We start from the raw sequence: 242,746 nt of genomic DNA, 5'->3' as shown, positions 1-242,746 counted from the left end.
GACCTACAAGATCTGTGTATATAAAAAGATCTTCTACACTTTCCACAGTATGCATCCGATGAAGTGAGCTGTAGCTCACGAAAGCTCATGCTCAAATAAATTGGTTAGTCTCTAAGGTGCCACAAGTCCTCCTTTTCTTTTTGCAAAAATCATGAGTTATACACTCAAAAGTTATGAAATTGAAATACATACATGTGGGTTTCTCTTACTTTGCCATTCTGTTTCTGAGCCTTTAGGGCAGGGGTGGGCAAACTACGGCCGCGAGCTCCCACTGCGGAGTAGGGTCTGGGGCTTGTCCTACTCTGGCGCTCCAGCTGGGGTGCAGGCTGTGACACGCAACTCCCAGAAGCCACAGAATGACCCCCTCCAGCTCTTACACGCTCCAATGGGAGCTGCACGGGTGTTGCCTGCAGAAGGGGTAGTCTGCACAGCTATCTGGCCAAGCCTCCGCATAGGAGCCGGAGTAGGGACATGTTGCTGCTTCTGGGAGCCACTCGAGTTAAGCACCGCTCAGAGCCTGCATCCCGGAGCCTCTCCCCATGCCCCAAGCCCCTGCCCCAGCTCTGATCCGTCTTCCAAACTCCTCAATCCCAACTCAGAGCACCCTTCTGCACCCCAAACCTCTCATCCCCAGCCCCACCCCAGAGCCCACAACCCCAGCCAGAGCCTGCACCCCTTCCTGCACCCCTAGCCCCAGCCCAGAGCATCCTGCACCCTGAATTCCTCATTTCTGGCCACACACCCTCCCATACCCCAACCCCAATTTTGTGAACATTCATGGCTCACCCTACAATTTCTATTCCCAGCTGTGGCCCTCAGGCCAAAAAGTTTGCCCACCCGTGCTTTAGGGTACACTAGCTTCATATTTTTGCTGTCTTCTTTCCCAAAGAATCCATATATCAGAAACAGGTCTACATTTCTATAACATTCAATACCATTTTGGACTTGCACTCACATGCAATTCCCCCCTCCTTTTATAATTGAAAACTTATTAAAAATTCTTATGGCTATAAGTAATTCCCCATCCTGCATACACCAAAGTACACACTTTACTCCATTTGTTGCGTACATAAAAGTTGATCTTTCTGCTGAAGTGTGTATCCTTCTAATTACATATTTTAATTTTGTTGCCTTTGTGTGCTATATATTTGTTATGATACATTTCAGTGATGTTTTTCATTCTGACAAGTGTATTGTTCCGTCTTGCCAAAATCAAGGATTTTCTAAGATAAATTATCCTGTTACTCCTTTGCATTGGTTGCCTTTTGGAGAAACTAAAGTGCCTTTTCTCCACTATAAGAAAAGGAGTACGTGTGGCACCTTAGAGACTAACAAATTTATTTGAGCATAAGCTTTCGTGAGCTATAGCTCACTTCATCGGATGCATTCAGTGGAAAATACAGTTTTTACAGGGAGATAGCTAATGCATTAGTTATCCCCTGGTAAGAATACACATTTCTCCACCCTGAGGGGACAGACTATAATGCTGACTCAGATGTTAAATTAACCATTATGCATAGCTTGACAACTCTGATACTGATTGTGTGGCTAACACTACTCCTTTGCCATCAGAGGCATTTGCATGTGAATGTCTGCAGCCCCACCCTCCATTTGGGCAAGTGTCATGGAAAAACAGTTTAAAGCATTTTAACTAAAGGAATTAACAGAGGCTTCCTGCCAACCCTTCTATTTCCCCTTATTAAGGGTATTTCTAGATAGTGTGATACTTAAGGTACAAAGTTAATGCACATACCTCACAGCACCTTAAACCCCTGTGTGGGGCTGCTTTCATTCAAAAGTAAATTGGTGTTAGTTTTGACAACAGTAGTCAGGGCCCCATGGAAGATTTCAGAGTAGCAGCCGTGTTGGTCTGTATTCGCAAAAAGAAAAGGAGTACTTGTGGCACCTTAGAGACTAACCAATTTATTTGAGCATAAGCTTTCGTGAGCTACAGCTCACTTCATCGGATGTATACTGTGGAAAGTATAGAAGATCTTTTTATACACACAAAGCATGAAAAAATGGGTGTTTACCACTACAAAAGGTTTTCTCTCCCCCCACCCCACTCTCCTGCTGGTAATAACTTATCTAAAGTGATCACTCTCCTTACAATGTGTATGATAATCAAGTTGGGCCATTTCCAGCACAAATTCAGGGTTTAACAAGAACGTCTGGGGGGGTGGGGTAGGAAAAAACAAGGGGATTTGTGCTGGAAATGGCCCACCTTGATTATCATACATAATAAATGTTCAAAAATATTTTGATCCTGTCACTAAGTGTGCACCAATAACATCTGCTGCTCCTATTAATCTGCCAAACCCCAGTTTACACTGAAAAAAACCAGGACCCCCCTGCAACTAAAAAAAAGGGAAAGAAAATAGAAAAATCATGTGCCAGACCCCAGAGAACACTTATCCCTTCCTACACACAAGAGCAGTCTGACCTGGACTTGCAAGCGTTTATGGGGAGCAGCAGCCTTGTTACGTACAGAAACCAGAAAAAGCTACCAGCGTCCAAACTTCATGTAAAACCCAAATAGGTTTTTGGATTAAACAAAGAGTTCTGAAAGGGCAAAATACTGAACACTTTACTCCACTGTTCTCTCTGGCACCTGGACCTATAACCTTGGTGTTATTTGACTCATTTACCTTTTTCTCACTTCTGTATCAGGCTGTTGCCAAATCCTGCCATTTCTTCCTGGCCCATCCACACAAGTTCAAACTGTGCACTTGCTAACCAACTGTGACATTCATGTGACCCATTTACAGCATGTACAGCTGAGTTGTGTCATAAGAGAACAAAGAGGGGTCAAGGACCGTGCCCACCTATGTGTCTGTACAGCATCTAGCACAATATGGGTACTACTGCACCTCCACAGCTACCACAGTGTTTTGCTGTTTGTGTTGGTGCATTCTGGGAAGATTTAGGCAGTTACCTGTAACACCTCAGCAGTGGGCAGATTGATTGGAGGACATGCATATAGAGAAGTACCACCTGTACCTGGGTAATGCACATGGGGATGTCCTACCACACAGACAGCTAGAAGGGAGGAGGAGCAGCCAAACTGGTTACAGAGGCAGGATAGCTAGGGGTGTTCCTGTCTAACCTGCAGAACAGCAGGTGTTACTAAGGGCATGTCTACACGTACAGCGCTGCAGCAGCGCAATTGTACCAATTTTAGCTGTGCCACTGCAATGTGTCTGGTGAAGACGCTCTGCTGACGAGAGAGCGCTCTCCCGTCAGCATAATAAAACCACTTCTGTGAATGGTAGAACCTATATCGGCAGGAGAAGCTCTCCCACTGATGTAGCGCTGTGCACACAAATGCTTATGTTGGTTAACTTGTCACTTGGGGGGGTGGTTTTCATACCCCTGAGCAACACAACCTATGCCAACTTAAGCTGTAGTGTAGACATAGCCTAAGTGGTTCCAGAAAACCCACCTAGTCGTCTGGAATGAGTGAATCATAGAATCATAGAATATCAGGGTTGGAAGGGACCTCAGGAGGTCATCTAGTCCAACCCCCTGCTCAAAGCAGGACTAATCCCCCATAGTTGCCCCAGATCCCTAAATGGCCCCCTCAAAGATTGAACTCACAACCCTGGGTTTAGCAGGCCAATGCTCAAACCACTGAGCTATCTCTCCAAGCACTTGACCGCCAGGTTTAGAGAGTATTAATCATGTATGTGAGCACAAACCATAGACAGAGCAAACAATCCCACTAATTGTGAAAAGGATGCAAACTGGTCAACTGCAATTCTCCCCTCCCCCTTTCTTGCTCTCCTCCATCTATCCAAAATCCTTCCAAAAATATGCCCATTTGACTCCCTTCACTGGTTTCACGTCATCCTTTGCACTGAGTTCAGGTTTCTCATCCTCACTTGCAAGGCCCTGCACTATTCTGCTCCTGCCTCTCAGTTCCTTAACTGCACTCAAGCCACTCACAGGGCATGGGATTAGAACCCAGGAGATCTGGGTTCAGTTTCCAGCTCTGGCACAGAATCCCTGTTTGACATCACTTTGTCTCTTTTGGGTCTCAGTTCCCAAGCTGTAAAGAGAAGACTAACACTTTTTAGGCTTCATCTATACTGGAAAGTGAAAGACAAAACTTTTGTCATTCAGAGGTGTTTTTTTTTAAACACATACACACACACACACCCCCACAAAAGACAAAAGTTTTGTTGACGACAAGCACTGGTGTGAACAGCACTTTGTTGGCAGGAGAGCGCTCCTGCGAACAAAACTGCTGCCGCTTGTGGGGGATGGAAGGTTTGTTTGTTTTTTTAAATCGGCAGGAGACCTCTCTCCTGTCAACAAACAGCAGCTACACTGCATGCCTTTTAGTGGCACAGCTGTGTTGCTAAAAGCTGCGTAATGTAGACATAGCCTCAGAGGCATCGGAATTTCCTGGCTGGAACAGGCTGGCAGTCCATCTAGCACAACATCCTGTCTCCAACAGTAGCCACAATCAGATGCTTCTGTAACAGGCGACATGGAACTTCCATTCTCCTACCCTTTGTCTTGCTATTTGGATTGTAATTTAATTGGGGCAGGGACTGGCCCATGTATCCTTAGCACAATGGGGTCCACGAGATGCAAATGTATTTCAAACAACTAATTTCTCCTTTTGCACTCTTCTCCTGTTCTTGACTTCTACACTATCCTCTGCAACTGAAACAACTTCCCTATCCTGTAAGTGCTCTCCTTAAAATACATCTCTAAAGCCCTTCCACAGCCAATTGAATTCTACTAAAAAAAAAGAAGACTGCTTTGAAAATGCCCTACATTCCTGGCCCTTTAGGATACTAGGTCTGATCTTGTTTATTTGTCCAGTCCAGACTGTAAACTCCTTGGAGCAGAGACAGTATTTCCATCTGTTTTGAATAGCACTGAACTCCCTGTCAGCACTCAGTAACTGTCTATCTTGAACCTTGCATCAAAACAAGACAAAAAAACCTCTGAAAAGAGTCAAGTGTTCTCCATCTGCATCAGATCACCAGGCAGATGGGAGGCAGCTGCTTAGCCACAGAGATAACTACATTGTAGTCTGCAAGAAACTCAAGCCCAGAAAGTAATCAACCAACAGAGTTTATTGTTTAAAAAAGGTGGGGAGCAGCAATTTGGCCCATCAGAAGCCATAACAAAGAGGTACTAATTCTACTGCCAGGAAAGACAAGACACATCATCTCAGCAGAAGAGAACCAGAAAACTTCAATATTGTTGGCAGGGATTTGATACCAGCCCATTATAATCCAATTGCATTTTCCCTCCCAAGTCAAAAACAACATTCTTTGCACCTTAGAACAAAAAAACCCACCCATCAGCTATCACAGCAAGCAAAGTGTGGAGATAGTCACAGTCTAGGGAAAGTGTGCTTACAGAGGGTACGTGACACAAATGAGAGAGATTTAGGATCATTTTGTCTGGAATAGAGGATTACAGCAGAGCTGAGTGAGTGATTCTAAATTATGATCAATTCCTTCCTTATTATATTTTCCTGTAGTACGAGAACAAGAGATAATTCAATTCACTGATCACCACCACTTTGTCTAAAAGTGTAAAGAAATATTACACAAATATCAAGTTAGCCTGTGGAATTCACTGCCATTGGGAACCAAATCAAACACTATGGCCAGAAAGGTTGGCGGGCTTGATAATTTTATTAATACCATTTGTAGTTATATATGTGAACATAATGGAAATCAGAAGGATGTGTCTAATCTGTTTTTGAATACCACTAAAATCCTTAGGTAGTTGTTCACCTGACTGAGATCTGCATTGATTTTTCCCTCTCCAGAAATTTAGGAGAGCCCCAGACTCTTCCTCCCAATCATCCTCCATTAGCTCCATGTGGTTTCTCCATTCAGCTGCGTCATTATGAATAGTTACTAAAGCATGTGTCTCTAAAACAGGCTTGAACATATTCTGTTGATATCACAGCAATAAGTAGCTGAAGGTGTCCCTCAGTTAGTTTCAAAGCTAGTCTCTGCTTTGACAGAGGAATGGGGGATGGTCCATGTAGGAAAACCAGAAAGTTTGGCCTTCCTGAGCCAACACAGCCATAAAAATTCTCTTCAGATGTTTGCACAGGAGGAAAACATTTGTCTTAATCAGCTGTTACATTTTTTCCTGCCTCTTCACTCAGGACTTGTTAACATGGGTTTTTCACAATGGAGTAGCTGAACTGATGCAAACCCCTCATATGGATGTGTTGCACTGATGTACTGGCAGATGTACTGCACTGATGTAAAAATTATTTGTACTAGCAGAGCTTACCCCAGTTTCAGTAAACAGCTCTGATGCAAGTCACTTTTTACACTAGTGCAGTACATCTGCCCTAGGGGTTTGCATCAGCCCCAGGCCCAAACCCCAGTGGAGACAAGCCCTGAGGTCATATTAAGAGTGAGGTACTGGGAAGCATTTCCAGCTAGCAGAAGTGGCCATTCAGCAGGCAGATCAAAAGACCTTGAGAGCATGTACTATGGCCCAGGCTGCTGAAAAAAGGTTAAACAAAGTAAGGCCTCAGCACTAGGGGCAAACCAACAGCAATGATACTTTAAGGCTTACAAACATTGCAGGGGGTTGACTTACCAAACACAGACAGAACTAGGACTAAGATGACCTTTAAAGGTACAGAGAGGAGCCGGGGTGGGGGGAGAATTGTAAATATGACCTTTCAGAATTTCTACTTATTTTCCAGAAATTTAACCTTCGTTTAGAATTTCTTGGCTCTCCGGGGTGTGTATTTTTTTAATAACAATATCCTAGAAGGAGTGTTGTAGCAGACATACAATAACTGATAAGTCTTCAAATTCTTAGTCTAGGGATTCTGGCCTTTTCTTTGAGCTCCATATATCCACTGGATTCTTACTCATGCTTGCCATACATGCAGTCTCTCCCTCTGTGAAAGGCTCATAAGAGGGCACAGGAAGAGGGCATCCAGGCTATCCTCAGTGGTTGATAAGTAGAAGAGATGGGAAGACATGTCTGTGCAGCATCCAAGAACACATTTGTTCTAGATGTAGAACAATTTTCCTCTGCTTAAGTGAAATTTTTTTTGATGAGAACAATAACTAGCCTATAGACTTCAGTACTTCACAGACTGCACTAGGGATTTACAACACAGGCATCTATTAAGGAAGCAAGTCTGGTGTTCTCTAGCTGAAAACAGGTGGATAACAGCACATATAAGGTACTCTTTATATCTTGGCTATTTTGGCCAGCTGGTGAAGATACTTCTATTAGCCAGTACTGCTCCTACAAATAAGTGACTTAGTCTTAGGACAAAAAGAAAAGGAGTACTTGTGGCACCTTAGAGACTAACCAATTTATTTGAGCATAAGCTTTCGTGAGCTACAGCTCACTTCATCGGATGCATACCATGGAAACTGCAGAAGACATTATATACACAGAGACCATGAAACAATACCTCCTCCCACCCCACTCTCCTGCTGGTAATAGCTTATCCAAAGTGATCATCAAGTTGGGCCATTTCCAGCACAAATCCAGGTTTTCTCACCCTCCGCCGCCCCCCCACAAACTCACTCTCCTGCTGGTAATAGCTTATCCAAAGTGACCACTCTCCTCACAATGTGTATGAAAATCAAGGTGGGCCATTTCCAGCACAAATACAGGTTTTCTCACCCCCCCCCCTTTTTTTTTTTTTTTTCAAAAAAACACACACACAAAAACTCACTCTCCTGCTGGTAATAGCTTATCCAAAGCGACCACTCTCCCTACAATGTGCATGATAATCAAGGTGGGCCATTTCCAGCACAAATACAGGTTTTCTCACCCCACCCCCCACAAACTCACTCTCCTGCTGGCAATAGCTCGTCCAAACTGTAAGGAGAGTGGTCAATGTGCATGATAATCAAAGTGGGCCATTTCCAGCATAAATCCAAGTTTAACCAGAACGGAGGGGGGGAGAAACAAGGGGAAATAGGCTACCTTGCATAATGACTTAAAGCCACTCCCAGTCTCTATTTAAGACTAAATTAATAGTATCCAATTTGCAAATGAATTCCAATGCTGGAATGCTGGAAATGGCCCACCTTGATTTTCATTCACATTGTGAGGAGAGTGGTCACTTTGGATAAGCTATTACCAGCAGGAGAGTGAGTTTGTGTGGGTGGTTTTTGGAGGGGGGTGGGAGGGTGAGAAAACCTGGATTTGTGCTGGAAATGGCCCACCTTGATTATCATACACATTTTAAAGAGAGTGGTCACTTTGGATGGGCTATTACCAACAGGAGAGTGAGTTTGTGTGTGTGGGGGGGGGGGGCGGGGGGACGGGACGGAGGGTGAGAAAACCTGGATTTGTGCTGGAAATGGCCCAACTTGATGATCACTTTAGATAAGCTATTACCAGCAGGAGAGTGGGGTGGGAGGAGGTATTGTTTCATGGTCTCTGTGTGTATATAATGTCTTCTGCAGTTTCCACGGTATGCATCCGATGAAGTGAGCTGTAGCTCACGAAAGCTTATGCTCAAATAAATTGGTTAGTCTCTAAGGTGCCACAAGTACTCCTTTTCTTTTTGCGAATACAGACTACACGGCTGTTACTCTGAAACCAGTCTTAGGACAATGGTTCTCCCAACTACTTCACTTCATAACACAACTTTCAGTGGAGCACTTCTCTTCCCAAAGCCCTCCTTTCTCACTGATTGGTTTGCTAAAGCTTTCATTTTGTGGACCAAGAAAAATGGAGTTTACAGCCAGTTTGTGAACCACTGGAGAACCAAGGCAAGACCCAGTGGCCCAGTAGAAACCCTGTCAATTAACTACATGCTCGCTCACTGTCCAGAGCATATTGGTGGCTTAATGGTACAGTTTTCCTCCTTAAAACACCCTACATTTTTTCCATTTAAATCTGCACTCTTAAATTGAGTTAGCATGTATCAGCTGCTTGTTGTTGGGCCCCTACCCCTAAGCACTGCCTACTTGTCTGTTCTTTGACTGAAAGCTCCTCAAAGCAGAGACCATCACTGAGAGTTTAGGAAGTGCCTATTGCCCAGCAAATAGCGGGTGCTACTATAAATGAATCATGAACACATTTAACAATTCAAAATGTATTTTGGACTTTTTTAAAAAGAGGAATACATTGAACTAAACTTCCCTTCTACAAGTGTAACAGTAACCATCTGGCAATACAGCACCTACTGGTATCTCATATTATGGTGAGCATTGCAATCTCTCTCTGAATAAGTGTACCCTCAGAGAGAAACGTGTTAATGAAGACTGGTGCTTTTCTCCATAGGTAATACCTTAAAACATTCCATTAACTAAGGCTAACCATATTTGTTAAGAGTATATGAAGCTTATACCATGGGAGTGTGGAAAAGAATGTGTAGGATTATAAAACAAGTCATTTATACTTTTGACTTTATACAATCCAACTATTTCAGTAAGCCCACTCAAATGAATACAACATTCAAAAGTACCTGGCATATCTGGTCACATTGACCATATTGTAGGTGTAGAGTGACCAGGTGGGTGAGGTAATCTCTCTTACTGAACCAACTTGTATTGGTGAGAGAGAAACTTTCAAGCTTACATGGAGCTCAAACTCAAAAGCTTGTCTCACTCACCATCAGAAATTGGTCCAATAAAAGATATTACCTCCCCCTTGTCTCTCTAATGTCCTGGGAATGACACAGCTACAACAACATGCATACATATTGCTGGTTTGTCATTCAGCATGAAAGAGGCTGAGGTATAAATCTCTGAAAAAAATTGAAAATCTTGATACACTAGTGGTAGCTACCACAAGAGAGAACACAGATTACTTTGACAGTCCTTATAATGCACTACAATTCTCATCATATAATCGAGCTAATCACAGGGCATATTACTTAGTTCTATGGGTCATTACCAAGGCTATGATTTAGTCATGGGTATTTTTAGTAAAAGTCATGGACAGGTCATGGGCAATTAAAAATTCATGGGCTGTGACCTGTCTATGACTTCTTATAAATACCCCTGACTAAATCTTGGGGTGCCGCTGCTGAGGGAGAGCCGGGGCCAGCGGCACCAGCTGTCAGAGGCTGCCGCAGGCTCCCCAGGGACCACTGCTCAGGTGGTCCCTGGTGCCAGCCGCACTGGCTGCTGCTTGGGCAGTCCTGAGGCAGCTGGACCCAGGGGACACCTGAGTAGCTGGCCCTGGAGCAGGCTACTTGGGCGGCCCTGGGGTCAGCCACACTGGCTGCTGCAGAAGTCATGGAGGTCTCAGAAAGCCACAGAATCCGTGACCTCCGTGACAAACATGGAGCCCTAATCATTACTACTGAACAAAATAAAATGTGTGGCTATGAATGGTTACCACATATGAAAATACTTTACAGTTCTACAGCACTTTCTATCAGCTCTCAAAGGGCTTTGTTATGGAATTAAATATCACAACATAGAATCGTAGGACTGGAAGTGACCTGGATAGGTCATCTAGTCCAGTCCCCAGCACACATGGCAGGACTAAGTATTATTCTAGACCATTCCTAATAGGTGTTTGCCTAACCTGCTCTTAAAAATCTCCAATGATGGAGATTCCACAACCTCTCTAGGCAATTTATTCCAGTGCTTAACCACCCTGACAGTTAAGAAGCGTTTCCTAATGTCCAACCTAAACCTCCCTTGCTGAAATTTAAGCCCATTGCTTCTTGTCCTATCCTCACAGGTTAAGAACAGTATTTTTTCTCCCTCCTCCTTGTAACAATCTTTTACGTACTTGAAAAGATATGTCCCCTCTCAGTCTTCTCTTTTCCAGATTAAACAAATGCAATTTTTTGTATCTTCTCCCATAGGTCATGTTTTCTAGACCTTTAATCATTTTTGTTGCTCTTCTCTGGACTTTCTCCAGTTTGTCCACATCCTTCCTAAATGTGGCACCAAGAACTGGACACAATACTCCAGTTAAGGCCTAATCAGCGCAGAGTAGAGCAACAGAATTACTTCTCATGTCTTGCTTCAACACTCCGGCTAATACATCCCAGAAGGATGTTTGTTTTTTTTTGCAACAGTGTTACACTATTCACTCATATTTAGCTTGTGGTCCACTATGACCCCCAGATCCCTTTCCACAGTACTCCTTCCTAGGCAGTCATTTCCCATTTCCTTTGCGAGGTAAGGAAGTATTCTCAATTCTACAGATAAGACCTGAGACAGATGTGTGTAGAATGTTACAAAGTCCGTCCATGGTGGAATTGTGAATAAAATCCAGGTTGCTCTTGGCTTCCTGTTCTATACTTTAGCCACACAAGCATCTTCCCTCCAAAATCAACCTTGAGGGATTTCCCCCAACCCCACACATAACAATTCTCAATTACTCCCTTGAAGTATTTCACAGAAAACCTTCCAAAATCAAAAGCTGAAAATCCATGGAAAGTAACTTTTCAGTTATCTAACATAGTGTTTCTCACCGACCAGTCTGTGGACTGGCACTGGTCCCTGAGATCTCCCTGACACAGTTTAGAAAGGCAGTAAGATGGTCCTGGTAACAAGAAGGTTGAGAAACACTGATCGAACGCATAAGGAATTCAGCACATCTGAGTCATTTGTTCAGTGACAAAATTTGCAAGACAGTTTCAACACAAAACAATAGGAAATTTAAACTAGGACAGGTAAGTTAACAACACTGTGGAAAATATGACGCACCCAATGAGACAGGGAGAATCAGTGTTAAAAGATATCTACTGTAGGGAATAGTTTATAATGTAACTGGCGGCAACAAAAAAGGCTGCCACAGTTTTGGGGTGCAGAGATATTTCACAAATCAGGAATGTAGTGTCTTCTCTACACAGCTTTGGTGCAGCTGCATCAGGAACATGATTCCCTTTCAATTATCCAGAGGTCTTGGAGGGCCCTCTAAAAACTTCATATGATCAGTTTAAGATAAACAAATTTCAGTTTTAACATTTGGATTTGGGACAAATGTCAGAAACTGAAATTTGGATAACTGGGGATTTGACTATATCACAACCAGTCCTGGGCAAACCACTAGTAGAAAGACAAACTGGAGGGAGTACAGAGAAAAGCAGCAACAATTTTAAGATGGCTGGAAGGACTGATGAATGAGTAAAAAATTAAAAGTTAAATATATTGAACGTGGTCAAGAGACAAAGGGAGGGAGAGATAAAAACCTAAAGAGTGTAAACACAGAATGGAAAGGAGCTATTAAGGATAGTGGAAGGTGTATAATTATGATATATACTACATATTGGTTATGACAGGATGACATTACAAAAGGAAATTTTAGGTAGAATAGCAGGGAAAGCTTCCTGACTCAGGGATATATTAGACTGTGGAATGATATTCCAGGGCTGGTTACAAAAGACCCCATCAATAGATACCTAAAAGATGTACCTACCATAGATAACAATACAGCAACTACAGGGAGAGGGACTGGATGACCTGCATCATTCCCGCCCCCGCCTGCCATTTGAATGATAGAATTAAAGATGAAGGGCATTTTAACATTTTCTGCCATGGCTCATCCTTGGATGGGTGAATTTTAAGTAAATCAGAACACCACATTAGTTTTGTATATAGTCCATGCTTTTACAATTAAAAAAACCCCACACTTATCTTTGGAAGGGAAGAGTAAAGTCCAGTTTCTCATGCGTTTGAAATAACTAAAATTCTGCAAGAAATACGTTTGCTTTTGCTTGCAAATTTTCTAGTCTATTACTCTTCTCTCCACTTTTAGATTTCATGAACAGAAATCTCACTTGCAATAGCAAAAAACAGTTGTCATTTCAAAGCCAAACTGGGAAATTATACCAGCTAAGTATGAGAAAAAAAACAGATAATTTTTTAAAATCTAGAATCCCAGAACAGGGTTGCAACATGGAATTTAACTTAGGTGAAGTGTATGATTATTTGAACAGTGACTACCATTAAAATCCAGAATTTGCCAGGTGATCATGATGTGGTATATCATTACAATAGGAACCAACTATTGATCTGTTGGCAAATGTTGACATTTTATTGGAGGCTGCTGTACTACTTAAGAGAATTATGAACACTTGAGGAATTAGGCCATAAAACTGAAATATTGCAAACTTTTCTCCTTTTTTTCCTTTTATTTATCTACCGCATCTTAAAAATAAACTAACAGAAGGGCTTAAGTCAAAGGGAAACAAGTGTATGATTTTAATAAACATTTTTCTTATTAAAAACCTTGATATTGCTTAAATATACCATACAGAGAAAAGCTATTTTATAAAGCAACATACACATTTCAAGTCAATGATGGCAACATAAATTATTCTGGTTTATCCCTCTGCTTATGTCATCAGAGCGCCTTGGTTGTGTATATATGGTGAACTACTGTATAAGACTAGTTACCTGTGTAGTTTCTGCCTAGCTATACAGTACAGGTTTTAAAAAAATGTTTATGCTATATACAGAAATATATATACATATAACATATATTTATATGTTATACATACACATACATTTTTATACATATACACACAATACATATATACACAATACTTTACACTTACATACGGCCTTCGATCAGAGGATCTTGGATGAGTTTTACACCATTAAGCCTCACAAAGCTTTTGAGAGGGAGGCAGCTTCTTTATTTTATGGACTGTGAATCTGAGGCCTGATCTACAGTTTTTGTACCAATATGAACTATTTCAGTTAGGGCTGTGATTTTTTTTTTTTACTGAAGTATTTATACTGGTACAACCCCTAGCGTGGAGAGTTATACTGGTATAAAGGTGCCTTATACCTGTATAGTGTATTCCCTTCCCATGCAGGAATAGCTATACTGGTATAAAGCACCTTTATACCAGTATATAACTGCACCCACATCAGGGAGGTTGTACTGCTTTAACTATACACCACTCTAGTAAAAGCAGTGCAGCATGTGTTTAAGTCTTTGAGCTGAGGGCTTGTCTAAAACTTGCTGAAAGTCACAGTGGCAGATACAGGAACGGAATCCAAAATACCAGGCTCCCAGTCCCCATTACCTAACCACTTGAAACCTTCCCCGCGCCTATGAGGGCTGTTCTTGGGAATGCTATTATTATTTCATTAATACATGTGGAAATATTTCTCCTGGTTTACTTGGTGCACCTGCAGTTTAACTAAGCAAGTCTAGAAGAGTTAGTCTTATAAAACAATCTTCAAAGTGGCACACATGGTGATCAGTTATGGTCCCAAGCCCTCCTCCATGCATGCAAGATTTAGAGGTGCTACAGAAGCAGGATGCTGCATTTTTAGGTAGGGTGGAAAAAGGAAGGAGCTTAGGTCACTTTTGGTCATCCACCTCCGCTTGGCACTCAAAGTGGTATTAACCAATTTTGGTGGAAAACCAGTTTAGCACCCTTCAGCAAGGAAAGGTCATTGCAGTATGGAGTCTCAGAGTGCAGGGAAAAGTAGGAGAACAATAAAGTCTCATCAAAACCCATCATCATCAGTCTACTCTATTAAGTCTTAGCAAGCATCACAATTTGATAGCAAGGGCAGCCAAAGGTGCTCCTTCCTTTACTAATGGCCTTCCAACATTTATAATGGAAATCATTAAAGCATTAAGAATTTAATGACAAAAGTACTAGGCTACTATATGTTCAAAGACTACCCTTGTAAAACCAATAATCGCTTTATTAAAAAAGAGTGGAAATACAGTAGGTCCCCCTACAACGAATCTGTAGATTTATTCCATCATAATCCATTTTGATTATTAGGGAGAAACTTTCCCTTAAATTCTGCATTTTTGTGAAGAGAAGAGATTGCCTGGCTTGCTCCATTCAGGATTCTCTGCTAACTGTAAAATGTGAGCTGAACTGCTTCCATTATTTATTTATTTATTGTTTATTATATAGTGCAGATGCAGATCAATTTTTCAGTTAAGAAATTGAGATTTTTAATGGACAACTGTGTCTGGTGTAGGCTGTTAAACTAAAATATTCAGAGTTACATAAATAAAAACTATTGTGTCTTCAATATGACTTGGTATTTTGTCTATAATTTCTTTATTAAAAAACTGTAACAAGATACTTAAAAAAGGCTAGATACAAAAGTAGTTAAGCTGCTCACGAACATTAAAATTTTCCAAAATGTATCTTCAATAATCATGATCTTATAAACATTTTACAGTTACCAGAAAGTGCCCAGGCTGAGTTTACACAGTTGAGATACCGCAGTTCAAGTGTCTGGTTATAACTGGAAGTGGAACAATCTCCTGACTGTCTGCTTACTGAAACAGGGATACAAAAATGTTGATTGTGAAATATGAAATAATGTGCATTGGCCTCATCATATGTACAAAAAACCTCACTAAAGGTACAGATTACATGCAAAATATTAGTGATGGGATCTAATGTGCCAGAGTTCAATGCAATCAGAACAGAAATTGCAATGAAAGTGGTTTCATAAGTAAAAGTGAATGATTCCAACTCTTGGATCTGAACTGTGAAGAACTTTTTACAAGTTCAATATACATGATACACAACTGCAGCCAACCACAAATTAAACACCATAAAAAAAGTTAAAATAAAACACAGAACATACTTAATTTTTTATTTTGAAATTCCCTACTCCCTCTATACAAGAACCTTTGCTGAAACACTTTTCACAAAGGCAGCAGTGAATTTTCTGAACATTTTACATATTTTCCCTCAGCAAAAAGATAAATCACAGTGTAAATTATATTGTTCTGCTGTCATCTTTGGCTGGGGTTAGGCCAAGAAGTTATTGACTAGCGAACTGTTACAGTCAAACATTGCTAGTTCTCCTTAGGCCTGTAGGTTACAAACTTAGTACAGGAATGTTTGCATTTAATCAATAAAGTACCACCAGGGGTATGACAGCATTAACTTTCATAAACTTTTATAGACAAATGGAAAAATCTACAAAACTTAGCTAGTAATATTACACAGCAATACACACTTTTTATACTCTACACAAAACCAAAATTCTTGGTCTTAATGGCGAGTAACAATTTCTGTTTCAGAATCTGTTTAGAGGAATAGAGTGGGACATAAAGGCGAGAAATGCAAGTGTTTGCTGTAGGAAGATGTTGGTCATCTGGTGGTCTTATTGTGATGGATGGCATGGGCTGGAATCCCTCCTCACTGGCAGGCAATGATGGGCTTGATGTCCAAAAGTAAACCTAAAAGAATAGAAAAAGTAGGCTGTAACTTTTGCTGGTCTAGAAATATTTAAACTGTCTCCATGATATAAACATTGGTATCACATACTGATCATTATTTTGACTTGAGTAAAATGGGAAAGTCAGAGGGCAGTCATGGTGCTTGAACATAAAACATTCCTTGTAGTGTAGAGACTCAGTGGTTACACTGTGTACTATTATGATAATGTTAAACTCCCAGTCATTTCCTCTCTTCTTTCAACTACAAATATATAATACCACATTTATCAAAGCAACTTATCAAAAGAAGCAACACTCTCCAAATGATATTAACCACATCTTGGTGCAGGAAGTTGGGATTTCCTGTCCTTTTGGGAAGAGGATAATGTCTAGTGTATCAGAAACTTTTATATATAATCGAATTAGCCACTTTATATCAATCAAATTACTATAAAATACAGCACTGATACCAAATGCATTAATAGCTAGCAATTGCAGTATCAAGAGTTTACTTGAAAAGTATTAGAAGTATGAAATATCCTCTTGCAGAGCAAAGTGAATACTGCATTGCACCCTGAGTTCTTTGCCTAAACCAATCCTCTCTAGATTTTCCTCTTTTTACACCAGTCCTTGTTTTCTTTTTTGCAGTTCATTCAAAAATGAGAAGGTTCACATCTCTGAGGTGATCAAAAGAGAACATTTTAAAAAAGTGGGTGAATACACTGCACAACAAGCAAACTTTTCCAATCCTCCATAAACGCAATTCAAACCTGATGCTCTGACCACCTGTTAGTGTGAAACCTCTAAAACATGGACTGCATATATGCTTCAGAGTTCTGAGATATGGACAAAGAAGGATACACCAACATTAATTTTCTTGTGAACAAAGCTAGGTTTCATATTCAGTCTCCAGAGCTGAAAGCCTACTGCACTAACTCCCTAGTACTTACTTTGCCACTCTACCAGTGTAGAAAACCTTTCCGTTAAAACAAACAAACAAAAAATACTAAAAAGCAATGCTGATTGTTGAAAAACAGTCTTAAGCAACCTTTTACAGGGGAAGGACAACTTACTAGATCTTGTCTTTCTGTCATACTCATCTTCTCAACTATGGACCAAAACCAACGCTTGAACTGCAAAAGCTTCTCAGCATTTTCTCCTGTTTGAAACAGAATAATTAAATTAAATGTATATGACAATGAAAATTTAGAGCACATGTTTTATATACACCAGCAAGTAAAATACTTAGGGTCTCTACCCCTTCCCACAAAACCGGCACACCAGGAAAAAGGACAATTCTATGTCAAACACACATTCAAAAGTGTTTACATTAAAGGACTAGACTGAAGAACACTGGTGTAAACAACTAATAAAATTAAGACACCATGTGATTTACTAACTAGTTGTATCTAAGTTCGTAACAGGTCAATGAAATATTGCTTTAAAAATATTACACTACATCAATCATAACTCTAAATATATGGTCAGGCCAGGATTTGGCAGGAAAAAATAGCACAACCCATAATTTGCTCTCCTTGCATTCTGATGGATTATTTATATAGTGATACCCTGGAAAGAGTTGTGTATTGTTCTCTTCCATTTTGAGTGAAGATGCTTAAAAGTGGCAAATAATAGGGTCCAGCACACTGAAAATCCTTTTAAAATATTATATTTAGAGCCATTCATTAAGGTCAATGAACAGAGCTGGTTTTAAGCTTAGAAAAAGTTGAAAAAAAATTATCTTTGCTATCCATCTCTATATAAAGGACAGACAGGTGAATACTGCTAAATTTCTAGCTGTACAGCTCATTTCCTAAACAGACTACATATTTCATACCTGACTCATCATTGAAAGAGGTAAAGCTGATCAGCATTTGGACGTTTACTTCACCACAGCCATTTACCAAAAGCCTGAAATCTTCTGCTGTCAAGTCTTCTAATGAATTCTTTGGAAGCACATCCAGCAGACCTTTCCTCATTGCCTGAAAGAAAGAGTCGCACGATTCACTTTACACTGATCACCTTTGCTATTGTTTAAGTGAATCTCTGAGAAGTTACATACAAGGAAGTTCACAGCTCACAAATATCAGTTGATTTTCCTCTTGGCCGTTCACCTCTTCCATGTTCAATCTCAAATGGTAAAAATGTTTTTTTGAATGGAAGCTATATGGGCCCATGGTCTAGAACTTGCAGTATTCAGGCCTAGACCAGCAACAAACATTGCTAGACTAAGGGAACCAGTGAATTATTTTTAAGGTTGGCACCTTGCAAACCACTGGTAGTACAAACAAGTGCCCTCTCTCTCACTGGAATTTGAACTTTTCAATATAGCCGTTTTTTCTATGTCCTACTCAGTTACAATATATCCACAATTCTTTTTATTACCTTGCTGCCCTCTACCTGAAATTCCCACTTCCATGAATTATGAGACTACTTTAAAAATCTGCCACTTTGAGAACCACTAAACTTAAAAACGAATGCTGTAGCTTTATCTCATTAGAAAGCCACTAAAATGAGAAGGGGTATGGACAGCTTCCACGTGAGAAGAGATTAAAAAGATGGGGACTGTTAATCTTAGTAAAGAGACAACTAAGGGGGGAATATGATAGAGGTCTATAATATCATGAATGGTGTGGACAAAGTCAATAGGGAAGTGTTATTTACCCTCTTCACGTAACACATGAATCAGAGGTCACTTCATGAAATTAATAGGCAGCCAATTTTGAAACAAACATATGGAAGTACTTCTTCACATAATGCAGTCAACCCATAGCACTCGTTGCCAGGAGATTTTGAAGGTCAAAAGTATAACTGGGTTCAAAAAGAATTAAATAATTTTACAGAGAACAGGTCCATCAACGACTGTTAGCCAATATAGTCAGGGGCACAACCCCATGCTCTGGGTGTCCCTAAACCTCTGACTGCTAGAAGCCAGGACTGGACAACAGGGGATGGATCACTCAATCCCTCTGAAGCATCTGGCACCAGACACCGTTGGATAAGAGGACACTGGGCTAGATGAACCCTTGGTCTGACTTATTATGGTCATTATTATGTTCTTGAAATGAATATTCAGGAGATACTAACTGATAAATCATGTCAGAACTGCAATTGGGGGCACGGGAAGGTGGGGAGGCAAATGACAATAAGGACAATATAATTTCAAAAGTCTAATATCCCATGGCCTACAATGGTTGGAAACAGTTTAGCAGTCCAGTAAATTGCCCTAAACACTGGTCTCTAAATCAGTGATCATAAAGCAAATATTTTTATATCTAATCTTTTATTTCAAAACAAGCTTCTAAAAACAAGACCAAGTTTTACTTTTAATATAATTTGAGACAGATTCTGGTCATTTTTCTTGTTAAAAAAATATCAACAATGGTAAGAACAAAAATTCTGCTGTCACTAGCCACACTGATCCTGCACAGAGCAGGTATAAGGAGGCCAGAAGCTCCAGTGACTTTATGCTGTCAGAGTTTGGCTTGTTATATCTCTGAGCTAAGAGGTTAAATAAATCTAGGCTGACAAAAATAGAGAAAAATGGAAGATTTTACAGAATCCATATGTCTTTGAAGATAAGCATTTCCCCAGTATACATGTTATGTAAATTCAAGATATTAATTTTTTAATCTATATGTAAATGCTGAAGTTTAACTAGTCATTGAGCTAACTTTAATTCTTCCTTTGAATTTATATCCTTCTTTCTATTCAAATGAGCTTTTAGGGTAATCGAGATCTCCACATGATTAAGTTAGCAACTGTGTAACAAGAAACAAAGATTAATACCCTTCAGAAGTTGGACAACTTGGAATGGAACGCGGCATATGCAGAAATAGACAGAATCATTCCAAAACACTACAAAGCACTTACATGTAGAGGTTGTTCTGCTACTACCAACATTCTGTGTTCTGCATATTTCCGGACATATTCATAAACATTCTGAGGGGTGACTGGTATATTTACACCATTGGAGATAAGTTCAACCTATGATGAAGCAGCAAAAGGGGAGAGGATTTAAAAACATACTTTAAAAGCAGAAAAAAGAAACAGTTAAAACAAGAGTATCATTTCTATTACTGTATGCAGTAAATATATTGTGGTGTTATACAGCTTTTTCACTCTTAAAACAAGTTTTCAATGGGTTATTGGTTCGGACTATTACCATTACCATGAACAGAAGTTTTACATTTAAAACCAGTCCTCGTGATGAGACCAATAATAGTGGTACTGCTGATTTCTCATTTAGATTATACTAAACAGCCCATAAATAGTAGGGGTGGGATATTCAAAAATACTTAAGTGATTTAGGAACACAAATCCCACAGACTTTCAATGGGTCTTGGGCTCCTGAACACTTAATCAGTTTAGAAAAATCTCACCTTAAATCTACAGTCTGGGGTTTGACAGGCTATGAACAAGTAACATTAAACTGTAAAGTCAAGTTCAGCTTGCACCTACCTGCCCTCCACCCTCCTCCTTGCACAGGTCTATTGCAAATGCTAAATCCATTGCTGCAAAAACAGCATCAGCATCCGTGCTCTGGGAGGCTAGGATAAGTTGCCGCAAGCTCTCATACATAACCGGATCAAAAAAAGCAAAGTCATGCCAGTTCACCTAAAATAAGGTAGATGTTTGATATGTAGCATTGTTTTTATAAATATATTCAACATAATTAGATCTAGAACTGATACACTATGTACACTAGCATAAGGCACCTAAATAGCCATGTAATGAGGCATTTACTCAAACTCTTGGAAAGAATGGCAATCAATCAATCAATCAATAAATAAATGTAATTTCCATTCTCATCCTGATTTTCTGAGGTGCAGGAACATAACACCAGATTGAAGTGCATTGGCAAAGCACAGAGAAGGTTGTAAAGCATTTGCCCACACTAAGAATGACTATAGATCTAGGCAACTGAACTCTTGGAATGTATCCTTTCCATAAATCAGCTTGGGTCAGAACAGACCTTGGTGGATTTTTCAAGAGGATTTGAAAATGGGGTCACATGTGTCATCACTCCTTTCCTCATCTCCACACTCCCTAAAACTCTGGAAAGAAAATTCACCTGCACGTTCACAGAAAGAAAGCTTCTTCCCAGCAGCTGTAAACTCCTATAGGTGGACGTTTTTTGTGCCCAGTAGTTGCCCTCCTACCCTCAACAAGCAGATCTTTTGAGCAGATCCTTTCCTTTTTTGCCCCATTTTGGGGGCCTTTGCTCCATCGATTATCTGTCTTTCCATCTAAGACAGTACTTTGTGGTGCCCCTAAACTCAACTACAGGGAATTTTGGTGCTTCTCATTTTTCCCATGTTGCCCACTCCTCTGCTGTCGTCATGAGGGAACCCTAGGAGTCTTTTACTCAGATGGTAGAGCAAGGAGATTGTCCTTCTGTTTTGGAAACGGATTGGAGTGTTCTTGTGCATCCATACCCGCTTGCTCCTTTGTCACCATTCCCCTGCCCCATTTGTTAAAATCATATCCATTTTAGCCATCAGAGCCAGTCATTGTCTTTATTTATTTTTTTTTTTAAAAAACAAACACCAAAATGAAGGCCAGGGATAATGGAAAACTTTGTTTAGTTTGTTGCATCAGGTACCATATTGAGAGGTATATTGCCAAAAGATAATAAAAATGTGATCTTGACCTAAAACAGTTAAAACATAGGCAATTGCTGGACTGCATTTAAATTTTATGTCTACACCTGAAGCAGAATTTGAAATCTGATTAAAGAATTTTCTCAATTGTTAAACAAAATGCCTTTTTGAAAATATTAACATAGAAAGAGCAAGAGAGAACTAATGCTACAGCACTGGTTCTTCAACTTCACGAGCAAAAAAAAAAGGGAGATCAACCCTGTCCCATTTTAAATATGTAATTAATAGAGACAGATAGATATAGATGTATATAGAAAGAGAGCGAGCGCGCACATTATGTCATTGGAAACCTGCCTCAGTCAATTTCTTGGCATCCACTTGGCAAACTCAGTTTAATTGTAAGACAACAAAAAAATCAAAACTGCTTTAATTAAATCTAGTATTGCCAAACAAGCACAGTGTTAACATCAAAACATATACTTTGTTAAAAAAAAAAAAAAAAAAAAAATTAAAAACTAAATCTTATGTACTTAAAGGCAATTCAGATGTCTGATCAACTTACTTTTCTGCCCAGAAGAACTTTGATAACGTGTCTGTTTAACGTGATGGGACACAGTTCATTCTGCAGTAAGCACAACCCTAGAATTCTGAGAACAAAAAGAATACTATTAGAAAATCACAAAAGGAAATTGTTTAAAAAAGTGGGATTCAAAAGAGTTTCCTGAATATTTCAACAAGAAAAAAAAAAATTAACTCTGGAATTCAGGTTGAAGCTAGCTTCCAATTATAAAACCTCATATTTAAGAATTCCCAATGCCAACATCCCCCAAAATAAATCACTGTTTCCGAAATGGTGCATACAGTACCTCATCCCATGGGGAAAGTTTTTCTAGGAAGCTTGGTTAAAAATAATCCGCTATTTTTCCTGAAAGAACAATCATGGGTAAAGAAGGATCACTTCCTCAAAAATACCTGCTGCAACAGAATTCCACTCCTGGAGACTAAAAATCTCCACAGATATTTCTATGAAAGAAAATATCCAAAAATAACCAATAATATAAAAAGTAAGTGGAAAGAAAACAAACCTATTTTATGTGAGTCTCAGCAAAAATAGGGATAAAATAAGAGGGTTCCCAAAAATTAAAAACAAAACAAAACAAAAAAACCCCACACAGACAGGACAACTTAGGCAAAAACTGTTTCTGCAAAAAGGCTGTTAAAATGAATTTTGATAGCTGCCTTCTGGCTGATCAATTACACTTCATAATGGTGTGAAAAGAACTCTACATACCTGCCCTATAAATCTGTTTGGAAAATTATGAGTCTGGCTGTGTAAGTAAATATCAAATGATTGAATGAGCTTTGAAGCTATGGGTTCAGTTGTTACAATAAAAAATGCAGTCAGACAACACACAGACATGGTTCTTCTGGAATTAGGAGAATCTGCTGTACTGGAGTGAAAACAATCAAGAAGTGAGTGGATTTTTAAGGGTGTAATTCTTCTCCAGCCATAAGCCTATGGACTTCCACAAATTCGCTCTAAAAAGCGCCTCAGCAGAGCAATCCCGCATGTTTTTCCTCATGATCACTTCAAAGTCAGGTGCACTGAGTCCATTAGTGCCAATGGGGTGCAAAAACATTCACTGACTTATTCAAGAGAGCAAACACTAGTCACAAGCCTTGTTCTGAAGCACATGATCCCACAAAGGAACAATGACAGATGTCAGAAGCAACCTTCTGTCACACACATTTTCAGTGGAGATGAAGCAATGTGGTAGGAAGACAACACCAGGCCCCACAATATATTCAGAACTGAAAAGTTACCTTTACTGTATGAAATAGTGTAATTAGAGGACTTCATCCTATCCTACAATAGGTTCTTATTCTGCCCTCATCGACACAGCATTGAGAACCTTCAAGCAGTGTTAGGCAATACAACTAAATTCTGTCATATGTCATTTAGTCTCCTTCTCTCATCACTCCCCAGGGAGAGAAGTTGTGCAGTGTAGTGTTTTGTTTAACATACACACTACTATGCATTTATTTCAGACAAGACAAGGTGAAAGAAGAGCACCTTGAATTTGGAGTGGAACGTGGTGAGGTTTGTGACAGCCCTTAATTTGTGACATAGTTAATTCCACAGTCAGACTAGTCACTGAGAAAGCTTAGTCTCCTGCACAGACAAGCTTTATCCCTGTGGTAGAAAGTTCCACTGTGCCACAGAAGTAGAGTTCTTGACCATGGTCCTCATCCTGGAGCTTTAAGCAGTCTCTTTAAACATTTTGGGCCCATGCCACTAAGCTCCTTGAAGGTAAGGACTGAGATCTTGAACTTTACTCAATAGTCTCTGGAAAGCCAACATATAGAGCAGAGGCCAGGTCAGATGGGCTCAAAGTAGCCAGTGTTGCTGAGGAATGCAGCGTAGGGTTCTGTACTAGTTGGAGGTTCTCCAAGGACTGGTGTCTTCATACCCAAGTATACTGCACTGCTATTATACAGACATAAGGCGATGAAGGCATAGATAAGAACACTTGAACAAGCATTGAGAAGTCTAGAAAAGTGAAATATCTTTGGAGCGAGTTCTACTTGATACACACCTTGTTTTCTTGGGAAGAGAAGCCTTTTTTTTCCCCTTCCCTCTCAAGTCAGTGCCCAACAACATGAGCAGGGTCCTGGAGTCCATCTATACCAGAGCTAGCAGGTTGTTTGTGGAAACACAGCTTGAGCACCTATTTTGTAAGAGCTTTACCAATGTGGGAAATATTGATAGTCATGATGTCCAGCAAGGATGCTCAACTGTTTATTTGAGGACTGTTTGCCTATGAAAACTGTGTGTGTGTGAGAGAGAGAGAGCGCGCGAGCGAGCAGGGGTGTGAAGAGAGAGAGAAGGAGAACCAGGAATGATTTCAGGGAAACTCACTTTTGAACTTCAGAACCCATGTTGACATCTGGACAGAGATATCAAAGCCAAGACAGTTATGGTCTGTTCTGCTGGCTGTGCATGTGCAACTCAGACATAATGTGGATGATACTGGGGCACTTTAAGGTCCTGCTTCTCTGACATACTTACAAAATAAAAAGGAGGCAGGGAAAGCAAAAGCACAAAGATACAAATTTTAGCTTAAGAAATCAGCAAAATAGTTGCCTTTTACAGAAAGTTTATGTCCTCAGAGACCAGGGAGTCATGGGACCTGAAATGCCAATGGTGCAATAAATCTGATGCTACTAACATTTTATTTTCTCTCTCTCTCTCACACGCACGTACACGTGTACGTATGTTGAGGGGTATTACTGCAAAAATTGAAGATTTCTCTCAAGATTTAACAGACTGAGTTGTTCAGGTTCCCCCACATGATTTCAAACCCAAGATGAGAACTCTATTACAGCTTTTATCTTTGGAGAAATATAAGCTACCAAAATATCTGAAATGCCAAGAGAACACAAGACTAGCAAACTAGCTTAATATTGTACCTGCCAATGTTTCTGAAACAGTTCAACCTTGCCTCTGTGTTTTTGCCAGGCCTTGGCGTATAAAAACCTCGTTTCCCAGGTTGGTAGAATAGTGGTGCATTATCATCACCATCATCTGTATCATCTAATTCCATGTCCACCACACTGCGACTGGAGCCATGTCGCTTTCTATTTTCCTAGTACAAAAGATTAAGAAGCAATTTAGAATTTCAGTTAAAAAAAATCAAATGTCTATCCTATTTTTGCTATCCACTGAATACTGAAACCTGCTCACTGTTGGACCAAAAGATTTTTGAGTCTCGCCATTTCAAAAGTCTGGTAATATTTGGCAATGGTGGATATTTAAATAATTGAGCAGTTACTTCGTTATTCTGAAAAACAACAAATTAAAGAAGCAGATCCTTTCAGCGAAGTAAAAAAACACTCTTCACTTTATTAGGGCTTTCGACTAATCACAGTTAACTCACGTGATTAACTCAGAAAAATTAATGGCGATTAATTGCATTGTTAAACAATAGAATACCAATTGAAATGTATTAAATATTTTTCAGTGTTTTTCTACATTTTCAAATATATTGATTTCTATTACAACACAGAATACAAAGTGTCTAGGGTTCACTTTATATTTTTATTACAAATATTTGCACTTTTAAAATGATAAATAAAAGAAATAGTATTTTTCAATTCACCTCATACAAGTACTGTGGTGCAATCTCTTTATTGTGAAAATGTAACTTACAAGTGTAGACATTTTTTGTTACATAACTGCACTCAAAAACAAAACAATGTAAAACTTTAGAGCCTACAAGTCCACTCAGTCCTACTACTTATTCAGCCAATCGCTAAGACAAACAAGTTTGTTTACATTTACGGGAGATACTGCTGCCCACTTCTTATTTACAATGTCACCTGAAAGAGAGAACAGGTGTTCACGTGGCACTTCTGTAACCGGCATTGCAAGATATTTACCTGCCAGATATGCTAAACATTCAAATGCTCCTTCATGCTTCGGCCACCATTCCAGAGGACGTGCTTCCATGCCGATGATGTGCATTAAAAAATAATGCGTTAATTAAATTTGTGACTGAACTCCTTGGGGGAGAACTGTGTGTCTCCTGTTCTGTTTTACCTGCATTCTGCCATAGACTTCATGTTATAGCAGTCTCAGATGATGACTCAGCACACGTTCGTTTTAAAAACACTTCCACAGCAGATTGGTACCACCTTTGAGTTTTGTCAAATGTGAGATTTCTAAAAATAGCTACAGCATTCGACTTAAGGTTTAAGAATCTGAAGTGCCATCCAAAATCTGAAAGGGACAAGGTGGGGAGCATGCTTTCAGAAGTTTTAAAAGAGCAGCACTCCAATGCAGAAACTACAGAACCCGAACCACAAAAAAGAAAGTCAGCCTTCTGCTGGTGGCATCTGACTCAGATGATGAAAATGAACATGTGTCGGTCTGCTCTGCTGTGGATCGTTATTGAGCATAACTAGTCATCAGCACGGACGCATGTCCTCTGGAATGGTGGTTGAAGCATGAAGGGACACATGAATCTTTAGTGGATCTGGCATGTAAATATCTTGTGACACTGGCTACAACAGTGCTATGCAAACACCTGTTCTCACTTTCAGGTGACATTGTAAACAAGTGGGCAGCATTATCTCCTGCAAACTGTAACCAAACTTGTTTGTCTGAGTGACTGGCTGAAGTTGAGTGGACTTGTAGGTTTTACATTGTTTTATTTTTGAATGCAATTATATTTTGTACATAATTTTACATTTGTAAGTTCAACTTTCATGATAAAGACTGCACTACAGTACTTGTATTAGGTGAATTGAAAAATACTGTTTTTCGTTTTTTACAGTGCAAATATTTGTAATCAAAATAAATATAAAGTGAGCACTATACACTTTATATTCTGTGTTGTAGTTGAAATCAATACATTTGAAAATGTAGAAATCATCCAAAAATATTTAAATAAATGGTATTCTATTATTATTTAATCACGCGAGTAATCTTTGTAATTGTGCGAGTAATTGCGATTAATTTTTTTAATCGCTTGATAGCCCTACATTTTATGTGACAAGAGGAGACAACTGAGGCAAAATCGCAGGTCACTTACAGGCTGTTACATTTATTTAAAAAAAAACAAACATCTTTTTATGGCAAGCCAATATAAATAGATCCTAAATTTCCTTCATTTCACAAGTGAACCCAATGCAAAACAGATCTCTTACCTGTACCTTATCTGAGGAGTCTAGCAACCCAAGATCCAGGATACTGTCAGCTCCATTTTCCCTGGGGAGAGGGGAGGAGAAGAGGCGAGGCAAGCCAAGATTTAATTTACCATTATCAATTAAATAGTCACATTCTGAGCTGAAACTAGAAAAGTTTATTTTTTAATGAAAAGTCAAAATAATAAAACTAGATATGATTCTGAAAACAGAATTTAGTAAAGAAAAATTTGAAAGGAACTAGACGGCGAATTCTTTATTGTGCATGTATACAGATGAGTTTCCTCAACCAATCTCTACAGCTGGACAGGAGGAATACTAAGTCATTATAACCAGGTTCTGAAAACAAACTGTGCAAAGTGAAGTTTCTCGACACTTTGGTTTTAAAGCAAAACACAAACAAGAATACCATATTATTTATATAACAATGGGACCTAGATACCTAACCAAGATAATGGTCTCTTTGTGCTAGGCACTGTACATATACAATGTAAGAAGCAGCCCTTGCCTCAAAGAGTTTACAATCTAAACAGACAAGGTAGAAGTTGTGGGGAAGAGGAAGTACTTTCTTATTTTCCAAATGGGAAACTGAGGGTACTAGTATCAGGTGACTTGCCCAAGGCAAACAGGACATCTGTGACAGAACAGGGAACTGAACCCAGATCTGCTGGATCCTAGATCACTGTCTTAACCACAAGACCAGCCTTCCTTTTTTATCTGAATCTTTATTTAATCCTTTACCTTCCATGTGCAATAATGAGTTCCATAGCCTCATCAACTCTTGCTCTAAGGGAATCTTCGCTTGCTAGTAACAGAAGCAGCTGAGCAGGAGACAACTCCAGTAGCATACCTGTGATTTTGCTTGCAAATGCCTGGAAATAAGAATTCAAGATCTTACTGTCCCATCATTCCTTCAGTGCACTCAGTTTCAAATATGGTTTTCTGAAAACCTTCATATCTTAATACACCCAAGATTTAAAACAAATTTGTGAGTCAAATGACAAGTTGTAGAAATACAAACTAGAGAAAGTCACAAGAGAGATTAAAAAAATACCCTTATAGAATTCAACTATTTTAATAAGTCATGAATTTCACAAGCAAAGGATAAAGAAAAGAAATCTTAAGTGAAAGATACCCATAGCAACAATAGACTTAAGTGTACTGCGCAGATTGGTCTTACTGGTTGCATTGCTTGTACACGAGGGTAAAGCCTTTCTCCAAGGGCCTGTCGATGTGCTGGAAGAGGATCAGGATCATCACTAGGATTCCCTTCTGAGGCTGGTCTAAAGGGCCTTGTGTCAATGGAAAGTTGTCTTCTAAAGTCCCTTTAAAAATGACAGTTTACATCCCTCTTGGTTTATATTTTGTGAAACTTGATAAGACTATGTTAGTTGCAAAGGAAATGTACAAATCTCTTGGATAATACTATTTATGTACAGATAAAATAGTATGGACCAGTTTGTGCAATTGTAATATTCCATGTAGTTAGTTGGATATAAAGGTTTGGGAAGGGAACAGAGTTGAATTCTGTCAATCTTTTGGAGAAACAAGGTGGACAACCCACCAAGTAACAATGGTGGTGTTTGTAATGCATTTCTTGTCTTGGCTACTGCAATGACAGGAGTGATTTGTGAGATGGGGTTGAACAACGGTCTAGTGATGCTGAAATGGGCGTATTCATTAGATCACGTATTTATATTAAAAATGAATATGGAAAGTTATTCAATACAAGTACTCTATCTTGAAAGAGAAGCATAGTATCCTCTCAGTTTGAAGAAAGGAGAGTCCAAATTTTAGAACAGACATTCATCTATTTCAGTGGTTCTCAAACCTATTTGATTAGGCCTCCCCAAATACATAAAACCACCACCACAGCTGGCCTCCAGCTGTCCCCTTTATCTCTGCCTTCTGGGTGTGCACAGCACTTCTGAATGAGACCCAGCTGCCCAGGGCTGAAAGCCAGAGCTTTTTTTTTTTTTTTTAAAAACACACACACACACACACACACAAGAAAACCCACACAGCTTACACCTCCCTTGACACATTCCCACACCTCCCTTGGGAGGCCCACCCCACAGTTTGAGAATCGCTGATCTATTTCATAAAATACTTGTGACCAGGACATAAGTTACAGATAAATCATGTACCTATCCCTGTCTCTTCGAGAACCAGCTCGTAAGCCACTACTCCTCCTCATTTCCCTTTCACGCTCCCTCTCCCGATCTCTCTCCCCTCTATTTCGCAATCTCTGCATCAGACCTGAAAAAAAGAAAAAAATGTTTTAAACTTCTCATCCTCATACAATGCAATGTACTTCAAGCTCTTTATTGCATAGCTTGTGCAGGAAAAGAGCACAATTTTAGTGGACTAGATGGCTTAGCAGATCGCAATGGGATTCAAAACTGAAATCTAGTTAAAAGTTTATTTTTCAGCTTTTGAAGTCTTATGGCAGGTATATGCTTTCAAAATACTAAGGATGTGTTTTCTATGTCACAGACTCGGTGATTAAGTTATTTCAAATGGTTGCTGCCTGTTAAAGGGTTAATCACTATTATATGTGCTCCAAAGCCTGGTCTATACTACAGTATTAGGTCAGCGTAAGATGCCTTACATTGACCTAATTATGTTAGGTACACACTACAGCCTTGCTCCCACCCGTGTAAGTGCCCTGCTACACTGACGTAACAACTCCACCTCCACGAGAGGCGTAGGGCTTATGTTGGTGTAGTTAAGGCAACGCAGTGTCCCTGTAGACTCTGTGTTACTTACATCTATTGGCTGTCATTCTTGTAAATTTACAAGAAAGCTGGCTCCACAGCTGAGCTGCTGCCTGTTCTCCGCTCCAAGGTGGGCTGCGCCCAGGCACCCTGTTCCCAGCGGGGAGCTGAGGGGAACAGGGCAGCTGGGCTTCCTGCAGGAAGCTGGACATGGAGCTGAGAGCCCTGGCTCTCAGTCCCCCACTCTGCCACTCTTAAGCAAGGGGAAGCACTCAGAAGATCATCAGTGTGGACACGAACCACTCGCAATAATTACTACAGTGGCTGTAAATTGACTTAACATAGGTTGATTTAAGTTTATAGTGTAGATATGCCCTGAGAGACTTTAAAAATATTGGGGTTAGGCAGAAACAGCAGTTATGGAGATAGAAGAGGTGATATTTCATTCAGACTTTGTATACAAATCCAGAGCAGCTGGATGTTTCTGCTAAAGCGATCAATGAATTTTTGACATGGACTTTAAGATGCTATTTGGAATCAGCTAACACATAACTAAGATAAACAGAAAAAGTTCATACAGTCAGATCAAATGTAGAACTCTACACAAATTCCAACTAAAATGATCTGAGCAGAGGTTCTAAGAGGAACTGTGGGGAAACAGAGCCATTCTTACCATAGAATCATAGGACTGGAAGGGACCTCAAGAGGTCATCTAGTTTAGTCCCCTGCACTCATGGCAGGATTAAGTATTCTTCTTCTATTATCCTGGCCCCCAAATAGTGTGTAGGTGAGGAACAGCTGTAGAGTGACTCCAATGCCACTACTATTAAGTCCACAGACTTCAGCAGTAGAGGATTAGAGTTTGAATCTCACAGTGTGTTCTCCATTCTTCTGCACTGCTCCAGCCACACCAAACTGTCCAAGTACCGTTGCCATGTGACCGGCTCCCACCACAGCAAACCCACAGCTGCTCCATTACATTTAGGATCTTTTACCTCAGCTAGGACAGTAAGCATGCAGCTCATAGAGTTATTTTAGTCTTCCTGAAGTGCACCGGCACACGTTCAGAATCTCTAGGAAATTGCAAGAACTAGATATTCCCCTCCCTGCCATGAAAAATTTAGTTTCTGCAGAAACTGAACTTAAATTTCTACAAGAGAAGTGCTGGTATAGCATACCACTTCACTCATATCTCAGGGACAAAGTGGGACTGGATGGGATGGTCATGGGCTATAGAGCCTTTCACATTTCAGTAGTCTGTTCATGACCATATTGGCAATGTCCAAATATAGTAGATACTCATGGCTAATTTATATTCTAAGTGAAGTAAGTTGATGGCTTTGATCTGATTCTAAGTGGACAAGTATCTAGCTCTCAAAAAATACTAAATCGGTATCCCTTTTTGGCAATTTTGACCAAGAGGCAAAGAATTGAATGGATGTATCCTTTCAGCCTGGAGGAAGTTCCTTCAGGTCAAGGCTGATTCACATTTTCAGGGAATCAAGGGGAGAAGTTATTTAGCCATCTTTCTGGTTTTCCTAATGTATATTGAACTTTTAGCTCCCTGATGGCATAACAGAGTTAATATTCCAAAGTGAAAAGCATCTCCAAAGTTATGATTAATGGTAGCCACGGAATACCTTCTCTATGGTACTTACTTGTATGGGTACCCTTGTTGGCATTCTGGATACAGTCTAAGTTTGGCAGTTTCTCATTTGATAGAAAAGCCTGTGCGATGGCAGTATAAAAACTTCGTGCCACACCACTGCCTTCTCCTGGCTCATCCTTAAACGTAACTTTTACTCTGTGAACAGCCATTGGAGTTGTAGCACATCTGCGACCAAAATGATTGTTGAGCTGCCTCATCGTCTGCTGAATTAGAAGATCTCTATCTCGATCAACCTAGCAAATACATAGGCTAAATTAAGCATTTACCCTTCTGTAATGATTGCCGTAGCAAAAGATCAAATATTAATTTCAGCTTTAAATGCTATTTCAAGAGGATTTTTAGTATTTCAGAATAAAAGTTCCCATGAAATACTATGATTGGAAGGAGCTACCAGAAGGAGGAATCCATAACACTACACAGTAACTACAACGCACCACTATTCAGTGCACCGGAGTCCCCTCCTTGAAAAGTGTTCCAAAATGTTTGCCTACAGAATTTGAAACATAACTTCCTATATCAAATTACTAAAACACAGATAGCTGCAGTGTGTGTTAAACCTTTAACAACAGAATATAAAATTATATTATGATGTTTTCATTGCATTCAACTTTTAATTAAGTTATAAATCAGGAAAATAAAACTAATTTTTTACCTCCAATGTTAAATCCCTGGATTGCTGGTTTCTAAGTTTTTCCATTTCTCTGCGGAATTTTGATTCTTTTACTTCAAAGCCACCTAATTCAGTCAAGATCTTTAAAAAACCAAAATAATAAATTAGCTGTAGAATTTAATTACACAAAATGCGGTCTATTTTCCACACAGAAAATACATACCGATCCAGGCTCTGCTCCAACATCTTCCATGAACACTCTGCCAAACAGTTCTAAAGAAAGGCGCCAGCGTCCTAGCAACATATCATGAGAAATAACCATTCCCATGAAACTACACTGGGGCCTGGTAGAACAGGGACAAAAAACAAACTTGTAATACTTAAAAAATGCAAACACTAAGTTAAACCTCTGATAGTACTCAGTTGTATATTTTTACTTTTGTTTAAATCACTGCATTCGGAATAATTTCCTGATTTTCTAGCACCTAGAAATAGGAGCTTCAGGGCGGCTCATGTTCTGGTTTGAACTGAAAGTTCAAATGTAGAGGCTGAGATACCAAACGTGAAATCATTTGTTGTTAAGTTCTGGACAAAATTTAAACTTTAAGTGGCATTGTAAATTATTGAGGACAGTCACCACCTATAAAAAAAGTTTTAAGTGATAATAAAACTGAAAGCTACAATAAGGGATATGATTTTGTTGGAAGAGCTCCTGAAAAATACAGCTCAGAAATCAGCTCACATGCAACTTATGGCATATCTCTGAGTTAAGTAATACATAGGAGATGGAGTAGATAGCACAAAGCTGGTGAGAAACATTTCAAAGCTTGCCCAATTAAATAAATCTGTGCCAACCAAGTTGGTAATTTCCATTTATTTATTTTTTAAAATAATGGAGGAGTAAGCAGCTTCCAAACTTCTCCAAAGAGACACCACTCTTCCTGAAATTCTGCATGCTGCATCTCATCTCAGGATATGCTTTTTCAGGAAGTTGTGTAAAAGTCAGAGTTTTAAAGTTACGCTTTTACAAAAGTTTAGCTTTGTTTACTTCTTCAACGTTATTCTAATGCTTTTTCCCATTCATCATCTCTTCAGATGGGGTGCCTTGAAACTCCAGATTTGTTTTGCTCATCTAACTGAGAATTGCCTTTTTTTTTTTTTTTTTTGAGGGCATGTATGTGAGATGAGTCGGGAGTGTTAGAAACTGAATTTAAGTGCAAAAAGAGCATTGTTTTTTGTTGTTTTTTTTTTTTTAAAAAACACTTACAGATATATAAAAATGACCACCTGACTCCAGCTGCTGAGATGAGCCAGAAACAAGAGTGTGGCAGTGGAGAGGGGGCATATGGAGGGGTGACATGGAAACACAATTTCAGATTTAGGAATGGAGGTTTTGGGAGAGAGTCGACAGAAGGGGTCATATGTAGAGGAGAGAAAGTGGTGCGTCATGGGAAAATGAAAGGGATAGCAGAACCACAGAGAAGAACAACACATAAGATGACATAGAAGTGGGTGCAGGAAAATAGGAATGTTACAAGATGCATGTTCAGGGAATCTGTCTTACTTGTCAACCCAACCTAACCATATGGCACCCAAAACAACTATACAAACAATTCATTAAGAAAAACGTAACTATTTCCTAATCGAAGCTAAGGTGTGCATCAGTGGAGTCTTATCACTTAGAAAATGTATTCTGTCTTCCAAGTAATTCTTCTACTTCAAAAACCCCTCAAAAATAGGAAAGTCTTGAGGTGAATCACACTCCTCATGCCATATAGTTCTTTACGTTCCATCTTACCATGCAAGTAACTTCTCCCTACCCAGTCTCAGGATTGCCTCCTTTGCATATATACATACATAAAGTTAAAATTACTAGGGAATTGGAAAATTCCTTTTCTTTACGAAGGAATCTGTTTCCAAGGTACTTTAAAATACGGGATATTACTACTATTACTCATTATAAACAGTAAACATACCAATTAGCCATGTCTATATATATATTTAAAAAACATATATTGACTATATTTCATAATTCCAAGGAAAATGTTTACCTGTGCATTGATAAAAATATTACTCAAACATAAAATGTATGGAGCTCTGATCTATGCTAATGAATCCTGTGAATTTCATGGTTATGAAATATTCAGCTCTAAGTTTCATATTATATCTTATATATGTGTATACACACACAGATATATTATTTCAGAACCCAGCAAAAGGGCACAATTTAGGTTCAATACGGTGTTGTAACTTGCATGGTGTGATAGGAAGAAAAAGAGTATGAGCAAAGCTGCTGGATCCCTTAGATGTTCATTTCCAAAGGTATTTATTTAATTTAAATTTAAATAAATTTAAAATTTTATTTTATTTTGTTAAAAAACCCCAAACAAAAACACCACCACGTAAGTTGAGGAATTATTCTACAGAAAGTATAACATTTTTAGGTGTTAAGCAGACTCCACTGCTACACATTTCAACATTAACCATTTCCTAACAATGTGGTTTTTGTGGATTTTTTTTTTCCAAGGATGCTTTTAGTGCTTATAAAAGGTGCTGAATCATTACTTTAGAGACCAAAGTCCCATCTAGAAGAGGTAGCAAAACAAACAGTGAGAGCACCAGCTTGTCCACTCTTCCTACGTACCCCAATCTTCTCTTCTGGAGGGGACTAATAATGAAGGCAGTTCAATCTCTAAACCCATCAAATGATCTTTGGTACCCAGCTGAGATTCCCAGTACAGATGGTAATAGTGCCAATTCCTGCATGGAACTTGGCTACCTAGAAAGTCAATCAATCCTCCTCTGGATACAAACTATGTAAGAAGTAAAAGGCTTCCACTCCAGTTCACTCATCTTCCTATCCACCTCTGCTCAACTGTCGGCACTACTTTGCATCCATCCAACTTTGAAACTGTTTCAGAAGTGTCCTGAATATTTCTCAGTCTCTTAAGTACTTCCAAAAGTTTCTTACTAAAGGTTTGAAACGCCGCAAGATTTTAATGCTAATTTAGCATTATTTTATAGAACAATTTGATTTTACTCCTTGAGTACCTGAATGATGTAAGAGGTGGCCCTTCACTCTCTGTCAGTCCTATCTCTGCCAGCAAGCTGCTTTTCAACTGTGCTGCAAGATCATGAGCTGAAGGCCCTGGTTTTGAAGTCTCAGATTCTTCTGTTGGCACATTTTGTTCCTCTCCTTCCTTCTTTTGCCGATTTTGCATGCTCATAACATTTTTTAAATTGGCTGCATAAGACATTTTGGTTGGAAGAACCTAAACAAGGAGATGTCATTTAATTATATTTTAAAGCAGACCATGAACCTTTTCAAATTAGACATCCTGAATAAAAAAAACTGAACACTGTCCTTCATGAGTAGATGAATATGCTTCTACCACAATTCCAGTGTGTAAAATTTTAGAAGAACTTTTGTACATAATTTTCTTGTTGATTTTATTTATTTATACAGGACAGAACTGCACTTAATGTATGATAGACTTAGCTTGCCCCCAGACCACACATTGCAGAATTTCAAGCACAAAAGCACTTCAAGATGGCAGCAGTTCAGGCTCTGGGTGATCTAAATAGGACATTCTAGAGGTGGGAATTTTTTATTCCCTTTTTCTCTCAAATAGTCTTGATTTATTAGCATTTCAAGTAAATCCCCCAAAATTACTGTAGCCTTGAAAAAATAATTAGAGCATACATTTGATTATTAAAGTATCTGTTTAAAATAATTAAAGGTATTAAAGGTATCTGTTTAAAATTTGTTTTTTCAAACAAATAAAAATATATTTTGAACATACTTTTGTAAGTTTTAAAATTTTAAGAGGCTATTTTAGACCCACCACTATTTTAAAAGCTATCTTCATTCTTTCCCTATGGTAAAGCATTCACAATAATGGTCTTATTTGTTTTAAAAGGGATTACACAGTATTAGCTTTCATAAGCCACACTTTGAAATAAAACAAAATTCCTATAACTGTACCTCAAGGCAGTTTCTATCCACTGTCACTTCCATTAAGCACTTCCCACTGTTGGCAGAGGATGAATATAAACCCTGACTTGGACGGCCAAATAAATCTTCTTTTCTAGCATTTGGCTGAAAATTAACAGAAGCATGCTGAGTAAATAACATACTTTAGTTAGAAATGAAAAACAAACAACAAATAAGTATCCTCAAGCATACTGTCTCTGGTGTCACCTGTAGAAGATGTGGCTGGTCTGCCAGGGGAATGGCTTCCGCCAGAGGAACTTCAAATGGATTGGGTGGAATACAACCAAGGAACGTCATGGAGTCTGACCGTCGGAAGAATGGATGGTTTTGGCCAGTTTCTGCTGGGAGGGAGTCATCATCCTTGTCATTAAGCGTAGCACCTAAATATCAGAAAAGTTTTTACTCTTAAAAAACCTTAGGAAAGGTTACACAAAATTTACCTTAAGAGTACATGAAGGATGAGAAATGAAGGATTTAAAAGCCAAGAAATGCCAAAGTTGAAATTAAATATACTAGAGGATCACACATTTCGTAGCTTATGTAAGCTGAACTGGCAGTAATTTTACAGGATACTGCCAGTAAACCTAAATTTTATTAAGTCCTCTGAGCTGCTCCTCTTCGTTGTTCCCCTTGACAGTGCCATTTGGTGCTGCAGGCAGAAGAGTCTGAGCAGTAGCACTGTTACATCAGAGGTAACACAACCAGCCCCTCCTTTCATTCCCTCCAGTTACCCTAAACCTAACTTTGCAGGGTTGCTTTGGTCACCTCTCCCTTTGACTGTGCTCATTTGGTGCTGCCAGTGTTGAGATGAATTAGAACAGTTTTGACTGGGCAAAGATAAATGATCTTACCTGAGCCAGGAATAGTGTGGAGGAGCTACAGTGCAAATCCTGAGCCTCACTCCTACTGAGCTAATATAGCTCCGCATCTGAAGCAGCCCCTGATCTTCCAGTCCTGAACCCCTGGGTATCCCCAATTCTGTCAAAGCACTTCAGTCCTGACCTGCAGTTTCATTTGCTAACTAGTTTCAACCAATGGGACTGAAGTATGCAAATGAGCTAGCACGAATCAGTAAGAGACACACACACATATTACTTTAAAATAAATTCTGACAAACAATTCCTCCTTTATACTCTTGCCAAAACTCAAAATAAAGACTGCATATTTCCCCTGGAGGAGCTGATAAGTATCAACAGTGCATTCTTCCGCATTCCCCAAAATGTTCTTTGGTGCATATGTCAACTCCTGCAGTGGAAACAGAACCCAAAACTAGTTGAGGGCCATATTCCGATTTTGGTGAAGAAGTTCTACTGATGTCAGTAGAGTTCAATTTACAGAAGTAGATTATACCCCCAAATTGTGATTTTTATAAAAAACAAAAGCCAAGAAAAACATCTTGAACTTTCACTTGAGTACATCCATCAAAGACTCTTAAATTCCATCACTTGAAAGTCTCACACACAGGTTGGGATCACCATAAAGAAGCTTAGCATATCAGACTTGCTGATCTTTTTACAAATTGAATACAACAGGCAGAGAAAAGTGAAGCAACTTCCTCTATGGTCACAAGTCAGTTGCAGGGCTGGAAATACATCCCAGATCTCCTATCTCCCCAGTCTGGAGTCATGTCAGTTGAACCACGCAATATCTAACTTGTATTTAAATGGCACCACACAGTATCTGAGCACTGGTATTTTAAATTGGGTGCAGAACAACAAGCTTCCACATTCTCTCCCCACACTCATTCACTTGGGAAAATAATCAAAACAATCACTCAGTTTATGGATTCTGTGCTCTTGAACAATGATACTTTCCCAGTTGTGCTAGCAACAGTTTGTACCAACTTGGAATGAGTCCTGATCAAGTTCAAACCTTTGTTGCCATTGTAAAAACATTACTGCAATCATCTCTCTCTACTGTAAGGGGAGCATCAACTAGGAAGAGAGAAAGAGACACACACACACACCTAGAAGACAGACGTAGGGAGAAGATGGAGGACAAAGGATAAAAGAAAGGGAAAAGAAATTTTGTAAAGTGATACCTGTAAGTGGATCATTACTAAAAACAAAGAGCTTTACTCCAAATTTGTGTTCCTTCACGCCATTTACATAGTATATTGGAGTAGCAAAATTCCCACCCAGAAAAAAAGTGTAGTTAAAGCTTTATTAAGTAGAGCCCTGCGCAGATACAAAATTTGTACCTGCATGCAATCCACAAAAATGGTCTGCGGATAGTCACATACGCAGATATCCGTGAACATAAAGTGGATAGTCACAGATTTGCAGGGCTCCACTATTTAGCCAAAGGGGGAAAAGTATAGAGGATGTCCCATCTTGGTATATGGCAGAAATTCTCTCATACTAACTTTGATTTGTGTCATCATCATTTTCATGTTCTGAATCTTCGTTGTCAAGACCCAGTTCCAAGAGCTCCCGAGTCCTGTAAGAGAATAATCAGTTACTCCTCTTCAAGAAATCATTTTGAAAATATAACACTAATATCATGCAATAAAAGTGACAGAATAATTAAAGGGTGGTTAGCCTACCATACGTTTAGTTCTCTGAAGAAGGTGCCCTCCTAACATCAGCCTAACTGGCCTCCACTGTGTTACACTGGGAGTTGACTCACAAAGTTTGAAAGTATTTCTTGACTACTTTTCAACACCCCCTGTCCCACCCTCCACTGATGCACTCCTTCTGATTAATACCTGAACTGAGCTGTAGTTTCAAAAATTCAGCTTGGGGGGAGCTGGGAGAAAGAGGAGAGATTCAATGGTTTCAAATAAAGAGAAAAGGAATTATCACTTGAGTTAGGTTACAGAAGGGTTGTACAGTGGATAACACTGTCAGAATTATGACAGGTCAGATACCTTTTGGAGAAAGGTAAGCTCTATAAATCCTTTCTCTGGGACATTGTAGTATTAAAAAATTGCATCTATAGGACACAGTTAAAAATGTACTCAAAATGTACTCTTTTAGCATGCAATTTTAAAAGTATGTCAATCAGTGGCAAATAGTTAACTTATTCTTGTTAATCGACAGTCATCTTACCAATAACTTTCCGAATAAATTTCAGTATGAAGTATGCCAAAGAAGTGGAGCTAAAATGGGGGAAGTGTGAAATGTTCTAGTGTCTACCCTCTTTTTTAAATTTGATGGAGAACTGAGAGTTCATTAGATTGTACCGGATGAGAGAGTTGGAAGAAGTGCAATAATGAAAACTAAGAGCAGAATGGTACACTACAAGGACAGAGATTTTTGTTGTATCTCCATATATCTGGCAACCATAAGCAAGCGTCAGCGCCACAAAACTCAAAAGGGCAAGGGAATTGATGGGTGAAGGTTGTCATTTATACTCCCTCTAGGATGATGAATTGCGCCTTTAAATGGGAGATTTCTTTAAAAAAAAACCCCACTATTCGATTTCAAAGCCAACTCTTTATTCCACACTGGAAGCCACATGACCCAAGTAGGGAGAGGTCAATAGAGAACACACACCTTTGGAAAGTATTTAACTATTATCAAACGCCAACATGTCTGTCTAATTACTATTCTTTTGTCAAGCAAAGAGACTGAACAGCCACTAAAGAAAGCCAGACAGGCACCTGGAAGGCAGAGATCTCTAATTTAATTACAGCATTTCCTACTACCAACATTTCCTACTAGCCATATGCTTATATTGGCTGGTTTTTGCTCCAGTTCCTACAAACCTTTTTGTATCAATACCTTGTACTATCTTGTTCTTCTCTGATGTGCCTTATGTCTGAGGAGCTTTAGGTGCCTAAACCAAATGGAATTAACTGCTATGCAAATTGTGTCAGTGTCACATGGATCTATTACATGCCACAAACCATTCTTAAAGTTCAGGTAGATTATTCAGTATCTCTTAACACAATTAAAGCTAGCAGAATATTAAAGCAGCTTGGAAAAGTGCTATTTGACCAGCGTATTATTTTTGAAAGTAAAATATTTTTTCATCACCACCATCATGAGAAAAATGTGGAGTAGACTGCATGTGTGGGCTGGTAAGTTTTCAAGCCAACTTTATAAGGGTGCTTTAAGGATGCTTCAAGGTTTTGAATATTTGCTTCAGTGACACGATGCAGTGGTGAGCACGATGATTGCCAAACATTGCTACCTACCACAGAAGAACAAATCTTTTGAATTTTCAGGCTCACGGCACATTAGATTTCTGCCATTCTAGTAAGGATTTGTTTTTGCTAGAGTTGGCTTAAATACCTTTTCCGTTCCAGCTGAGGAGTGTCCAATGTTGTCTGTTGGTTCATTGCTTTAATCCAATAAATAAGGGCCTGAAAAACATATGCTACGTGCTTCAGTGAGCAGACATCCAGAACAGGAAGAACATCTGAGTGCTCATCATTGTGAGAACGCATCAGAGAGAGAGCATAGTTTAGAAAGTCTCCACGTGCCGACATCATTCCTTGACGGGCACTGAGCAAAGTAGCACGCCTGTTAGGGAAAAAATTGATAAATAAATGGTGCTTAGATAGTACAGTGGTAAGGTGCCTTAGAAATTCATATATTAGTTATGTAAAGTATATGAATGTATATCCTCTAATACCTGTAATTCAAAGATACTGCAATTCTACCAGTTTTGGGAAATGAAGTACAATAATTAAAACATAAAACCTTAAGTTTAATATGTATAAATAGCCAAATGATTACATTTGTGACTCATATTTAAGAAAGAGTATGAATTTTAGGGTTATGACAAAAATCAGTCTAGTTATCAGCAAGGAAAGCATCTCATTTACCAAAATATATATTCATATTGAAGATAGTAATAGTAATTAAGGAAGCCTCCTGTTACATTATAAAAATAGTTACACATTTATGCTTGAGGTCCAGGTTCCCAAAATGTCAGAGTAAAGAGTGAGTAAAGAGGTTAAACTATAAAATGAATAAATGCATATAATTGAAACATGAAATGAAATTTCACACCTTCTACCCTCAAGTGTTCTTAAACTAGCCTCCTCACGTGCCGTCATCCTCTCCCTTCTCGTTGAGTTCTGAGAAGCATGCAGGGGATGGTTTGGATGTCCAGGGTCACCAGCAGATGCTAGTGCAGAACCATAACGCAGTTGAGCTTCAGTGGAGTCCATGATGCTAACCATCCAATTCCAAGTGGGAATAAGCTTTTCCTCTACATAGTTCTGAACAAAGATGAGACATAATGAGTTAGCAGCATCACAAGCAAAAACAGAAAGAAAGGCAATTAAAAGTCTGAGGTATTGACAAGACATCTCTAAATCACTCGGATTTAATATAAATACTTAAATCTCTCTATCATCTCTCCTCACGAGGCCTCCCATTCCTGAAAGCCAACAGAAAGATCCACTCTGCTGTTAGCTGCTTCCCATAAACATCACTACTCTAAAGAAGCCTGGAGCTCCCACCATGCAACACCTCCTTATTCACCACCTCAGAATCTCTCAAGGTAATCTTTGCCAAACATTCTGACCTCAATCTTGGAGAGCCTCATCTTGTGTCATTTGATGCTGATCACACACAACCCACCTCCCAGATGCATATTTTCAGTGTTCCATCCAAACTCTGATATTTCTGTTGCTTCGTAAGAATTATCTTCCCCCTCCAGTCTCCCTCTCTTCCATTGACTCCACAACCTTTATCTTCAACTCCACTTTACCACTGTGCACTTGAGTCCTTGACTCTATCCTACAACTCTGTGCTGTCATTTTCTAACCCCTCAATCTGTTCCCTTGACCCCACCTCACCTAATGTCTCATTCTCTTACTCACTGCCCCCCTCTTCTTCAAGCTCTCTCCCTCCCTGCAGACTTCAAACATGTTATTGTATCTGTTATGCTAATAGGATCCTCCCCTTGACCCCATTTGTGTATCCAAACAACAGCTCAACTCAAAAACTCCTCAAGTCTGGTCTATATACTCACTGCCTGATTACGTCATTTCTACATCACTTGAATGGCCCACCACCATTTCAAACTCAATATTCAAAACTGTAACCTTCCCAAAATATCTCAGTTCACTGTAAACAACTTCACCATTCTACTGAGTTTCATCATATTAGTGTAATATTCAATTCCTCTCTGGCCTCCACCCCCCACAAGCTGTTATCAGGTCCTCTCTTTTCTTCCGATCCATTTATAATGACACCAATCACCAAAGTACCTAAGCATTGTTTCTCCTCCACAACTAAGACAGTCAGCTTTCTCCTCTCGTGTCCCACTACAGAAACTTCTTTCCACATCCTGAGCATCTTTTGCCTCAATTTCTGAAGCACGCTCATCTCGGTAGTCTCCAAATCCCACCACACTGCACTGTGCCCTAAAGAAAATAGCATAGCTAAAAATCATCTTACTCTCCAGCTGCTTATACAGTGTCACTCCTCTCTGTGACTTCCTCTCTTTGTATGAAGTTCAAGTTCCTCATCTTCATCTCCAAATTACCGCTCCCTATTCCCACTGCCTATGTTCCTCAAGCCTTCCTCCTGAAAGCCCCATGTTTATTTTCCAAACATTCAAGTCTTCTTCCATGGTGCCTCTTAGACTTTGACCTCCCTTTCTCCCCACGTGCCAGCTGTCATCCTTTTACCCTTTCAAATTCTTCCTTATAGCTCACTTCTTCTGTGAGTACCACCAAAAATTGATGTGCAGCACTCCAGGGCCTAAATTAAACCTGCAACATCAGGGAGACCTGAGGAGTAGAACACTGAATGGATCTCTCAGAGTGAAGACCTAAGTGGATGGCTGAGGGATGTTAAGGGGTTGGTCCTGAAGAGATGTTCCCTGAACAGGGGCAGGACTCACAAGCAGGGAGGCCTGGGGAATGGAACACTGTGGGGAGTTCTCTTACAGATCACCTGACCTGGGGACCGAGGCAAGAGTCAGGAGACTTGCCTGGAGACTAGGGCCCCAGCACAGAGGCTAAAGGAACTGGGAACACAATGCTGCTATTGACTCTTGAGTTGGTGACCTGGAGTGTTCTCTCTGAAGAGGGGAGTGGAAAAAAACTCTTGTTTCTACATACGTTTATCGTGGGTTTGTTCCTGCATAGGTTGACTGAGTTTGTTGAGAATGATTTTACTGCAAGGTGTTTTGTTTGGGGTCAGGGAAGGGGAACTACTGTGCTGGTGTACACAAATTATGCCCAGAGATGAGTTTTGCAAGCCATAATACATTATTTCAAAGCATTCAAACATGGACAGAAGGAGCTACAAAAATGCCAAGAAGCAATAATGCAAAGTTTGTGTGCACAATTTCAACTCTAAGATCTGAAAATTTTACACTAAATGGTTTTACAGAGAGATTAGATTACTCTGTGTGAAATATGGATAATTCAACGCGTTAAAAACATTTAAAGTTCTACAGCAATTAACTGGAATGCAAATACAAGTATTTTATTTTTAAAAAATGTTAGCACTGAAACCAGCATTAATGTCGAGAATGTTCTAGTTACACCATACCTGCAAGTTTACTGCATCCTGATAAGTCAGTTTCACTGCAGCGGGGATCTGGGAGTATACCAGATGATTGTATTTGGGAATCAAACCCATCAAATCAGATATCTGTCGGATCACAATACTGTATGCCCTCGCTAAGCTGCTTGCAGATGTTAAATAGCTGCTTGCATTGCTAGCTTCTAAAGCTGCTGCTGCTGCTGCAGCACTTGTGCTGATGGTGCCACTTCGACGTAAGTTTGATGGATCAATATAAATCAAACCTGCTGAACTTGCTGAAGATAAGAGAAAGTATGACACCATTAATGATTTTATATACCCTTTACTAATTCTTGTGTTTGACAACAGAAAAAGTTATTAAAATAAACTAAACTTGTAAGTGATTAAACATGAATAATGTACCTGTACTGGCCCTGCAGCTCTAACTAATAAAACTTAATACTAATATCTTCTTGGAGCAGGAGTAAATACTGTATTTTACTAATTTCTTAACTAAAGCTTAAAGAGGCAAAGCACTTTAAGACTGTACATGTTCCTCTTAAGCTACACCAAAAAGATATGTGGTTAAGAAAACATACTTAACACTTAATCCTATGGGCTAGTCTACACTAATGCTGGAAGCTGACCTATGTTACGCTATTTCAATTATGTAAGTTACGTAACTGAAGTCCACATAACTTAGGGTCAACTTACAGCAATGTCTATACCATGCTATGTTGACTGGAGAAGCTCTCCCGCCAACTTACATTCTGCCTCTCGGGGAGGTGGAGTACAGACGTCAATGGGAGAGCGCTCTGCCACCGACTTAGCTTGTCTTCACCAAACCTGTTAAATCGACACCAGTGCATAGATCACAGCACTGTCGATTTAGCAGGAAGCATAGACAAGTCTTACTAAACGGCAAAACCAAAACCATTTATAAATGATGTACGTGCATTCCCTTTGCTGAGACTTGCCTGCTGGGGCAGATGTACTTGATGGAGCCGTGCTAGTTGTTCTCTGATTCTGGGTGTTGCGTACAGCCCACTGCATTGAACGGGGAGCTTGGGCAGCACCATTGGCATGAGAGCTATTTGTGGTTCGCTCTAGAGGCTCATCAAGCATGAACGTCTCCTGCTCTATGTCATCACTCTGGCTACTGCTGCTGTCTGAATCACTGGAGTCATTTGACTGAGAATCATCCTCAGAAAAAAATGCTGGAACACTGCTAGCACCTATGTAGGAAAACAGTGTTTACTGTAATTTATTTATAAGCAGTGATGCACAGTCAGACTATTGTACATATATAATAAGTGTTTGAAAACTTCTTCCTGAAAAAGAACTACACTTGTAACATTCAAGTACCATGCTTACAGAATATCCAGAAATGCATTCTAAGAAATTGTCCTTAAAATACTATTGCTAACTTTCCATGACAGTTTTATGGAAAGGCAATCAAATTAGTTTTACTTATGTTCTGAAAGACAGTTAAATGATTAAGGAACATTTTATTTAAAACCACAGTCCTTTTCACTAACAGGTAATAGAGCAGAAAGTCAATGTAGGAGTTTGACCTTCAGATGACTTCAACCTCGGATTTAGAAGGATCCAGCTCCCAAACAAGAAGGCAGAACAGTTGCTCTCAAAAATACTTAAAAGTAGTGTTCAAGTTACATAGGGAAAAGAAACATTAAAACATTTAAAGCTGACTTTTACAACACTCCCAGGTATTTTCACACTGATGCCAATAGCTGCACAGCAACAGAATATAGGCAGAAAGCCATACTACAAGAGCCCATTTCTCTTAAGAAGGCTGCACACTGCTGTCTCACTGTAGACAAACATAAGACATTAAGTGAGAAAAACAGAGGCGAAGGAAGCTTCAGAGACAAGATTATAGGAGGAAAAGTCTAATTTAAGTGCTAAGGGACTCCCCTACAAATTGGGGGTAGAACTAACTATTTCCCCACATTTCCCCTGCCCTTTACTGCCTTTGGCACTAGGCAGCATGTGACCCTTCAAAGATTTTGTACCAGAAGCCGACAAGTAAAGTCTCTCCCAACCTGTATTTAATCAGTTAGATACTTTCCTTTATCACATATGCCTAAATCCTGGCTTCCAAGTTTAAATGAAGACCAATGCAAATGGTGTACCTGCTTCTGATCCCGCAGTAGCTGCAGTGACAACACTTCTACGCCCACTAGCATTATCCTGGTTGCTGTGGTTACTCTCACTGTCACTTTCTGTTTCAGCTGCTGCTAGTAGATCCAGCTCCATGTCACTGCCTGCAAAAATGAAAAAATACAATATTAACATCTAATGCTTACAGGAAAATAATTTAATATAAAAGGAATTTGTGTAGTCCTGCATATTTACAACACCTCATGCTTATAACAGAGCACTAACCATCTTAAAGCCATCTCACTTCTACACTTTTATTTCTTCTAAGTTTTGAGAATTAAGAACTCATTAAGAACTCAAGCCACAAGATTCTACATTTAAAGTGGCACTTCCAGCCTTATTAATTCTGCCTGTGCATATGTACTACATAGTCTTTAACTACAGGATCATGTTCTGTTTCAAGAAATAAAATGTACATATAAACGGAGTATCTTGGAAGCAGCTGAAGCCTTGAGTTTGATAGTTTCTAGTCACATTTCAGTTTTGGACAAACCCAAATCCGGATAATCAGGATTACCTGCAAATAAAATGGTTCAAAAGGAAAATCCAGGGCAATCCTTTAGAAACATAGAAAATGCCATATTTCATCATACGTTTGATCCATCTAGGCTGGCATACTGTCTCTGACAATGGCTGATACCAGACAATTCAGACAAAAGTACAACAGTTCCCATAATAGACAATTAGGAAGAAATCTTTCCTAACCTAACACAGTTTGTGCTGGTCTTAAGGCCTCAAACATAAAAGATTTACATCCGTCTGATATAAACATACGTTAGCAGTTCAAATTATTTTCTTCAACCTGTATTACTTAGCATTTGGCAATACTGTATTTTGTTTGACATCATGCTATCCATTTGCCTCTCTTTATGATGTCTCCCCAGTCATCCTATCTTCTCTAGTCTTGAAGAATCTAAATAACTGTCATCTAAAATGTTTGCCTTCTCTCTATTCACTCCACTTATTACATCATTAATATTTGTACTGAATAAAAACCAGTCCTTTTATGAATCCTTGGAAAACCCCACCTGATCTTTTCTCATATTTAATACTGACTATTTTGACTCATTTTTTAATCTATGCCCGTTTCTAGCCCGTAACTCTTGTGAGGGACTTTGTTTAAATGCTTTTTGAAATTTCAAATAAATTATATACATCAGTTTTTTTTTTTCTACTATTTTGCCGATAGGCTAAAAAGAATTGGTTTTGCTGTTTAATAAGGCTTGTCTATGCTTCCTGCTAAATTGGCAGTGCTGCGATCTATACAATGGTGTCGATTTAGCAGGTTTGGTGAAGACAAGCTAAGTCGATGGCAGAGTGCTCTCCCATTGACATCTGTACTCCACCTCCCTGAGAGGCGGAATGTAAGTTGGTGGGAGAGCATCTCTAGTCAACATAGCATGGTATAGACACTGCTGTAAGTTGACCTTAAGTTCCTTCAGAACTCTTGGATCATCATCATCAGGGCCTAGAGCAATTTGTTAGTCTTTAGCTGTCAATTTGTTCCATCACTTTGAAACCTCAATCAGTTAGTGTCCCATTTATTAGCTGAAAAGTGAAACTATGAAGTCTGTATTGCCTCAAAATTCTCTGTGGTGAAGACCATTGCTAAGAAGCCGTTAGCTTCTTTGCAATACCTTAGCCTCCTTAATTGCTCCCTTTATTCCTTGGTAGTTCAGCAAACTCATCTATTCTTTCACAGGCTTCCTGGCTCTGATGTATTCAAATTTCAATTTATTACTTTCTTTATGCTGTATTATTGTTAACTGTACTATTGTTAACTAGTTTGTCCAGAATCTTGTCTTTTAAAGGGGTGGGAGAGGGAGGAAGAGGAAGGAGAGATGCTCCTTTTGCATTATGAATGAAAAGTGTATACCATCTTCATCATGCTCATCATGTTGTCCTTCTGCTTCAGCATTTTCTTCTCCATGTTCTTCTTGTTCATCATGGTGGTCTTCTTCTCCAGCTACTCCCTCAACCACTTCAACCTGGAAAATGCTTTTTATTTTTATGCTGTAACATGTATATTTATCTTCATTCTATTCAAGTACAAGCTGTCTGCTTTTTCCTGAATTTTGTTCTGTGAATCATACTGCAAAGTGACAATTCTGTTTCCTGCAGCAATACTAGTATAAAATGGGCATACAATTCTGGTAGAGGTGAGGAGGAAGGCATTTATTTGCACTGGTTTGTGTGGCAGCTCATTTGACAGTTCACAAATGGAATATTATGGAACAGACAAGACATCCAAAAATAAAAGTTGCCTTGGACATCAGAATCTAATATTGAAAGGGAAATGTTGGCCACAAACACCAGGATTAACTAATCCTTTCTGAGTTTGTAGTATTTGTTTTGTTTTGTTTTTTAATCATCCACCTAGAAAACTACAAAGGATCTTATCTAAAGGACATCTCCTCTTGGTGGACCTATGCTCTGAAATCTACATATGTTAACAGATTGTTACAACAAAATATCACCTAACACACTTGAAACATGCAGCATGTAAAGGACTGAGTGTTACTTTAACAGTGTTCTGAATCATGTTCTAGTTTTGCAAAATTCAAACGTTTAAGAACATGTCTACACCACCATTCAGTCCAACCCCATTTCCGTAGCAAGACTGAACCATGTTCTAATCACGTCAGGCACTACTGTCTTGTAACGCAGACTTTCACCACACTTTTTTCCAGTGTACAGAAGACCTTACTTGCAGCATTCCTGGAGGCCACTGCAGTCTCTATACCATGTATATGCTCAAGTACTGAATTCATGACTTTCTAGCTCAGAGGTGAGTGCCATTGATTGATTATGCACTGATATTTAAACATCAAAATGCACATTATGTACCAAATTGCGAAAAATTAAGAAAATAACCTCTTCCACATCTGCTGATACAATATCATCTTGCTCTTCATCTCTGCCACGAACTGGCTGTGACTGGCTGATCCGTCTCTGCTGAGGATTCCTTATAATGTAGGAGGACTGAGACTGACTGGAACTACAACAAAATAGACTCATAAGTAAACTATGGCAACAGAAAAAATTACACTGTAAATATTTTTAACAAAGTAGTAGTCATTCACTTCCCTCCTCACAACAGAGCTAATCTAAAAATCTCGTGGAAGTGTGAGGATGGAAGAACAAAAGGACTTCCTCAGATTTAAATTACTATCAAATTAGGAGGACCAGCCTTTTCCTTTCCTTTCTTCCAGATAAAGAAAACACTTCCAAATTAGACTAAAATGAACAGTTAGATTATCACTTACTCAGCACATGTTCACCTTTCTGCAAACATACCCAAACAGCAGGAATTAATCAGTGTGTTCATGTACGTGGGACAGGATGACAGCACTAGTCAGTGAAAAAAGGAAAGTACCATGGGCACTAGCAAAGTGCTGTTCTTACCCAGCCATTAGTACTTCTCCAGTACTGCTGGACACCAGCATTTTTTCTGCTTATCTTCTGTCTAAAATTACTTGATCTAGAGTGTCTCCCCCTGTGATTGAGCTTCAATATCATTACCCCTTACTGCACTTGGGCTGGAATCAGACTGTCTTCATCTCTCTGTGTTCACAATACAGTCAGAGATTTGCTCTCATGCTCATTGGGGGTCTCCAGTAGCAGTTGCATTTCTCTGGACTCAGCCAAAACAATACCAGATTACCTCAGAACAACTGACTAGGTTTTTTCCTGCCTCCCATGCATTGTAAAAAGCATCCTGTATTCACACCCTTACAGGTCCAGATGCAAAGTACACAGGCGAGTTATTCTTTTATGATGTTCTGGTGGATGCTGCCACACAATTTTTTGTGATTTATATACTCATGGCCAAGTATTCTGGAAACATTTTACTTGTAATATGGAGCCTCTACATTCTGCTACTAAATACATCAAATGATTCTTTAAAGAACATTCCAAAACCATATTGTAGCAAGCACATAACGAGATGAATAGAATAAGTAGTTAACTTTACCTGCTAGATTGATCAGATGATGGTCTTGGTGGTAGAGGCTCCACAGAGAATAGTTCTTCACTGCCTTGCATGGCATCTATACTAGTGCTAGCAAGAGTAAAGGGTGCAGTAGGACGCGCAATACCCATCCTGACTGGAATAATTAGGGATTCCGCTACATTACACAACTCCTCCACAGCATAGGGTAGCAGTGCTTGGAATACTCGTTTACATTTTCCAATTGGTTGTGGAATAAAGTTGCTAGAAAAAAAAATGGTGGAAAGAAGAATCAAATAGGTAGGTCATCTTTTGAAAAAAAGTGTTTATAAGCTATATATGGGTAAAAATTATTAACCAATGACAGAATATGAGACAATATGTGTAATGCATTCTCAAAACTAAAGCAAAACACTCAGTCACACTGCAAGTGAAGCAAGTGAAGATACAGAAATTGCAATAATTTATGATGATGCTGGTCAAAAGAGGGTTAGAATTAGAGCTACTGGGGGAACCGTCTTCCCATCCTGCAAAGTTTTCAGAGAGATTTCCTAACTTTTCCTGTTCTGCACCAGTACAAAACAAACACAAAAAACAAAAACAAAAAAACAACAGATTCTCACCCCTCCCCCAGAACAGCCAACCTAGGGATTAGGGCATTAACATGGGATGAGAAATGTCCAGGTTCAAATCCCTGCTCTGCCAGTCTCCTACATTCCAAGTCAGCGTCCTAACCATCGCCAATAGTTATTCTGAGGTGTGGGGTCTCTGTTTTTTCTGTTGGAATAGTTCCACTTTGAAGACATTTCCATTAGAGCAGGTACTTGAAACTAAGTCTCATCCCAGATGAGCAGCCAACCACTGAATATTCTGGGGTGGGTGAGCCTACCTGCCTCCCTCCCTCCCCCTCTCCCTCCCTCCCCCAACAAAAAGTTTGCTTTAGCTTTTATCAGCATTTATTGAAAAATTCTCAACTAATTCTAGTTTGACTACTTCTTGTTAATACCTCAAAAATGAGGGAGCACAAATAAGTGTACTGTTGACAGAACAAAGTTGGTCAAGGCAGTACATTTTGTATAAAAAACAGAACCCTTTCAACATTAAAATTTAAGGTTCCTTTTATATCTTAACTAGAGTAAGGTCAGCACACAATTTATAAAAGCTCAGGTCCAATGCAGCACTGTGTAGAGCCATGTGTGATGTAAACTTCACAGTTCCACCAACACCACTCATCTTTGACCTGTGACACCTGACACTAAGTCTGGAGACACTACTACAAACTGCCAGTTGTGCTGAACTGTGTGACTATATTATGCATGCTGTTGTAGCTGTGTTGGTCCCAGGATATTAGAGAGACAAAGTGGGTGAGGTAATATCTAGCTTTTGAGCTACACAGAGCTCTTGTTCAGGTCTCTGTAGCGTGAAAGCTTGAAAGTGAAGTTGGTCCAATAAAAGATATTACCTCACCCACCTTATCTCTCTAATTACGCTATGGGAAAATAGAGACTAAAATAAAATAGAGACTAAAATAGAGAGTCAAACCATTCCTTTTTATATGAAACTTAAATATCATATGAATCCAGATCTCCAGAGGTAAAAGGCTAGTTTCAGAAGCCCCATGGATCAACTATCCCCACAGGACCATTTTAGTGTTTTCCTTATTAATGACTAAACACCAGTTCATACACATTTATTTATGTAATGAGTAAAACACAATCCTTACTTTTTCTTTTTGGATGAAGCCATTTCCACACTAAGAATAACAAAAACTCTTGCCACAGAACGCAGAAATCTCATTGTAACGGCAATAGCTTCTTCTCTACGCCCTGGAGTGTATTTATTTTGTAGCTCCTTTACAAGGGTACCCAGCAAAGTATCTAAAAGCTATGGAAACAACATTATAATGCATTATTTATGTGGTAAGAAATCACACTAGAAATGCTTAATGCGTTTTGTTTCAAGTGTCTAAATTAAAGATTCACAGAAAACTGGTATCTAAAAATGTGCTCGTTCCCTTAATGTAAAAAAGGCATATCAGTAGATCACATAAGAGCAGAATTGGATGGAAAACCCCATACCCTTTGAAACTGAATTAAAAACCAACTCTTAAACGTATCAATATCTAATGGATATTGCAGGATGTACAAAATTAATTTAAAACATGGCTAAGAGTGCTTACCAAAATGTCTGCTGTGCACTTGACAATAAGGCAATGTGTAAAACAGTCCAACCGAATTGTACCACTTTGCTGATTAAGGTAAACTTGTTCTTCAGGCAAAAGATGACCTATTCTACTGCTTGCACTAAGACTTGGAAAAAACAAAGCAAAATGAAAAAAAATTTATATAAGTTGACAGATCTCAAAAACAAGAGTTTAAAAAAAATTGAAATAATATTTGCAAATACACACGGGTCTTTATTCTCCTGGGAGCCAAACATGATCATAGATTTCAACGCATTCCAGTCTTGTAAAACACGTTCCAAAGCAAGCTGAGCAAATCGTGGAGGTTCTAAATCGTGATCAGGCATATCAGAATCTAAAGAGAAAACGAGGCAAGAGTGGTATGTGAGAAAGGGAGTGAAATGCAGAGACCTACATATTTTTCTTTTCATTGAAAAAAGGCTCACCTTCAGGATTTGCAGTTTTACGATTACGATCTTCCCTAATTCTAGGTGGTCTGTACTGGCAGTGTTCCACAGTTTGCCTGGCAACTGTCTGTACTAAAAATAATAGAAGATGTTCCCCCCTGTAATGCAGAATACATTAGTAAGAAAAATATTTAAAAACAAACCTGTCACATATTTTATTCCTTCTACTCCCTCACCCCAAGTCACTACAAATACAAACTTGCCTGCTATTTGGCATTGTGACCAGATTTGTAGTGGTAAGCAGTCTGTAAAGTAGGTCAAGACGAGCAGACTTCTGACCTGCAATTAGTGTTTTACACTTGCATTTTTCCCAGCAATCACAGTAGGCTGTTGGGGATGTTCGCTTGAGCCTGAAACAAATAAAAATCTTTACCATCACTGTTCAGAAATTCATTTTTAAAATATTTACTGAAGACAGCTTTTGGGTTTTTGTTTTTTTAAATAAATTTCATTTTCTACTATAAACTTTTTGAAACAGTAAACACGCTCATTTTAGAGAAAAAAATTACAATGCCTAAATAACTCAACTTTAGTTTATTGGTGTTCTGTTCTACTACTGATTTAGCATGACAGTTTCACTACACAGCTTTTCACATTTCAGATTACTTTTTTTTTAAAAAAATAAAAGGGATCTCCACAGCATCAAAAAGTTAAACTGAAAATCCTTTTTTCTACTGAAGAAAAATCAAAGATTCTTAAAAATGACAAGCACATCTTTGTGGGTATGAGCTGATAACTTGTTAATTTATATATGTTTGATATTAATGAAGCTGGGCTTAAGCGGTTTAATGAACTTACCTGGACTGTAGCTTCAAATTTGTAGCAATCAAATATTTTGGATATATATTTGGTTTCTAGCCCATTTATCCCTTGCTCAGGGCTACTTGTTAGGGGGAACATACTTTAAATTTGTTTTGATACTTCATAGCTTTGGTTCACATTTTATTCCTATATAAGCAAACTTCGGAGGTTGTGGTTGAATATGTTAACCATTTACTCTGTATGCCACTGCCTCCAGTCAAATAGCAGAAAGACTAAAAACATTTATGGATATAAAAAAAATGTATGGATATAGACTGGTTCATATTACGTTAATTTTTAATAGTTAATTAATATGCAAGTATTTTGTAGCATAAACTAATGAATTTGAAACAACTACTAATCAGAAGAGAAAGCAGTTAGTGAATGGAACCAATTAAGACATCAGTTTGTCTAACTCAGTGTGTACTTACTTGCAATCATGACCTTTGTGACAAACCCTTGCACATTCTGTGCAACAACAAAGAGATTCCAGTAAGCCACATGTTCGGCATTCAAAAATATCCTAGAATGAAAAAAATCTCCATTTTATAAACTTGAAGTTATATGCATAATTTCCCCCTCACGATGGATATCTAGTATCAATATTCACTTCAATATCAAAAATGTAGTGCTGGAAGAGACCTCAAAAGTTCATCCGGTCCACCTCCATCTTCTACAATAATACAGGATTAAGTATATTACAGTGTACTTACATACAGTAAAAGCTATTTTATCCAGCATGTTAGGGGGATGGGAGATGCCAGTAAGTGAAAAATGCTGGTTAAGGAAGAGAGTTTGGGTGCGGGAGGGGGCACAGGGCAGTGGGTTGGAGCACTGGGGGGGTGGGGGTGGGGGTGTGAGTGAGAGTGTGAGAGAGAGAGACGGGACGGAGGCTCACCTTGGGCGGCTCCCCACAAGCGGCGATCTGTCCTGGCTGCTCCTAGGCAAAGGCTGGCAGGCTGCTCCACGTGCCACCCACGCAGCTCCCACTGCCACAGTTCCCAGCGAATGGGAGCTGTGGAGCTAGTGCTCGGGGCAGGGGCAGCATGCAGCGCCGCCTGCCGCGCCTCCACCTAGGAGCAGCCAGGACAGGTCGCTACTTGTGGGGAGCCACCTGAGGTGAGTGCCCCCCAGATCCAGGGCCCAGCACTCGCTCCCGCGCCCCAACCTGCTGCCCCAAGTCCCCTCCTTCACCCAAATGCCCTCCCAGAGCCCACGCTCCACACCCCCTCTGCCAGACTATAAACCTCCTGCCAGATTATAAACCGGACTGTCAATGAAGATCAGAAATGCCAGTTTATAGAGCTTTCTGGTTGGTGAAGTACCAGATAAAACAGCTTTTACTGTACATTGCTTTCTTTTGGTATTCTTTCAGTAAAAGTGAAGCTATTAAAACTGAATGTCAAACTAAGGCAAGACTGAGCAACAGGACAGTTCTGGGGGAATAAAAGCAAGCTGAAAGGAAGACAACCTCAATTTTTAGAGCTGCATTAAGGCTTAAAGGGTGGCTGTAGTGGCCCTAGGGTAAAAATGGACTTTAAAAGTTGTTGAGTAGGTGCATTTTTGTTGGTTAATCAAAGACTGCAATGCCTCTAAAACCTTGCTTTTTAAAATATTCCTTTAACACACAATAGAACTACTGTGAAACATTTCTGCTAGTTAATCCTTCAGACTACAGAATACTCTGCTCACTTACAAATCTATGTCCAAGCTGTTCAGGGAAACAGCCCTAGAACTCTACTAGCAACAAGGTTTTGACCAAAAACAGCTACCGATTTATGTTTTCCATTTTGAGAAGTGGAACTAGATAAAGACGACTATAGCACAACTCCAAACTGTTAAAATGAATTAATAGATGAAGTTCATCTATACAAGAATAGGGCCACTGGTGTTCAGTAACACTAACTCTAAAGTACAGACAAGGCATAGTTTTAAACACTTTTTAATAAGTTAAATGGGAATGTGTTTCCTTACCTGATTAATGTGCTCTGCTCCAGTCCACGTAAAGCTGCATGTATCATTACAACACAAAACATATAAAGGAGAATCATCTGGGTTTGTGCCAGATGGGCAAACCATTCCCATGAACACATCTTCCTCTTTTTCACTAGAAGTTGCCTCAGCTAGAAAAATTCAAGCATAAGTCTTTTAAAACAAAGTTTTTCATAGTAAAATCCATTTTAAAAGAGTTAGAAATATGAACGACAAAATGCTCCCAATAATATTTAGAAGACTTCTTCTCCAACACACTATAGGTCTTCCCTACAAAGAACACCTGCAGATAACTATGATAGGAAGTTAAGCAGGTGCTTAAGTCTTCGCAGGAAGGGGACCTAAATGTGTACAGTTGCATCAGATATTATATTCCAAACCAGAAAGAATAAACTTAAGTAGTGGATCAAGTGATCCCTTTATATTACAGGAGTACTGTGAAGTTTAATCATTCAGCACTTTGAGAATACTATCTTAATTCATTAGTGTTTGTAAAGCAACAAGATCCTTGAATGAAAGGCCTTGTTAGAGCAAAGTAGTAGTATTAACAAAACTCCATAGCTATTATTAATACACATATTAGTACATGTTCTCAAATAGCAAATTATCCATGACACAGGCACCATATTTTGGGAGGGGTAAATTTTGAACACCAGCATTTACCCGAACGTATGAAATTTTACATAAAAGAATGCATGTTAGTTATGCATTCACTTACTGTCTTTCTATGTATGCCAAAACGAAAATTAAAAAAAGGAAACCGCTCGGTATGCATAAAACATATTTGAAACTCATTTACCTTTGGCAATTTTCTGTGCAGTTTCCAGAATGGTAATTGCAGCAGGGTACGCTCTGCCACTAACAGCAGACATAAATGGTGTCATACCTCTTGCATCTCTAGTAAACAAATTTGTAACGTTATTACCAAGTAAGTCGAAAAATGCTGAACTTGTAGTTACAATAGAAAGCTATGAAAGAGGCCAACTTAAACCTATATAAACAGGAATTAGCCTGGATAAATGAGGCTGCTGAATATTAGTACATATAAAGTAATAACCAAAAAGAATGAATTTTTTTGTGTAACAGAACAAAACTGGAAAGATTATAAAATAAAGTTAGTATAGCGCAGACACTAAGGAAAAGCAGGGAGTTGGTAATTTAATAATTTACCATATATTTAAAACTTTGTCACGTTGATTAAAGGGAGAAACGCAATTAATTAAGAGTGTCTTTTTTTTACTGTAATAATCTAAATAGTCTTTCATGAGAAAAGAATTCAAATGTTGCTTTAGTCCTCTTTGGTATCTTATAGCAAACTTTTATTGCACAATGGGCAATATGTCTGTCAAAGTTCCAGAGTTTCCTGACATTTAAGTAGTGTCCCTTTGTTTCTTAATTAGTATGAATTCTCCCTACTATGAATAGTTTATCAATTTTATCAATCTTGTCAATTGTGAAAATAGTTAATTTCAAAGCCTCGTCTTATCCAAAGATATTAAGTTGGATTCCATTTCATCTTTCTTCACAAAGAATCTCTAGATCTTGTGTCAATTTCTTATGATACACCCTTCTCCAATACAGCAGTATCACAGTGTTAAGTGCCTAGATTAAATATCCTCAAAGGGATTACTTGAGAAGTAAAGTACTCTGTAATCCATGTATCTGTGTGCACACACTCTTGCAGACATTCTGCAGTAATACTAGTTTAATATACCGTTTCATATTTAAAATTTGCCTACATATTGAAGACATTTTAACCAAGATGTTCATGAGTAAGTTTCAGCTCATGTACCATCTTCAGGGGACATTTGTTTTAAACAATTGCAGCACTTTTCATTTGAAAACCCTTACTTGGCTGATAGTAGTTCTCGAAGATAAGGTTGTAAAACGACACTATCACATAACAATTTCAGTATAAAATGAGCATTTGCCTTCCGATCCTTTGATTCTACTACAGACGGTTCGGTAGAAGGACCTGTAATTAGAAAAAATACTTCTGTGGAAACAATCCCTAAAGTGGGTCCCTCTTACAGGGGGTCATTTAATAAAAATAATTTCATCAAAAAGACATAGTTGTATTAAGGTTATCAATCATCACCTTGACTATGACAGTCTTGGCAGTTTCAGCAACACATGCATTTCACTGTATATAAAGGATGTAAGATTTGCGAATGTGAAATGTTATGAGCTGAAACAGATAGCACAATTTCATATTACTATTGACAGTTTTCACATGCACAAAATTTACAGGTAAATAAAAGTTTATGTGATGTTCTATTGAGCTGTGTTTTACATAAAAATAAGTTTAAGAATAGTGGTAAAATGCTGCTTCAAGCCAAAACTATCTGTATTTACAAAGAAGGAGCAGTTGGGATACACAAAACCTATCAAAAGGTAGCTTTTGTGATTCCCCCTTCCCCCCTTCTAAAGCATATCCAGATAAAGAGCAGGTTCTCACCTGGTATGGTGGAGGTGCTAGGTCCTGGGCCAGTGCCAGTCGCTGCTGTGGTAAGAGATCCCACAGCGGGGGCCAGGATAAAATCAATGTCACCATCTTTCAGTAAACAGAATAGCAGGATGTACATCAATATATAAAAAACATCCCTAACAACAAGCTTTTTCTGCAGTATCTAGCTACACTATACATCTGTTCTTTATATTTAACTGACAATTTGCTTTTAGCAAAAAGTCATGTCATTAGGCTGACATCAATGTAGCCAACATTATAGCAAAGTCTGGTTGTTAAAAAAGTTTGGCAACAGCATTTTAAACAAATTTTGTTTATTGTACCAGTTTGAATAAGTGCTTTTAAATTCTAAATCACTGCTTCCATACAAAAAGTACATCTGACTAGTCCATTACTAACATTACTTACTCTTCAGGACATTTTTTAAAATCTATACATTTCAGTCTCATACACTAAATTTTAGATTCACCTTTAAAGTCATTAGTTTCTTATTGTTTTTTTTAAAACCATGTTTAGTTTTACACTCAATTGATACGTTAGCAATCTTACCAGGATCCATTGCAGGAGGATCAGGAACCCAGCTGGGAGGAGCTATTGGTGGAGAAACTGGGTCCTGGTGATCACTAGATGAAGCTCCAGCTTCATGTCTACCCAATCCAGCTGCTCGCAAGGATCTTCTCATCATCTCCCTTAATCTCAAACTGAATACAAACCAAACAGAACAAATTCACTTCCACATTAAGTATATTACCTAATTATAAATCAAAGAAAAACTTTTGTAGTTAAAGGCAAACCAAACTTGTGGGGGGAAACACTTAATGAAATTAGAGGTCCTGAAGACAGCAAATAAATAGGGACACCTTGTGAGTTTATCAATGACTTAGAGCAACATAGGTACCATACCCTCTCACCCCCACCAATCCCTCAACAGCAATGATTAGTTGGGGGAGAAAGGGGAATAAGAGTTGCAAGAATCCAAGAAGCTTGCAGAATGGATCACTATAAAAGATATTAGGAGTATCAATTACAATATTACTCATTTATTTTGCCATCACAGAAATTACACTCTAATATATACAGACCACACACACTGAAATCATAAGCCTATCCTAGAAGTTTTAAGATGTAAATATAAGTAGCAATTTTCAAACACTTCTATAACACTTTTATTCCTGGACTCTCAAAGCACATTATAAACAGCAATTAATTAAAGCCTCAAAATCTCCAGGTTGTAGATAAGTACTAATACACAGTTGAAGAAGCTGAAGGCCAGAGTAGTTGAGACACGCCCACAAGTCTATGCTAGAGCTAGAAACAGAACCAAGCCTGTCTGGCCCTCACTCCTGCACTTTAATCACTACATCCCCATTTTCTTCTCCTTAATCTGACAACAGCACCTCATGCTTGACCACAGCTAAAAGGCAAAAAAAACCAAAACCCCCTTCCCCCGCCTTCGAGGATAGGCTTATGATTGCAGTTTGTGTGGTCTGCGTACATTAGAGTGCAATATCTGTGATGGCAAAGTAGATGAGAATATTGAAATTGCTATTCCTAATATCACCTTTTATAGTTTCATTAATATACAAGGGGTACTCAACATACAAAACAAGCTTGTTAAAACCAGTTTATACCTTCTGCTGCTTGATGATCCTGCCCGATTTCCTGGACCATTGCTTGATACTACTGAGATCGCATTTGCAATAGCCTCAACCGCAGAAAGCCTTTCAGCAAATGTATTCCTTTCAGAGCGCTCTGCTTCTGAAACATTAAGAAAAACATTTGGTGCCAAATTTTAAATAAAGTATCATTATAAAGAAAGGAGTTAAAACAAGGAACTTTATTACATCATAAAGACTTTCCTGCAAACTCTTTAATTTTTGTTTGTTTTAAATTCAAATTAGTCTTCCAGTTGCAAATTCCCTGGCTCTAGGAGGAAAGTATGTTGATGGGAAATGATTGCACAGAATATGCTTTATGATCTGCAAAAACATGGATCCTATGTTTTTCATTTTGCAAGTAGTATCCAGATATTACTGCTGTGTGCCTTATACATGTGTGTAATAATTATTGGAATAAGACTCTGGATTCAATGAACAAGGTGTAGAACTATTAGTATCTCTATATACAACAACCCAAAGAGTCTTAAATCTCTTCTAATGGCTGTACAAACACACAAAGGTCCTGAGTGCCAAAGGGAACCAGCATTTGAAAAGTCACTGCAAAAGAAACAATTGCACAGAGCTCCCCTCTGAAATTTCTCTGAGGTGTCAACCCAATAAAGTTCATCCAGATACTGACGACAAAACTATATCGTGCAGGCAATCATGACAAAAATCTATGATACAGCAAATAGGATCAGCAAGACATTTTCATTGGTTTGTGTATTAGAAAAAAAGTTTTACAAAAAAGTTGTAAAATTTGCATCTGATGAAGTGAGCAGTAGCTCACGAAAGCTTATGCTCAAATAAATATGTTAGTCTAAGGTGCTACAGGTACTCCTTTTCTTTTTGCGGATACAGACACTAACACAGCTGCTACACTGAAAAAAGAATTGTACAATTTAGTATAAACAGTTTCTCTCAAAGAGAACCGTTTTGTCTGGGTTACAACATTCCTGTGAAACAGAAAGCCACCTAAACACTACAGCACTGCGCTAACTAAAAATCCAGAAATTACTAAGGGCATGTCTTCCAGCGCTGGTGCTGCAACTAAACAGCCACGTAATGGAGAGAGTTCTACCTGCGCTATAAGAAAAAAAACACCTCCACAATACCTGCTCCCAGCGCTGGTGCACTGTCCACACTGGCACTTTACAGCCAGTGCTTGGGGGGGTGGGGGAGGGGAGAGGGGTGTTCTTTCACACCCGAGCAAGAAAGTTGCAGCGCTGTAAAGTGCCAATGGAGACAAGCCCTAAGTCATTTACTTTTAGTGCTTCTGTCTGGATAATGAAAAATTATAATCGACTATATTCTTCTATAGTCCTTTACTTACTTCCCTATGAAATATTCTAGTTCAGAATCTCAGAAAATAGGCATCAATAAAAGTCATAAGAAATACTGTTCAGCAACATACAAGCTAAAAACAAAACATTTCAAGTTAAGTAGTTAATGCAGTTTACAAGGTCATTTTCTGAGTTTATTTTATTCAGGCAGATAATGTGAAACTGTAAAAAACCACCACACTGGATTTATATTCCAAGTTAAAAAATTTCACAAGCATTTTCGTACCAGCATTTAACTAGAATTGCGTAAGGTTTCTACTTTAATATGGTCAAAGTTCCAAGGTTACAGTATTGGTACTGTCTATATAATAAAAGCATACATAGCATAATAAGTGGTACCGGTATTAGCATGTATATTTAACATTGCCTGACATTTTCTATTATAAGACCCTATTTCAGTTGCTTATAACTTTGCCAAATTCAAATCATTTGGACTGAAACTTCATGCTTACTGTTTTAGGCTTATGTCTTTTTCAAAAAGTTTAAGCCAAATTGGTTCAGCTGTTTCTCAGAAAGATGAACAGTTTAGTCCATGTTAAAAATTTTATAACTGTTTCATTGAGAAGCTCAAGCACACCCTCTTCAGAACCTGGAATTAAACCCATTATTCCTGAGTCAACATTCCTTTCTGCCATCCCTGTCTAGTGGCAGGTCAACAGAAGATAACCTTCTACCACTACTGCTACTGTTAGCTCAAGTAGGGAGGTCTGTGCATGGGAACTAAAGAGCCCAACCCTACTTATGAGGAGGGGAGTAGTCAATATTACTCCACATGATGGAATTTTTATCATTTTGGATTTTAAGTTTTAAAGAAACCTGGTAAATTACATTATATAATATATAAATTATAAAAAAAACTGTCAAAAGAATGTTACGGTTGCACAGTCAAGTATTCGAAATTAGGAAGAGAGAATATTAAGGTTGCTAGCCAATGCAACCTTATTTCAGCCCTCTTGTGGATATGCATTTTAACAGTCTTTAATTACATGATCACATAGTATTTTTTCCCACAGGACCACTGCCTCAATCAGTGCACATGATGGATGGTGCTCTGGGAATAAGTGTTGCGTAGTGAATGAGGCGGTTGTCTGTAGGACCCCTGCCTCATTTCTGTCACAGAAATTGGAAGGTGTGTAATGAATGAGACAGGGAATTGCAGGAAGAAAAAGGATGGTCTTGCAGTTAAGGCAGCTGTATGCCACTCTAGAGAGTTGGATTCTGTTTCTGCCTCCCTCAGTACCATATAGAAACTCTGTGGCAAAGTCACTAACCAAAATTTTCACTGGTGACCACTATGTGCTATTTGGGTAACCAATCAGAGACACGTGGGGTTTGACTTGTGAGTGATCCACACTTCTACAACTGAGATTAATGAGATTTGTGCTCTGAATGTAGAGAGTGTTTTAAATGGCTAAATACTTTGAAAAAAAAATCAGGCCCACAGCTTCTCAAACTGGGCTCCCAAAATTAGTTGGCACTTCTGGATTTAATCTCTCTGCTTCAGCTCCTCATGCGTGAAATAGTGATACCACCACCCAGTCACCACAGTGGCCTTATGAAGATAAGTTCATTAATGTCTGTAAAGAACCAAGATACTACTATGAGAGCACCACAGTAAAGCCCATGAGGAAGTTAAATCTTTATTCAGTGCAGGGTTTGGATGGTGTACAATAAATAAGGAATGGGGCCACACATTGAATGATGAGGATAAAAGAAATATTGAATAGCTACCCATTTGGTGAGCACTGTCCATCTTGTGCACTGAATGAAGTAGCCCTGTGGAAACAATAGTATGTGATCATGTAATTAAAGACTATCATAACGCATATGCAGAAGGGGGCTGAATTAAAATGGCAAAAGTAGCCTTAATTCTGGCATTTCCTATCTTTTGAGCATTTGACTTTGCAAACTTAATGTTCTTTTCATGTGGTTTTTTTTTTTATGCAATAGTATTTTAAAAGCTATAAAAAAGGTCAGTCCCTTACATCAACAGAAAGCCCTTTGTTCATATTTTCCAATACAGATTTCTCAATGGAAGAAATACCAAAGACACCACTAAACATTAGACTAGTTATTTGATAATCCTGGAAAGAAAATTTAAACAACTGTGTGCGTACGTGTGTGCGTGACCCCAAGCTAACAGTGATATAAAGGGACAATCTAAAATTTTCAGATCTGGGTACTCTAAGTTTGTCCTAAAACCATAGTTAGGTACCTACATAAAGTAGTGCTGAGCTCCCATAAATCCCAATGAAGTAAGTGGGAGCTGCATATGCACCACACCTTTGAAAAGTTGGGCCATTTATTTTAGGTGCCACATTTTAGGCACTTGTTTTGAAAATTTTGGCTCTCCTCCAAATATTCTTGAAACTGTATTAAAAAAAGGTAGTTTCAAAAAGACACTCATGATACATTGCTCACCCTCTTCCTCTTTAGTTTCTTTGTTACTGGTTGGGAAGCATACAGATACGCAAGCATGTAGAATATTACGATTTCCATCACATCTGTGGCTGAGGAACGTCTGCAGCATTTGTAGATTCTGATCCAAGACAACAGCTTGTTCAAGATTCATCAGGTATTGTCTGCAGGCCTCATAGTCACATCGGAGAATATGCTGCATTAAAGTCTGTTTCTGTGCTCAGAAAAAGGAAGAAAGACTTTAATAAAATGGAACAAAAAATGTAGACAAACAATTCTAGATACTTCTGGCTTTGCATTGAAAAATGAACATGCAAAACTTAAGTCTAAGATGTTCACTAGTAACACAGGAAACGTTGAATACAAATATACCAGAAGAACTTTTTTTTTAAATGTTATCTCAACATCATTTCATATCGAGTCTGACTGTCATTTCTACTATAACCAAATAATAAAAGGAAATTAAAGAAAAAGGACATGCTCAAATACCAAGCATCTGTCAAAACTACAAAAGCTTGGCTCTTGGCATCATACTTGGTTACATCAATTCAAAAGATAAAGGATTTCTATGATTCATGACTATGTAACAGAGCAAAATGGTAGGATTCAAGGAATACAGCAAGTGGTCTGTATAAACTGGCTTTTAGAGGGTTTTCTCTTAATGATTGGTAGAACCGGGATGGAAAGGTTGAAATTGTCTGGGTGACCACTTTTCCTCCTACAGATGTCAAGTACCCCAATGCGAGACTCAATATAGGTCTAGTACAGGGGTCAGCAACCTTTCAGAAGTGGTGTGCTGAGTCTTTGTTTATTTACTTTAATTTAACATTTTGCGTGCCAGTAATGCAGTTTAATGTTTTTAGAAGGTCTCTCGCTATAAGTCTATATATTATATAACTAAACTATTGTTGTATACAAAGTAAACGAGGTTTTCAAAATGTTTAAGAAGCTTCCTTTAAAATTAAATTAAAATGCTGATCTTACGCCGCCGGCCAGCTCAGGCCACTGCCAGCCTGGGGTTCCGTTCACCTAGGCTGGCAGCAGGCTGAGTGGGGCCTGCGGCCAGGACCCCGGCTGGCAAGGTGCAGGCAGCCAGAACACCAGACTGGCAGCAGGCTGAGTGGGGCCAGTGGCCAGGACCCCAGACCAGCAGTGGGCTGAGCGGCTCAGCCCGCTGCCGGTTTAGAGTTCCGTCCGCCAGCTCCGGCCAGCCAGGGTCCCGACTGCTGGCCCCACTCGGCCCACTGCTGGTCTGGGATCTCGGCCCTGCCCACAGAGTGGGTACCTACCTTCTCCCTGGTTCTAGCCCATTCTCCTCCTCTCTCTCTGCACTGAGCTGAGGGTGAAGGAGCAGGCTGGGGGTTGGGGTGTAGGGTCTGGCCAGGAGCTAGAATGAGGGAGGGGACTCTGGGTTGGGGCAAGAGGTTTGGGTGTGGAGTGTTTATCTGGGAAGCTCCCATTTGGTGCGAGGGGAGCAGGTGGGAATGTGTGTGTGGGGGGTGGGGTGGTGCAGAAGCTCCCGTTTGGTGCTCAGGGTGGGGGTGGGAATGTGGGTGGTACCATAGAGTCAGGGCATGGGGTGTGGAGGGGGTTGGGAGCGTGTGAGGAGGGTGCAGGAGGTCAGGGCAGAGGGCTGGGAGCATGTGTGGAGGGTGCTGGAGTCAGGGCTGGGGTTGTGGGGGGTGCAGGGGTCAGGGCAGAAGGCTGACCCCTGCGTGCGTGGGGGGAAGCAGGGGTCAGGGCAGGGGGCTGGGGGTGTGGGCTAGGGTCCTGGGGTTGCTCCCAGCTCCCTGCCCAGAGAGGCTCATGGCAGGGGGCTGGAGGGGATATGCCCTGATTCCACCTCCCTTCCCCAAGGTCCCATCCCCACCTCTTCTCCGCTTCCTCCCCGGAGTGGCAAGCACGCTCCCTCTCGCAAGGGCCATCAGCTGATCAGTGGCAGGGAGGGAGAGGAGGAGGGGCAGGAATCCCGCAGGCTGGGGGAAGAGGCGGGGGAGAGGGGAGCTTGCTTGCCCTGCAGCAGCTGGTAGGACCAAGCTTTTTCACCCTGCCCCCGTGGGGGAGCGGAGAAGAGCAGGCTGGGGCAGGCAGGATTTTTAAATGGCATGCTGCTGCCTGCCAGGGTCCTGGCCTGGGTTTGGCAACGGGCTGAGCGGGGCCGGCGGCCAGGACCCCGGCAGGCAGCAGTGTGCCATTAAAAATCGGCTTGTGTGCCGTCTCTGGCACGTGTACCACAGGTTGCCGACCCCTGGTCTAGAATGATGTGCAGCAGTACAGCACACATGATAAATCCATTCTTTAGGGAATCTGCTAATATACCACAGCAACCATTTAAGAGGAAGTAGTGGAGGTTCTTCCAGCATGTTTGGCATTTTGCATAAACTAGTGTACAATATATTGTATAATTATTTATACGGTGCTGTAGGCGTATATGGCACTTTACAGAGGATTCAAGCAAGAGGTCCTTCCCCAGAGATTTTATACGTCACAACAGTGGAGATTCACAAGAAATCACTCCTATAATTTCTCCTTTAACATTTCCTGCACTAGTTCAAATTACAGGCAAATTGTAGTGCCTTTACAGTAAGATGGCAAACTTCTGATCACTTGAGAAAACACATACATTCATAATAGAATAATACAATATTATGCAAGACACACTAGTCAATATTTTAAACTTTAGAAGCATAATCCCTAATAATTCTAACAATTATAAAAGAATAATTTAAAAATCTCATACTGGAGTTGTGTCAAAGACCTTTTGGTTTACTAAATAGTTGCGTTTGGTTTTCATGTTTATAAAAGATTACTTAATTTAAAACGACATCTAAGAGTAGAAATGCAATGGTAATTTAAAGAGTTAAATATCAAGATGCTTTAATTTACCGTTTTTAAAAAGCAGTTATTAAGATTACCACGTAGTAATGAAGTAAGCAAAACACAGAACATTACCTCAACAGCCATGATGATGATAGCAGCTTTCTTTTTGATGGTTGAATTAGCAGGAAGATTTGTTAAGGAATGAACACCCATTCCAAGACTACTAATAGGTGGAAGATCAAGCCAGTCGGGATCCCTTATTCCACCCATGCAATCTTTTGCCATTGGATAGATAGTTCCATTTCCATCTCTAAGAATAATAGGAGATTCCTACATAAAAATAAATTAACACCAGATCACCATTTTGCAAAATCATGTAATATGTATTTCTACATTTAAATCCCTCCTAAAGACTCACTTCTGTTATGCTGCCTACAGGAAATCTAGTTGATTTGAAATTCATAACCTCTTAGATTGAGCTCCTTGGGACAAGAACCACCCCTTCTTGAATGACTGGGAAGGGCCTAGCACAAGTAAGTGTTAACTTACTTTAAAAATGAAACCTCAATTAAAATGAAATATGTATCAATCCTAACAATACCTGGATCTTTGACACCATAATTTATTGAAAAATACTTACAAACCTGAATGGAAAAAATGAATTCTATACATTTTCAGTGCCTTTGACAATAAATTTTCTTACATATCTTTACTAAAGATGTGGATCATACAAAAGCTTGCAGAAATCACTGAATATTATTTTTTCTGTTTCTTCTTCTAAACACCTATGTATGCCTGCAGATCCATTATTCACTTATGTCACCTAAGCAAGTCATGGATTGCCTACACTACATAGAAAAAATATCAATATTGCTGTGTGATATATTTTCTCTATAGCCTTTATATAATAATCTGCATCAAGAAATAAGCAATATGCAGTTAAAGATGGCCCCCTTACATATTCATTACAATACTGAGTTAAGTCTGTTATTCAACCTTAAATTTGGGATTACCTGACTTGTGTATTTAGCCAGGCAAATTCTACACTGATTTAACATACTTTTGACCCGTAATTTCTATTATTTTAAAAGGGGGAGGGGAATGACAAACTTAAAAGAAGCAGATTAACATCACAGGATTTAGAAACTCTGATTTGCAAAATATTGCAAACAAAGCATGCAAGTCCACAGCCAGCCCTATTTGTCTTTACACCAACATTGGAACCTGATCAACCTTGATGCCATAGGAACCCAAAGAGGAGGCTCCATTTAATAAGATCGTGGGTCTGAGAAACATTCAAGAAGTTTCAGTCTTCTGGAAGTGCTTCCAGGAGACTTAGTAGTTCAGAATGCTCCTAAGAGAGGATGTGCTGCACAGCCATGTGTCAGTGATCACATGTTCATTAAGCTCCTTATAGACACATTCACTTCACATCCTATTAGACAGATGCTTAACAAGCTTAACACACTGAGCATGAAATAGTTTTTACTATTTTCAAATGTTCAGAAATGGGTCAGATGAAAATCTTCTTTCCTCCTGAACAAAGCCATATCTGCTGTTCACTGAAGTCTTCACTGAAGCAGTAGCTACTTCCTCTGTAATAAAAATACTTTGCGCCTTCCGTCCAAGGATTTCAAAGTTCTGATATGTGATTTTCAGACATGCTTAAAAGTATTTAAGTGCCTAACTTTCAATGAAAGTCAAGGGAGTTGGATGCCTAGCTCCCTTAAACCATTTAAAAATCCCAGCTCTTCCAAACCTTAAACGAGTTTTAGAAAAGTAAGCAGCATTTCCATTTTACAGATTAGGAAAACTAAAGCACTAAAGCACTTTAAATGACTAAATTCTAACAGGGAAATTAACAAGAGAACCCAAACAAACCTGTCCAGCTGTAAAAATGGCAACACTTCTCTCATTCTGACCCAGGAAAGCAATGCTGCTAGTGGGGAAGTTATTTTCTTGCTCAGCTTTCCCTGTAGCAAGGTCAAATATGCAGTATCGAACCCAGTTCCCAGTCTTCAGGACAGCATGCACTCCTTCATGGGTACATGAACAAGAAAGAAAAAAAATTAAACATCTCTCGTTGATGGCGTTCTGTAATACAACAGAACACACATACAAACCATTGCATCTCTAATAATTTGTTAAATCAACGCAGACAAGAATGCACCTTAATCTGACAGTTGAAATGTTTTCTACAAAGGGGAAAAAACACTTCTAAGAAGTGCAGCAGGGTAGTTTACAGAAAACACTTACCTTTTGAATCTACATTCACTGCTAGAATCTCTGTTTTTTCAGGAATACACAGCTTTTTAGGAGTCCTTTGGAAGCAGTCTGGAACTTTTGGAGTCCCGCCAGTTTTGACTACCTAAAAAACAAGAGCAAGATTTCAGTATGCAAACAGCATGAGGAAATTTCAAATTCCTGTTTTTTTTTATTTCTCCATCCAACATACCTGGAGTTCATCTATTCTGAGCAGCCTACAATCTTGGAGAAGGGAAGAAGGATCGGGATCTGAACCAGAGCTGCTCTGACAGTTTGCATTACTGGATGTGCCTGGAAATTTCACAGCAACATAGGCACCATCCACTTTTAGTACCTACAAGCAGAAAATATTAAATATAATTGATGTGTTACTAAAAACTTTGAGATAAAGCTGTAGTTTTATGTACCCTGAACCTTTTTGTCAGAGCATGGAAGTTTGATCTGAGTCAGTAAGTCTTAACTCGGAAGCCCCTAGCTATTAGGGGCATTATTCTTCTGCAGTTACTGGGTTCCTGTGCACCTATTTGTTTAGACGGATTTCTTCATGCCTATCCCTAATCCAGTATTTGGAATGACTACGAAAAGGAGCCGCAAGACAGTAACCGGTGAACAGAGTGGTCTTACTTATCTGCCCCAATCCAATCTCAAAAATAGTTTACTATTAAAACTCGAGTCTAAGAATGCAGCCACACATACCCAGGAACATTTACACTACATGCATCTTTCCCCTTACAAAAGCAGTCGAAAGCCTCAGACACTTCTTCTGAAATTTTAAGTGATACTTGCCCTTGAAGAGTTGCTCATTATATATGCATGACTGGTATGCTTGCCAAACAAGTTCCTCAGTTTAGCATTGCATTCATGAATCACCAAACTGCAAAGCCATCATGTCCCTTGGTCATTCCAGCTGCAGTCACCAGTCTCTCAAAAGTACAAGAGAAAAATAAGCAGAAAAAGTGTAACGTTCCTTTAACTTTTGAGGCTTCTAGGATGAATCAAGGTCCAATAATACTTTCACCTTTTGGTCAAAACCAGGTAATGAGACCTGCCTTCAGATTTACTAAGGCCTTCATCTCAAGGAATAATGGTAACTCTGAAGCTTTTGCTAGCCTCTCAATTAAGTGAGATTGGTGCAGGTACCCTGCCTGCAAGGAAAGAAAAGAAGTATTTTGTTCACTAGTCAACTACTGCACCCTCCTCTACTCCGATGGAGTTGTAAGGAGTAGGAGAGCTTCCCTCTAAATCTTCAGGGTAACAGAGACTCCTATGGACTCGCAACCCTTCTCCCAACCAGTTTCAGGCCACCAAGTGCTTTGATGGAAAAAGATGCTTTAACACCCTGTATCAAGAGAGATGGCACCAAGGCTGGCGACAACGTAACCGGCAGTGTTACAGGCAGTGGTGCCAAAGCATGAGGCACACTCACCCAGAGATGGGAGCGAGCTTGATGCCCTATTCTGCGTCAATTAATACAGAGCGTACAGGATTGACAAGTTGTAAGAACATGGTGTAAAGCCACAAATCTGGCCCTGTCAAGAGAGAACATGTTCTAGACCAGAGTTTAGCCAGCAGGAATGGTAATAAAAGAATGATGTTGCATGGAGGACTCAAGCAGTTTGATCCAGGCATTCCAGGGAAAACTAGGCATAGAAAGTGTCAGTAAATAATCTACACTTGAAGGGAGGCTTCAGTGCCAGTTTCTCCAGCGATCTGTGCTGTAGACTGAGTGTTTGAGACCACAGTGAAGCCTTGGCATAACCACTGCTTTAACGTATGGGAGCTCACAAATGACTGTTTAAGTGTTGCTATGGAAGTCTTCACTTGTGCCTCTTCTAAAAACAGATGGCTCTGTACAGTCTTAACTTCTATCACGAGCACGGAGAGCTATGAGGCCATCTTCCACGTTTCCTTCTTTCCCATCTTCAAGACTTACATAACCTGCTACAGGGGAAAAAGTTGGCATTCTCTCCAGCATCGAACAAATCAACACATCTTCCTAAAACAAATCTGCTCTAGACTTCTTCTGATCACACTTCAGTCACCATTTAAAGCAACTGAGCTGCTTTTTATATAGTCAGTAAAAAAGAAATACAGACAGAATAAGAAAAATGCAGTGACCCTAAAAGGAAACTGTTTTTTAAAGGAGAAGCACCAAAACTGAAAATCTTTATTTAGAAAGAAACTAATGGTCATTCAGAGTTGATTTAGGAAAACCAGGGAAAACCTTCATTCAAGAAGATTTGGGAGAGAAGGGATTAGAAGCGAGCTCCTGAAAAAAGACCACTATGGTAGCTCCTTCATTGACAAATGCTACAGTAGTTATTGGCTTTTATGTGTGTCAGACTAGTCAGGATAGACCACCCACTGACGAATCAAGCAATCAACTGGGAAGTAAAAACTGGATGCTCTGATCCCAGTTATACAGAGAACACAGACCCAAGAGTTTGGATCTATTATATACTTGCCTTTAGAAAAAGATTAGTTGACCAGTATACAACAGCAACATTTTCGTAAAATTAGAATCATAGAATCATAGAATATCAGGGTTGGAAGGGACCCCAGAAGGTCATCTAGTCCAACCCCCTGCTCGAAGCAGGACCAATTCCCAGTTAAATCATCCCAGCCAGGGCTTTGTCAAGCCTGACCTTAAAAACCTCTAAGGAAGGAGATTCTACCACCTCCCTAGGTAACGCATTCCAGTGTTTCACCACCCTCTTAGTGAAAAAGTTTTTCCTAATATCCAAATTTCTAATATCCAAATTTCCTAATATCCAAATCCAAATTAGTCAAGTTGCTCAGACTCGTTTTTATTCCCAGTTTATTTTAGTCTCAGTTCAATGAAAGAAGCTCACTACTAAGCCCTGGTATTTTATTCTTTTTAATAAAAATACCTGACTTCGAAATCTCTTTCAGAAACAGAATTGTTTGCTAGACATTCCACACTGCTAGTTCAGCTTCTCACAATTTGTGCAAATTCCATCAAAAACTAAAATACAATATTCACTTTACAATTTTAGCAACAGAATATATGCATATGTTGTACACAGTCGTACATTCAGTAAGAGTTAGCCTCTAAGAGTTGTCATTAAATAGACAAAACTTATTTAGAACAAAGACAAGCAGATAAAAACGCTGACGTTTAAATACGTTTCCAAAAGCAATATTCACCTTCCATGGCATCTGCTCACTTTCACTATTCTCTCTTTATATTCCACCGTAGTTTTTCAGTATTTTAAAATTTGGTTGAAAAGGAAATATTTTAGTAAGTTTGCCACTTACCACACAAAGATATACATTTACTAACATTGAACACACACACACACACACACGCGCGCTTTCTTGTGCATTTCATTAAGTTATACTAAAAAAGTGAAGTGGAGAAAAAAATATTCTGAATGATCAGGAAAAAAAAATTTCAATGGTAAGTTCTGTTCCTCAGCAACAAATGGAGGCAATTCTGCTGAGGTTCTTCTCCTTAGGGCTCAGTGTAGAAGTCTATGTTAGACTGACACTCTCCAGTATTAAAGAACATGGAAGATGACTATTACAGAGCTGATCCTTTCAGAAATTACATTTTTCTGCATAAATATTCCATCTCTCCACGGTGACTGGATTTCCTCTCCAGAAAGCAGCACAGCTAGCCAAGTGAAAGTGCAATTTTACATTTTTAAACCAATTCACCATGGGACTGAACAGGACCAGTTTAATAGCTTGCCCTATTTCAATATAATCCATACTTATTTTAATGTAAAGAGAAGACTACTTCCTTACACTCAGAGCATGTACAAAAGGCCATGCCTAAAGGAATAATGGATTAAGACAAGTACAGCCATGAAAAGGAGCTACATACCCTTTCAGAGACTATGTTAGATGTGAGTACCTCTAAGGCATCTTTCCTATGGGGTTGAGGCCCAAGGCAAAAATTCCAGAAACTAAGACAAAGACTAAATGAATTTGAAGCACTGCCTAAAAAGATACATCCCAATTTTCTGGCCAAGCTTTTTTACCCATTCAATCCAATTTGGGTATTACACACAAGAGCAAAAGAAAAATTTTGGCTTATGAACTTAGAAATGTACACTATCTTGAACTCTCAATCTGATCCAGGATGTGTTTGATGGACTGAAGCTGTTTGGGGAAGCCCTGGACACTGCCAATAGGAAGTTTCAGAATGGAACTGCAGCTGCCAAAGTACAAGACAGAAGCAGCTTCAACCCAATTTCCCTACACTTCTGATTTCAACCATTCCAAGCAGCAGCATCTAATAGTTAAAATAGCAGGTGCAAGACTTTGGTCCTGAATAATATTCACTCCCTGTTCCTGTATCCATCTGTTTTCACCACCTTGGCAACCTTCTAATTAGGATCTCCTTGACTCATAGGGCTTCGAGGAATATGCTTTGGATTCCGTTCCAAACCCATGAGGATTAGGATTAAAGTGGAACATCAAAACTAGGAAAAAAAAAATACAGGTGTGGGAAATAGCCTGAACCTACATCCAAGAGCTTCCATCTGATAAGTTCTGCTGCTCTCCTGTCTTCCAGTGTCTTTTAAGGATACAATAAACTAGGAGTTACTGCACTCAGACCATTCCTTCTGTGTAGTACAAAAGGAACAAATACACATCAGTATATCTGAGGTGTCTAAGGTAGCAGGCCTTAGGAGAAGATTTTCATTGAAGTTTCCTCAAGCTATGGAAGTCTCACAAACCCTGATCTGTCCGAGCCCTGATTTCATACTGTAGGAGGTTGTACAAAACATCTACTTTTCCAAAGATGGTGGTGGCACACAGAGGGACAACTGGGAAAGAATAGGATTGAGTCCATTTCAAAACTGGGCAGGTCATCTTGTCTTTTTGACATGTCTGATAACTGTTTGCAATTTGGAAGTCTGTATGCATCTAAAAATTAGGGATACATGCAATGTATAAATCTAAAATAGGAGGACCCAAATCCTCTTTCCATTCACTAAAGCATTAAAAAAGGTTAAACAATTACCAAGACTACTGTTGCAAGATGAACAAGCCTGGCTATTGTGGAGGCTTGCAAGACAGAAGCATAATGAACAGTATTTTTCAAGTGGATATTAACAGTGTCCCCAACTTGTTCTACGCAACTTCATGGACAGAAAGACGCTAAGCAATCTGAATCAGTAAGGTTGCAACGTGCATTTCTCTGCCCTCTTTCACTGGACATTACAAGTGCATGTCTATTTTTGCATGCTGGGTTCTGGAAGCTACTGTTTATCTAAATCTTTATTTTGCTATCTATTTTTATACTATTGCTTTCAACTTAAAATTGGCTGACATTTATATTGTATTGTACATTTTACAGTGCTATATAAATATATAGGTAGTAAAGTTTCCCTACCTTAAAGAATTTACAATCTAAGAGATATAAATGGCTATTAAAACAGTACCATAAATGAATATTGTGCGTAAAACACATTCCTGGCCATCAAGAGTTCACATTCTAAAATAAGTCAACTCGATATCTCATGATTAGAAAAAACGAGGGCAAAAGGATGGACATGAATAACAGCAGTACAACTGTGTGATTGTTTTAGTTGGTAATACAAGAATTGGAGACAGAATTATTTTTTCCAAACTGTTCATTCATGCCTGATACCATTTCTTGGAAGAGAGGAATAGGTTTTGTAGGCTTCATTTCTGTTCAGACAAAGGAGAGTCTGCAGAGATTACTGGAGAAGGAGGGAAGCATTCTTGAAAGCAGTGGGATTGGTGGGTTGGGTAAAGATCAGCTGGACCTGTCCCTTTCTTTTTCATAGCTTGAACATTTTAGTTTTACTTTTAAAAACATTGTTTGCATTATTATGGTGCCATCTAGCCTTCTATATTTAAAAAAAATCAGCAAAGGTGACTGAGTTGTCCTGATGGGTGGGCCTCCTTACTAGCAATTGTGGACATATGTAAGTTGTAAAAATTTACAGGCAGAAAGACTGCTATATTTGCACATCACAAAAACAGTGTGCACAAAACAAATTCAACCTCATTTATTTTATGTGTATTACAGTGTCACGTAGAGGTCTCACCCCAGATTTAGCACTATTGTGCCAGGTACTGTACACAGACACAGCGAGAAACCGTCCCTGCCCTGAAGAACTTACAATCTAAACGGAAGAGACAGACAAAAGGCAAAGAGATTAAATGGCTTTTGCAAAGTCACAGACCACATCAGTGGCAGAAATAGTAACAGAATCCAAGTATCCTGATTCCCAGTTCAGTGCCCTATCCACTAGAACACACAGTGTCCCCAAGAGAAATCTGAAAGTGCTTTTGGGTGTTCTTACACAAATAACTCAATCCTCCTGTATGCAGCAATAATCCATACGAGAAAGTGGAAATTCATCATGGGATCTTCCCCTTTCAGAAAGGGAAGCAGTGCAAGTTTCTGCAGTTCACTACAAATTGTGCCGGCTTTTCCGCAAGTTTAGAGAATACAGCAGAAAAATGCCCAACTGACCTCATCCCTCCTAACTAATTTCACGAAGCCAGAACCAAAGGAGTGTTGGAAACAAAGGGCAGTGCAGTGTAGAGACAGTACCTCCCTCTTCGGCACTCTTGATCCTGCGCAAGATCTCTGAAGGCAGGTTCACCTTCACATGTGGGTTCAGACAGGAGCTTGGGGTCCTGAGATATATAGGAACAGACAAACTGCTGTTCTTGAATAAAGTAAAATGTCCTGCTGGTGCCATTTAGTAAAAAGTGAAATAAGATTATTCCCCAGTTTCCAGTAAACATGTCAGTTTATTTCTACTCTGAATCTTGTTCTTGTTTGTTTTCCGGGGTCCCATTTTATCAACAGATTTGTTCAAGCAAATTTTCAGGTGATGCTGTCTCAAAAATGTAGTTTATTTGACCCACCAGGATTTTGCTAGACAGCCCAGGGGGCTAAATTCCTTCCTTTATAAGAACTTTTGAGCAAGGCCAAATCTTTGTGCTTTCTTCCAATGCTAGGCTTGAATCAAGTCCAGGGAAAAATCAAAGATTACTTCTTTCACAGTCAGTGTCTTGGACTCAGTGTGTTTGCAGTTGGTGAGCATCAGTGATTGTGTTAAGAACAAACGTTAAAATATGACAAAAGTTGTGCTGGGAAGAAGCACAGCAAACAATACTCCCATCTGTCCCCAGAACTGGGTCACTTTACAGCCAAAGTAAAACCAACTGAACAGTCAGCCAATCGAAAGGAAAGGTTGTTTCACACCAATTAAAAGGAAAGCAGTCAGAATTCATTTTAAACAAACCTTGCCAACAGGAACATTCTTAACATCTTCTACAAACACGACTTCCCGAAGAGACCACTGCTCTTCATTCACTTTCTCCTCTTCTTTCGGCGCAGGAGTAGACCGTCGTCGTTCTTAAACGACAACAAAATAATAAGTACCAAAAAACCTGCAACTTGAAATATTTCATCTAAATATAGCAGAGGTCTTACTTTATGCCTAACACACACACTTTGCAGAAGTGTACCATTACTCAAACCAAAATTTAAATCAGAAGTAAAATTTAGTTTGATTCTAACACTGTCTGAAGTCAGGGTAGCATAACAGAATTTCTCAATGTCACTTAAATGTTTTGCCAATAAATCTGTACCAAACAGTAAAGCTGTTCCATAACAACAAAAAGAAACTAAAAAAAAAGTCTATTAAAGCTATGACTTCCTTAGTTATGTTAATTCATTCCTAGCCATGTCTGTTTATTCCATATGTTAAAGATTCAGAGTATTAAAGTACCAAATGTTCTTGTAATGTTACGGTAATTACGATAAAGGAACCTAAAAAGCTGAAGTTAGCATAAGATCCTTAATTCAGACATGTTAAATATGCTGCATTAATTATGACATCCTTGCAAAACTCTGCCAACTAGCCCAGGGCAATATTTGACAGATGAATAAAACAGTATTACTGTGGTAAAAGTCATAGAACACATTTTGGACCTGGGTTGCAATGTATTCATGGCAGTCTTATAATTTTGTTTTAAAGATCAACATCTGAAGAGCAAGTGTTAAGATGCACATTTGTATTCTTGTTAATAGCGTAACATGGCTGAGTTAACATTAGTATGAGGCCCTTTGCTTCCTTACTTATAAGGGTTCATATTAACCAATAATACATGAACATATGATTTCATATTTTTTTAAATAAAGAAACAGGAAAGGTTCATAAACTCCACACATTTATAGCCCTGCACTTACAGATTTAAAATTCCACACAAATGTATAAGCACAGGGCTGAAAACATGGGGTCTTTTAATAGCTGGAACATAACTATGTAAACACAAAGATTTTAGTGCTTAAACTTTTCTATGAAGAAAGATTAAACAGACAGCTATTTTAAGTCAAAAAACAGTTACTGCATTCAAAACTAATCTATAAAAGTTTTCTATTTTGAAAGCTTTCTATTTAGATATTGGCTATAACAAAATTAGTATTGTAGGTCAGAACCTAAAGTTCTCTAATCTAGGTAATTATGTGACTCTTCAGTACACTTTATGTGCATAACTGGAGGGACGGGGTCAAAATGAGGAAGTTGTTGAAATTATAGTATCAGACTAAGAATCCATTATGGCTATACTGATTAAAAGTCACAAAGGTGGTAAGGTAGAGACAAGTGCTTTTGAGTTTTTAATGTGGTACATTTGGTATTCTGAGAACTGTTGATGCAAGTAGAAAACAGTTTCATAGCATATGTGCAATACTGAACTTCTAAATTTTTAAAACTGTTACTTTGGGTATGTGCAATAAGAGTGGAAGAAGGTCCTCAGTGGAAGACTATCCAATTGGAAGCTTGCTCTAGTTAAGCTGCCTGAGCAAAATACATAGAAATGTTTTAAAATAATCTGGAAGTGCATAAGGTATATTTCTGCTACCCTTGCACGCTTCAAAAACTGAAGAATGGATCTTGCTCAATTTTTCAAAACCAGTTCAATTCTAGATTGAAACCAAGCATGGAAAATTTAATTCCAGGAAGTTCTAAACATACAAAAATAGTTATACAGAGACTTTCGTTATAACCAACTACAGTGTTTCTACCAATGAGCATCACATATTTATTGACTTTTGTATAAATCTACAAGCTCCATGACTGAAATTTACTATATTTACTTTAAGATACCCAGCACTAAACTCCCACTGTTATTCTAATAAATTCTACATTAGAGAAATGTAGAATTTATTAGAATAACAGTGGCAATAACAACAGTAGAATAACAGTAGGAGGACACTGGCAAATCTGAACTTTCAGCATCCATGGATTAAAGACTACTGTGACTTTTTTTTTAAATTAAAGTGAACTGCAGTTCGGTAGAAGAGCCAGAATGCATTTTGCCAGTCAGAAAGTTACATTTTCAAAGATTTCTGTTAACTACACTATTCATAAGACATCTCCCATTTACTGATTTTAAAATTACTTGTAAAGTGCACTCTTCAGTGCTAGAGATAAATTAAAACAAACACATTGCGATTGACTTAATGTAACTGTGATATATTACAGTTATATAGACAGGTTTCAGATTAGCAGCTGTGTTAGTCTGTATTCGCAAAAAGAAAAGGAGTACTTGTGGCACCTTAGAGACTAACAAATTTATTTGAGCATAAGCTTTTGTGAGCTATGCATCCGATGAAGTGAGCTGTAGCTCACGAAAGCTTATGCTCAAATCAATTGGTTAGTCTCTAAGGTGCCACAAGTACTCCTTTTCTTTTTAGTTATATAGACAGTACACTATTAAAGTAAAACTTACTGTATGGCATTGATGCGCTGCTTGCAATTGAAGATGCATCACTACACGTAGAAGCTGGGGATGGTGGTGGACCCATTTCAGTTTTCACTGGTTCCTGTTTGCTTTCAGGCCTGGGATTTAAGAATTTAATTATATTTATGAAAAAAACATTACCAGAATGAAAAGTCTATTTCAAGGTTTGGACAAACTGTTTCTTGGGCTTGTTTTGATGAACAAAAAGCTAATCTAGCCAAGCATTTTACATTGTAACTTGTGTAAGAGATAAAAATACTTTTCTTTTTGCAAACACTTAAACAGATTTCTTAATTTAGAATGAAACAGTAAAAATCCTAATATAAATCTAAATTTCTATGTTTTTAAACATATCCCATTATAGAGCTACTAGGATAAAGTTATGTCTAGATGATGCTATGTTCCTTACTCAAGGTCTGGCTGTATAATTGTTCTCAATGGAGAGCTGAAATCCCACATTTTGGAATGTTAAAACATCCCCAAATGTGAACTAACTTGGTAGGATAGGGAGGGAAGACGAGAAAGGTGTTTATTTATTAAAGTGACCTATAAAACTCAAAATAAGTTGTAAGAAAAGTGTCAAACTAACACAGGGGTCTCAAACATGCGGGCCGCACGCCAGCTCCCCTCGGCACCCCAGCCTCCCCCACGAGCGGCTCCAGCCCGGCGCGCATCACAGGTAGGGCAGGCTCCCTCCCTGCCTGCCCTGCCCCCGTGCCGGGACCTGGGGGTGGGGGAGTGGGAGGAGACAGGGGTCTGTGTGTTGCCCTGGCCGCTCCTCCAGGTACCTCCCTCGAAGCTCCCATTGGCCGGGAACAGGGAACCTCGGCCAGTGGGAGCTTCAGGGGATGTGCCTGGAGGAGCACCAGGGCAACACACAGATTGAGGTCCCGGCAGCTTCCCTGAGCAGCGCCGGGGCAGGGCAGGCAGGCAGGGAGGGAGGGAGCCTGCCCTGCCCCCGGTGCACGCTGGGCTGGACCCACCCCCAGAACCTCTCCAGCAGCAGAACCCTCTGCACGCCAACCCCCTGCCACATGCCAACACCCCACACCCACCCTGCACCCTAACCCCCTGCCCTGAGCCCCCTGAAGCTCCCTGCGCCCCTCCTGAACCCCCTGGAGGCAGGAAGGGGGTGGAGCTGGGGTGGGAATGGGGACAGGGAAGGGGTGGGAAGAGGCGGGGCAGGGCCGGGACCTCACGGAAGGGGTGGAGTGGGGGTAGGGCAGCAGAGGGGGTGGTCAGTGATGCAGCCCTTAGGCCAATGCACTAGTCCTCATGTGGCCCTCGTGGTCATTTGAGTTTGAGACCCCTGAACTAACAGAAACAGTTTGCTCTTAAGAGTACGTGAAAATTTTCAGGCCAAATCAATTTTTTTCAAATCAGAGTTATCAGTGGGCTAACAGGACTTTTTAATGGAAGCTGGATGCAACCCTAACTTTGGAGAGAGTACCTAACACAGCTTTTCACAATATAATGAGTACCAAGACTGAAGCAATTTCCAGCTTACTAAAATACACAATTGTTCAAGTAAAGTTTTACTACCACTATGAAACAACACAGCAGACAAAAGAGTCTCAGTCTTCACATAACACTCCTGTTTAAACGTCCATAGTTTCGAACACTTGTGGTGACATCTTGATGGCAGTTAAAACGTCTGCACATTTAGGTAATTTGAAAATGCAGACTTTACCAGTAAATCCGAGTCTCATTTTGAGAAGGAATAATAAAAAAAAAAAACCTCCAGATTTCGCTCAACCCCATACTCCTTATCTAAGGTCTGACCACTTCCAAATGTTTTCCTTTATATTTTGGCATCACCGATTCAAAGCTCTCTCAACTAAAATATTCAACAAACTATTTAGTTGATAAAGTAACTGAATCACCCCTTTTGGATTGTTTTTTCCTTCCCCCCCAAATTGTGTGTTGTCAAGTTATAACAAGATGTTATAAGCTAGCAACCATGTTCTGTTAAAAAATATCAATAGTTTACCTAATTTAAAATCTCCTGCTATAATATACAGTACATAAGAGCATCATTTATTGTTCTAGCTAAACAATAATACCAGCTGGAAATGACATTCAGCCAAAAGCAAATAAAAGCTAAAGCAATAAATATGGTCACATATAATACATCAGTAATTCAGTAACACAAACCAAAAGCAATACGGTCAAGTCAGCTACCACCTCTCAAAACAGGATATCAGCAAGACATTTTTCTTTCAAATTGTGTTAACTTGCTATTTGCTATCCAAAATTATAGAATAAGTACTGAAGATCTACGTACTTCTAATTGCAACAGATGTGGTGCAATTTCAGTCCCTCACCAATAATAATTAAAAGCTATTATTCCAATTTGGGAAAGTAAATATATTTCAAAAATATTTTTTTCTCTACAAAATAAAAAAAAGTGGACTAATGCCCTCTGGAAACTATGAGGACTTTACCTTGAATGTTCTTGCTTATTTTACCGCTGTGATTTTCAACCTTTTGTCATTTGCAAACCGCTAAAAAAAAAGTTTCAAATGGAGAAGTGAACCCCTTTGGAAATCTTAGACAGTCTGCGAACCCTCAGGGGTCCGCAGGCCACAGGTTGAAAACCACTATTTTACTGAATTTCCCTAGAGATTACCTTCACCCTTTACATCTGAGCTATACTAGCAATCACTCTGAGGAGGGAATGACAGTCAAAAGCAGGAGGAGGATATGGGAAAGAGGAATGGTAGTGGAAACATCTGACCCAGTATTAGGACAAAGGAAAAAGTAGTGTCCAATGCTGTGAGAAGTGGCCAGAGCATCAGTGACATCTGGCAGGTTATCAGTTGATCTATCCAGGAGGAAGTAATGGCTGAGCTGGCCATTTGGTAGGTACCATAGGGAGGGAGAAAAGTGGCCTTAAATTTTTACTTGAAAGAAGTTATTTAGACAAAGCTGGATTTCTGATTGTTGGTGGACATTAGGGTAAATACATATTAGATGTCAACTTTCCAGAAAAGGGTCTGATTAAGAACCAAGGAAACAAGCAAACATTTTAGCAACTCCAAACTTCTACAGTAAATGCACTAAGGCAAGCTCAAAACTTATAAAAATGATACATCCCTTAATTTTTGGAAATTTTCAAATAAGTACTATGAAGTTAAAAAATATATTAACATATTGATTTTCAAGTTGAGTAGGGTAAAGAGAAGAGACAAGCACAGTCAAATGACCCAACAGGTAAATAGGGCACTCTTCCACTCACAAATTCCAGAACAAAATTTACTAGCTGAACTAGACTGAAGCATAAATATGGTGCTCAGTAACCCTGTAGACTTTTAGTCAGGCTGTCTGATATTAACAACTCAGTTATCCCAATAGTCTGTTTTCCCCTCTCACATCAAGCAATCCTACTAATACCAGAGAACACTGGAATCACCAACAACTGCCCTATAAAAATCTCTTTTAGTGACCAATAGAGTTTTTTTTAATGGTTTAGTAGTTTCAACAAGTGACACTGTCATGCCTCTGTTTGCTTGCCTGCCTACCCTGATCCCCATCACTGATAATTCCTCCTTCAGATTCAGTTATCCTGACATTCTTCACAAGACGGTCCTCTTTTTCATATGCCGCTCTGTTTCTAAACCCCATCAATTTAATGTTAAAGAGTACAGTAAAACCCGAGAGTTACAAACAGAGTTATAAACTGACCACACACCTAATTTGGAACCAGAAGTACACAATCAGGCAGCAGCAGACACACACACACACACAGGCAAATACAGTACAGTACTGTGTTAAACGTAAACTACTAAAAAATTGAAGGGAAAGCAGGCTTTTTCTTCTGCATAGTAAAGTTTCAAAGCTGAATTAAGTCCATGTTCAGTTGTAAACTTTTGAAAGAATCAAAGTTTATTTAGAGTTAGGAACATTTCAGAGTTACAAACAACCTTCATTCCCAAGGTGTTCATAACGCAGAGGTTCTACTATATAAGTGGTTTGTGTCACTCACTCATTACCCCTAAAATAATCCATTTTACTGAATAGTTATTTGCCAGGTAATCTCCATCAGTGAGATCAGGAAAGAGCTCACAGCAGCACGCTGCAGAATCTATGGGGATTTTGTTTAATTTCATCAGAGTCTGCTAGAAACTTCATGTAAGCTTGATGCAAACTCGTGATCGCCAGTTTAAATTAATCGGTATCTCAATTAATATCGATATTAATGTTTAATTAATATTTTGCCAAACTAGTAAATTTTCACTCCAAAAATATATACAGATTCTTTTTAGCGCACTTACTTTGCCTCAGTAGTTTTGCTAGCTTTCTCCATGTTTTTCAAGCTCTCTGGTGATCGAAGCTGGAACCTACAGCTATCGTTCATATTCCAAACCGATTCCATTAAGACACCCACTTTAGGGATTCCAGCGCTAATTGAAAAAGCCACGGCTCCAGCATGATAAAGGGGATTATTTCTCAGGCATACCTACAGACAAGAGTTAGAAATAGCTGAATATTTCTATGTAAGATCAGACAAAAAATAATATTAATTCAGATAAGAGCACAAGAAAACATTGAACATACATATATCTCTGTGAAAGTGTCTCATTTCCTCAGCAATTAGAAAGGGAAAACTTTAGGGGAGGATTCAGAGTAGCAGCCGTGTTAGTCTATATTCGCAAAAAGAAAAGGAGTACTTGTGGCACCTTAGACACTAACCAATTTATTTGAGCATGAGCTTTTGTGAGCTACAGCTCACTTCATCGGATGCATACCGTGGAAACTGCAGCAGACATTATATACACACAGAGATCATGAAACAATACCTCCTCCCACCCCACTGTCCTGCTGGTAATAGCTTATCTAAAGTGATCATCAAGTTGGGCTGGAAATGGCTTCTGAGCTGTAGCTCACGAAAGCTTATGCTCAAATAAATTGGTTAGTCTCTAAGGTGCCACAAGTACTCCTTTTCTTTTTAGGGGAGGACACAATATGTACAGATGCAACCAGCAGCTGCCAGTTGCAAAATGGCCATTTCAAATATGACTTTACCAAGCAACTACAACCTTAAAGGGCCAGGCTCAGAAAAGAATGCTAGGAAAAAATGTTCCTAGAGAAGTGCCACCCTCCCCTGGGGAGTCAATAAGGACAAGCAGCAGCTCCTTGGAAAGAGGCTGTTCTGGCAGTGTGACTAGAACCATTATTATAATCCCATGGCATGTGATGTTGAGTCTCTTAGGTTGTTTTGAGACCTTTTCAGGACCCAATCTGGCAAATGCTTATATGAGTAACCTAAGCATTTGCCAGATCAGAGCCTAATACTCGAATGACTTATAAAGCAGTATTCTCAATAGAGTACATCAAGTGTTTAGTCCTACAGCCCATAATACATTCTTTAGTACTTTTTAAAGCAATTCAAATTGAATTATGGACAAATAACTACCCCTTGGGCAAAGCTCATGTACACAGATTTTAAGGAGATAAAACAGTTGTAGATTAAGCTACCTCATCTGTATTTTTGTTCTATACTTCTAATGAATGTGTAGAGTGCAATTAGTTCAAATAATTTCAAAAAACAAAAAAAGTTACCTACCATTCATAACTGTTGTTCTTCAAGATGTGTTGCTCATGTCCATTCCATTCTTGGTGTGCGCACACCCACGTGCACAGTTAGAGACTTCTGCCTTACTGGTATCTGTAGCGTCAGCTGCGCCACCCCCTTAAGTGCCGAGCTCATGCGCCAGTATATTAGGTACGGACGACCCTACACCCTCTCAGTTCCTTCTTGCCAGCAACTCTGACAGAGGGGCAGGTAACGGAATGGACATGAGCAACACATCTCCAAGAACAACAGTTATGGAAAGTAGGAAATCATTTTTCTTCAAGTGCTTGCTCATGTCAATTCCATTCTAGGGGACACACAAGCAGAATCCTCCAAGGTGGGCTTGGAGTTCACGGACTTGTGGCTTGCAACATTGCTCCACCGAAACCAGCATTGTTCCTGGTCAGCTAGATAAGCGCGTAATGAAATGTTAACATGTGTATGGACGACCAGGTGGCCGCCTTACAGATGTCCTGGATAGGCACTTGGGCTAAGAAAGCTGCCAAAGAGGCTTGCGCTCTGGTTGAATGGGAGGTCATGATCACCGGAGATGGCATCCTTGTATGATTGTAGCAGCAGTGAATGCAGGCAGTAATCCAAAAAGTAATTCTTTGAGCGGACACTGGACAACTTTTCATCCTGTCTGCCACTATGATGAACAATTGCACCAACTTGCGGAATGGCTTAGTCCTTTCAATGTAGAAGGCTAGCGCCCTCCTGATGTCTAGGGAATGCAACCTATGCTCCTCCTCCGACTTATGCGGCTTTGGGAAAAACCAGGTAACTAAATGTCCTGGCACGTATGAAACAGACCACCTTAGGCAGGAAAGCCGGGTGCGGCTGCAGCTGGACGTTGTCTTTGTAAAAGACCGTATAGGGTGGTTCTGAGGTAAGAGCCCTGATCTCAGAGACTGGGCAGGCAGATGTTATTGCAATCAAGAATGCAACTTTCCAGGAAATGGAAAGGAAAAGGAGACAGCAGGAAGCCAGAGGCTCGAAGGTGGGTCTCGTGAGCCGCGACAGCACAAGATTCAGGTCCCACAGAGGGACGGGGTCCCTGATGTGCGGGTAGAGGTGCTCGATGCCCTTGACGAACCTGGTAGTCATGTCCTGGATGAAAACTGACCTACCTTGGAGTGGCGGATGGAAGGCTGAGAGAGTGGCCAAGTGGACCTTGATAGTTGAAAGGGACAGGCCTTGGAGCTTGAGATGCAAAAGTAGTCCAAGACCAACTGCAGAGAGGCCCGCTTGTGCCGGATGCCTTTATCTAAGGTCCAACAAGCGAACTACTTTCATTTGGCCAGGTAGGTCGCTCTGGTGGAGGGCTTTCTGCTGCCCAACAGGACCTGCTGGACACCAGCCGAGCACTTCTGCTCCTCCGCATTTAACCATGCAGCAGCCAAGCCATAAGGTGCAGCGCTGCCAGGTTTGGATGCAGAAGACTGTCGTGGTTTTGTGACAGCACATCCAACTGGAGCGGTAGCCATAACAGAGCAGCCACCAAGAAGTCCAGTAGCATGCCAAACCAGTGGTGGTGTGATGAGGATTATCTTCACCCTGTCCTGCTTGATTTTCATGAGGACTCTGTGGATCAACGGAACTAGGGGGAAGGCATACATTAGAGCACCCCAATCACAGGAACAGGAAAGCGTCCGACAGGAAGCCCCTGTCAAGCTCCCGAAAGGAGCAGAAAACCTGGCATTTCCTGTTGTGCCTGGACGCAAACAGATCTACCTGGGGAGTACTCCACCTCTGGAAGATGCTGCTGACCGCTTCTGGAAGGAGAGACCGTCCCAGCAGGACCTTCTAGTCTCGCCATGGGTGATCTGCCAAGGCGTTCCTGGCTCCAGGGAAGTCTGCAGCTATGAGATGGATGTTGTGTTGTACACAGAAGTCCCATAGCCTAAGGGATTCTTGGCAAAGGGTAGATGACCTGGCTCCATCTTGCTTATTGATATGGAACATAGCTGCTGTACTGTCCATCAGAACCTGGACCACTCAGCTCTTTAGGTGAGGTCGGAAGGCAGGCAGGCGAAGTGGACTGCTCTGAGCTCCCAGACATTGATGTGTAGGGAATGATCAAGACAGGACCAATGACCGTGCATGCTGAGATTTCCCAGGTAGGCTCCCCATCTCAGGTCTGAAGCATCAGAGACTAGGGTAACCAACAGAGGGAGGGCCGCGAACTGAACTCCCTCCAATGCCAATGCAGAATTTTTCCACCATGCAAGTGACAACAGGATGTGGTCTGGGACCTTCACCACATGGTCTGTGCTGTGTCTGTTGGGGACACAGACTGACACCAGCCACGCCTGCAGCAGCCTGAGGTGGAGCCGCGCATGGCAGACCACGTAAGTACAGGCTGCCATGTGGCTCAACAACCGCAGGCACATATAAGCGCCGGTAAGAAGGTGGGCTTGCACACACAAGATCAGGTCTGCCATGGCCTGGGACTGGGTCTCAGGGAGGAAGGTCCTGGCCCGCGTAAAGTCAAGGACTGCTCCAATGAACTCTAAGTCGTGTGCTGGAACTAAGGTTGACTTTTTCTCATTTATTAACCGCTGCAGGTCGCGATTGGTGGACCAAACTAGGTCGAGAGGACACTGCATCTGATCCCGGAATCAGCCCTTTATTAATTAACAAGTTTTTGAGATACAGATAAATTTGCACACCTTGGCTCCTCAGGTAAGGAGCCACTGACGCTATTCACTTTGTAAACGCTCTTGGAGCTGACAAGAGACCGAAGGGCCATGCGTGATTGAAAACGGAAGAGGCCCATCACAAAACAGAGGGAATGCCTGTGCCCTGGGAAAATGGAAATACGAAAATACACGTCCTTTAAGTCAAAGGGAGCATACCAGTCTCCAGGATCCTCAAAATGCCTGCTTCCAGCTTCCTTGGCCTCTGGAAGAACCAGGCTGGGCAGAGGAATGGGAAGACGAAGGGTACTGCCACTTAAACCCTTTGTCTCTGTCCTTCCTGTAGGAGCTGGACTGGGGGAAGCCTCAGGACCTAGACAGAGGAGGCGGGAGACGGAACGGCTTTCTAACCTACTCAGGGGTTTGCAGGCCTGAGGAACAGAGGGTAGCACAGGAGTCTTTAAAGCCGTGGAGCTGTGCATCTGTCAGCTCCGAGAAGATCCCTGCTCCCTCAAATGGGAGGTCCTGAAGGGTAGTCTGCATTTCCTGGGACAGGCTGGAGGACTGCAACCAGGAGCTGCAGCTCATGACCACCACAGAAGCAACTACCCTGGCCGCCAACTCCATAGCATCCCAGACCATCTGGAGAACGTCTCTCGCCACTACCAAGGTGACAAACTATTGTGGAAGGCCCTCCTTGAACTTGCTGATGGAGTCCCACAGTTTGACATTGTACCTGCCTAGCAGGGCCTGATCGTTAGACACCCAAAATTCCAGGCTGGCAATTGAAAAAATTTTGCTGCCAAACAAGTCCAGCGTCCTGGCATCTTTATTTTTCTGTGTGCCGCTCGCCTAGCCCTTTTGTTGATGGCAGACACGACCAGGGACCCTGCTGGAAGGTGGGCATACAGGTATTCAAATCCCTTGCCGGGACATAGTACCTCTTTTCCGCCTTCTTGGAGGAAGGTGAAACAGAAGAGGGGGTCTCCAAAGACTTAGCAATTTTCAGGACCCCTGGGTGGACGGGCAACGGGAGCCGGGCCGGGGTGGAGGAGGGTATGACATTAAAGAGGTCATCAGACTCCTACGCTAGGGGGAACAGTGCTGGGCAGATTCCGGTGCTGGCAGCGCGTTGCATGCCAATGCTAAAGTGCCGGGCATGGAGTCCGATTGAGCGGTCTCTGAGGCAGGACGAAGCGCAGCCTCCTTGAGGAGGAGCCTCAAGTGGATATCCCGCTCTTTTTGAGTTTGAGGGCAAAAGTTTTTGCAGATCCTTCACTTATCCTTTCTGTGGGACTCCCTCAAACACCACTTGTGGGGGTTGCTAATGGGCATCGCCCGGCTGCACGATGAGCATGGCTTAAAGCCTGCGGAATGGGGCATGCCCCACTCCGAGGTGAAGTCCCCAATCGGGAATCTAACTCCTAAACTACTACTCTACCACTCAACTTAATGGTCTAACTATGTACCTATCAACTAAATACAAAGGAGACAGAACAATGGACTGTAAGAACCGCTAACATTCTTGCCATGCAAGACAAGGCACTCCAACCAAACATCATGAGCGGTAAGAAGGAACAGAGGGTGTAGGGTCAGCAGTGCCTCATACACAGATGCATGAACATGGCACTCAAGGGGGCGCCACAGCTAACCCTATGGATACCACTAAGGCAAAAGTCTCCGATGACTGTACACATGGGTGTGCACACACTTAGAATGGAATAGACAGGAGCAAGCACTCGAAGAACTGCTGTTCAGAGCTGGGTAGCAATGACTCCAATACACTATTACAGAGTTGTACACAGCTGTTAAGAAATGCAGGTAATCCCAACACCTACCTACGTGGGTTTCAGAGAGCAGTATAAAGGGGACCTTAGGCTTGGTCTACTGAGTTTTTGGATTGACTTAATTATTGTGGTTTAAAAAAAACAAACAGTTTCCAAGGTCAGATGGGATCACTGTGATCATCTAGGCTGATCTCCTGTATGACACAGGTCATAAAACTTCCCCCAAAATAATTTTTGAACTACAGCATATCTTTTTTAAAAATCCAATCTTGATTTAAAAATCACCAGTGTTCGAGATTCCACTACGATACTTGATAAATTGTTTCAGAGGCTAATTACCCTCACTTTAAAAAGCATGACTTATTTCCAGTCTGAATTTGTCTCGCTTCAACATCCCGCCATTACTATACCTTTGTGTGCTAGAAAGAAGAGTCCATTATCAAATGTTTGTTCCCCATGTAGGTATTTATAGGCTGTGATCAAGTCACCCCTTAGCATTCCCTCTGTTGAGGTAAATGGTAGGGCTGTTCAGCATTAAAAAAAATAATTTTAATTCATTGTGCTGTTAAACAATAATAGAACACTATATAAATATTTTTGGATGTTTTTCACATTTTCAAATACATTGATTTCAATTACAATACAGAATACAAAATGTACAGTGCTCGCTTTATTTTTTATTATAAATATTGGCACTGTAAACAAAAGTATTTTTCAATTCACTTAATACAAGTACTGTAGTGCAATCTCTTCAACTTTCATGATACTTACAAATATAGATTTATGTATAAAAAATAACTATTCAAAATAAAACAATGCAAAACTTTAGAGCCTGCAAGTCCACTCAGTCCTACTTCTTTGTTCAGTCAATCACTCAGACAAACAAGTTTGTTTACATTTGCAGGAGATAATGCTGCCCACTTCTTGTTTACAACGTCACCTCAAAGTGAGAGCAGGAGTTCGCATGGCACTGTTGTAGCTGATGTTGCAAGATATTTACATGCCAGATGCACTAAAGATTCATATGTCCCTTCATGCTTCAACCACCATTCCAGAATACACGCTTCCATGCTGGTGACGTGTTCTGCTCAGTAACAATCCAAAGCAGCGCAAACCGACGCACATTCATTTTCATCGTATGAGTCAGATGCACCAGGAGAAGGTTGATTCTCTTTTTTGGTGGTTCAGGTTTTGAAGTTTCCACATCGGAATACTGTTTTTAAAATTTCTGAAAACATGCTCTAGATCCCAATCAGATTTTGGAAGGCACTTCAGATTCTTAAACCTTGGGTCGAGTGCTGTAGCTATCTTTAGAAATCTCACATTAGTACTTTCTTTGCATTTTGTCAAATCTGTAGTGAAAGTGTCATCCTCCGAGACTGCTATAACATGAAATATATGGCAGAATACGGGTAAAACACGGAGCAGGACACATAAAATTCTCCCACAAGGAGTTCAGTCACAAATTTAATTAACGCATTTTTTTTTAACTAGCGTCATCAGCATGGAAGCATGTCTTCTGGAATGATGGCCAAAGCACGAAGGGGCACACAAACGTTTAGCATATCTGGCATGTAAGTACCTTGCAATGCTGGCTACAAAAGTGTCATGCGAACATCTCTTTTCACTCTTAGGTGACACTGTAAATAAGAAATGGCCAGAATTATCTCCCCTAAATGTAAACAAACTTATTTGTCTTAGCGAGTGGCTGAACAAGAAGTAGCATTGAGTGGACTTGTAGGGCTCTGAAGTTTTACATTGTTTTGTTTTTGAATGCATTTATGTAACAAAAAAAAAAAATCTACATTCGTAACTTGCGCTTTCACAATAAAGAGCTTGCACTACAGTATGTGTATGAGGTGAATTGAAAAATACTATTTCCTTTATTGTTTTTACAGTGTAAATATTTACTACAAATAATATAAAGTGATCACTCTACACTTTGTATTCTGTATTGTTATTGAAATCAATATTTGAAAATGTAGAAAAATATCCAAATTATTTAAGAAATTTCAATTGATATTCTATTTTTTAACAGTGCAATTGAAACGGCCATTAATCGCAATTAATTTTTTTTTGAGTTAATCGCGTGAGTTCACTGCGATTAATCAACAGCCCTAGTAAATATATTGAGTTCCTTGAGCCTATCGCTATAAGACAGGTTTTCTAATCCTTTAATATCATTCACATGACTTTTCTCTGAACCCTCTCCCATTTATCAACATCCTTCTTGAATTATGGACACCAAAACTGGACACTGAATTCCAGCAGTGGCTGCACCACTAACACACACAAAGGCATAACCACCTCTTTACTCCTACTCGAGAATCTCCAGTTTACACATCCAAGGATCATATTTTCCCCTGTGGCCACAGAACTGCATTGAGAGATCATGTTTAGTTCATTACCCACCATGATCCCCGAATCTTTTTCAGAACCACTACTTCCCAGGATAGAGTCCCCAATTCTATAAGTATGGCTTACATTGTTCCTAGATGTATACGGTTACATTTAGCCGCATTAAAACACATTACTTGTGCTCTGCTTACCAAATAATCCACGCCTTTCTCTACCAGTGACCTGTCCACTCCCCCTATTTGTGTGTTGTCTGCAAACTATCAGTAATGATTTTATGTTTTCTTCCAGATCATTGATAAAAATGTTAAATAGCATAGGGCCAAGAACTGATCCCTGTAGGACCCCCGCAGAAACAGACATTCAACGATGATTCCCTATTTACAATTACATCTCAAGACCCAGAGTTTGCCAGTTTTTAAATCTATTCAATGTGTATGCCATGTTAATTTTGTACTCTTCTACTTTTTTAATCCACCTTTCTATCCAAACAAAGTAGTAAAATCTATACAACCTCTTCTCTGGAATTAAGGGGTATAAAGGTGCCTTACACTGGTATAGCTAATGTGACACGTGATGCTTTAGAAACACTGAATATTCAAAGCCTACTGCTAGGGGCCTACCAAATTCATGGCTGTGAAAAACGTGTCAGGGACTGTGAAATCTGGTCTCTTCTGAGAAACGTGGCTATTGTATGGGGCTCACAATATTGCCATCCTTACTTCTGCGCTGCCATCAGAGCTCAGTGGCTGCTGGCCGGGTGCCCAGCTTTGAAGGCAGTGTCGCCGCCAGCAGCAGTGCAGAACTAAGGATGGCAATACCGCAACCCCACCCCCAACAATGACCTTGCAAGCCCCTCACAGCCTCCTTTTGGGTCAGGACCCCCACCGTTACGACACCGGAAACTTGCAGATTTAAATATGTGAAACCACAAAATTTAAGATTTTTTAAAATCCTATGACCTTGAAATTTATCAAAACGGACAATGAATTTGGTAGGGTCCTACCTATTGCATTGAGATGTGACAGATGTTATGGGCACATGGAATATTCAAAAACAGCTGCATCTATTTTAAATGTTATTTGTATTCCTGGCTCAAAAGATGAACTAAAGGGTTTTCTGCAAAAACTGAAGTCACTGAGGGATAACTGATGCTAATCCTCACCAGTGATACAAGACAAGTAACAAATCTGTGGAAGTTTCGCTCTCACCTCCCTCAAGGCAAATAGCATATACTGGTTTGACCTGGTAAGAGGCCTGGGAGACAAAGAACTTGAAACGGTATAAAATACCAGCCATGAACAGAGGAGTCACTCACAGTCAAACCAAGAACAAACACGAGACTGTGAACAAGAGAGGCAGGCCCTGTGGAGAAGGCCTAAAGTACGTTAGTCCTACTAGGGTCCCTATGTGGGAGATTAACTGACCAGGCAGTCACCAGGCATGTATATAAGATGTTTTCTTTGTAATGCTTTTATTCTGAACAAACAGAGAGCTGACTGATCACCAGTTAACCCTGTCATTGTCCCTAAAACAGGACTGCAGGTGCTGAACTAAAGTCAGACCTACTGAGATAATTACAATAAATTGCAGAAACCTGCAGCCTGAGTCCCCAGTCTGGGAAGAAAGGATCATGGGATCCCATCCTGAGACAGGTCTCAGGCCTCTATCCGTCACCTAAGTGGCGTGCCCTCAGGGATACCAGGAGGCGGTCAGAGGTGCAGTTAGCTGTGACTGTAACCGCTTATTCCTCTAAATTTACAGGAATAAGCTATACCAGCATAGCTGCATTGACACGTAGGGGGTTGCAGCACTTTAACTACAGTAAAAGTGATACAACTTTTGTGCACAGACAAGGCCTTAGTGTAAATGGAGAATAGAGCCTGATATGTTTTTGACAACCAGTATCCCCCTCCCAAAACACTTAAGACAGCTCACAATACAGTGGTTGTACTTACTTGCGTGCCAACTGTGATATTTGGCATTGAAGAGATGCCAGCACTAGACTTGGGCTTTTTATTTTTTGCTCTGGCCTTTTCTAGCATCTTCTTCCTTTGGCTAAAAGGAACTACTCCCCTAAGGAAAGAAAACAAAATTATTAAACCAAGAACTACAAAAGAAGTGTCTGTTCATAGTCTTGAGCTTCTCAAGACTACAACTTCGGGCCTGTCTATATTGGCAAGTTTTGTTGCCAAAAACTGCCTTTTGGCGACAAAACAGCAAGAACGTACACACTACAATGGGACTTTTGTTGCAAAAAACGCCCAGTTTTGGTAACAAAAAAATTCCACTGCTACGAGAGACTTGTTTTTTCCCCTCCCTTTTTTGTCCATAAAGAGGCTTCTGCCAGTATCCCACAATGCCTGCCCTGATTGCTCTGCTCAGTGTTTTGATCTCTGCTGCCCTGCAAGCATGCGCCCCTCCCCTTTCAAAGCTCCAGGAAGTAGCTGTGTGCTGCTCCATTTGGGAAACAAAGAGTAAATAACTGGAATGCTCCTGTTCTGCCCGGCACTAGGAACACAGCAGCAGGCAGACTGCTGCTGCAGAGGAAGGGGGACAGACTGCTGTGCTGCTTTGCCATTCCTCCGCACTGAGAGCTCACAGAGCTGCTCATGATGCTGCTTTCCGCAGCTGGAGGGGGCTGTGGCAGAACTTGGAGAGGATCCCAAGATGCGTGGGAATCAGCTCTTCCTTCCCACAACACTGCACTGTGGGATACATACCCACAGTGCATTGCTCACCCTGTCGATGATGGTGTCCCCAAAGTAGACATGATCTGTTGACAGAGGGAGCAAGTATGAACACCCTTTGGCGATTTTTGGGTGTTGAGGTAAGTTTTGTCAACAAAACTTGGTAGTGTAGACAAGCCCTTAAATGGAAGGCATGGTAAAACACCACTCTGCCAAAAGCCCTCAGCAAAAGTGACATCTTGCTGTCCCATATTCACTCCACCTCACTCTCAAATGCTCTTATATCAAAATGCTCACTTTACAAATCATTTTTTTTAAACTGCCTGTACTGAAAACTCAACATACTATTTAAAAACCTAAAACTTTTTGTCCTGCTTTCTATACCACAACAGAGAATCTAGAATTAAACTCACTTTGCAATTCTGCTAAAGAAACAAGGAAAAAACACCACTTGCAGCACTTTCAGTGTTAAATGCAGATATAATTTGCACTATACAGAGATGCATTCAGGAAAAAGGGGTCAATTTCAAGTCATCTGATCATAATGGCATTTTGAATCTAGCTCAGCAAAGAACAAGGTAATGCTATTTAAATATATTTTTAAAATACTACATTGTCACACCAGCCTGACAACGCAGCAGATGGAAGATGTGCTGCCATTCAAGAGATTGAGGATGAGAAGCAATTACAATATTCTCCCCACTATGCCCACTAGAACTCTATGTAAACACCACAAGAGCTTTTTGTATATGGGTTCTTACTGCTCTACTCTGTACTGAGTGCCAGGATCAGCTCTGGATAGCAGCAAGGATACATGCACCAAGGGCAAAACAGGTAACAAGTACAACTTGAAATGCAAAAGCAATTAACTAGCAAATACCAACTCTTTTTGGCAATCAGTCCCTAAACATATTGAGGCTGTCCTCACCATGACTGGCAACAATTCCCAAAGCTCACCGGCCTTTTCCTTCCTGGAGAAAAGAGTGGTGTTGGGAGGTTGTATGTTTTTTAAAGCACCGGTTAAAAATACTTTGTCCTGGTGTGGTCATGCCCTAAGTGAGATTTCCAAGTCATCATATTTTTTCCTCATCTAGATACTTTCTCCCCCCAGTCGAGTTAGACTGATCCAGCTACAACTCAAATGAAAACCTTAACACCCTTACCTTGATTTTAGCAAGTCAAGTTATAACCTCAGACTATACAGCTAGAGGTGGTAAACTGTGCGTACACGGATACAAAAAGAGTTAAGCCAATTTTATTTAGATAATATGGATTTACATACAAGACACCTTTTTACCATAGCCTAGCCACAGTATAAACAGCATAGTATGCTCTCTCTACCATGCCTGTCAGCAATTTAGATTTTTTTGGGAAAAGAATCATCATGATTAATAGAACCTTATGTCTCCATAATCTGATGACAAATACATGATCATCAATGTTGAAGTTAAGCATATCTAACTAGTGAAGGGCCCTGCAGGATAATTCAATTTGTAGTTAATTTTTAAATAGCATAACAAACAAACCTCTTAAATACAATGGGCTTATTATTCAAAAAAGGTAAGAAGGCATGCAAAAGTTTCCAGTATTACGGTCCCCACAAAGTTGTGGTTTACTGGTTGCTATGCTGAGTGATGCTCTAGAATGAACTGTGTTTGCAATGACATTGGTTTTACAGTCAAGAGAAAAAAAAAATCAGAAAGTTGTGATTTCTACTACAGCTCTGCCCCAAATTTCAAAATCAGGAGTAAAATACAGCTTCCTCATATATCTGGCTGTGATTTTGTTTGGCTTCTGGTTAATATTTAGCAAACACCCCAAACAGAAAGGTATTTAGTATCTCAAATTTTCGGTGCTTGCAAGTAACTGGTCAGCGAGTATTTAATCCCACTATAACAAAAGCTACTGGAGATCCCTGCCACTGTAAGCAAGGCTTGTTTAGATTTAGCATAACTCTTAAGTGAAGCACAGGTAAAAACAAGGTGGGCACTGAAAATGGCACGGATATGCATGTCAACTCATTGTAATTAGAAATGTATTTTCATTTTTTTACATGCTTGGAAAAATCATCATCAACTTCTACCTTTTTATGTCCAGAAAACTTGACATTTTAAAAATTCAGTGAAGTTTTACAAATAGAAATGTTTTAACAATTTATGGGAGGTTATTTCATCCAATTTTTCAGCATGCATTTAAGCCAACAATATAGTTTATGAATCAGACTGCCTAACATTCTAGCCACAGAGCTCTATGGGAGAAAAAGGACAGTGTACACGGGTAAGTTTGTTTTCTATATTATTTGTAAAGGCCTGAAAGATACAAAATATATTAAAACTACTTTGTGAAACTATGTAATACCGGGGGAGAACATTCAGCAACCAGCATTTATTTTCCCAGTAAGAACAACTCAATTATCTGGATCTGCAGATGACAACCCAACTTGACAAGACAATTTTTTTCATTATCTATATTGCACAGTCTCAGTCTAATGTCCTAAATTCTGTAGCTCTTAGCAAGGCTTTCATACTCTATGAAGTCAGTCATCAGAATCCAACGATGAAAGTACATCTTTACAGGCACGTCTGGACCCTTGACACCTCAGTCAGTGGCATCTCACTGTATTATATAGCTGCTCCTCAGCTACAATACAATAATGGTATCAGTTTTACAACGTTCACTATGTTTCACAGCACTATTAGCAAAAACAGCCTTCTCTAGAATCATTTCTTTACCAACTTTTCTATCACTATCCTATCTGAATACTAATGAATTTAACTTCACAAAGTATCACAATATCCCATTTTACAAAAAACAAACAATCAAAAAAAAAACCCCAATAATTTCAATTACTTCCTCAAGGTCACACAGGAAGCTTGTGGCAGAGCAAGGAATAAAACCCAGATCTCTTGATTCCCGCCAGGTCCAATGCTTTAGGCACAATATCTTTCCTCTTTTGTAATCATAGCGTGCAATAATACAAATACTTCCCTCAAGGATAGTATAAGCCATGAAAGCAGAGTTACAGAACTTCATCACTAGAACTATAACATGTGAACTGCAAGGAAGCTTTGTCATTATAATGAGTTTGCAGATACTTTTGGACAAATATATTCAATACCATATATACTTACCACCAGTACAAGTTGTTCTCTAGCTGAGCACAGGTATAAAGAGCACAACAATGTAGTGAAACTATCCGTTCTCCCTGCAGCTCTGAGTATGTCTGTGCAGTGTGTTCCAATTTAGAAGCTACAGAGCTTAAAGTTTCATCCACCCAGGTAGCAACCTAAAAGGAAGGGGAGGCGGAAAAAAACAACACTGCATCCTAAACAAACTCTTTACATTTTTCAGAATGAATCAGTTTGGGAAAAGTATCATCAGCCCAATTCTTCACTCCAGTCTTAGAACTGGCCCTTTAAAGTTTTGATTAATCTGGTAAATTTTCCCTTCCAGTTCTGGTCTCAGCCAGAAAATGAAAGTACCAAAAAACTGAAAGGGTACTCCTGGTCAAAGCATTTCAGCAAATTTGGATATTTAACCAAACTGCATTTTAACTCTAAACTTTCTGAGATTCGTCTATTATTGGTCAAAACAAACTTACTGTTTGTATAATCTGTTTTACTGTACTTGGAGCTCAAAAATCTTTAAATCCTTAATATTTTTTGCTACAACTCCATTCCAGAATTAGTCCTCTCTAACTTGAGATTTCAGCGCAGCAGTAAAAAATTAACAGTTTTTTGAAATTTGATAAGATGGACAGGCTTTCATTGCTTAAGAGTCCCTGGAGGCTGGGACCACATTTTAATCTTTGCTCACAGAAAGACCTCAGAACTGCCTTTGATTTAAATTGCTATAGTACAAAAGAAGATAATTATGAAAGCTGAACCTGTCAACAAAAATTATTCACTATGATCTTTATAATGATATTAATTTGTACTACTGACTTATAGCTGCAGACTTTGGTTTACTTATTCTTCATAGAGCAAAACAGTGGCTGAAAAAACCCCAAAAGTTTTATCATGAACTCAACAACAAAGAAAAGGATCTCATACCTTGTTATTTTCTGTGGCTACAGTTGCTCTGATACTATTTGCAGAAAGGAGCACTATCTTTTCGTTGGTTAACCCCAAAAACATTGCTCGTGGATGATGTAATGAAGGATTCTTTGAAAGCATAAAAGAGGTTATTATTTTATAAATTCATACATACAGAATTATTTTAAAGATAGATTTAAGGATGTACAGTACCTGTGCATTTCTATAAGGCTCTGATTCACTCCATTTCCACTGATAAAGTTCCCCTTTACTGCTAACTGCCACAAGCTCAGAATACAGAGCTCCAATAGAAATAAACTTTGTTCCATCCTACAAATGAAAAAGATGAAGTCTAAAATGGCAGTGCTATATACTAAAACTTTTTGAGTAACAGCAGATTTTAACAAACAAAAAATGTCAAGTGTGCAAAACAGAGCTTACAATGGTTACTGAAATTTTAATCAAGTCATCTGTACTATTAGAGTTCCACTGAATTTAAAATTCAGTAGTAAAAAAGAAGTTATCTAATGTGTTGCCTGAAGCTGATCATACTTTCGGAAACAAATAATGAAATATTCAAGATCTTTTATTCAGGAAGTTATTTTCCTTCAGTTCAGTAATATCACAATTTGCCAATCACATTAAAAAAATTCAATTCACAGCCACAAAATATTTATGACAGTGTGGTTTTTGGTTTAAAGATACAAAAGGAAGGATATTTAAATGTTACAGATAAGTGTCCTATTAGGGGCAGAATTTATCAGTTTGGAAAAGTCCCATTTCCATGTGGAAATTTTTGCACCCATTACCGTTATCAGTGACTACTAAAAATACCATAACCACAAGATTTGAGAGAAATATATTTGAAATCTTTTACATTATACATTTGACAGCACCTTTGTGTACAGTCAATTACATTTTTGGTGACTGAACATGTCTTTCTTCACACCCTGCTGGAGTATGGTGAGGAGTAATGGGAAGAGAGCTGAACTGACAACAAGTAGCAGGCAGATGTGCGCACACAGAAAAGGGGAACTGGAAACAAGGCTAGGCATGAGCATTTTTGTTATTGCTCTTATTGCCTCTGAGCCTCTCACCCTTCTACACATTTCTCTGCATCTGTATTTATTTTGAAAGTTGTTTTTTTAATTCAAAATACATCATTTAAAGGGTGATCAAGAATTTTTTAAAGATAATAAATTAACACACCCACGTTGTCAGTGTTCCCTTAATTTTAAATTCTGTTAGTGTCTCAGTACCACAACCCAGTATGCGCATCTTTACATGCTATTACTTAAAGGTGACACTCTTATCCGGTTTAGCCCCATTTTCTTTAGTTTGTCAAGGCTCCCATTTATTGGGACTGAAATTTGCACGTTCTGTATCATCCCTGAGAATTTTTATTTGTATTTTAATTTTAAGTTTCAGCAAAATTAGTTTGACTATTTTTAAATTATACAAGCATGGCTGGGGAGAGAGGGAAAGGGGACAAGATACACTATCTTATCTGAATTTTTTTATTAAAAGTCAAAATATTTTAAGCAAGAAATTATCACACTTGACTTTTACATAGCTCGAGGTTAAGGCTCAAGACATTAGAAGAAAGAAGTTCAGCAGTTTTAAAGTAATAGACATTTTAGGACTCAGAACCCGAAGTCAAAGCCATATGGGTGGACTTCTGTGTCCACATTGATCCCCAGTGTCTTGAACGGGAACTCCATGCAGGTAAAGAAAACCTGCCTATGCAGATCTGACTACAGGATCAGGGCCTTAATTTGTCAATTTCATGCACAGGGTGACAGAATTTAAAAAACAGTGGGATTTAAGACCTTCTCAGTTCAGGATAGTCTTCCAACTTAAAATTAAGATTAATTTTCTTTGAATTTAGCTTGTTTTGCAAAACTAAGGTTTTAAAAATCAAACTGGTTTTCGTTTGGGTTTTTTTGGGAGAGAGGGGAGGCATTTTGGGGACAGGTTGATTTTGTTATTAAATTGGTTCTGATAGTTTAAAGTTACAAAAGTTTTAAAATCGGTTCCTCAACTGGAAAATCAGTTCTTCCAAAAATTTTCAAGATAGCTCCATTAAGAAATGGCTCCATTTTAGCAGGCAAACTGAGTAGCTCAGATTTCTCTCTTTCTCAAAAGCATTTTCCTCCCCTCCCCAAAGAGCAAACACAACAATAAGGATGAGGGAGTCAGAGGTTAAGGCTGGACATTAAAGCCATCACACCCCCCCTTTTTGCATATGCTTTAAAAGTTGTGTCTTTATAGCATTATATATATTTATAAATACATAAATACAAATAAAAAAAGTGCATTTCACATGATGTATACCATATGTATAGTAATATACTATTACGTAACACAGATTCAGCACATAATCTGATCTCCCCCGTTATATGAAAAACCAAAAATTCTTCCAAGAGATCAGATCATTTCTTTCATTGGATACTGATTGCAAATCAACTGCCATGTTGTGAGCTCCTATATCCATTTAGATTCTAGTAGTTTAAAAAGACTAGGTTTTGTTTTTTTTTGCCCCCAGAACAGTCAAGCACATTAAATTGCCAGAGGAATTGTTTATAAACACACAAGTGTATAAAATGAGCACTGATCAACAATACACTCTTATTTTCATAACTCCTCAGTAATTTTGTGCATTGTTCCTCAAATGAATGTTTTAAAATCCTTAGGGAAGAAATGTCTAAAACATGTTTTGTGATGTACCCTACACACACAGGAAACCATACATAACATGGTATAATTATGTCATTTGTAAACCGTAGATGAAACATTTATAAATATTCCAAAGGTTAAGAGACCTTCAAGGTAGGGGTGTGTACACACACCCCCCCTCTGGATTTACACACTCATACTGTGGCTAGAGGGGCCATCATATTATGTAGGTTAGACCCAGAATCAGACAAGAATAGCACTTTTAAATGTACCCATATTGCTGACAGTATCTGTTTTTTTAATTCAGGCTTCCCAAAATGTTTATGGATAGTCTTCATTCACGTGAAACAAAAAATTGCAAGAGCTATTTATCTGATATCATTACAAAAATTGCTTTAAAAAAAAAAGATGCCATTTCATAGTTACATTTATAAACAGAGGCCCAAATATTCACTCCAAGATGACTCTGAATTAATGAAATATTACATGCTATGTTGACTTAAGGTAAGCTTCCTCAAAAATTGTAAGTAAGTTTCATCTTTGTGATAACTGTATTAAAAACAAGACATTTACAATAGTTGAGTGTGAAGTATTCACTAGAATATGCATATGAAGTGTGAGCAGTAAATTATTACTAGTTAAACGTTCATTTTACAAATGCATCTTATATAATACCAAAATACATTAAGATATTATTCAGTAACAAATTTAACTAGGAAGTATACACATACAGCATTGTATGAGAGGATATAATATGAATTAGAGTATTCTTTATACAGAAAACAGCAACCCAAGAACAGCTAGGTAGATGGCGAGTTGCTATCACAGCTACTGAATAGCTACCAGAGTGCTGCAGAGAAAAATAATTCCATTTACTGGAGGATTTGGGTATTCTGAAAGTTGCTTTCTCTCTGGTTTGGAATGAAAAAAGAGAACTTTGAAATTCTCTGCAAAATGGAAAGCCTTGGGGTCCCCAGCCCAGGGACAATCTGATCAGCTGGCTGCCCGGGAGCTGTGGACTCTCGACATCTGGGAGCCTGGGCTGCCAAGGAGCCATACCACTCAGGACTTCCAGGCTCCCTGTCAGCCAACCTCTGAGCTCTAGAGGAGCAAGAAGCCTGGAGGCCTTGCTTCATGGCAGCCCAACAGATGAGATGTAAATGAGCCCTGGTTTCTCATCAGTCAGACTGCCAAGGAGCCACGTGGGTAACCTGGCAGGAAAACAGATAGGATTCCATTGGAATCCTGCTTGCTTCTTGTAAAAAATGAATAGTCCCTAATTTAGATGAATTAGCATTCTCTAACTGAAAAACATTCCACTGTGAAATTTCCAACAACCTCTGACAGCTACGAATTGGGTACACCTTATATTTATTACCCAGTCACCTTCACTCCCTATACTCCAGCCTCTACCTTCACTCCCTATACCTCCGCCTGCTTGTTTGTCTCATCCATCTGTCATGTCCTGTCTTTTATACTGCAAGCTCCATGAAGGAGGGACTCAAGTTTATTAAAAGATTGAACAGCTAAATAGAATGGAACACCAACCCGTTGTGGCCTTCAGGTGCTACTGCAATCTAAATGTATAGTAATAAAATAATAAATATAAAGTCTGTACGGAATCTCAGTGATTTTATATAATTTGCTAAATATTTTGTCTACATGACTTTCTTCATCCTACTGTTAAGACAAGTCAGAGGGCCAAAAGCACTGATTTAACAATTCAGAGTTACATGTTTAGGTTGTACTTCAGAATTCCAGGCATGGGTTGAAATGCACTTATTCAAAAATGAACAGTTTTTCCAAGAATCCACACTGTTCAGCCTGAGTACCAGGATGGAGGAAGTGGTAGTCAAGGTCAGCAGATAGACATGGAAAGTGACAAACCTCTGCAAGCTCTTTACCACTAGCTTGGCAAGAGGGCAAATAAACCAGAGAAGTGGGAAGCCCAAAAATAGAATATCAAAAGAACTGCTGAGCAAGGAAGACAGGAGAGAATGGGTAAAGGAAGAAGACAGACTGATATTGCAGACTGACACAGAGCCGTTGAATTGCCTGGAAGCGGTCGGTCGGCAGCAACACTCTCAACCTCGTGGAATCTAACAGGGCCCCAATGAACTCAATTTTTTGAGTGGGAGCCAAGGTTGACTCTGCGATGTTTAAAATGAGTCCCAGAGAGTCGAGCAAACGCAACATGGTGTCGACGTGGGTGAAAAGCTCCTCTCTGGAGCCACCTTCAGCAACCACTTGTAAAACGTCCACCAGTTTGTGCGTGTTCTCTTGGAGGAATTCCGCTTGGATGCCCTTGGATGCAACTACGTGGCATAAAACATCCCAGTGCAAACAACAGTAGGGAAGCGCTCCAATACTTTGATGTCAAAGGTGGTGAGAGCCGCTATGGGAGCGCTTGTGGCATCAAATGCAGCAGGGACGAAGTCCCCCACACGATTCTGGTGCTGTCTCCATCCCCACCATGGGGACGGAAGAGTCTGGATGCAGTGCTGACCAACATGAAGGTTCAGCGGCTCACTCCATTAGAGGGGTTATAGGTGAGGCAGCCTGGGGAAAGTCCTGGACCAACAGTGAGGTTGGGACCAAAAGGCAGAGGAGGTCTGCAGCTGTCGTAAGTGTACAAAGCATCATCACATTCGGTACTTGTATCTCCTCATTGGTACTGAACTCAAAGGATACCCAGAGGCCAGAACCAGGGTCAACGATATGGGGTTTCTGCCCTTCCCACTCAGTAACAGGGAAGCGTCAGAAGTACTCCAGCCATTCTGGTGGCAGATCCAATTCCATGCTGGTCCACGTTTTTCCTGGGGGAGGTGGAGGAGTTGCCCTGCAACCTAGAATAGTCCCGAATGGTCTTATGAGACCTCTTCCTTGGTGCCGATGACAGAGAACAGCTTCTCCACCTCTCTCGCAAGGCGCCTACCCTAGAAGGAGGGGCAAGAGTGCTCTCCGAACCCAAGGCTGATCTTTGGCCTAACAGGGCCTTGGTACCAAATCAGGCCGCATGTCCTGTTCAAGTAGGGGCTTCTTGAGGCAAAGGTCCTGTGCCACCTGAGTCCTCTTTTTAAATGATTTACAAATCTAACAGTGCTCTTTAAGGGGCGCTTCACCGAGACCAAGTCGGAGTCACTGTGGGGATCACACCTACACACGAAGAACAGTGTTTAACCCCCGTAACAGCTTCACCAGGGACACTATCAACTAACACTAACTACTGACTACTAGCTAACTTACTATATATAATAAACTAGGCTAAGACTAAATAAGAGGTTGTGAGACTACAACACCACAAAGCTCTGGCTCCAGCCATGGGCTTTGAGAAGAAACCAAGGGGGGTCAGGACAGCACTGTCTCATTTTGCCAGGGGAGGGGTCATAGCCACAAGCACCGCCCATCTAGAGGTACAGCTAAGAAACAGACTCCAGCTCCAGTGCGCTGGACACGCACACACCTAGGTGGAATGCACACTCTGCATCTACTCGAATACCTGAAATTTTAGCCTGGGCTCCCATGGAGATGGAATATGGGGTGCAAGTGGGTCCAGCTACCAAGGCCAGATGGATACTTAATTACTATTTGTGCAGCTCTTGATCTTCACTTATTTAAATAACCAAGCATGACAAAATAGAATAAATGTAAACAGAACTGAAAGAACTGAACTAATCAAAATACAAGCCTCTTTTAAAGGAGCTGGACATGAATATGACCATTCACTCCAATGCATAAGTGCAACTCAACAGGAAACGGGAAATTGTTTAATGGAAGAGACAGCTTAAGTTCTTTGAGATTTCTCTGGTTGTTGCCCGCATGAGTGGCAGCCACAGAGATGAAATAGGTCAGAAAAGAAGTGGCAATTGAACCTCAGTTGTAAGGGCATGAATAGCAATAATATAAACAAAACTAAAGAAGCACATTAGGAATCACTTTACTTCAATATCACACTTACAAAAAAAATCAAGATTTTTCCAGGGAAATCAGAAGTACAGACATTGGAAAAATAAGATCAGTTACATGCAATGTACTAAGCATATAAAGGAGCCAAAAAATTCTCAGTACCTTATCTGGCCACCATTGCAAGTCTTCCCCTAACGAGACTGGGCTTTGAACAGGTGTATTCTTCTTATCCAGGTTTGGCTCCCCTTCCTTGCTTGTAGAGCCCCTTTCATTATCAAATGAGGCTCCATCAAGCCACCTTCGTTCACGCAAACGTAAAACGGACTCACGTTCACGCAACAGCTCAGAGTCTCTCTCTAAGGGAAGAAGGAGAACTGGTATGCAATTGGGTCACACCAGTGGGATAAAAGTAAGCCACTCTCTAGTAAAGACCCTTCAGGATGCAACTAACAGCAGTTAAATCTATTCACAAAAATTTAAAATACTGATATATAAAAAAATCCTGACATGCAACATTCAATATATTAACCCTTTCAAGCATATGTACTTATTACTACCATATATAACATATGAATGAAACTAAAAATAAAGTTATTTCTAGAAATAAGAAAATCAGGTAGTTTGTGCACTACTGAAAGCATAATGCTTCATTTTTTACTCAGAGTGGTAAAAAGCCAAAATGTATTTAACAAGGTAATTTAAGGTTTTATAGTACGATATGCCCTGAAGTTTTACCCTATGATGGTTTATCTAATAACAAGATCATCTAATTAATCTATGACATCTGTTAGATACATTTAAGCAAGCCAAAAAAGAGTATTTATTAGAGAGTCTCATAACAAGTTTCCCAAAAATAAGAACTTGAAAAGGTTAAAGACAAAGCAATCTTTTTAAAAGGCTCTTGTAAAAATTTGATAATCCAACCCCTTTTGTTTAAAGCAACGTTTTACAGGACTGGATTGAATACATTAAAGCATATCTGGTGGTGTGGTTTTTTTTGTTGTTGTTTTCTGTTTTGTTTTTTTAAGTATTCAAATGAAAACTTTTCAAGAGTCAGACAAGTTTTAAAAAGGATCCTTGTAGGAAAGTGTTCCTTACCAAAATGCTTCCCCTCCAATTGGCCTACAAACTGTCTAAAGCCAGTACTCTGCAGTTCGCTCATGCAGATAAATTTTTTAAATCAGGTAATCAAACTAACTTTCCAAGAGTCAACTATGCATGGAAAATAAGGATTATAAAATTCGTGGTAACGTCTTACATAGAATAACCTTAGGAAAGGGAAAAAAAAGGAGGGATTTAGAAGGAGTTATGTCAAATGTTGAATATTTGTACATGCACATAATGCATTTAACCCATTAAGTACCTCATTTATGTTCATAAGATTCAATTGGAATTACATGTATGAAATGGTCCCACTACTGTATCATCCTTTCAATAAATTCCTCAAAATCTTGGGTCTTTTGCTATACTAGACAAACAGGAACAAGTTTTTACATAAGTCAAACATGACACCTTGCCCTGTAGGTAAAGTTCACATAACATTGAACCTGCTCATTCGGAAACATACTGACCCTCGACTGATAATTTGTATCAAGCAATTATATGCTCAGCAGTTAATATACTAATGAAGAAAACAGAATTATGAAACAGGTTAGAGCTGTACTAAATGAGCAATCATGGCAGAGGTTGGATTAACAGTTTGTAAAATGCTCTGGGCACCTATTGAGTAGAATTATCTTCAAGAAGCTATGAAGAAAAAGCTACAGATTCTATGCCATAAATATTAAGATTTAATACACTTTTCTAAGCATTTGTAATGACTTCCTACTATTCAAGGTGTTCATTAACCTTAGACAGTTACAAGCCCATTTCCAAAAATGCTTCAAAAAGAGCACAGTCCACCTCTCATTTCCCTCCCCTGAATTTAAAATTGCCTTCACTCATTTATTATTAAGTTAACTAGTTAAGAAAATTAGAAGAGCACTGCATACTGAGCAACCTAAACCAAAGAAACTAGCTTTCAGAATGCTGCATGTCATATCAAATTTGAGTATTACTTTTAGATCAGAATTAACATTCTCAATTAGATATATGAAGATAATTAGTAGGCATTTGTGGTTTCAAAAATAATTAGTAGGTATTTGTGATTTTAAAAATTTCATGCAAAATTTCTTTAAAAAAAATGATTAACATCAGACAAACTTCAAAGTCGCTCTTGTGATTTTTGCAGAACTTACCTGTTCATATTCAAAAATTTTACTATTGATATTTTCAAAATTATTAGAGACTTAATGTTTATCAATTAATCAATTTGTGCACACAAATCAAAGACTAACTAGTGTGTACTATCACTAGCTTTTTGCACAGGAAACTACTTATTACAAAGAAAAAAAAAAGATGCAAAATTACCTCGGGATGAGCCTAGCCTGGAAAGTGATGAACGCCGAAAGGATGGATAACCAAAGTAACTAATATCTTCTGAAAACATAGCATCAGCATCAATAATGACACTTGGGTGAGCAGAATGTATGTCAGCATCCAGAAGAGACATAAGATCCTCTATAAGAGGAGACAAGGGTCTTAAGTGAATAATCAGCTACTTAAAACATCAACTAGAGAGACCATCACCAAATAAACATCAAAACAAAAAATGTCCTACTTATAAGTTGAATTTCTGCTCTTCAGATTCACCAGTGCAAACCGATGCGCCTCCTATGCACCCACGTTTACAATCAAGCACAGTGGTCCAATGTATGCAGCCAATTTTCCCTACAGGAACTGCTCTGTCACTTGTCTAACCAAGTTTTCTGGACAAATCTTACCCCAAAACAAAAAAAATTTCCACACCCCAGAAATTCAAACCTTAGTCACACACTTGGGAAGAGCAAAGCATCAATTAAAATAAACAGCCAAACTCCATAAATTAGTTACCTAGAATTAGAAACTAGTGTACACTAGTGACTAGTGTAGCTATTAGGTAAAGCTGTCCCTCCAAAGATCCTACAGCCTTTCCCCTCTGGTGCCAAGCAAAAAGACTACACACATTTCCGAGTGGCTGCCCAGCAAATTTGCTTCAGAGATTAAGAAATTTCTTCACTCCCAGAAACAGTCGCTGTGCTTTCATAGAATAAGCTTTGAGGTCAAACTTCACTATCTATATTAAAATGAATAAAAGGATGTCTACAAAAAAATAGTCACTATTTCAAATCTATACCATAAAAATTAAGAGCTAATTTGAAATACTATGAGTCTAATCCCAATTACTACTCAAAAAAATCTTAGGACTCTAAATACACAGACATTCACAGTGTTTCCTCTACAAGTGCCTATTATCAAATGAGTCTAATATATAATAAAAAAATACATAGAGCTAACATGTCAAACTTAATCATCATAGAATACAATACACCCAGCTTCTTCAGCCATGACCTCTCCTATTATGGAATTTGTAAAGCCTCTAAATTATCATACACCCAAAAAAATGCAGCAACAGTCTAGATTTAGTGGAATTAATTTGAGTTAAATAATAAAAGCTCTGAACCCTGGCAGGCAGATAGTTATTTCTACTTGGACTTTTGGAATTAAGAAGGGTTTCATTTCTTGACCGTGAAAAGGTCAGTCAGTGAACTTCCATCCCTCAAGACCAGAAGGGCCACATTAACATTTTCTGAAGCCAGACAAATAGTCCAGCATCCAACAACAGCTACTTGCTTTCTCAGCAGTCGTAAGACATTTCATATAAACAGACATTCACTGAAGACAATCATAAGAACATAAAAACGTCCGTACTGGGGGAATAAACAGAACAGGGCAATTATCGAGTGATCCATCCCATCATCCAGTCCCAGCTTCTAGCAGTCAAAAGGGTTAGGAACACCTGAAGAATGGAGTTGCGTCCCTGATCACCTTGGCTAATAGACATTGATGGACCTATCCTCCAGGAATTTATCTAAATTATTTTTTGAACCCACTTATATTTTTGGTCTTCATAGCATTCTCTGGCAGAATTCCACAGGTAGACTGTGCACTGTGTGAAGAAGTACTTCCTTCTGTTTGTTTTAAACCAGCTGTCTATTAATTTCACTGGGTGACCCCTGGTTCTTGTGTTATGTGAAAGGGTAAATAACACTTCCCTATTCACTTTCTCCACACCATTCATGATTTTATAAACCTCTATCATATTCCCTTCCCCTCCCCCCATTTAATAGTCTCTTTTCTAAAATGACCATTCCCAGTTTTTTTTTAATCTCACCTCATATGGGAGTTATTCCATACCTCTAATCTGTAACTTTTCTTTTCTTTTTTTTTTTTTTAAAAAAAAAAAGATGAGGAAACCAGACCTGCCTATATTGTCAGACCATCCGAGTACAAACAATGGTGTAGGAAAAAGCAATGACCTTGCTGTCCAAATGTCTACCAGATCCTTCCATACACACACCAGAGCAGCCTAACCTCATTGTACCTTGTGGCAGCTCTCTACAAAGGAACAAGGTGGTCTAAATCCACCACCAGTCTGTCCCTGTCCATCCAAATGGCTGCAGTGCACATCATCCCAGCCCTTTTCAATAGAATTAAGCTATAGGGAGCATCTCTTGGAGAAAGCTCTCAAGCATTCATCCAAGTTGAATAACCTGCTTCCTCACCTCAGCTCTTCTATCAGAGATGGAAATTTCCTATACAGGACAGCTAGAATTTAACAGGCATCCCTCCAGCCATCTTGTTCATCCGCAGGTGGGAAATCTTTTTCAGTAGGTAAGTTACAAGTCAGCACAACTCCTCCAAAAATTTGAACAAATATTTAACAACTCAAACATACATACATACATTTTTGGCTCCTGAGTCATTAAGAAAAAACAGGAGGAGGGCACAATAGCAAACATTTATCTTTCTTCTTGTAAGACCAGTTCCACTTCAAAAGATAAAATTTCATAAGATGACATTTTAAAAACTAAAGGAGTCCCTTCTTTCTTCCATTCTCTACACCATCAAATATATGTATTACATAAAATTTTGGATGGAGGAGCCAAATCCTCAGTATCCTTCTAAGAGCCTTCAGGTATTTTCTTTGAATTCTGTGGAGATACAAATAGATTCAGCAAAACTAAAACTTTGCCTAAGAAGTTTGGGTGAGAGAACACAATATTCCATTACTTATTCACGGAATTCTGCCACATGATTTTATGTTCCATTGTTCAAGAATCCTATCCAATTTGGTCACTCATGTTTCCAGCAATGTTAACTCATGATCATATATTTCTCATTGTTGAGCAAGATATTATGATCCTGATAGCTCTGTCCAGCTAAGAAGGGATTTATACCTACTTCATCTGAATGAGCTACCAGTGAAAACTGTGGTAAAGAGAAAACTAAGTTTGACCAAGCCCAAATAGTTCAAAAAGTGCACCAACAGCAATCTATAACTTTAGAAAACAACTCATCACCGCACACATTTGTCGGTATTGTGTCTGGATATTGTCCATCTTGGAGATCATTTTAAGAAAAAAATGGTTATTCTTCAACTCAGAAAATTTTTAGGGACCCCACTTTTCATCTTTTTCTTATGTTCAGCTCAGGGAGCTAACTCATACTCACTATGATGTCATACAAATACACCAGACAGTGCTGCACCTCTAAATCTTCCATATTTCTTCCTTCTGAACAATCAGAACGTTAAGGAACACATTATTTTATGTTCCACTATCCAAAGCAATAAGTAATGTCACTGCAATTATGTTTCACAAGTTTCCCTAGAATCAGTTGACATCCAACACATCTCAGGAGCTTCTAACAAAGTGGCTGATGCACTCTCCCATGAAAGTTTCCCAGAATCAACTGGTTAAAATTGTCCTTGAGATGTGGAAAATATTGTTAGTCTTTATGTACTTGGTAGTATATTTAGAGGTGCATGTGTCTTATTAACTCTTTTTCCTAGAGCTCCAGGAAGAAATCCCAGCCAGCATTTCACCCTAGCTGTGATTTGGGGGGTGTGTCATAAATATAAAGGGAAGGGTAATCACCTTTAAAATCCCTCCTAGCCAGAGGAAAAATCCTTTCACCTGTAAAGGGTTAAGAAGCTAAAGGTAACTTTGCTGGCACCTGACCAAAATGACCAATGAGGAGACAAGATACTTTCAAAAGCTGGGAGGAGGGAGAAAAACAAAGGGTCTGTGTCCGTCCGGGTGATGCTTTTGCCGGGGACAGAACAGGAATGGAGTCTTAGAACTTAGTAAGTAATCTAGCTATTATGTGTTAGATTAGGATTTCTTCAAATGGCTGAGAAAATAGCTGTGTTGAATAGAATGAATATTCCTGTCTGTGTGTCTTTTTTGTAACTTAACGTTTGGCTAGAGGGATTCTCTATGTTTTGAATCTAATTACCCGGTAAGGTATTTACCATCCTGATTTTACAGGGGTGATTCTTTTTACTGTTTCTTCTATTAAAATGTTTCTTTTCAAGAACTGAATTTTTTTTCATTGTTCTAAGATCCAAGGGTTTGTGTCTGTGGTCACCTATGCAAATTGGTGAGGATTTTTACCAAACCTTCCCCAGGAAGTGGGGTGCAAGGGTTGGGAGGATTTTGGGGGGAAAGACGTTTCCAAACAACGCTTTCCAAATAAAAATAAACCCAGATAAAGTTTGGTGGTGGCAGTGGAAGTCCAAAGGCAAAGGGTAAAATAGTTTGTACCCTGAGGAAGTTTTAACCTAAGCTGGTAAAAGTAAGCTAGGAGGTTTTCATGCAGGGCCCCACATCTGTACCCTAGAGTTCAGAGTGGGGAAGGAACCTTGACAAATGTATTCTTCACGCTGAAAATGAGAACCAGGTATATGTGTTTCACATAAATTGCTATGGAGGAACAAAATAAAAACCTAATTAACTAGGCTCCCAGGATCATTTTTACGTTCTGGAGAATCACCGCATTTTATTAGAACACAAAGCCCCAGGCAAGATTACAAGCTGGCTCACTTGCCGTGAGTTGCCAGCTAAGAGCTGAACCAAGACACCTGATCATGCCTCTGCCAAATGGTACTCTTCTTTCCATAGTCTCATTTACATTGCTTTGTTTTATTTATTAGTAATGTATTCAATGGAGTCTCCTTATTTTGCCACCAAACAAGACTAGATTTTTTTAAACTAGGTCATGAAAGCAAGCATGCATACATAAGAAAAGCAAAAGCATTAATTAAAGGTGACCTGAAAAGGAAAAACAAACTGGGCTTATACCCCTTTTTTGCTTTTTTTGATGATGTTTAAAAAAAATGCCTGAATGTACTGCCAAGTATTTTCTGCTCCCCCATTTTTAACATTAAAAATTCAAGTCAACTCTTATATTTCCTAAAAAACTATGGCGATTAAGGTACTAATGAAATTATGGCAAATAATATACAAGAAGCTGCAAATTGCATAATTGAGGGGGAAGGGATTTTCTACTCAGATTTTAAAATTATTTTGTTTTTTAAACAAACACTTTTTTAAAAAAAGGCACTTCCATGCTTCGCAGATGTGGAGCAATAACCGGCTATAGTGGATCACAGAGCACCAGGTGCCCATCAGGGAGAAAGGAACAATATGTGGAGATTTCAATACCATATCCTTATAATTAAGGGGACAGAGTTTATTTAAAATACTTCTGAAGAACTCAATAAGCCCTCCAGCCTTGACATTCCTGCTTTTCCAAGGTTTAAAATTAAGCAGAAAACCACAACTTTCAAGCATTCATTCTACATCATCAAAAACTAAAAGGCAAACTTTTAAAGAACAACTATTCAGGATCACCTTTAAAAAAAAAAAGTTACTTGGAGTTATCACTTGAGAGACTGGATCGTAAATGTTGGTTTTATTGTAATTTTTTTCCTCTTCAAATCTATAGCACTGTAACTTCCAAAGAATATCCAGAGGCAAAAGGAGAGGAACAATTTCAGAAAATAAAGAAGGTTCAGAAGACTTAGGGCAAGGTTATGCTTGGTGTGAATGAGAAATCAGATAATCAAAAATTCAATTTGTATCTGTTATGGAGTCTTCTGAAGGAGAGTGTCACTATTTTTTCCACAAGAGATGCGGGAAGGTATTCTGGTCCACCATTTTTCCTGGAGCCTATACTTTATCCTAATCCTAAAAATTAACTTGACTCTGAAGAGCTAGAAGAACTGCTAAATTTGTAAGCAAAATTCAATATACAAAAGAATAGAGTCACAGGCATATAGTCATCATATTTTTAAAGTTGGCCTCCTGGCATGTCCAGATCTTAACTAAGAATTGTCACCCTTCAGGGAGTGTTTAACTGTAGTCATCTACTTTAGTTTTTAAAAAGCTAATGTAGTTTATGAAAGACAAGGGAAAGCATATTCTGAGGACTGGGAATTCTGGATTAACTTTGCCCAGACTGGAGCTGAAGGGTGTCAAAGGGACCATTTCTGTTGTCATTTCCAATCCCTTTCCCCACAAAAAATTTGAAAATAAATCCATTTTCTCAGGGGTGGTAGAGGGTAAGATGAGGAGAAAGATTACAATTTTAATGTCAGGAAGTTTCAGTCTTATCTGGAAAGGTTTGGTCTTTCCAAAGGGAGGATCATAACAAAAGTTAGCTAAGGAAGGAACAGTTTTCTAGGCATTTACTGAAAGCTTACACATTGTGCTCATGACTAATTATCTTACATTGATTCAAGACAGTCTAGAGTCATCAGCTGAAGTCACAGTACTCGCAAACAGAAACATGTTGCAAGTCATAGATTGTCAGATGGTCCCTGCAAGCTTGCCGTTATAATCTGAAGTAGTACTAAATCAAGAGAATCATGAACTCAGCACAGGATTGCGTTGGAAAGAAACTCTGGTCTAAAGAGTGACCAAGGGTGCTTACCTCCAAAGCTGAAGGCAATTTCAGGATTGATGCATCCTTGTTTTCTCAGGAGTAAGAATATTTACTTTGAATAAATTTGGGAAGAGAGTAAAATGAACTTATTTCCTCAACTACATCTCTGGCAGATAGATTGTGCAACTAATTACTAATGAGAGAGATGGAACAAAAGTGCCTTAATTTGCTTTCTCTGTGTCTACAGATTCAACCAAAGGACTCTTGATTCTAAAACAAAATAAAGAAGTTTGTCAGATGCAAATGCAGGAAAACACACTTTGTCCAATCACATGGTAGATAAGATAGAGATGAAGGAAGCCCATGGGCTTCTTGGTGAACCAGATGAGCAGAAAAACCCATTAGAAAAATATAGTAAAACGTCATTCTATCATACAAAAAGAAAAGCTACTATGCACGCAGAGTTTAGACATTTGATTTTCATACTATGCACCTAGCCAGAAAAAACAAACATTAGAGCTGGCTACTACATACTTCCAAGCATGTTTACTCAGTAAGAAAAGTCCAATTACGGAAATATTAGTCAATGCAAGAAAAGGCTGAAGGACTTTTAAAAGCAATTACACAGAAAAGACACTCTTTCGAAAAAGGCTCAACCAGCATGACAGCAACGCTCCAGCACTGCTATAAGATTCAGCTATGAGAATATTTTGAGGCTAAAGAACAGAAGTCCTCAATAAAACTGTCAAAGACTATTAAGCTAAACCTTATTCAACTCTTACACAAAATAATATCTTAATAGAAAGCTGAACACATTTTTCTCTAAACAATGCATCTCAAAAGTTCACATTACCATATAAAGACTAAAATTAAAAAATCTGAAGAATTAATTTCTTCATTAGAATTAGCATCTATGGCAAACTGCATGGCAGTCATCTCACTGAACAGTAGCATAGTTTGTAATGCTGATGATATGAAGCCCAGCATCCAAAACTCACTTGTGTTACCCACAAATTAGTAAAGACAATAGTTAGTTTTTTTTAAAACATCAAAGCTATTCCCTTCTCCGGGCTTCCCAGTGCAACCTGTTATCCATGTCTTAGACTGAAATCTCCTGGATTGCAAGGACTATCTTCATTGTGTACCTTGCACAGCACAGAGCATCTTGTTGATGTTCAAATACAGAGAACTGAGAACTTGTTTGCATTTTCAGATAACCCTTTTAAGACAGGAGAGCTCAACAGTACTGGAAAATTGGAAAATGGAAAAAAGGTAAGTATCATGATATACAAACCTCCAGGTAGATATGATTCACTTGCTGTGTCATCTCCATCATCTCCATCTTCATCATCACGGCTCAGCAAATTATTTACAGCAAGATTTACATCAAGATTTGTCCGCTGGAGTTCTCGTATAATGACACTTCTGGACTTTCCTTGTAAAACAACTTGTGCCTATAAAATGCAGAACACTTATTTGTCATTTCCAATTCACCAACCACCACTCTGAGTGTTTTCTCTCTACAAGAGCAAAATTTCCTGAAGTAACGAAAAGTTGGAGCGTGACTGCTGATTTCTCAAAAAGGCAAGCATAGTGTATGAAGGCCAAGGGTCAACATTTTGGTTCACCAGTACATGGAAATCAAGTCTCCAAATGAAAAGCAAGATTTTGGGTTTTGTAAGTCCCCAAAAGCCACATGTGATAGTTTGCATACGGTAATGAAGAACGCCAAGGTGAAGAAGCTAATGAACAAAAGTAATACAGCTGAAAGATAAACTAGTTTTATGGGAGCGAAGACTGCATTTTCATTCCTTTTCCCCCACATTTCCTTTAAAAAAACCCAACTGCCTTTTCACCTCTCAATATCACCTTCTGAAGTGATACTGTGAGAGGTGAAAAGTTATATACAGCTGTTATGCATTATTGCTGCTTGATTTCATTCTATATTCCCAGATAAAAAAAAAGATTAAGATGGAGTTAAGGTTGAAAGTACACAGTAATTTAAATTTTAGAGTATTATCTATTTTACTCTAAAAATTACCATGTGTACTTTCAACCTTAACTCCGTCTTAATGTGGTTTTTATCTGGGAATATAGAAAAAAAATGGGAATGTAGTAATTATCACACATCCAAGAGTGCTAAACCCGGGACATTCATAATTAAACTTAAAAAAAAAATACAAATGGGTTAAGGTATGGAAGTGTGCAGTTGGGGCACAGGAACAACCTTAACACTGCCCTATCACACCATGTAATAACAGAATTATGATTAAAACATTTTAAAACTTGTGCTCCTAGATTGGATTCAACCAATTTTTAAAGAAAGATCCCCCTACCCCCCATTTCTTCCCTTCAGGATGCAAGGGGGACAGCATTAAGGTTGTCTGGGTGCCCTCACTATGCATTCACATATACCTTAACAGGATTAATTTCTTTTAAGTTTAAACTTTGGAAACTCAGGAAAACAATAGTAAAATGTTTGGTTTGGGGATAATTAATTTCTTATAATATAGCTTTACCTTAAATTATTGATCTGTATGTTCAATTATAATCCTGTTTTAAGATGTTTGTGTCTAGGAATATTTTGGTGGGTCTTTCTTTAATTGAAAATTTTCATATATTAAAAACTAAACAAGAAACCTAAGTGTGCCCATGTGATATTTCTGTGATTTGAAGATAAAAAGTAACAACCTTAAATCATTACTTTTTTTTAAATTAACTTATGGCCAAAAATCGCTACTATGCTCTGGCTGCTTTATGCCACTCAGGTGCAGCACAAAGCAGCCAGAGCATACTGACTGGTTGAGAGAGTTTACTGGTGCTTTCTTGCATCAGAGTAGTGTAAAGCAGCTACCGTATACATCTAGTTCCTCCTCCCTTCTGTACCCACTGCATTCCCCTAAGCGCATATGTACACTTCTCTCCTTTCCCCTGTATACTCCCACACCCTGCTATCTTCTCTGTTGAATAGATCTGGTACAACAGCTTTTGGAAGGGAATATTTAGGATTAATGGGTTTTGGGTGAATATTTTTCATAACCCAAAAGTTCTTCTGTAAGAAGAGGATGGTACATAAAGTCTTCTCTTTCAGAGACCCTCAAGAAAAAAAACCCATTGGTTCAAAAGTCAAAATGCTCTTGGGTAAGAGTATGCTGTCAGGAGGCTTAGAGAACCACCAGAACCACTGAGAACAAAGGGAGATGGTGATCATTATGGCAAGGCCAGGTTCTTCATAGAATTCTCTGTAGCAGATTATTCTTCAGCAGAGTCTGAAGAAACTCAGCTATGAAGAACAGAAAAAAAAAAATATCAACCATAAAAAAGTTTTTCAAATGCAGCCTATATACCCAGATTTCAGTGACTTTTAGCTATTTAGGAAGTCTGAGGAGTCTATTATTCTGTTGTTAAAATCATTATGGAGAACAAAAGTGTTGGCCACTGGGTGCTAGATTTCTTAAAGGACACATTTTAAATTTCATTTTTAAACTACTGAACTACTTAATGGATTTACTCGTAAATTCTCAAAAAATTCATTTTATACTCAAAGAGTAAGGAAAGAACATACTGTACTTTTCTGTATACAAAGATGTTTAATCCCTGCTGTAAATGAAAATCTCAGCTCACCCTTAACTATGGAGCTGAAACTGGTTCCATAACGTTGTTAATCCCTTCCTTTCTGCCAACACTGGCTCTCTCCCGCCTCTGTCTCATTCAAACACATGGGCTGCCATGCCCTCCTGTACAGACTTTTAAAGACTGAATTCTCAACCTGCTGCTTGCTTTTTTTTTTTTTTTTTTTTTTTTTAAATAAAGTCTACCCTCCTTTGCTTATGCATCTTTTCCTTTTTCTTTGTTGAATCAGGTCTTGTAAAACTCCCTCAATCACTAATGACAAAAGCGTTTAAGCTTTTATACAAAAAAAAAAATTCTAATGCAAAGAAAGTTTTCCAAATGTGAAATGAACATAAGTGGATGAAGTGCTGTCTTCTTAAGGCTGCATGTAGCAGTGAAACTTACAAGAATCAGGTCAATTTCAATCGGTTGCCTACTGCTTTGATCCTTGAGGAAAGCAAAGAGCATGCTTAGGACAGCCTCTGATGACTATGGGAGGACTATCGAGTACTTACCCAACTGCTCTTACAATTCTAGGGGGTAAGAATGCCTCAAACTGACTTTCTTCCATCTGTATTGGACACTAAGAGTGTTACAGTTTCTAATGTGGACATGAGAACAGTTATCCAGGGCTTTGCGATCCGTGGGGATTGTGACCAAAATGTTTCTATTGGACAAACAAAACAATCCCAACCAACTCCATCTCCTTTACCCTCCTTAACAGAGACTCATTTGCCTGTACTCATTTGCCAGCAGGAGAGTGAATTTGTGTGGGGGGGTGGAGGGTGAGAAAACCTGGATTTGTGCTGGAAATGGCCCACCTGGTGATCACTTTAGATAAGCTATTATCAGCAGGACAGTGGGGTGGGAGGAGGTATTGTTTCATGATTTCTGTGTGTATATAAAGTCTGCTGCAGTTTCCACGGTAAACATCTGATGAAGTGAGCTGTAGCTCACGAAAGCTCATGCTCAAATAAATTGGTTAGTCTCTAAGGTGCCACAAGTACTCCTTTTCTTTTTGCGAATACAGACTAACACGGCTGTTCCTCTGAAACCTGTCAATAACCTTGACATCCATTCTTGAACACGAACTCTCCTCCTGCAACATCCCCCATCAGCAGATTACCAACTCTATAACAATGTGTATGTATGCCGTGCCTCATCTCCACCTCTAAGTTCTAGTCCTTGGCAACAACTCCCTCATGTGCAAACTCTCAGATCCAAAGTCATCACCTCCCCATATCTACCATTCTCATCACACATTCCATTATGAGGAAACTGGCACTAGTGTGTCCTTGAAATATCAACTTGATAAATCTAAAAATAAAAAAATTCAGCTAGACAAGGTCAGGTTTTTCAGATAGAGGAAATTAAAAGGCAAAGAACACAATACCAAATAGAACCCCACCAACTATCGATCTTTAAGCAGTTTCCAAATGTTTATCCACTCAGGCAAAGTTCTGCCAGTTCACCTACCTGTGAAATGAGTTCCTCTGGAATTACTGATGCTGGAATCACTGGCTGTGGCTGACTACCCAACAGTCCAGATCCTCTATCACGTCCAGTGCGAATAACTCTGGTTTGCCTTCGGGAATCCCGAGCTCCAGCTGATGATCTACCAGACGATCCTCCTCCACTTCCACCAACCCCTGAACTCCAGCGGCTTCTAAGGGATTTACATTTTTATTATTTTAAACAGATCTGTACATTTTCTGAGCTATTTTAAAAGGGTAAAATGTATTGGATTTTATTCATTGGAATCTTCACATCAGACACCTTGTGGGATACATTTCATTTCTATCAGGCTGAGAAAAGTACAACTGAGGCTGAGCCATGTCACCTCCATGTAAAAGAGAGAAGAGCCTGTCAGCTTGAATTCTCAGTTGATTTCTCCAGAGCAGTGATCTCTAACACTAATAAAGCATAAACAATGTAAACAGCAGTAAAACTGGCCAACTCAGAAGAACTGAAAGTGTAAGCTTGGGCTGTATAGAAGAAATTGTAAGAACAAGAATTTGGGGGTAATAAATTTTATTGTTCATGACTCTACACCAGTCATGAATCTTGGAGTTTCTAAAAGCAACAGTAACATCAACAGGAAAGTATTACATCCAACTGTAATACTGAGAAGTGCACATCAGAGGAGGTTGCCACATTCAGCCAACAGAGCTTCAGAGACTGTCAAGACACTCAGCTGGCTGTCTTACAAATATCTAACAGCTCTTCTGACCTGTTCATCTAGAAGAAGCCACTACACAAAAGAAATGTGCCTTGAAGCATTCAGTCATTTCCCTGATGCTAAGGCCTTGTCTAAACTACGGAGGTAAGTTGACCTAATTTACTCAACTCCAGCTACGTCAATAACATAGCTGGAGTCAACATACTTTGGCGTCTACACTGTGCTGGGTCGACGGGAGACACCCTCCCATCGACTTAGCTTATGCTTCTTGTTCTGGTGGAGTACCAAGGCAATGGGAGAGCAATCTGCGGTCGATTTAGTGGATCTTCACTAGATCCGCTAAATCGATCCCCGGTGCATCCATCACCACACCATCAATCCCCAGTAGACATGCCCTTAGACAAGCTTCTCCAACTACTTCTGTAGTCTATCTGCAGGGGACAGATGCTACCTGGTCTGAACCTATTCCATTTGGAATAGTTACTAACGCTTGGTATTTACTCCTGTATATTTCTCCCGGGGGAATTCTGTGCCACTGCGCAATGCAGAATTTGCACAGAATTAATATTCTACCCAGAATTTCCTTTCTCCTCCACAGAATTGGCATTGCAGAGCTGCTGGCTGCCACTAGGGGCCACTGGAGCTGGCAGAGCTCACCTCCCCAGCTTGCAAATAGAAGCCACTGCTTGTGGGAGGGGGAAGGAGCTGGAGGGTTCCCAGCAGCTGCAGTTCCCAGCACATCCTCAAGGAAGGAAGCAGTGTGAAGAAAATTCCACACAAGCCTGGGACCCAGAATCAGACTGTTTTACCTCCTGGATCCCTGGGCTCTGGAAGGATAGGGGATGTGAGTGTCTGGACTTGGGGGTAGGGTGCGCAGCTAGGCTGGAGGGAGGAGGCGGGAGAAGGAAGTGCAAGTGTCTGGGCTCAGGCAGCACTCAGCAACTGGGCTTGGGGAGGCAGAGAAACAGGAGCTGGGTTGTCGTCGGGTTTTCTTTAACTCTCTACTCCTGGGGGAGGTTTTTGTGTGTCTATTATTACAGACAGACATAGTTGTTCACAGGTACTTTGTAATAAATTACCAAAATAATTGAAACTGGCATGATTAGATAGTGTTATTTTGACAAATAAACTATGTAGAATTTTAAAATATTGTTTATAGAATTTTTATTTTTTTGGAGCATGATTTCCCCAGGAGGAGTATATGTCACTTCACAAGGGTGAGTAAACAAACATTCTTATTTTACTAGAGCCCTACCAAATTCACGATCCCTTTTGGTCAATTTTATGGTCACTGGATTTTAAAAATCATAAATTTCATGATTTCAGCTATTTTAATCTGAAATTTCAGGGTGTTGTGATTGTAGGGGTCCTGACCCAAAAAGGAGTTTTGGGAGGGTTACAAGGTTATGGGGGGGGGGGTTGTGGTATTGCTACCCTTACTTCTGCGCTGCTGCTGGTAGAAGCACTGCCTTCAGAGCTGGGGGGCTGGAGAGTGCGCTGGGATCCCAGCTCTGAAGGCAGAGCCACCGTCAGCAACAGTGAAGAAGTAAGGATGGCATGGTTTGGTATTGCCACACTTCCTTCCGCACTGCTGCCTGCGGGGCACTGCCTTCTGAGCTGGGTGCCTGACCAACAGCCACCTCACTCCACCCCCCCCCAGCTCTGAATGCAGTACAGAAGTAAAGGTGGTAATACCGCGATCCCCCTGCAACTCCCTTTTGGGTCAGGACCCCCAGTTTGAGAAACATTGAGCTCTCCTGTCAAATCTGTATAGTACAGGGTTAAAAAAAAAAGTCACACAAAAGACCAGATTTCATAGTCCACGACACGTTTTTCATAGCCTTGGATTTGGTAGGGCCCTACATTTTATAGATAGGGTAATTGAGATTAACAGAAGTGACTTGTTCAATGTTAGTGCCAAAAAAAGGAACAAAACCAGATCTCCCAATTTCTAGATCCATCCTCAATCCACTCGATCACAGCTACCTTTTACTAGTTTAAAGCAGCCACAGAATTCCTTCAGATGGATCTATGCTGGAGTAAACCTAGGTAACTCGCAGCATGCTGAGAATCTGAAAGTCTCTCTAGTTTATCATTAGATAAGACCAGGTTTTGGAGGATAAATCAGCCATCCATTCCTTCAGAAAGACAGCTTTTCTGACCAATGTAGATGCTGTCATATTGCACACTGAGGCTTAAGGATATCAGATATAGCATCTCTGACAATTTAATCAACAGTATTAACAGAACTAGTTAGCAAGGATCAGCCTCATCTTTAACAGTTTCAAGAAGAGAAAATACAGAAGACCAAACATCTGATCGATAAAAAGAAATATATATGCTGTCTGAAGCAGCAACTGCTAAAAAGATTCCTAGGAAAGCAGTTCAGACACACACACACACAGGTGCTGGATTTAAAAAAAAGGACTGGATGTCTAACTACAATTTTATAGCCCCACAGCACGAGCCTGAATCAGTTGACAGAGTCAGCTGTGGGAGTTATATCGAGTGTAGACACATCTATATCTTGTTTTTCACCTCCATCTGTGCAGTCCTATACTCCAGGATACAAGGAATTAGTCGGAATTATAATAGGCATATATTGTCTACATGGTTCAAATAGTCAAGTTATTTCTATCAATGCACAGTTCAAAGAGCATAGTTCTCAAACGGTACACAGTGGACTGCTAATGGTCTAAAGATGATCTGTCACAATAAAGAAAAAGTACACAACTGAAACACATCATCCCAGAAAATAGGAAGCCTGTTAACAAGGCTCTGTTGGGTATTCCTTTGGCGTAAGCATCAACCATGAATTTCTTGATGGCAGCAAAATTGGAGAGAGAGCAAAAACACAAGTGAACAGAAGCAACCATACAATAACTTGGACAAATAAGAGCAGAGGCTTTGAAGCAGCAAGGAGAGATTTGATACTAATATGTATAAAGTTGAACATTCCAGGAGATAAAAATACAGAGAAGGTGCAATATTTGGGAGGAAAGGGGACTGGATGTTAGTATTGAATTAGACAAAGTTTATCTTCACCTAATTTCTAGAGGTCCTGTCTATATTGCACTTTCCCCTAGCTAGGAAACCATTTTTAAACAATTGCACAAAACAGTGTTTCTGCAAACAGTTATTCTGGCTAATGTGGGCTGACTATAACTTTGTTAACTCCAGTTTAAGCAGACATGGGACGTGGATCATGAGAGGATTTCTAGTTTAAGTATTCCATAATTTGAAAAAGTTGGAGAACCAATGTAGTACGGTAGATAATCCCTTTCATTACAGCAGTTAACATTTACTTTTGTTGTGCTGATTTGGCATCCTACAATTAGCCACTTTTGAATTGTTCCAGGGAATGTCTGAAGCTCCTTAGGGTTGTTGTCCTGTTCATACAGCAGCATCAAGCATACTGACTGTGCTCAATTGAGAATAGAATATAAAAATCCAATTTAGTGCTCTCTAAATCCCAGCTAGAAGCTGCATGCTTTAAGCGACACAAGAACTGTTCCAATACCAAGTTTCTACACACTTACAGACCCAGACATTTTTTAGCTTGCCTTAAAAATAAGATTAGGACAAAAGGCTCAGACTCTTTAACTGTGTTCCCTGTAAGCTCCTCGCTTAGGCAGCCGCGCAGGAGAGATTTAAGTGCCGCCCAGCTGATTAGCTGAGTGCGCACAGCCGGCAGCATGTGTTCAGGTGCTGCCCCCACTCAGGGATGAAAGTAACTTAAAGGATTTACCAATACTCCAGAGTCTTTAGGAGGGAGCGGGGCCTCAACCAGAAGAGGCGGGGCCTTTACATCCCTGGGCCCTTTAAATCAAGAGCCCCAGGCTCTGGCGGAGCTTTAAAGGGCCAGGGGCTCCGCTGCAGTAATGGCAGCCAGGAGCCCCTGGCCCTTTAAATCACCGCTGGAGCCCCACTGCTGCTACCCCAGGGCTCCAATGGCAATTTAAAGGGCCTGGGGCTCCAGCTGCCGTTACCGCCCCGGGCCCTTTAAATAGCCACCAGAGCCCCGCCACCGCTACCCCAGGGCTCCGGGGATGATTTAAAGGACCCGGGGCAGTAGCGGCTACCGGAGAGTAGCTCTACCAACCCAGAGCCCTGCTGCCGCTCCGGTGGCTGTTTAAAGGGCCCGGGTTGGTAGCTGCAGCAGGAGCCCTGGGCCCCCACCGCCACTTCCGCAGGGCTCTGGCAGCAGGGCTCTGGCGGCAATTTAAAGAGCCCGGGGCTCCAGCCGCTGCTGGGAGCCCCAGGTCCTTTAAATTGCCATCTGGGGAAGCTGATCTGCCCCGGTATGGCACATGGGCTCTTGCCGGTACGCCATACCGGGGCGTACCAGCTTACTTTCACCTCTGCCCCCACCCCTGCGTTGCTCCTCCTGCTGGCTGCATAGAGCAGGGGATGGGTGAGGGTGCTGATGTCAGAGTATCCCCCTTCCCCGCCCATGTACCCCAGCTCCAAAGAGCAGAGGAGGGGAGACAACTGGGCTCAGAACAGAGCAGGAGAGCTTCCAGTGAGTGTCTTAAAGAGACAGTGCACTGCTTTCCCCAGCAACCAGCACGCATGCACACACACACACACACACACACAGTCTCTTTCACACTCACCTCCCAACACATACTTGTATATTATTGTTGTTACTTCTTGGTACTTCCTGCCATGCACATATATTCTCTGTAATTTTATTCTTTCGAAGTGTGTTTAGTGTTTTGACTAGTCTATGCATTTCATAATTTTTATTTCTCTTACACTTACATTTAATTGTTTGAGTAGTGAGTTCTAAAATGCTTAACCTTTCCTGGCTGGAGTAATTATCCCTATGGTAACTTTTTAAAAATATCCATTATATCTAGGTTTTTTGTTTCTACTGGAGGCGTACATACCTTGATGCACATATTTATTCCGCACATGGATGGAAAAAATTAGAGGGAACATTGCGCTCTACATAAATTTCATAGGGTTTCATTTCTTGCATTTTAAAATCATACAAAGCACTAGCTAAAGTTCGTTTATTCTTTGACATAAGTAAGGGACATATTCCACTTTGGTCAAAAGCCATTGCCTTTCCTCCATTTAACCATGCCGCAAAATTTCCCACATATTCAGGGACTATGATTACAGAATTTCATAATATCCAGTGAAATATTCACTAACAAAATGTGGCAGTGTTCAAAATGTCTTTAAAAAGTCACAGAATGCAAAATCTATTATGATTAAATAGTGGAGACTAAGGTACATAAATATATACACATTTGACTTCAATGGAACATCCATCAATCTGAAATCTAGTCAATTTAAAATAAGGAAAACTAATGTAGTATTCCTCTGAATTCTTTTCTCGATGTTTGTGGTTTTGCAATCACTTTCTTTTTTATTTTTATTATTATTATTTTTATTATTATTATTTTTATTAAAGCAGTTTGTTTCCCCTTACTGTGTGAAAGACCTACACATACACAGTAAACCAACTAAGGTACACAGAAGGGCAAAAATAAAACTATGAACAGAATGTTGCCAAATGCACAAAATAAACCACAATTTTTTCCCTCTGGAATCCCTTTCATTTAAAAATTTTAAGTATTACTTTAATACTAGTAGTCTAAAAGATTTCCAGCATAAGTGTGGTGTTTAAATAGACAGTGTCCCTTTAAAAATGAGTCATGGCCCAAAATTCAAACACCAATACTTTTTAAAGGACAACACAACCAACAATATGAGTTTAGTTTTGGTTCTACGTATTCTGAATTGGTTTTGTCCTGAATACAGGATATCTTCAAATCTTAGGTTCTGAGTGATGAGTTGTGATTTAATAAACAGGGTTTTTTAGTTGTGCCCTAGCTAAACAATTGCTGCATTTAAAACTTCTTTCATACAAATTGTATACAATTTATATATGTGTATACACACATACCCAAATATGGTACAAAAAGATTGCAGCCTCAATCCTATCAAAACTTACCCAAGGGTGTTGCCTGCCAGTCTGCCCAGAGTTTCAGAACCAGACAGAAACCATGGGGAGTCACTAGTCCTGCCTGGCCTGGATGTCCTTCCTGCCCCTGAGCCACTGCTCAACTTTGAACTGAAAGTAAAAGATGGTAAATCAGTCACAAAACAATCCCAAATGGGTTAAGAACACCACCTGGAATCCCAGGTCTAAAGTCTCAGGGACTTAGTCTGGTAACATACCAGCTTAAGCAACACCCTTGGGGAATACTCCAAACTAATCTAACTGCAAAACAGTAAGGTGTATACTGAGATACGGAAAGCATGCCTAATAGATATTCATGTCAGCGATCCATTGTTTTCTTCTTACAAAACAAACAAAAACAAAAACAAAAACCCCACCTTTTCAATAGAATAACTGCAAACACATATATATTCTAAATTACTTTGAAACGAGGTAGCCTCTGAACTTCATGTTTAATTTAAGGTATATGTACAGACTGCAATTGTCAATGTTATTTCTGTAAACCAGAGGCAACAACTTGCTATTTTAGCATTAAAAAGATTGTTTTAAGCCCACATTTGAGTTATTTTGATAGTAGTCTTATCAAGAGCACTTACCTGGGCTAAAGTTAATGAAAGTCCTTCCAGTCGGGACCACTGTCAGAGTAGGTTCAATACGGGGCTTAAACACACAAGTCTGTTCCTTTCAGAAAGTTTTTTTTTATTATTATGTTAAAGAGATTCTGTAGGACTTTTATCATCATTTTGATACTAGGTATACCATTTCTTTCAACACAAAAATATAACTATCAAGCTAGAACTGAACTGTTTGACTACATCATCACAACCATTGTAGCACACCTAAAGATTTCCTACATGGTACTAGCATTCATTTTAAATTTTGAGGATAGAATTCAAAGACAAATATATAAGAAAATCCAGATTTATCCATTTCAAATATCTGATGAGTACAAAAAAAAAAATAAACCAGTATTTCTTACCCATCATTATTGTCAGGTTTACCCAATTCCAGTCTGTCTGGCTGAACTGAAAAGCCAATCCTGCAGACTCTACCGTCCTATTTTTAAAATAAGAAAAACGTGTCCAAAATTGAAATGCAAGGCAGAATTAGAGAAAAATCAAGTCTTCAGTTGCTTAATTAATTCAGTTGCACTAATTTAATATTAAAAAGGATTATGTTTAACCATATGGTTTCAAATTTGTTATGAGAACAGATCTGAGCAATTTACCTCAAGAAGAAATGCAGCATGATTTGGTCCCACCACACACTGTTTAATAGTAGCCTGTTCCAATACATTCAAAGGGGGGTGGCTGAAAAAATAAAAAGGGAGCATGTATAACATTTTAAAACTTTTGAACTCTGAACAAAAATTAAGTGCTATATGGAAGATGCAATGATGGTTACGGATATAAAACATTTAAAATGACTAAAAATATACATTAGTTGAAGCAACTATGATGTATTTTCAGTCATTACGCATGGAAAAGGCAAAACAAAACCATAAAAGGTGATAAAGGAATATTGTATAATTTTATTTCGGTCAGCAATAAAAAGTGGAGTCTATACTCCAAATTAAATTCAGTTTATGAGGTTGATGCTTACTAATAAATAATCAACAGCTAGACTTCCTACCTAGACAAAAGTTACCTTTTCAAAAATATATATAAAAAAATAAACATTAGTAGTAGAAATGTATATCTACAATGTAAACTTTTGCTTGTCAGTCAGAAAAATTGTTTTGCTGAATGGTTTTACAGCAACGGCTAATATGTCTTACCTATTTAAATTGTATTTGTTCAGCTTCTCTGAAACTTCCCTTAACCTGCAAAAAAAATAAAAAAAGTGCATGCTATATATATGAAAGATATCCTGTATTATATGCAAAGTTCACTTAATCAGAATATTTGTTTTGTGACATGATTTATTCTGCTCAACCTCTTACCACAGCAGCATAACTCTACTTGCAAACACATGGACTGCCACTTAATAATGAAGTTACATTTCAGAACACAAGTCATAAGACAAATTGTGCAATTCAGTGTTGGACACAACATCAGTAGGCAACAAAGTTATATTATAGCAACGACTCACTACTAGGTAGTGATGAAACCCAGTACAAACACTGCAAGATGCCAGGACACTGCACTACAATTTTGCGGGAACCAGCCTCAATTCAACAATCTACTTTAGGATTTTATGCTGCCACCCATTACCACAGAATCCAAGTACATCTTTTTGCTCCCATTTCTCACTCATTTTTGGTTGTTGGAAAGAAAAGGGCATACATTATTCCTGTCTTGTCACCATACCCTTCCTAGCCAATACATATTACGTAACACAGGCAAACAATGATTAAGGCTGCGATTTAGTCACGGAATCAGTGACTTCCAAAGACCTCCGTGAGTTCAGCTCTCCCCCAGCGGGCGACTACCACCACTCCTGGCTGTCAGTGGAGGGGGACGATGGAGCTCCAAGGCCCCATGGGTGGTGGGGGTCCGTGGAGCCTGCACCCAGCTGCCCAGGCTCCCCATTTTGTCATGGATATTTTTAGTAAAAGTCAGGGACAGGTCATGGGCTTCCCTGACTTTTACTAAAAATATCAGTGTGGAACCATGGAAGATTTTAAACCAACACATGATTCTCAAATAAAAAAAAGTGAGGGGAAGGGGAAAAGCTCAAATATAAACATTGTCAAATAAAGAGATAAACGATAAATGCAACTTGATGTAGGAGATCAAAATAGGTAGACAATTCAGAGAAATATTTATTATTCAATAGTGCCAAAGATATGGACCCAGCTCCAAAAAGCTTAAAAAGTCTAACATTTACACAAACATCTCTGAGATGCTCTTTATGACACCTAATTGATTGAAAGATCTGAGCTTGAACAGAACCCACAAGAGCATGTATCCAAGGCCAAGGGCTGCTCCACAGATGGGACAGAGTCCTCAGGGACCATGCAGTAACTTCCATTCCCCCTCCCCATCTCCGAACAAAGTTTGTTTCTAGGCAGTGAAGCACTCTCAGATTGAAGATGCTTACAGTGCAATTTAGCCAACAGATAAGCAGGAGTTCAGAGAGCGCTTGCTCTAATTCTCTCTCCTCAGTGATCACAGTGCCTAATCTTCAGAATAAGAAGATTCAAAGACTTAGGATCTACACACTTTGGATCCAAATGTCTGCCAGATTTAAAGGTAATACTTTAATTTTGTTGGGAACCAAAGCCACGGGAACTCTTACCCTACCAACACTGTACAAATACTGCCTGGATAAGGAAAAACTAAATGCATATAACAATCTTTATGGAGAAAAGGGGTAAGTCTGGTACAGAGAGCATCTTCTCTGTAAGCAATAGTCTCCCAAGCATTTCAGAGCACAGGAACACTTGAACGCCTACACTGCAATGTGAGGTGTGAGTGCAGCACATGTAGACATAGCTAAGTGAGCTGCAACATGCTCTATGGCCCTCACCCCCAACAGGCACCTTGGATTCATGATCCCCAGTCTCTACACCAGGATCTTATTGGGCCCTGAGGAAGCAGCATTATGGCTATCCTCCCCCATCTGGATATAGGACATTTAAAAAGTCTCTTTACACCACACTCCAGATCTTTTATGCAGCATAAAGGAAATGAAGCAGAGGTGAAGATCTCTCCCTCAATGTTTAATTACAATCCATAAATGGGCGGAGGTATAAATCAGGTATAAAGGTATAAATCAGGACATGCTCACTTGTATTAGTAGGATTAGCAAAAAGATCAAAAGGTACCGTATGACCTTTATGTAATTAAACATTTAACTATTATAGGAGAGCTAGTAGTCCCTCCTATAGTTAAGTTTGCCTAAAATTTTCATTATAAGACTCTCTTTTCAGTTGCTTATAACTCTGCCAAACATAAAATGTTCAAGTTGCAATTCTCCATGCCAGGTGTTTGCCTAAAAAAAAGTTTCATTTTTATTTACTTAATCATTTTTTAAAGTTTCAACTAGAACTGTTCAGATGTTTCCAAGCAACAAGATTAAGAAAAAATGTTTTTAACCCATGTTACAATTCTTGCAACTCTTTTGTTGAGAAGCTCTAGCGCACACATGCTTTGGAGACAATGTGGAGGGGGGACGATGCCTTTCATATTCTCTGGTGTGGGGGATGTGCCTTTTGTCACCCCTATGAAAATTCACTCAAATTTGACCAAGTTATGAACCTTCAACAAATGACAATTCACACATCCTCAGTAGAGGCTTGTTAAAGTTTGACAGTGATATACAATCACCAACCACCTGACCAGAATGGTGATGGTAAGATTAGCAGGGCTGTAAAAATAGAAAACTCAATAATAATTATCCCCAATAACTCAAAAACTCAATAATCCCCATATTAACATATCACCTCAGGACAGGATGTAGAAATAAAGTTTCTTGACACCACAAATAACTGCTTCTTGGAGCAGCTAGGTCCTGAACCCACAAAAGGAGAGGCAATTCTTGATTTAGTCCAAAGTGGAGCACAGGATCTGGTACAAGAGGTGAATATAGCTGAACTTCTTGGTAAGAGCAACCATAATATAATTAAATGTAACATGCTTGTGTGGGAGAAAACACACCAAAGAACCCCACTACAGTAGCATTTAACTTCAGAAAGGGGAGCCACACTAAAATGAGGATGCCAGTTAAACAGAAATTAAAAAGGTACAGTCACAAGAGTGAAATGCCCACAAGCTGCACGGAAACTTTTTAAATACGTCATAATAGAGGCTCAGCTTAAATGTATTCCCCAAATTAAAAAAACATACTAAGAGAACCAAAAAAGTGCTACCATGGCTAAACAAAGTAAAAGAAATGGTTAGAGGCAAAAAGGCATCCTTTAAAAACTGGAAGTTAAATCCTACTAAGGAAAACAGAAAGAAGCATATACTCTGGCAAGTCAAGTGTAAAAGTATAATTAGGCAGGCCAAAAAGGAATTTGAAGAGCAACAAGCCAAATGCTCAAAATCTAACAGCAAAAAAATGTTTAAATGCATCAGAAACAGGAAGCCTGCCAAACAATCAGTGGGGCCACTGGAAGATTGAAGTACTTAACGGAGCACTCAAAGAAAACATGGCCATTGTGGAGAAGCTAAATGAATTCTTTCCGTAAGTGTTCACTGAAAAGGATATGAGCAATTCTTTTTAGGTGACGAATCTGAGGAATTGTCCTTGATTGAGGTGTCCGTAAACGAGGTTTTGGAATAAACTGATAAATTAAACAGCAATAAGTCACAAGGACCAGATGGTATTCACCCAAAAGTTCTGAAGGAACTCAGATATGAAACTGTAAACTACTTACTAACTGTGCTACGTAAGCTATCACTTAAATCATCTTCTGTACTAGATGACTGGAGGATACCTAGTGAGACAGATTCTTTTAAAAAGACTCCAGAGGTGATCCTGGCAATTACAGATCGGAATGCCTAACTTCAGTACCAGGAAAATTGGTTGAAACTATAGTAAAGAACAGAATTATCAAACACACGGATGAACATGACTTGTTGGGCAAGAGTCAATGTTGCCTTTGTAAAGAGATATCATGCGTCACCAATCCATTAGAATTCTTTGAGGGAGTCAAATAAACACATGGACAAGGGTGATCCAGTGGACATAGTGTACCTGGACTTTCAGACAGCCTTTGCCCTGGCCTACACTACGAGTTTAGGTGGAATTTAGCAGCATTAGATCGATTTAACCCTGCATCCGTCCACAAAATGAAGCCATTTTGTCAACCTAATGGGCTCTTAAAATTGATTTATGTACTCCTCCCCGACGAGGGGATTAGCGATGAAATTGACATCGCGGGGTCAAATTTGGGTTCGTGTGGACGCAATTCAATGGTATTGGCCTCCGGGAGCTATCCCAGACTGCTCCATTGTGACCGCTCTGGACAGCACTCTGAACTCGGATGCACTGGCCAGGTAGACAGGAAAAGTCCTGCAAACTTTTGAATTTCATTTCCTGTTCGGCCAGTGTGGCAAGCTGATCAGCACAGGTGACCGTGCAGATCTCATCAGCAGGGGTAACCATGGAGTCCCAGAATCGCAAAAGAGCTCCACCATGGACCGTCTGGGAGGTACTGGATCTGATCGCTGTATGGGGAGATGAATCCGTGCTATCAGAACTCCGTTCCAAAAGAAGAAATGCCAAAATATTTGAAAAAAATCTCCAAGGGCATGAAGGACAGAAGCTATCACAGGAACCCGCAGCAGTGCAGCATGAAACTTAAGGAGCTTAGGCAAGCCTACCAAAAAACTCAAGAGGCAAATGCCCGCTCAGGGTCAGAGCCCCAGACATGCCGCTTCTATGATGAGCTGCATGCAATTCTAGGGGGTGCCCCTACTACTGCCTCACCCCTGTACATGGACTCCTGCAAGGGGGGAGTCTCACGCAACAGGGATGAGGATTTTGGGAACGAGGAAGATGATGAGGAGGGGGAGGTTGAAGATAGCGCACACCAGGCAAGTGGAGAAACCGTTCTCCCCGACAGCCAGGAACCGTTTATCACCCTGGATCCAATACCCTCCCAACCTGGGCTCCTGGACCTTGAAGGCGGAGAAGGCAGCTCTGGTGAGTGTACTTTTGTAAATATAATACACGGTTTAAAAGCAAGCATGTTTAATGATTACTTTGCCCTGAAGACTTGGGATGCATTCGCGGCCAGTACAGCTACTGAAAAAATCTGTTAATGTGTCTGGGGATGGGGCAGAAATCCTCCAGGGACATCTCAATGAAGCCTTTGCAAAAGGTTTCTGGGGAGGGCAGCCTTATTGTGTCCTCCATAGTAGGACACTTTACCAAGGGAGGCCAGTAGCACATAGTCTGGAATCATTGCATAAGAAAGCATAGCAGCGTGTGGTCGGGGGTGTTTGCTGGCATTCAAGCAACATCCGTTCTTTATCTCTCTGTGTTATCCTCTGGAGAGTGGTATCATTCATGGTCACCTGGTTGAAATAGGGGAATTTTATTCAGGGGACATTCAGAGGTGGCCATTCCTGCTGGGCTGTTTGCCTGTGGCTGAAAAAAAATCATCCCCGCTGTTAGCCATGCGGTGGGGGGAGGAGTGAAACTATCATCCCAGAGAATTGGGAGGGGGGGTGGGGTTAGTTGGGTTTGTGCTGCACATTAACATGAAAACATCAGCCCCTCCTTTTAAACGGCCAATGTGTCTTTTTCAATTTTAATCTTTTTTTCCTCCCACAGCTGCAAATGTTTCAATGCTGTGACTAGCATCTCCGTCGAAGAGGCTAGCGCAGATAAGGCGAAAAAACCGCACTCGTAATGAAATGTTCTCTGAACTCATGCAGTCCACCCAAACTGAAAGAGCCCAGTAGAATACGTGGAGGTAGACATTGTCAGAGTCCAGGAAAGCACAAAACGAACGCAAGGACAGGAGGGACGCGCAAGAGGATAGATGGCTGGAGCAACAGAAGAAGTGGCAGCAGCATGAGGAAAGGAGGCAGGATGCAATGCTGAGGCTATTGGAGGATCAACTGATATGCTCTGGCGTATGGTTGCAGTGCAGGAAAGGCACAGACCGCCACTGCAGCCCCTGTGTAATCAACCACTCTCCTCCCCAAGTTCCATAGCTTCCTCACCCAGATGCCCAAGAACGCGAGGGGCGGGGGGGGGGGCGCTCCAGGTACCCAATCGCTCCACCCCAGAGGACCGTCCAAGCAACAGAAGGCTGGCATTCAATAAGTTTTGAAGTGCAGTGTGGCCTTGTCCTCCTCTCCTCTCCCACCCCACCTGCTGCTTCCCTCCTTCCCCACCCCTCCCAGGCTACCTTGGCAGTTATCCCCCTATTTGTGTGATGAATTAATAAACAATGCATGAATTTGAAACAACGACTATTGCCTCTGCAAGCGGTGATTGAAGGGGGGACGGGAGGGCGGTTGGCTTAAAGGGAAGTAGAGTGAACCAAGGGGGCAGGTTTTCATCAAGGAGAAACAAATAGAACTGTCACACCGTAGCCTGGTCAGCCATGAAACTGGTTTTCAAAGCTTCTCTGATGTGCACCGCACCCTCCTGTGCTTTTCTAACCGCCCTGGTGTCTGGCTGCGCGTAATCAGCGGCCAGGAGATTTGCCTCAACTTCCCACCCTGCCACAAATGTCTCCCCCTTACTTTCTGAGATTCTGTGGAGCATACAGCAAGCCGTAACAACAATGGGAATATTGATTTCACTGAAGTCTAACCGAGTCAGTAAACTGCGCCAGCGTGCTTTTAAACGTCCAAATGCACATTCTACCACCATTCTGCACTTGCTCAGCCTGTAGTTGAACAGCTCCTGACTACTGTCCAGGCTGCCTGTGTACGGCTTCATGAGTCATGGCATTAAGGGGTAGGCTGAGTCCCCAAGGATAGCTATAGGCATTTCAACATCCGCAACGGTTATTTTCTGGTCTGGAAAGTAAGTCCCTTGCTGCAGCTGTTCATACAGACCAGAGTTCCGGACGATGCGAGCGTCATGTACCTTTCCCGGCCATCCCACGTTGATGTTGGTGAAATGACCCTTGTGATCCACCAGTGTTTGCAGCACCACTGAAAAGTACCCCTTTCGGTTTATGTACTCGCTGCCTTGGTGGTCCGGTCCCAAGATAGGGATATGTGTTTCGTCTATCGCCCCACCGCAGTTAGGGAATCCCATTGCAGCAAAGCCATCCACTATGACCTGCACATTTCCCAGAGTCACTACCCTGGATAGCAGCAGCACAGTGATTGCGTTAGCTACTTCAATCACAGCAGCCCACACAGTAGATTTGTCCACTCCAAATTGATTCCCGACTGACCAGTAGCTGTCTGGCATTGCAAGCTTCCACAGGGCTATCGCCACTTGCTTATGAACTGTGAGGGCTGCTCTCATCTTGGTATTCTTGCACTTCAGGGCAGGGGAAAGCAAGTCACAAAGTTCCATGAAAGTGCCCTTACGCATGCGGAAGTTTTGGAGTCACTGGGAATCATCCCAGACCTGCAACACTATGCGGTCCCACCACACTGTGCTTGTTTCAGGGGCCCAGAATCGGCGTTCCATGGCATGAGCCTGCCCCATTGCCACCAGGATGGCCAAACTGCCGGGGCCCATGCTTTGAGAGAAGTCTGTGTCCATGACCTCATCATTCTTGACACCACGCTGCCATCGCCTCCTCACCTGCTTTTGCAGGTTATGGTTCGCATATACTGCATGATCATGCGCAAAGTGTTTACAATGCTCATAACTACCGCAGTGATCTGAGCGGGCTCCATGCTTGCCGTGGTATGGCGTCTGCAGGAGAGCAGAGTGGCAGCGGAAGCAGTGATTCAATGATGATGGTTTGCAGACCTACTGCACTGTCTGCTGCCAGGACACCACAGCTGAGTGGGCTGCATGCTTGCCGTGTTATGGCAAGACAAGAGCAGACGAGCAGAGCTGCAACGGAAGCAGCCCTGCGAGACCACCAGGAGAGCAGAGTGGCAGCGGAAGTGGTGGCTGATGACCTGCAAGGTGAATTCATGGGAGCAGGAGAATTCATGGGAGCAGGAGCCCATGATAGACAACATGGAGAAATTCGCTACCGAGACAATAGCAGGAGAGCAGAGTGGCAGCGGAAGCGGTGATTCAATGACGACGATTAGCAGTCCTACTGCACCGTCTGATGAAAGAAATATGGCGCCCGCACAGAAAAAAGGCGCGAAACCATTGTCTGCCATTGCTTTCACGGAGGGAGGGGCAACTGACAAGTACCCAAAACTACCCACAACAATGTTTTTGCCCCATCAAGCATTGGGAGCTTAACCTAGAATTCCAATGGGTGGCGGAGACTGCAGGAACTGTGGGATAACTACCCACAGTGCAACGCTCCAAAAGTCGATGCTAGCCTCGGTACTGTGGACGCACTCTGCAGACTTAATGCGCTTAGTGGCGGGGGACACAATCGACTGTATAAAATCTCTTTCTAAAAATCGACTTCTATAAATTTGACCTAATTTCATAGTGTAGATATACCCTTTGACAAGGTCCCTTACCAAAAGGTCTTAAGCAAACTAAGAAGTCTTGGGATAAGAGGGAAGGCCCTCCCATGGATCGGTAACTGTTTAAAAAGACAGAAAACAAAGGGTAGGAATAAATGGTCAGTTTTCAGAAAGGAGAAAGGTAAATAGTGGTTTCCCCCAAGGATCTGCAATGTGACCAGCGCTATTCAACATTCATAAATGATCTGGAAAAAGGGGTAAACAGGTGGCAAAATCTGCAGGTGATACAAAATTACTCCAGCTAGTTAAGTCCAAAGCAGACTGTGAAGAGTCACAAAGGGACCTCACAAAACTAGGTGACTGGGCAACAAAATGGTAGATGAAATTCAATGTTGGTAAATGCAAAGTACTGCACATTGGAAATCATAACCCCAACTATACATACAAAATGATGGGGTCTAATTTAGCTGTTACCACTCAAGAAAGATCTTGGAGTCATTGTGGATAGTTGCCTGAAATCATTGGCTCAATGTACAGCAGAAGTCAAATAAGCCAACAGAAAGTTAGGAAGCATTAATTAAGGGGTAGATTTAAAAAAAAAAAAAATCATTATTCCACTATGTAAATCCATGGGACGCCCAATACTACATGAAATTCCGGTCACCCCACCACAAAAACAATATACTAGAATTACAAAAGGTACAGAGAAGAGCAACAAAAATGATCAAAGATATGGAACAGTTTCCATATGAGTAGAGATGGAAAAAATAGACTGTTCAGCTGGGAATAGAGATGACAAAGAGGGGATATGATAGAGTCTACGAAATTGTGACTGGTGGGGAGAAAGTGAATAAGGAAGTTTCAGAGTAGCAGCCGTGTTAGTCTGTATTCGCAAAAAGAAAAGGAGTACTTGTGGCACCTTAGAGACTAACCAATTTATTTGAGCATGAGTTTTTGCGAGCTACAGCTCACTTTCGCGTAGCTCACGAAAGCTCATGCTCAAATAAACTGGTTAGTCTCTAAGGTGCCACAAGTACTCCTTTTCTGAATAAGGAAGTGTTATTTACTCCTTCACATAAAACAAGAACCAGGAATCACTCAATGAAATTAATAGGCAGCAGGTTTAAAACAAACAAAAGGAAGAACTTCTTCACACAACACACAGTCAACCTGTAAAACTCATTGCCAGGGGATGTTATGAAGGCCAAAAGTATAAGTGGGTTCAAAAAAGAATGAGGTAAGTTTCTGGAAGTTAGGTCCATCAATGACTATTAGCCAAGATGGTCAGGGATGCAACTCTACGCCCTGGGTGTCCCTAGCCTCTAATTGCCAGAAGCTAAAAGTGTGGATGTCCAGGGATGGATCATTCTACGATTGCCCGCATTGTTCAATCCCTCTCAAGCAACTGGTATTGACCACTGTTGAAAGACAAGATACTGGGCTAGATGAATCATGGCCATGCTTATGTTCTTATGAAAATTCTGAGGAGTCCATTTGAACTAAGCGTGCTCCAATCCAGCAGGGACTGCAGGGACAAAGCAGGACATTCCCTACAATTGCTATTCTAGGCTGCTGTGGTTTCAGAAAATGGCACTGAGAGCAGGAAGACTGTTTCTCCTTTTCTTCCATTCTGCTTGGATGCTAGAAATTGGAACACAAGAGAAACAGTCTGATTGGAATGCAGAGAGGTGAGGAATTTGGAAGGTGGTGGAAGGAGAGTGTATAGAATCTATTGGATGGAGAAGAGCAGAGCAGGAAAGGAGGCGGGTAAAGAGGTTGTACAGATGCAGAGGGGAGGGTGTTGGGACACAAAAAAGGGTGCAAAATGGAACAGGAGATCGGAGCAAGAGACAGGATGGATTGGTTGGCTAGAAGCAGGGAGGACACATAGTCAAGAGGTAGATAGGTTGCACAGAAGAGGCAGACAGGCTGTGGGCACATGGGTCTATAAATACTACAAAACAGTCACCTCTGGAACCTGGAATTGAATCAATTCTTACCAAGTCTCAACATTCCTCTGACATCAGCAAATAGCTGTGATACCCACCAGCAAAGTACGTGCCTCTATCCCCCTCTAGTAGAAGTCCACATGGCCTCTACCACTACCACTTACACCATATGATCAAGAAGAGATAGAGGACTGTACTGGGGATCTTAAGATCCCAAACCTGCTGATGACCTAGGATCACTATTGTTCCATATGACGGTGTTTTTTTTTTAAATGTTAACATATAAAAAAGCTAGGAAATTATATTTAAAAACCTAACATTAAAAGAATGTTAAGATTGCTAAGCCAATTGTTTGAAAGTTAGGAAATCCCAAAATTAAGGTTGCCCATGTAACCTTAATTCAACCTCCTTGTGCATAGGCATCATGATATATATAACCTTTAAGCATATGATCACATACTTATTTTCCCCAGGACCCCTGCCTCGTTTAGTGCACAGTATGGACAACACTTTGGGAATGAATCAGAGTTGTGTAGTGAATGACACTGTTTCTGTAGGACCCCCTGCCTCACTCGTTGCAGAAGTTTGAAGGTGGGTAGCGAATGAGGCAAGAGACAGCAGGAGGAAATAGGACTGCCTCACTGTTAAGGAATTTGAACATCACACTGTAGAACTGGATTCTAACCCTGCCCCCGCTACAGAGTTCCTATGTGACTCTGGCCAAGTCACTCACACTTAACCCAAACTTTTCATGGGGGATCACTAACTGTGCACTCCTCATTTTCTAGATGCCCAACATGAGACACCTGGGGCCAGATTTGCAGAAGTGCTGAGCACTCACAGTTGCAACTTAGGTCAACAGGAGCTGTGCTTTGAACATATAAAATACTAAGCACTCTGAAAAAAACCTGAAGTGTCACTACTGGGCTTTAATATGAATGAATATGAACTTACGGGAAGGGGGAAGCAGCTCACACCTTTAAGTCATGGCTTCAAGCTAGCCGCAGAATTAGGCCAACATCAAAGCATCAGTTGTACTTAGTTCACATTTGGAAGGTTCTCTCTGTAGATAGTAGGGATAGAGACTGGGGGAGGGGGGGGTAAATGAAAGCTTAGATGATAGAGAATATGAATGTCATGTAGGCCAATAAATACATTATGTGGGTTGTATGTTTGATATCCCTGCTCAAAGAGAACAATCCAGGAAGAGGGCTTATGAAAGTGACAGCACCTTGAACCAAATTCATCCTTGGTTCAACCCACACTGAAGTCAAAAAACACAAGGCATAAAGTTGGTCCCTGAACATAATGGAGACTTTTAGAACTGCACAGGTACTTATGTGGTATATTTGACAGACTATTTAACTTTCTGACTCCACCTTTTCTTTAGCACACAGCACAGAAATTATTTCCCAAAAGGGAAAATAGATAAGATTATCACTTAGATCAACATCCGAACATACTACACTAAATAAAACAATCTTTACAGATCTATAGTCAATATAAAACCTTATTCCATCAGATGGCATCCCTTCCTTCACAGTAGTCAGTGAGCCTCAGTAGTAGAGTGCTGTTAGTAACAAGAACACAGTGGCAACTGGTTTAGGGAAAAGCAGGCTTTTCAAGATCTCCTCCAATAGTGTACACATGCAGTTTTCAATTATGAGTGTGCTATAGTGCCACAGGGAAACAAGATACTGGTTCAGGGAAGGACCAGATTTTCAAGTCTCCCCCCACTTTCTGGAGGTGACATGGGTGCAAAGAATTGAATAAGTTACTGAGGACTACAGCTATCCCCAGCAGTCTGAATGTCAAGCGGTGTACTTGTGACATATGGAGCCTGGTGGCCTGGAGCTAAATGTGTGAGAGAAACCTCAGAAGCCAGGAGCCACCTGCAGATACACTTTGAAGTTCCAGTAATAGGGAATTATGCAACATATCCAATTTTTTCACATCCACACCTAAGTCTTTGGTAGGCGAGGGCATGTTTATGGATTATTTTAACATAATTCCAAAATGTACTAAAACCCATATCTTGTGAAACTTACAAACTACTTTAGGACATGATGCAATAAGGAGGGTAACAAAACACCTTGATGAAAGGTATGAGCAAGAACAGACAAAGGTAACATCAGTAAGGCAATGTGGATACTCAGCAAAGCCTAGTGCATAGCATAGGGTATATGCAAACGGAGAGGTTTCCACCCCCCCGATAAATTAGCAAATGATTTGTTCAGCTACTTTCTTCTAGCCTACAGCATAAGTGTGTATCCATAGAATCACAGAATATCAGGGTTGGAAGGGACCTCAGGAGGTCATCTAGCCCAACCCCCTGCTCAAAGCAGGACCAATCCCCAATTAAATCATCCCAGCCAGGGCTTTGTCAAGCCTGACCTTAAAAACCTCTAAGGAAGGAGATTCTACCACCTCCCTAGGTAACGCATTCCAGTGTTTCACCACCCTCCTAGTGAAAAAGTTTTTCCTAATATCCAACCTAAACCTCCCCCACTGCAACTTGGGTTTTTAAACAGCGAGAGGGCAGTGGATTTGCAGATCACATTCTTCAAGCTAGAAGATGATCTTGAGAGGACTGGTCCTGCAAGCGTGGTGGTTTTGACACATTTGGTTGGCTTTTCACAGGCACTCTATAACGAGGTGGTATTCCCCTTTAGGGGCTGGGGAGCCTGAAGTAAGCCTGTACAGTTCTGAGGCACAGTTCTTTTAGAATAGATGATTGGGCCTGGCAGAGAAGGGATCATCAGACCAAGCTAGGAATGGGTCAGGTAACTGCCTGATGAGCATCTGATTCCTATAAAGGTTGAAAGAGCTCACTCTCAGGGCTTGTCTACACTACCCGCCGGATCGGCTGGCAGCAATCGATCCAGAGGTGGATCGATTTATCATGTCTAGTATAGACATGATAAATCAACCGCTGAGCGCTCTCCCGTCAACTCCGGTACTCCACCAAAACGAGAAGCACAAGCGGAGTCGACGGGAGAATCTCAGCTGTCAACTTACCACAGTGAAGACACCGCGGTAAGTAGATCCAAGTACATCGACTTCAGCTACTCTATTCACGTAGCTGAAGTTGCGTATCCTAGATTGACCCGGCGTGGTAGCGCAGACAAGCCCTGAGAAGGGGGACCCACAGAAAGCAGGCTAGTTCCAGGGGCAGGCCCTGGAGAAGGTGAACTGCCATGCAGATGCTCTATAGGAGAACTCGGAAAGTGCTGCCAGGAGTAGCGAAGCTCTGGAAAGAAAGCCCCTGGGTCAGGGGAAAGGCAGCTATTGGATTTATGCTGAACTGTTTTACTTTTGGTGTTTGCTAAAGATTGTCAGTGCAATGAATAAATGGTGCCTAAAAAAAGGGACTGACCAGACCCTGGGCATGGCATTCAATCATTCCAAGGCTAGGGAGACAGAACAGCAGCCTATACACACTCACAATCATTAAATGGGAGACATCACATCCTCTTCTGGATCAGATATATAGGTCAATACACAACCATAATCCAGTCCAACAATATTATCTTAAAAGGTACATTCTGAAATAGTATAGGACGAAAAGTCAGTTCTACTTTTCAGATGAGCAAAATCCTCCAAATCCAAAATTAACCACCTCAGCTCCACTTTCTCAACACCAAAAGCAGGTGCAAAAGCCTCTAGTCTTCCTAACTTACAAATACAATAATACAATTGTGAATACAAAACACAGCAGCACATAGATGATCAATGTAAGAACAGTCCAAAGTTAAATTTATCAAATTAAACCTACGGACCATTGTTCTAACTGCAATATTACATTTGAAAATAATTCAGTAAGTCTCACATTTTTAATTTGCTTTAAAATGCAGCCAAAATACAACAGCCAGTATTGTTATGCTGCAGGAATGAGGGAGACTTGTTGCATAATGTGCATTTGGGAAGCTACAGGCTACATAGTGCCTTGATTGTATAACTAAAATCTCTTTCAATTGCTAATGGTAAAACTGCATCATCTAAATACAGAATGTTTAAATAACAAAAATCATTTTCCGTTTTATGTATCAGCAGATATTGCAACCTTGTTTTAGGAGGGAAACAGAGGGGAAAATTGTTTAGGAGACAGTGCTGGGCCACAAAAACAAGCAGCCATACTTTTATCAGAAGTGGGATTTCAGGCTGAATGACTCAAAACTGAAAAGCCAGTCAGCCTCTAGGATGAATAGGTCACTGTACTACTTTGCCTGCATTTCCCAAAAACTGATTATTTCCCCTCTTCATCTACCAGTACAGCAGCCACAACATTTCCAGGTGCTTCCCCCACAGTCTATCCAGCCTTCTGGTTTTATGCTGAGAAACTCATTAAGCATCACACTATATAGCTCTTGCTTCATATTGTGCCTGAAGCCACACTGTTTAGGGTAGCAATCTTGGCAGATATAAGCTGTCTCAACCTGCTTTGACTGAATCACTGGCCCTGCACAGTGGTGCAGTTTTTCAGCAGATATTAAAAACTGAGGTACTGGTCACTCCTGGGAACAATAACTTTTTGCAGGAGTGGGACTGTTCTGATCACATTACATTCTGGCTGCCTATTTTCCCACCGTAACAAAATACGGTATTGGATACCTTAAAATTCTTTGCAACATTTCTATGTACTGTTAAATAGCTCCAGAGTTCTATCCTACAGATGGGCACATTTCAGAAGTGGGTGAAACAGTCCTGACAGCAAAGCCTATGAAATGCTATATAAGTAATCCAAAGGAAAAAAAATATACAAATGAGATGGACCACTATGTGTCCAGTAGGAAGTAACAAGAGGGAGCCTCTAAAAAAAAAAAACAAAAAAAAAAACAAACCAACCTTCTGCCATTATACCACTGAATAAAAGCAAACACAATTTTTTCTTTAAAGTACTTTTTAAAAGGTGACCAAGAAAGGCCAGGGTGGAAGAAAAGGTCCCCACACTTTGCTTCTTTATGCAGTATAAAGAAAGCCTGAAATTTGGGGGGAGGTAATTTTTTTTCCATTAGAAATTCAGATTTTTGTCTACCCTCTTTAACCTGGAAGACTCTACAGGCAATTGCTATGAATAAGAAATCGGACACAATATAAATGAAATCTGAGAGGGGAAGCTATTATTATTTGAAATGTTTAAAACATGTGTTTGGATAACAGTTAAGAAACACTAGAGAAAAGTGTCAAAGATTTGACATCTTCAACCCCTTAATATTACAGGATGAGAAAGCTCGTAATCCATATTTCAGATCTATGAGTGCAGCAAAATCCGGGAAGCAGAGACTTGATATTTTTGGTATTTCAAAAGAACAAGCAGCAGGTTTTGGGGTCTTCTTTGAGGTGGGGGTTAAGTTTTCAGGAACTTTACACAAAATAGAGAAGATAATTTTGCATGTCACCTATGAAGGGTGATTTAAAATTTTAATCTAGTTGTAAAAATTGAACAATTTTTAAATAATTTGTAGGAAATCTTCATTTTACCTGTTTGTTATGGGGCCAGATCGTCCTCTTACCTAAATAAATAGCAAGACTCATTGACTTTAATGGTGGCTGAATCAGGCCAATAGCTTGTGACCAAAGAAGTGCCACTCAGGTAAATGCATGAAGGTGGCTAAGCATTTTGATGATTGTATTAAGATAAGTTATTAGAAAATTTAGTGCAACACAGACACTTATTTGTACATATTACGTAGTGTCAAACTGCAAGGGGGTGAAGTTTAATACTAAAATCCAATTAAATTATTTGTTTAGTCTGATCACTCCCAACCAGCAGCAGGGCCTCATTGCACTAAGTTTGGAGAAACATACAGAAAGACAACTTTGGTCTCAAAGAACTTACAAACTTACAAAAAGACAAGAGATATAAAATGTGTGTGAAAGGGATATATAGCATATAAGTAATCAGGGCAATGACAAGCATAAGTCTTGTAAGTTTTTATATATATAAAAACTGAACAAAGACTTGGACCTATCATCACTCTGATGATTTTTTATTATATATATATATATATATATATATATATATATATATATATATATATATATATATATATATATATATATAATGTTATATCCTCCTTTTAGGTTTAAGGATATTTTGAGAGAGTTCCATTCCAGCTGGATAGGAAAAATGTGTTTCATTCCACAGGCTAGTGGGGGGGAAGGAGGTGGGATCGGAAAGAACTGTTGAAGCAGGAGTGGATAAAGTGCAAGGGAAACTGAGGGGGAAGAGAGAAGATGGCAAGCAAAATAATAAGCAGGGAGAATTAGATTAGGCAGATGAAGAAATGCTGCAGCAGGAGAGGTTCAAGGTGAAGAGACTAACAACTACTAGCAATACAGCACATGAAAAAAGAAATCCAGAGTCTAAGTTTGAGCAGAGTGAATGATGTTAAGAGGCAATGCAGGATCCTCCTGGCTATTACTGCTGATTCCCATTTGGAAGGGAGGCTGCCAAGGCTCGTGTCCTGGGAAGTGACGAAGAAGTCTGTTTTACATTAAAGCACTACTGGAATACAGTAATAATGGACCTAAATTACCCACATCTTCGGCTGTGGCTAGTACTGGCTGCTTTGAGTAAAGAGCAGCAAACAGCTTGTGCATGTGTGTTTTTCTACACAATATTTTATATTAAAAGATAAACTGAGAAATTATGAAAGTCTCCCACCTTCATGCTTCCATCTGCTAAGTTACAATTCTATTGTCACAAACTAAATCAGCAAAACTGAACGTCACACAGCAGTAAAACAGTAAAACAGCAGTGATCAATTGCTTCTGGTGACTCAGCAAAGAGGTATTAAAAACAGCAAAACATTTTGAAAACTCCCTTTGTAACTGGTATTCTTTAGTAAAACCATTTTATCTATGTATGGTATTACAACTAATTCATTGCAGTTGTCTTTTAAAACTTGCAGTTGCAGGTTCTCACTGCACTCCTCCTACAGTTTGACCAGCCTTTAAAAAAATAAATAAATAAAAAGGCATTTGGGAGCATTAACCTATTCCCAATGTAAAATGTTTTTGAAAAATACAAAATGAAATGAGAAAACCAACTGGAAGAGGAGGGGCAGAAGACACTTTGGAAAGATCATTTCTGTCAGGAGAAGGGAGCTGGAGCAATAGGGCATGGGGAGAGCCTGAACCAAAAACCTGGAAAAACGAACAAACTAACGTAATTAATTTCCTCCATTATTTTTAAATCTACAAAGAAATCCTTAGGAGCCATTTTACAACATAGTTTTGGTGGGGGTTTTTGGGTAACAATCTTGTCCCAATCCACATCTATCAAACTAATAAGTACAGAGAAAGACAATGCATGCAAAATATACCATTATCTTAATCAAAGGCCCATTTTGTAACTGCAATAAGATTAATTGTGTAGTAGTGTTGATAAATGCACAAACTGTTTGCATTTGAAGCATTTCTCCTCAAGCCCCAACACACCTAAGATGTACAGCCTGTCCTGTCTTAAGATTTAATTATCAAGACTTGGCAGGAGAAGGGCTGGGGGGAGAGCACTCTCTCATTCATCAGTAGGAAAGTTCCCTGGGCAAACGGGGACCAGCAGCAACAGAATGAAATGCAGAACTGAGACAGTTCTGCTTTGCTAAAAGACTTATGTTTCTCAACAGGCATGGTAAAGGCAAACTCCATATTTAAGTTCTGCTCTGCAATTAGATTCCCACACAGGCAGTTTATTGAACTTATGTACATCCAACTGCAGCATCAGGACCTTAGTAAACATTAGCCACCGATGGAGGATACAAAAGATGGGGCTGGTCAGCAGGATTGAGGAACTACATCTTAATAAGCCTCACAACTTCCCCAACAAGTGCTATGTTTGAATCTCAGATGGGTTGGAGGTACATTTGTAGTATGGACTTTGAGTAAACAGATTTAGCTCTTCAGCAACATTTTTCAAACTGTGTTACAAATCTTTAGTGTCACTTCTTTTGAAGGTGAATGTCATATCCTATGTGGTTTAGGTTCTACAACCTGTGGTTTTCACATAGAAGCCACTCAAAGAAGCAAAAATGAGGAAAACTTCAAGATTAAATAAACAATCCTTCAGATCCTGATTTTGTTTTGGAATAGTTAATCACCATCCTGAGCACTACGCTTGTATCTTGCATCTCCTTTCCCACTTTTTGATTGTGTCTTTATAGATCAGCATTTCAAACATGTAACAGACATCATCCTGCCACATACAGGACCTAGTTGTCTTACAATTCAAAATGCATGAATAGTGATAAAGCCAACTACATATTTATTTATCTATGCTCTTGAATAAGCTTACAAATGACCAGTTTAAAACAATCATTATGAATAGAGGTGCTTCTCACATATTCACAACTTTCAGAAATTTTCTATGTTTTATCTCAGAAAGTAGGTTTTTTGTGCAACAAAATCCTGTTATCTGTCTTCTGAATCAGTGGGATGGTGCAGGTAAAATATTTCTCCAACTTAAAAGGTTCTGCCAAAAAAAGGATGGCGGGGGGAAAGAGTGGATACTTGGTATGCAGGTGAGCCATTGCTTTAATGAATTATTTCAAAATTGCTTAATGACCACAGACTTCATTTGAGAGGGGTATTGCTCCAGGTTAGACACAATGCAGATACATGTACAATTTGAACTGCACACTTCTTAAACTTGTTAAAAGGCCGTCTTTGCCTAAGTTGTTTGTTGCCTCAACTTCCATTTTCTTGTCCCCAGACAGTCCCCCAATCTATTCATTCTACCTACCTAAGTTTTATTCTACTGCCCACCACTGTAGTATATGACACCCAGATCCTCACCAGTATTTAGACTAACTTCCACTAAAGTCCATGGGGTAAATCTCTTTGAGATTCTCAGCCTGATTGCTTTCCATGTAAGAAGTCTCCTGCAAGAGAGACTTCATGGAGTCTCTGACATGGTTTTTTAAAATATTCTGTGCAATTTAAACCATTCTAAGGGGCAAGGAGGCTGTAGAGCTGATATGTGGTGCGGTGATAAGAATAGGCTATAACAGGAATGTTTTGCAAACTTAACTACCGAGGATGCTAAGAGTGCAACCACTATAAAAGATGAGCATTCTGTCAGTTACCCTGAACCCCCATCTGTGATATATATAATACACATGCCCCACATTTAAGACAATATTATAATTACAAAGTCATAATTGTAAAAATAAGTATAGCTGCAACACACTGGAAAACTGTAGTATTTAGGTATACTGTTTGGGTGAAGCAATGTATAATTTACATTTATGTAAAAATTTCTTTCATTTTTGTATCTACTCTATCCCTCTAAATAGTCTTTCTAGTTACTAAGAACATATGATCACACACAAAATCTGTCTTAAAGCCTAACTTGTGGATTTATGGCACCAAATTTATCATATTACAAATTCATTCAGCATGGCAACTAAAGCAACTGTCATCAGGAATTATTTTAACGTATGACAATATACTTAGTATGCTGAAACTAACCACATTAGTATACGTGATTAGTTGGTTATAGGTTAAGTTTTACAATGAATTAAAACATTGCAAAAATATCTGTACTAGTCACAAAAATCCTACTTTTGTATATGATCAAAATCTGAGTATTTTTCTGATTTACGTATCTATCCTCAAGATGTGGCCAATATAATCTCAAACCATTGGGCTAATCTAGCAAGACTAGTAAACACAAAATCTGATCCCAAAGGCAATCCTAAAACTGGAGGATGGAGGGGAAGGAGGACAAGGGATTGGAGAATGTGTGTGACCAGCCTGCTACCCAGATAAACTCTTCCGCTGGCTCTGCTCAGCTACTTGCACCTTAGACCACACTTTAGGAAGTGTATGCATAGCCAATTATGCATTTGCTGTCCTCGAAATCAAGTTTGGGGTGCAGTGGTTGAGCAGAGCCTATTACTACTGACATTTAAGAATAGGCCTTCTCCCCCAAACCCTTCATTCCCATTTTCAATCTCAGGTTTGAGATGCCACTCAGAAAAAGAATTCACAGTTTGTATATGAACATCAGATTAGAAGTTTGTCCTTGAGGAAAGTACACAAAGTATGCATACAATGCAATTTCACTTTAAAAAAAATCTTTAACAACCCAAGTGCTAACATGACTGCAGAAAAGTTGCATCAACCATACTTATTTGACAACTGAACTAGAGAACCAAGTTGTCCATGGACAAGTGTCAATTAAAAAATGTATTTATTTTTGCAGTCTGACGCTATGTCTACACTAGAAACTTCAAAGTGCTGCCGCTGGAGCACTCCCACGGCAGCGCTTAGAAGCGAGAGTGTGGTCATGCACTGGTAACCCACCTCCACGAGGGGAATAGCTCCGAGCGCTGGGAGCAGTGCTGTCCACACTATGCTGTCCACACTATGCTCTTGCTGCGCTCAGGGGGGTGATTATTCATTCTCCTGAGCCAGCAAGTTAGAGCGCTATAAAATGTAAGTATGGAAAAGCCCTGAGCTTCTATAAAAGTCCTTTACATAGTAAATTTTGCGACTACAGAACTAAAGAAAGTGCAGACAGAGCTTTCTGAGTATTTTAACTACAGTGGACTCTGTCAAGAATATAGCCAATAGCAGCTAAAACCGAGAAGTTGGTGAACTTGCTACATGACTTACCCTTAAAATAAAAAAAACAAAAACAACATAAGCCCTAATTCATCAGTGCATAAGTCAACAATTGCTTTCTACCTGTGGTCCCTGGACCTCTAGGGGGTCCGCAGACTATGTTTAAGATTTCCGAAGAGGTCCGGCACCTCATTCAACATTTTTTAGGGATCCACAAATGAAAAAATGTTGAAAACCACAGCACTAGCAGCTTGGAGTTTGGACAAAACGTCTCCTATTGGCAGGCTATTCCACAATTTTACATTATAGAGATTCTTGTAACTTTCTTCTGGAGTATCTGGTACTGTTTGACCACTATCATAGACAGGATACTGTGCTACACAGACCAAAGATCTCAACTGGTACAGAAAAGTCTTTATAGTACAAAGGTTTGCATACTGCTGCCTGCAGACCATTAGCAGTCTGAAGAGCTGGTGGTCATATGGCTTCTTGTCTCCACCTCCTAAATTGCATTAGGGAGAACTACAAATATACTGAATATTTTCTAAGTCAGAAATTGCTGTAGTTGCCAGAGACTTTGTGTAATCATGAATGGATGAGGAGATGATTGACAGGAATATCTCTATTAAAACACAGTTTACCCTATGAAAGAACTCGAGAATTCCTTCTACCCCGATATAATGTGACCCAACAGAACATGAATTTGGCTATAACGCAGTAAAGCAGCGCTCCAGGGGGGAGGAGTGCGGGGGGGCTGCACACTCTGGTGGATCAAAGCAAGTTCGATATAACGCGGTTTCACCTATAACACGGTAAGATTTTTTGGCTCCCGAAGACAGCATTATATTGGGAAAGAGGTGTACAAACCATTACAGCATTTCAACAATTTTTATCTCATCTTCAAAAAATAGTTCTATTATGCAGTTGTTTGTAATTAAGTACTGTTAAACCTTCTGGGATAAAATGGTGGATTTTGGCAACAAAGACTGGTAAAGGAAAAAAATTCTACAGGTATGCAAAGATAGCTCTGTTTCCAGAAAGTGATTATTAGTATTAAATTAATCCTTATATAATCAATTGCATACAAACTTGGGTCTGTTACAGACAGGGGCATACGAGTTTTATTGTTTACTGCCTAGAAACATAAGCTACAATCAATGGCCAATACCTAAAAATGTGTATGAAGTATTGTAAATAAAAGTTTACCATCCCACGTCATCCCACCGTATTGGTTAGCTTTCACAACATACAGCAGTCTAAGAAATCAATATCCTTGATCTTCTAACAGCAGCATTATGAGGAGTTTTAAACATAAATTTCTAATTTGTTTTTTCAAAGGAGGGGATTGTTCTAAGACTAAGCTTTTCAGATACTGATACTTTCCTCAAGACAATAAATAGATACAGTAAAACCTAAGAGTTACCTCGGGAATGGAGGTTGTCCGTAACTCTGAAATGGTCTGCAACTCTGAACAAGATGTTACGGACTTCAGCGGAGGAGTTCGGGCTGCAGCTCCTGACTCTAGGGGCCGCCAGGACTCCCAGGCTTTAGATCGGGGTGTGTGTGGGGGGGGCCACTGGAGCATCACTGCTTTAGATCGGGGGGGGAGAGCGCTGGAGCTTGAGGCTTCAGCTCCGCAGCTCCATTCTGGTTTCAGCCCCGCAGAGGGCGGCAGGATCAGGGCTTCAGCCTTCTGCTCCCAGTTTCGGGTGTTAGCTATGGGCGGGGGTGGGGGGAGAGCGCTGGGGCTGAAACCAGCACTCCCCTTGTAGCTAAAGCCCCAATCCCCAGCACCCTCCACCCCCACCCCCCGCTAAAACCAGGAGAGGAGCTGCAGGGCTGAAGCGCCGATCCCCAGCACGTGCCCCACACCCACACCCCCACCGACACACAGAATCCATCCCTGGCATTGGTCCCCTCAACCCCACACTGAAACCGGGAGCAGATCCGTGGGGCAAAAGCCCCAAGCCCCAACACTCCACCCTGGTCTACAGCCCTGAGCCCCACTGCTCCCAATGGTCAGAAGCCACAAGCCCCACCTCTGCCTGTAGCCCTGACCCCAAACACACACCCTGCGGCTGCAGCCCCAACACAGTACATTATTTGCTTTTTTTGGTCTGCACTGCTGCCTCATTGAGGACTTCAGGTTTCACAGGGTGTCTGGTAGACTGGTAAATCCGTAACTCTGGTGTTCATATCTTTTAAATACAGTAGACCCTCGATGTTTTATCGTAACTTATTACAGGAGGCAGACATGTCATTCCCATTAAAACTTCTGGATTAAGTTTTAATCCCATATGCATTTAAGAGACTAAGTCCTTCAAAGAAAATCCCAACACAACTGACTTGTAACTAAAGTCTTGTCTACACAAGAAAGTTACAATGGGTAAAAGGCTAATTAGAGGTCATGGACCCACCAGTTCCCTGCCTCTCCCCAGATACCCTTTCTGCATCAGCGAAGGAGCGCCTGTGGAGCTATACTCCATGGAGGTACACACTGCATCCATGGTGTCCAGCCCCGGACACATTAAAACGCTACAAAGCAAAGGGATACCCCAAGTATATTAATATCTTTACTGCCAACTGTCTCAGTAGCTAGGCACTTCTGTTTTAAAAATTAAAGCCATAAACTATTGTGTCACCTGTACTCTGCAGAAAGAAAATTTCTAGATCATCAAGTTGCAGACTGCATCTTGAATTTAAATTTATTCTATTTGGTCTGCAGAGGAGAAATTGTTTGGGGAAAATCTCCAAGTCACCTATTTTTCTAACAAATACACTACTGCTCTGGAAAAACTTCATTAGTTCAATTCATCCTAAAGAAAGATGAGCAAATCAGTTAATCATTTCAAAAAATGAATCCTAATACAAGCCCCACATATTGCCTTCCTTTTAAACACCATCTTGTACTTTGTTTTCTCCAGAATAAACAGCTTCTAGACAACTACTGAATACCTTGAATAAGTTATTTTAACAATACTTCAACTTCTATGAGACAGTACTAAGGGACACCATCAAGGTGGACTCCAGTTATTTAAAAAAAAAAAATTAAAAATCAAAGTCCCCTTCCCAATTTTGTGGGTTCTACAATCATTTCTTTAAAATCATTTCTTTCCTTTCCCCTGTTATTGGGTGAAATGCCTACTCAGATAAAGAGGAGACTAATTATGTTGGGGGAAATTAGTGCAAACTATATGCTAACTGCAGTCAAATTCACAAAGTGAAAAGATTTTTCCTCAAATTTCAGGTGTTACTTGTAACAATAGGAGGTAAAACATTTTCAGAAAACAGTGCTCTTTTAATTGACTTTGCCTCCTTGATACATTATGTCTGCTGCTCTAAATTTACACTGGTTAAATGCCTTATTTTAAGTTCTGAGACCATCCAATATCTTGATTCACAGGAGAGTTACATGTGTAAATTCCTCATGGTTCAACAGGAAATATATCCCAAATATTAAATTTAAACACTTGATACTCATCCATTTATGATTTCAGGAGACCAACTTAATGTAGGGTTTTTTTGCACAGAGTATTACAGTGGGCTGTCAAAATGGAATTCTGCTCACAAAAATCAGATCGAGAAGCAATTAAAAGCTGCAGTGGGGATGGAGAAAAGTGACTTTGCCTGCTGACAGTATTCATGGTAGAAAGAATAGCAAGTCTAGAAAAAGAAAAGCAAACTCTATAAAATGGAAAAAAGATGTGGAAAAGCATCTTACAGCTCAACAGGAATTTCTAAATGCATATTTATGTGAAATCACAAGTATAAAGCTATCTAGGCCCCGTTATATTGTCACATTACAGCGATAAGTAGTACTGCTATAAACAAAAATGAATTGGCATTTCCTGAATAACACCCACCACACAAACCCTATTTATGAACCCCTTTGAATTCAGTGTTACAAGTTCTCATACACATTTACCACATTTCTAGTAAAATTATGTTTGTGAAGAGGATACTTACAATTTTCTGCTCCGATCAAGAAGACACTTGATTCAACAGAAGTCACTACTTAATAGCACTTTTACAGCTTTTTTTCTATGTATTAATTACCACATTTTTTTGAAGCTTCCTGTACTAAATAAAAAAGTCTTAAGGTGCTGGTGCTGTGGTAAAATAAATTTAGGAAGTGCCAGAAGGACTGAAGGGTCATATTCAGTACAGATAACTGAGGGGCACACACCTTGTAATTCTTGTAGACCAAGGTAATTGCATTTGCACATACTGGGAGCTTCTTGAATTCCTTCATTCCAGGCCACAAGCTCCCCTTGTGCCATTCATCTCTTTCAGCAGCACCACACAACTTCCTCCAACCCCTCCCTCATGTTGGGACTATGTGTACCCTCCTATACTACCACTACAACACACCAGGATCCCTCAACCTCCTCCCTGCCAGGGGTCTGTATACCTCCCATTCTCCATCTTCCCATACCAGAGTTCCCCAATCTTCTCCTCGTGCCAGCTGTCAGTTCTCTGTACCGTCCCATTACTCCTTCCCCCTATGTCAGAGGTTTTGTGTTCTCCCCATACCAGGGTCTCCTAATCGCCCCACACTAGAGGGTCCAGAGTGCTCTCCTCATTCGTCCGCCCACATTCCAAAATCCCCCATTCTACCACCCATAGGAGGGGCTCTGTGCACATCTGCTTTCCTCTTCCACCATAGCAGGTACCCTACACTTAACACCTCTTTCCCTACCCATTCCAGTGTCCCCCATTCACCCTACCCCCAGGGGCTGTGCTCACACTCCTATTCCCCCCACTGTTATTTTTCCTTGTCTGGGAGGAAAAAGTCATTCAATGTATTAAGATGTTAAACTCTGCTGGGAGGACACACAGAGATGAGCCAGGTATATTGTTATGCTGGAAGGCATTAATGGGTGTCATCAACCTGTTTGATATATAAATAATTGCAGAGGTGCTTTTTTAATTGGATAGCTGAGACGCCATATATCTGCCATTTTTCCCCTCTCATTTTTCCAATTTTCCCCCAAATCACTAGAATTCCGGCAACTGACCCCTAGCACTTTTCTTGTTATTTTGGAATTGATCAAAAGTGGTGTTCAAAACTTACTGCATTACTGAGAAACAGAGAAATGCAGGTTAGCCTTCACAAGCTCAGCCAATAAACAAGACAGGTGATGTGTTAAAGCAAAACCTGGAGCATTCCTTCAATACACTTGGAGCAATGTGCGTAATTACATGCTGAATAACAGTCTCGTCATATTTTTTAAAAACATGCTGGCTCTTTCAAGATCAAAAAATCTTCATATACCAGAAGTTAGATGAAAAAATGGAAATATCCCAGCATTGTATCAGTGCTCACCTTCTCCTGCAGGAAGCAACTGCATGCCATACAAGAACGCATTACTGTGAAGGAGGTCAATCTCCCAGCAGTAGTTATGCCGCCTCTTTTGGGAAGCACATGACAAACAAGTGTCCTGTAAGATGTGTCACCGGGTCACTCCAAAAAAGTTACACCCAACTGACAAGCTTCAGGTCAGGGCCCCCTTTTATCACTACAAATCTCTCCTCTCTGTTTAAGGTCAAAGATGAAGCAGTTTGGGTGAAATATGATCCTTAAAATGACTTACTTTGCTCACTGTAAACATTAAGCCCCCTGAATCTCAAATGTTGTTTAATGGAGGCATTTCAGCACTCTCTCTTTTCCTACTCCAAATTACTCAGTGAGACATGATCATGGAAGCAGCCTAGATCTATGCTCAAACCTGGGAGGCAGCAAAGGACGGAAGTCCATAACCAAAGGCCCATACAGCCTGATAAGAAAGAAGATTACTTGGATTTCCACCCTATAACTAAATCTAGGACTTCTCTATTATTAACCACAAACAATTTGACAGGGAATTAATATAAGCTGAGAATTTATCAATTCAGATCCTATTAAGAATTTATATTTGTGAAATTTACTAGCTGCAGAAAACTCTATTAATAAGGATTAGAAGAAGACAACAGAGAATTCTAAGATGTCTCACACCTCTTGACATTTAAATAAAAGGTTTCCTTTCTTCCCCAGGCCTGTTTTAGTTTCTTCATAACTTGCATTTTTCTCACCGTATTCTAAAATACAATTGTAAAGTTTCCAAACACCACACTCAAAGATGCAATGTGTTTCCATGTCTCTCTCCCTTGCCTGAGCTACCACAGTCAGCACTTTACAGAACAGCCCTTTTCAAAATAAAAGCCTAAAACCCAGTACAGACATTTATATTTATCCCACTTTATACTTCCCTCCCCGTCCTTGTGTATGTTCTATCATTTTCACCCCCTACCTCCCAACCGCATCGTCTGTCAATTCATCGTTGATTTATATGGACAATTTTTTGCTCCTCCTCAGCCTCAGCTCAGGAGTAATGATAACCCACTTCTCAGATGGGGAGCCTGGTACAACCCCGGTGTCCCCTGACCAGTGAAAGCTGGGCGGAGAGAGGCGGGGAAGGGAGCGAGACACTCACTCGCAGAGGTCACGATCTCCCAGCACCCAGAGTCTGCGGTGTCCGGGGACTATAAGGAAATGACCATGTTTTAAACCGTGCAGCTAGGCGCCTCCCCTCACCGTCCCCGCAGAGAGGGGGCAGGGGGAGAGAGAGTTGACCCACCCCTCTGATAACCCGCTTCTCTGCCCGGTGTCCAGTGTAACTCTTCACCGACCCCGCGGACACCCACACGGCGAGGCTTCCTCCCCTTCCCAGAGCCCCGCCACACGCCGCGCTCCGGCCGCCAGACACATGGGCCCAGCCCCTCCCCTCACACACGGGGGCCGGGCCGCGCCCCTCCCCTCTCCGCCTTGCGTCCCCCTCAGCCACATGGGCCTCCCCTCACCGGTCATTAAGCTGGTCCTCGGTGCCCGGCAGCGGGTGCACCACGAAGTGGATCGATGTCATGTTGCGCTCCCCCCCCCCAGAGGCAGGCAGAGGCCAGGCACACAATGGGGTGGGGGGGCTCGGCGTCTCCCCCGGGGCGGCGGGGGCGCTCGCACCCGCAGGCAGAGTCCTTCCCTCACCGCAGCGACGCGACGCGGAGCGGGGTGCGGGGACCCGAGACGGCAGCGTCAGGAAGAGACTCGCTCCGCGCCGCACTCACACACGCACCGCCATCTTAACTTCCAGCGGCCCCTTCTCCTTTCTCCCTCCCCTCCTCCTTGCGCTGCGCCGCGCCGGGCTGGGCGGGGCGCTGACTGACCGACCGCGATGCAAGGCGCGCGCTTACTGGCGCCTGGGAGGCCCATCGGCAGTGTGTCTGTAAGGTCGTAGCGGATTGGGCCAGCTAGTCTGTAAAGCGCGAGTACGTCGGACGTGAAGTACGTGGAGACCACGTGCTCCTGGGAGAAGCGGTGGGGGGTGGGGTTGCGGCGCGGTGCCCGCTCCGGCGCGGGGGAGGGGAAGAGGGCGCGGCGGCGGCGTGGCTCGCTATGGCTGGCGGGAGGGCGGCCGGCCCAGTCACCCGTGCTCGGCTCCCGGCGGCAGCTTGAGGCTTTTGGCCTGGCGCGTCTGGGCGCTGGTCCGCCCCAGTGCTGCCTGGAGGGCTGTGCCGAGAGGGCGACCCCGGCACTGGCAGGTCGGGGTTCGGGGTCTCCGCGGGAACGCTGGGAGCCCGGGTCGGCGGCGGCTGGAAGGCGTTGCCGCACGGGAGTCTGCCGCACGGGAGGGGCGGGCTGCCCGCTGCGGTCTGGGGGGGGATGGGGGGGCTAACACCAACAGGCGCTAACTAACGACACTGACCACGGTGGTCTGGACGCTTAAATACTTGTGAGTGGACCAGGCTAGCGATTACAGTGGCGTTTGCCAGCTAACCAGTAGCTAATACGGCGACAATGAGTCCAGAAGAGGCCTACTCTCTGACTTGGGATGTCTTGAAGACTTTTCCAACCGTCAGGGTAGCAGGAAAGAATACTCTTTTTCTTTCCTTGCCCCAAGCAGCTGTAATGTGTGGACAGTTTAGCCCTGTTTCAGTCATGTTCGCTGGACAGGGAGGGTGAGCCCGAAACATAACTGAAGTGGTGTTAAAAGCTATCCACAGCCGCTTTGGGGAGGGGAGCGATAGTCAGTCTTGACTGTGGATCGAGCCTGGGTTGTTGCCTTTCAGCATCTAGCCTAAGCTTACTGTTGCTGTACCCATTTGTAAGGATCGATAACTGCACTTTGCAAAGACAGCAAAAGGGCTACTTTCACCAGCACTAGAGTCAGTTAAATAGGATTTCCGTCCGCACGATTGCAAACGACATGTATTTTCAATGTGTGTAGTCAAGTGCACTGACTTGTCACAATTTAAAAAGCATTTGTTTAAGACATTTACATCATTCACACCCTGGGTTGCCAACATGGAAAATTGTAATTTAGTTGGTCAGCAGTTATAGTGCTTGCTGTTTTGTTCATTTGATCAAAAAAAGTTTCACTTTGGTTTATTTCTTTTATTGATCATGCTTCCACACACCAGAACAATGTTGCAATGTGTAGTTGCAAAATCACAGGGCTGCTTTTTTTTTTAAAGTAGGAATTTCCACAGTGGAATAAACATGTGGTCTACTAGTCTAGTGTGCTATTTCCAACACAAGCCACAGCTGTGTGTTTCAGAGAGTGGTGTAAGAACCCTGCAGTGAGCATATGTGAGGGGAGAGATTCCACGTAGTTGTCAGCCTGATCTACTAGGTATTAAATGTTGTGCTGTAAGGCTTAAGTCAATATCCCCTTCCAAAAATTCTTGATCTCCATGAATATCCGATCCTTTGTCCATATTAAAACAACCTTCCTCTAGCATTTAACAAAAGGGTGTTATAAAAATGTCTTTACAAAACCGAAGTTTTGTCCAACTCTCTCTAACACCTCATCTACACAATGATTATATCCTCCCCTCCCTTGCTGGCTTATGATGAAAATGGCTCAGTGGACTGTGACCCTTGTCTCTAGAGAAAGAAGGGTTATGTGGAGTGTCACAGTGAGCCTCTGAGGCGAGCAAAATCCACCAGGAAACGCGGGATCCACGGAGGCAAGGACAGAGCTTTGTCACAACTGGTGTTAGGAGTGGGACTTCATTCACAGCGTGGCGGAAGAAAGAGGTTTAAAAAAAAATGCACTGGGGTTTTGGATTTTTTTTGTTTGTTTGCTTTGTACCACAATGGAGGAGGTGGTAAGAGCTTTGGTACAAGCCACTGCAGCCCAGCAGGAGGCCACCCAGGTTCAGGCAATGGCACAACAGGAGTCTATGCGGCTACAGCAGGAAACCAATCAACTATTTATGAGCCAGGTGACCCAAGATCGTGCCCTTTTGAGAGAGGTGGTGGACCAGCTGAAGATCCTCACCACCCAGGCCCGGGGGTCTGACGGGACGCGAACCCTGAGGACCACTGGTTGTCCGCCAAAGATGACGTCAGGAGATGACATAGAGGCATATCTCCTCTCATTCGAAAGGACTGCTCAGCGTGAGGCGTGGGCCAGCATTCTCACCCCTTTTTTGTGTGGAGAGGCCCAGAAGGCCTACTTTGACTTGCCTGCCATGGATGCCACTGACTATACCCGTCTGAAGGCAGAGATCCTAGCACAATCAGGGGTAATGGCAGTGGTAAGGGCCCAGAGGTTCCATGAGTGGAAATACCAGGAAAACAAACCCCTGAGGTCCCAGCTATTCAATCTCATACACCTCGCATGGAAGTGGTTACAGCCTGAGGTGTGCAGGCTGGAGGAGATTTTGGAGACCCTGGTCATCGACCATTACATGCGGGGACTGCCGCCAGATCTCCGCAAATGGGTAGGTCAGAACAATCCGTCCACATACAACGAGATGATCACACTGGTAGAAAGACGGATGACAGCCAGGGAACTGACCCGACTACCCAAGGAAGGCCCCTTTTGAAGCAAGCACCCAACCCCAACCCTGGAAGGTTGGGCGGCCAAACCCCTGCGGAGTCCTAGGTGGAAGAAGGGTGGGGCCGAAAACGAGCGGTGACCCCAGAAGAAAGGGATTGGCCTGAGTGGGGGGAATCCTGGGACTAAACCCCCTAACGCCCAGGATAGGGGAGTGATTAAAAGCAGTTATAGATGTTATGCATGTGGGGAGTGGGGACACATAGCAGCACAGTGTCCCAGCACCAAGGAGCCTATGCAATGTAACTTGGGGGATTGGGAGGTCCCATGCTCTCTTATCCACCTCGCAGAGGTCGCATTAGCTCCACATAATTACACCAGGCCAGTGAGGATAAATGGAGCAGAGACTACAGCGCTTGTGGACTCTGGGAGTGCTATCGCCCTCATATCGGGTAAGCTGGTAAAAAATAGCTGCTACAAGCCAAACGTGTAGCAGTGACGCGCGTGCATGGGGCCGTGAGCCATTACTCCACCATCCCAGTGGAGTTCCCAGAGGTTCAGGGGAACCCCATTGAGGTGACCGTGGGCGTAGTTCCTAAACTCCCATATCCTGTAGTCATTGGGAGGGACTATCCAGGGTTTGATAATTTACTCCCCCTGGAGAGGCTGGAGAGAGGTGGGGACCCTGAGGATAGTGACTCGTCACCGGGAGAATGTCAACCCCCAGTGTTCGCTGAGATTTCTCAGGATCTGTTCTCAGCCCCCCGAAAGACTCGGAAGACAAAAAAAGAGAGGACGGCCGTGAAAGCCTTGGGAACCCAGATCCTGACCCAGGGCCAGAAGACCTCTCTAGTAGGCAGATGGACGCCAACAGAGAAACTTCCACCACCGAAAGTGAGCCAGAAGCTGCCCCAAGCCATGACGGCGGCAAGCCATTGGAAGAAGCAGAAGCCGGCCCCTGGGAGCATGGGCAGGTTAGTCCCGGGAGAGAGACTTTTGGGTGGGACCAGGTGGAGGACCCCACATATGATAACGCCAGGAAAGAGATGGCCGAGATCGATGGGATACCTGTGGATGAGAAGGTCCGGGGTCCCGGACCTTACTTTATAGTGAAGAAAGATCTCCTGTACCGCGTGGTGCAAATGCAGGAGCAAGAGATACAACTTCTGGTGCCACGAAAACATCAAAAAGTCATATCGAGTCTCGCCCACAGTCACCTGTTTGGAGGACACCTAGGGGTAGAGAAAACCCAGGCACGGATCCTGCAGAGGTTCTTCTGGCTAGGAGTACATGAAGATGTCCGGCGATACTGCACCTCTTGTCCGGAGTGTCAGTTACATAGCCCTCGCCCGCACTTGCGGGCTCCTTTGATATCTCTTCCAATAGTAGAGGTTCCTTTCGAATGGATAGCCATGGATCTGGTAGGGCCCCTAGTAGGGCCCAACATGTGCTTGTTGTACTGGACTATGCAACCCGGTACCCGGAAGTTGTTCCCCTGCGCAATACAGCTTCCAAGACAATAGCTAAGGAACTAGTACAGATCTTTGCCCAGGTTGGGTTACCCAAGGAGATATTGACTGATCAAGGTACACCTTTAGTGTCCAAGTTGATGAAAGATCTCTGTTCATTGCTCCATGTATAAGCCCTACGGACTTCTGTATACCACCCGCAAACAGATGGCCTTGTGGAAAGGTTCAATAGGTCCCTCAAGGCAATGATCAGGAAAGCGGTGAGCCGGGATGGGAAAGATTGGGATACCCTATTGCCTTACCTCATGTTTGCCATCCAGGAGGTTCCGCAAGCCTCCACGGGTTTCTCTCCATTCGAACTACTATATAGGCGCCACCGTCGGGGCATATTGGATATAGCCAGAGAAGCCTGGGAAGAGGAGCCAAATCCCAGAAGGAACATAGTTGAGCATGTACTGCAGATGAGAGATCGGATAGCCTGAGTTACGCCCATTGTACGGGAGCACTTGGAGAGAGCACAGGAGACCCAACGAACCCATTATAACCACCAAGCGAAGCTTTGACGGTTCCAACCAGGGGATCGGGTGATGGTACTCATGCCCACAGCAGAAAGTAAACTGTTGGCCCAGTGGCAGGGACCCTATGAAATAATCAAAGCCGTGGGAGAGGTGAACTATAAGGTGCAGCAGCCAGGCCGCCGGAAATTGGAGCAAATTTACCACATCAATCTTCTAAAACCTTGGCACGATTGAGAGGCATGCTTAGTCATGCAGGAGACCCTTCCCCAGGAGGATAACTTACATGAGCAAGTGAGGATATCATCCGACTTGACGCCAATCCAAAAGATCAAGGCATCTGACATGATTAATCGCAACCGAGATGTGTTCTCTACAAAACCAGGGTGGATGACTGAAACCTATCACCATATCCGCATGATCTCTGGAGCCAAGGTAACATTGAGACCCTACCAAATCCCAGCAGCCAAAAGAGAAGAAATCAAGGCCGAAGTAAAGAAAATGTTAGAATTAGGGGTTATTGAAGAATCTTACAGTCAGTGGTCCAGTCCAATTGTTCTAGTGCCTAAACCTGATGGTACCACGAGATTCTGTAATGACTTTCGCCGACTGAATGAAATATCCCAGTTTGATGCATACCCCATACCACGCATCGACGAACTGGTTGACCGACTGGGTAGTGCCCGATTCTTGACTACACTGGATCTGACAAAAGGGTACTGGCAGATTCCTCTGACCAAAGAAGCTAAAGAAAAGACAGCATTCTCCACCCTGTATGGACTATTCCAGTACACCATCCTCCCTTTCGGGCTACATGAAGCCCCAGCCACATTCCAGCGCCTCATGAATAAGCTGCTGCGCCCCCATACTAGTTATGCAGCTGCATACCTAGATGATGTCATCATCTATACGCCAGACTGGGGAACCCACTTGGAGAAAGTTGAGGCAGTACTGTGCAACTTAAGGTGGGCTGGCCTTACTGCTAATCCCGCTAAATGTGCCATAGGGCTAGCAGAGGCTAGGTACCTGGGATATATTGTGGGAAGGGGCATAGTGAAACCCCAAACGAATAAGCTAGAGGCAATTCAAAACTGGCCCCAGCCGACCCGAAAGAAGCAGGTCCGTGTGTTCCTAGGTTTGGTAGGCTATTACCGACGGTTTATTCCCCACTTCGCCACTAGGGCAAGTCCCCTAACAGACCTGGTGAAGGCCCGAGGTCCAGACATGGTAAGGTGGACTGACGCAGCAGAGGGGGCATTTACAGACCTTCGGACGGCCCTCTGTAATGACCCCGTACTCATAGCCCCGGACTTTAACGGGAATTTATTTTACAAACAGACGCTTTTGAGGTGGGGTTGGGAGCAGTTCTGTCGCAAATGATGGGAGAAGAGGAACACCCGATCCTCTGTCTAAACAGAAAGCTTCTCCCAAGAGAACAGAAATACACAGTAGTCAAGAGAGAATGCCTTGCTGTCAAATGGGCTATGGAGACACTGCGTTATTACCTCTTAGGCTGGCGATTTACTCTTGTGACGGACCATGCACCCCTCCAGTGGATGTAGCAGAATAAGGAAAAGAATGCAAGGGTCACCAGGTGGTTCTTATCCCTCCAACCATTCCAGTTCCGCATACGGCACAGGGCTGGATGCCACCATGGCAACGCTGATGGTCTGTCACGAGCATACTGCCTGGCGTCCCAAGTTGCCCAACTCTATGGTGTTGAGCGGGAGGGGGGATATGTGACGGGGCAAGGCCAGATGGCTATAGAAAGTAGTGGGAGATAGATATATTAGCTCCAGGCTAAACAAATCCCTGGTACCAGGTTAAGTGAAATGGAAGCTGCTCCAGGTCAATTAAGACACCTGAGGCCAATTAAGAACTTTCCATAAGGCAGGGAGAATGCTAGGTTGATTGGGACACCTGAAGCCAATCAGAGGCTGGCTGAAACTAGTTAAAAGCCTCCCACTCAGTCAGGTGGGTGTGCATGTCAGGAGCTGTGGAAGGAAGTTGTGCTGTTGGAGAGACTGAGTAGTACACACCATATCAGGCACAAGGAAGGAGGCCCTGAGGTAAGGGTGAAGTGGAGCTTGCGGAAGTGAGGGCTGCTGTGGGGGAAGTAGCCCAGGGAATTGTACATGTCGTGTTTCAAAAAGGTCAGCTACGTAGTTGATACTATTAGGGTCCCTGGGCTGGAGCCCAGAGTAGAGGGTGGACCCAGGCTCACCCCCCCCCACCTTTGCCTCCTGATTAATCACTGAGACTGAGAGACAACAGAGCCTGTGCAAGGAAGGATAACTTCTCACCTCCCTTGCTGGCTTATGATGAAAATGGCTCAGTAGCCTGTGACCCTTTTTTCTAGAGAAAGAAGGGTTACATGGACGGTCACAGTGAGCCGCTGAGGCTAGCAAAATCCACCAGGAAATGTGGGACCCACGGAGGCAAGGACAGAGCTTTGTCACTATATATATATATATATATATATATACACACCCACACACACACACATACAGAAAAGGTGGAATTTGCCGTACAAACTGTAAGAGGCTAATTAGTTAAGATGAGCTATTATCAGCAGGAGAAAAAATAACTTCTGTAGTGATAATCAAGATGGCCCATTTAGACAGTTGACAAGAAGGTGTGAGGATGTGGGGAAATAGATTCAGTATGTGTAATGACCCAGCCACTCCCAGTATCTATTCAAACCCAAGTTAATGGTATCTAGTTTGCATATTAATTCAAGCTCAGCAGTTTCTCCTTGGAGTCTGTTTTTGAAGCTTTTCTGTTGCAAAATTGCCACCCTTAAGTCTTTTACTGAGTGACCAGGGAGGTTGAAGTGTTCTCCTACTGGTTTTTGAATGTTATGATTCGTACTGTCAGATTTGTGTCCATTCTTTTGTGTAGAGACTGTCTGGTTTGGCCAGTGTACATGGCAGAGGAGCATTGCTGGCACATGATGGCATATATCACATTGGTAGATGTGTAGGTGAACAAGCCCCTGATGGCGTGGCTAATGTGATTAGGTCCAATGATGGTGTCACTTGAATAAATATGTGGACAGAGTCGGCATCGGGCTTTGTTGCAAGAATAGGTTTCTGGGTTAGTGCTTTTCTTGTGTGGTTGCTGGAGAGTATTTGCTTCAGGTTGGGGGGTTGTCTGTAAGCAAGGACTGGTCTGTCTCCCAAAATCTGTGAGAGTGAGGGATCATTTTTCAGGATAGGTTGTAAATCTTTGATGGTGCGCTGGAGAGGTTTTAGTTGGGGGCTGAAGGTGACATCTAGTGGCCTTCTGTTATTTTTTTTGTTGGGCCTGTCTTGCAGTAGGTGACTTCTAGATACTCTTCTGGCTCTGTCTATCTGTTTTTTCACTTCAGCAGGTGGGTACTGTAGTTTTAAGAATGCTTGATAGAGACCTTGTAGGTGTCTGTCTGAGGGACTGGAGCAAATGCGGTTGTATCTTGTAACTTGTTTCTTCAGCAGGAAAACTGACTCTCCTCCTCTGCTGATCTCTGAGGGGGAGGTGTCAGACCAATGGGTAGCAGAGAGAGATAACATCTCTGCTTTGGGCATGAGCTGTCTTCTAGTAATGCTACCGTGTTATTAAAGGGAGCTTTCCCTTAGTGAAATGTGGGTGCTGCAGTGAACCTGAGCCCTCCAACTCCTCCCAGTGACAGGTTGACCTGGTCTAGCTCCCATACTTCCCCCTCCCTGGACCCCCCATCAGCAGTTTGTTGCATTAGCCAGCCACTCTTTATCAGTCTCCCTGAACTTCGTGTGAGGGGGGGAAATTCAGCAGTGTGCTAACAATGCTATATTATATATTTGCTTTCTCTGCATTTGTTTTTTATAATGTGTACTGTATCGTATTGTGCATGTTATCAATGCTAAACAAATACCTGTTTTAAGAAATGAAGGCATAGCACAGTAGACCTAGTTTCTATACCTGGGTCTCCCATAGACTTCCTGTGTGACCTATGTTCTGGTAATAAACTTAGTATCCACTTGATTTCCCCATTGTATGTTTGACCTCATGAGTCTGTCAGATCAAAAATTCGGGAAATCAGCTTGTTTGGATAGCTTACTTTTCAACAGCTTATGTGAAGAATTTTCAGTTGATCAGCCAGCAACACTACTCCTGAGGGAATTCTGTGTCACAAAATTAAAAATTCTGCACACATTTTAAAATTCTGCAAATTTTATTTGTCAAAATAACACAATATAATCATATCATTTCAATTAATTTGGTAATTTATTTCAAAATACCTGTCAGCAAGTATATCTGTAACAATACAGATTCAGGAAATACTTTTTCACAAGTAGATTCCTTACTAAGCATATTAGCACATTTATATGGCTCCACAGTGAGCGAGCAGGACTGAATCTCACACGCATGTCCAGTCCTGCCCCCTGATCCAAGTGTGGGGTAAGCCGGCTCAGCCCAGCAGGATCCAAGTGTGGAGGGGCTTGGTGGGTGTGGGCAACTCAGTGGGGGATCCAGGTGTGGGGAGGGGATCTGAATGCACAGGAGCTCGGTGGGGGGTTCCAAGTGCAGGGGGAATAGGACTTGCAGGGAGGTCCAGCTGAAGGTGGTTGGAGATCTGCAGGGAATTCTGGGGGGATAGTCTGGGTGCTGGGGGAGTGGAGCTTGGTGGGCTCCAGGTGCAGCTGGTTGGGGCTCAATGGGGTGGGAGTCTAGGTGTGAGGCGCTTGGCAGGGTAATCCAAGTGCAGGGGGGTGGGGTTCAGCAGGGTTGGGGTTTGAGTGTGTGTGGCGGCACAGAGGGGCATGGTCTGAGTGCAGGGGTGGGGTTCTGAATGCAGGAGGGTGGGCCTCAGACGGGGCAGGGTCTGGTGGAGGTCGGGATGCACCAGGGTTGGGCAGATGCCTGTACAGTGACCCCTTCCCCCTGCAACTGGGAAGCACTGGTGGCAGGAAGTGGTGGGGAAGTGTTGAACTTCCGACAGCAGGGGGAGCTTCCTGGGGGTGGTCTGACCCAGCCCTGGCAGCAGCAGAGGAAGTCCTGTTCCCTGACAGTCCAGACAGAACTAGCAACTGGAGGCCAGTGCATGATAGGAGCCACCGGCCAGGCTATTCCCAGCCCTACCCCTCCCTGGCTCTGGACGCATGGCAATAGTGAGCAGGAGGGATAGAGAGAACCACGCTCTGCCCCCTGAGGTAGTGATTTACATCTTCTCCAGCTGCTTCTTACGCCAGAACCTGATGCATCTTACCTCCTCCCCCCAGACCACTGCCCAGGAGGGGCATCAGAATCAGTTTTTTCTGCAGGAAAAGAATAAATTCTATGGGGGACATTAAGTGAAAGTATGGGACCCTTACTGAATGGGGGAGGCAACCTAGTGGTAGATTATATGGAAAAAACTGAAGTACTCAATGCTTTTTTTGCCTCGGTCTTCACAGACAAGGTCAGTCGGGGGGGGGGGGGTAGCAGCCTTCAGTGGTGAAAGAACAGGTTAAGGACTATTTAGAAAAGTTGGACATGCACAAGTCCAGGGGTCCAGATCTAATGCATGTGAGGGTGCTGAGGGGGTTGGCTGATGTGATTGCAGACCATTGGCCATTATCTCTGAAAACTTGTGGCGATCAGGGGAGGTCCCGCACAATTGGAAAAAGGCAAATACATAGTGCCCATCTTTAACAAAGGGAAGAAGGAGAATCCGGGGAACTACAGACCGGGCAATCTCACCTCAGGCCCTGGAAAAATTATGGAGCAGGTCCTCAAAAAATCCATTTTGAAGCACTTGGAGGACAGGAAGGTGATCAGTAACAGTCAACATGGATTCACCAAGAGTAAATCATGCCTTACGAACCTGATTGCCTTCTATGATGAGATAATTATCTCTGGGTATGGGGAAAGCAGTGGACATGATTTACCTTGACTTTAGTAAAGCTTTTGATATAGTCTCCTACAGTATTCTCGCCAGCAAGTTAAAAAAAGTATGGATTGGATGAAAGGACTATAAGGTGGATAGAAAGTCGGGCTCAGCGGGTAGTGATAAACGGCTCGATATCTAGTTGGCAGCCGGTATCAAGCGGAGTGCCCCAAAGGTCGGTCCTGGGGCTGGTTTTGTTCACCATCTTAATTAATTATCTGGATGATGGGATGGATTGCACCCTCAGTAAGTTTGTGGATGACACTAAACTGGGGGGAGAGGTAGATATTCTGGAGGGTAGGGATAGGGTCCGGAGTGACCTAGACAAATTGGAGGATTGGGCCAAAAGAAATCTGATGACGTTCACCAAGGAATAGTGCAGAGTCCTGCACTTAGGATGGAAGAATCCCATGCACTGCTACAGGCTGGGGACCGACTGGCTAAGTGGCAGTTCTGCAGAAAAGGACCTAGGGATTACAGTGGATGAGATGCTGGATATGAGTCAGCCTTCTTGGCAACAAGGGCACATTGTTAATGGCATATTGGGCTGCATTAGTAGGAGCACTGCCAGCAGATCAAGGGAAGTGATTATTCCCTTCTATTCGGCACTAATGAGGCCACATCTGGAGTATTGCATCCAGTTTTGGGCCCCCCCTACAGAAAGGATGTGGGCAAATTGGAGAGAGTCCAACAGAGGGCAATGAAAATGATTAGGGGCTGGGGCACATGACTTATGAGGAGAGGCTGAGGAAACAGCTTATTGAGTCCGCAGAAGAGAAGAGTGAGGGGGGATTTGATAGCAGCCTTCAACTACCTAAAAGGGGGTTCCAAAGAGGATGGAGCTAGGCAGTTCTCAATGGTGGCAGATGACAGAATAAGGAGTGGAGGTCTCAAGTTGCACTGGGGGAGGTCTAGGTTGGATATTAGGAAACACTCTTTCACTAAGAGGGTGGTGAAGCACTGGAATGGGTTACCGAGGGAGGTGATGGAATCTCCATCCTTAGGGGTTTTTAAGGCTCAAATTGACAAAGCCTGGCTGGGATGATTTAGTTGGGGTTGGTACTGCATTGAGCAGAGGGCTGGAGCAGGTCTCTTTCAATGCTAATCTTCTATTATTCTAATTATGTGCTTGTGCAGTGGTGCAGAACTCCCTCAGGAATACAACATGAATTGCCCTTTAACAGATCTCGCCAAGTGTAGCACATAAGCAAATCCTGCAGTCCTTACTCAGACATAAATTCAGTGAATTGGACTGGAACTTTTGTCCAGGTAAAAGATGGCAGGATTAGATTGCCATAATTAGAAACCCTCTCTTTCAGAAGTACAATTTATGATCAAATAATTTTAAAGAGAAGCTACCTTCCAGAATGGACCAGCTTCTATTACCACCAACCATCCCACTATAATTTCTCTGCTGTGGAGAGTAAGTAAAACAATGAAAAAACTATATAAATTGTGTTTTATAATGGAGTTGACACCAATCTTTGTCTTTGATGGGACCTTAACATCTATGTGTAACTCAACCTGTTTCCTATATTTTGTTTTCTAAAAATAGCAAAACACTCAGGTTGAATTATTTTGGAATCTCTCGAACACTGATAAGTATACCCTTGATAAGGTTAAAAAAAAAAAGCCATTCCCTTTTTGTAAAGTCTAGGGTAGGAAGTTTCACTTCTTTGCATTTCTGCAGCTACATAACCCTAATCCTTAGACATCCCAACTTGCCGTCTCCTCCCTACCCTCCTGGTGCTCTCTTGTCATCAGATAGAGGTGAGATTCTAAACTTTGCTAATTTGAAACATCTCAGTTTTTTCAGAACAGCTGCAAAGAGCTATGCCAAGAAGGAGCCCGTATAGCTCACTGTTTTAGGATTTGGTGAACCTGTTTTCCAAATTCCATAATTTCTTTCATAACACTGTAGTAAGGGTTGTAGCTGTTATCAAACTATCTGAATATAGTAATGGTCTCAAGTTGCAGTGGGGGAGATTTAGGTTGGATATTAGGAAAAGCTTTTTCACTAGGAGGTGGTGAAACACTGGAATGCGTTACCTAGGGAGGTGGTGAAATCTCCTTCCTTAGAAGTTTTTAAGGTCAGGCTTGACAAAGCTCTGGCTGGGATGATTTAATTGGGGATCAGTCCTGCTTTGAGCAGGGGGTTGGACTAGATGACCTCCTGAGGTCCCTTCCAACCCTGATATTCTATGATTCTATAGCACAACTTTGTTCTGCATTTATTCCCAAGATGGTAGCTGAACACCTTATTAGTTTTGTTAGTACCATCTTGTATTTGTTTCCAGACAATAATTGCATTAAAAATGGAGTTAGTTGAGAGTGCAAATCTGTATTTTAGAGCAGAAAAACGTTAGTGATGTTGCAATTATTCCAATACAAGCATTATTGACGCAGCATATTCAATGTTAAGGTTAAACTTAAAAGAAATCCTAATATGTTAATGTGGAAATGCACAATTACAACACCCAAATAACTTTAATTCTCCCCTGTAGTGACCTATGCAACAATCATACATTTATGAATAAGGAATTTTAGTGTTTGTAATCCCCGTTTAAATGGATTTTTTTCATTTTTTTTACACTGTTTTGCCTCCTGGTGTCTCTACAGGGCAGAGTTAAGATTGTTTGGATGCCTTGGTCCTGCATTCCCTTATCACTCTGTTATTTCTGCAAATATTCTCCAGATCAAGCTCCCAGGCAACTGGAATCTCTTATTTACAACAGTTAGTACAGCTGAATGTTCTTTAAATCAGAATGACTGAAGTTGAGAGAGCAAGATCTTCTACATCTGTTAATAATTCTGTCTGGATGCTTTGCAGCTCAGATTTCATTGATTTTATTTCAGACAATTCTCAAATACCTGCCTTCATTTCAGACATATTCCCATTCTCCATTGTACTGTGTTTGTGAGTAGAACATTGGCTCCTGGGGAGTTTTGCTACGGACCTTGCTGCTTCTCTTAAGAAAGATATTGTTACTAGCAGCGTGTTTATATACAGGTGTTTGGAGTTCTCCAGACGCTAGTTAATTGGGGTCTCCGAGTCATTTAAATTGGCAAATGCAAAGACTGATGCTGTGGAACTCTCTTAAGGAGCAGTCAGCTTGTCACCTGCTTCCTTCCTCTCTCTCACATGCACTATTTGGAATTTAGAAGTTTATGAAACACATTAGATAAAAGACAGACTGGGGGGGAAGACTGGAAATCCCCCCTAAGGGAGCCTGCCTCTTCTGAGTCTTCCCTTTTCTGAGTCCTCCTGGTGGAATTCCATGTGGGCATTTTCTGTAGCCCTGTTTATACTATAAATTATCTGAGAACATAAAAATGGCCATACTGGATCAGACCAAAGGTCCATCTAGCCCAGTATCCTGTTTTCCAACAGTGGCCAAAGCCAGGTGCTTCAGAGGGAATGAAGAGAACAGGTAATCATCAGGTGATCCATCCCCCTGTTGCCCATTCCTAGCTTCTGGCAAACAGAGGCTAGGGACACTATCACTGCCCATCCTGGCTAATAGCCATTGATGGACCTATCCTCCATGAATATATCTAGTTCTTTTTTGAACCCTGTCATAGTCTTCTCTGGCACAAGTTGACTGTGTGTTGTGTGAAGAAATATTTCCTTTTGTTTGTTTTAAACCTGCTGCCTATTAATTTTAGCCATTGGTGTAGCTGCATTAGTTTAAACCCCTGATGTACACAAGGAAAGTCATGATCTGCTCCAGTAGAATTTACCCCACTTGAAACCAGGATAAGCTCCACTAGCAGTGTGGATAAAAATCAATGATTTAAAAAAATCAGATTTTTTTATTTAAATTGGATTTTTTTTATAATGTTTTTTGAGGAAAAAACTTATCTAAAGATAGTTTTAATTAAGATACATTATAGCTCAAAGATATCTCACCATAGAATAGGGATTATAAATTCTGTAGTATGAGACAATATATTCATGTAATGTTTAAGAGAAGTTTTGTAAATGAGTTCCAATAGATCATGGATTAGGGACCCAATTTTATGGGGCTCCAGGGGTTTCTGTATAGATTATTTAGGTTAATCTTTCTATCTACCCAATGGGACTCAGTGCTCAGTCTAGAAGATACCATCAGAGATGCTTAGTTTTGCAGTTCTCAAACTCTGAATTTGTGTCTCCAGAGGTAACATGCTTGTTAACAGCAAAAATGTTTTTAAATAAATAGAGAGGTGAGAAATAACAGACCTCAACTCTATTGTTCTTCTGCAAATTTGTGTTCTCAGAGTCAATCCCTTACCTCTCTGTAAAAGTGCAAAGTTTCAAAAAATTCAATGAATAGAAGATTGTTGGGGGCAGAATAGATCTGGACAAGGAGAAGAAGTCTGGAGATAAATATGAGAAGTGAGGGACATGTTTATTTTGTTAAAATATTATATGTTTGCTGTTTGAAGAAAAAAATCCAGAATACTTAATGTTGTTTTTGTTAAATAAAACAATTTACATGTCTGTCTGGTGATGTTCTCCTCCTAATACAGCATGACAAGAAAATCCTCAAACATTAATGATTAGCCTGTGAATTGGAGATAGTTTACCTCCCAATGACTTCATAAACATCTGCTTCAATTACCTTTGGTAAATGAAATAACCAATCATTCATTTTCTGATATAGCTGTAAAACTAATCTGAAAAGTTTTCAGAATAAATCACTGTTTAAAAATGTATAGTGTGTACCTTCTAAAAATGAAACCTACATCTACCTCTGGGTTGTGAAGAATATGTATTAAAGGTTATAACAACCAACAAGAATGCACTTTTATGTAGAAAACCATGATTAAATAGAGTCTTCCTGACTAGTGATTTTGATTTAAATCAAACCACCCTGTCCACTAGTGCAAATATCAGTTTTCTTTCTTCACAGTAGGGGTTTGCACTGACGCTGCTACGCTGATGGCTTAAAAAAAAAAAAGGTAACTAATTCCAAGCATAGATGAGACTCAAGAGTGCTTCATCCATCAGAGAAATCCGGCAGTTTACAGACTAATATGTTCTGATATTCTTTTGGAACAATGGACACAAATGGAATTTCCAACTGGCTGGCAGTAGTGTCCCTTTCTTATCAATGCGGCCTAATTAATGTATAGCACTGAGTCAATTTTCTTATTTTTATTTATAAATTCAGTTTCAAGATAACAGTAAGGTCCAGATCCACAAAGGTACATAAATGCCTAAGTTCCAGATTTGACTCCACTTTAATTCACAGAACTCCCACCAACCCCTGTCAGTGAATAAACTCACTCTGCACCTAAGTTTTCAACGTAAAAGTTCCTTAGGCATCTATGTTGCTCCCTTACTCTAAAGTGTCCAGATGCCTATTTCCCCCAGAAAGCCCTGGAGTGATTCACAACCTTGGGGAAGATGAGCATTCATCTGCCAATGTTGCATGTAGGGCCCAATCCAGTAGGTGTGCTTCGAGGCTGCCTATCTGCTCAGGTTCCATTCAAATACTGGCTGCCAGAAGAAACAATGGTAGTGCCACTTTATAACTTTTATCCCAGTGGTTAGAGCACTTGTCTGGGGTGTGGGAGATGCAGGTTCAATTCCCCCTCTCACAGCCCCCTTTTTGCATTCCAGTTCGCTAGCTCCTACTCAGCTCCTAGGTCCAGTACAGTGAGTGCTGGTGGACCCCCACTTTTAGGGAGCTTCTGCCGCTCCTGATTCCCACCATTCTCACATTTTAAGGACATCAAAAAGACATTAAGGAACACTTCAATAATGTAAGTGGTACTCTAATCACTATATCTGATTACAAAATAAATTTAATTAAAAAAATCATTAAAAATGCATTTACTAACTCATGAAACAAATTAAAACATGCCTTAAATATAATTTTCTTTAAACAGATTAAGAAAGAATCACAGGTTTCAGAGTAGCAGCCGTGTTAGTCTGTATTCGCAAAAAGAAAAGGAATACTTGTGGCACCTTAGAGACTAAGCAATTTATTTGAGCATAAGCTTTCGTGAGCTACAGCTCACTTCATCGGATGAGTAAGTCTGATGGAGTAGGTTAGACACAGGAAATCTCTCTCACTGTGTCACACTTCCCCGATCTATATAACTGTAAATGATGCCGCCAGGTACCTTAGGCCTAGTTTACACTAGAAAAGGCTTGCTGGTATAGTCATACTGGCATAGGTATACCACCAAATCCTCCTAATATAAGCACACAGTAGATTATAACTGACCCCCACCCCCACCCCAAAAAAAGGGGGTTTCCTTGTTCCTCAAACAAAATAAGCTATACTGGTGTCATAGGGTGGCCAACTCCAGAGTGCCTCCTCTTAGCCTCAGGGTGGCCCTGCATGAAACCCCCTGCCTCCATTTCCCTCTTCCAGGGGCCTCAATAACACCACACAAGCTTTCAGAGTAGAAATATCCTTTTGTGGGATTAATTTATTACAGAAGTCCCACAACCATAACCCAGAATTTCCCAGCACAGTCTAAACAATACAGTTTTTATTTCAAGTTCCAATAGTCCATCAACACACCTCATCACTCTGACATGTCTTATCACACCTCACCTCACCCCCTCTGACTAGGGTGTTCTCTGCCCTGTTTCCTTCTTTGGTATAGCTACAGCTTTTACCCAGAGACATCAGCAGCTTATCCCCATAGTCATTCTCTAACCTTCAGCTCTCTACAGCCCTCTGGCTTCAGCTCTCCAGCTCAGAGAGCCAGCAGGCTTTGCCTTCGCAGTCTTCAGCCCCTCTAGCCTTTTTGTGGGTGACCCCTGACTATCTTCTGCTTTCAGCAGTCTGATCTGGCTCCATTGCTCACTGAGGAACTGTTACTGCCCCATCCTTCAAGGGCAACTCATTCCTGAAGATCTCAAACCAGTTCTGCTCTTCTGAGTTCTTTGTGGGTAGCTGGGTTGGTTTGTTTGTCTTTCTTTCTCCTCCACCTCCTCTAGGTTCTGAGCTTTCCTGTGCCCTTGGGCTGTCTCTCGTTTAACTACCAGGGGCAGCCCTGTCCTCCTCAAACTAGGGCACATCTGGACTGGAACAAGAGAGGTGGGCCTAATTTCATTTAAGGGGCCATTTATCCTGTTGTGACTGGCACAAACACTTTTTCCCAGTTTAACTATGTCTACACTACAGTTTTTGCTAATGTAGAACTATTGCGGGGAGAGGGGGAAATCACATGGTTAGCAGCACTGAAATACCAGCAAAAGTTTCTAGTGAAGACCTGGCCATAGCAGGAGATGATGTTTTGCTCACACCTCATCAGAAGTATGCAGCGTAGTTGTAGCTGTGTTTGTCCCAGGATATTTGAGAGACAAGGTGGGTGAAGTAATATCTTTCATTGGGCAAACTTCTGTTGGTGAATGAGATGAGCTTTCATGCAACATGGACCTGAAGCAGAGCTCTGTGTGGCTCGAAAGCTTGTCTCCAGTCTCATCAACAGAAGTCCGTCCAATAAGAGACTCACCCACCTTGTACCTCATCACAAGGGCTTTCTGTTAAATTAAGGCACACGGAATGCAGCTTACCAATGGATAAGTGTGGCAAATTACCGGCACTACTATGATGGGTCTCACGCTTTCTCTTCTTGGTGTGGGGGGGGTTTCTGGGCACCATTTCTTGCCCCTGAACTGGGGTATTAACTGCCCCACTAGTGTCCTAGAGAAGGGGAGTGGAGAGGGAGGGACCCGGGCCCACCCTCTACTCCGGGTTCCAGCCCAGGGTCCCTAGGGATAGTGGTAAACCACTAGAACTAGTGGTTCCTTCCCCTGGGCTACTTCCCTCTCCTGCCCTTCAGCTTGTGGGGCTTCCTGCCCTCCCTCTGCACAAACCAGGTGTCCCTTTACCTAGGGTCTTGGTCTTCTTAGCCCACCACAGCACTTCTCCAGACTCTCCTCTGCTTCCCTCCAAACTGCTCTTTGCTCCAACACCAATGCACTCTGTTTCAACTCCTCCAGACTGCTCTTTGCTCCAATGCCAATCCTCTCTGCTTCAACGCCAATCCTCTCTGCTTTAACTCCCCCTCATGTCTGATTGAAGCAAAGTTTTTTTTATCATGTGACTGGCTTCAGGTGCTCTAATTAATTTATAGCAAACTTTCTTCCCTCTACAGAGCTCCCTTCTAACACTCTTCTACTGGCCACTGGCCACTCTGTAGCACAACAGGGTTACCGCCTAGCTGGTATTTGATGAGCCTGGCTATACATTCAAGTATATAGTTAAAATATAGAACCAATGCAGTTTGGAAAAAAATAATCTCAGTGAAGACAGGCACAAACAAAGCAGCTTGGAGAAACTCAATCAAGGTAAGAAAATGATGTTATCAATCTTATCTGTATGTGTTAACTCTAGATACTCTAAGTGGCTGTTGAAGGAGAGGGGGTTGTAGAGTTGCCTTGTGGTTGGGGGCTGGGGTTGCCGCAGGCTTGCCTTGTTTGGGGGGGTAGGTGCCAGTTTTTGTTTGTTGTTGGGTTTTTTGCATTTCAAAAAGGTGGTAACCCTCAGGCCCTCTCAGAGGTCTAGAGTGGCCTGGCCCACTTCCAGCTTTTGAGGCCCCTAGCCATAATAAAAATTAAAAATGACACACGAAAACAAAATAAGGCACCAAAAAAAGAGTAAGACATAATTTGAATTTTTTTTTATTTAACAAATGCTTTTCTAGCCTTTTTCTGTGCAAATGCACTAATTATGGAGGAAAAAAAAATCTAGATTTCGTGCAATGTCACAGTTGATATTAAGCATGGCGAGCCCATTCAAACGCTCTTGTCCAATAGTGGAACGGTGATAGTTCTTTACCTGCTTCAACAGGTTGAAGGTGCATTCACCTGAAGCTACTGATGCAGGCAAACTGACAAAAATACACAATGCAATTGTGATATTAGGAAACACCCCAAAGAGTCCAAGTTCAAGTATTTCCTGAAGCAATTCCTTTGGCTTGCAACCGAATTTAAAGGTCATGAAATACATTCATTTGAGGAAGATGACCTCATCACTGAGATGTTTTGAGATTTCTTTGTTGTACTGTTGCTGAAATTGTTCAGCTGCAGAAAGTAGATCTTCATTACTCAGTCTGTTGAGCTGCCAAAGAAATCCAAAAAGGGTACAAATTAGTCGCAGTGACTCAAATCGATGTGTAGGACCTGATTGAATAGAGTCATTGATGACAAGGAAGACATTGACCCTATGATGCTGCTCGGCATCGGATTCAGTAGATAAGTTGTGGTTGGTGGAGAACTCAGATGAAATACCAATATTCTGTGCTACTAATTGGATTCAGTCAGGATCGCCTCCCATTGTTCACTAATCTGTTGAATGTCATTGATAAGACTTTCAGTGTTATCCCTCTCAATATCAAGTGTAGCATTGCGTACTTCAATTACCAGATTAGTTTGGTGGATCATTGTAAGTAACTTCATCCACAAAGATGACATCAGAATGCATTCAAATTTGGACATGTGCTTCTGAATAAACTGAAGTTCAGTTCAAGCCTGTGCAGTGAGATTGAGATATTCAAGCTCATTTAAAGCCTTTCTCACTGAATTCAAATGCTGCGCAACTGGTTGAACACCATCAATCTGTGCCGACCATCTAGTTTTGGACATCCCATGCAGTGAAACAGGAAGATACTGCTTCAGAATTTCCCACCTTTGTGGACTGCTGCTGAAGAGATTGTACATTTGCTGAACAGTTCCAAAGTAAGTAATTGCCTCCTTGCATGATTCAGCACAGTCATCACCTACAAGGTTTAGTGTGTGGCTTCCACAGCTGGAGAAAATACAGTTTGAATTATGTTCAAGCAGAACTGCTTGTACACCTTTGTACTTCCCAGCCATATTAGATCCATTGTCATAGATTTTTCAAGTCTGCATTGGTCAAGCCTAACTTAAAAACTTCTAGAATTGCTAGTACTCGAGCAGCAATTTCCTTTCCAGTTTTTCTTGTGAAATTATCAAACAACATAAACCCTTCAACTGAAAATTTTGAGCTGTCTACAATCTTAATATATCTAATAACCATAGTAGTCTGTTCCTTGTGAGAACAGTCTGGAGTGGCATCAACAATGATTGAAAAATACTTGGCATTTCAAATCTCATCAAGAATTATTGTTTGTACAAATGACCCACATAGCTCAATAAACTCATTTTGTATGCGTGTGGAGAGATAATGGACTTGCATGCACTTTTGACTCTCTTGTGATTCTTGAACACGTTTAACATGCTCTGATAAAAATGGGTCATGTTTGCTGAGGAGCTCAACTTAGCCTAGAAAGTTTCCATTTGCACAATCACCAGTATGTTGACTGGAACCAAGAAAACCAATCCTTGCTCAGAAAGAAAAAGGATGACATTCAGGATGCACTCAAGGAGTTTTTTCCAGTTATAGTTTCTGTAGAAAGTTCAGTCAAGAGTAAATTCTCAACTGAACTTTCAGCTGATGCTGCCCTACTGGCTGATTTCCATGCAACATAGTTTTCTTTGTGTGATGTTGAACTCTCATGTGATGGTATTCGGTCTTTCAACTTCCTCCAACCTCTGTTGATGCTCCACCCTGATTGATCAGAGAGAACTGATGCACTTTCAGCACTTTTGTTCAAAATGAAGCAGGGTGCACAGTACAGAGATTGTTTTTCCGTACTCCAGCATAACCAGTCTCTTGTGTAGGTCTCACCGTTTGGAAGAGTTTTTGTCAGCAGACGAGTAGGGAAAGCATGATTATCAGCATTTCGTGGAATGTTACTTGGAATTTCAAAACAATTAATTTGAAGAAAAGATTGCATTTGGGCAGCATTGCTCTGGTCAATAATTCCAATGTCAGTCACAGTCAAACCTGTAGTACTCATGAATTGCTCTTGCTGTGTAAGATATGCATCTTCCTGTTGCTGTTGAGTTTCTTGATCGTACACAGGATCTTCAGCTGCATCTGTTACTGCTGGCACATCTTCTTGACTACTGTCCTCATGTTCAGGTACTGGCATTGAAATATCACCTGTTGCAGTTGCAGAGTTTTCATTATCTGTAGCATTGTTTGTTGGGTAAGATGTGTTTTCCAGTGGCTTGAGAAATGAAGTTATTGGCTTTGAGCTCTTAGATGCTGCTTCATTCAGTTGTTTTTGCCATCTCTTGCTTGCACCACTTTCAAATCTCCTCTTCATAGTGATCTATCCATACCTGAAATATTCTGCTGTAAATAAGTAGATTATCTACACTTGAAATCTTCTACTGTAAACATGTACACAAATGCTGAATGGTACACAAATGCTGAAAAGACTTAAAACAAAGGAATATTAATTAAGAACACAAAATGAAATGGTCAGACAGGTTATTATCATCACTGAATCAAAACTCAAGCACGCAAAGTATAATATAACAGGCTGAGCTGAAGACAAAGGGATGACATATAAATATATATATAAATAAAACACAGACATGGATAGAGACAGAGGGATAATGTCCAAAAATTTCAAATTTGTGTCCTCACAAAACTCACTGTACAAGATTGTCCTCACAAATTTTCACCTTGAATCTGAGCCTATAGACTATGAAAGCCTATGATGATGGCCAAGCTACCAAGCTAGGGCTCCACCAACCAACCGGTCACCTCTTTTAGCTACCGTATGAAGATGATAATGAGGAATTCTCAAACATAAATAATTCCTTAGTCAACTAGACATAAAACTATAAAGACACTAAAATGTAACAATTCTCTACCTTTCAACACACACTTGATCCAGCACCCAGCCACTAGTAGTGGTTTGTTTATATAATCAGTTGATCTGAGAGGACACGTTCATCACAGTCTAATCTTGTGCCATCAGAACTGATATATTTTTATTAGTATTTATGAACATTTTTAGCTCTTTAATATGATAAAATTTATATCAGTTAACAAAAAAATTATGTCTTTTACCAAATCACATATTATTTGCTTAAATTTGCTGCTCCTGCATATCCACCAATGTGATATATGCCATCATGTGCCAGCAACGCCCCTCCGCCATTTACATTGGTCAAACTGGACAGTCTCTACGTAAAAGAATAAATGGACACAAATCAGATGTCAAGAATTATAACATTCATAAACCAGTCGGAGAACACTTCAATCTCTCTGGTCACGCAATCACCGATATGAAGGTCACTATCTTACAACAAAAAAACTTCAAATCCAGACTCCAGCGAGAAACTGCTGAATTGGAATTCATTTGCAAATTGGATACTATTAATTTAGGCTTAAATAGAGACTGGGAGTGGCTAAGTCATTATGCAAGGTAGCCTATTTCCCCTTGCTTTTTCCTACCCACCCCCCCCAGACGTTCTGGTTAAACTTGGATTTAAACTTGGAGAGTGGTCAGTTTGGATGAGCTATTGCCAGCAGGAGAGTGAGTTTATGTGTGTGTGTGTGTGTGTGTGTCCCCCGGAAAAAGGGGGGGGTGAGAAAGCCTGGATCTGTGCTGGAAATGACCCACCTTGATTACCATGCACATTGTAGGGAGAGTGGTCACTTTGGATAAGCTATTACCAGAAGGAGAGTGAGTTTGTGTGGGGGGGGGGGGAGGGCGCGGAGGGTGAGAAAACCTGGATTTGTGCTGGAAATGGCCCAACTTGATGATCACTTTAGATAAGCTATTACCAGCAGGAGAGTGAGTTTGTGTGTGTATGGGGGGGGGGGGTGAGAAAACCTGGATTTGTGCTGGAAATGGCCCACCTTGATTATCATGCACATTGTAGGGAGAGTGGTCACTTTTGATAAGCTATTACCAGCAGGAGAGTGAGTTTGTGTGTGTGGTTTTTGGAGGGGGGTGAGGGAGTGAGAGAACCTGGATTTGTGCTGGAAATGACCCACCTTGATTATCATACACATTGTGAAGAAAGTGGTCACTTTGGATGGGCTATTACCAGCAGGAGAGTGAGTTTGTGTGTGGTGGGGCGGAGGGTGAGAAAACCTGGATTTGTGCTGGAAATGGCCCAACTTGATGATCACTTTAGATAAGCTATTACCAGCAGGACAGTGGGGTGGGAGGGGGTATTGTTTCATGGTCTCTGTGTGTATATAATGTCTACTGCAGTTTCCACGGTATGCATCCGATGAAGTGAGCTGTAGCTCACGAAAGCTCATGCTCAAATAAATTGGTTAGTCTCTAAGGTGCCACAAGTACTCCTTTTCTTTTTGCAAAGACAGACTAACACGGCTGTTACTCTGAAACCTGTAAGCTGAGAGAGTGTGTCACATTTTGGTCCAATAGGGATGTGCATAAAAACAAGTTGCAAAACTTATCAAATGCCAAAAAATTAACAAGTGTCTAAATTTGAGGCCCCCTTTGAGCTTGAGGCCCAGGCCAACTGGCCCTCCTGGCCTGCCCTCTGATTGGCCTTGGTAACCCTATCAATGGAATGCATGGGAAAGACAAAGATTCTTTCAGGTTGCTGTTAGGTAAGATCTGTTATTTCTGGGAGTGACTTCAACAGGGCCAGGATTTAACTCCTTACTGGTTTCAGAGTAACAGCCGTGTTAGTCTGTATTCGCAAAAAGAAAAGGAGTACTTGTGAGCTGTAGCTCACGAAAGCTTATGCTCAAATAAATTGGTTAGTCTCTAAGGTGCCACAAGTACTCCTTTTCTTTTTGCGAACTCCTTACTGTTAACCTACTTCCCAGCCCAAAGCATTGTCACATGTCCTCTACCACTGAGAGAGACAGTAGTGCCATTTATAGTACAGACAGAAAGGTAGGATGACATGTATTTCTAAAATCTATTAAATTAATTTTTGAAAATTGCAGTTACTTTGTAAAGATTAGTCTGTTAGTGAACCAGCTCAAATATGCTCAGTGCAGAAACAGAGATATTTTGACTAACGGCCAGTTCTGCAAACTCAGCCTGGGATCTGAAAGTCAAACTTTTCTGTGGTTTTGTTTTGTTTGTTTTGGCTTTTTTAAACATACCACTAATTAAGATTCTGTAAGCTAAATTCTATCCTCATTTACACCTGTGCAACCAAGTTGTCTTCCAGGGTTAAGCACAAGTATAAGTGAAGGCAGAGTTTGGTATCACAACAGGAATTTAATTAGAGTTACCATTGATAATGCATGTGCTGGAATATATAGTCAAACTCCACTGGCCACCACATAAAGTCCTTAGCTAAAACCTCTCCAATGCATCATTAGTGATCTACAACCCATCCTGGACAACAATCCCTCACTTTCACAGGCCTTGGGAGGCAGGCCAGTCCTCGCCCACAGACAACCCACCAACCTGAAGCATGTTCTCACTAGCAGCTACACACCGCACCAAAGTAACTCTAACTCAGGAACCAATCCATGCAACAAACCTCAATGCCAACTCTGCCCACATATCTACACCAGCGACACCATCACAAGACCTAACCAGATCAGCCACACCATCACCGGTTCATTCACCTGCACGTCCACCAATGTAATATACACCATCATGTGCCAGCAATGCCCCTCTGCTATGTACATCGGCCAAACTGGACAGTCCCTATGTAAAAGGATAAATGGACACAAATCAGATATTAGGAATGGCAATATATAAACACCTGTAGGAGAACACTTGAACCTCCCTGGACACACACTAGCAGATTTAAAGGTAGCCATCCTGCAGCAAAAAGCTTCAGGACCAGACTTCAAAGAGAAACTGCTGAGCTTCAGTTCATTTGCAAATTTGACACCATCAGCTCAGGATTAAACAAAGACTGACTGGCTAGCCAGCTACAAAAGCAGTTTCTCCTCCCTTGGTGTTCACACCTCAACTGCTAGAAGAGGGCCTCATCCTCCCTGATTGAACTAACCTCATTATCCCTAGCCTGATTCTTGCTTGCATATTTAGATCTGCCTCTGGAAATTTCCACTACATGCATCCGACGAAGTGGGTATTCACCCACGAAAGCTTACGCTCCAATACGTCTGTTAGTCTATAAGGTGCCATGGGACTATTTGCCACTTTTATAGTCAAACTCATTATCCCAGAGTTGTTTGGGTTCCGAAGGGCTATCTATATACACTGTGACAAAGTTCCTCCTCTGCCTTGATGGATCCTGCACTTACTGATGGATTTGCTCGCCTCAGAGATTACGGCAGCCCTCAGTTTGGCCACTTTTGCTAGTGGCTCAAACCTGCCATTCACTCAGCTAACCTCATCACTGGCCAGCATGGGGAAACAGAAGGAGAACAATCCCCACAGTCTCAGCTGATCCACCTAGTGGGTTGGGGGACAGGCCAAGAACCTTCCCCTCTGGTGGGACCTGCAGTCCAGGACAACTCCTCCTATATCCAATAGGGAGTTGGGGAGATGGGGGGAACCCAGGCCAGCCCTCTACTCTGGGTTCCACAACAGGGCCCTGTGGTTCACAGCTGTCTACAGTGTTTCTTGTAACAGCTGTGTGACAGCTACAACTCCCTGGGCTACTTCCCCATAGCCTTCTCCCAACACCTTCTTTATCCTCACCGCAGGACCTTCTTCCTGATGCCAGATAGCGTTTGTACTCCTCAGTCCTCCAGCAGCACACCCTCTCACTCTCAGCTCCTTGCGCACCCCTCACTGACTGAAGTGAGGTCTTTTTTAAACCAGGTGCCCTGATTAGCCTGCCTGTGTTAATTGATTCTAGCAGCTTCTTAATTGGCTCCAGGTGTCCTAATTAGCCTGCCTGCCTTAATTGGTTCCAGCAAGTTCCTGATTGTTCTGGAACCGCCTCTGTTACCTTACCCAGGGAAAAGCGACCTGCTTAATCTGGGGCTAATATAGCTACCTTCTATCACTCTCCTGTATTCCACCTGGTCCCGAGCCCCGCCGGGGATATCAGTTGGTGGCTCCTTCATGAAGCCATAAGCGTGGGCATGCACTTGGTGCGGTTCACCCCCGTCCTGGACACCTGCCCCTTTTGCGGCATGAGGGAGACCCTGGCGTATGTTTACCTGGAGTGCGCCAGGTTGCAGCACCTATTCCAGCTCCTCTTAGACATTCTGTTACATTTTTGGTTGCACTTTTCCCCCCACCTTCTTATCTATGCACTCCCTATCCATGGCCCCACAGTCACAGGACCTCCTGGTCAACCTCCTCCTAGCTCTGGCTAAAATGGCCATCTATAAAACTGGGGAGAGGAGGTTGGCTGATAGGCCCCACAGTCACAGGAGATCCCATTTCCCATCCTCCGTCCGCTCATGCATCCAGGCAGAGTTCCTCTGGGCGATGTCTACTGGCTTCCTGGACGCCTTCAAGGAGCAGTGGGCACTGTCCTGGGTTCTCTGCTTGGTGTCCCCATCAGGTTCCCTTCGTTTGACCCTTTGACCTCACTCCTGTCCCTGTTATCTCATTAATTGTCCCCTGGAATCATTTGGCTTCCAAGTCATGTGGATCCTCTCCTTTGGCTGGGGAGGTCCTTTTGCAGTGGGTGGGCGTCTGCCCGCCCACTTCCTGGATCCCAGTAGGATCACTCTCCTGTAGCCATCTGGCCTGACCCTGTTACAACACACACATACATACACACACTGAAGTTAGCACAAGTTGTTAATTTTACATGACCCTTTTGTAGAATAGAAATGCATTAATAATATTTGTATTTAACTATAGTACCTAAAGTATAATAACTAATGACTGTAGTTTTTCTTTAAAGAACCAAGACATTAAAGTGTTGTTATGCACATTACAACTTCTGTAATGGTTTTTAATATCATTCAGAATTGAGGCTTCCTGTGCTCAGAAGAATTTCTTATTTGAACAAGAGTAAAAAAAAAAGACTCTCTGGTCCTCTCATGGAAAACTTTGAAATAAATTCTATTCAGAGAGCATTCTAATTATAGTCACATTGGGAAACTCTTAATGGAGTGGACATTTCTAAAGAAACAGATGTGTGACAGATTTCTCTTTTGAATGGTTGAATATTTTGAAGCACTTTAGAAGGAATCTGTTGAGTTCATTGTGAGGAGAGTGCAGTTCTATCACCGTTTCCCTAACTTTAAACTTGCTCTTAAAGGAATCTTTAAAGTGTTTTCTGTGATGTGTAGGAGAAGCTGCGGGTGATTTTGGAGCTCTTTTTTTTGCTGATTATTTTGGATTGCTAAATAAAACAGCACTTTGAAAAACTTAGTTGAACTGGTGAAAAACTAGCCTGGCAGCCCTGCATATTGAGACCTTCTGTCTTTGTGGGTACCTGTGTGGGCAACATCAGAAGCTTCCCCTAACACTAACTTGCCACTGTGCTTCAATTCCTAGCCAGCAGGAGCACCTTGAAGCTTCATAGAGTAGTTCAGTCTCCGTAACACTGAGGTGGGCAACCTGCAGCCCATGGGCTGCCTGCCAGCTGTCAGGGTAATCTGCTTCCCACAGCTCCCATTGGCCAGGAATGGCAAAACACGGCCACTAGGAACTGCAGGCGGCCATGCCAATGTAAACAAACTGTTTCGCAGCCCACCAGCGGATTACCCTGATGGGCAGTGGGCAGTTGCCAACCACTGCCAAGTTGCCCACCACTGCCATAACCCATTCAATCTCTGGCTTCTTCAGAGACTGATGATTATGTGCATACGTAGGCCTCAATGCTGCAAAGCCTTATGCACATGCTTAACTTTAAACATCTGCTAGTGCCACTAATTCCGATAAAGTTGAGTATGAAGGTAAGGCTTTGCAGGATTGGGGCCCTATCCATTTGGAATTGGATAAGACCACAAAAGTCTTTGTACAGAAGCCATCAACCAACAGCTTTCAGTTACTGCCAGCCAGGGATGGTTTGGAATCAGCTATCTGGAAATGAAAGATCTATAGTCTCATTGCCAATCACCGGAACCATCCAGTTCCCTTTAAAGTGATGATTTTTGCTTCCAGAAAAGAGCCCATAATTCATCTACTACCGTACACTGCTTTTTTTAATCCCCAGGGAGATTTACATGAAAACAGAATCTTTCTTCTTTAAACATTCATCTATTCTCTTGTGGTTTATTCCTAGCCTGAGGTCATAATCCTGCCAGGACAACACAACTAGTTGCTGTGGAAATGATTAAATTGCCAAAAGTAGATTATGACCTCAAGTGGGATACAGACAGCACTAACAGATGAGCTCTTAAAAAATAAAGGTCCTTTCATGGAAATGCAACTACAGTACTCAAAAACAAGAGAAGAAAAGAGTGAGCTAGCATACACAATCATATGTATTGCTTTGAAAGTTAATGTCTTCACTGATACATCAGTGAGTCTTTAAGAGATTAAAGAAAAGTAAACTGTCAAATAGATTTGCCTTTTCCTCGAATCATAGAACTAGAAGGGACCTCGAGAGGTCATCTAGTCCAGTCCCCTGCACTCAAGGCAGGACTAAGGCCTGGTCTACATTGGGGGGGCGGGGATCGATCTAAGTTACGCAACTTCAGGTATATGAATAACGTAGCTGAAGTCGACATACTTAGATCTACTTATCCTGGTGTCTTCACTTCGGTAAGTCGACTGCTGACACTCCCACATTGACTCCACCTGCGCCGCTCGCTCTGGTGGAGTACAGGAGTTGACACGAGAGCGCTTGGCGGTCAATTTATCTTGTCTTCACTAGACGCGATAAATCGACCCCTGCTGGATTGATTGCTCCAGAGGTAAGTGTAGACATGCCCTAAGTGTTATCTAGACCATCTCTGACAGGTATTTGTCCAACCTGCTCTTAAAAATCCCCAGTGATGGAGATTTTGGGCCCCGCACTACAAGAAGAATGTGGAAAAATTGGAAAGCATCCAGCGGAGGGCAACAAAAATGATTAGGGACTGGAACACATGACTTATGAGAAGAGGCTGAGGGAACTGGAATTGTTTAGTCTGCGGAAGAGAAGAATGAGGAGGTATTTGATATCTCATGTCTTCCTTACAATACTCCTGCTAATACTTCCCAGAATGATGTTTGCTTTTTTTTTTTTTTTTTTTTTTTTGGGGCAACAGCGTTACACTGTTGACTCATATTTAGCTTGTGGTCCACTATGACCCCCAGATCCCTTTCTGCAGTACTCATTCCTGGGCAGTCATTTCCCATTTTGTACGTGTGCAACTGATTGTTCCTTCCTTAGTAGACTACTTCATATTTGTCCTTATTGAATTTCATCCTGTTTACTTCAGACCATTTCTCCAGTTTGTCCAGATCATTTTGAATTTTAATTTGATCCTCCAAAGCTCTTGCAACTGCTCCCAGCTTGGTATCGTCCACAAACTTTATAAGTGTACTCTCTATGCCATTATCTTGGCTCCATGTCTAGTTGGCAGCCGGTATCAAGTGGAGTGCCCCAAGGGTCGGTCCTGGGGCCGGTTTTATTCAATATCTTCATAAATGATCTGGAGGATGGTGTGGATTGCACTCTCAGCAAATTTGCGGATGATACTAAACTGGGAGGAGTGGTAGATACGCTGGAGGGGAGGGATAGGATACAGAAGGACCTAGACCAATTGGAAGATTGGGCCAAAAGGAATCTGATGAGGTTCAATAAGGATAAGTGCAGGGTCCTGCACTTAGGACGGAAGAACCCAATGCACAGCTACAGACTAGGGACCGAATGGCTAGGCAGCAGTTCTGCGGAAAAGGACCTAGGGGTGACAGTGGACGAGAAGCTGGATATGAGTCAGCAGTGTGCCCTTGTTGCCAAGAAGGCCAATGGCATTTTGGGATGTATAAGTAGGGGCATAGCGAGCAGATCGAGGGACGTGATCGTTCCCCTCTATTCGACATTGGTGAGGCCTCATCTGGAGTACTGTGTCCAGTTTTGGGCCCCACACTTCAAGAAGGATGTGGATAAATTGGAGAGAGTCCAGCGAAGGGCAACAAAAATGATTAGGGGACTGGAACACATGAGTTATGAGGAGAGGCTGAGGGAGCTGGGATTGTTTAGCCTGCAGAAGAGAAGAATGAGGGGGGATTTGATAGCTGCTTTCAACTACCTGAAAGGGGGTTCCAAAGAGGATGGCTCTAGACTGTTCTCAATGATAGCAGATGACAGAACGAGGAGTAATGGTCTCAAGTTGCAGTGGGGGAGGTTTAGATTGGATATTAGGAAAAACTTTTTCACTAAGAGGGTGGTGAAACACTGGAATGCGTTACCTAGGGAGGTGGTAGAATCTCCTTCCTTAGAGGTTTTTAAGGTCAGGCTTGACAAAGCCCTGGCTGGGATGATTTAACTGGGAATTGGTCCTGCTTTGAGCAGGGGGTTGGACTAGATGACCTTCTGGGGTCCCTTCCAACCCTGATATTCTATGATTCTATCTAAATCATTGATGAAGATACTGAACAGAACCGCACCCAGAACTGATCCCTAAGAGACTCCACTTGTTATGCCCTTTCAGCATGACTGTGAACCACTGATAACTACTCTCTGGGAATGATTTTCCAACCAGTTATGCACCCACCTTATAGGAGCTCCATCTAGGTTGTATTTCCCTAGTTTGTTTATCAGAAGGTCATTCAAGACAGTATCAAAAGCCTTACTAAAGTCAAGATATACCACCTCTACCACTTCCCCCTATCCATAAGTGCTATTTTGGAGTGCTTTAATACCATTTGTCTCTTTTTAAAAACTTCATTGAGGCCCCAGTCCTGCAAAGACTTTTGCATGTGCTGATCGTTATGCACTGTGAATAAGTCCTATTGAAGTCAGTGGGAGTACTCACTGCCTGTGAGGTTCAGCACATGTGCTTCTTTTTGCAGGACTGGGGCCTAAATTTGGTACTATTTGGGTGGCATTTTGAGGCCTTCCACAATGGGGAACAGCCAATGAGAGTGGGGTATCCTCAGGCACAGCAGCAGCAGTGGGAAACTGACTGTAAAGCCAGCAGAATTGGAGATGAGGATCCCTCCAGAATAAGGTTGAGCATTCGCGGGGCAGAGCCAGGAATCTTGCATTGCTACTGCCCTCCATGCTGCCTCTGTTCTATGGCTAAATAAGACTTCACTGTTCAGGACTTCCAAATGACACCTTGCTACCACCATTCCTAACTTCACCCCCATCCCTCTCCTGTCTCTGGAACTTCCACTTCTTCTCTCAGAAATTCACAACCATCCAGAGCCTCCTTATATCTCACTCCATCCCCCTCTTGTCTGTCAGAGACCTGTATCCCTTCATCTGATATTGCCGCTGCAGCTGCTCTTTCTTATGGAGGCCTTGCCTTTCACACTCTCCACCCTGGATCAGATCGAGGCTTCTCCTCTCCCAATCCTTCAGCTTTCAACTCTCCTTCCTCTCCCTTCCCACTCCCATCTTTTGAACAGCACTGCATCCATCTCTTTTCTCCTTTCCCCCTCCATGTTGCTGTCATTTACCATCTGCCATCCTCTCTGATTTCAACTCATGGCTCTCCCACTTTCTCTCCTTTCAATATCCCACCCCTCACCCTCAGAGACTTCACTTCCATGTTGATGAACCACCCAACCCCTTAGCTGTATGTTCCCTCACCCTCACTTCTTCATTCAACCTGCAGCTATGGTTCAACTCTCCCACTCATCAAAATGGTCATTCCCGAGAGTTGGTCTTCACCAAGGACTGCTCTCTGATTCATCTGTTGCTGAGTTGCCTCTCTCGGACCACCAGCTGGTCTTCTTCAACATCACCCATCAGCCTCCTCCCTTATGTCCTGTCATTCGGCCTTTCTGTGCCTCCTCACCTACTCTCAGCTCTCTCCTCCCCACTCTCACTTCCCTTTCTTCCATTGATATGGTTGTTGACTCTCTCCATGCTTCACTCTCCTCCATTCTTGACTCTTTTCCCCTCTCTCCCATTGTAAGGTCAGCATTCCCAACCCCTAGCTCATCCCAATATCTGCTTCCTCCTCTCCTGTGCTTGTGTTGCAGAACATCTCTGGCAAAAAACTTGCAACCAGGCTGACTTCCTCCACTGCAAATTAGTTCTCTCCTACTTCAGTTCTACCTTCTTCCTAGCTGAACAACTCTATTCCAATTTAATTGTATCCCATATCCTCAATCCCAGCCGCCTTTTCCTCAAAACCTCCCCTCCTTCTACCTCCACTTCACTTTCTGCACAGGATCTCACCAAAATCTTCCAAGAGAAAATTGACAAAATAAAACACGACTTTGCCCCTCTCCTTCAGCTTGCCTTCTCTTGCCCTCCTACAACTGTCTCCTCCTCTTCAGTCATAGATACAGAAGTTTCTTTTCTCTTGTCATCCTCTAACCCCTCCACTTGCCCCAGTAACTCCTGATCTCCCTCGCACCTACTCTCATCCCCTCCCTTACTCTCTCCCTAACCTTTCACTCTCCTCTGGCTAGAGTGACCAGACAGCAAGTGTGAAACATGGGAACAGGAGGTGGGGAGTAATATGTGCCTATATAAGGCTATATATAGAAAGCCTTGGAAACAAACAGGGAGAACTGGAGGTCCTGGTGATGTCAAGGAACTATGACGTGATCGGAATAACAGAGACTTGGTGGGATAACTCACATGACTGGAGTACTGTCATGGATGGTTATAAACTGTTCAGGAAGGACAGGCAGGGCAGAAAAGGTGGGGGAGTAGCACTGTATGTAAGGGAGCAGTATGACTGCTCAGAGCTCTGGTACGAAACTGCAGAAAAACCTGAGTGTCTCTGGATTAAGTTTAGAAGTGTGTGCAACAAGAGTGACGTAGTGGTGGGAGTCTGCTATAGACCACCGGACCATGGGGATGAGGTAGATGAGGCTTTCTTCCAGCAGCTCACGGAAGCTACTAGATCACATGCCCTGATTCTCATGGGTGACTTTAATTTTCCTGATATCTGCTGGGAGAGCAATACAGCGGTGCATAGACAATCCAGGAAGTTTTTGGAAAGCGTAGGGGACAATTTCCTGGCGCAAGTGCTAGAGGAGCCAACTAGGGGGGGCGCTTTTCTTGACCTGCTGCTCACAAACCGGGTAGAATTAGTGGGGGAAGCAAAAGTGGATGGGAATCTGGGAGGCAGTGACCATGAGTTGGTTGAGTTCAGGATCCTGAACGCAGGGAAGTAAGGTAAGCAGCAGGATACGGACCCTGGACTTCAGGAAAGCAGACTTCGACTCCCTCAGGGAATGGATGGCCAGGATCCCCTGGGGGACTAACATGAAGGGGAAAGGAGTCCAGGAGAGCTGGCTGTATTTCAAGGAATCCCTGTTGAGGTTACAGGGACAAACCATCCCGATGAGTCGAAAGAGTAGTAAATATGGCAGGCGACCAGCTTGGCTTAATGGTGAAATCCTAGCGGATCTTAAACATAAAAAAGAAGCTTACAAGAAGTGGAAGGTTGGACATATGACCAGGGAAGAGTATAAAAATATTGCTCGGGCATGTAGGAATGATATCAGGAGGGCCAAATCGCACCCGGAGTTGCAGCTAGCCAGAGATGTCAAGAGTAACAAGAAGGGTTTCTTCAGGTATGTTGGCAACAAGAAGAAAGCCAAGGAAAGTGTGGGCCCCTTACTGAATGAGGGAGGCAACCTAGTGACAGAGGATGTGGAAAAAGCTAATGTACTCAATGCTTTTTTTGCCTCTGTTTTCACTAACAAGGTCAGCTCCCAGACTGCTGCGCTGGGCATCACAAAATGGGGAAGAGATGGCCAGCCCTCTGTGGAGATAGAGGTGGTTAGGGACTATTTAGAAAAGCTGGACGTGCACAAGTCCATGGGGCCGGACGAGTTGCATCCGAGAGTGCTGAAGGAATTGGCGGCTGTGATTGCAGAGCCATTGGCCATTATCTTTGAAAACTCGTGGCGAACCGGGGAAGTCCCGGATGACTGGAAAAAGGCTAATGTAGTGCCAATCTTTAAAAAAGGGAAGAAGGAGGATCCTGGGAACTACAGGCCAGTCAGCCTCACCTCAGTCCCTGGAAAAATCATGGAGCAGGTCCTCAAAGAATCAATCCTGAAGCACTTGCATGAGAGGAAAGTGATCAGGAACAGCCAGCATGGATTCACCAAGGGAAGGTCATGCCTGACTAATCTAATCGCCTTTTATGATGAGATTACTGGTTCTGTGGATGAAGGGAAAGCAGTGGATGTATTGTTTCTTGACTTTAGCAAAGCTTTTGACATGGTCTCCCACAGTATTCTTGTCAGCAAGTTAAGGAAGTATGGGCTGGATGAATGCACTATAAGGTGGGTAGAAAGCTGGCTAGATTGTCGGGCTCAACGGGTAGAGATCAATGGCTCCATGTCTAGTTGGCAGCCGGTATCAAGTGGAGTGCCCCAAGGGTTGGTCCTGGGGCCGGTTTTGTTCAATATCTTCATAAATGATCTGGAGGATGGTGTGGATTGCACTCTCAGCAAATTTGCGGATGATACTAAACTGGGAGGAGTGGTAGATACGCTGGAGGGGAGGGATAGGATACAGAAGGACCTAGACAAATTGGAGGATTGGGCCAAAAGAAATCTGATGAGGTTCAATAAGGATAAGTGCAGAGTCCTGCACTTAGGACGGAAGAACCCAATGCACAGCTACAGACTAGGGACCAAATGGCTAGGCAGCAGTTCTGCGGAAAAGGACCTAGGGGTGACAGTGGATGAGAAGCTGGATATGAGTCAGCAGTGTGCCCTTGTTGCCAAGAAGGCCAATGGCATTTTGGGATGTATAAGTAGGGGCATAGCGAGCAGATCGAGGGACGTGATCGTTCCCCTCTATTCGACATTGGTGAGGCCTCATCTGGAGTACTGTGTCCAGTTTTGGGCCCCACACTACAAGAAGGATGTGGATAAATTGGAGAGAGTCCAGCGAAGGGCAACAAAAATGATTAGGGGTCTGGAACACATGAGTTATGAGGAGAGGCTGAGGGAGCTGGGATTGTTTAGCCTGCAGAAGAGAAGAATGAGGGGGGATTTGATAGCTGCTTTCAACTACCTGAAAGGGGGTTCCAAAGAGGATGGCTCTAGACTGTTCTCAATGATAGCAGATGACAGAACGAGGAGTAATGGTCTCAAGTTGCAGTGGGGGAGGTTTAGATTGGATATTAGGAAAAACTTTTTCACTAAGAGGGTGGTGAAACACTGGAATGCGTTACCTAGGGAGGTGGTAGAATCTCCTTCCTTAGAGGTTTTTAAGGTCAGGCTTGACAAAGCCCTGGCTGGGATGGTTTAACTGGGAATTGGTCCTGCTTTGAGCAGGGGGTTGGACTAGATGACCTTCTGGGGTCCCTTCCAACCCTGATATTCTATGATTCTATGATTCTATGATAAGAAAAAGCCCCCAAAATTGGGACTGTCCCTATAAAATCGGGACATCTGGTCACCCTTCCTTTGGCTCTTTCCCCTCACATTACAAACATGCTTTAGTTTCTCCCATCTTAAAAAGCCAACCATTGTCCCCACTTGCCTCTCCAACTACCACCCCACCTGCTTTCTCCTTTCATCTCTTAGCTCATTGAATGTGCTGTGTACAATGGCTGTTTGGACTTCCTCTCTTCCAATTCCATGCCGGACTCCCTCCAATCTGGTTTCTGCCCCTTGTACGCCACTGAAATCATTCTCACCAAAGTCTCTAAAAATTTCTTCCTAGCCAAAGCTCAGCACCCCATCTTCATCCTGCTTGACCTGTCAGCTGCCTTTCACATGGCCAACCATGTTCTTCTTGAAATCCTGTCCTCCCTTGGCTTCCATTACTGAGTCCTCTCCTGGTTCTACTCCTGCCTCTCTAATCTCTCCTTCAACATGTCCTTCAGAAAATCATCCTTATCCTCCCCTCCAACTTTCTGTGTGGGTTCCACAGGGTTCTGTCCTTGATGCCTTTAACTTCTCCCTCTACACCCTATCTCTGGGTAATCTCATCTGCAAACACAAATTCAACTCCCATCTCTTGTGCTGATGATTCACAAATTTACCTCTCTACTCCAGACCTATCTCCTTCTGTCCAAACTAAGCCTCCCTGACAGCTCCTCGTGGATGTCTAGCTGTCAGCTCAAGCTCAAAATGGCAAAAACAGAGCTCTTAATTGTCCCCTCCAAATTCTCCCCACTACCTCCTTTCTCAGTCATTGTTGACAACACCAACATTCTGCCTGTCACTCAGGCCTGTAACCAGACCATCATCTTAGACTCAGGCCTCTAATGACGAGACTATGTCTAAAAAATTATGCTTTTTCCTTCAGCGTGATGTCTCTAAGATACAGCCTTTCCTATCCCCTTATGCCAGTGGTGGGCAACCTGTGCCCCTTGCCACTTCCTGCAGCTCCCATTGGCTGGGAACAGCAAACCACGGGCACTGGGAGCTGCAGGCGGCGGTGCCAATGTAAATAAACTGTCTTGTGGCCTGCCAGCAGATTACCCTGACTGGTAGCATGCGGCCCCTTGGCCGCAGGTTGCTCACTACTGCCCTATGTAGCTAAATCTCTTGCCCAGGCTCTCATCATCTCCTTTCTTTCTTACAGCAACATGGTTCTCTCTGGCCTCAACAAATGCAACCTTGCCCTGCTCATATCCATTCTTACTGCTGCAAAGATCCTTTTCCCAGCCTGTCACTATGACCATGTGTGATGTTCCCCTACATACCATCTGGACTGTTGAACAGCTGTGTCCCCTCAATTCTCAACTTGGGGTGCCTTTTACAATGCTTTGTTGTGGAAACCACCACTCTTGGTCTGTTCACACACAGCCTCTAGCATGCAAAATCACTCACAGCTGAATTATATGCCACTCCTGAATTATATTGCACAGAGACACAAGAAAACTCTCAGTCACAGACTGGAACCCAGAAATGTGCATCTTGTACTGCCCAGTTCTTTCCTTCTGGACAATACAAGCTCATAGAAAGTCCATCATTTCATTAGTAGAAAATGATATGCACAAACACTGTTATCTCAAATGGAGGTTTCCAAACACTTCAATCCAAACACACAATGGTTTAGATAAAACAATACAACAAGTTTATGAACTACAGAAAGATAGATTTTAAGTATTACAGGTAATGAGGCATAAAAGTCAGAACTGATTACAAAGAAATAAAAGGTAAAACACAAATACCTAACTTAACAAGCTAAGTGAACTTGAAGCAAAAAGGTTTTTCTCACAGGAGTCTAGCTGGATCTCTCAGCCAGGACCACTCCCCCAGTTCAATGATGCTTCTTTTGTCTTTCAAATGTTGTTAATGCCATGAGGAGAGGTGATTTGAGGCCTCTGTTCCTCATTTTTATATCTTATCCTCCTCTTTGAGAATCATCTCCAGCTGGGATTCAGGCGAAAGCCAGTCTGTTACATGGGATCCCCCAGCTGTTCCATTGCCAAAATGTAAATTTCTCACTCACACCCTTCTTCCAGGTGATAGTCTATTTGATTAAGATGACACCTGGCTGAGGTGCTGGCTAGCCTTTTGTCTCGGAGGAACTGGTTTGGGCTGCTGGCCCAGATTTGGAATATGCCTTAAGGCTTGGCTACACTTGCGAGTTAGAGCACATTAAAGGAGCCCCGGGCACACTAGCTCACTACCTGTCCACACTGGCAAGGCACGTACAGCACTCTGACTCTGTGGCTAGAGCGCTCCTGCTACTCCACCTCAGTGAGTGGAATAACATTTGGTGCGCCCCTGCTGAAGTGCCATGGTGCCAGTGTGGACACCCTGGTCTGTTAGTGCGCTCTGATTAGCCTCCAGAAGTGTCCCACAATGCCTGTCCTAGCCACTCTGGTCATCACTTTGAACTCTACTGCCCTGCCCTCAGGTGACCAACTGTCAGATCCGCCCTTTAAATTCTCTGGGAATTTAGAAAATCCCCTTCCTGTTTGCTCAGCAAGGTGTGTAGTGCTCTCAGAAAATCTTTCCAGGTGACCATATCTCTGTGCACCAGGTGAGCCCCAGTATGGAGTAATGGCGAGGTGTTGGACCTCATCAGTGCCTGGGGGCAGGAAGCTGTCCAGTCCCAGCTGCGCTCCAGCCATAGGAATTACGATACCTTCAGGCAGATATCAAGGGATATGATGGAAAGGGTCCATGACTGAGAGGCACTGCAGTGCAGGGTTAAAATGAAGGAGCTGTGGAATGCCTACTGCAAAGCCCGTGAGGCAAACAGCTGCTCCGGTGCTGCCCCTGCGACCTGCCGTTTCTACAAAGAGCTGGATATGACACTTGGGGGCAGCCCCACCTCCATTCTGAGGACCACCATGGACACTTCAGAGCCCAGTGCAACAAGGCACAAGGAGGAGGAGCAAACTGGGAGCAAGGGTGCTGAGGTGGAGGAAGACACCCCGGAATCCCTAGATGCATGCAGCTAGGAGCTGTTCTCAAGCCAGGAGGAAGGTAGCCAGTCGCGGCAGCCGGTGCTTGGGGAAGGACAAACACCAGAGGAGGTTCCCGGTAAGCACCTTTTATTTTGTGAAGGAAGTTATTTGGTGTTGGATCTTGGGGCGAGGAGGGTTAGGGCTGTATGCATGCCTCGATGCGGAATAGGGTGTTGATGTGCTCTCTCACATCGCGGTAATCAGCCTCAGTGATCTCTTCAAAGGTCTCATCCAGACCTTGGGCAATGCGCTTGCGCAGGTTTCTCGGGAGAGCAAGTGTTGTCCTTGACCCAGTAAGGCTAACTTGTCGGTGCCACTGTGCCATGAGGGGCAGGGGAACCATTACTGCACACAGGCAAGCTGCATATGGACCAGGGCGGAAGCCACATTGCAGTAGAAGACCCTTCCTTGCTTCCCAGGTCACCCTCAGCAGCAAGATATCTTCCAGGACGAACTCCTGTGGAAAATGTGGGGACAGTGTTCATTATAGGGGCCCCCTGCCGCTGTTGGCTCTCCCCAAGGCACAGAAACCCAGAGGACAGTACAGCCGTGAAACAGTCACGCTTGACCCTGTGCTTACTCACCATTTTGGGGCTCCTGTGGGTTATGTGCGCTCGCTTTGGGACGGGCAAATTTGCTATTGTGTAGATTGTGCTTGCCCTTAAGTATGGGGGAATCATTGCTCTCTCTGGTGTGAACAATGCTTCCTCTGTAAAGTGTTGCATTTTGCCTTTATAGATGCAACCGTGAGATCTTAGCTGTCCGTGTTATCACTGGCTGAAAGACTCCAAAGAATCAGAAAGAGGCCACATAAAAGCAAGGAAGGCATGCTGCATGAAGTAATGCAGCATTCAAGTAATGAAAATCAAAAAGTGCAGGAGTGGCGGGACAGTGAAAGGAGGATCCACCAGCAGAATGAGGAGCGCCGGCACAAAAGCGCGGTGCTCTGGCAGCAAAGCACGGATCGGCTGATAAGCGTAATGGCGCGCCCAGCGGACTCTATCCAGGCGCTCATAGCCATGCAGGCGGAGCACTACCGTGCCAGCCGCCCCCACCCTACAGCCCTTTTCCCAAACCTCTTTCCCTTGTGCCCCCATGTCACCTCCAACCCACTTTCCCCAATATACGGGTTCTTATTGCCACCAGCCACCTCCAACACCTGTAGCTTCACCACCCAGCCCTGAAAACTATGACCCTGACCCACTGCACTCAACCCCCATCACCATGCATATTAGCCAGCCTGAAGTGCAGCACCCATTGCACCGCACTCCAGACAGGAAGGCTGAGTATGAGAACAGGACACACACAAATCTGTGATTTTACCATTCCCCACCCCATCCCCTTGCCCTTTCTGTTTCCCAAGCAGTTGTGTTTCTTTTCAATAAATGGAGTTTTTGGCTTTGAAAACCTTTATTATTGCATAAAGTAAAAGATGCCTTAGCCCAGGAAAGAAACAGGCACTGCAAGTCAGCGTAGCAAACATAGATTCCTACTAACATTGGATCCACTGCACTTCACTCCCGTGCAGGGCACCAGACATTACTGGTGGCTTTCAGCCTCAAATTGCTCCCTCAAGGCATCCCTAATCCTTGCTGGGTCCCTCTAATAGCCCTGCTCTCTGGCTGTTGAAATTCAGCCTTCAGGTGCTGAACCTCAGAGTCCCATGCCTGAGTGAATCGTTCACCCTTCCCTTCACAAATGTTATGGAGGGTACAGCACACGGATAGAACCACGGGGATGCTGTCATTGGCCACGTCCAGCTTCCCATACAGAGAGCACCCGTGGCCCTTTAAATGGCCAAAAGCACACTCCACAGTCATTCTGCACTGGGTCAGCCTGTTGTTGAACTGCTCCTTGCTGCTGTCAAGGCTCCCTGTGTAGGGTTTCATGAGCCACTGCATTAAAGGATAAGCGGGGTCTCCAAGGATCACAATGGGCATTTCGACTTCCCCTACGGTGATCTTCTGGTCTGGGAAAAAAGTCCCGGCTTGCAGCTTCCTGAACAGGCCAGTATTCCGAAAGATGCGTGTGTCATGCACCTTTCCGGACCAGCTTGCCTTAATGTCAATGAAACACCCATGGTGATCCACAAGTGCCTGGAGAACTATAGAGAAATACCCCTTCCGATGAATGTACTCAGAGGTTAAGTGGGCTGCTGCCAGAATTGGAATATGCGTGCCATCTATTGCCCCTCTGCAGTTAGGGAAACCTATTTGTGCAAAGCCATCCACAATGTCATGCACGTTACCCAGAGTCTTGGTTCTTCTGAGCAGGATGTGACTAATGGCCCTGCAAACTTGAATCAGCAAGATTCCAACGGTTGACTTTCCCACTCCAAACTGGTTAGCGACCGATGGGTAGCTATCTGGAGTTGCCAGCTTCCAGATTGCAATAGCTACCCACTTCTCCACCATCAGGGCAGCTCTCAATCTCGTGTTCTTGTGCTGCAGGGTGGGGGTGAGCTCATCACACAGTCCCATGAAAGTGGCTTTTCTCATCCGAAAGTTCTGCAGCCCCTGCTTGTCACCCCAGACTTGCATGTCGATGTGATCCCACCACTCAGTGCTTGTTTTCCGAGCCCAAAAGCGGCGTTCCATGGTGGTGAGCATGTCCGTGAATGCCACAAGCCAACTCGTATGCATTACTCGCGTCAATATCATCGTCGGAGCCCTCACTGTCGCTTTGGAACATGAGGAATAACTCGACTGCCAAACATGACATGCTGGCGAGACTCGTCAGCATGCTCCTTAGCAGTTCGGGCTTCATTCCCACAGATGGAAAGGGAAGACAGAGTGCGCAGTACAAAAAACATTGAAAGATGGTGCCAAATGTGGATGGAAGCACAGGGATTGCTGGGATGCGAACCGATGCATCATGGGGCATTGGGACAGGATCCAGAATGCCCTGCACCTCCTGCCCCCTTCCCACAAGCCACAGAGCCAGAATGGGAAGAGGTGTTCTGTGGGATAGCTGCCCAAAATGCACCGCCCCCAGTGCTGCTGCAAGTGCTGCAAATGCGGCCACACCAGTGCACTTGCAGCTGTCAGTGTGGACAGACTGCAGTGCTTTCCCTACTGCGCTCTCCGAGAGTGGGTTTAACTCAAAGCGCTCTACATCTGCAAGTGTAGCCATGCCCTTAGTAACATCATGCAGTAGAATCTTACAACTTTACATACAGTATTGCCATACATATTTTACCAGTACAGTAATGATCAGCAAATTACGAGTTCTCAAATGATACCTCACAAGGCATACTTTGTACAAAATTTATCATAGTGTAAGCAGAGTCAGAATGAGCTCTGCCCTGACATCTGGTGGTAAGCTGTGGAAAAGGACTTCAGGGGCTGATCTCGTATACATAAACACTCTCATTTGCATTGGCACACCCACCCTGCCTAGCATGGTGGACTGCTTGCCCAAATGGTCACTTTGGCTGCTGTGGGATCCCCAGTCTCTCTGTTATTGGGGCAGGAGTAAGAAAAGGTTGTTATCCTGGTTATGTGAATCAAGGACAGTAGAACTGTACTTGGCATTTTATGATGGAGGGACTCGCCCTCAACTAAGTAACACTCGCTAGGCAAGGGACATGGGTTCCAAAACCCATGGAATTGAGAGAGGCTTGGGATAGGTATGTGTGTTTAGTAGTGTGGGCCTCTTCTGAGGGCCCTAAACACTACTTTGATTCCTCCTCTCTTGATGGTGTAATAGCAGAACTAATTTTGGTTCCCTTAGGAGTCTTGTTACATGCTGTAGAGCTGAAATCACTGATACCTAGGTCTAAGCATCAGACCTACCTTGGGGTAGTGGTGCACCAGCACTGAGGCTCTTCCTACTACCAGCTAAAAATCACTGAGAGCTGAAATCACTAAAGAACTGAAGTTGCTAAGAGCTGAGATCACTGTGAGCTGTGTTAAGCAGGGTGGGCCTGAAGGCAAGTTGGTGAGCGAACAGCAGGATGGCTAGCTCAGAGAGCAGAGCAGATAGCTTGGCGGCTGGCGCGAAGTGGATAGCTGGGTGGCTGGCGGAGAGGAGCAGACAGCAGGACAACTAGTGGAGAGCAGAGTGGAGTGGATAGCAGAGCAGCTGACAGACAGGCGCAGCTGGTGGCGAAGGCTGCAGCAGAACCCCCATGGAGAGACATGGCACTTGGCCATCAACCCGAGCAGCGGAGCATGTAAGATACCCCCCCATACCTCCCTCCGCTTCCACCCAGGCTGGGAGGTAAACTCTGCAGATGAACTTCTGAACTCTGGGGGGGTGGGGGGACTGCACTGACCAAGGACAGAAACTGTGTGTGGGGCGGGGGGGAGGGTGACTGCTGGGTTGCTGGACTTAAGACCCTGAGGGGGAAAGGATGCTGCCAAACTTACTTGGGGTGGGTCTTTTGCTCATGGTTGGTGTTATGAATCCTGTTTGTGGTGTTTCCCCAACATAATGCCACCTTGTTTCCCTCCTTTATTAAAAGGCTTTTACTACGCTCAGACTCTGTGCTTGCAAGAGGGGAAGTATTGCCTCTTAGAGGCACCCAGGTGGGTGGTATGTAATTGTCATAAAGGTCACTGGGTGGGGGTTCGAGCCGGTTTTGCATTGTGTTATTGAAACGGAACCCCTAGATACTGAACCCGGCCCTTGTTGCTGCCAACTCTGACAGGCAGAAGGGTTACAATAGTTTTGTAAAAGTGGCAAACATAGGATACAGACTGTTATCCCTCTTTTTGCATCCTTCCACAGCCTCCCCCTTTTCAAACATAAGGGCCTTGAAAGTGAAGACATGTAGCTTCCTGGCCTATCCCCACCCTACCTATCATCTCTCATTTTCTATTGAGAGGTTGACTTACATCTCCAATTGGCCCATGATGCCAGCCTCCATTGCCCAACTGTTACATTTTCAAAAAAGCACCTTTGTGGTTTCTCCCATGCTGCTCCTCACCATTGCAGGTAGGTCCCCATAAACATCCTCAAAAGTAATGCAAAACCCCTTCTAAAACTCTCCTTTGCTGTGATACCTACAAAAAACTTGACAATAGTTAGGCTTTTGGTGTTTTGAGACCACAGCCTATCATGCTGACCAATATTGTCCCATTGTTTCCTTGGACTTCCCCATAAGCCTGTCAGTATCCACCTGTTGTCTCTTGTCTTATACTTACATTGTAAGGTCTTTGGGGCAGGACCACCTTTTTGTTCTGTGTTTGCAAAGTAGGGTCCTGGTCCATGAATACAGTATGGTAATGCAAATACTAAATAATAATAATGAATAAGCTTAATACCGAAATAAATTATCAGTAAACATTATTTAAAAACTGTAAGTGAACAAGTCAGATAATACTTATATTTAACTGTATTGTCCTGTTATATTATATTGTTAATATCCAGCACTTCCATTTTTTGAAATTCTATTAGATTTTATTTACAAAAGAAAAGAGAAATTTAAAATTGTGCAGAAAAGCTGCCAAATCCCACATTATGCAGATTTTTGTAGGTATTCAGCATAATATTAACACTTACTCAGTGCTAAATTTGTGTCAGGGCTTGCCAGGGCTGAGCCCCGGCACCTCTAGGCTTGGCAGTTCATAGCCCCAGCACTTCTGGGCTTGCTGCGTCAGTTAGGATAGTAAAAAAAAAAAATTGCTGGAGCTCTGGCACCTCTTTCATTACAAGATAGGGCTGTCAAGTGATTAAAAAAATAAATCATGATTAATCACACAGCTAAAAAAATTAATTGTGATGATTTGCACTGTTAATAATAGAATACCATTTATTTAAATAGTTTGGGATATTTTCTACATTTTAAAATATACTGATTTCATTTACAACAGAATCCAAAGTGTACAGTGCTCACTTTATATTTATTTTTATTACAAATATGTGCACTGTAAAAAACAAAAGAAATTGTATTTTTTAATTCACCTAATACAAGTCCTGTAGTGAAATATCTTTATTGTGAAAGTTGAACTTACAAATATAGAATTATGTACAAATATAACTGCATTCAAAAATAAAAGTGTACAATTTTAGAGCCTACAAGTCCACTGAGTCCTACTTCTTGTTCAGCCAATTGCTCAGACAAACAAGTTTGTTTACATTTGCAGGCAATAATGCTGCCCAGTTTACAATATCACCTGAAAGTGAGAACAGGTGTTCTTATGGCACTATTGTAGCCGGCCTTGTAAGATATTTATGTGCCAGATGCACTAAAGATTCATATGTCCTTTCATGCTTCAACCACCATTCTAGAGGACATGTGTCCATGCTGAAAACGGATTCTGCTCGATAATGATCCAAAGCAGTGCGGACCGACGCATGTTCATTTTCATAGTCCGAGTCAGATGCCTTCAGCAGAAGGTTGATTTTCTTTTTTGGTGGTTCAGGTTCCGTAGTTTCTGCATTGGAGTGTTGCTCTTTTAAGACTTCTGAAAGCATGCTCCACACCTCCTCCCTCTCAGATTCTGGAAGGCACTTCAGAGTCTTAAACCTTGGGTCGAGTGCTGTAGCTATCTTTAGAAATCTCACATTGGTACCTTCTTTGCGTTTTGTGAAATCTGCTGTGAAAAAATGTTCTTAAAACGAATGACATGTGCTGGGTTATCATCTGAGACTGCTGTAACATGAAATATATGGCAGAATGCAGGTAAAACAGAGCAGGAGACATACAATTCTCCCCCAAGGAGTTCAGCCACAAATGTAATTAATGCATTATTTTGTTAACAAGCATCCTCAGCATGGAAGCATGTCTTCTGGAATGGTGGCTGAAGCATGAAGAGGCATATGAATGTTTAGCATATCTAGCACATAAATACCTTGCAATGCCTATTCTCACTTTCCGGTGACATTGTAAATAAGAAGAGGGCAGCAGTATCTCCCGTAAATGTAAACAAACTTGTTTGTCTTAGCTATTGGCTGAACAAGAAGTAGGACTGAGTGGACTTGTAGGCTCTAAAGTTTTACATTGTTTTCTTTTTGAGTGCAGTTATGTAAGAAAAAGCATCTACATTTGTAAGTTGCACTCTCATGATAAAGGGATTGCACTACAGTACTTGGGTGAGGTGAAATGAAAAATACTATTTCTTTTGTTTGCCATTTTTCCAGTGCAAATATTTTAAATCAAAAACAACAATATAAAGTGATCACTGTCTACTTTGTATACTGTGTTGTAATTCAAATCAATATATTTGAAAATGTAGAAAAACATCCAAAAATATTTAATACAACTGGTATTCTATTGTTTAACAGTGCGAGTAAAACTGCGATTAAGGGTGATTAATTTTTTTGTGTTAATTGCATCAGTTAACTGCGATCAATCAACAGCCCTATTACAAATTAAGCATTGCTTTTACTGTTATAGTTAAATGTAGATTTTGGGCTAGTCTACACTGGCAATGCTAAAGTGCTGCCATGGCAGCGCTTTAACGTGCCTTGTGTGGACGCGGTGCAGCACTGGGAGAGAGCGCTCCCAGCACTCTAAAACACCCACCTCCACAAGGGCTCTCAGTCCGGCTCTCAGCTCTGGTTCACTGTCTACACTGGCACTTTACAGGGCTGAAACTTGCTGCACTCAGGGGGGTGTTTTTTCACACCCCTGAGCCAGAAAGTTGCAGTGCTGTAAATTGCCAATGTGGACAAGCCTTTTGCAACAAAGAACTACTACTCTGAATTCTTTTCAGTCCCTTGGATTCTGTAATAATCTTTATTAAGGCAGGACATGATGGAATGAATTAGGCTAACCCTTGTGGAAATACCTACTTTACAATCAGTGGCCTGGACCTTTTGCCCTTTGGACATGCAAAGAAGCTTCTAAAATTTTGACTGAACTATCTCTGCCTTGGGCTCTTTGCTCCTACCCTCCCTCTCCCTCACAGTCTAGCATTTTGGCTTCACTTCACATCTGCCCTTCTTACCCTTTTCTCCTCTGTCCTTTCCGCCATCCAGTTCTCTTTCAATTTAGCTGATCCCCTCCTCAATAAACGTAACTCTCCCCCTGCAAAAAATTGTGGAATTAACATGCTGTTTGCTGCCATCACTCTGCTTGTGTGTTATATATCTTTCCCCCCCATCCTGCCTGTCTTATCTATTTCAATTATAAACTCTTTGGGGCAGGGACCATCGACCACCCTGTGTTTGCACAGCAGCTAGCATAATGGGGTCCTATTCTTGGTTGGCCCTTAGGCACTACTGAAAAAAGCATAATTAATAACAACAATCAGATGGGGGTTGTGTTTATGGTGAAGCTAAACATGCTCTCTTGCCCAGAACTTGCAGTAGAATTCAGCCTTAAGCATGGATGTCTTGGGAAGCAGAAGCAGTGTGGCCGCCAGCCAGGCACTGTTTAATACAAACTGTTTCCAAAAGGTGTGAAGTGACTACCATGGGGGAAAGTATTCAGTAGCTTTCCAAATGCCATTATTGCCCCAGCACTTTAAAAGGAATTGATGTTGACAACTGGAAGTTGAGTAAAGCTCTTTGAAATGACTGATACACAAGATACAATAAAAACAATCACTTTCTGGGGGAGAGGATTATTTAAAGAGCTAAGTGTTATGCTAATTGATGGCTCCAATTAGCTCATTGTGGCACCCAGGTATAAGTGAGGTTGGAATTACCCTCAGCCAGGAACAGAGCGGTTTTGATAGAAAGAGCTCTAAGGCCTTAGTTGCTTTGGAAATTTACTCCGATTCCAGCAGCTGATAGCCAGTCATTGATATAGCTGCACCAATGCAAACCCCATGTCTCTTTGAAGAAAGCCAATATTTGTACCAGTGAAAGGAGCAGATTGCTGAGATCAGGACAAATTCCTTGTATACTCAAGGTTAAATTTAGCCAAGCTGGAGGAGAGGTCTTATACCAAGATAAAGTAATTAAAGGGGTAGCTAAACCTGAGGAGAAGGCGTGGCATTTCATGTAGGATTATTTTGGCATGACCTTTTTGTTTATATTCCAAAGCCCAGGAGAGGTGATTTGTATTGTGACTTCATAAAGATGTGGCTTGTTCAGAATGGAATGGAAATGGCTCCTGCGGACGTGAAGAATGAGACTGGATGCAGTATACAAAAGCTTCACAGGAGTTTCATATTTACTCTGGCCCTTCAGTGGCTCATGGTTGTCCTATAAGAGAAAACTTGCTGAGATTCAGGACAAGGGAAGGCTTCACGGAAAACTAAGATATTTGAAATTCATTTATCAAATCCTAAATAATGTTTTTGTTTTGTCTGTTAGGTTTGAAGATCTTGAAGAAATATGAATAATGTACTTCCTGTTACAATAAATAATTTGGGTTGATGCTACTTCATGGATTTACGGTGTTTACATTAATCTGGATCTTGGTTCTGCATTCCTTCTGTACCCCAAGCTTGCATTATTTTAGGCCTGCTCTACCCACAAAGTTGCACCAGTTTAATAAAAGATGCAGTGTTAAAGTGATTTAGTTAAACCAATACCAAATCCCGTGTGGATACTCTCACGCCTGGATTATATCTATTTAGATAGCATCAGTAAATGTACACAAACTAAACAGATATAGCCAATTTAAACCAGTATCACTGTGTGCAAAGAGGGGTTTGCATTGGTTTAGCTAACTTGGGTTTTGTACTGATTTTGGTTAAAACATGTGAGTTCTGCATTTAGACTAGGCCTTATGTGAGAGTTTTGGATGTGGGAGGATTGGAGGAGCCTGGGTGACAGATCTGCCAGGTCCTTGTGTTGCTGTTCTCATGGCAAACAGCTATCTAGTGGGAAGGATGGTCCATTGCATATAAGCAACATAGACTGGTTTTGAAAATGCAAAAGGATTTGATCAGTGATGTGAAAGGGCACGGACAGTAGGGAATATTGTGCCCACTTTTCTGCGGGGTGGGGGTAACTTTTTCAAATGCTGCAATTTGAGCAAGAGATCTTTTATCTGGGCAGAGGAAAAGCAGCAACAAACTCTCTTTTAGAGAGTCTTGGCTTTATTATTATTTTAGGAGGGAACAGCTGCAGAGTATATTAGTCAACAGAGGCTAAGGCTGTCACCGCACTTGCCTTGCCAATTTAAAAGAACCAGACAACTATTTAAATAAGTAGGAACAATATTTTGTGCTATACCACTTCTCAAAACAGATCTGAGTGTAGATACTGTGAAGGGAAGTTGCTAGGAAACATGCATGCTGCATTGGGCTAATTTTGCAGTTAATGTGCCTATCAAAGACAGAATTGTATCCAATTCCCAGCCTCTTTGTTTCACAAGAACTGAAGTACAAAATTGCAGCCAACATGCACCCCCCCTTAAATGAAATGCCAGGAAATGCCTCGTAGGCCATTTAAAATCTAAAACACAGTCAGAACAAAATGCAGAGGAACAGAGACCATTCCAGGAGCCTTGCCAAAAGGTAAAAGTTAAGGTCCTGTTAGGGTGACCAGATATCCTGATTTCATAGGGATAGTACCGATATTGAGGGCTTTTTCTTATCTAGGTGCCTATTGCCCCCCACCCCCGTCCTGATTTTTCACACTTGCTATCTGGTCACCCTACCCTAGGTTCTGTCCACATTACTGATACAATCAAGTCAACAACTTGTGTGCTCAGACAAGATGTGATCACTCATCTCTCTTACCATCTGTGATATAGTCATAACTAGGTTATCAGAAAAGACCCTCTTCATGCTCTTCAGGGAAATCATGCCACCAGGTTTAAATGTAGTCATTGCTGACACCATTCTTACCATGGTGAAGGCAGGGTTTAAGGTCCCATCTCTACTGCTGTTATAACCATATTGGAGTTCCAGCAATGTTTTGACATGGCTTGTTTCTGCCTGTGTAGACTTTAGTGTTGTGCAAGCATGTTGGTTATGTTTTCACCGCTGCGATAGCCTAGGCTCTTATTCAGGTGTTGCCACTAACTGCCACTCCTGAGTCCCATCAACACACAGAAACCTCTCACCTGAGTCAAGTCATGTTTTCAAGCTGGGCTAGCTGGCACCACTGCTGGGGGGAGTTAGAGGCCAGGTTCCACTTTCACCTGTGCTGGTAATTGGCCCACCTTGCAATGAGGACGCAGGCTAAGCTACTCAAGGGGTGATAGTCCTCCAATTCCCCCGAATGACAGTCAAATTCCCATAATCCACTGGGAAAGAATCACAGCACAAAGAACCATGCAATGTGTTCCCAGAAGTCCTAGTGATACACGGGGTGGGGGCACAGCACTGCTGAGGACAAGGTAGCTCAGGTAGGGCTTTGCAGTGTGGCCACTCCCCCTGGAGGAGGCTAAAGTAATGTGGGTGCCGATTGTCCAGACTCTCTCTGCAATGAAGATACATTCTAGAGCAGTGGTGGGCAACCTGCAGCCCACGGGCCGCACGTGGCCCATCAGGTAATTCTCTGGCGGGCCGCCAGACAGTTTGTTTACCTTTGCATGGCTACCCACAGCTCCCAGTGGCCGGGGTTCACTGTTCCCGACCAATGGGAGCTGCAGAAAGCGGCGTGGGCCACAGGGACATGCTGGCTGCTGCTTCCCGCAGCTCCCATTGCCCGGGAAAGGTGAACTGCAGCCACTGGGAGCTGCGGGCAGCCGTGCAAAGGTAAACAAACTGTCTGGCAGCCCGTCAGAGGATTACCCTGATGGGCCGCTTGTGGGCCGCAGGTTGCCCACCACTGTTCTAGAGACTAGTATCAAATGAATTGCATAAAGAGATCTATATGCCAATCACATAATATGGGTATTTAAATTGAGTAACCTGATTAAACTTAACACCTGGAATAAGTACAATGCTGATTGGGGATCATTATTCTTAGAACCATAGGGTCAGAAGGCACTGCAAGGGTCATCTAGTCTAATTATTAGAGCTGGTCAATTTTGTAGACTTTTTTCATTTAAAAAAAATGATGAGTAAATAATGAAGAGGATGGATCATTGAAACAAATCAATCTGGATTGTTTGGTAAGCTAGGCAGAAACAAACAATACAAGTTTTAATACAGGCAAATACAAAGCTATACATCTAGGATCAAAGAATATAGGCTATAGTTGCAGAAAGGGGGACTCTATCCTGAGAAACAATTACTCTGAAAAAGATTTGGGGGGTAATGATGGAGGAAAGCACCCACACTTCCCCCCCCCCTTGGAAGAGAAGCCAGGAAAGTGGAGTTGGAAAAATAATTTTTTAAAGAAAATTGTCATCTTGAATTTTTCATCAAAAGCGCATTTATGAACAAAATTTGAAATTTATTTTTTAAAAAACTTTCTTATGGAAAAAAGCCAAAATACTGACCAATTCTATTTTAAACATAATGCAAAATGTGACAGAGAGGGCCAAACAATTATATAACAGCAACAGCCCTCAAAAAGATCAGACCTGTGGCACAGTTTCTTTAATAGGAGAATTTAACAGCAATTTAAAATTAAGTCAAGATGGTTAGCATAGCAATTCTCTGCTACCTTTCAGCTCTTTTATGGATGTACTAATTTAGACATGGCTAGCAGGGTTCCTTGCTATGAACTGTGCTTTTTGTAGGCACAGTTGGCTGGGAATACTTGCCATTCAATCAGACTCTTTAATTTCTCCACTCAATTTTATAATAAAATACATTAAAATTACCTTTCTCTCTTCATAAGAGAGATTGCATGGCTTTCTTGGGGAAGGAAACCATGTTCCGGATTACATTATTTTTTCTGAAGAAATATTTGTCTAATTTCTATTATGAAGCTATTTAACTTGATGATTACTCCCAGAAAAAAAAAATCACTTGAATTAACCCTGAATAGTAGCACTTTATACATCTGTTTCAGGCTGTTTTTCCCACCAGTCCAGTAACACACTGATATAATTAGCCATTTTAAATTCATCTGGCTTTGCCTTAGAGGTACCTCCCCTTCACTGTGTGGTCTTGAGCAAGTTGATTAGGGCCAAAGTTCCAGGAATGGATTCCAGGATTCCAGGAATGTTGTTCTGATTTGGGATTTGAGGTGCCTCAATTTGGGATGCCTCAATTTTGTATTTTGTATTTTCAGCTTTAGACATCCCGGTGTCTAAAAGTAGGGACCCAAAATTAGTGGGGTCTTAAAAACGTTGGGCTTACCATGATGGCAATATCTCTAAAATGGGGACCACAGTACTTAGCAATGCATATAGGTGTTGTGAACATTAGTTAATTATGTAAAGTGCTATGATTATGAAGGTGTTTACTCCAAGTAACCATTCTGGAATTAACCTGACACTGTTCTCCTAGAAGTACCACCAGAATCTGATCACACTGCCAGGTCTAGAATAGATTTTGTTCCTTAATGTTACCTACCATTGCTACCACTGGTGCTCCATTGGTGGTGACCATGATGATAGCACTAGCAGCTGTTGCACTTTAACCACCATGTTGTCTAGATCTGCTTTGAGGCTAGTGTAGATATGGCCTATAACTAAGGCCTGTGGACAAACTATGTTATAGCAGGGATTGTTCATGCCTGTGTGAACAGGAAAGAAAAGTTATAACCACATTAAGGAACCAGAGACTAAACAGGTTTCTCTAATAGAGTTATAACGTGTATCTTTTTCTGTGTACACAGGAAGAAGCAGACATATTGTAACATGGTTTGGATGCAAATATTACAGAAAATGGCTAAATGAGGGAGAGAGGAATTATCCTTTTGAAGGAATATCCCTTTAATTTTGAAGACTGTCCAATTACTGCTGTAAAGAATGACACTGTAATAGGTGGTAACTAATAATTCATCTTCATTAGAGCTGGTGGAAAATGCTGATTTGATGAAATTGAAACATTTTGCGGGAATGTATCAATTTTTGTCAAATTTTGATGAAAAATTAGGGCATTCGACATTACCATTTAGACTTTTATAATACAATATAATTGAAATGACAACGTTGAAATGAAGCTCTTTGACCTTACAGAAGGGGAACATTTCATAAGGTCGTTCTGATATTTCTGAAATGAATTTTTTTGGAAACGTCATTCTGTGGGAAATGTTGACATTTTGTTCCAATTTGGGGATGAAAGGAGACTGGAAATATGGGAACTTCCCATGGAACAGAACTCCTATGGTTCAACCAGCTCTAATCATCACCATATAAATACAAAGTAGCATTATAACTAACTGGTGAGGTTTCTGATCAGGGATGCTGAGACCAGCCTAGCAAGCCCTCCACCTACAGAATTCCCCTTCATATCCCTTCAGATGCCGGTGACAGTCTTCCAGGAGAGCAGCGATGGCTGTCTGAGGACATTACTGTTTGAGGAATCTCCTTCATAAACATAGTAATTTATATCCAAAGCACTCTGCAGATATTGATTAATCCTCATAACACCTCTGGTAAGTGGGGAAGCTTTAGTATCCCCATGTTACCAATGGGGAAACAAAAAGCCATGGGAATTCGATGTGTGGAGGGCTTGCATGATTAGTCCCATAGCCATTCCCCCTGCTGAAATAAGTATATCTACTGTAGAAATTAAACAGATATGGCATGATTCTCATTTACACCAAGATCCTTTTATACTGTTTGGCCAGCATGCCTTATTTACATCCACTTTAAGGGCCTTTTATGTTGCCAGAGCAGGGTAATGGGGCCTTAGTGTAAATGAGAATCAAGCCTTTATTTTAACAGTAAAAATATGTATTTTGGCAGTACAAAAATTACACTTTGCAGGGTAAAGGTTCCTCTCTCAGTACTTTTCAAAAACACATCTTTTTATTTGTCTCTATTTGAATTTAAAGACATAACCCGTTACACTGATAAATGAAAAAACAAGATACAGGGAACATGTTGAGTCATTGTGGAACAGTTCTGTAGTTGGTGGCTCTTGGCATTTGGTCTCATGCCCAAGAATTAACCTACCATGTCATTATTGCACAGTCACACCCAAGAGGTTGTCTCATTGTTTCACCTGGAAACCACAAGAAAACAACTTATAAATGGCATTAGTGCTCAGACACTTGACCATGTATGTCTCTTCTTCTTCTCTCTCTTCTTGTACATCTGCAGGGTTCCAGACTCACTCAGTATGCTAAATTGTCTCAATTAAATTTTAAAACACATTTTTAAAGTAGTAAAGTGTCTTTGGACCCCATCAGTCCCTCTACGGTAGGGAGATGAAAAACCATTGAAATGGTTCAAAATGTGCCAGAGGGTAAGCGTTTGAATGTAAGCATTGTGATCTCACCCATTCCTCCATTTAACCTTGCAGAAGTCCCTATACTTTATCTCCTTGTGTTTGGGGCTCTGCAAACTTTGGGAAGGGTGGGCTGGATTGGTATCCACAAGGAAATACCAGTGGGAATTAATGTTGATGAATGTAGATGCTGGGTGAAAGGATGATGGTGAGCAGAAAGGAGAGTTTGGCTATCAGTAGGATCTCAGGATATTTGTGAGTTAGAAGAGTCTCCTGTCTCCCCTCCAGAAGGAGATAAGGGACAAACTCAGCCCTCTCAGTAAGAGGGTACAAATGGAACTCCATTGTTTTTTCCTGTGGGAGGCATGACACTGCCCGATACCTAAAGTCAAGGTCCTCCATATTCTTCTTGCAAGTTGAATTTCATTTCAGCAAGGACCCTGGGTTCTACAACACTCATATGTGGAGGTCTAGAAATTCTGCATCAATTTAATTTATATTCAAAAGTGTTTTAAAACCAATTAAAGATGAAAATGAATAATACCATAAGCAGAGGAGTCCCTGCATTATTTATTTTGAAATTAAAATCCATTTATTTTATGCTGTCACCACATTTATAAGGTGCTATAGAACTTTGTACTGGTAACATAGAACTGCATTAGAAAAGATGTCAGGGAGGAATCAAAGGATTTTGACAGGAGGATAGAGGACAGTTGGGGCTTTTGGAACCTGTGAAAGTATGGAAGTTGGGAACATGTTAGCTGTTAAAGATCAACTCATTGAGTTGAATGGGGCAGTTCACGCCTTCCAAAGTTATTACATTAGGCAATCTGCAGGCGCAAGAAGAAAACACCTCTTCTATCATTTTCCACTTTTGATTCTTGTATTCAACATTTTCTTTCCAATCATGAAGGCTAGAGACTTTTTTTAGATTGTGGAGCACAATTCTATGGCAAAGGATTGATTCCCCAGGCCTGATTGCTCAGGACTGGAAGGTAAAATGGAGGCAAATTCTGTTGGCACAGGATATACAAGACCCTACCTATAATAAAAGTATTATATTTTTATTAGATAGGAAAACATGTTGGGAGAGAAAGGGTATATGGGAATGGAGGAGCATCGGGTGACTGGACTGACGATTATAGCTAGCATAAATTCATTACAATGTTAGAATTCTAGAAACAGTCAGTGTGTAGTGTTGTTGTAGCTGTGTTGGTCCCAGAATATAAGAGAGACAAGGTGGGTAAAGTAATATCTTTTTATTGGTCCAATCAAAGCTATTACCTCACCCACCTTGTCTCTCTAGGAACAGTCAGTAACAGACTTTATAAGTTTAGGTGCTCTAACAAGGAGACACAAACATGTGATGCACTTAACAAAGCAAAGCGGGTGTATACTTCTGCTCAAAGCTTATGATGGAGCAGTAAAGATTATTACCACATAGATATTTATAAAAGAATCATAAAAGTAAGAGATGGAAAACACCTATTAGATCATCCGGTCCATCACCCTCCACCCCGTCCATCTCGTGGAAGTGCAAGTTGAGCAAGAAATACCAAAATTCTGAAGAAAACTCCACACAGCTCTGGAGACAGGAAAAAATGTTGCCAGCCCGTAACGCGGGATGGCAATAAAATGAATACAGTGCTGCAGGTTACTCAGGGCTCTACACTCTGGTTTAGTTTATGACCTACAGCCCAGTTCTGAGGGTGGATTCAGCCACATTTTCCAACTCAGGTCATCATTTATAACTTTAAAGGTTGGTTGGCAGCACCAATAAAGATCTCAGACTGGTACTTTGTGAGGACTTTGGAATGTTTAGTGCCACAAAAGATGTTCCAAATTCAGGTCCTCAGGATGTGCCTGTGACAGCATGATGGATACCCTTGTGTTAACTTATTTTACGAAGAATTATTAGTCAATGGTAATCATACTGTGCTATTTCCCCCAGGATTTTAAGAAGCATAGTGGTGGAGGGGAGGTGCTGCATGAGATGTCATCCAAGCACCAACAGAACATGTGTCCATGTAGGAGCTTGGGGGGCTCTCCTCCTATAATTTATTTTAACATATAGCTGTGTGACATCCGTTAAAGGTCACTTGCTGGTGACAGAGAGGAAATTTGTGGATGCTGGTGGCAGAGCTTTTTGGCAGTGGGGCCACAATTCCAGAATTCACTCTCTGCAGATATATGATCAAACACAACCAGGACCATGTCTAGAAAGTCCTTGTAGCGGGGCAGTCCCCCTGCTCCGGCCCTGAAAGGGTTAAAGCCAGCCCTTGGGGAGGGCTGGGGCTGAGAGAAAAGGCTAGGCTGATTGGGAAGACAGCCACAGCTGGGGCCACACCCCAATCAGGCCGCAGCTGGCCCTATAAAAGGGCTGAGAGCTGTGTGCTTAGGTAGTCTCTCTCAAGCACTAGAGAGAGAAAGATTGGGCCTGGGAATAGGCAGTGGCAGCTGGTCCATCCCCCCTTGCTGATGATGAGTGGTTTACAGACTGCAGTCTGCCCCAGGGAGTGGGGGCTAGATGGTAACTGGCAGTAGCCACTGAGGCAAGGTGGGGATAGAGGGTTGGGGGTTCCCCTGGGTGGGGAGACCCAGACTGTGGGTTACTGCTGGGGGTAGAACCTTGATGTAGATGGGCACCGGGGTCTGGGAGGGACATGGGAGCCTGCAGAGGGTGCTCCAGAGGCTGGAGAGCTAATTCCCAGGACAACCAGCAGGAGGTGCCGTGCTGGTGAGTGAGTGCCTTGCTACAGTCCTCCAAATATTACCTTTTTTCCCAGGCCTTCCCAAATGATTAAACCCTGGTTTCCTGACTCACTGGCAAAGCTGCAGGGGAGCACAGTCTTTGGTCTCTCTTCTTGTGATTTGAATGTCTCAATTTAAATCTAGCAAGGAAGGCCCCAAGATAGGTTATGATCATTTGTTAGGTTATCAATCAAATAAATAATGGGCATTTGTTCTAATAGCCAGTAAGATCTCAGTCCCCATGAGCGCTCCATTTCATGGACCACCAATTAGAAAAATATCAGCACCTTTGATGTCTGTTAACAGGTTTCAAGTTTTCAACCAATCCCTTTAGATTGGTTTGCAGGAGGGAACAAACTGGTCTGTTGTATAGTAGTCCAGTGGGCTACCAAATATTTATTTTAGTAGTTCACATCTAATCTTTGGTTGCATGCTCTTAGGACAACTGCTGTTATTTCTGCTGTATCCTTTTCTTTGTCTTTCCCTGCTCTTCAATCCAGGCAAAGAAAGGTTGTTCCCTCTCAGTTCTTCCTTCAGCCTTTTCTGTCTGGTTACTGGTTCAGGGCCAGTGCTTAGAAATATTTACTTTGTCTGAAAGCATTTGTACTAGCCTCCAGCATTTCTAGCCCTGGAGGGACATGAGAGATGGGAACTTAGAGTTGTTGTATTCTGATAACAACTTTCCTTTTCTTCCACTTCACTTCTGTGGTGGTTTAAGTGTGGATGTCCGAACTGCTAGAACTTGAAACCCATGATTTATACCATGTCAAAGCATCTTGGAACTCCAGCTTTCAAAGCTCTAAGGCATTAGAGACAAACCCAGACTTAGTGTAAGTGGTGAAACTCCACTGAGTTCAGTAGGAGTTTCATCTCGTAATAGTAATCTGTAATTTTAGTAGTTTGTGAGTGACTGCCAATATTTTAAATGAAGAGGTGGGGGGAGAGGAAGGTGATGATTAGAATCATGTGATTTGATATTTTTTTTGTTAGCTATATCATGACTGACAGGGCTAGAAGGGAATGATTTATATATTTGGCCAGCTGAGATTCTCAGCTTTTCAGTGGTTTAAAGCAGGGTCAATAGGATACCCTTGTCCCTCACTCTGTCAGTTCTTTCATGGCACTTGTCCAAGGCTGAATATTGAAAATCCCAGACTTCAAACCTGCTTAATTTTCATTTCCTCTTTTTCCTCTATCTGGGTAAGGCTGCTATCCACAGCAAAAGAGTAGCACTTGGACTGTAAATAGCAGTGCTTTATTTGTGGAATCTTTTTTTCTGAGGGAAACTGACCAGGATCATATGATCCTAATGGCTTTGTGCCTGTTGCTGATGCTGGTTATTGTAATAGTCCCCCCACGCTGTGCGGTGGATTGTTGACTGAATATTGCAGCAGGGGCCAAGATGCCACAGAGAAGCATTTCATTTTTTCAGATGTGGAATAGTTCAAATCATCAACACAATGAGTGATATGAATACCATTAGACTGTGTAAGAGCTTAAGACATATTCTGGTGGAATTCTCATGCTATGTAAAAACATCTTGTATGAAGAAACTATCCTTTTTATTAAGCAGCATTTCATAATGATTTATTTAGTGCAACGTGTGCTGTAATGTAACAAGTTACACGGCAAAGGCAATTAAATTAACTATTTTTTTAAAAATGTGAAAATATTGTTCATGGCTTAAACTCACAACAGAAAGGTCCTTGTAGGTTAGCCACAGCACTCTTCATTCAGTCCCATTGCGTCTAAGCACTGTAGCACTCCATAGCCGTAAAGAACCATTCTGGGTATGCAGTGGTGGTTGCCCAGAGTTCCAGGACCTTTGAGTAAAGTATTACGGGCTAGATTCTGCTTGTCGAAGGAGTGAGTCTAGCTAAATGGAAAATCTGCCAGATGAGGAAACTGTCAGCAGAAAGCACCAGCAATCATTCTTTGCAGTGTATAACAGGTGGGGAGCCCGCCTAGCCAAAAAAGTGGCCCGTGCTGTTTGGGAGGGGGTATGGCAGGAGATGTGCTGGTTCAGCATATCCATAGCAGCTTCTACTGGCTCGTGTGGAGTCCTGGCTGTACACTAATGCTGCTCCTCTTCCTCATGAGAATGCTGAGGGAGGATGAGATCACCAGCCTCCCTTCATGGGGAATACTCCCCCAGGCTAGAATAGGGAGGTGGGGTTTACCTGCCTGTGCCAGGTTCATTGAGTCTGGGCCTCATGTGTTGTAATGTACCTAGTCCCAGTTATTGAAATGAATCAAGGCAGGTTTAACTCCAGTTATTTTTGCATTTGAGATTTTTTTCATTCACAGATGCAATGTTGTGTTAACACACACATTTGTTCAGTTTCCTTCATTAAAATTAGCGTGTGCCGGCTGCACCCCTAAGATTCTGTCAGAAAGATTTAGCTCAGTACTCTGTTTGAATGGTTTGTTCCAGATCTCATTGCTTCAGATATGACTTGGCAAAGAGAACCTCCTGAATGAAATAAATTATTCAAAATCTTACTATGTGAGACAGAACTCCTGTCAGGAGTTCTTTCAAGTGGAGTCAAAGATGCTGGAGAATGTTAGAATTTTAAAGAGAAAAAAATCCAAGTCAGAAAGGTAAAGAAACAGGGATTGTTCACACACTGGCTGTCTTTGAATGAAGTTATAATTTTTTGAATAATATATACGGAAAATGTTGTGGATAATTTTAAGGGTGATTTTTATCATAATATTATCTCACTCTTTAGATTTGTTGCAAAGCCAGCCATGAGACGACAACAAGTCATACAGTTAACACTGATGTTGCTGAGGTAGAGTTAAGGTTTTCTGTTATAGCGCAAAGTCAGGGAATATGGTCCATGCATAGTGCTGGTGTACATACTGGAGGTGATGGAACATATATAGAGGGAGGGGCAAGTGACTCTGGTAAATGTGATATTTGGGAATTATGGTGTACTGAGTAAGTTTACATTAACTCTACATTTCCTCACTTTGAAGGGTTTGTGTGGGCAGGTGTTCCCCTTAAATAACCTTAACAGTTTTGTTTTCTTTGTGGTTTTTTAGCATTGAACATTGACATTTAACTAATATAATAGCTGGGAAAAACAAGAGTAACACGTGCTACAGGAAATCCTACAGGTTGCAGTGTGTCCACACAGATGGTTTGGTTCTCTGTGCTGCTCCTCAGGCCCCCTTTCTAGTCACATTGCCTCTTTGACCACAGCTGTGCATAATATCCTCCCACAAGTGAGAAGTTAACCCTGAATTGTCTTGTCCTAATTAGATTGTAGGCTTTGGGGCAGAAAACATTTCTTTCAATGTATGCAAAGTACTACAGAAATTTGCAATACCCTATTATAATAAGAAAAGGAGGACTTGTGGCACCTTCGAGACCAACCAATTTATTTGAGCATAAGCTTTCGTGAGCTACAGCTCACTTCATCGGGTGCATGGATGCACCCGATGAAGTGAGCTGTAGCTCACGAAAGCTTATGCTCAAATAAATTGGTTGGTCTCTAAGGTGCCACAAGTCCTCCTTTTCTTTTTCCGAATACAGACTAACACGGCTGCTACTCTGAAACCTATTATAGTAATAGTCATTCATATGCTTCAAACAGTAGAGAGAGGTGACTCTCAAGGCAGGTCTACACGTAAAATGCTGCATCAGCAGGGCAGCTGTAGCGCTCAGGTGAAGCTACTATGCTGATGGAAGAGCTTTTCCCATTGGTGTAGGTAGCTCACCTCCCACCAGCATAGTGTTGTCTACATGGTGGGGTTAGGACCATATAAATTCACACCCCTGAGCAATGTAGTTATACCAATATAAATCTGTAGCGTAGACCTGGCCTAAACTCGAGAATTTCACAGCAACATTGTAAACAATGGGAGCACTTGGTACCTCTTTAACCAAATAAATGTTGTCCTTGACAGAGGCCCCTGGCAAAATATTAGCATGCCAACTTTAGAGTCTTATCAACAGGTGAGTGGCCATTGCCACAGATGTACTCAGATACTGTTTACTTTTCTATTGTGAAATCTTCTAGTCTGATGCTATTTTGGCCATTAGTTACAAAGGAATAACCATGGTGGGCAGTAGTAAAATGTCCTTCCCAAGAGCAGGTTCATCCCTTAAGTTTGTTTTTTTTTTTGCCACTGGCACAAGTAGATTTCAGGAAAAGCCCGTTAAAACCCTGCCATAATCTGGAGAAGGTTGCCTTCTGCTAAGGAAGTAAACTTCTTGCCTGAGATATCTGGTCTTTGTGATGGCCATGCAGTCTAGCAGTAACACAACATATGACTCTTAACTTCAGTACCCAAACTCAGTCTCTGACTCTCTGTCAGCCAAAGAACTAAACACTCATCCTCAAGGGGGATGGAGTGCAACAACCACTCTGGCCAACCAAGAGCAGCTTGGACACACTTCAGAAGGAGACAGTTGTGACCTACTGCTACAGTCATTCAGTTACAAATTCAGAAGCAAAGGGTAAGAGGGTGTCCAACACCATTGTGCTCAGTAAGACTGTTGTAGACTGATAAGCTTCTTTATATTTCAGTAAATTGGTATATAAACAGATATAAGTAACATATGGAGAAGCCTGCAGAATATGGCCTCATGCCCTTCTTACATCCTCCTGTTAGTTGCTTTTCTTGCTATGCTCCTCTCTTCTGGACATTCAGCAGATGGATTACAGCAGTTTAGATGCTCTTATCCTCTGAATAGCCAATTCAGAGGCGATGTGTAAGGAGGGGTGTAAGTTAGATATTGATCAGTGGTGGTGAGTATATCAGAGTCTAAACTGGTGCAATATACATGCTGGGGTGGGGGGGGCTGAAAGAAGACCTAAATTTCCAATTTAGGCTCCCTCTAGACTTAAACTCTCTTAGATTTGCCTTTGAATTTGGTCCAAGATTTTGAGGGTGGAGTTCTCAAAGAGAAGGTTGTGAACCTTGCGTGGCATATTCAGAAGAGTTCAGCACTGTCCTAACTCTGCTCCCATTTTAAGTCAACAGGATCTGTACCATTGAGCTCAATGGGGAGTAGAATTGGGACACTGCTGAGCTCTTGTGAATGTCCTATCCCTGGAAAGTTTAGAGGGTTCAGGCTACCTAGTCTAAGTGCAGTAACCACCGAAGAAGGGACAATACCTGAGCATGATACACCTTGGCAGGACTGGCCCTAGACCAAATGGCACCCCAGGTGAAGAGTGTTTTCAGCGCTCCACCCCCTACCATTTGTTACCTATCTAATACCTTATTTTTTTACATTTGTATCCCATTTCATGACTCTAATGCACGATTTGCATGCATGATTCATCCCTGTCATATAAGACAATAAATTTGCATGCTAGGATCAGTAAATCTGTATTTATTCATGCCATATATAAGCAAATACAAAAAAATAATTTCCCATCCGATTTACCCCTTGCTACAAACTAGATTGCAACTGAACTTTTTGCTTCCAATACTGAGCACCTGAAGGCTTCTTCGGCGGTATCTTTATTTTCAACCAGGAAAAACAAAGCATTAGTGAGAGCAAAAGTCAATGTTTCTCAGTCTTAAAAAGTCCTCAAATATTGTGTTCAGCATGGCAAAAGAAGTAACAGTATTTTATATTGTCGCATAGATCGAGGTTTGGTACCTCTGGCATCTGATTTAAATATGTCCTTGATTAGTCACTACGTACGCACCAAGTCTTAAAACACAAGTACACTTTCACAATTACACAATAAAACCAGGTTCACAACATCACAGGTGGCTCTCTCTTCGCTTGGTTCTTATATCTCACTGACTGGCAACGCCCCACTCCTTATATCCCTGCAAAGGCATGGCTCACAGCAGTGTAGGGGTATGTCTACACTACGAAATTAGGTCAAATTTATAGAAGTCGTTTTTTTAGAAATCTGTTTTATATATTCAAGTGTGTGTGTCCCCACAGAAAATGCTCTAAGTGCATTAACTCGGCGGAGTGCTTCCACAGTACCGAGGCAAGAGTCGACTTCCGGAGCGTTGCACTGTGGGTAGCTATCCCACAGTTTCCAGTCTCCGCTGCCCATTGGAATTCTGGGTTGAGATCCCAATGCCTGATGGGGCTAAAACATTGTCACAGGTGGTTCTGGGTACATATCGTCAGGCCCCCGTTCCCTCCCTCCCCTCCGTGAAAGCAGCAGCAGACAATCATTTCGTGCCTTTTTTCTTGAGTTACCTGTGCAGACACCATACCACGGCAAGCATGGAGCCCGCTCAGCTAACCGTCACCGTATGTCTCCTGGATGCTGGCAGACGTGGTACTGCATTGCTACGCAGCAGCAACCCCTTGCCTTGTGGCAGCAGATGGTGCAATAGGACTGGTAGCCATCATCGTCATGTCTGAGGTGCTCCTGGTTGCCTGTGTGAGGTCGATCAGGAGCGCCTGGCCAGACATGGGCGCAGGGACTAAATTTGGAGTGACTTGACCAGGTCATTCTCTTTAGTCCTGCAGTCAGTCCTATTGAACCATCTTATGGTGAGCAGGCAGGCGATACGGATTGCTAGCAGTCTTACTGTACAATCTTCTGCCAGGCAGGCAAGAGATGAGGATGGCTAGCAGTCCTACTGCACCATCTTCTGCCGAGCAGCCATGAGATGTGGATGGCTTGCAGTCCTTCTGCACCATCTGCTGCCAGCCAAAGATGTAAAAGATAGATGGAGTGGATCAAAAAAGAAATAGACCAGATTTGTTTTGTACTCATTTGCTTCCCCTCCCCCGTCTAGGGGACTCATTCCTCTAGGTCACACTGCAGTCACTCACAGAGAAGGTGCAGCGAGGTAAATCTAGCCATGTATCAATCAGAGGCCAGACTAACTGCCTTGTTCCAATAAGAACAATAACTTTTCTTATTGGAACCCTCCGTGAAGTCCTGCCTGAAATACTCCTTGATGTAAAGCCACCCCCTTTGTTGATTTTAGCTCCCTGAAGCCAACCCTGTAAACTGTGTCGTCAGTCACCCCTCCCTCCGTCAGAGCAACAGCAGACAATCATTCCGCACCTTTTTTCTGTGCGGACGCCATACCAAGGCAAGCATGGAGGCCACTCAGCTCACTTTGGCAATTAGGAGCACATTAAACACCACACGCATTATCCAGCAGTATATGCAGCACCAGAACCTGGCAGAGCGATACCAGGTGCGGAGGTGACGTCAGCGCGGTCGCGTGAGTGATCAGGACATGGACACAGATTTCTCTGAAAGCATGGGCCCTGCCAATGCATGCATCATGGTGCTAATGGGGCAGGTTCATGCTGTGGAACGCCGATTCTGGGCTCGGGAAACAAGCACAGACTGGTGGGACCGCATAGCGTTGCAGGTCTGGGACGATTCCCAGTGGCTGCGAAACTTTCGTATGCATAAGGGCACTTTCATGGAACTTTGACTTGCTTTCCCCTGCCCTGAAGCGCATGAATACCAAGATGAGAGCAGCCCTCACATTTGAGAAGTGAGTGGTGATAGCCCTGTGGAAGCTTGCAACGCCAGACAGCTACCGGTCAGTTAGGAATCAATTTGGAGTGGGCAAATCTACTGTGGGGGCTGCTGTGATGCAAGTAGCCCACGCAATCCAAGATCTGCTGATATCAAGGGTAGTGACCCTGGGAAATGTGCAGGTCATAGTGGATGGCTTTGCTGCAAGGGGATTCCCTAACTGTGGTGGGGCCATAGACGGAACCCATATCCCTATCTTGGCACCGGAGCACCAAGCCGGCGAGTATATAAACTGCAAGGGGTACTTTTCAATAGTGCTGCAAGCCCTGGTGGATCACAAGGGCCGTCCCACCACCATCAACGTGGGATGGCCGGGAAAGGTACATGATGCTCACATCTTCAGGAACTCTGGTCTGTTTCAAAAGCTGCAGGAAGGGACTTTATTCCCAGTCCAGAAAATAACTGTTGGGGAGGTTGAAATGCCTATAGTTAGCCTTGGGCACCCAGCCTACCCCTTAATGCTATGGCTCATGAAGCCATACACAGGCAGCCTGGACAGTAGTCAGGAGCTGTTCAACTACAGGCTGAGCAAGTGCAGAATGGTGGTAGAATGTGCATTTGGACGTTTAAAGGCGCGCTGGTGCAGTTTACTGACTCGCTTAGACCTCAGCGAAACCAATATTCCCACTGTTATTACTGCTTGCTGTGTGCTCCACAATATCTGTGAGAGTAAGAGGGAGACGTTTATGGCGGGGTGGGAGGTTGAGGCAAATCACCTGGCTGCTGGTTACGCACAGCCAGACACCAGGGCGGTTAGAGCACAAGAGGGTGCGGTACGCAGCAGAGAAGCTTTGAAAACCAGTTTCATGACTGGCCAGGCTACGGTGTGAAAGTTCTGTTTGTTTCTCCTTGATGAAGCCCCTCCCCCCTTGGTTCACTCTACTTCCCTGTAAGCTAACCATCCTCCCTTCGATCACCGCTTGCAGGGGCAATAAAGTCATTGTTGCTTCACATTCATGCATTCTTTATTCATTCATCACACAAATAGGGGGATGACTACCAAGGTAGCCCAGGAGGGGTGGTGGAGGAGGGAAGGAAAATGCCACACAGCACTTTAAGCACAGCACTTTAAAAGTTTACAACTTTAAAATTTATTGAATGCCAGCCACCTTTTTTTTGGGCAATCCTCTGTGGTGGAGTGGCTGGTTGGCTGGAGCCCCCCCCACTGCATTCTTGGGTGTCTGGGTGTGGAGGCCATGGAACTTGGGGAGGAGGGCGGTTGGTTACACAGGGGCTGTAGTGGCAGTCTGTGCTCCAGCTGCCTTTGCTGCAGCTCAACCATACACTAGAGCATACTGGTTTGATCCTCCAGCAGCCTCTGAATTGAATCCTGCCTCCTCTCATCATGCTGCCACCACATTTTGAGCTTCATCCCGCCATTTATTCTCTTCAGCCCACCACCTCTCCTCCCAGTCATTTTGTGCTTTCCTGCACTCTGACATTATTTGCCTCCACGCATTCATCTGTGCTCTGTCAGTGTGGGAGGACAGCATGAACTCAGAGAACATTTCATCACGAGTGCGTTTTTTTTCTTTCTAATCTTCACTAGCCTCTGGGAAGGAGAAGATCCTGTGATCATTGAAACACATGCAGCTGGTGGAGAAAAGAAAAGGGACAACGGTATTTAAAAAGACACATTTTATAAAACAGTGGCTACACTCTTTCAGGGTAAACCTTGCTGTTAACATTACATACATAGCACATGTGCTTTCGTTACAAGGTCGCATTTTGCCTCCCCCCACCGTGTGGCTACCCCCTCAACCCTCCCCCCTCCCCGTGGCTAACAGCGGGGAACATTTCTGTTCAGCCACAGGCAAACAGCCCAGCAGGAACAGGCACCTCTGAGTGTCCCCTGAAGAAAAACACCCTATTTCAACCAGGTGACCACTCTCCTGAGGATAACACAGAGAGATAAAGAACGGATGTTGTTTGAACGCCAGCAAACATACACTGCAATGCTTTGTTGTACAATGATTCCCGAGTACGTGTTACTGGCCTGGAGTGGTAAAGTGTCCTACCATGGAGGATGCAATAAGGCTGCCCTCCCCAGAAACCTTTTGCAAAGGCTTTGGGAGTACATCCAGGAGAGCCGCGAATGCTAGGGCAAATTAATCCTTTCACATGCTTGCTTTTAAACCATGTATGGTATTTTAAAAGGTACACTCACTGGAGGTCCCTTCTCTGCCTGCCGGGTCCAGGAGGCAGCCTTGAGTGGGTTCGGGGTGTACTGGCTCCAGGTCCAGGGTGAGAAACAGTTCCTGGCTGTCGGGAAAACCAGTTTCTCTGTTTGCTTGCTCTGAGCTATCTTCTTCATCCCCAAAACCTGCTTCCGTGTTGCCTCCATCTCCATTGAAGGAGTCAAACAACATGGCTGGGGTAGTGGTGGCTGAACCCCCTAAAATGGCATGCAGCTCATCATAGAAGCGGCATGTTTGGGGCTCTGACCCGGAGTGGCCGTTCACCTTTCTGGTTTTCTGGTAGGCTTGCCTCAGCTCTTTAAGTTTCACACGGCACTGCTTCGGGTCCCTGTTATGGCCTCTGTCCTTCATGCCCTGGGAGATTTGACAAAGGTTTTAGCATTTCGAAAACTGGAACAGAGTTCTGATAGCACGGATTCCTCTCCCCATACAGCGATCAGATCCCATACCTCCCGTTCAGTCCATGCTGGAGTTCTTTTGCGATTCTGGGACTCCATCATGGTCACCTCTGCTGATGAGCTCTGCATGGTCACCTGCAGCTTGCCACGCTGGCCAAACAGAAAATGAGATTCAAAAGTTCGCGGTTCTTTTCCTGTCTACCTGGCCAGTGCATCTGAGTTGAGAGTGTTGTCCAGAGCAGTCACATTGGAGCACTCTGGGATAGCTCCCAGAGGCCAATACCGTCGAATTGTGTCCACAGTACCCCAAATTTGACCCGGCAAGGCCGATTTAAGCGCTAATCCACTTGTCAAGGGTGGAGTAAGGAAATCGATTTTAAGAGCCCTTTAAGTCGAAATAAAGGGCTTCATCATGTGGACGGGTGCAGGTTTACATCGATTTAACGCTGCTAAATTCGACCTAAAGTCCTAGTGTAGACCAGGGCTAGGACAGTTCAAGAAAAATGTAGGTCTTGGAAAGTCTGGAAGGTTTCATGAGATTCTACAAATGTCCAGAACATTTTGGGAGATTAGTGAAAAATGAATCCACATATGGAATACCTGAAACATTTTACTTCAAACTTTCTATTTTTTCCCTTTTGTCGCTAACAACAAAAACAGCACACGGAGCCTGGCGCACCCCCTATCCCCCCCCCCCCCCCGAGCCTGGCACCCAGCCCATCACCTGGGTTGCCTGATGCTAATTTCAGTCCTGTACCCCGGAGTATCTTACTACGGTTACAAAATATCTGTACGTAAACAGGTATTTGGTTTTTATAAACAAATACATTTTATTTTTGAAATGGTCATATTACAGCAGGCATACTCTAAAAATACACAAACAATTAGCAGGCCAACCAATGCATCCATTGTTAGAGCTTTCAGGGGCAGCAAAGACTTTCTAAAAGTGGGGGGCCTAGGTGCCCTCGTCCCCTCTGTGGCCCCACCCCTGCCTTTCCTCTCCTCCTCTGAGGCCCCACCCCAGGTCAAGCTGGAGAGGGGCCGGGGAGCCCAGGCCCCTCCCCTGGGTGGGGGGCCTCCAAGAGCAGCCCCCGGCCCAGGGCAGATGGAGGGTCTGTGGCTTCCCACAGCTGCCTGCGACCCGGCTCCAGCTGGGGACGGGGCCTTGGAGCTGCAGCCCAGTCATGGTAAGAGCCGTGCAGGCAGCTGTGGAGAGACGCAGACCCTCCACCTGCCCTGGGCAGGATCCCAGGGAGCAGGGACATAAGCTGGAGACTGCTCTTGGTCGGGGGGGGGGGGGGCCCACTCCAGGCAGGTGGAGGGTTCACAGCTGCCCGGGCTGGCCAGCCAGGCTCCAGCTGCCATGGGGCTTTGGGGGGAAAGAAGAGGGGTAGGGGTGGGTCCTGTGGTAGAAAGAGGATGGGCCAGGCCTGCCCACTTTCAAAAAGTGGGAGGGCCATGGTCCCCCCCCCACGTTCCAGCTGGGTCTGATTTTTAGGGCTGATCTTTCACTGTCTGGGGTGACAAAGGCCAGAAGTGTAGAGAGGCAGAGGACACAGCCTGTGAAGCCAACAGAGCATTGTGCATCTCTCAACAGTGATGAAAGGAGACGTAGCACTGATGGAAAAAATTAGATTCTATTTGGAGTTGTTTTTTTTTAACAATGAAGGCATCCCTGAGATGAGGCCCTGAGGGACAAAATGGGGAAGAAGTTCTGAGAGCCAAAATAAAGTTTCAAGGAATTTATTTTCCTGCTTTTAACAACTTTCTTCCACTTGGGCTGTCCTGTTGCACCTCATCTTCCTCTAGACAAGGATTTCCCCCTCAGTCATCTGACTGACAGGTCTGGAAGCATTGCATGGACATGGTGTTCAATTTGCTCAGCCCATGGGAGGAGGCTGGCTCACCTCAATCTGGTGCAACAGTGAGTGGCTTCAGAAGCAAACTCTTGCATCAGGTGGCAGCTCTCCGTGGTAAGCTGGCATTTGTTTCCCTGAAGTGCTTGAAGCTGGGGTAAAACCCCAGAAAAGTAATAACTTGTGTGGGTCCTTAATGGTTTAAAAACACAGCTTTTCTTTTGAAAATCAAGTCACCACTTTGGGCCTAATTCTCCACTGTCTTGCACCTTGTGCTGTGATTGACCCAGGTGCAAAGGGAGTGCAGTGTGGATCAGAAAGATAGCCCTGAACACTCACTTTGCACAGGTGTAAGTGAGAACACACAGTGCAGGACAGTGGGGAAGCAGGCCTACTCTGTTATCCCATTTTTCAGTTCTTCCTCCTGTAACACTGGCACCTAACATTAGTCACCTCTCTGAATATGCTCATCAAGGTCAATGCATTCTAGCATATGGTTGATTACAGGGAAATATTCTGATGTTGCCATCATTAATATATGGCATCAGTTCTTCAGGTTCAATCAGCCCACCTTCATTATAGCATCTGGGGAAAGGAATGTTTTGTCAGACACCTCAAAGGAACATGTTCCACTTCTTTTGATAAGGCCTCAGTCAACTTCTTAACAATGTAGGAGTCCTTTCGTGTTTCCCATCCTGCTTAACATGTTCAGCAGGGCTATTCTAGAACAGCAGAAAATGGCTTTCAGTTGGATGGCATGTTCAGTATCTGATAGACTTAGGTTGTGGCAATTCCTGAGCTATTAGCTCAGTCACCTAGAAGAACTGAGCTAGAAAATGCCCTGCAGAGTGGAATAAACCCTTGTGGACTGATAATTAACTAGCAGTATTAGCTTTAAACCTTCTTTGAGTTATGCTGCTCACAATTACTTTTAGCTATGCCAGTGTGTTCCCCCCCGTGAGTCCGGCAAATCTATAACAATGCTAGTGGCATCTAGCTGAGATTAGGACACATACGTGTCATTTTCAGCAACAACTGATGCAACAACATGAGGAAGATTGTAGTTGCAAAAGTCCTTAAAGGCATCAGCTTGTGACTCACAAACCTTTATCATAATGCTGCTTCAGAAAATTGCTCCAAAGTTCACTGAGCAAATGGACATTACTATTCATCATACTGTTGTATTGAAAAGGTAAAACTGTCATCTCAAATAAATGCTTCTATATTCTGAATGGGTTATACAGTTTGTTCCTTGTTCTCTTGTTGACTGAAATATCATGTCTCTTACTATGATGTTACTCATTGTTGATGTGATACTTTGAGTAAGAGAGCCTGTGATGTAAGAGCTGTAAAAGTCAGGTACAAAGGGGAGTACCTGGATCAGCTGATATTATTTGAACTATTTAGGTACTAGTGTCAGGAATCAGAACCAGTCTCCAGGCAACCTAAAAAATGCAGCTGGCCTATAATAGGCTGCCTGATTGGCTACACTGCCTGACTGATAAGAAGGGTCTGCAGACTGGCTCTTAATCCCAGCAGCAGTTTAGCTACTGCTCAAAATGCTTGCCCACAGCTGCAGTAGTTCCTTGTTCCTAGTCTTGCCCCTGCCTTGTCTCACTTCAGGGAACTCAATGCTGACCCTTGGCTCTGATTTTTGGCTTCAGATCTGGCCTCTGACTCTGGGTTCTGACTCCAGCTATGAGCATTGGCTCAGGAGCCTGGCCTGTGACTCCAGCTCTAACACTAATGACCAATGACTCGCGCTCCAACCACTAGGCACTACTACCCACATCCCGGTCACTAAGGTAGATGAGCATGAAAACAATAAATGATCATTTTATTTTTCAAGGCCAAAATTTTCAATCTTAAGTGCCTGAACTAAGCCTCCTTAATGACTCCTATAGATTTAGTTCCTAAATGAAGGCACCCTTGTCTGAACATTCTTGACAATTTTGAAACATGCCTCTCCTACTAAGACATGCACAGAGCATTAACATACAAAAAATGGGAAACTATTTACAATAACAAATAGCCTTTTCCAGTTAGTACAAAAGTATTAAACCTAAATAATTGAACTCCAAATAATACAAACTGAAAGTCTCCAAATAACCAATAAAAAGGGCCAGTTTCTCAGTTACAGTCACGTTGTGCTCAGCATAGGCTCTGGTGGTGACAAAAGTGGTTTGATGCCACTTTTGCATTTCTTCATATTCTCAGGCCAGCCAGGGCCCTGTTTAACCCTAGGTGTAAGTCAGAGCAGCCTCAGGGATACTCTAATTTAGACTTGGCTGCCCTCAGCCCCAACAGGCTGTTCTGGCAGCTGAAAATCGCTGGAGTGCATCTAGCCATTTTCCCCTTGACCCTGCCATGTTCTGGCTACACGTCCTAGGCCGTAGAGCTGTTACCAATCCTATGCCACATTAAAAATCCACCTAAGCTAGATATTCGCTAGGGGTAGGGACTCCCTAGCTTTACATTGGCATAAAGGGGCTGTAACATAGCTGGCAATCTGGGCCATAATCTTTTTCAGATACTGTAGGGATGAGCACATGATAGATACATAGAGAAGTGCTTGCATTGTACCTTCAAATACCACTTTGACAATGGAATCAATCCCCTGTAACTCTAAGCAATAGCCACATTGTCTTTAAATCAGCATACACAGTACATCTCTCTTTAATTTACATTTTTTCCTTTTTTCAAGATTGGGGTAAGTGAAGCAACAAAAGTACCAAGGAGGTGAACATTGATGGAATAATTTTTTAAGAGGGATAGTAATTGTGTTACTGTTCAGGCAAAATTCCTTTCACACTTTTAACTCATGGCTTCCTCAAGTGAGGCTCTGAAGGCAATGAAGTCAGAGGCAATTTTGACCTGAGTAAGGATTGAATTGAAATTCCAACAAGTTCAGTGGGCTGGGCGTGTAATTACGATAACACAAGCCAGGCTAGCTAAGCCTCTCTTGGGAGAACAACCTTAGGGTATCCATCTTCATGGCAAGCCAATGAGAACATGGATGAATAATATTGAGCAAGACCTAAGAGCTCTTTATGTGCATTACCATCCATGGGAAAAATATGGCATTGACAGACAGAGGTGAGGGCAAATTGTGACAATGGCCAAGGACCTCCAGGGTCTATAAAGCCAACTGTAGTAGGAAGAAAGCCTGAGATATGAGGCCTGACCTATAGTAGTGGGCAAGCTTTGCTAATATAAAGCAAAGGTAGCAAAAATTAGGCTGTGAGCTAATATCAGGCTCTGCCTGCTTGCAAGTTTACAGACTCTGACAAGAACAGGGCTGATAATGCAGAAACACACATTTTTAAGAAGTGCTCAGCACAAAGTACTTATGCAAACAAATTTCAGAAGAGTGGTAACAAAACATCCGATAGAAAGGATGTTTACAAAAACATTCCTCCAGGATAACAGGAACACACTGACCCCCTTCTAAAAGATAAGGTTAGCATAACAGTGTGATAAATAAAAATACTTTAATTAAACCATGTTAATAAAAGTGTTTTAATTAAAACTTATTAACCAAAAAATGGGTAATAACTAGCCACATTAGGGGGCAGTAACTAATTATGCCCAAGGGGCAGTACATAACTGGTTTATGTCAGCGTATATAAAGGCACCTCTAAGAGTGTCTTCGCCCAGCCAAGGGGGGAATGGAAAGGCCTGTCATTCATTGAACTGCATGCATCGTCACGGACATACGTATCCTCATAGAGTCTGCCAGGTGCTATTACCGTGCTTTGTCAACAATAAACCTGGCTGGGTGCCTTTGACCTTAACGGATCTTGTGGTCATTGGGCGGTTCACTCGAGGTCTGCTGTGCCAGCTGTCTGCGCAGAGCTGGGACAGCACACAGGAAAAACACACACGCAGCCAAACATGTAACCACACTGGTAACCCACGACTACTGATCTGGTATGTCAGCAAGCTGTCCTCTGTAAAAATCGCAATCTAACATAACAAAAAACTACAAGCTAAAAAACCCCCTTCATCCCTCCCTGCAAATCCCCACAGAGTGTAATACGGTATGAATATGCTGGGTTGCTAGCAAAAAAGGTCCATATAAATTTTAAGAATATAGTGGGGAAAAACATAAAATAAAGTCCGTAAGGCTAAGGCAAAAAATGTAACCTTAAAATGTAAAATATTGCAAACTATAACCATGGCTGTTAAATGGTTCAAACAACATGCCACAAAATTGGCAGGGCGAGTAAAAAAAACAAAAACAAGTTTAAAAAAGCAAAAAAGCTACAAAGCCTTAAAATGCTCCCACTCTCCTAACATAGCAGCAAGCAGGCCAAAACAAAACAAAACCAGCAAGCACGAAAACAAAACAAAACATTAAAAACAGCTGTAAAAAAACTACAAAAAAATGTGCCATCTCCTGCTATAAATATTTGTGGTCAACAGCAGGCTTCAGGTAGCACATCTAACCCCACCGGGGATTGAGTAAAGTCTGAGTTAAAAAGTGAATAAAGACTTCAGGATTTGATCCACAGAGTATTTTGCCTATATAAGGGCTGAAAACACCTGTGCACATTCTCCCAGCTTTGGTTCATATGTTGTATTTTAAAAAAGAGGAAATAAATGTGAATAACTATATTAATGCAATACTGTGATTGAAACTTTACGAGTGAGAAAATACTCTATTAGAGCAAACAGTATAAGCGGACACCATATAGAGTGACACAAAATAATATGTATGTACAATGGGGCCAAGTTACACTTGCTGGGGAATCCATAAATTGTCCAAAATGTTGAACTGACTAACTTGTGTGAGTATGAAATACCAACCAGAGTGTTTAATCCATGTAGTGTTTTGCATTTAATAACTTTCTGGGAGACAGCCACTGATTGCAGTTCCCATGCCAACTGCAGGATTGTGACACATTTGCAGGCTGCTGATGTCATAAAATGACTGCTGGAATATAGCTAAAGCATCTGCAGTTTGTTTTTTAAAACTAACTTCTGGCCAGAGCTTGCAAGACAATTTTTTCTCACACGAGTGCAAGTTATCAAAAGTTGTACTCGTACGCTAATATGGTTTAAAGCTTTAAGATGTCTTTGTGCTGTCGCTTTTTGGAAGATGCCAAGCGAGATTTGAGAAAGGCAGATAGAGAAATAAGGAGACAGATAAGGCTGATGGACATGCATCCACATTACCTATGCAATACACTCCTGCATCCACACTGCCTGTGTGATATACACCTGCATCCACACTGTGAGTGTGAAGTACACCCGTATCCACATTGCCTGTGTGCTATACATCCACATTGTCATCCACCATCATGCCTCACAGTTTGGGAGAAGAAAGCCATTAAAGCAAAACTGGAGGCAGAGCGAGAACTGGACAGGTAAATGAGCTTATTTATTAGCCTTCTATAGCCAGTAGGACTCTTTAAATTGAATTAAAGGAATTTGACAGCTGAGTTTTGAGTAAAGTTGAAATGGGTAAACAGGATAATAGACAAAGCTCAATTTCAGGGAAATGTAGGAACTGTAAGAGTTTGAAAAAAATGGTAATGTCATTGTCTAGAAGGTATGGAGATAATTATATAAACAGTGCCTGAGTGTTAAATATTGTAGTCTTCCTATGGAAAAGAAATAGGATATCATTTAAAAATATTTAAGGCAACAAATTAAATGTCAGACTATGTGTAAAAGTAAATGAGAATACATAGATCTAGTCTTGGGCCAGATTCCGATCTTACTTTAAACCCAGAGTAACTCAATCTATTAAGAGTTGGGTATTATTTATTATGAAATTGAATTCAATGGCGCTCCAGATTTACACTGGCATAAAGGAAATCAGAATCCAGTTCTAAATGAGAAGCTGTGATAAATGATAAACTTGCCATTTGAGTTAAAGGTTAATGAGCAATCATTTGCAAATTGGATACTATTAATTTAGGCTTAAATAGAGACTGGGAGTGGCTAAGTCATTATGCAAGGTAGCCTATTTCCTCTTGTTTTTTCCTACCCCCCCCCCAGATGTTCTGGTTTAACTTGGATTTAAACTTGGAGAGTGGTCAGTTTTGAAGGGGTTTTACCAGCAGGAGAGTGAGTTTGTGTGTGTATGGGGGTGGGGGGGGGATGTGAGAAAACCTGGATTTGTGCTGGAAATGGCCCACCTTAATTATGCACATTATAGGGAGAATGGTCACTTTGGATGAGCTATTACCAGCAGGATAGTGAGTTTGTGTGTCTGGTTTTTGGGAGGGGGGTGAGGGGGTGAGAGAACCTGGATTTGTGCAGGAAATGGCCCAACTTTATTATCATGCACATTGTGTAAAGAGTTGTCACTTTGGATGGGCTATCACCAGCAGGAGAGTGAATCTGTGGGGGGGGGGGGTGGAGGGTGAGAAAACCTGGATTTGTGCTGGAAATGGCCCACCTGGTGATCACTTTAGATAAGCTATTACCAGCAGGACAGTGGGGTGGGAGGAGGTATTGTTTCATATTCTCTGTGTATATATAAAGTCTGCTGCAGTTTCCACGGTATGCATCCGATGAAGTGAGCTGTAGCTCACGAAAGCTCATGCTCAAATAAATTGGTTAGTCTCTAAGGTGCCACAAGTACTCCTTTTCTTTTTGTGAAACAAGAAGGGGTAAGAAATCCTTTGCCAGAGAGACAGAAGCATATTCATTAAGAGGTGGGGACTTTGGTAGGTTTTAATTAATAAATTATTTGAATATATCTTATTTACCTGCAGTTTTTCCCCTACTCAAAATTTAAACTTCTGTTAAATATTGTGCTTGGAGGTGAGGTTTTGATTTTTGCCAGTTAAAAATGTGATGCTGCCAGTACACACAGAGGTTTGAATATTGGCTTATATTCTCTGCTGCGCTCAGGCTCCACGGAATGCGACAGAGCTGGAGGAGAGGGAAGCCCCGGGGAGCTGTATAGTGATCCTTGGTCCCTGGTTGGGTTTTACACTAACCCTAGGAGGAGTGAGAGCAGCCTCGGGACTGCTTTACATTCTCTCCATTGTAACAGCTCCTCCACTTTAGAATAGCTGGAGTGCAGTCACAGCCCCGCTGCACATCATATGCCAAAGGCTGCAGGAGGAGGTGGAAGAACATGAAGATACTCTGGATTTTCACCAGCTGAATTTGAGTCAGAATTTGATGCATAACATCAAATTTTGAAGTTGCAACTCATGCAAAACCCGGTGAAGTTTTGCCTGAGTAAAAACAGATTGAGGGCTCCAGGATCTGGGCCAATGACTTCAAAATTGAAGAGAGTTTTGCCCGAGTATCAGGTCCATAGTGTAATCCTTGCCACCCTGTTTCTGAAATTGGTTACATTTTCATTATGCATCTGCTTGCACTGCTCTGACTATAGTCACCACATGAGAGAAGAATTTTTTTGGTCTAGAAAAATCAAATATCATCCTCTCTCAAAGAACACTGAAACTCATATGGATGCTGTAAGTTTCCAATCATATCACTCCTTTTCCACAACATTTATTCACCTAAGATTAAGTCTCCTTAAGTGATTGATGAGAAAGTCCAAGGAGGCAGCAGCACAGAATTCATGAACTCACAAAGGAAGAAAAATAGATTTCTAAATGTTGTGCTAAATTGAATCATCTTAGTTTTGTAGAATAGGAATAATATTCCTGGAGCTGGGCTACACTGGTAATAAACTGCTAAACTCATCTGACTTGCTGTGTCCAGTTTATCGTTTATTGTCCTATATACTCTGACATCACACAATCTATTGAATTTGGTATCTTATGTCCCATTCAGTTTGTTACAGTTGAGACTGGGACCTTCTATTGGATATTTTGTAAATGGTTTGAATGAGAGTCATGTTTTTGGTTGATTAGTGTCATTTCACATTGTAAATTGTTATTTTAATGGTCCAATCAGCCACCATCCTAGCTCTGCACAGGAGACATTTAATTTTGTGTGTGCATGCCTGAAGAGTGTGTCTCATGTATAGATCACATTTAACAATTTCTCACTTGAAAATGTAATTAGTTATAACCATTCATTTGACAATTTAGGATGATTTGTTAAGTGGATGTGCACTGGTGTCTATTGGCTAATGGGGAGGGCTGGCTGTTGTGTGTTTAGGGTGACAGAACTCTTCACCTTCACAGTTGTCTCATCCAAAAAGCACACAAACCCTCGATTACTGAAGGACATGGATATTTGTTCATTGATGGTGTAGCCAATTCCACAAGTAGTGTGCATCAAAATATGAACCTATCTCCATTAATATATGAGAATAGACCTTACACTTGGATTTACTTTGTCATCAAATAAATGTGTTCTTATTCCATGCTGTATACAAAATTAATCTTAACTCCGTTTTTTAAAATTTTTTTGAAACTTTTTATTAAGGCAATGTTACACTAAAATGTTAACAATACTACATCATATTATTACTTATTCAAATAACCTGGTAAAGATTTTGTCTTGCTGGGTGGGGAGCCCACCTCTCTTGAGTATGCTAGAAAGGGTGACCAAATTTCTAAATACCTATCCTCTTTTTAGTGCTCCTCTTGCGTACATACTTGAGATTTTCTATTACAAAGATAGTCCATATTTTTCGATACCACAATTCCGGGGTGGGGGGGTGTCACATTTGTAATAATGTGGCATACAAAGTTAGCTGCTAACAATAAGAAATTAATTTGTCATTCGGTTTAAAGTATAGATCCTTTAGTGGAGTATTAAGTAACCAAGTCAGGGGATCTCCAGGAAGGCAGCATTTTGTCTTTAATAATTTCCTCCCAAAACCATCTAAATTCTGCATACAACCACCATATGTACAAGCACATTCCTCTTTCCCCACAGCCTTCCAACGGAGTGCCTCTGTAGTAGAAAACATATGATGGATCTTAACTGGAGTCAAATGCCATCCATACAGTAATTTATTTAAAAATTCTTTATGTGCTGCACAAATTGAAGATGTTTATCCCATTTCCCACAGAGACCCACTCATCCGGATCAATTTATTTGTCCAAATCTCTCTCCCATCTTTTCATCTTGGTTGTTTCCTTATCAACGTCTTTTTCAGTCAAAATTAGATATCTTAGAAATTGAACCTTTTGTTCCGGCTTACTCCTAGATCAACTCCTCAAATGTGGTTGAAGGTCTAGATAAAGCTACTTCAAATCCATATTTGACAATACAATATTTTACTTGTAAATATTGAAAATATGGGATTTTTTATTATTGACATTATTATATACCTCTTGGTATGATTTCAAAGCAGGTCCCAGGCACAGATGTCTGAATTAAGTAATCTCAGCTCTTACCCACAACAAAGAATCACTTTGATACTTCCTAGGGATAAATTTCTGATTATTAATGAAAGTAGCTAAGGGAGAGGACCTCAGCAACAGGAATTTCAAAAATTTGACCAAAGCTTCTAAGGTGGTCTGGATGAATGGATGACTTTTTATTTTTGGTGACCTAAATTTCTTGTTTTATTTTTTTTATTACAGCATTCGAAGAAGAGTTAATAGGATGTTGAACTCACGCCATGACCATAAGCTTTTAGCTCTGATGGATGTTAAGGGGTTTGACCCAGAGGAAGTTACAGTGAAGGTGAAAGATGGGAAGGTTAAAGTGTCAGCTGAACATGAGGAGGAGCGTAGGACCCTACGAGGGAAGGAATACAACTACACAAACCTTACCAAGGAGATCAGCTTGCCTCCAGGGGTACATGAAGAGGAGGTGATGTACACTGTAGGACCTAGCAGTATGGTGAAGATTGAAACTCCACGCAAGTGTTTTCCTTGCCTCCTGAGTCTAATTTGAAGACAGTGGACTCTGAGCAGCAGTAGTACTGTACATGTACATAGCACAAACTCCTCCTCTGGTGTTTTTTAACTCTACCTTTTAAGCATAAGTTGGCAACTGTTCTGACCAGTTTAGAAACAAACAATAGTGCTGCAAAACTACTTTTTTGAGTGCAAGTCTTTTGGTTTCATTTTGAAGGGTTTCTTGTGACTTTGTCAGCAGTCAAAAGAAATAGGGACATTATCCAATATGAAGATAAAAAATTGTTTAGAAATACTAAACTATGGTAACTTGTTAAGTAATAAAAGACCCATATAGGTGTAGCATAATTCCAGAAGCTGACATTGCCACTGCTCATTGTTTCGGAGATTAAGCCTAGAAGGGACCATTATTATCATCTAGTCTGACCTTTTGCATAACACAGGCCATAGAATTTCCCCCAATAATTCCTCCATCAAGTCCATAATTTTTGTTCGAGTTATAGCATATCTTTTAGAAAAACATGCAGTCTTGATTTAAAGGCATCAAGTGATGGGAAATCTACCATATTCCTAGGTAAGCTGTTCCAATGGCTAATTCTAATGGTTATTTTTAGTTGGAATATATGTAGCTTCAGCTTCCAGCCTATGGATCTCATTATGCCTTTTTCTGCTAAAAAGCCATCAACTATCAAATCTTTTCACTGCAGAGGTGAACAAGTCACCTCTTAACTTCCTTTTGGGTAAACTAAATAGACAGTTCCTTAAGTTTCCTACTATAAAGGCATATTTTCCAGACCTTGAATCATTCTTATAGCTCTTTCTTGAACCCTTTCCAATTAGTCAGCATCATTTTTGAAGTGTGGACACAAGACATGGACATAGTGTTCCACTAATGGTCTCACTAATACCACTTCCCCACCTTTCATGCTGTACTTGATACGTTCTCCATTCTCCAGCACTGCCAACTGCCTTTGTATTTTATTCACTAAGAACAGGGATGAAATAAAATAGTCAGTTCCATTCAGACATTTACTGGGCATTATGGACATGAATATTTATACACTTTTGTTTTCTAGGTTACCATAGGTGTATCCCTATATTTTTAGGAACACAAATAAACAAAAACTAGGACTAGTTGGAAATTTTCTATTGAATTTGTTTCCATTGAAAGAGAAAGTGGTGCATTCAAAATGGTGCTGTGGTGCCTTATTGAGGCTGTAGTTTTAGGTGCTTTATTCCTATTCTCATCTATAGGCTGGGGTTCCTGGTAGGATTACATATTCCATGATGCACCATTTTCTCCTCTCTTGGTGGGAGTGTACCCACAGGACTCCCTGGCCATGGTTCATCATGGGAGATGTGGGCCAGTCAGAGATCCAAGCCCATACAGGAAAATGGGCATATAAGGCATGGAACTACAACTCCGACGAAGCATTGCAATGCCCTTTTAGGGCCGCAAGAGTCTCACAGGCAGAATGCCCGAGAAAGATGCATGGAATTGATGCACTTCCTAGATGACATGGTCCTGCCCCTCCCTGGCCAGCTCCATGCTCTTTCTAGGTTGTGGCAGATGGATCTGGACTGTCTCAGCAGAAGAGAAGTTATAAGCAGTTTGTGCCACCATTCCCCGCTCCTGGCAGACTTTCTGTGACCAGAGACCTTCATCCTGGTTTTCACCAGCAGACATGAATAATACTTCCTCGCTTCACAGGGGTTTGTGTTTAGAAAGCACCTTGACTAAAGCTGGGAAAAAAGCTGAAATATTTTTTTGGGGGCCAAAAAATGGTATGTTCAGATTGATTGAAACATTTCATTTCACAAATTCATTTAGAATTTGCCTAATTGTTTCAACTGAAAAAGATCAGAACATTTTATTTCAACATTTTCAAATGGAAACATTTTGATTTTAATTCAGTGACTTTTCTTTTTGAATTTTACAGCCATTTTGTTATTTTATAGAAAGTAAAAACTTGAGAACCAAAACATTTTGGGTTGAACAAAATGTGTCGATCAACCCCAAAACAATTTTTTTTTTTACTTTATTTTCACCAAAAATTTGAAAAACATTAACTTCGGGTTAACCTGGAAGGAATTTCTATTTTTTGGTTCAGCCACTAAATCACAAAATTGGTTATTTGCACAGCTCTCCCTTTGCTATTGCCACACATGCAGGTTTTACTCATGGTTAGGTGACAGTGCTGAACACAACTTGTCATTGTCTACATTGTCCCAAAAGTCATGGTCAGTATCCTGTCAGCTAACTTGATTCTTTACTGCTGCGTTCAAACAAGGCAAAGTTCTGTAAGGAAGACAAGCCGTCCATGATGGATTCACCCACCTCAGCCAGGCATGAGGGATCCTGGAGAGTGTGTATATGTAAACCATCCCCAATCTGTCCTCTCTGACAGCAACAGACCCAGAGCTGCCGAGAGGGATTGTTGGTGGGGTGCTCTCAGCTCTGCAGATACAGGAGCAGCGAGCTTAGCCCTCAACACCAGGATCACTGTACCAGCCACTAAGCTCACTACCCTTTGAGGAGCTTAGGCTGTTTCCCTCTTCACATCCATCCTGCTGGTTTGTTGCATTTTCACAGGGGGTGGGGGCGCTAAGCTGCTGTCCTTGCCACCTTCAATTTGTCTTTTCCTCCTTTGGAGGGAGATGAAGCACTTCCATCTGCCCTCAGATTACTAGCTTCTTCAGAAAGGAGGCAACACAGGTCTCCTCAGCCATCACCCCCAGGCTATTTCTGATCCTCTAGCCCTCCCTTGTTTTTTTCCACATGGGGCTCTTTACTACCCCTAGCAGGTTCATTGCAGGGGGGGGGGGAATGTAGATAGCTCCCCAGATCTAGGCCCCATAAGACTGTGGGGGCTTTTGAAACAGCAGCAGGAGATTCCACATAGTCAGTTGTAGCAGCCCTAATGGCCAGATAGACTCATAGTCTTTAAGGTCAAAAGGGCCCATCATGATCATCCAGTCTGACCTCCTGCACAAGCTCACCCACCCACCCCTGTAATAGACCCATAACCTCTGGGTCTGAGTTTCTGAAGTCCTCAAATAATGATTTAAAGACTTTAAGTTACAGAGAATCTTCCATTTACACTCGTTTAAATCTGCAAGTGACCCCTGCCCCATGCTGCAGATGAAGGCAAACAACCCCAAGTCTCTGCCAATCTGACCTAGGGAAAATTGCTTCCTGACCCTAAATATGGTGCAATTTAGACGTTGAGCATGTGGGCAAGACCCACTAGCTAGACACCTGGGAAAGAATTCTCTGTCGTAAGTCAGAGCCCACCCCATCTAGTGTCCCCTCACCAGCCACTGGAGATATTGCTGCTGGCAGTCACAGATCAGCTACATGCCATTGCAGGCAGTCTCATCATACCATCCCCTCCATAAACTTATGACGCTCAGTCTTGAAGTCAGTTAGTGTTTTTGCTCCCTTGGCTGTTGATGTAGGAGGCTACTTGGGTGAGATTTCCACCTGCTCTCAGGAAGAAAAAGGAGAGGGGGAGTCGAACAACATTATTCTCCCTGCCTCACATTTTACAAAAAGGAACCCTCTCGGGTGGTGCAGCACTTGAAGGACAAAGCACTTTTATTTCCAAGGCTCCCACACATATTGAACAGCAGTTACCAGCAGATGTAAGAACAACTAAAAGCATTTCCTGCTTTAGGATAGAACTGAATTGATAGCCTGGGATTTGATGGAAACATTTTCATATTGAAAGGCCTCAATACACACTTTTAGCAAAGTGTTAACAAAATATTTAGACCAGTTGCCTAGCAGCTTGGTGGGTATTTGCCACTGCAGATCTCACATAGCTCTCTGGTTTCCTGACTGTCGTGCATCATCACTGTAAAATCCTAGAGTTCTTTTCATTGCTGTTCTAAGCAGAGGCAGGAGGATCTGGGAGATATAGTGGTCTTGAAATACTGGGCAGGCAGATCTGCTCAGAGATTGCATTTGCTGCATCAGATTTGTGCCCCCTGCATCCCAAGTGGAATTCACCCCTAGGGAAAGACAGGCTGCATTTCCACTCCCTCATGGGTTGTGCCCAGAGAGGGCAGCTTTATTTTACATTAGGACTCAATAGGAGCAGGTGCAGGCAGGTTGCACTATTCCTGGCTGCCTGGTTAAGGCCACTCCCCAAACAGCACCACCTTGTTTTCAGGCTGAACTGGTCTCCAGTAAGCCTCCTGGAGGAGGGAAGAAAAGGTGGCAACCTCTTTCTGCTGCAACCTCTTCCCCCCCAGCTCCCCTGAGCCACAATGCAACCCCTCAAGCACGGTGTCCTGTTCACTCTGATTTGTGCTGGAATAAAGCAGGAATGAATCTGAGCCTCTATATTGCCTGAACCAGCAACATGGGTGGTAGTTTGGGTGGCAATGCCACTAGGCAAGAGGTGGAGCTTTAAGAGCCTAGTGGGGAAAAAAAATTGCATAATAATGAGCCTTCCCTAGGAGCCACATGAGATGTGACTGGTTGAGCAGCATTACTCTTTATCCATAGTACAGATGCAGAACGGACAGCAGCAGCGCAAGCTTCCTACCCTGCCCTGTCCGCAACATGCCTCTTGAGCAACTCTGGTCTTCGTGATCCTGGAAGCTTCGTCTCTGTCCTTTTATTGTTACAGCTGGTTTCCCAGTGATACTCAGGTACAGAAAGCAAAGTCCTGTCTCGATGTTCAGAAGCAGGTTAAGGTTCTACAGATTACCCTATTGTCATTCAGAGATGGCCAAATAAGAGAACAAAGGTTACAAGGGAAGTGAGTAAACAACTACCTCTTTCACCATGGACTTCAGAGAACACCCCACCCCGCTGCAACCCCATCTCCTCAGGCTAGTCACACGCCCTGCAGGAAAGGTGCTAAAAAAAGACAAAGGCTTCTGCTATAATATGCTCCCAAAAGGTCCAGTCATTCCACTGATCTGATTTGATTTGGCTTGGACAGTGCTAGTCTTTCCAGCCTTGTGCTCGGATACATTATTCCAGAAGCATCTTCAGCGAAGGCACAGAATTCCAGGGAACAACCTGCTAGGGCGGAGGTGTTGGGAGCTTGTTCCTTGGAATTGGATGAAGGTTATTTTGACCTTGACACACTGGATGATTTAGTGCCAAGGAGATTTATGTGCCTCCTCTAGCATACATTCAGCATCCCAGGTATCATACAAGAAGTTGTTGAAATGGAACTTTAATATGTATATAAAGCTTGGTGCAGAATTGCCAACCCCACAGGTTCAAAAATCATGAAAATCATGCTCCATCCACAGTAACCTTCTCTCCAGAGCTAGAGAGAGACTCCCACAGCTCCTGGCCCACAGCCCTTTTATCAGAGTGAGCTGAGCCCTGATTGGGCTGGTCACAGCTATGGCTGCTTCCCCAGTCAACCTAGCTCTTCCCAGCCGCAGCCCTCTCCAAAGCTGCTTTTAACCCCTCTTCTCCAGGAGTGGGGCAGTTGCCCCACTACATACATATATATTGTTAGAGGTTAACAATGTAATCAGACAGTCCTATCTATGCTGTATTCTGTTAATTCAGAGATCAAAAGGAAATCTTAACGTTTAAATGAACTGTAAACATAGAGATATCACTGTATTCACCTCTCTTTGAAATGTATAGCAAATCACCTGCAAATGGTGGAAAACAGGCAATTGCCTTATGTTAATCCCTGTAGCTAATTACGGGTGATGCTTAGGAAATACTTCAAAGTCTCCATAATTGCCTATTGTCTTCACCTAAGGACTCCGAGCTATCAAAAGAAGGCTTGGCGCTGTATAAAGATGTCGTGGGTCCTGATCCTTTTTGTCTCAGATCTGCTTGATGCTTCATGTAAGGGAAGCGTAAGTCGTAAGACTGAGATCTCCAGTCCTATCTGGATTACTGTGAATATGAATATTGGACTATAACCTGTGAACTAATTCTGAAAGAACTCTTTGCAACTACAAAGCTCACCATCTCTACTATGAATCTGATGTCACGACTATACTGATGTCTGTATGTATATTGATCTTTTAACCACTACTCTCTCTTTTTCTTTTTTAATAAATCTTAGTTTAGTTAATAAGGACTGGCTGTAAGCATGTATTTAGGTAAGATCTGGAATATTCATTAACCTGGGAGGTAATGTGTCCAATCCTTTGGGATTGGTAGAACTTTCTTATATGATGAGTAAGATTTTCAGTAATCCTCATCATATTTGACTTGGGTGTCTGGGTGGAGGCCTAAGCATGATTGCTTTAAGGGAACTGTGTTGTTGGCTTCTGGGTAACCAGTAAGGTATTATAGAAGCTGTTTTGTGCTGGTTTGGTAAATCTAAATATTGGAATATCTACCATCTTTGGGGATTGTCTGCCCTATTCTTTGCAGTTCACCCTAACTGAGTAACTTCAGTGCGGCTCCCCTGGGATCCCAATCACATGTATGCACATGGATTGTTCTGGTAGCGTGGTTCTCACACTGTTGTCTGTGGACATCCAGTGTTGTGCCAAGCCCTGCCTGGTGTTCCACAGTGTGAAACATGTTGAGAAACCAGGGGTAGGGCACTGGGTTGTTGGGAGTCTGAGTCCATAAGAGACTCCCTCTCTTACAAAGCAGTCCACAGAGTGAAAAGCTGGAAAGCCATTGCACTCATTCTGTGATGACAGCTCTTGTTAACAGGAATTACCTGGTGGGCACAAGAGAAGAGTATGTTTCAATGAATCCCATCAATCAGCGACTTCAGGTTTTCAAAGTGTTTATAATCTGACAAGAATCAACAGCACAACTATCTCTGCCTGCTCCTTATTCTCACTGCTAGTCTCAATCTTTTAACACTATGGCCAGTGCGTTCAAACTCAGGTATCTATATCCATATTTAAAATACCTAAATAAAAATAGCCTTGTTTTCAGAGATATTTTTCATTCATGAAATCTGTCAGTTAGCCAGTTCTTAATCCATTTAACATGTATTTTATTGATATGGTATAATGTTAATTTTTTTTACATCAAAATGTCATACATCATTAAGTCAAACACCTTATAAAAATCTAGTATATTAAAATCTACCCCGTTACCCTTATCAGCCAAACTTGTAGCCCCATGAAAGAAAGAAAACATGTTTGACAAAACTTATTTTACATAAAAAGACGTTGACTGACATTATATCCCCATCCTTTAATTCTTTATGAATTGTAGCTCATATCAGCTTTTCTATTATTTTGCATAGGATTGATGTCAGGGTAACTGCCCTATTTTTTACCCAGGTCATCTTACTTATCTTTTTTGAATACTGGCATGACATTAGCACTCTTCCAGTTTTCCAGAATTTCCCCAGTATTCCAAGATTTATTAAAAATTAACATTAGTCAGAGGTCTCCTCAGCCAACACTTTTAGGACTTGAGAACAAAGTATCTGGGCCTGCTGATTTAAAAATGTTTATCCCTAGATGATGTTGTTTAACTAATGGACTAGAAAATACTTCTTTATCCTCATATGATACAAGTACCTCATCCTGCTTTTTTCAAAATATTTATTGAACACTTTTGCTTTTTCTGTTTCATTAACAATTTTAGCATCTTCATCTCTAGTAATGGGTGTATATCATTACAAGGATATCTAGCAATTGCTCACCCTATCTTGCATACCTGCAGCTTCCGTTGATTTCAATGGGTGCTCAGCACTTGAAAATCCAGTCTATTATTTAGGCATGTAACCTGGGATTTAGGAGCCTATCTTTAGCAACCCAAATTTGAAAAATATGTCCTGGAAGATTTTGTTTATCTACTGTACAGGTACAGCAGGGATAGCAGGTGTTAGACGCCACAGGTGTGGTGCTCTGCCCTGTTCAATGTTGATAACAGTTGGCTGTGTGTGTGTGTTCCCTCTGTGTGCTGCCCCAGCTCTGCAGATCACTGGAACAGCAGACCTGAGAGAATCCCCAACGACCACAGACTCTGATAAGGTACGAAGGCACCCGGCCAGGTTTATTGTCCAATGAAGCACAGTAACAGTTTCCAGCAGACTCTACAGGACATACTATGAATATGTGTCCCCTTACAATGGACACAGCTCAGTCAGTGGCAGGACACTCTACTGCCCTCTAGGCTGGAAAGAGACACCACCCCAGGGATGCATTCTTATACACAGTACAAACAAGTTACACATCATTCCTGATGTACTGAGGTACAACCCCTCTACGCAGTAAGGTTCTGCCTCTCACCTTGTACATGTTGGTTAGAACAAAACAACTCTATCCATCATCTTACCTTTTTGTCCCTGTCTTTAGGATGGGTCAGCCTGTTCCTTGTTATCTGTGTAGAATGTGCAAGTATCGGAGTGTTCTGGTACCATCCCAGCATATGTTTGTCTCTCTAGTGTCCAGTACCTTTCAGGTATGTGTATTTTTGCAACATCAGCCCTTTCCTTGCCAGCTTCTGTGAGCAGGGCCTGCCTCTGGCTTACAGCTTAACTTTGCTTTATGTTAGCAAAGTCTTAACCATTACTTTAGTTCAGGCCTTAGGCCTCATACTGGGCCTCTGATACAAGGGTTTATGTTTCAGAGCTTCATCTTACTACAGCAGGAGCACAAGCTTTTCCTCACTGTTCTATTAATATGGCTTAATCCTGACCTAGAGGGCCCATCTCTAGGATCAGAGTTTACTTCACTCCCCATTCCCACTCACTCCTTGACCTTTCTGTTTACAACTACCACAAAACTGCCATCAACTTTTAGTCACTATTGACATGGAATGGATTTGAACCAGTAACCTAGAAATGAAATGTGCACAGTTCAGTAGGGAATCACATTTCAGTGATTAAAAGAGGTAGTAAGATAAACTGACTGGTTTTCTGTGTTTGACTTATACATTATGAGCTCCAGAATAGCTATTTTTCTATTGATTAGTTGACGGGGCATCAGCCCCACACTGGGCCTGATAGGGTTAAAACCCAGCCTGGAGGGCTCCAAGGAAACAGCCAATTAGGACAGTGGCTGCAGCCAATTAGGGTGGCGGCTGGACCAGCCAATCAAGGCCCAGCCAGCCCATATAAAAGGAAGCTGCAGGAAGCCCAAACAAGGGGATTGGTTTTCTAGAGGGCTGTAGAACTTGCTGGCCCTGGGAAGAGGGTGAAGGAGCCAGAGGCAGGAGCCGAAGGTGCTGGGGCTGGGGCTGGGGCTGGGGCTGAGGGGCAGTGGCCCAGAGGATTGAGACCGACTGGTGGAGAAAGAAAGGAGGGGCAATGGGCTGGGACCCAGAGTAGTGGGCAGGCCTTGGTTCTCCTATACCCCCCCACTCACTGCTGCAGGAGTGGCCAGGCTATGGACTCCCAAGCTGCTGCGAGGAGCGGCTAGACTCTTGTGGAAGGAGTCCCCTGGAAAGGGGGAACCTGGATTGTGACACAGCCAGAGGGCTGTGCTAGGAAGCAGAGGCAGTGGGTCTGCAGGTGGAGACAAGGATAGGAGAGCCACCACCACCAGAGGGCACACCTGCTGACCAGAGCTAATTCCCAAAACACCCAGCAGGAGACGCCAGTGTGGTGACAGTTAGCCTGTCTCTGTGCCCATAGGTGCTGACTTACTTTTTCCCTGGTGGTGCTCCATCCCAAGGCCCTGCCCCTACTCTACCACTTCCCCTGAGGCCCTGCCCTTGTTCTGCCTCTTCCTGCCCCCGCTCCATCTCCTCCCCCGAAACCCCCACCTGTTCTCAGTCCTCCTAAAAGCGCCTCGGCCAATCAGCTGTTCGGCAGCTGGGGGAGGCGCCAAATAGTTGTGGCTGGTGGGTGCTGAGCACCCACTATATTTTTTTTTTCCCCTGTGGATGCTTGAGCCCTGGAGCACCCAAGGAGTCAGCGCTTATGCCTGTGCCTCTACTGTTTAAACTCAAAGATGACATCAGATTTGAGAGACAGATTAAGATCTATGCTCTACAGAAAATTCCTTGGTGCATTTTGCATGATCTAAAAAAATGTCAGTCCAGACTGTATCCTTATGCCTCATAGTAGCATCTCTATTACCTTCTCTGCAATAGAAATTAATCCTTCTGAGAGTCATTTGGTCCTGGTAGTTTGTGTCTTGTGAAACAGCTTGTGGCCACGCACAAAAGTGCTCTGAATAGAGCTTGGATTCTGCTTTGCTAAATAAACATATCTTTGGAAACCTACTCTACTAGCACATAATTAGGTGCAGTTACATAAATGTTTCTTCTAAAAAGACATGATTTTACCACTAGGTGGCACATGTTTATAAAACAAACATCACGGTCTGTCTCTACAAAGATTTGTTTTAAAAAACCTCCAGAAAATAATAAAGAGACTGATGCTCAAAAAGAAGTTAAGCTGGTAAACATTACAATTTATATTTTTCTCATGTAACATTAATAGCAACTGTTCTGGGTTGGGCTAAACACTGTTATGGGTCAGGTGTAGCTGCCACCTTCCATTCAGAATAAAAGTGAAGATTCCGTAGTCATCAGTGCCATTGT

The 242,746-nt window shown here is 41.8% G+C and overlaps 2 protein-coding genes across 2 annotated transcripts; one reads left to right on the top strand and one right to left on the bottom strand.

Annotated features, from left to right (window-relative positions):
* Positions 1-13,121: 13,121 nt before the first annotated feature.
* On the bottom strand, positions 13,122-154,038 carry UBR5 (ubiquitin protein ligase E3 component n-recognin 5). The gene is made up of 59 exons (XM_073330413.1): positions 153,718-154,038; positions 126,163-126,207; positions 125,614-125,695; positions 125,365-125,441; positions 124,377-124,496; positions 117,706-117,895; positions 113,912-114,071; positions 106,219-106,368; positions 103,972-104,183; positions 97,441-97,557; positions 97,246-97,356; positions 96,325-96,479; positions 92,462-92,579; positions 82,422-82,606; positions 78,136-78,245; positions 75,642-75,754; positions 68,570-68,713; positions 68,371-68,482; positions 67,996-68,150; positions 66,247-66,444; positions 63,298-63,508; positions 59,507-59,633; positions 58,425-58,576; positions 57,867-57,962; positions 57,260-57,383; positions 56,208-56,305; positions 55,391-55,539; positions 53,848-53,939; positions 52,819-52,965; positions 52,595-52,713; positions 52,377-52,503; positions 52,146-52,275; positions 51,690-51,850; positions 49,991-50,230; positions 48,892-49,015; positions 47,894-48,005; positions 45,990-46,121; positions 44,814-45,071; positions 43,864-44,132; positions 41,362-41,573; positions 40,639-40,869; positions 38,766-38,839; positions 36,608-36,780; positions 36,392-36,505; positions 35,458-35,678; positions 32,630-32,750; positions 32,449-32,547; positions 31,786-32,029; positions 29,558-29,669; positions 28,591-28,735; positions 28,152-28,282; positions 27,414-27,474; positions 25,176-25,351; positions 22,267-22,351; positions 20,563-20,718; positions 19,975-20,088; positions 17,939-18,083; positions 17,175-17,260; positions 13,122-16,122 (listed from the first exon to the last, which is right to left on the bottom strand). Exons 1-59 carry the CDS (start codon positions 153,777-153,779, stop codon positions 15,910-15,912), a joined length of 8,397 nt encoding a protein of 2,798 aa, XP_073186514.1. The 5' UTR covers positions 153,780-154,038; the 3' UTR covers positions 13,122-15,909.
* Positions 154,039-227,602: 73,564 nt separating this feature from the next.
* Positions 227,603-232,342, top strand: ODF1 (outer dense fiber of sperm tails 1). The gene is made up of 2 exons (XM_073329318.1): positions 227,603-227,898; positions 232,006-232,342. The coding sequence occupies exons 1-2, from the start codon at positions 227,603-227,605 to the stop codon at positions 232,319-232,321; spliced, it is 612 nt and encodes a 203-aa protein (XP_073185419.1). The 3' UTR covers positions 232,322-232,342.
* Positions 232,343-242,746: the final 10,404 nt, after the last annotated feature.

This window comes from Lepidochelys kempii, chromosome 2 (genome assembly GCF_965140265.1).
Source record: "Lepidochelys kempii isolate rLepKem1 chromosome 2, rLepKem1.hap2, whole genome shotgun sequence".
Classification (NCBI taxonomy): domain Eukaryota; kingdom Metazoa; phylum Chordata; order Testudines; family Cheloniidae; genus Lepidochelys; species Lepidochelys kempii.
This window is presented reverse-complemented; position numbering and strand designations above follow the sequence as displayed.

What these genes read in the sequence shown, in the direction of transcription:
- ODF1 (XM_073329318.1), top strand. Translation starts at nt 227,603, where the DNA reads ATGTCTTTGTGCTGTCGCTTTTTGGAAGATGCCAAGCGAGATTTGAGA. An exon ending in GCAGAGCGAGAACTGGACAG is followed by an intron (nt 227,899 to 232,005) that starts GTAAATGAGCTT and finishes TTTTTATTACAG; the next exon opens with CATTCGAAGAAGAGTTAATA.
- UBR5 (XM_073330413.1), bottom strand. Translation starts at nt 153,779, where the DNA reads ATGACATCGATCCACTTCGTGGTGCACCCGCTGCCGGGCACCGAGGAC. An exon ending in AGAATGTTCCTGTTGGCAAG is followed by an intron (nt 68,714 to 75,641) that starts GTTTGTTTAAAA and finishes TTCTGCTTGTAG; the next exon opens with GTACTAAAAGTGGATGGTGC. An exon ending in CAACAAGGGTACCCATACAA is followed by an intron (nt 29,670 to 31,785) that starts GTAAGTACCATA and finishes TCTTTTTTTCAG; the next exon opens with GTCTGATGCAGAGATTGCGA.